The sequence below is a fragment of the Heptranchias perlo genome, chromosome 43, assembly GCF_035084215.1.
Source record: "Heptranchias perlo isolate sHepPer1 chromosome 43, sHepPer1.hap1, whole genome shotgun sequence".
Classification (NCBI taxonomy): Eukaryota; Metazoa; Chordata; class Chondrichthyes; order Hexanchiformes; family Hexanchidae; genus Heptranchias; species Heptranchias perlo.
Window position 1 is genome coordinate 5072023 of NC_090367.1, and position 288358 is coordinate 5360380.

The 288358-nt window shown below is 48.0% G+C and overlaps 8 protein-coding genes across 24 annotated transcripts; 5 read left to right on the forward strand and 3 right to left on the reverse strand.

The window, feature by feature from the left end:
• Positions 1-4656: 4656 nt before the first annotated feature.
• Positions 4657-42991, reverse strand: eef1g (eukaryotic translation elongation factor 1 gamma). Its single transcript, XM_067975675.1, has 10 exons — positions 42904-42991; positions 42620-42778; positions 38414-38477; positions 35558-35700; positions 32550-32693; positions 30920-31049; positions 29045-29246; positions 11473-11645; positions 10434-10558; positions 4657-4928 (listed from the first exon to the last, which is right to left on the reverse strand). The coding sequence occupies exons 1-10, from the start codon at positions 42913-42915 to the stop codon at positions 4770-4772; spliced, it is 1311 nt and encodes a 436-aa protein (XP_067831776.1). The 5' UTR covers positions 42916-42991; the 3' UTR covers positions 4657-4769.
• Positions 42992-45455: 2464 nt separating this feature from the next.
• LOC137306457 (transmembrane protein 179B-like) lies at positions 45456-62264 on the forward strand. 3 transcript variants are annotated; one of them, XM_067975677.1, is made up of 5 exons: positions 45456-45607; positions 54134-54327; positions 56335-56469; positions 57400-57478; positions 60000-62264. In XM_067975677.1, the coding sequence occupies exons 1-5, from the start codon at positions 45533-45535 to the stop codon at positions 60186-60188; spliced, it is 672 nt and encodes a 223-aa protein (XP_067831778.1). In that variant the 5' UTR covers positions 45456-45532; the 3' UTR covers positions 60189-62264. The 3 variants fall into 3 exon arrangements, with proteins under 3 accessions (XP_067831778.1, XP_067831777.1, XP_067831779.1); XM_067975676.1 differs by lacking the exon at positions 45456-45607 and adding an exon at positions 45904-46028; XM_067975678.1 differs by lacking the exon at positions 45456-45607 and adding an exon at positions 45904-46028 and having other exon boundaries at positions 58890-60091.
• Positions 62265-65117: 2853 nt separating this feature from the next.
• Positions 65118-112791, reverse strand: LOC137306458 (pre-mRNA-processing factor 39-like). Of its 2 annotated transcripts, none has more exons than XM_067975679.1 (14): positions 112704-112791; positions 89125-90905; positions 86347-86472; positions 85442-85560; positions 83679-83846; positions 80225-80396; positions 79040-79147; positions 76742-76906; positions 76206-76332; positions 72379-72647; positions 71125-71309; positions 69167-69241; positions 67852-68005; positions 65118-66785 (listed from the first exon to the last, which is right to left on the reverse strand). In XM_067975679.1, exons 1-14 carry the CDS (start codon positions 112777-112779, stop codon positions 66723-66725), a joined length of 3588 nt encoding a protein of 1195 aa, XP_067831780.1. In that variant the 5' UTR covers positions 112780-112791; the 3' UTR covers positions 65118-66722. The 2 variants fall into 2 exon arrangements, with proteins under 2 accessions (XP_067831780.1, XP_067831781.1); XM_067975680.1 differs by lacking the exon at positions 112704-112791 and adding an exon at positions 112271-112363.
• A 4800-nt stretch (positions 112792-117591) lies between these two features.
• On the reverse strand, positions 117592-148421 carry syvn1 (synovial apoptosis inhibitor 1, synoviolin). Of its 4 annotated transcripts, none has more exons than XM_067975682.1 (16): positions 148327-148421; positions 146792-147115; positions 141192-141284; positions 137320-137472; positions 135977-136025; positions 134153-134256; positions 133060-133186; positions 132521-132620; positions 131047-131112; positions 130120-130236; positions 128059-128207; positions 126773-126934; positions 124304-124450; positions 123537-123723; positions 122597-122745; positions 117592-121516 (listed from the first exon to the last, which is right to left on the reverse strand). In XM_067975682.1, the coding sequence occupies exons 2-16, from the start codon at positions 146921-146923 to the stop codon at positions 121365-121367; spliced, it is 1887 nt and encodes a 628-aa protein (XP_067831783.1). In that variant the 5' UTR covers positions 146924-147115; positions 148327-148421; the 3' UTR covers positions 117592-121364. The 4 variants fall into 4 exon arrangements, with proteins under 4 accessions (XP_067831783.1, XP_067831782.1, XP_067831784.1 ...); XM_067975681.1 differs by having other exon boundaries at positions 148243-148416; XM_067975683.1 differs by lacking the exon at positions 148327-148421 and adding an exon at positions 148079-148145.
• A 454-nt stretch (positions 148422-148875) lies between these two features.
• On the forward strand, positions 148876-169667 carry LOC137306461 (speedy protein A-like). Of its 3 annotated transcripts, none has more exons than XM_067975688.1 (7): positions 148876-148999; positions 151812-152060; positions 165704-165762; positions 166558-166643; positions 167275-167446; positions 168132-168411; positions 169350-169667. In XM_067975688.1, exons 2-7 carry the CDS (start codon positions 151841-151843, stop codon positions 169373-169375), a joined length of 843 nt encoding a protein of 280 aa, XP_067831789.1. In that variant the 5' UTR covers positions 148876-148999; positions 151812-151840; the 3' UTR covers positions 169376-169667. The 3 variants fall into 3 exon arrangements, with proteins under 3 accessions (XP_067831789.1, XP_067831787.1, XP_067831788.1); XM_067975686.1 differs by having other exon boundaries at positions 148877-148999; positions 169342-169667; XM_067975687.1 differs by lacking the exon at positions 148876-148999 and adding an exon at positions 149050-149175 and having other exon boundaries at positions 169342-169667.
• A 1134-nt stretch (positions 169668-170801) lies between these two features.
• Positions 170802-216752, forward strand: LOC137306462 (ependymin-like). 3 transcript variants are annotated; one of them, XM_067975691.1, is made up of 8 exons: positions 170802-171823; positions 173067-173159; positions 176575-176609; positions 181582-181707; positions 183471-183651; positions 184532-184619; positions 186368-186472; positions 196357-196394. In XM_067975691.1, the coding sequence occupies exons 2-7, from the start codon at positions 173084-173086 to the stop codon at positions 186441-186443; spliced, it is 582 nt and encodes a 193-aa protein (XP_067831792.1). In that variant the 5' UTR covers positions 170802-171823; positions 173067-173083; the 3' UTR covers positions 186444-186472; positions 196357-196394. The 3 variants fall into 3 exon arrangements, with proteins under 3 accessions (XP_067831792.1, XP_067831790.1, XP_067831791.1); XM_067975689.1 differs by lacking the exons at positions 170802-171823; positions 173067-173159; positions 176575-176609; ... (2 more) ...; positions 184532-184619; positions 186368-186472 and adding exons at positions 194679-194787; positions 197262-197354; positions 199524-199558; ... (2 more) ...; positions 214341-214428; positions 216597-216752 and having other exon boundaries at positions 196357-196472; XM_067975690.1 differs by lacking the exons at positions 170802-171823; positions 173067-173159; positions 176575-176609; ... (2 more) ...; positions 184532-184619; positions 186368-186472 and adding exons at positions 195081-195121; positions 197262-197354; positions 199524-199558; ... (2 more) ...; positions 214341-214428; positions 216597-216752 and having other exon boundaries at positions 196357-196472.
• A 3206-nt stretch (positions 216753-219958) lies between these two features.
• On the forward strand, positions 219959-255045 carry LOC137306464 (mammalian ependymin-related protein 1-like). Of its 3 annotated transcripts, none has more exons than XM_067975699.1 (8): positions 219959-219974; positions 222643-222758; positions 223548-223640; positions 225655-225689; positions 245301-245438; positions 250338-250518; positions 253225-253312; positions 254890-255045. In XM_067975699.1, the coding sequence occupies exons 3-8, from the start codon at positions 223565-223567 to the stop codon at positions 254963-254965; spliced, it is 594 nt and encodes a 197-aa protein (XP_067831800.1). In that variant the 5' UTR covers positions 219959-219974; positions 222643-222758; positions 223548-223564; the 3' UTR covers positions 254966-255045. The 3 variants fall into 3 exon arrangements, with proteins under 3 accessions (XP_067831800.1, XP_067831799.1, XP_067831801.1); XM_067975698.1 differs by lacking the exon at positions 219959-219974 and adding an exon at positions 220117-220229; XM_067975700.1 differs by lacking the exon at positions 219959-219974 and adding an exon at positions 220865-220880.
• A 4452-nt stretch (positions 255046-259497) lies between these two features.
• Positions 259498-284579, forward strand: LOC137306463 (mammalian ependymin-related protein 1-like). Of its 5 annotated transcripts, none has more exons than XM_067975692.1 (8): positions 259499-259611; positions 261347-261462; positions 262252-262344; positions 264357-264391; positions 272991-273161; positions 278036-278216; positions 280892-280979; positions 284422-284579. In XM_067975692.1, the coding sequence occupies exons 3-8, from the start codon at positions 262269-262271 to the stop codon at positions 284495-284497; spliced, it is 627 nt and encodes a 208-aa protein (XP_067831793.1). In that variant the 5' UTR covers positions 259499-259611; positions 261347-261462; positions 262252-262268; the 3' UTR covers positions 284498-284579. The 5 variants fall into 5 exon arrangements, with proteins under 5 accessions (XP_067831798.1, XP_067831793.1, XP_067831797.1 ...); XM_067975696.1 differs by having other exon boundaries at positions 259502-259611; positions 273024-273161; XM_067975693.1 differs by lacking the exon at positions 259499-259611 and adding an exon at positions 259856-259945.
• Positions 284580-288358: the final 3779 nt, after the last annotated feature.

Sequence of the window (288358 nt, forward strand, 5' to 3'; positions counted from 1 at the left end):
TACAATTGCAGCAAGACTTTCTTACTCCAAGTTGCCCTTGCAATAAAGGCCAACATACCATTTGCCTTCCTAATTGCTTGCTGTACCTGCAGGTTAACTTTCTATGTGGACAAGGACACCCAAATCTCTGAACACCAACATTTAATAGTTTCTCACCATTTAAAAAAGATTCTGTTTTTCTATTCTTCCCACCAAAGTGAATTAACCTCACATCATACTCCAACTGCCACCTTCTTGCCCACTCACTTAATCTGTCTTTATCCCTTTGCAGACTCTTTATGTCCTCCTCACAGCTTATTTTCCCACCTAGCTTTGTACCGTCAGCAAACTTAGATGAAGGGACCGAGTGTAATGTATCCAATTCATTAATATAGACTGTAAATAGCTGAGGCCCCAGCACTGATCCTCGTTGGCCTGCCAACCTGAAAATGACCTGTTTATTCCTCCTATCTGTTTTCTGTCCATTAACCAATCCTCTATCTATGCTGTTACCCCCCAACCCTATGAGCCCTTATCTTGTGTAACAACCTTTCGCGTGGCATCTTATCGAATGCCTTTTGAAAATCCATGTTGACTTGCCTAATCATATTATGATTTTCTAAATGCCCTGTTACCACGTTCTTAATAATGGATTCCAGCATTTTCCCAACGACTGACGTCAGGCTAACTAGCCTGTAGTTCCGTGTTTTCTCGCTCGCTTCTTCCTTGAATAGCGTTGTCACATTTGCTACCTTCCAATCCACTGGGACCATTCTAGAATCTAGGGAATTTTGGAAGATCATAACCAATGCATCCACTATCTCTGCAGCCACCTCTTTTAGAACCCTAGGATGTAGGCCATCAGGTCCAGGAGATTAGTCCCATTAATTTCTCCAGTACTTTTTCTTTACTAATATTAATTACTTTAAGTTCCTCACTCTCATTAGACCCTTGGTTCCCCACTATTTCTGGTATGTTTTTTGTGTCTTCTACTGCGAACAGATACAAAATATTTGTTTAATATCTCTGCCATTCCCCATGATAATTTCTCCTGTCTCGGCCTCTAAGGGACCCACGTTTACTTTCACTAATCTCTTCCTTTTTACACACTTGTAGAAGCTCTTACAATTTGTTTTAATATTTCTTGCTAGTTTACTCTCATATTCTATTTTCTCCCTCTATCAATTTTTTGGTCATCCTTTGCTAATTTCTAAAACTCTCCCAATCCTCATGCTTACCACTCTTCTTGGCAACATTATGAGCCTCTTCTTTTAGTCTAATACTATATCGTCCTCTTTGGCTTAACCTCTGTTTTATTCCGATTACACTTCTGTGGAGCTCCTTGGGATGTTTTTCCAGGTTAAAGGCATTGCATAAATGCAAGTTATTGTAAACCGGTGGCCTTCATTTAGAAAAATTGTGCATTTTAAACCAAGGGGAAAAAATAGATTAGTGTTTCGGGTGGAACTCATTTTTACTGCGCTTTAAACTGTTTGGAAGCTGTTTATTGAGCTGTCTCAGTCCCCATGCACTGCTCAGCTGTTTCCAATAACAGCTGTCATTAATGCCAGCTGTCTTATCTGAATTTTCATCAGATGAGACAGATAGGTGTTAAATGGCAACTAAATGTTAAGTAGTCAGTAACCCATTATCTGGTATGCAGCTGTTCTGAATTGGCATTGGTGGCAAATTGACATCAATCTTCTAGTCCCCACTGATTTGCAGTTTATTAATTCCATGCATTGCACACCTTACACTAAGAGATCCATGCATTGCACACCTTACACTAAGAGATCCATGCATTGCACACCTTACACTAAGAGATCCATGCATTGCACACCTTACACTAAGAGATCCATGCATTGCACACCTTACACTAAGAGATCCATGCATTGCACACCTTACACTAAGAGATCCATGCATTGCACACCTTACACTAAGAGATCCATGCATTGCACACCTTACACTAAGAAAGCCAACTGATTTAAGGAGCTGAGATTATAGAATTTACAGCACAGAAAGGCCATTCTGCCCTTCGCACCTGTGCTAGCTCTTCAACTGGAGCTATCTATATTTAGACCTAGTTCCTTGGCCATTCTCTGTATCCTTTTAAAATCTGTATTATTTAATTGCCTTTTAAATGATGTTCTGGCCTCTGCCCCAGTAACCCTTTGTCGTAAAACATTCCCCGTTCTAATAAACCTGTGTGAAATCATGTCTTTTAACCTCTCCCTTCATTCTTCCAGTGATAATCCTCAGCCTGTGGCTCCTCATTACCAATTCACCAACCAGTCAAAACAACCTTTTACTATTGACCCTCAAAATCCTTCATAATTTTGAACGCCTCTATTACATCCTCCTTAACCTTCCCTGTTCCACTGAAAAAGCCTCATTTAAGGCTTTCTTAATAACTATAACCCCTCCTTCCTGCCGTACCCCAGCTGCAGCCTAACCACTGTCCTGTACCAATTTATTATCACTACTTTTATATCCAGTGATCCTATGTATAAACCCAAGAATTCCAAGGGTTGCCTTTAAGGCTTTTTCTACCTGCTCTCCCACCATTAAAGTTCTACGTACCTGCATTGAATCTCACTGAGGTACACCTTTCACTTTTCTTTGCTTTCTGTCCCCTAATCATCTCTCTATCCACGCAGTTATAATCTCTTTTAGTACCACATGCTTTAACTTTTGTAACAAGTAGCTTACGTGGCACTGTATCAAAGGCCTTATGAAAATCTTACACAATCACTGCACTCCCTTTACTGATACACTGATGGTTTCCTCAAATCTATTAAATTAGCCAAGCAGAACTATTACTATTTGTCCTGCTCCGTTACCCAGAACCAGATGGAACAACACATAATTCCTTGTTGGATAAGCAACATTCTGTTAAGGAAATGGTGCTGGATGCATTCCCTCCCCATTTTGACCACAAACTGAAGTCTGATCCTAGACGACCAAACATGTAAAGCTGCCTATTATTACAATCCTTGCTGCCAACCTCTCTAAATTATCCACAAATCTCCTTGATTTCTTTCCTACATTGTACTCCCAATAAGGCAACAGATCCCTTATTATTTTCTGATTCTGAGTCCCATTATGGCATCCCTGTCCTTTTTTTCCTTCTCGCCTGTAAATTTACAGCCAGAATGTTGAGATCCCAGTCTTGCCCGAACTCAAGCTAAGTTTCCATTAATGCTACATCACATCCCTCCATATAAGTTAGTGCCGCTGGTTCCTTCACTCTTTATAGTGTATTTGTACATAAACACTGGCAGCCTGATCCAATTACTCCTCAGTACCCTTTATTCCTCCTCCTTGACATCTCTATCTGCCCTAAGTAGGTCTCTTCATACGCCACCCCTCAAACTATCAGACTGTTTTGCCCATTCACTGGAATGAACTCCCCATGTTCTTATTTTCCCTTCCCCCCCTATCATGCACGTACTGCACAACACTGATTTCCACTGTTCTGCCATATTAAACAGATCAAGAAACAAAAATAAAACAGCTGAAAACCAACTACACTCCAGTTCCGGCCGATCTCCCTTACTCACACACCCTTCTCACTCAACTGCGAGGGGCCAGCAAACTGGGGTTACATTAAGGTCATTCATTTCACACTACACATGTAGGTGAAATGGAATGCAAGGGGACCGTCAGCTGTGGCTCAGTGCGTAGCACTCTCACCTATGAGTCATAAGATTGTGGGTTCCAGAGACTTGAGCACAAAATCCAGGCCGACAGTCCCAATGCCAGTGCTGAGGGAGAGCTGCAATGTCAGAGGTGCCGTCTTTCGGGTGAGACATTAAACCAAGGCCCCATCTGCCTTCTCAGGTGGATGTAAAAGATCCCGCGCGCTATTCGAAGAGCAGGGGAGTTCTCCCAGGTGTCCTGGGCCAATATTTATCCCTCAACATCACTAAAACAGATTATTGGATCATTATCACATTGCTGTTTGTGGTGCGCAAATTGACTGCTGCGTTTCCTACATTACAACAGTGACTACACTTCAGAAGTACTTAATTGGCTGTAAAGCGCTTTAGGACGTCCTGAGGTTGTGAAAAACGCTATATAAATGCAAGTTCTTTCTTTTTATTAGTGAACTGCACATCAATGGGAATTAGAAGACAGGCATCACAGGCACTGCCTGGAATCAGAAGGCCAGGGCTCAGTGCCAATACACTTACAAAAGGGGAAAACCTTCCCAAAGGGGAAGCAAAATAAGGAGATGAACAGCAGGGGGAAGAGATTCCACAGCCACAGAATGACAGAGCAATAGCTGGTCTGGATGAAATACTTCCATTTAAAGCACCACATCACATTAAAACATCAAGGGGTTTTAGTTTTGTTTTGAAGTGCAGTGAACATATGTAGGCAATTGCAGCAGCCACTCTGCACCAGTAAAGAGATGAATGAGCAATGTTTTTTTTGGTGGTGTTGGTTAAGGGAAGAATGTTGATCGGGACACTGGAAAAACTCTTCAACAAATAGCTCCCCAGGATCTTTCAATACCCACCCAAGCAGGTAGACAGGGCCTCAGTTTAACGTCACGTCGCACCTCTGGCAATGCAGCACTTTCCCCAGCGCTGCCTCAGAGAGCTGGCCGAGATTATGGGCTTAAACCCACAATTAGCAGCGCTGAGCCAATCCCAAAAAAAGAAAACTCAAAAATACAATGAAGTAAGTTTCTTTTTATTCTGCTTCTGTGATTTAAAAATAGTGACTGATTTCATTGCCACAAGCACTGGGTGAGGCAGCAGTACTGAGCTGGTAGAGTCTCTCGCTCACTTGAAGATCTTGCCCTGGTTGAAGGCCTTGCCCACGTGCGTGAACTGCCCAGCCCAGGAAAAGTACTCCTTCACCATCGTCCTGCACTCCTCACTGTCAGGATTCATCTTCCTCCAGCTGTACGATTCGTAGTCCACTTGCCAGTCAGCAGACATCTGAACAGGAAAAAAAAAACCCCGTTAGCACCAGAACCAATTCAGCCTCAACGTAACTCATTTCCTTTCATTCTATTCCCTCTTCTGAAGCCGCCAACCAGCCAGGGTTACAGCCGCTGCCTAATGTTTGAGCCATTTGACTCTGGCAGGCATCATCTTCCAGCAAGAGCAACTGGTCAGGGATCGACAGCGGGAACCCTGGCCCATGTCTCCCCTCCCCTCCAATTACTTCAAGGGCTCTGAAGCCAGGTGTAGAACTAGTACTGAACAAGGGGCCGAGTCCCACATGAGGCGGGATACTGACACCAGAGCCAGAGGGGGTGGGAAGCGTAAATTAGCAAGCTGTACCTCCTGGATTATAGTCAAGGTCAATCATGGCTGACATCACAGTTGTCAAGGTGTCTTGACCCCTACCAGGTTCTACACTCGATGCACATTACAGCCCATGAAGTGTGGTGGTGGGAAAAGGGAGGTCATGTTTCCACAGCTCCCAACACAATCAATCACTCCTCCAGAATCAAACCAAAGTCCTCTGCCACAACCCGAGTCTGAGCTGAACAGTCAGACCAAGGCACTGTCTGAAGAAAAGCACCCAAAAGACCCCCCAGCCGGCCCGCGCCCTCCGACTCGCCCCGGCCCGCGCCCTCCAATCGGAAGGAACCCTGTGAATGGGATACCGTATTCCTCCACGTCAATCAGCCTCTATCACCGCATGCTTCACTCAAGCGCATAAAACAGCTGATCTGCTACTCTCTCAGGCCGCAGAGCCAGCACATTCCTAAACACTCTTCATCCTCTCTGGTTCTCCCCTGCTCCCCAGACAGCATTCTCTCTCTTCCTGGACACATTCCAGAGGGACCACCCAATGTCTAGCAACTCTGTCTGTGTGAGCCGACAGGGAGAGTGTTGGCAGGCTATTGAGCCATGGGGAGCATCGCAGCTAAATCCGATGTCCAGAGCAACTTCAATGGCTAATTTTTAGCCAGGAACCCTGGCTAATTTTTGCCCTCAATTGTAGGGCCCCTCAGCTAGCCTGGCAGAGAATGGGAAACAAGCCTCAGACCTTAGCAGTCAGATCGGTTCAGCCCCGCATCAAGCAGGGCAACTGAATATTCTAAATAAAGTCTCCACAGACTGGTTTATGTAAGTGCCCTGAATCGATCCTGAACAGGAACACTCTGTCCAACCAAGGCTAATAGCAACGTTCTTACATTCGAAAAACAAAAATCTCACCGAGAGACGGGAACCATGCGGTCATCTCCCTCCAAAACAGGTATACCGTTTTGGATACTGTTGGGGGAGATGGCTCACCAGGGGAAGGTGACAGCGGCCAGGTTCATGGCACCGTGGCTGGCTCTGCTGCACAGGAGGGCAGGAAAAAGAGTGGCAGAGCTATAGTGATTGGGGACTCGATTGTAAGGGGAATAGACAGGCGTTTCTGCGGACGCAACCGAGACTCCAGGATGGTATGTTGCCTCCCTGGTGCAAGGGTCAAGGATGTCTCGGAGCGGCTGCAGGACATTCTGGAGGGGGAGGGTGAACAGCCAGTTGTCGTGGTGCATATAGGCACCAACGATATAGGTAAAAAACGGGATGAGGTCCTACAAGCTGAATTTAGGGAGTTAGGAGTTAAACTAAAAAGTAGGACCTCAGAGGTAGTAATCTCAGGATTGCTACCAGTGCCACGGGCTAGTCAGAGTAGGAATGACGGGATAGCTAGGATGAATACGTGGCTTGAGAGATGGTGCAAGAGGGAGGGATTCAAATTCCTGGACCATTGGAACCGGTTCTGGGGGAGGTGGGACCAGTACAAATTGGACGGTCTGCATCTGGGCAGGACTGGAACCAATGTCCTAGGGGGAGTGTTTGCTAGTGCTGTTGGGGAGGGTTTAAACTAATGTGGCAGGGGGATGGGAACCGATGCAGGAAGTCAGTGGGAAGTAAAGTGGTGACAGAAACAAAAGGCAGTAAGGGAGAGTGTACAAAACATGACCGGACAGATGGTCTGAGAAAGCAGGGCAAAGACCAAGGGAAGTCTAGATTAAACTGCATTTATTTCAATGCAAGAAGTCTGATGGGCAAGGCAGATGAACTCAGGGCATGGATGGGTACATGGGACTGGGATGTTATAGCTATTACTGAAACATGGCTAAGGGAGGGGCAGGACTGGCAGCTCAATGTTCCAGGGTACAGATGCTATAGGAAAGATAGAGCAGGAGGTAAGAGAGGAGGGGGAGTTGCGTTCTTGATTAGGGAGAACATCACGGCAGTAGTGAGAGGGGATATATCCGAGGGTTCGCCCACTGAGTCTATATGGGTAGAACTGAAAAATAAGAAGGGAGAGATCACTTTGATAGGATTGTACTACAGACCCCCAAATAGTCAACGGGAAATTGAGGAGCAAATATGTAAGGAGATTACAGACAGCTGCAAGAAAAATAGGGTGGTAATAGTAGGGGACTTTAACTTTCCCAACATTGACTGGGACAGCCATAGCATTAGGGGCTTGGATGGAGAGAAATTTGTTGAGTGTATTCAGGAGGAATTTCTCATTCAGTATGTGGATGGCCTGACTAGAGAGGGGGCAAAACTTGACCTCCTCTTGGGAAATAAGGAAGGGCAGGTGACAGAAGTGTTAGTGAGGGATCACTTTGGGACCAGTGATCATAATTCCATTAGTTTTAAGATAGCTATGGAGAATGATAGGTCTGGCCCAAAAATTAAAATTCTAAATTGGGGAAAGGCCAATTTTGATGGTATTAGACAGGAACTTTCAGAAGTTGATTGGGAGAGTCTGTTGGCAGGCAAAGGGACGTCTGGTAAGTGGGAGGCTTTCAAAAGTGTGTTAACCAGGGTTCAGGGTAAGCACATTCCTTGTAAAGTGGCAAGGCTGGTAGAAGTAGGGAACCGTGGATGACTCGGGAGATTGAGGCCCTAGTCAAAAAGAAGAAGGAGGCATATGACATGCATAGGCAGCTGGGATCAAGTGGATCCCTTGAAGAGTATAGAGATTGCCGGAGTAGAGTTAAGAGAGAAATCAGGAGGGCAAAAAGGGGACATGAGATTGCTTTGGCAGATAAGGCAAAGGAGAATCCAAAGAGCTTCTACAAGTACATAAAGGGCAAAAGAGTAACTAGGGAGAGAGTAGGGCCTCTTAAGGATCAACAAGGTCCACAAGAGATGTGCGGAACCACAAGAGATGGGTGAGATCCTGAATGAATATTTCACATCGGTATTTACGGTTGTGAAAGGCATGGATGTTAGGGAACTTGGGGAAATAAATAGTGATGTCTTGAGGAGTGCACATATTACAGAGAGGGAGGTGCTGGAAGTCTTAACGCGCATCAAGGTAGATAAATTTCCGGGACCTAATGAAATGTATCCCAGGACATTATGGGAGGTTAGGGAGGAAATTGCGGGTCCCCTAGCAGAGATATTTGAATCATCGACAGCTACAGGTGAGGTGCCTGAAGATTGGAGGGTAGCAAATGTTGTGCCTTTGTTTAAGAAGGGCGGCAGGGAAAAGCCTGGGAACTACAGACCGGTGAGCCTGACATCTGTAGTGGGTAAGTAGTTAGAGGGTATTCTGAGAGACAGGATCTACAGGCATTTGGAGAGGCAGGGACTGATTAGGAACAGTCAGCATGGTTTTGTGAGAGGAAAATCATGTCTCACGAATTTGATTGAGTTTTTTGAAGGGCTGAGAAGAAGATAGATGAGGGCTGTGCAGTAGACGTGGTCTACATGGACGTTAGCAAAGCCTTTGACAAGGTACCGCATGGTAGGTTGTTACATAAGGTTAAATCTCACGGGATCCAAGGTGAGGTAGCCAATTGGATACAAAATTGGCTTGACGACAGAAGACAGAGGGTGGTTGTAGAGGGTTGTTTTTCAGACTGGAGGCCTGTGACCAGCGGTGTGCCTCAGGGATCGGTGCTGGGTCCGCTGTTATTTGTTATTTATATTAATGATTTGGATGAGAATTTAGGAGGAATGGTTAGTAAGTTTGCAGATGACACCAAGATTGGTGGCATTGTGGACAGTGAAGAAGGTTATCTAGGATTGCAACGGGATCTTGATAAATTGGGCCAGTGGGCCGATGAATGGCAGATGGAGTTTAATTTAGATAAATGTGAGGTGATGCATTTTGGTAGATTGAATCAGACCAGGACCTACTCCGTTAATGGTAGGGCGATGGGGAGAGTTATAGAACAAAGAGATCTAGGAGTACAGGTTCATAGCTCCTTGAAAGTGGAGTCACAGGTGGATAGGGTGGTGAAGAAGGCATTCGGCATGCTTGGTTTCATTGCTCAGAACATTGAATACAGGAGTTGGGATGTCTTGTTGAAGTTGTACAAGACATTAGTTAGGCCACACTTGGAATACTGTGTACAGTTCTGGTCACCCTACTATAGAAAGGATATTATTAAACTAGAAAGAGTGCAGAAAAGATTTACTAGGATGCTACCGGGACTTGATGGTTTGACTTATAGGGAGAGGTTAGACAGACTGGGACTTGTTTCCCTGGAGAGTAGGAGGTTAAGGGGTGATCTTATAGAAGTCTATAAAATAACGAGGGGCATAGATAAGGTAGATAGTCAAAATCTTTTCCCAAAGGTAGGGGAGTCTATAACGAGGGGGCATAGATTTAAGGTGAGAGGGGAGAGATACAAAAGGGTCCAGAGGGGCAACTTTTTCACTCAAAGGGTGGTGAGTGTCTGAAACGAGCTGCCAGAGGCAGTAGTAGAGGCAGGTACAATTTTGTCTTTTAAAAAGCATTTGGACAGTTACATGGGGAAGATGGGTATCGAGGGATATGGGCCAAGTGCAGGCAATTGGGACTAGCTTAGTGGTATAAACTGGGGGACATGGACATGTTGGGCCGAAGGGCCTGTTTCCATGTTGTAAACTTCTATGATTCTAACTTTTCCCCCACTGCACTCGCCATTCTATCATAACCAAATGTCAAATATTTAGCTGAACTTTCGATGCAACTCGGAAATATTTAGCAACTGGAGCACACGACTACAACTCAGTACAGGCCAGGCTCTGGCCGTGCCCACCAGCTACCAGTCCCAGTTAAAGAAAGAAAGACTTGCATTCATATAGCGCCTTTCACGACCTCAGGATGTCCCAAAGCACTTGATGTCCAACAAAGTATTTGTGAAGTGTAGTCACTGTTGTAACATAGGAAACTTGGCAGCCAATTTGCGCACAGCGAGATCCCACAAACAACAACACGATAATGACCAGATCATCTGTTGTTTAGGTGTTGGTCGCCTTCTCCCCCTGGATCCTGGCTCCAAAGGCAGCGCAAAGCAACTATTTAATGAGGGACTCCCACGATTGTTGACAGACCACCGCACCTGGTGAGAGGGGGCATTAAGTGCCCTGGGCCTGCACAGACTGCCTACAATCAGTAAGCCGCATCACTAACAGCTCGAATGCAACGCGGGCACACTAACAGCTCGAATGCAACGCGGGCACAGGGCAGTGCCATCGTACCGGGAAGGCCAGCTCTTGGCCGCGGAACACCCAGATCCCGGAGATGCTGCTGTCGTTGTTCCCCCCGAACAGGATCACACTGGCGAAGGCATTCTTGCGGAGCTTGTCCAGACGCTGGAACATACCTGGGAACCGGAAGAAGATAAAAGTAAAGTCAAAATTATGAAAGGCCCAACAGGAATTCCAGCAAAGCCAGGCGACATTCACCATCGCACGGAAAGAGACAGACAGACAGAGACACAGCAAAACCCGGGCACCTGATTAAAGCTGCACCTAACCTGCCCCCCATCTCTCCTGAAGGTGCGGAGCCATACTACCGTCTGGTTTACAAGTACGTAATGTTCCTGACCATTCTTTGCACGAGTGAGTATGGACAGTCCACCATGGTGGGCAACACACATAAAGGAGGTCATGGACTGTAATCAACACCAACCCTCCCCGGTCACAGGGGCACAAAAACCAATTACAGCACGCCCTGCAGAGGAGCAAATGGAAAGAAGTACTTGCATATGATATGATATATATATATCACACCTTTCACCACCTCAGGACATCCCAAAGTGTTTTACAGCTATTGGAAGTACTTTTGAAGTACAGTCACAGTTATAATGAAGGATCACTAAAACAGATGTTGGTTGAGGGGTAAATATTGTCCAGGACACCGGGGAGAACTCCCCTGCTCTTCCAATAGTGGCTGTGGGATCTTTTACATCCACCTGAGAGGGGCAGACGGGACCTCGGTTTAACGTCTCGCCTGAAAGACGGCACCTCTGACAGTGCAGCACTCCCTCCGTACTGCAGTGGAGAGTCAGCCTAGACTATGTCAGCCAAGTCTCTGGAGTGGGACTCGAACCCACAACCTTCTGACTCAGAGGCGAGAGTGCTACCAGCTGAGCCACGGCTGACACCTAAATGTAACACATCAGTGGGTGAAAAGCTCAGCTGCTGCTGTGCATTCAGAGACGCAGGAAAACTTTGCTGTAGAGTTGCTCAGGAGTGGGGTGGGAGAGGGTCCTCCCTCAGTAAGCGAGTCTCTTACCTGAGATCAGGTTACAGCTCATGAAGGTGAGGGTGAGCTCAGTGGGATACTTGTACTCCCCGTACCAAATGGACCAGCCCTCCGTGTCGAAATGCTCCCAGAAATGCGGCAATGCGACAGATAAAGTGTCCTCATTTGAGTATTTGCGTTTAAACTCATCCATGATAAACTGACTGAAATGAAAAACAAAATATATATATAAATATACAAAAAATATATCCAGACAAAACAAAATCACAACTGAACATTAAAAATACATACACACAAAACCAAAGCCCATTATTTCCAGCTGAGTTTTTCAACCTGCCCCCAAGACAGGAATCAAGCAGCTTACAATGTGTGTCCCAGGCCAACATTCCTCCCTCAACCAACACCAAAAAACAGATTAACTGGGTATCTATCAAATTCAGTGTTTGTGGGATCTTGCCTGCCACCCAGTTTGCCTCGGTAATAGCAACTGTACTTTGAAAATAATTAATCGGCGGCGAATCGCTTCGGGACGCTCTGAGCCAATGAGAAGCACTGTATAAACACAAGCTCTTCGACTGGGAGAATGCACCACCTGATGTAACACTAAGCCCCACAGAGCAGGAGGAATCTGTCCATCCCTGGCCTATGCTGTCAACTGATCTCAATTGGGGCAGCAGAAAGGGTTCTACAAGGAGAGTGTGCCCTGAGCTTTGGGGGAGGGGGGGGGGGGGGGGGGGAAGAGGGTGCAAGTCAAATCTTTCACCAGCACCTCCACAAACGTGCATCATGGTCGAACAGCCCGCCAACCATCGCCACCTGAGTTCACACACAAAAGATCAATCTTCGGATGAGGCATCAGTAGGATCGGCCGAGTCAACCAGGTCAAGGCTGAACATGGGCATTCCTGGTCTGCAGCGTTCAGTACTACACCAAGGAGTGCGTTACCTCACCAGGGCAGTGACACTCACCCGCCAGTGCCCACTGTGGGGCACGGAGACACACTCACACCCGCCAGGGCCCACTGTAGGGCACGGAGACACACTCACACCCGCCAGGGCCCACTGTAGGGCACGGAGACACACTCACACCCGCCAGGGCCCACTGTAGGGCACGGAGACACACTCACACCCGCCAGGGCCCACTGTAGGGCACGGAGACACACTCACACCCGCCAGGGCCCACTGTAGGGCACGGAGACACACTCACACCCGCCAGGGCCCACTGTGGGGCATGGAGACAGACACTCACCCACCAAGGCTCTGCGGTGCACGGTTACAGTAATGGTTTCCCACAGCGCACACGGTTGTAGGTAGGAAGCGGTGGGCAGCCCATGGAGACTGAACAGTGAGCAGTCTGTAGGGGACAAGGCTTTCAGGCGACGCAGGAGATATTGCCCAGTTACCTGATGTTACACCTTCAGGTGAAAGATGCTGTGGCTTTAAATTACCACCCTCTCCCTAAATACATTTTTTTTTATTCGTTCACGGGATGTGGGCGTCGCTGGCAAGGCCAGCATTTATTGCCCATCCCTAATTGCCCTCGAGAAGGTGGTGGTGAGCCGCCTTCTTGAACCGCTGCAGTCCGTGTGGTGACGGTTCCCCCACAGTGCTGTTAGGAAGGGAGTTCCAGGATTTTGACCCAGCGACAATGAAGGAACGGCGATATATTTCCAAGCCTCGTCTTTTGCACTCACGTGCTGGACTCCGCCATTATTGAGGATGGGGATGTTTGCAGAGCCTCCTCCTCCCGTTAGTAGGTTAATTGTCCACCACCATTCACGACTGGGTGTGGCAGGACTGCAGAGCTTTGATCTGATCCGTTGGTTGTGGAATCGCTTTGCTCTGTCTATAGCATGGTTTAGAGTTTTAAAAAAAGGGAACAGAAATCTCTGAGAATCAGCACGGAGTTCGAAATCAACAGCCATGAGTTTGGAGGAAGCTGTCCCTTTTAATGTAGGACTCCGCCTATCCTTCAGAGATTTAACTAGCTCCAGACGCTCTCTGGCACTGGCCCAAGGGCATGGTGTGTCATGGCACATAAATCACTTACAGCACCAGGACCCAAGCATTCAGAAAAACAGCAGAGTTTGAAGGTCAAACCCCTCCCCCCACCCCATCGAGGCCCAGTTTTGTCCCCTATCCCACCTGAAGGGGTTGGGGTACGGGTTCCAGATACCGCTCAACCCCTGGGTATCTCGTCCAAGTGGCCATTCCTCACGGCTGAACACCAGCATTCGACCACAGGGGGCATCACGGTCGAGCCCGATCCTGTCCTCACCCAGGGTTTGTTGCACACTGGTGCTTCCTGCGTGGGAGCTGTATGTCCCTGGCTCATTTCCTCACCCCCGGATTAGCCCAGGGTTACTGCAATTAATTGTACTGCTCCTGACTGCCGGGCTGGCTGAGATCACTGAGGGCAAAAAGGGATGGGCAATAAACGCTGGCCTTGCCAGCGACGACCACATCCCATGAACGAATAAAAAAAAAGCCAACTCAGTACAGACCAGCAATCAGCCTGGGGACCTGGTGTGTTCCAGCTCACACCAACCCAGACCCTGGAGCTGGAGGTGTTTTTCAAAGCAATCTCAAACCCAGGCTATGACAGAATTCTGTGTGCAATTAAGATCCCTAACCAAACTTCTGATGATTGACTGCCCAGCAAGACAAGTCAAGCCACGGAACAGAGCAGCAACATGAACACACATCAGCTCCACAATGGCTGACCAACAGACAGAATGTTCCAGGACTGTTCCCCGGTCCATTCAGAGCTAGCTGATCTCAGCTGGGGGGGCACTAAGTGGGTTTGGGGGGGGGGGAAAGAGAGGGAGGAGGGAAGAAGAAGCGGCCCCAGCTTCAGATTGCTCACTCAGCCGCCCCCCAGTAGTGTGTGTGGGTGAGGATGGCAGCAGACTTGGCATGTCCAGGGCGGGGGGGACAGGGACAGAGGGAGAGAGAGAGTGTGTGTGTGCGTGTGTGTGTATACACAGAGAAGAGAAGAGAAACAGAAACAGAACTGGCAAATAAATTGAGGAGCTGTTTGAGGCTCTGAGACTCCCAGGCGTTGCAAAACTCTGGGAATGTGGAGATTATGGGCGAGCTGGACATTCAAACTGGATGGAGCCAGTTCTCCAGCAGCTGCAGGAACAGTCACACTGGGAGCTGGGCCAGCAGGAAATCTGGGCCCAGAGCAGCAGCCATGAGGGGAGGAGAAGCTCGCGTTCATACTCCCCGTTCAGGCCGATCGAGGCAGAAAAACCCGCCAGCTATTAATAAATCAAAAACCAGAACACTTAAATCACTCGATGCCCCCCCTCTCCTGACAGTATCCATGCTGGCTGCAGTGCAGTACCACACACCCACCCATCAGTACCCCACCCAAGTGGGCCAGCACAGTGGGTGCTCCCACCAGCTGAACCCCCTCCTGCCCTGGTGCCCACATGCAGACATTTTCTAACAGGCATCACTGAACAGTGAACTCCAGGCTAAAGCCTCTTCCTCTCCTCTCCTCCCCCAACTAATTGCTAAATCAGGCCGATAGTGACACCTCCTCAGTACAGAGCTCAGGAGTGATCCTGGGGCTTCCCACTGGTTTGTGTGGCTCAGCAGATAATGGCTCAGTTAGTCAGTGCACTAAGGCGAGTTCATTCTGGGGCCCTGTCAACTGCAGAGCCTCTTCTTTCCAGACAGGACCTCCCAGAACGAGGCTTACTGTACAATTAAGGCTATTAACACATCCCACCGCCCTCGCCAATTAGATAAACCAGGATAAATCATTCACGAGTTACAATAAGTTCTCCAGCAAGGCTTTGCAAAAAAACTGCAAGCAATGTGTCAGTGGAGCAAGGGAGACATTTTTAACGTGCAAGCAGGTAAAGGTCACCCAGTCAGCTGGATGCCACTGTGCTTCTAACCTATGACCCCAGCGTTGGTTTTGCCACATGGGCAGAGGGCTGGGTGCAGGAATTTGTGACATGCAAGGCAGAAATTCCTCAAAGTTCATTTGAAAACTGCAACTTACTAGCTAGAATTTCAACAATCATGTGTCTCCCAGATGAGCAATGAAGCCATGATGGACCAACCTCCCAGTCAGCGATCTCCTGCCTCAAGGACAAAGAGTTGTGCAGGTTCTCCCCTCCCCGTGGATTAGTTCCCCGTTATTTAACTAACTTTTAGGCCCCTCCCTCCAAAGGCACTGACGCACAGTAAAGATGGATCTCCCCCTCTCTCTGTGCTTCACCCGAATTAAAAGCCTGCAGCACTGAAAGGGTTACTGAGCCAGAATGCTCGGCGCACTAAGCTTGGGGCTGGAATGCGGGATGGGGTGTTGGCCGATGCAGGAACACATGACTGGGGCCTCGGTACGACAGGCAGCGCCCTCTGGCGGTAGCCCTGCTGTTCATCCTGGAACAGACTGTGCTAACCCAACGAGACCAGTGACAGAAATCAAATACTGAGTTAGAGTATTTACAGCACAGAAACAGGCCATTCGGCCCAACTGGTGTGTGCCTCTTCCCTCCCTACTTCATCTAACCTTATCAGCATATCCTCCTATTCCTTTTTCCCCTCTTGTGTTTATCTAGCTTCCCCTTAAATGCATCTATGCTATTTGCCTCAACTACTCTATGTGATAGCAAGTTCCACATTCTAACCACACTCCAGGTAAAGAAGTTTCTCCTGAATTCCCCATTGGATTTATTAGTATCTTATATTTATGGCCCCTAGTTTTGGATTCCCCCACAAGTGGAAACATCTTCTCTGCGTTTACGCTATCAAACCCCTTCATAATTTTAAAGACCTCTATCAAGTCACCCCTCACAGTCTTCTCTTTTCTAGAGTAAAGAGCCCCAGCCTGTTCAGTCTTTCCTCTCAATTCTGGTATCATCCTTTGCACTTTCTCCAATGCCTCTATATGGAGACCAGAACTGAGCACCTGCAGGGAGGCAACTGCACACAGCGCTCTATGATACAAATTATAATGCAAACAGGCATCAAAACATCAGAGGGCTCCACTCAATTGTCTTTGGGGTGCACTGACTGTTACCAAACACCATCATTCTGCACCAGCCACTTCCCAAAAACTAATGAAATGAATGGCCCATTAATCGGCCTTTGGTTGAGGGAGGAATGTTGTCCGGGACACCGGGAGAACTCCCTGCTCTTCTAACAGAGCTGTGGAATCCTTCACATCCACCCGAATCGCCAGGACAGGGTCTCAGTTCGACTCTCTCAACTGAAAGACGGCACCTCCAAAGTGGGGCTCGAACCCCCAACCTTCTGACTTGGGAGGCGAAAGTGCCACCAAGCAGACTCATTAAGCAACATACAACTGCCCCCATAATGAGCTTTGTGCCAAATAAAATAAGCAACTGCCCTAAAGCAGAAAGTATCTAAGAGCGCTTTGTGCTACAACACTTTACAATCTCTCCCACAGAGCTCCCTGATGGCATGTGATGTGGTTCTGAGCTGCATATCCCACATTCAGTCCCCTATCAGCGCAGAGATTAATGATCTCAGCTGAGCCGCAGCGCCCACTAGACTGGGAGTCTGAAGCCTCTCTGCTCATCGCCACCCAGGGACTCCTACTAGAAAGTGCAGGCGAGGACAGTTCAGGCTTGATCGCGAATGCCCCATGGCATGGAGGCTCATTGCGGTACCTTTTTTTTGGGGGGGGAGGTATTGGAGAGTAGCCAGTGCCCTTGAAACCATACCTCAGCAAGAGTGGCGAGGAGGGGGGCCGAGGAGCACAGCCAAGTGGCCATTCTTCAGGCTAAATTTGAACGGGCTATTTTGACTGTGGGCGGCACCATAGCTGGACCTGTCCTCATCCCCTTTCCAGTGAGGGGGTTTAATGGATAGTTGCACAGGAATCATCTCTGCTCCCCGCGTGTAGCACTAACTGCTGGAGATATGAGGACTGCTAACCGCGGGTCCCATTTCCATGCTGATACAGCCAGACACCGAGTGAATCACTGCTGTCGCCACACCCCGGATTAAAGCAAAGCTCTTCTATTCTCAGTGATAAGCCTGCCCTTTATTCAAACCAGTGCCATTCTCCCACCTGTAGTCTGATTAGCGAGTCGCGCCAGCTCCCTCACAAACCCTACAGCCCTCCTCTCCCCGAACCATCGCAAACATAAGGGTGGCATTACCCAGTGCACAACCCACGGTGCCCGGCCATTACTGAGCCGTGCAAACTGGCAGGTTCTGGATTCCTCCGTCTGCCCAGGGTACTAGCTGGTCCCAGTAAGAGGGGGTGAGTGAAGCACCAAGATTAGCCTCGCCATCCCTGGGTCTGGGATGGGTTTAAAAACAATCAGATGGACCCCGCTCCCAACTAATCATTAAACTTCCCCCCAACCCCCTCAGTGGAAAGGGGACGAGGACAGATCCAGCTATGGTGCCACCCACAGTCAAATAGCCCATTCAAATCAAGCATGAAGAATGGCCACTTGGCTGAGGCATCCGAGCGGCAGGGGTGCCCATGGAGTTGGACCCCAGCGAGGACCACCCCCCTTCAGTATAGCGGGGTAGAATACTGGGAGGTGGGGAAAACGAACCCCAACATTCCCTCAATGTAGACCGTCTCGCAGTGGAACCTGCGGATACACAGCAGTGGTCAGCAGGTGGGTTCTCACCCTCTCCCTGGAGCGGCAGTGAATGGGTTAAAGGCATGCACTGCCAAAAGCATAAAACCCTGAGCGGTGTGATAATTTCCCAGATACAATTGAAGTTCCACAGCCAGAGTGTTAATGTCAAGCCAGGCTCCTTTGTGAGGAGATTGAGCTGCGTTGCCAAATCTGGTTTCTCACAGTCAGAACAAAAGCAGGTTGGAATTATCAGCGAGTAACCCCTCCACTGCCACAGCCACCCTAACACAAGCTCTTGATGGAGGTAGACTCAAGACAATTACACACCAGGAAGGCCATTCAGCCCATCTACCCAGAGGCCATACAGCCTCCGCCCCATTGGTTCTTTAATGAATCCACCAATGGCTCCACTACTCTATCCGGGAATCCATCCTGTGTGTTAATCATTGAGTGCATAAAGAACTTTTTTAATTCAGTCAGTCCTAAATTTAACTTTCACAAGTTTGAACTCATGTCCCCTTATCCTAATCCCGCAATTTAATTGAAAGTAATATTCCAGATTAACCATTTCCATTCCCCGAGCTACCCTGTACACCTCTCAGACCCCTCCTTTCCAGATTGAATAGCCCCAGACTTTCTACATAACTGACACTGGGGATCAGCTTCTTGGCTCCTCTCTGCACTACCTCCAGCGCCTGATGTCCCCCTTAGACCCAGTACTCAGGGTGAGGTCTGAACAGAACATCGTATATTGTAATCGCTATTCCCCCCGACTTATCTTCTATTGTTTTGGCTTTGTGGTAGGTAGAACAAGCTATCACATTCACCTGCAAGCTTTGCTCCCTCTACCTCAGGCGATGACAGATTGCTGTATCACATTTTTTTTTGTTTATGGGATGTGGGCGTCGCTGGCAAGGCCGGCATTTATTGCCCATCCCTAATTGCCCTTGAGAAGGTGATGGTGAGCCGCCTTCTTGAACCGCTGCAGTCCGTGTGGTGAAGGTGTTAGGAAGGGAGTTCCAGGATTTTGACCCAGCGACGATGAAGGAACGGTGATATATTCCCATGGTGCCATCCCCCAGTCGCTTGCTTTAAGCACTGGGGGGGGGGGGGGGCGGGGAAGAACATCACAGCCAAGCTTGGTGTTGTACCTACTTGGCACACAACTTCCAGCAGGGCTCACGATACACCGACCGGGAGCAGGAAGTCTGGACACTAAGAGTGCCAGAAAATTGGTTGTAGCTCTCATACAGCGACAGTGTACCCAGGTAAAGAGCAGGAAAAAGTCCAGTTTTCAGCAAGGCGATGTGGGGAATAATGTTAGATAGTTTGGTCCAGGTTCTGACTTGCACTCAGGAAGCCCTAGGAATGCCTGTGCCAGACAGTGAGCTGTACCCAAGAAACCCCAAATCAAACTGAATACAAGTTGCAGTGAGAGATGGATAGCAGAACAATCTCTGCAGGGCACAGGCTACAAAATGGCCCACAGGGATAGAGTAGGATCAACTCAACTGATCTGACTACAAGGAAATCCCGTACACAGGTATAGTGAACACTGACACAGGGCATATGCTGCTTCTGGGTTAGATACTAGGACGGTATCAACACAGCTGGTTTCCTTGTGTAAATGGCCGTGGTCAGCTGCCACGGACCATCTGTGCTGCTTTACCCTGGAGACTGGGTGCGATTTGAGCATATTTCCCAATTTTAAAATGCTCCAGGGACTATTGAAATCTTAAAAAGACATCTTTTTCCGTGCGGATTTGGGGGATTAAAGGATGCAACGACACATGCTTAATTTCTTTCCTCACAGTTCTCTGAGAGAGGGATTAACACCAGATTGTATTTTGATAGCAAACAGTTTAAGGCTGTGGGAGCCTACACTAATATCTGACCATTAAGTGGCCTGGGGACACGAGGGCAACTGTGGTGGTTTAAGCAGCTCAGAATAGCAAAATTTGCAAAGGCCAAGACTGAATCTGGGACATTCCTGGCCTGAGGGCCCACCCACTGATCTGTGCTAAAATGTGAAACTTCCATGGAGCCAGTCTCGTTCAGTGCTGCATGACCCAAGGGGTCTCTGGGCTCGTTCGGTGCTGCATGACCCAAGGGGTCTCTGGGCTCGTTCGGTGCTGCATGACCCAAGGGGTCTCTGGGCTCGTTCGGTGCTGCATGACCCAAGGGGTCTCTGGGCTCGTTCGGTGCTGCATGACCCAAGGGGTCTCTGGGCTCGTTCGGTGCTGCATGACCCAAGGGGTCTCTGGGCTCGTTCGGTGCTGCATGACCCAAGGGGTCTCTGGGCTCGTTCGGTGCTGCATGACCCAAGGGGTCTCTGGGCTCGTTCGGTGCTGCATGACCCAAGGGGTCTCTGGGCTCGTTCGGTGCTGCATGACCCAAGGGGTCTCTGGGCTCGTTCGGTGCTGCATGACCCAAGGGGTCTCTGGGCTCGTTCGGTGCTGCATGACCCAAGGGGTCTCTGGGCTCGTTCGGTGCTGCATGACCCAAGGGGTCTCTGGGCTCGTTCGGTGCTGCACGACCCAAGGGGTCTCTGGGCTCGTTCGGTGCTGCACGACCCAAGGGGTCTCTGGGCTCGTTCGGTGCTGCACGACCCAAGGGGTCTCTGGGCTCGTTCGGTGCTGCATGACCCAAGGGGTCTCTGGGCTCGTTCGGTGCTGCATGACCCAAGGGGTCTCTGGGCTCGTTCGGTGCTGCATGACCCAAGGGGTCTCTGGGCTCGTTCGGTGCTGCATGACCCAAGGGGTCTCTGGGCTCGTTCGGTGCTGCACGACCCAAGGGGTCTCTGGGCTCGTTCAGTGCTGCACGACCCAAGGGGTCTCTGGGCTCGTTCACTGCTGCACGACCCAAGGGGTCTCTGGGCTCGTTCAGTGCTGCACGACCCAAGGGGTCTCTGGGCTCGTTCAGTGCTGCACGACCCAAGGGGTCTCTGGGCTCGTTCAGTGCTGCACGACCCAAGGGGTCTCTGGGCTCGTTCAGTGCTGCACGACCCAAGGGGTCTCTGGGCTCGTTCAGTGCTGCACGACCCAAGGGGTCTCTGGGCTCGTTCAGTGCTGCACGACCCAAGGGGTCTCTGGGCTCGTTCAGTGCTGCATGACCCAAGAGGGTTGCCACAGCTGTGAAAGCAGCGGCAGGGAGATGGTAAGAGAGCAGGATGACTCTGTAGAGCGGTGGGTGAAAGAAGAGTTGAGTGCCGTTAGAGTCCAAAATTCTAAATCGATCTCAGTCTGGAATATACTCATCGACTGAGTAACCACAGCCCTCTGGGGTAGAGAATTCCAAAGATTCACAATCCTGTGAGTGAAGAAATTTTTCACTCATCTCAGGCCTAAATGGCCGACTCCTTATCTTGAGACTATGACCACTAGTTCAACTCTCCAGCCAGGAGAAACAGCCTTTCAGCATCTATCCTGTCAAGCCCTATGAATTTTATACATTTCAATGAGATCACCTCTCATTCTTCTCAACACCAGAGAGTATAGGCCCATTCTATTCAATCTCTCCTCATAGGACAACCCTCTCATCCCAGGAATCAATCTAATGAACCTTCATTGCACCCCCACTAAGACAAGTATATCCTTCCTTAGGTAAGGAGACCAAAACTGTACACAGTACTCCAGATGTGGTCTATATAATTACAAATGTAAGGAATCTTACAACACCAGGTTATAGTCCAACAATTTTATTTTAAAATTACAAGCTTTCGGAGATTATCTCCATCAGGTGAGTGAGAGGTTCTCATTCACTCACTCACCTGACGAAGGAGATAATCTCCGAAAGCTTGTGATTTTAAAATAAAATTGTTGGACTATAACCTGGTGTTGTAAGATTCCTTACATTTGTCCACCCCAGTCCATCACCGGCATCTCCACATCATATATAATTACAGCAAGACCTCCTTACTCTTATACTTCAACCCCCTTGCAATAAAGGCTAACATACCATTTGCCTTCCTAATTGCTTGCTGTACCTGCATGTTAACTTTCTGTCATTCATGTACAAGGACACCCAAATCCCTCTGACTACCAACATTTCTGAGTCTCATCTTTTAAAAAAATATTCCGCTTTTCTATTCTTCCTACCTAAGTGGATAATTTCACATTTCCCCACATTATACTCCATCTGCCACCTTCCTGCCCACTCACTTAACCTGTCTATATCCCTTTGCGTCTTCCTCACAGCTTACTTTCCCACTTAGCTTTGTATAGTCAGCAAACTTGGATACATTACACTCGGTCCCCACATCTAAGTCATTGATATAAATTGTAAACAGCTGAGGCCCAAGCACTGATCCTTGCAGCACCCCACTACTCTCAGCCTGCCAACCCGAAAATGGCCCGTTTATTCCTAATCTGTTTTCTGTCCGTTAACCAATCCTCAATCCATGCTAATATATTACCCCCAATCCCATGAGCCCTAATCTTGCGTAACAACCTTTTATGTGGTGCCTTATCAAATGCCTTTTGAAAATCCAAATATATTACATCAGGTCCAGGGGATTTGTTGTCTTTTAATCTCATTAATTTCTCCAGAACTTGTTCTTTACAAATCTTAATTACTTTAAGTTCCTCACTCTCATTAGACCCTTGGTTCTCCACTATTTCCGATATGTTTTTTGTGTCTTCTACTATGAAGACACAGATATAAAATATTTGTTTAACATCTCTGCCATTTCCTTATGCCCCATTATAATTTCTCCTGTCTGCATCTAATATCCCATGTTTACTTTCGCTATTCTCTTCCTTTTTATATACTTGTGGAAGCTTTTACAATCCGTTTTTATATTTCTTACTAGTTTACTCTCATTCTATTTTCTCCCTCTTATCAATTTCTTGGTCATCTTTTGCTGACTTCTAAAACCCACCCAATGCTCAGGCTTACTACTCTTTTTGGCAACATTGTAAAGCCTCTTCTTTTAATCTAATACTATCCTTAATTTCTCTCGTTAGCCACGGTTGGATCACTTTTCCCGTGGAGTATTTACTCCTCAAGGGAATGTACATTCATTGAGAATTATGAATTATTTCTTTAAATGTTCACCATTGCTTATCTACCATCATATCTTTTAATCTAATTTCCCAATCTACCTTAGCCAACTCGCCCCTATGTAATTGGCTTTGATTAAATTTAAGACCCTAGTTTCAGACTTAATTTCATCACTCTCAAACTCAATATGAAATTCATATTATGATCACTCTGCCCCAGAGGATCCTTAACTATAAGATTACTAATTAATCCAGTCTCATTACACAATACTGGATCTAAAATAGCCTGTTCCCTGGCTGGTTCCTCCATATTGTTCTAGAAAACTGTCTCGAATGCATTCCATGAACTCATCCTCCAAACTACTTTTGTCAATTTGGTTTGTCCAGTCTATATCAAGACTAAAGTTCCCCACGATTATTGCATTAACCTTGTTACATGCTCCTCTAATTTCCTGATTTATATTCTGTCCAAAACTACAACTACTGATAGGGGATCTATAAACTACTCCCACCAGTGTTTTCTGTCCCTTAATCTAGAGATTACCACCCTTGAGGTTCTGCCTTTTAATTTGGATTCTAACTCCTCAAACTCCCTCGGCAGAACCTTATCCCTAGTTCTACCTATGTCGTTGGTTCCTACGTGGACCACAACAACTGGATCCTCCCCCTCCATTTCCAAGTTCTTCTCCAGCCGCAAGGAGATGTCCTTAACCCTGGACAGGCAACACAGCCTTCGGGAGTCCTGATCGCAGCTGCAGAGAACGGTATCTATTCCCCTGAATATACTATCCCCTAACACTACCACATTCCTTTTCGCTGCCCCCACTTGAATGGCCTCCTGTACCATGGTGCTGTCGTCAATTTGCCCATCCTCCCTGCAGTCTCTGTTCTCAGCCACACAGGTAGCAAGTACCTCGTACCTGTTGGACCAGGGCAAAGGCTGAGGCTCCTCCACCACTGCATCTGGGGTCCCCTTACCTGCCTGCCTCGCAGTCATATCCTCCTGTCCCTGACCACTAACCAAATCTAAACCACTGCCTAAACTAAGGGGTGTGACTGCCTCCTGGGTCAAAGTGTCCAGATAACTTTCCCCCTCCCTGATGCATCGCAATGTCTGAACCTCTGACTCCAGCTCAACAACACTGAGCCGAAGTTCCTCGAGTTGCAGATACTTACCGCAGAGGTGGTTGCTCGGGATCACACTGCTCTCCACAAACTCCCACATGCTGCAATTACGGCACACCACCTGCACTGCCATCTCTATCTAACTTTGCTTTATTTATTTAATTAATCAACGTTTTTATCTAATTAATTGATTTAGTTTATTTTTAGTTTCTAAAAAAAAACTAATGAATTTATCTAGTTTAAACTAGTTTCCCGCTCTTGTTAAATGTTCGTTTTAAGGCTTTTTAACTAACACTAACCACGAAACTAAATACTTACACTGACTTACCCTCGGGGCTCCTCTTTGACGTCACTTTTTGTCTTCAGCTTGATTTTTTTTATATTTCACCGCACAGGTCCACTCCTTTTGGCCGCTCAGGACGGTTCTCCCCGCTCCTTTTATTGGCTGCTCAGGTCCGTTCTCCCCGCTCTTTTTATTGGCCGCTCAGGTCCGTTCTCCCCGCTCCTTTTATTGGCCGCTCAGGTCCGTTCTCCCCACTCCTTTTATTGGCTGCTCAGGTCCGTTCTCCCCACTCCTTTTATTGGCCGCTCAGGTCCGCTCTTTTTATTGGCCGCTCAGGTCCGCTCTTTTTATTGGCCGCTCAGGTCCGCTCTTTTTATTGGCCGCTCAGGTCCGCTCTTTTTATTGGCCGCTCAGGTCCGCTCTTTTTATTGGCCGCTCAGGTCCGCTCTTTTTATTGGCCGCTCAGGTCCGCTCTCCCTGCTCCTTTTATTGGCCGCTCAGGTCCGTTCTCCCCACTCCTTTTATTGGCTGCTCAGGTCCGTTCTCCCCACTCCTTTTATTGGCCGCTCAGGTCCGCTCTTTTTATTGGCCGCTCAGGTCCGCTCTTTTTATTGGCCGCTCAGGTCCGCTCTTTTTATTGGCCGCTCAGGTCCGCTCTTTTTATTGGCCGCTCAGGTCCGCTCTTTTTATTGGCCGCTCAGGTCCGCTCTCCCTGCTCCTTTTATTGGCCGCTCAGGTCCGTTCTCCCCACTCCTTATATTGGCTGCTCAGGTCCGCTCTTTTTATTGGCTGCTCAGGTCTGTTCTCCCCACTCCTTTTATTGGCCGCTCAGGTCCGCTCTTCTTTTATTCAGGGCAGGGAGAGCTGCCGTCTTTCAGATGAGATATTAAACCGAGGCGCCGCCTACCCTTTCAAGTGGACATAAAAGATCCCAGGGCACTATTTTGAAGATGTACAGGGGTGTCCCGGGGCCAATATTGGTCCCTCAATCGACATCACTAAAAAATAGATGATCTGGCCATGATCACATTGCTGTTTATGGGATCTTGCTGTACGCAAATTTGCTACCGTCTTTCCTACATTACAACAGTGACTACACTTCAAAAGTACTTCATTGGCTGTGCAGCTTTTTGGGATGACCTGAGGTCATGAAAGGCGTTATATAAATGCAAGTTTGTTCTTTCTTTTCACAAGAACTTTGCTTAAACTGTGCTGAAAAATATGGGCAGCCTGCCTCCCACTTTGAGTCATCTCCTAATGGATGCAAGCACAGAAGCTTTAGAACAATAGGGAGTGCCTGGTCAGGCGGGGTACCATCCTCCCCCACCTTTATGGATTATCTCTGATGAAAGGAAGTATTCACAAGTCTGGTAAACTGCAAGGTTTCCAGGGCTCTTTTAGGCAGTGTTTTGTTTTTGACAATTGCCCAGGGAGATGGTTAAAGCCACACATGACGATTGGATCACTCCTGCTCTGGAGGCGCTGACTCTTGTTTGGGGGGGGTGGGGGTCGGAGAAGGGCCCATCAGTGTTTGGGAGGGATCCAACACATGCGATTCAACTCAGGGTGGTGACAAGAAACAGACAAAGAAAGAAAGTAGTGTGTAGGTGTTACGGTGAGTTTGATCCTGGTCTCACTGCAAGGAGGTTCCACGCACAACAAACAAGAGCAGGAACCCTGACTGACTTTCTCTGTTACCACCCCCAAGCCCAGCGGCACAGACCACAGACTGAACATGGGGTAATCCTGGAGTGCTGCATTTACTGACTGAACCAGGAGGACGACTTACGGGGACGTTTTAATGAGCCCGTTGGGATGATCTGTGGCTGCCCCGACTAAGACACGTCCTGAGCAGACGAGGCAGATTTCTCCAATGAGCTGACAGAGGCTCCGCCCGCCATCTCTTCGCAACCCCCGAGGAATTTGGAAGCAAAACAACCCAAGAGCTGCCGGCACCAGGCACCGACCAAATGCACATTACAAAAACAAAAGACAGGGCCCTTCACACCCAGCCAGTTTTACAGCCAAAGATTTAGGTCAGCGTTACAGTCAGTGGGTGTGTGAAACAAACCCAAGCAGGGTGGCAGCTTTCACAAGCACTTTAGTCAAATGCATAGTGATCACGGGAAAACTTTATAGATTCTGTCATTCCAATGGGTTGCATCTAGAGAATATTGTGTGCAGTATAACACTGGGATATGGTACTAGTCTGTTGCTGTACAACACATGGGTGCAGGTCTGGTGGGTGCAGGCCTGTCGCCGTACAACACGGGTACAGTACCGGTGGGTGCAGGCCTGCCGCCGTACAACACGGGTACAGTACCGGTGGGTGCAGGCCCGCCGCCGTACAACACGGGTACAGTATCGGTGGGTACAGGCCCGCCGCCGTACAACACGGGTACAGTACCGGTGGGTACAGGCCTGCCGCCGTACAACACGGGTACAGTACCGGTGGGTACAGGCCTGCCGCCGTACAACACGGGTACAGTACCGGTGGGTACAGGCCCGCCGCCGTACAACACGGGTACAGTACCGGTGGGTACAGGCCCGCCGCCGTACAACACGGGTACAGTACCGGTGGGTACAGGCCCGCCGCCGTACAACACTGGGGTACAGTATAGCGTGTTCTGGTCTGTCGCTGTACTACACTAGGGTACAAGTCTATCAATGGACGTGGGAACAATATGCAATCTGTTAACAGTACTGCACAGTGCCCTCCCTGACTGTTCATGAGTTTAACCGTACAGACCCCAGTTTAGATCTGCACTCTGCCCGGAGTTAGCTTTGGAGTGGCAGTAGGGGAGATAGAAAAAACGTCACCGAGCGGGGGGATCTTGAATGCAGATTCTCACCCTAGGACTCCATGGCCAAGTCATCACATAGCCAGGACAGACTGGTTACTGTGTAACTGGAACCAGACACTGGCTTGTTATGAAACGGCTCCACCTAGCGACAGAACGATGTACAACAGGGGCCGGTATTCTTGACGGCTGTTCCCAGACTGAAATGCTCCAAGGCAGCCAGCTGTTCCCCTCTCCACACCTTCCCTAGTACCCCACCCAAGCAGGTTCTGTAACCCAACTCCAGTGTTGAAAGGATTTCCCTAGGGGTGATTGTTCCCTACCCCCCCACACCTGGCCAAGATCAGGAACTCTCCTGGGCTCACAATTAAAGCCAACTCCTTCAAACCCATACTATAAACTGGACATTTTAAGCTCCCCCCTCCCTCCGCCTTGGCTTGGAATGTCTTCAGTTAACAGCTCAGTTACTCAGATTATTGAAGTCCCAGATTCAGGCCTTAAACTGTCCTGAATTAGCTAATGCAGCGGAGAAATCAGACAGGTTGCTCACTTCAGATCACCAGTCATTGATCCCTGCTAGAAAGTGCGTGCGTGCGTCAATGTTACCTAAGGCAAGGATGTGGGTCAGCTACGATTCTGCCCACAGTCGAACAGCCCCCCAACGACAACACTCAAGCCTCACATAGGAGCAATGGACACTTGGGTGCAGTACTGAGGGCTGTCAGCTCTAGTGCAACTGCAAGGTCAAATAACCTCTGCTCCACTCCCGCCCCCACCATTTACACCCCCTCATCACGCACATGTCAGCTTGGCTCAGTCAGTACCATCCTCACCCAGGTCCAACTGGAAGCATAAAGTAAAGCTCCTAACCCTCTCCCCCACCTCACTGCGGATTTGCTGCTGCCTTCCAGGCATTCAATGTATCCAGTCAGGCTGGTGACAGCTGCTGAATTGAATAACCATAACAATCGTCAGCAACATCTAAATCGGTCACAGAGTAACACATGGTCTCTTTCTAGTTAGAAAGGAAATTAGAGTTCCTTTTTTGGACACTTGATGGAAATAAACTTGAAATAATCCCACCCCCTGTCAGTTACTGAGGTCTGTTCATGTCCACAACTTCAGCTATATGCAAACAGAACACAATCATTCACAGGTCATTTGACCCACCAAATCTGCGCTAGTATTTGTCTCCACGATCCAGTCTAATCCTACTCTCTCCATACCCTCTAATATCCCACCCAGTCTAATCCCACTCTCCTGCTCACTCTCCATACCCTTTAATATCCCACCGAGTCTAATTCCCCTCTCCTGCTCACTCCCCGTACCCTCTAATATCTCACCCGGTCTAATCCCACTCTCCATGCCCTTTAATATCCCACCCAGTCTAATTCCCCTCTCCTGCTCATTCTCCATACCCTCTAATATCTCACCCAGTCGAATTCCCCTCTCCTGACCCTCTAATATCCCACCCAGTCTAATCCCCCTCTCCTGCTCACTCTCCTTACCCTCTAATATCCCACCCAGTCTAATCCCACTCTCCCCCTCACTCCCTATACCCTTTAATATCCCACCCAGTCTAATCCCACTCTCCTGCTCACTCTCCACACCCTCTAATATCCCACCCAGTCTAATCCCACTCACTCCCCATGGCCTCGGTGTCAATTTCTGACTGATTACACTCCTGTGAAGCGCCTTCTGATGCTTTACTACATTAAAGGCACTATATAAACGCAAGTTGCTATTGTTAAGCATTTGAACAGCACTGGGTTAATTCGGGATTCATGCAAACCGGCTGCCTTCGAACCTCTTGGGCAGGTGAGCGAAAGGATCCTTGGTTTTGGGCTCGGAGGCAGCGGCCTCCTCACAGGCGTCCAACTCCTCCTCGGGGGCCGGCTGCTTCTTTTCCTCCTTTTTCTCTTTCTTCTCCTTCTTCTCTTGCGGCTTGGGTTCTTTGGGCTCCTTGGGCGCCTTATCTTTCTTGGGCTGCAGTTCTGCAAACTTCTTGGCTGTCCAAAAGAAACAGAAGCCAGGGTTAATCACACATCAGGTGGTGGGCAACTTACGTGGGCTTTAACGGTGATTGTGCACAGAGAGAGTCGGTGACAGTGCCCACCCCTCTGCCACCCTCAATATCTTTCAGCTAGGGTGGGGGCATAAAAATGCAAACAAAAGCACTGGGGTTCATTTCTCGAGGAATGGAATTGAAAAGCAGAGAGGTTATGTTAAACTTGTATTGAACTTTGGTTGGACCACACTTGGAGTACTGTGAACAGTTCTGGTCTCCATATTACAAAAAGGATATAGAAGCACTGGAGAAGGTGCAAAAAAGATTCATTAGGATGATACCAAACCAGAGAGGGTCTAACTATCAGGAAAGACTGAACAGGCTAGGACTCATTTCTCCAGAAAAGAGAAGGTAGAGAGGTAGCCTAATAGTCTTCAATATTATGAAGGGGTTCGATAGGGTAGACGTAGAGAAGATGTTTCCACTTGTGGGGGAGACCAGAACTAGGGGCCATAAATATAAAATAGTCACTAATAAATCCAATAGGGAATTCAGGAGAAACTTCTTTACCCAGAGAGTGGTGAGAATGTGGAACTTGCTACCACATGGAGTAGTTGAGGCAAATATCATTGATGCATTTATGGGGAAGCTGGATAAACATGAGGGAGAAAGGAATAGACGGATATGCTGATAGGGTTAGATGAAGTAGGGAGGGAGGAGACTAGTGTCTCAGTGTTGGAAATGAAACAATTTTTGGCGCCTCCCTTTCAGCATCCAGCACACCCAAATACACGGGTTAGATACAGAGTAAAGCTCCCTCTACACTGTCCCATCAAACACTCCCAGGGCAGGTACAGCACGGTTAGATACAGAGTAAAGCTCCCTCTACACTGTCCCATCAAACACTCCCAGGGCAGGTACAGGGTTAGATACAGAGTAAAGCTCCCTCCACACTGTCCCATCAAACACTCCCAGGGCAGGTACAGCACGGGTTAGATACAGAGTAAAGCTCCCTCCACACTGTCCCATCAAACACTCCCAGGGCAGGTACAGCACGGGTTAGATACAGAGTAAAGCTCCCTCTACACTGTCCCATCAAACACTCCCAGGGCAGGTACAGGGTTAGATACAGAGTAAAGCTCCCTCTACACTGTCCCATCAAACACTCCCAGGGCAGGTACAGCACGGGATTAGATATAGAGTAAAGCTCCCTCCACACTGTCCCATCAAACACTCCCAGGGCAGGTTCGGCACGGGTTAGATACAGAGTAAAGCTCCCTCTACACTGTCCCATCAAACACTCCCAGGGCAGGTACAGCATGGGTTAGATATAGAGTAAAGCTCCCTCTACACTGTCCCATCAAACACTCCCAGGGCAGGTTCGGCACGGGTTAGATACAGAGTAAAGCTCCCTCTACACTGTCCCATCAAACACTCCCAGGGCAGGTACAGGGTTAGATACAGAGTAAAGCTCCCTCTACACTGTCCCATCAAACACTCCCAGGGCAGGTACAGCATGGGTTAGATACAGAGCATTCCCTCGCTAATGTGACAGTTTTCCTTTTCCCTCACCAGACATCCTGTTGCCCGACAGATTGAGCGCGCCAATTTATTACCAAATTCAGGGCAGGCTTTGACTTTGGGCCCATGTCAACACTGCACTGACACACTCACCGTCAAACTGTGCCATTTTGTCACATAGCTTCACCTCTCCCAGGACAGCTTTGAATTGAGGCTGGTTAATGCAGGTAATGAACCACCGGTTGATATTGGTGTAGGGCTGACGGAAAGAGGCATCCAGAACCTGAAGGAAGAGAGAAATCAAAATCAGCTACACTGGCAGAAACAAAACAACCCTAACCCTAATGACACAAGTTACGAGCTCTCCAAAAACCACAGCCAAACTTGGTCTGTCTGAAGGCAGAGACCACGCAACCACCCTCCCCATTCACAGTGAGGCTGAGCCTCCCCTCCTCCACCCACCCCAGAATCATACAGCACAGGAGGCGGCCATTCGGATCATCGTGCCTCTGCCAGCTCTTTGAAAGAGCCACCAATTAATCCCTTCTGTGCTGTATCATTCTATGATTCTGCTCTTTCCCCATAGTTCTGCTAATTTTTCCCCTTCAAGTATGTATCCAATTCCCTTTTGAAAGTTATAATGGAATCTGCTCCCACCACTCTTTCAGATAGCGCATTCCAGATCATAATAACCCATTATAATTTTTAACACCTCTATTAAATCTCCCCTTAACCTTCTCTGCTCGAAGGAGAACAATCCCAGCTTCTCCAGTCTCTCCAAATAACTGAAGTCCTGCATCCCTGGTGCCATTCTAGTAAACCTCCTCTGCACCCTCTCCAAGGCCTTAACAAACTTAACTGAATAACTGCGGATGTCAAGAGCCACAATTCCAAGCAATTCCAGGGCCACTCTCAGCAATGCTGCACCGTGGAGTGACGGGACAAGAGTCAGCAGCTACGATTTTAGTCACCCCCCCCCCCACCGCCACTGGGGAAAAAACAGGCCCAATAGTTATATTCAATATGATAAAGTTCAGATGAAAGGTCATCGAGCTGAAACCGTGAGTCTGTTTCTCTCCCCACAGATGCTGCCCACCTGCTGAGGTTTTTTCCAGCATTTTCTGTTTTTATTTCAGATTTCCAGCATCCGCATTATTCTGCTTCTGGGATAACTCTCCCTGCCAAAAGCGTTCTTTCGCTAGGGAGCGAGATAAAGGAAAAGTGCTGGCATTTATACAGGGCCTGGTCACGCCCTCACGATGTCCCAAAGCGCTTCACAGCCAACGATAAGCTTTTTTTTTGCAATGCATCCCACTGTTACTTAGGCAGTGGCCAATTTGTGGGCACAGCAAGAGCCCACAAACAGCAACCAAGTCAATCTGTTTTCAGTGGAGGGAGGCAGACTGATCAGGGCAGTGGGGAACGCTCCACTCTTTGAATAATGCCATGGGATTTTTGACTTGTATCCGAACCATTAGAAAAGGCAGACGGGGCCTCGGTTTAACGTCTCGTTCGAAAGACGGCACCTCCGGCAGTGCAGCACTCCCTCGGTACTACACTGGGAGGGGCCAGCATGGAGTGGGGCTTGAATTCACAACCTTCTGACTCAAGAGGCGAGTGCTACCTACTGAGCCAAGCTGACACTTGGGATCATTGAGTCGACACTGCAGAGCCTGGTAGGCAGTAAATGTAATCCCAGAGACACATGTAGCACATTTCCCTGGACCCCACACCCCGCGGTTAAGTGGCACTAAGCTCGGAGGATGGCGGCAGAACATTGTACCTGTTTGTAGAGCCAGAGGAGAGAACAGACGACCGTGATGTCAGCGAGGGTGACCCGCTCTCCCACCATGAAGGTGCGAGTCTTCAGGTGCTCGTTCAGGACACTCAGGACTTTCTTCACCTCCTCCTTGGCGTGTTCAGTGGCCTGCAAAAGAACAGTCACTAAATAAAACATAGCAATATGGCCAAATCCAAGGTACAGTCATATTCAGACAGGGGCACAAATGGGACGAAAGGCACTGGGCACCTCACACCAAGCGATGGACCCAGGTTATTCTGCTGAAAGGAACGACCTCAATAAACATTTGCACCCCATGGTTGCTCAGCTAACTCCAGTTAAACCCTGAACAAGGTGTTACAGCGTGAGGGGTTATATTGAGCACCTATGGGTTTCTCTACTATACCAGACCAATGTTATTTATATGGACTTCCAGAAGGCATTTTATAAGGTCCCACATAAGAGACTGTCAGGAACATAGGAAACACAGGAGCAGGAGTAGGCCATTCAGCCCCTCGTGCCTGCTCCGCCATTTGATAAGATCATGGCTGATCTGTGATCTAACTCCATATACCTGCCTTTGGCCCATATCCCTTAATATCTTTGGTTGCCAAAAAGCTATCTATCTATCTCACATTTAAATTTAGCAATTGAGCTAGTATCAATTGCCGTTTGCGGAAGAGAGTTCCAAACTTCTACCACCCTTTGTGTGTCGAAATGTTTTCTAATCTCGCTCCTGAAAGGTCTGGCTCTAATTTTTAGAGCGTGCCCCCTACTCCTAAAATCCCCAACCAGCAGAAATAGTTTCTCTCTATCCACCCTATCTGTTCCCCTTAATATCTTATAAACTTCGATCAAATCACCCATTAACCTTCGAAACTCTAAAGAATACAACCCCAATTTGTGTAATCTCTCCTCGTAACTTAACCCTTGAAGTCCGGGTACCATTAACCTACGTTTCACTCCCTCCAATGCCAATATGTCCTTCCGAAGGTGCGGTGCCCAGAACTGCTCACAGTACTCCAGGTGCGGTCTAACCAGGGTTTTGTATAGCTGCAGCATAACTTCTGCCCCCTTGTACTCTCGTCCTCCAGATATAAAGGCCAACATTCCATTTGCCTTCTTGATTATTTTCTGCACCTGTTCATGACACTTCAATGATCGGTGTACCTGAACCCCGAAGTCCCTTTGGACATCCACTGTTTTTAACTTTTTACCATTTAGAAAGTACCCTGTTCTATCCTTTTTTGATCCAAAATGGATGACCTCACATTTGTCTACATTGAATTCCATTTGCCACAGTTTTGCCCATTCACCTAATCTATCAATATCGCTTTGTAATTTTATGTTTTCATTTACACTGCTTACAATGCCACCAGTTAGCTAAGTTAGAAGCCCATGGAATCGAGGGAAAAGTACGGACTTGGTTAGGAAATTGGCTGAGCGAAAGGTGACAGAGTAGGGATAATGGGTAAGTATTCACATTGGCAGGATGTGACTAGTGGAGTCCCGCAGCGATCTGTCTTGGGGCCTCAATTATTCACAATATTTATTAACGACTTCGATGAAGGCATAGAAAGTCTCATATCTAAGTTTGCCGATGACACAAAGATTGGTGACATTGTAAGCAGTGTAGATGATAAAATAAAATTACAAAGGGATATTGATAGATTAGGTGAATGGGCAAAATTGTGGCAAATGGAATTCAATGTAGGCAAATGTGAGGTCATCCACTTTGGATCAAAAGGATAGAACAGGGTACTTTCTAAATGGTAAAAAGTTAAAAACTGTGGATGTCCAAAGGGACTTAGGGGTTCAGGTACATCAATCATTGAAGTGTCATGAACAGGTGCAGAAAATAATCAATAAGGCAAATGGAATGTTGGCCTTTATATCTGGAGGACGAGAGTACAAGGGGGCAGAAGTTATGCTGCAGCTATACAAAACCCTGGTTAGACCGCACCTGGAGTACTGTGAGCAGTTCTAGGCACCGCACCTACGGAAGGACATATTGGCCTTGGAGGGAGTGCAGCGTAGGTTTACTAGAATGATACCCGGACTTCAAGGGTTAAGTTACGAGGAGAGATTACACAAATTGGGATTGTATTCTCTAGAGTTTAGAAGGTTAATGGGTGATTTGATCGAAGTTTATAAGATATTAAGGGGAACGGATAGGGTGGATAGAGAGAAACTATTTCCGCTGTTTGGGGATTCTAGGAGTAGGGGGCACACTCTAAAAATTAGATCCAGACCTTTCAGGAGCGAGATTAGAAAACATTTCTACACACAAAGGGTGGTAGAAGTTTGGAACTCTCTTCCGCAAATGGCAATTGATACTAGCTCAATTGTTAAATTTAAATGAGAGATAGCTTTTTGGCAACCAAAGGTATTAAGGGATATGGGCCAAAGGCAGGTATATGGAGTTAGATCACAGATCAGCCATGATCTTATCAAATGGCGGAGCAGGCACGAGCAGCTGAATGGCCTACTCTTGTTCCTATGTTCCTAATGGTGGACAATCCCACCCAATCACCTACACACGTCATATCCAGGCATGGAGCTGGTGCCCTACGCACTCCTTAGACCCACCCTTGCAGTCCTGCTTTCTTCATGGTGCCGGGGAAACGTGACTCAACCCCACTTGTCTCCCCTTTTCCACTGAAGATGCTGCCTCATGCTGGGACATAGTGCCTTCTGAAACCACAGCCAAGCAGCCAATGCTCGTGGGCGAGTCGAGATCAACTATTCGACAACAGGAGGCACCGAACCAAGCCCGAGCCAGTCCTCACGCTGCCACGGGTCACTGACCGATTTACCCGTGACCTTCCGCCCTGAAGCCAAGGGAGACACGGCAACGGCAATCAGCAGAGGCCATCAATCGAGCTGCACACCAGCCTGGGGTTTGTGTGGCTTGGTACCACACAGGGCGGTTCGTTTACCAGCGGAACCTCTTGGGGCCGGGCTCCCTGACCTTTCACTCGCACCGGCGGTAGCTGCTAGTTTTCACGTACCTGTTTGTTGTACTGCATGATTCCAAGGGTTGGGAAAACCCACGTGCTGGCGGGAGGGATGATGTCACTGTCTGCAAAGCTCACCCACTGAAGAACCTGAGCAACTTCCTCCTTGGTGGCCCCTCGTAGAGCCTGGTTCGCAACTGGGGGAGGGAGACAGAAATGGTCAGTTACTCCTGGGGGGGGGGGGGGTCTAACACAAGCAGCCCCGAGGGACCCCCGCAGCGAGCGCACGTCTTGCCTCGCGGTTTAACTTTAAATCCTCCAACGCCTGTAAACCCTCCATCTTGTTGATTGATCCTCATTTGTTTTAGTCCCCCGGGAACTCTACACCTACTTCCTACTGGTGGCTCGAGAGCAGGCAACCGTTCACTCTCCCGCCCGCTCTGTGTGAATTGGAGGATGGAGACCGGTGGCTTCCAATGACAAGGGAAGCAGAGGGACCAACAGGATACATTTCAGCAACACCGTAAGAGGAGCCCCCAACCCCTAAACATTCTCCCCGTCTTGCCCGAGGGCAGTGAGGTGCTGGGACACAGTTCCACCAGTGCTAGCAGCCTTCGCCCAAGTAACTATTCTCTGAGCGCGAGCCAGACAGTGTCCCAGCAGAGGGCTATTTGACCATGTCGGAGGAAGTTTAAAAATCACACCCGATGACCGCTCTCACCTGACACTTTTCCATGTCACGCCCTCGCTAACCTGAGGCGCACCAGCACTCCATCAAGGTGAGAGAGGCTAATCGAGCAGAGGACAAGACTGCACAATGTGGTTACAGACTGGCCCACCTCACCTCCCCCCATTTTATTTATAATCACAGCCATGGCATAACTTAAAAACAAAAACAGCGTTCAAAAAGACAACAGAGACATGTATCTAAGACAGTAGGAGTGATGGGACATAACTACTCTAGAGGATGGTTAGCATGTGGTACAGATCCCCCGGGAGATAGTGGCAGGTGATAGTTCCCTCAATTCTGCAGGTACTGTGTAGATATTCAGCAGAGAAAATAAGTTGAGGAATGGGATTTAGGTGGCATAGTGCATGATAGTATTCACACCTGGGCTGGATAGACACACCTCAACTGGTGCGGTCTCTATGCCCCCGAGGTGCTCTAACCACAAGCCCTATTTAAGATGCAATAGAAACTCTCTGCAAGAACTGATTTCACATCAGCTGCCGGATTACTAACCATGCAAACTGTTGACACTCAGTAAAGGGATGCTGGTCATCTGTTTGTCACCCAAACCAGGCAGTTTAACGCTATTGCTACATTCTCTCTCAGAGCCATGGAGGTTTGCAGCACAGATCTATCAGCAATCTGTATCAATGATTTGGATGAGGGGACCAACTGTAATATTTCCAAGTTCGCTGATGACACAAAACTAGGTAGGAATGTGAGTTGTGAGGAGGATGCAAAGAGGCTTCAAGGGGATATAGACAGGCTGAGTGAGTGGGCAAGAACATGGCAGATGGAATATAATGTGGAAAAATGTGAAGTTATCCACTTTGGTAAGGAAAACAGAAATGCAGAGTATTTTTTAAATGGTGAGAAATTGGGAAATGTTGATGTTCAAAGGGACCTGGGTGTCCTTGTACATGAGTTACTGAAAGCTAACATGCAGGTGCAGCAAGCAATTAGGAAGGCAAATGGTATGTTGGCCTTTATTACAAGAGGATTTGAGTGCAGGAGTAAAGATGTCTTACTGCAATTATATTTGACCTTGTTGAGACTGCACCTGGAGTACTGTGTACAATTTTGGTCTCCTTACCCAAGAAATGATATACTTGCCATAGAGGGAGTGCAACGAAGGTTCACCAGACTGATTCCTGGGATGGTGGGATTGTCGTATGAGGAGAGATTGAGTAGACTAGGCCTGTATTCCCTAGAGTTTAGAAGAATGAGGTGATCTCATTGAAACATACAAAATTCTTACAGGGCTTGACAGGGTGGATGTTTCTCCTGGCTGAGGAGTCTAGAACCAGGGGTCACAGTCTCAGAATAAGGGGTAGGCCATTTAGGGACTGAGATGAGGAGAAATTTCTTCACTCAGAGGGTGGTGAATCTTTGGAATTCTCTACCCCAGAGGGCTGTGGAGGCTCAGTCATTGAGTACATTCAAAACAGAGATCGATAGATTTCTGTATATTAAAGGCATCAAGGGATATGGGGATAGTGCAGAAAATGGCGTTGAGGTAGAAGATCAGCCACGATCTGGTTGAATGGCAGAGCCGCTCGAGGGGCCGGATGGCCTATTCCTGCTCGTATTTCTTATGTTCTTAGAAGGAGGCCATTCAGCCCATCGAGCCAGTGCTGGCTCTTTGCTAAAGCAATTCAAAACTAAAACCCACTGCCTTGCTCTCTCCATAGTCCTGGATCTTCCGCTGCTTCAAATATTTATCCACTTTTCCTTTAAAAGTTGTAATGGTCTCTGCCTCAACCACTCTATGGCAAAGCAATCCATGCACCAACCCCTGGCACAAAGATTTTTCTTGACTGCTCTCCCTACACTGACTATTTTAAATTGATGATTCCCTCGCCACAGGCTTCTTAACCAAAGGAGATTGGGTGAATAGGGAAAAGACTAGCAAAATCCATCGTAACTTAAAAAAAGAAATTTGGTTAAATTGTTCTGATCTGGAATGCACTGCCTGAAAGGGCGGTGGAAGCAGAGTCAATTGTAACTTTCAAAAGGGAATTGGATAAATGCTTGAAGGGGAAAAAAATTTGCAAGGCTATGGAGAAAGAGTAGGAGGATGGGACTAATTGGATAGCTCTTTCAAAGAGCCGGCACAGACACAATGGGCCAAATGGCCTCGTCTGTGCTCTATGATTCTATAAATCTCCTCTTAACCTTACCATAGTGAGCGATAGCATTGCTCTCGAAGACACAGAATCCGTCGTCCCCTTCGAAAGCTGGAACCTGGAACAGAAGCGCAAAAGCTGGAGTAAGCAACAGAACGGGCGACAGTCAGCACCTCTCACCCCAAACAGAGCCAACACTGCAGCAAGCGGAGATTCCCCCTCCTCGGGCCCTAGCAGGCACAGCTGATCCATTCACAATGTGCTTCAGTGAGAACAGTGGTCTCGTCGTCAACTCCTCCCAGCAGTAGCTCGAGCTGACAGCCCAATTAGATATCAGCCTTGGCTCAGTTGGCAGCACTCTCGCCTGAGACAGAAGGTCGTGGGTTCGAGCCCCACTCCAGAGACTCGAACCCATAATCCAGGCCGACACTCCCAGCGCCAGTACTGAGGGAGCGCTGCACTGTCAGAGGCGCGGTCTTTCGGATTAGACGTTAAACCGAGGCCCCACCTGCCCCTCTCAGGTGGACGTAAAAGATTCCGTGGCACTATTTCAAAGAGCAGGGGAGCTCCCCCCGGTGTCCTGTGCCAATATTTATCCCACAGCCAACACCACTAAAAAAAACAGATGATTGGTCATTTATTTCATTGCAGTTTGTGGGATCTTGCCGTGCGCAAATCGGCTGCCACGTTTCCTACATGACAACAGTGACTACACTTAAAGTACCTCATCGGCTGTGAAGCCCTTTGGGACATCCTGAAATCGCGAAAGGCGCTATATAAACGCAAGTTGAATATCTTTAATATTTCTTTATTTCATGTGTAAACAATGCTCATTTGCACATTCAGTGCCTGATCCAACTGGTGCCAATCTCCCGTACGTCCGTTCTCCTCTCTCTCTGCGGCTGGGGAACAGACCATGCAACCACATTATAAACAGGCCGCGATCCAACACCTGAGAGGCTACGATGGCGAGAATTACACATTAAGGTGCTTTGGGATTTGGGCTAATGCAGCATAGACCAGGTTTCATCATTCACTTAACTTAATGCTCCTCCGAGCATTTTGCTTTTGTGGGCCTTACAGGAGTGTACCATTGAGTCTCAGGGACTGCATCTAGAAGTTTAACTCCCTTTCCTAATTAATTCCCAAATATCACTAGTAGCTGACACAAAGAGATCTTGGTGCTCTAATTCAGTAGTTATCCAGCAATGAGGCAACAGTGCCAAGAACAGCTCTTCCCGAACCTCCAGGTTCAGAAAATTCAAACAGGACAAATCAATCAGCGAGTACAGTATACAAGGGCAATCGGACGGAGGTAGTTAGATTGAGGTGGGGTCGCAGGCTGCTCATAGGTTGGAATTGCCTGATCTAACCCACACTGAGACTGATCAGGGAGTGCTTGATGCTCACATGGTGGTTGGAGGAGGGCAAGAAGCGAGAAAGTGCCCAAGAGCCAACATCTCTCACAATGAGAAATTTCTATGTTTCTTTTTAAATGCACAAGCATACGAGCGACAGCATCTGCACACAGGGACCGCCACAAGAAAGGACTTGCTCGGGACGTCCAAAAGCGCTTTACAGCCAATGAAGTACTTTTGAAGTGTAGTCACTGTTGTAATGTAGACATTTTTACAACACCAAGTTATAGTCCAGCAATTTTATTTTAAATTCACAAGCTTTCGGAGGCTTCCTCCTTCCTCAGGTAAATGTTCAGGAGCTCCTCGAAGCCTACGCATTTATACATATAGAACAATACATGGTGTTTACAGAATGCCCCTGCAACTGCCCGTTGCCAAGGCAATCACCGTGTTCAGACAGAGAGGTGTCACCTGCAGAACCCCCGAATACACATTCAACAAAAAAACAAACAGGAAAAAAAAACAATGTAGGAAACGCAACAGCCAATCTGTGCACAGACAGGTCCCACAAACAGCAATGTGATAATTACCAAATCTGTTTTAGTGATATTGGTTGAGGGATGAACATTAGCCAAGACACGCTCTTGTTCGAAGTAGTGCTGTGGGATCTTATGTCCATCTGAGGGGGCAGCCAGGGCCTCGGTTTAGCGTCTCATCCGAAAGACGGCACCTCCAACAGTGCAGCATTCCCTCAGAACTGGCACTGGGAGCGTCAGCCTAGGAGCTGGTAGCAGCCAACTCTCAGCTTAGGACTGGGCTCAGTGAAACCCAGAATCCCTGCACTGCAAAGGGTTTGAGAGTCATTCAGGTGAATGTGAATTTAGAATCCTGGAACTTAAGAAACATTCTTTCCCTCCAGACAGGAAAAACACACACATCCAGTAATTTGCACAGCATGAATTGGGTGGCATAAAAACAGAAAATTCAGGACAATACACGGGAGGTCTATCAGCATCTGGACACCCTGCATCAGAACTTGATGATGGTATATGAGAGGGGTAGACACACAAAGAATACAATGCAGCATTCTCCCAGCACTGCACTGGGGTATCAGCATAAGACTATTAAAATTAGAGCCAGGCCATTCTGGAGCAAAATCAGGAAGCATTTTTTTCCACACAAAAGGTAGTAGAAATCTGGAACTCTCCTCCCTCACCCTTACCCCCCCCCCCCCCCCCAAATAAGGCTGTGGATGTTGGGGGTCAGTTGGAGCTTTCAAGACTGAGATCGATAAACTTTTGTTGGGTTAAGGGTATCAAGGAATATGGAGCAAAGGCGGGAAAATGGAATGCAGGTGCAGATCTAACTGAATGGCGGAGCAGGCCCGAGGGGCTGAATGGCCTCCTCCTGCTCCAATGAGCTCACATCCTGGAGCAGGGCACAAACCTTTAGCCTTCTGACTCAAGATGAGAGTGACAGCGACTGAGCCAAGCCGTCACAGGATACGGACCAGAAAATGATCTGCCTCAAAAGCCACAGATTAAAGTTTAAATCCAAATGGACAGATCTTTTGACACTAAGGGAATCAAGGGATATGGGGATCGGGTGAGAAAGTGGTGTTGAGTTTGAAGATCAGCCATGATCTTATTGAATGGCAGAGCAGGCTCGAGGAGCTGTATGGCCTACTCCTGCTCCTATTTCTAATGTTCTTACATTCTCACTGATTTGCAGGTATCTCAGGTCACTGATACTAACAGATGTGCTTTAGGATTTATCCAGCAATGAGGCATCAATAGCACTAAGCACAGGCCTTTCTAAACCTCCAGGCCCACAGAATTCAAACAGGACAAACCAGAAATGAAGAAATACAGACCAATAGGTCTGATTTGCCAGGGCCAGTGGCCCATACAGCTCTGCTCCACATCCACAAACACTCAAAAATGGGGTGGGAATGATTTGGGCTATGGGGTGGTGGGGTATTTTTTAAAACCCACTGAAAGCAACTCAAATTCCCAGGGTCTTCCTTCCCCTTTAAGTAATTTCCCTCAGAGCTGCAAGTACCCCCCAAAACACAGCTGGGGGGGGGGGGGGGAAAGAGAGAAGAGGAGGAAGATTACCCCTCCATAGTGCCAGATCAGGGCACAAATAATTGGGTATTGAAAACTCCCCCCACCAACCTTGGACCCCCCCCCCCACCTTCCCGACCCATCCAAGGGGGTAAAAACCTCGGGTCAGAATTTAAATATCCCCCGATAACCCAATTAAAGGGGCCATTCTGTCCAATTAAAAGGGGCAACTGTTATAGATTCATTGTGCTGTCACTTGCTGCCCTCTCTCACCCCCCAGCCCATCTGGCAGAAGCCTGTAGGGGCTGAGGGTAGGGGGCGAGGGCTGCGGGGCGAGGGCTGCGGGGCGAGGGCTGCGGGGCGAGGGCTGCGGGGCGAGGGCTGCGGGGCGAGGGCTGCGGGGCGAGGGCTGCGGGGCGAGGGCTGCGGGGCGAGGGCTGCGGGGCGAGGGCTGCGGGGCGAGGGCTGCGGGGCGAGGGCTGCGGGGCGAGGGCTGCGGGGCGAGGGCTGCGGGGCGAGGGCAGGGGGCGAGGGCAGGGGGCGAGGGCTGCGGGGTGAGGGTAGGGGGCGAGGGCTGCGGGGTGAGGGTAGGGGGCGAGGGCTGCTGGGCGAGGGTAGGGGGCGAGGGCTGAGGGTGGGGGCTGCTGGGCGAGGGTATCTCTGGGCCCAGCTCCTCCCCAGACTGGACACTCTCTTACTCAGCACATTTGGGACCGGGTTGGGGGGGGGTTGGGGATCGGGACCGGGTTGGGGGGGGGGTTGGGGATCGGGACCGGGTTGGGGGGGGGGGGGTGGGGACCGGGTTGGGACCCACGCCCACAGCCGGGGCCGCTTACCTTGCCCAGGGGGAATTTCTTGAGGAAGTCGGCGCTCCTGTTGGTCTGTCCGAAGATGAAATGCGGCGGGCCGGACTGGAGCCGCAGCTTGGAACCGCTGTACTGAGCGGCGATCAGCGCCTTGAACGCCCGCCAGTTGTCGGGGTAAGTGTACAGAGTCTGCGGGAAAGAAGGGCAGAAATGTGGATTAGAGAGGCTAAGGGAGGCGGAGGAGCCGCTCGCCGGCCCGCGGAAGGCAGGATGGCGCCGATATTTCGCCGATTGTACCCGGAGCGTCCACTTACCCCGGCCGCCATCTTACACAAGGAGCTAGAGAGAGCGATCCAACTCACGGCACGGTCGGAAAGAGAGGATTCCCACGGCCGGCGGTGGTGCCGTAAAAGGGGGCGTGGTCTGAAGAGTGATGGACAGGAGGAAGCCCAGAGCTCCCAATCACCATAGCAACCCTGTGGGCCTAAAACCCCAGCCAGAAGACCTCAGGATTTATTATATATTTCTTGTTCCTTCTTTCCTCCCCTCCTCAGGAAGGTGCGGCCTTGATTCTGGGGTTACATTTCTGTGCTGCCCTCTGCCAGCTCACTCCAATTAAAATCAATCTCCTGGACACTGCTGTGAGCAAACCCAGGAGAAAAATCATAGCTGGCATTAAAAAATAATTGTTTACTTAATTCATTTCCTTTGAACACTAATTACAAAAATATTGAAGATCAGAGAGAGACTGCTGTTTGACTGGGTGAGGCGGTTGGGGGCAGGAAGACATGTGATGAAACCTCCAGGAATGGGTCCAACCCTCATGTTCCCACATTACAACAGTGACCACACTTCATAAGTACTTAATCGGCTGTGGGATGTCCTGAGGTCACGAAAGGGGCTTTATAAATGCAAATTCTTTTAAGTTCTTTCTGAAGCGTGCAATAAATTTTTACTTTTTAAAATGTAATCCTCTCCCGAGAGGGCAGTGCATTCATCCAGTGAGGGTAGAGTCTCTGCTGACGTAACCGATCTCAGCCAGGGTGGCAGTAGGGGCACTTCATTTGGCCTCCCACACCCTAAGTTACGGGGGAGATAATCGGCCAGGGTTACTACTTTTGGGGGTCTATCAGGTGACCCCCTCGCTGGGGACTTGTGTGGACAGTGGATGAGGACATGATCGAGCTTAAACTCCACAATGGAATATTCGACTCACACTCAGTATATCTGAACAGTATGTATAGGCATTTGGGCGGGCACCCCAGGGACTGGAGTGCATAGTGGATAATAGTAATGACATTATTAGTTAAGTCTATAAGTTTCCTTTGGATTTGTGATTAAGTTCTTTATTAGTTGTGCCTCTTTAAAAGGGGGGCACTCTTGTTTGGTTTATGGTTGGTGACTCCAGGGCAACTCAGTGTCTCCTTATGGGTTATTTTAGAATAGGATACAGATAATAGTAAACAGACAGTTCAACAAACACACCAAGTGGTGTTGGAGTGAGTCCTGTTGCGACGCTGTTGACCCAGGAGAGTGAAAGAAAGAGAAGAATAGGCATTTGGGTGAGGTTCCAGAGAGAGCTCCTTGGGATGTTAAAGGCCTTTTAAACTCCCCTAATTTTATTTGACTCTGCTGCCTTAGCTGGCAGGTTATTCCAAACCCTCTGCTTTAAGTTAACTTTTCACTAATTTAAAATTGTATCCTCTTGTCCCTATTGGCTTAACTTGACGCTCTGCTCTGGGTTCACTTCTGTATCATTTAATACTTTGGTTTGGACGCCCCTTAAATTTCTCTCTAGACTGTAGAGTTTAAGTTTGCCTAATCCATCCCCTTTACACCCGATGCTGTTGTTTTTCCCTGTAACCACTCAGTGAACTTCAGCAGGCTATTCGACTGTGTGGGCATCATGATGAAGTTCTGCTCTCAACCAATGGTCAAAGACATACCTTTCCAGCACTGGTCAATTGAAGACATTGAACTATGAAGGCAACTTGTTGAGCCCAGCATCCTTCAGCCTTCCAGCTCCAAGCCCAGCGAACGAAGCAGGGATCTCTCTCCCCAGTCCAGCTCTGGAGGTGGCCTGCACCCAACCCGTGAACAATACCACAGGAGATCAGGTCCAGGAGAGGGAGAGGTGGACTAACGTTTGTGGAGATGAAGGGTCTACACCTGAACCATAGATGTTTACAGCACGGAAGGAGACCATTCAGCCCATCGTGTCTGTGCCAGTTCTTTGCTGGAGCAATCCAAAACTAATCCCACTCCCCCCCCCCACTTTCTCCCCATAGCCCTGTATCTTCCACTGCTTCAAATATTTATCCGATTTTCCCTTCTTGATGCAATGTGCTCTGCCTCAGCCACCCCCTGCGATAAAGCAGTCCATGCTGCAGCCAGCCTCTACGTAAAAAAAATTCTCAAAACCTCTCTCCTCACTGTAAGAATTTTAAATTCATGTCCCCTTGTCACTGACTCCCCAACCAGAGGAAATTGTATTTCCCTATTTACCCTATCAAAACCCTTGATAATGTAAAAAACCTCTATTAAATTTCCTCTTAGCCTTTGACTCCAGTAGAAATAGTCCTGGTACAATATTCAGCCCTCAACCAACATCAGGAAAACAGATGATCTGGTCATTATCACATTGCTGTTTGTGGGATCTTGCTGTGCGCAAATTGGCTGCCGGGTTTCCTACACTACAACAGTGACGACACTTCAAAAAGTACTTCATTGGCTGTGAAGCGCTTTGGGACGTCCTGAGGTCGTGAAAGGCGCTATATAAATGCAAATTCTTTCTTTACTAGTTCTTCACCAGTTCTGATCAAAGGTCACCGACCTGAAACATTAATTGTGTTGCTCTCTCCAGAGATGCTGCTCTGCTGAGTGTTTCCAGCTTTTTCTGTTTCTTTACTAGTTGTTCAGTTCAGAAAGGAAGGGTGAGTTTGGATGATCTGTGGATTAAATCCTGTGACTGGCAGTGACTCAACATGGTTCATGTCACCACATATGCAGAAAGTAAAGGTACAAATGCATTAAATCGTTCTGCGATACCACAGGGACTGGAATGCATAGTGGATAATAGTAATAACATTATTGTAAGTTTCCTTTAAGTTTTGTGGTTCAGTTCTTATTACTTCTGCCCCTTTAAAAACTTCTGTTTGCTTTTCTGGGGTAACCCAGTGTCTCCTTATGGATTTTATTTAGAAAAGGCATCAGAGAGCGAGTGTGTGGGTGGCTGTTTTGTTCTGTAAATGAATGTCAGGGGCAGGACCATAGAGATGCCACAAAAAGCCTCCTCCGCCCCTTTAAGGACATGATCTCAGTTCCGGGTCTGTGTGGTGGGAAGATGGCGATTTCGGTGCTGGTGGTGGTGGAGCTTTTGGTGTACGGAGCTGCGTTTATCTGTGGGATCGTTACCGCCGCTTTGGTCACGGTGACACAGGTATGGAGCGAAGGGAGGGAAAACTGGGACACTCAACACAACAAGAAAAAAGAACCCAATTCAATTTGGGACATCTTTTGGCTAAATATTAACCTGGACTTTGGCAAAAACAAAAAAGCTTCCAGAAAAGTTTTTAAGTGTGGTTGGTTTTGCTAGAAAAGTTTTTTTTTAAAGTGTGGTTGGATTTGCCTTTCTTTTAAAAAAAAATATAAATTGTAATATTTTATCTGATTTGATTAATCTTTGTTTCAATATTTCTTATTAGTTTCTCTTTCCAACTGGGACAAGAAACTTCAGACATTCGATATTAGTTCTAAAAGTTGAGATTTAGACGTTTTAAAGTTTAGGGACCAGCTTACATGTGTCAAACCAAAGAGAAACTAAATATGAAAGTAAAAAAAGTTCAGGGACATGGAGGAAAAAGTAACTTCCCTTATTTCGGATTTGTAACTAACACATGTTGGATACAAAGTGTCAATTTCACAGTCTCCATGGCCCTCCTCTGATCCAGAAATGGTCCAAATGAAGGTTGGTTTGGCCGAGAGGATGCTGTGATTTCCTGTGCTCTCTGATCGTTTGGACTTTACTACTTTAGGGTTAAGTTTTTGTCTTATCTGTAAACACCATTTTAAAAAAGAAATATACATTTCAAGGGTATCGCTACCCCTCCAGCTGGTTAAAGAGCCACACACACACAGCAGGTTCTGTGCCAGGTCTGTAACTGAGTCATCAGATCGCACCCTGGGTAAGGGGGCTCGGTTTCCCTCGGGGTGGGTGGGGATAGGGAGGAATCGGGGAGGGGGTTCCTGCTCCTGATTGCTAGCCTCATGAGCTGGGAAGTACAAGTGTGTGGTGGTTGATTTTTCGAAGGCAGGATCTGTCTGGTTGGTGATGCCCATCACAGTCAAAGAGTCCACAGGTGCTTATTGTGAAGGTTCACCTGTGAATATTGGGCAAGGTGCCCGCAGATTGGCGCCTGTGGAATTGTATTGTGGTAAAGTGGGGAGTAAATTGTCGGGGGATGTATGGGGGGGCAGGTGGGAATGTACAGTGCATTTCTCCTGAGGATAGTGAGCCTCAGTGCCCCCTGTGCTGGGGTAAAACAACGGATTATCCTCTCGATGCTGGGAGTGCAGGTGCCACCGAGGGCAGGGTTAAGTTCAGCTGTCACTGAACATCCAGAATTAGATGCTGGCACGGTGAACCCTTGTTACAGATTTCCTCCGAGACTCCCAGATCAAGGCGGGGAATCAGCCAGGGTTCCTGCTCCTGATATCTGACCACCGCCAGCATGTGAATGTAGAATAATTTTGAACTCGCAGAAACCTGTACCGAACTATCGATTAGTATATATTAAAATACAGGTCAATCTCCTACGTTGCACTTGGGGAGTCGAGACCAGGTCAGGTGGAAGAGTAACTGGACCAGAGTGCACAGACGTAATTCAAATCCCATTTTAAAACGATACATTCTGTTCTTATCTTTATGTTTCCATTACAAATTCCCATTTTCACACTTATAATGGAAACTCCCTATGTAAACTTGTCACGCTGTAATTACGCCCTCTTGCCAGAGGTGGTGCTCCATTGTGGGGAGAGGGGGATGTAATTGCAGCATATCAAGAGTAGACAGGCAGCTTCCATTATAGTTGTGGATGTAGGAATTTATAACGGAAAGTTGCCAGGAAGTGTGTGCCAGTGTAAGATAGATTACAAACGCATTTACTTAATGGTAGTATGTTCCTGTTTACTCTGGTCTAATTATCAGTTGTGCTGCTGCTGAATTTTTGGCAGTGGGAGGGAGGAGGGATAGTATGTGGAAGAAGGTGAATGTACTGCTGCCCCCACTCCCTGACGCAGGTAGATATAATGCAGCCCACCTCCCTTTCACCTGGGATCCATGGCAGACTTGCTGATCTGGGTTCCTGTGGGCCTTTTTTCCAAATTCTGGCCCGGCTATTGGAGGTTGGACAGCTTGGGATTTAGTTCTGGTTTTGCTCCTGTGCCCTGTTGTCTCACCTTCCATGCAGCGAGTGAAAAGGCCCTGTTAAAGTGGAACTAATTTCTTGCCCCTTCCTGTGCGGAAGTGGCTGGCCTCCCACTTGGCAAACTGCTCGCAGTGTGATTGGAGAAAGTGTGTTCTCTCGTCATTCTGTGGTGCAGCACTCCCGAGAGGCCCTCCAAACAAGGTTGGGATAGCGAGCCAACTGAAAGGGGTAGTCGGTAAGGATGGGGGTGGGCTGGGGGAGATTCCCTTCCTATTTGGTATAGATGAGCTACACCAGACCAGGATGTGGAGATGCCGGTGATGGACTGGGGTTGACAAATGTAAGGAATCTTACAACACCAGGTTATAGTCCAACTGTTTTATTTGAAAATCACAAGCTTTCGGAGGCTTTCTCCTTCGTCAGGTGAGCGAGTGTGGGATTCCATGGAAGGTTACCGCATTTATATTCAGAGAACAATACCTGGTGATTACAGATAATCTTTCCAACTGCCCGTTGTCAAGGCAATCAAAGTGTTCAGACAGAGAGATGTTAACTACAGGACCACCGAATACACAAACGGCCAGAACACAAAACAGAGAAAGAGAGGGAGAGAAACATCCGAAAGGAAGAGAAAGACCGAGAATGACCCGTTGTGTTAAAAACAGATAACTATTTTTCGCTGGTGGGGTTATTTTTTTAAAAATTCGTTCACGGGATGTGGGCGTTGCTGGCAAGGCCGGCATTTATTGCCCATCCCTAATTGCCCTTGAGAAGGTGGTGGTGAGCTGCCTTCTTGAACCGCTGCAGTCCGTGTGGTGACGGTTCTCCCACAGTGCTGTTAGGAAGGGAGTTCCAGGATTTTGACCCAGCGACAATGAAGGAACGGCGATATATTTCCAAGTCGGGATGGTGTGTGACTTGGAGGGGAACGTGCAGGTGGTGTTGTCCCCATGCGCCTGCTGCCCTTGTCCTTCTAGGTGGTAGAGGTCGCGGGTTTGGGAGGTGCTGTCGAAGAAGCCTTGGTGAGTTGCTGCAGTGCATCCTGTGGATGGTGCACACTGCAGCCACAGTGCGCCGGTGGTGAAGGGAGTGAATGTTTAGGGTGGTGGATGGGGTGCCAATCAAGCGGGCTGCTTTATCTTGGATGGTGTCGAGCTTCTTGAGTGTTGTTGGAGCTGCACTCATCCAGGCAAGTGGAGAGTATTCCATCACACTCCTGACTTGTGCCTTGTAGATGGTGGAAAGGCTTTGGGGAGTCAGGAGGTGAGTCACTCGCCGCAGAATACCCAGCCTCTGACCTGCTCTCGTAGCCACAGTATTTATATGGCTGGTCCAGTTAAGTTTCTGGTCAATGGTGACCCCCAGGATGTTGATGGTGGGGGATTCGGCGATGGTAATGCCGTTGAATGTCATGGGGAGGTGGTTAGACTCTCTCTTGTTGGAGATGGTCATTGCCTGGCACTTATCTGGCGCGAATGTTACTTGCCACTTATCAGCCCAAGCCTGGATGTTGTCCAGGTCTTGCTGCATGCGGGCTCGGACTGCTTCATTATTTGAGGGGTTGCGAATGGAACTGAACACTGTGCAGTCATCAGCGAACATCCCCATTTCTGACCTTATGATGGAGGGAAGGTCATTGATGAAGCAGCTGAAGATGGTTGGGCCTAGGACACTGCCCTGAGGAACTCCTGCAGCAATGCCCTGGGGCTGAGATGCTTGGCCTCCAACAACCACTACCATCTTCCTTTGTGCTAGGTATGACTCCAGCCACTGGAGAGTTTTCCCCCTGATTCCCATTGACTTCAATTTTACTAGGGCTCCTTGGTGCCACACTCGGTCAAATGCTGCCTTGATGTCAAGGGCAGTCACTCTCACCTCACCTCTGGAATTCAGCTCTTTTGTCCATGTTTGGACCAAGGCTGTAATGAGGTCTGGAGCCGAGTGGTCCTGGCGGAACCCAAACTGAGCATCGGTGAGCAGGTTATTGGTGAGTAAGTGCCGCTTGATAGCACTGTCGAATATACCTTCCATCACTTCGCTGATGATTGAGAGTAGACTGATGGGGCGGTAATTGGCCGGATTGGATTTGTCCTGCTTTTTGTGGACAGGACATACCTGGGCAATTTTCCACATTGTCGGGTGGATGCCAGTGTTGTAGCTGTACTGGAACAGCTTGGCTAGAGGCGCAGCTAGTTCTGGAGCACAAGTCTTCAGCACTACAGCTGGGATGTTGTCGGGGCCCATAGCCTTTGCTGTATCCAGTGCACTCAGCCGTTTCTTGATATCACGTGGAGTGAATCGAATTGGCCGAAGACTGGCTTCCGTGATGGTGGGGTTATCGGGAGGAGGCTGAGATGGATCATCCACTCGGCACTTCTGGCTGAAGATGGTTGCAAACGCTTCAGCCTTGTCTTTTGCACTCACGTGCTGGACTCCACCATCATTGAGAATGGGGATGTTTGCAGAGCCTCCTCCTCCCGTTAGTTGTTTAATTGTCCACCACCATTCACGACTGGATGTGGCAGGACTGCAGAGCTTTGATCTGATCCGTTGGTTGTGGAATCGCTTAGCTCTGTCTATAGCATGTTGCTTCCGCTGTTTAGCATGCATGTAGTCCTGAGTTGTAGCTTCACCAGGTTGGCACCTCATTTTTAGGTACGCCTGCTGCTGCTCCTGGCATGCTCTTCTACACTCCTCATTGAACCAGGGTTGATCCCCTGGCTTGTTGGTAATGGTAGAGTGAGGAATATGCCGGGCCATGAGGTTACAGATTGTGCTGGAATACAATTCTGCTGCTGCTGATGGCCCACAGCGCCTCATGGATGCCCAGTTTTGAGCTGCTAGATCTGTTCTGAATCTATCCCATTTAGCACGGTGGTAGTGCTACACAACACGTTGGATGGTGTCCTCAGTGCGAAGACGGGATTTCATCTCCACGAGGACTGTGCGGTGGTCACTCCTACCAATACTGTCATGGACAGATGCATTTGCGACAGGTAGATTGGTGAGGACGAGGTCAAGTAAGTTTTTCCCTCGTGTTGGTTCGCTCACCACCTGCCGCAGGCCCAGTCTAGCAGCTATGTCCTTCAGGACTCTGCCAGCTTGGTCAGTAGTGGTGCTACCGAGCCACTCTTGGTGATGGACATTGAAGTCCCCCACCCAGAGTACATTTTGTGCCCTTGCCCATTCAGTGCTTCCTCCAAGTGGTGTTCAACATGGAGGAGGACTGATTCATCAGCTGAGGGAGGACGGTAGGTGGTAATCAGCAGGAGGTTTCCTTGCCCATGTTTGACCTGATGCCATGAGATTTCATGGGGTCCAGAGTCAATGTTGAGGACTCCCAGGACCACTCCCTCCTGACTGTATATCACTGTACCGCCACCTCTGGTGGGTCTGTCCTGCCGGTGGGACAGGACATACCCAGGGATGGTGATGGAAGAGTCTGGGACGTTGGCTGAAAGATATGATTCTGTGAGTATGGCTATGTCAGGCTGTTGCTTGACTAGTCTGTGGGACAGCTCTCCCAATTTTGGCACAAGTCCCCAAGGAGGACCTTGCAGGGTCGACTGGGCTTGGTGTTTTGCCGTTGTCGTGTCCGGTGCCTAGTGGTCTGATGCCGGGTGGTCCGTCCGGTTTTATTCTTATTATGACTTTTCGTAGCGAGATTTTACAACTGAGTGGCTTGCTAGGCCATTTCAGAGGGCAATTAAGAATCAACCACATTGCTGTGGGTCTGGAGTCACATATAGGCCAGACCGGGTAAGGGCGGCAGGCTTCCTTCCCTAAAGGACATTAGTGAACCAGATGGGTTTTTACGACAATCCGGTAGTTTCATGGCCATCATTACTGATACTAGTATTTCAATTCCAGATTTTTATTTAATTAATTGAATTAAATTAATTAATTGAATTTAAATTCGCCAGCTGCCGTGGCGGGATTTGAACTCATAAATCTGGATTTTAGTCCAGGCCTCTGGATTATTAGCCCAGTAACATAACCACTATGCTACCGTACCCGATACGTGTAGCGTGACATGAACCCAAGATCCCGGTTGAGGCCGTCCTCATGGGTGCGGAACTTGGCTATCAATTTCTGTTCGATTTTGCGTTGTCGTGTGTCTCGAAGGCCGCCTTGGAGAACAGGGCAGACCAGCTGCCTTGAGAGGACTTGGGAATCTCACGGGGGAAAAAAAGGGAACCGATAACACATGGAGGCACGGGGGGAAATCTCTTGGTGGGGGGGGAGGGTGCTGACTCCAGTCTGTTACAGAGGGTCTGTCTGTCTCTGTCTCTCCCTCCTCCCATCCCTTGGGCAGTTTAAAGTGTAATTATATAACGAGCAGCTCCTGATTGATCCCATGAATGAGATCCTTTTTATCTCACACTGGACAATACTTGGGCCGTGAAGAAAGACTTGCATTTATACAGCGCCTTTCATGACTTCAGGGCGGCCCAAAGAGCTTTACAGCCAACGAAGCACTTTTGAAGTGTGGTCACTGTTGCAGTGCAGGAAACGCGCACAGCAAGATCCCACAAACAGCAATGTGATAATGACCAGATCATCTGTTTTTAGTGATATTGTTTGAGGAGTAAATATTGGGCCAGCACACCCGGGAGAACTCCCCTGCTCTTTGAATAGTGGTGCGGGAGCTTTTACGGCCACCTGAGTCGGTCCATCTTCTCATCCAAAAGTTGGCACCTCCGACAGCGCAGCACTCCCTCAGCACTGGCACCGGGAGTATCGACCTGGATTATGGGCTCAAGTCTCTGGAGTGGGATTTGAACTCTCAACCTTCTGACTCGGAGGCGAGTTACCCACGGGCTGACTCGTCAAGCCACGTGACTATCCCTTGTGTTCAGAGTGGCTGAAAATGTTTGTCCCACACGAGCAAAGCAGGTCTGTGCGCGGGGTGGGGGCGCTCTGTGTCGCTGTGGGTCTGTGTTTCAGGCTGGGTGTGGGTGGGTGGGGCTCCGTGTCATGGGTCTGAGTGGGTGGGTCTGCGTTTCAGGCTGGGTGTGGCGGGGGGGGGGGTGGGTGGGTCTGGGATTCGGGAAGGGGGTAGGTGGGTCTGTGTCTCTGGGGGGCTCGGAGTCTGGATTGAGGTCTGTGTCTCTGGGCGGCTCGGAGTCTGGATTGAGGTCTGTGTCTCTGGGGGGCTCGGAGTCTGGATTGAGGTCTGTGTCTCTGGGCGGCTCGGAGTCTGGATTGAGGTCTGTGTCTCTGGGCGGCTCGGAGTCTGGATTGAGGTCTGTGTCTCTGGGCAGCTCGGAGTCTGGATTGAGGTCTGTGTCTCTGGGCAGCTCGGAGTCTGGATTGAGGTCTGTGTCTCTGTCTCTGGGTGGCTCGGAGTCTGGATTGAGGTCTGTGTCTCTGTCTCTGGGCGGCTCGGAGACTGGATTGAGGTCTGTGTCTCTGGGCGGCTCGGAGTCTGGATTGAGATCTGTGTCTCTGGGCGGCTCGGAGTCTGGATTGAGGTCTGTGTCTCTGGGCAGCTCGGAGTCTGGATTGAGGTCTGTGTCTCTGTCTCTGGGCGGCTCGGAGTCTGGATTGAGGTCTCTGTCTCTGGGCGGCTCGGAGACTGGATTGAGGTCTGTGTCTCTGGGCGGCTCGGAGACTGGATTGAGGTCTGTGTCTCTGGGCGGCTCGGAGACTGGATTGAGGTCTGTGTCTCTGGGCGGCTCGGAGACTGGATTAAGGTCTGTGTCTCTGGGCGGCTCGGAGTCTGGATTGAGGTCTGTGTCTCTGGGCGGCTCGGAGTCTGGATTGAGGTCTGTGTCTCTGTCTCTGGGCGGCTCGGAGTCTGGATTGAGGTCTCTGTCTCTGGGCGGCTCAGAGTCTGGATTGAGGTCTGTGTCTCTGTCTCTGGGCGGCTCGGAGTCTGGATTGAGGTCTGTTTTGTGTTTCGGGGGGGCTCGGAGTCTGGGTTGAGGTCTGTGTTGTGGTTTTGTGTTTCGGGGGGGCTCGGAGTCTGGATTGAGGTCTGTGTTGTGGTTTTGTGTTTCGGGGGGGCTTGGAGTCTGGATTGAGGTCTGTGCTGTAGTTCTGTGTTTCGGGGTGGGTGGGTATGTGTCTTTGGGGGGCTCGGAGTCTGGATTGAGGTCTGTGTCTCTGGTTTCAGGGGGAGTTTGGCTCCGGGTGTATTCTCTACGGCAAGGCCCAGTGGAACGACTCCACCAAGTCCCTGATGCTCGTCCACTTCGGCAGCAGCTCGCACTGCAGCTTTGTCAACACCATCTCCGTGGCGATCGCCATCTACTGCTTCTGCATCATCTTCTACTTCATCTGCGCCAGCTGTCTGGATGAGGCGAGACGGTGAGAAAGGAAGGACTTGCATTTATATAGCACCTTTCGCTCCCTCAGGACATCCCAAAGCGCTTTACAGCCAATGAAATACTTTTGAAGTGTAGTCACTGTTGTAATGTAGGAAACGTAGCAGCCAATTTGTGCACAGCAGATCCCACAAACAGCAATGAGATAAATGACCAGATGATCTGTTTTAGTGATGTTGGTTGAGGGATAAATATTGGCCCCAGGACACCGGGGAGAACTCCCCCTGCTCTTCTTCCAATAGCGGCCGTGGGATCTTTTACATCCACCTGAGAGGGGCAGACAGGGCCTTGGTTTAACGTCTCATCTGAAAGATGGCACCTCTGACAGTGCAGCACTCCCTCAGCACTGCACTGGGAGTGTCGGCACAGATTTTATGCACAAGTCTCTGGAGTGGGGCTCGAACCCACGACCTTCTGATTCAGAGGTGAGAGTGCTACCACTGAGCCGCACCTGACACCTTCTATACCCTCCCTTTTCCCCTCCCCTCCTTCCCCCCCCCCCCCCCCCCTCCCCAAACGATCAACTCAATTTTATGGGGGGGGGGGACAAAAAAATTAGAAGGAAAACACTCCAGGGAAATTCCTCTTTATTACTTTAGTTTAAGGAATGGCAAAGAATACTATGTGGATGATCACCGCTCAATCTGACGAGCACAAGTCTCTCCACTGTTTCCTCCTAGCTCAGGCCCCTGACAATGGGACCTGCCTCGTTGCTCCTCTCTGCATTGCCTCCAGTCATCAAATGTGTCCCCCTTGTGTCTCGGTGACCAGAACTGAATCTTCTCAGAATCATACATTCAGCCCATCGTGCCTGTGCCGGCTCTTTGAAAGAGCAATCCAATGAGTCCCACTCCCCTGCTCTATCCCCGTAAATATTTTCCCTTCAAGTATTTATCCAGCTCCCTTTTGAAAGCAGATTATTATTGAATCTGCTTCCACCGCCCTTTCAGGCAGCGCATTCCAGATCATCACAACTCGCTGCGTTAAAAAAAAAATTTCCTCATCTCCCCCTCTGGTTCTTTTGCCAATTATCTTAAATCTGTGTCCTCTGGTTACCGACCCTCCTGCCAGTGAAAACAGTTTCTCTCAATCTACTGTATCAAAACCCCTCATGATTTTGAACACCTCTATTAAATCTCCCCTTAACCTTCTCTGCTCTAAGTAGAACAATCCCAGCTTCTCCAGTCTCTCCTCATAACTGAAGACCCAGTAGTCAGGGTGCGGTCTGAATCAAACGCTCTATGGATCGATCATGACTTACTCTGACATTTGTGGGGTGTCAGCTGTTTGTCTGACTTTCTAGTCGTGACTGGAGACTGGAAACTCCCTCGCCTTAACTGATTTTTAAAAACTCGGTGACCCTAAGAGTTACGTTTTCAGTTTTTTTTTGATGTTGCAGCAAGGATTTCAGTCATGAATGAAGGGGAAGTGTTCCTGAGGCTCAGTGAATAATTCCAGTGCCCCGAGTGGCACTGGGGGCCACACGGCCTGGGGAGGTCCCAGGCCTGATTTCGTGCGTGCGTGTGTGTTGGCAAGGTACTGCACGTCCCTGTATCTGTAATCGCCTCCAGCTCATCAACCCTCCAGGATCTCTGGCCTCGTGCGCGTCCCCACGTCCTTCGCCCCACCATTGGCTGCCCTGCCGTCACACGTCTAGGCCCTAAGCTCTGGAATGTCAGCCCCCCCCCCTTCTTTTACGACACGCCTTAAAACCTACCTCTTCTAATATCACCTTATATGGCTCGGTGTCATATTTTGTTTGATAATCGTTCCTGAGAAACGCCTTGGGACGTTTTACTACGTTAAAGGTGCCGTATAAATGCACGTTGCTGTTGTCTGCTCTCACCCATGGCTCAGCAGAGAGCTGCGCCTTTTGCTGGGCTGACGTGAGGCAGCAAGAACCGGCTGATTAAACTTTATACCCGTGTCTCCAGTCAGGTACCTTAAGATATGCATTGTTTTGACGCTTTGTTGTGTTTCGGATGTGTAGGGGCCTGCACTGGTTAACAGCCAGCCTGGTGGTTTCCAGCATCTACCTACTCCTCCTGCTGGCTTCTGGCTGTCTCATACGAGTTGGGCTCAACGCGTTCTGTCAGTCTATCCTTCTGGAAAATGGGATCAAGAGGTGAGAAGGGGAAAGGGGCGGGGTTCACCTTTTTGTTTGGTTCCAACATGGGTTTATACACTAAATGGCAGTGAGAAGAGTTGGGAGAGGTGACCAAAAGTGGGTTTGAATTGACAGGCTTTAAGGGCTGGGGAGGACAGAGAAGCACTGGGGTTAGAGAGGGAGTTCCAGAAAGTAGGGTTGAGATGACTGTGCCTCCAATGGTAGTGGGGGAGGGGGGGATGCACAAGTACAAAGTTGGAAGAGCGAAGGGGACAGTCTGGTATATTAGGCTACAGAAGGTTGCACAGAAAGAAGAAGGGAGAATTTGCATTTATGTAGCACCTTTCACCACCTCAGGATGCCCCAAACCGCTTTACAGCCAATCAAGTGCTTTTGAAATGTAGGAAACGTGGCAGCCAATTTGTGCACAGCAAGATCCCACAAACAGCAATGTGATAATGATTAGATAATCTGTTTTAGTGGCCAGGACACTGGGGAGAACTCCCCTGCTCTTCTTCCAATAGCGCCATGGGATCTTTTACGTCCACCTGAGAGGGCAGACGGATCCTCGGTATAACGTCTCACCTGAAAGACGGCACCTCTGACAGTGCAGCACTCCCTCAGTACTGCACTGGATTATGTGCTGAAGTCTCTGAAGTGGGACTCGAACCCACGACCTTCTGACTCAGTCGGCGCGAGTGGGACAGATTGAGCCACAGGCTGACACCCACTAGAGCACAACTAGAATGTAGAGTAAAGCTCGCCTACTGCATCAATCTGCATCTTTTCCCCCCACTACGGGACTGCTGAGTGATGACGGTGGGAGCTCGGGATTTTGGCTTTGGGTAAGATGCAGATCTGAACAAACTATGTGTGAAGGGGAAGTGGAGCCAGTGGTGGGGGCATGGGGCTTAATCTCACCGCCCTTAAATTATTTTTATTTCTTAGCTGCTCAGAGGCTGAGACAAAGAACTGGATGCCTCCGTATGGCAGCTGCAGATTCTACCGAAACTTTAGCAACGCTGAGGTAAGAACTCTTATTACCACTTTACCGTAAACTATCCGTTCCAATAATAAGTCATCTGTGTTAAGCTGCCTTCAGTGTTTGCCTGATTCTCCTGGCCAGCCTCCCATTTTCCACCCTACCTAAACTTGAGCTCATCCAAAACTCTGCTGCCTGTATCCTAACTCACACCAAGTCCTGTTCACCCATCACCCCCTGTGCATTGCCTCTGGGTCCGGGAATACCTCGATTTTTAAAATTCTCATCATTGAGTGTACAAATCCCTCCATGGCCTTGCCCCTCCCTATCTCTGTAAACTCCTCCAGCCCTACAACCCTCCGAGATCTCTACGCTCCTCCAATTCTGGCCTCTTGTCCATCCCCCGTTCCCTTTGCCCCTCCATTGATGGTCGTGCCTTCAGTGCCAGGAGGAGGAGGAGGAGGATGATGAGGATGAGGAGGAGGAGGATTCGAGTGCCTGCTGCAAAGTGTGATTATCATGTCAAGGGCAGGATTGGGTTTGGCTCCCTTGGTTGAATAGCGCAAAGGAGTGGCCTTTTGGTTGAGAACAGCCAGCACCCGTGGAACTGAACCCCTCCTCCTTGTGATGGGGGAGGGGGGCAAAATAAATCCGGATGAAACAGTTACTGGCTATAATGTTACTGGCTGGGCCGTGCATGTACTTGTCCTGTCTGTCTCCTGTGGTGCTGCTCACGCTAAGTCAGAGCGTGCACAGTGTTTTAAAATGTATTGTACGGTGCAGCACTTATTCTGTGGTGACCCTTTCCTAATGGGTGTAAAAGGGACTGCCTTGAGGAGAGATCCTGGCTGCTTGGGTGGAACTTGGCCTGTTCCCTTTAAGGCTGCAAAGTATCACTGGAGCACAGTAGACCCCACCCCCAGCTCGACTCCTCCCCCTGGGGAACGTGCTGCAAACGGGTACACCCTCGGTTCTGAGTCCGGGAAGCTGCAGCTTTAGATTGGCGGATGCTTGCAAAACCATTGCCAAGAGGCTGGGTTATGGAGGTCACTAGGAAATGATTAGCTTTCTAAGGTCATTTAGTTGTGGTTTGCCGTTTGGGGAAAGAGGTCAAGTTATCGAGATCAGCAGACAATGACTTGCTTTCTCGTCGTTCAGTTGCGGTTAGCTGTTTTGTGAATGATTATTTAACAGTCAGGGGTGTGTGCAACACTTAAGCATGACGGAAGTGTTAAATGCAAAACTTTATGTGCGGAGATGAACCCCCGCAGCCATGTAATCTCCTGGGAGAGGTAAAAAAAAAACCCAGAAAAAACCCAGGGGCCAATAAAGGGGAAAAAATACTCTGGAAAATTCCTCTCCAAAATATCATAACTTGCTGTGTAAAGAAAATGTCTCCTCATCCCCACCCCTGGTTCTTTTGCCAATGACCTTAAATCCTGTCATCTTCCCGCAGACGTCGATCTGGGTGAATTTCTTTTTCTGGATGGTTGTGCTGGCCCTCCTGATTGTGCAGCGGAAGATGGGCGATGATTTCAAGCCGCTGTCTGGGGCTGACCCGGAGTGGAGCACGGCTGAGTCTGATCACTTGATCCCGTCGTGAAACCATTTGGGAAGGAGTGAGGGGGTGGCGGGGTGGTGGCTCTGCCAGTGTGAGCACCAAACGTAGGACGAGCTGGAAGTATGGTAGTGTGCATGAGTGTGTGCGCGGGTGCATAGATTTGCCTGTGCGCCAGCATCTGCCCGTATGTCACCTAAAAGGGTTTAAAACTACCGGCAAATAGAGACGGGTGCTGCTGGCTCAAGCCTTAACGGACCGTCTGACTGGGGAATAAGTGCCAGTTGCTACCCCGTCTAACCCCACACCAAACTCTCTGTGTATAATGGATGCTTAGTGCTGCTTTCAGATTATCAGTTCCTTTGAAACGTTGGTCAGTGTAAATACAAGGGTTCACCTCCCCGCTAAACTAACCTCCGATCTGGGGTCGCAAGTTGAACCTTTTTTTTGGTGCCAAGTCCTTTTGCTGAGGTTGGGTGCTGGGGGTTACGGTCCCACAGGGTGCCTATCCGAACCCGATCCAGTCCTTCCCTGATGTCTGCATGTGAGCACTTTCCAGAGGAGGCACTGGATAGGGATCAGGAGGGGGAGCAGATGCAGCCCAGTATTGTAGAAGGGAGGGGGCAGAAAGGGAGAAATGAGGCTTTGATTGATCAGTAGGGCGAGTGACGTGCCAGGGTGTGAGAAATCCTGGGAATTCCTAGACTTGCCATGTGTTACTATTGAATCTGCTTCCACCACCCTTCCAGTCAGCACATTCCAGTTACCAACACATGAAACTGACGGACAGGAAAAGACCAGCTGGTCGACACGATGACCGGATCATCGTGACTAGATACCTCTTCCCCCTCTCCCCAGTCCCACAGCTATGTAATCTTCTGGCAGAGACAAAAGAGGGAAAACCCAGGGCCAATAAGGGAAAAAAACTCTGGAAAATTCCTCTCCAAAATATCATACCTTCCTTCAGTTCTTTTGCCAATGACCTTAAATCCTGTCGTCTTCCCGCAGACATCGATCTGGGTGAATTTCTTCCTCTGGATGGTGGTGCTAGCCCTCCTGCTGGTGCAGCGGAAGATGGGAAACCCCGAGTCAGGGGGTGGGGGGGCGTCCGAGACCGATCACTTGGCCCCGTTGTGTTCCCCCCACCGTAGAACCTTTCGAAGGGGTGGCAAGCGCTGGAGGAGATGGAAGCACTGAACGTATAGTAGGGAACGTGAGTGTGCAAATAGCTATGTATGTACGTCTGTCTCTGTCAAATAGAGACGGGTGGCCCTGGCTCGAGCCTTAACGGACCGTCTGACTGGGAAATAAGTACCAGTTGCCTATATATTTTTTTGGTGCCAAGTCTTTTCCTTTCACTGTGGTTGGGGTTACAGTCCTGCAGAGTGCCAAGGTGGTGGTGGGTGTTGTTTTAAACGGTTCCGCAGGGTGCCGGGGGGGGGGTTTAATTGGTAGGGAAAATGTCACGCCAGGTGTGAGAAAGCCCCTGAATTCCTACACTTGCCACGTGTAGTGTAAATTGGTGCCCAAAAACCACCAAACCTGCTTTAACAATTGAACAAACTGGTTTCGCCAACAAATCACTTATCTGCTCAAATCTTCCTATCATGGGTGCTTTGCATCAGTCGCTGGCCAAGCTGCATTACCCTCTACTTCACTCCAACTGCAAACCGTAGGGGAATGGAGAGACCACAACCTGTGTAATAACCAGGGGAAACGCTCGTGCTGTGTTGGAAGCTCTTAGCCTGTGACCAACTTCTGTTAGTGTTGAGGTTTAACCCATCTATGTAGAATCATAGAAGTTACAACATGGAAACAGGCCCTTCGGCCCAACATGTCCATGTCGCCCAGTTTATACCACTAAGCTAGTCCCAATTGCCTGCACTTGGCCCATATCCCCCTATACCCATCTTACCCATGTAACTGTCCAAATGCTTTTTAAAAGACAAAATTGTACCCGCCTCTACTACTGCCTCTGGCAGCTCGTTCCAGACACCACCCTTTGAGTGAAAAAATTGCCCCTCTGGACCCTTTTGTATATCTCCCCTCTCACCTTAAATCTATGCCCCCTCGTTATAGACTCCCCTACCTTAGGGAAAAGATTTTTACTATCTATCTATGCCCCTCATTATTTTATAGACTTCTATAAGATCACCCCTTAACCTCCTACTCTCCAGGGAAAAAAGTCTCAGTCTATCCAACCTCTCCCTATAAGTCAAACCATCAAGTCCCGGTAGCATCCTAGTAAATCTTTTCTGCACTCTTTCTAGTTTAATAATATCCTTTCTATAATGGGGTGACCAGAACTGTACACAGTATTCCAAGTGTGGCCTTACTAATGTCCTGTACAACTTCAACAAGACATCCCAACTCCTGTATTCAATGTTCTGACCAAGCATGCTGAATGCCTTCTTCACCACCCTATCCACCTGTGACTCCACTTTCAAGGAGCTATGAACCTGTACTCCTAGATCCTAGGAAGGGCAGGATAATAATTTTTTCCTGCAAGAAAATACCCACTGGTTGCAGATGGTGCCTTTAAAGAAGTTTAGCAGTGAGTTAGACATGGCCTTCCGCCTCTGAGAGCTGGGGTGACATCAAGCCCAGACTGATGGGCTGGAAAGCTGCAGGCTGTGAGAAATTAGTTTGTCAGTGACGATCAGCTCCTCGTGGGAGTGAGCCGACAGCACGAACCTGCTCCAACTGGCAACTCAGATAGGTGTGGGAAATGGAGGGAGGGGGGAAATTGCAGATTGATGCAGTAGGCGAGCTTTACTCTGCATTCTAGTTGTGCTCTAGTAGGTGTCAGCCTCGCCCGCTTTCGACTCTGAGACAGGAGGTTATGGGTGCTAGTCCCACTGGAGAGACTTGAGCACAAAATCTCGGCCGACACTCCCAGTGCAGGACTGAGCGAGTCTTTTGGATGAGACATTAAATCAAGGCTCCATCTGCCCTCTCAGGTGGATGTAACAAATCCCATGGCCACTATTTTGAAGAAGAGCAGGGGAGTGGGTTACACATACTTTGTGTGGCATTACACACCCATGTATCAGAGGGATCTCTAATGGGCTTTATCCCACCATTCAATTTGGAGTTCACTGATCTGGCCTGGACTGTAACCGATTCCTGTGTTTGAAATTTTAATGTGTGTGTAATACCCTGTACAGGTGGTTTATGTTAACTTTCTGCTGCAGAGATTCACATGAAACATTACTAATATAGGTATATTAGCCAAATGATCATGTATTAAAGTAAAATGATTCATTTTAAGTTCTCAAGCTTGCTCGAGTTGTTTGTATAAATGTCGGTTCCTCCTTGCCCATCTCCCCTCACCTTGTATCATACGCCCAAGCTGTCTGCCGGGAAATTAGATTAAAATGATTACATTTCATTGATGCTTATAACGGATACAACAAAACTGTTCAACTGCCAATGGTGGGGCAGAGTGGGGAATGCAGAGGGTTGTAAGGCTGGAGGAGAGACGTTTAAGGAGGGATTGTCAGACCGGGACCAATGTAGGTCAGCGAGGTGATGGGTGAACGTGACTTGGGATACAGGCACTTCCCAAATCAGGGTTTAGATCCCTACAACAGCACAAGAAAATAAGTGTCAGTTTCCTGCGAGACAATTACACGTAAATCTGCTCACGTGGGAGGAGGGGGGGTAGTGGGGAAAAAGAATGAAACAGAATCACCAGCTGTTAACCTTTAGGTCAAAATCAATACAAAGACATTTGTGTTTTAATGAACAATTTTAATACTGACCTCAGGAAAGCAGCTGTCAATGAATTTCAGCAGCATTACTCGATGAAGGCAGCGACCTCCTTGATTGAAGCTCCCATTTCTCTCACTGGGTGGGGGAGACTCGGAAATGGAAAGGGATCGGCTGGGTGTGTTTCAGGAGATCCACTCCTTTCAGTGAAATCGGATCCAGTGCTGATCAACCTGATGTCAAGTTTCCCAGTAAATACAGGCGCACAGCATCAAGCAGAACTCCCCGGTCCAGTTTGAGAGTGTCGACCTTACCCCTGTGACTATTGCCAAGTAGCAGCTGCCCTTGGGCACCTCACCCAAGGGCTCATATTCCTTATGGAATGATACAGCGTCTGAGGCCATTCGGCCCATTGCGCCTACTCTCAAAGAGCTTTTCCAATTAGGCCCATTCCCCCCTGCTCTTTCCCCATGGCCCTGCAAATTTTACCTTTTTAAAGTATTTATCCAAGTCCCTTTTGAAAATTATTATTGAATCTGCTTTCACCGCCCTTTCAGGCAGCGCATTCCAGATCATCACAACTCACTGCGTTTTAAAAAAAAAAAAATTCTCATCTCCCCTCTGGCTTTTTTGCCAATTATCTGAAAGCTGTGTCCTCTGGTTACCGACCCTCCCTATCTACTCTTATCAAAACCTCTCATAATTTTGAACACCTTTATTAAATCTCCCCTTAACCTTCTTTGCTCTAAGGGGAACAATCCCAGCTTCTCCACATAACTCAAGTCCCCCATGCCTGGTACCATTCTGGTAAATCTCCTCTGCACCCTCTCCCGGGCCTATGCGTGAGCAGAGAGTGTAAGCAGCTTGTGTGGCCTCTGACCCTGTGCTCAGCCTCAATCCACATATACTCTGTCCAGTGGGAGTCAATCAAGACCAGAGACAGTGGTCGACTTCTCCCTTCCCTACCCTGGGGCCCACTGCCCAGCGGACTCCAAGCTTTGGGGAGAACTAAAGCGCATTAGATTCTGCCCCCGCTCCCCGCTATTAAAAATTGTACGCACCTTAAAAGTGCCTTTTGTTTATTGTTTAATATCAGGTAGAACCGTGGCTCTGCTGCACAACACTTTAAACAGGAGTTTCCACATTGTGAGCATTTTTTTTACACTTGGCAAACTGGTCCCACAGGAGGTTATTTGGGTGACGACAGGGGAGCTATACTAAACAAATAAAACTTTAAAAAAAAAACAGGAAACTCTTTAGTCTCCAGCAACCCCCCCCACCCCCAAATAGTATTTCTAGCAGGGGTGACTGTGCGGTGTTGAGAGACTGCCTGACCTGGTGACGGGCAGCCTCCGCCCACTGCCACTGGAGAAGACACCAATAACCTCCCCAGTGGTAGGTTTGAGGCACTGTAGTTATGAAGAAATATTTGACTATTTCCACTGCAGCGGCGAAGAGTTTTTAATGGATATTTTTTAAATGATGAGTAAACAGGGGAAATACTCCTCCTGGTGGGTCAATTTAAAATGGTCAATAAGGGAGGGAGGAGAGGTGGTTTAGGAGAAATGCATAGACTACTTTGCCACGGAGTAGTTGAGGCTGAGACCACTGCATCTTTTAAGGGAAAATTGGACAAATAATTGAAGCAGTGGAAGATACAGGGCTCTGTGGAGAGGGGGGCAGTGGGATTAGTTTTAAATTGTCCTAGCAAAGAGCTGGCACAGATAAGATGGGCCGAATGGCCTCCATCTGTGCTGTAAACGACGACTGTTCCATTTTAAAACGAACTGATAAGACCAGCAAAAACACGGGAATTTAAAGCACCATGTCTCCAGCAGCCAGAGATACCCACTGAGTATCAGCATCAGAGCCCGTTAGAAGATTAACAGGGGCGATTTTAAAATACATCGAGCTACTCAATCCCCAGGAAGAGATTTGCTGCTAGGTGGAGCTCCCGGCTAGAACGACCCATTTGGGCGTAGAAGTGGTTTTACAGTTTCAGTTTCCCATCACCTCCTGCAGGGGGCTGCCTCAGTGTCGAGCGTCAAGTCAGGAGGTACAAACCGGAAGTTGCTTTTCAAAAACTGGAACCATCCCTCCCACTTTTGTTTCTGTATCTCACTGTGTGGAGGCTTTCATAAGTTCAAAGTTTCAATGAGTTTTTGTAGGCAGCAAAACGGGAACCACCATTGCACCCCCTCTCCCTCCTGCCTGCCTGCCCCCCACGGTCCAGTTTGGAACTGGGCTCACTGGATACGAGGCCCGAGGTCACTCGCAGATTTAAGGTTCATTCAGTACCGACTACTTTGGGTTTTTACTGTGCGGACGGTGTTTAAACATCAGCTGCCTTTCTTCCAGAACGTTCTTTACCGAGCCTGCCAACAGAACATTACATGCTTCATATATACACAGAAATAGCTGTCTCTGAGCTACCTTTTATTTACACCATCCATTCAAAAAAAAATGGAACGTTACATTCATAAAAAACTACTCGCAAAAACGTGTGGGTTTTTTTTTTGCCCTAACAAGAATTTGTACATAAAAAAAAGTTTCACATCGAGGTGTTTGGTATCTGTCAGTCAGCGTTGCCTTGAGGCAGAACAGATTGAGGCTCTGTGCCACTCACAGACTTCTTCGGTGCTGCAGTAACAGAAAATGCTGACAAAAAAAAATACATAGCAACATAGCAGCAGAAAATCAGCAGGTTAGTGTTACGGGTCCGGGGGTGGGGGTGGGGGTGGGCCATGACCAGCCCGCCCTTTGCACTCCCCGACGGCGGAGGAACCCGTTCTGTTGCACTTCCAGCAGCTGTGCCGCTTCCTTTTAAACTCGGCGTTGGGACGAGGAACGTGCCCGATGGTGAGCTCTGCCCAGTGTCGGGTAACGTGCCCACTCCCGTCCTGGAACAGCAAACTGCTGCGAGGGGGAACGGGGAAATAAACCGAAAAGAATTGTGCTTCACGACTTTATATATATATATAAAAAAAAAATCTAGTGCAAATGCGCACGGCAAATCTGACTGATTAAAAAGGTCCCAAAAGCCCGCTCGGGTGGCCTTTAAGAGGGGAAAAAGTTTTGTTTCTGTTCCATTTGCTTTGGTGACAGATCTCACAGCCGATTTGAAAATGTTTTAGGCATGGCAGGCGATCAGCACAGTCATCCAACGAGGACTAGATTTAGAATCTCGGCCACCGTCCTGATACGGGCTGTGTATTTATGGGTTGTACTGAGCCTCCCTTCAATCTCCACCTCTCCCCCGTCCCCAAACCGGGGAAATCAGCCCTCCCCAACCCCCTGGTCAAAACTGATCTTTTACTTGACGGGACCCACAAATGGATGCTGCACAACGTACAAGTGACATCAAACAAGCCCAAAGATGATTTAAAAAAAACACATTGCGAATACACAGCAGCCTCGTCACTCCTGGTGGTGGGTCCCATCCGACAGACTAACCCATCTCTTCTCTCCCACACTTGATCCATACTTCCATTTTGGGTGGGGGTGGGGGGGGCAAATGCTCCAAATTTCCATCCCGAGCAGGGGGGTGGAAATATGCTCCATCTCAGGGGGAGCCTGCTCTGTATTTCCATCCCAGAGAGAACAATCCCACGCCAGAGATTACTTAGGACTGTGCTGTGCTGACAGAAGCTTCTTCCCAATGACTCTGACAGGATTAACTTCCCTCTCTCCTCTTCCCCAACCCCCATCAAAAAAATAAAAATCAGGAGGTCAGGTTGTTGACAAGAAACTGAACACAAAGAATCCCAGCTCTCCCAGAATTTCACATTTTTCAGGATATCATTACACCCGACACAACAGACACAAAACACCTCGCAGATCGACTCCATTCTGGCAGCGCCTTCCTGCTCATCGTGGGAGAGAGAGATATTCGGTGGGCGAGTGGTTTATAAAAGGTGGGGAGTGGAGATTTGGGTGGGGGGGGGTTGTGGGACAGAAACAGGTCCCTTGGTTTCAGTATGTACACAGTTCCCATTCCTTAGGCCCAGATCTCCAGCCGTCTCAGCTGTGTGGGTAATACTGACTGTAGTTCCACGGGTTCGGATATCCGTAGGATCCATAAGGCTGCAGATAGAGATAGAGAGAGGTGGAAAATCAGTAAGAGGCTGTGCCTGGCTCCACAGATGCTCAGCCACCCTGGGGGCACCGTGACACAGGATCCGGCAGTCCGCAGGTACCTGTCGCTGCCCTCCTTAAGTCACTTACAGTCCTACTTTTGTGTTGTCTGAATGTCTGCTATTATACTGGAGCCCAGACCATTTTCATATTGAGAAGAGTAATGGTCCCAAACCTTAGGGGTCACCCTCCAGTCAGAAAAACCATCATTAAGCACCACTCTCTATTCTGTCCTGTTTCCTATCCAGAGGGGGGATAATGAGGAGATTTTTTTTTTAAAAAGCGAGTTGTTACGATCTGGAACGTACTGCCTGAAAGGGGGATGGAAGCGGCTTTGCAGGGTTATGGGTAAAGAGTGAGGGAGTGGGACTAATTGGATAGCTCTTTCAAGGAGCCGGCATGGGCATGATGGGCCGAATGGCCTCCTTCGGTGCTGTATGATTCTATCCATGCTGCACAGTCTCGTCAATGCCGTGCGCCTTAATTTTAACAAGTCTCCTAGGTGACAACTTATCAAACGTCTTTTGAAAGTCCATATAGATCACAATTCAGTTCCGATGAAGGATGGCATGCCTGAAACCGTCAGTTTGTCTGTTCCCTCTACCGATGCTGACTGACCCGCATTGCCAGCATTTATCGGTTTCAGGGTTAAAGCAGTTTCTATTGCTCCGAGCACCAGGAATTATATTTCCTGGAGCTTTTCAGAGACACAACCAAGTATAACACGTTGGGGGGAGGGGAACACCAAGGCAATTCTACAATTTGGAGCGAGGGGTGGGGAACATATCCATGCTAAAAAATTTAAGAGGCAGTCACGTCCACCCCCCCCCCCCCCCCCCAACATCCTTACCCAGGGGTTTACGTTTATCATTGAGGACTGTCTGAAACTGTCTGCCGAGGAGGGTTTTGGCGCTTTGGTGATTTACATCCCGACCTGCGCTTGCCGCCAGAGGTGGAGCTTATGTCGACAGGGCACGCTTTAGTGGCTACGTTTGGGAGATGTATCGAGCCGCACCTGATACCACGCACTGTAGTTGTACGCTGCCTGACTGCTGGTTACGTCTCCGCTCATTAGGGCGGTGGAATTGCTGGTGGTCACAGCCGTGGTCGCTACGGTGACTGTAGAGGCATCGTCCGCCCGGGCTTTCTTCTCCTCTGGCTCCTCCGTGCTGTAATTCGAAGCATTACAATTTTAAAATCACCTCGGAGTTCTCTTGGGGGGGGGGGGGGGGGGGGGGGCCCCCGAAGCGCGGTCACTAAAGACTGTAGTGAAACGTCACGGGCAGGACGAGATTCCCGTCTTGTGCCCCGCCGCAGTATAATTATAGACGCTGCCGCTCTAAACGTGGGAGGGGACTGCTGTTTACAATGGTGGGGTGGGGGTGGTAGTGGTAGTGGCAGGAGCAACACAAGGGGATGAATCACCTCAAGGTCATCGGCTTATGGAAAGGGAGTGATATCATGGAGTGTAACTCCCACAAAAACAGCAAAATGAAACAGGGCTTAACAGCCAGGGGTGATATCCCCTCCTGCACTCACCAGACCCCCAATTTGCAATTTTCCACTTTAATGAGCACAGAAGTGGAAAACATCGGTGATTCCATCACTGCAAACTAACAGCCCCCTATTATCACACAAGAAGTGTGTCTATCTCTGAGACCTGAGCACAGAAATCGAGGCCAACACTCCCAGTGCCAGTACCGAGGGAGTGCTGCACTGTCGGAGGTTCCGTCTTTCGGATTAGATGTTAAACCGAGGCCCCCGTCTGCTCCTCTCAGGTGGACGTAAAAGATCCCGCGGCCTCTACTGGAAGAAGAGCAGGGGGAGTTCTCCCCGGTGTCCTAACCAATATTTATCCCTCAACCAACATCACAAACAGATTATCTGGTCATCACATTGCCGTTTGTGGGATCTTGCTGTGCGCACATTTGGCTGCCGTGTTTCCTACATTACAACAGTGACTACACTTTAAAAGTACTTCATTGGCTGTAAAGTGCTTTGGGATGTCCTGAGGTGATGAAAGGCGCTATATAAATGCAGGTCCTTCTTTTTCACTGGTACCATCACATTACACACTCCCAGTGACATCTCTACCCAGGTGTACCACGCAATTTGGAAACACGCCGCTCAGCCAGAACATCGTGGACGAAGTTGAACAGGTACAGCCGGCCACACCCCAAACTCAAACTGTGCACCGAGCTCAGATACCGCCCCATACTGCACCCCCCACCCTCCGAAGACCGCCATTCTCCCGCGCGCTGGGAACGGGCGCGTCAGCCAAACCAGAGGGGCGAGACACGCTGAGGAAAGTGCGACGCTCACTCACTCACCCGTTCTCGGCCGCTCGCTTCTTACTTGAATTCTGTTTGAGGAGTTTCTGATGCTCGTCGTAGGTGTGCAGCAAACTGTGGGGGGAAAAACCAAGGGGACACGTCAGGCACCGACACAGGATAACGAGCACAGATGCACAACCTCTTCACACCCTTGTCAGCAGTAAGTAGCTAGGAGGGAGGGCAGAGGTACTCAACACTTCAAAGAAACAGAAGCCCAAATTTGCTTTTTAAGTTCAGGTGAGCTTTTTTTTTGTGCTCGGATGCCTGAAAGTAACAAAGTTTAGATTCTCATGTCTCGCAGTTCATCTCGTTAAGCTTGATTCCTGTGGTGGGTGAGTCCAGAACAAGGGGGCATAACCTTAAAATTATAGCCAGGCCGTTCAGGGGTGATGTCAGGAAGTACTTCTTCACACAAAGGGGAGTGGAAATCTGGAACTCTCCCCCCCCCAAAAAGACTGTTGAGGCTAGAGCCATGATCTAACTGAATAGCGGACAGGCTCGAGGGGCTGAATGGCCTCCTCCTTGGGCTACAAAGGGCAAAATCACCGGGACACCCACTCCCGAATGCTCTCCAATGACCTCTCCATAACGGCTGCGTTCCTGCGTGTGTGGCCGTTACATTAAAGAATCCAGCTTGAACGTGATGCCCGTCACAGTTGAATGGCTCAATGCACTAGGCGTTCAGGTGCATACATGATTAGTGGCCCATTGGGCAGTGTAATATCAAAGGGGGCCTGGCATCAGTCAACGGTACCCGAGCAAATAGGGATGCCTTCAGAAAAGGGAGTAAATTTGTGGGGGGGGGCGAGTTTAAGCATCCCACCCACTCCTGGACACTGTAAGTGGGGTGTCACAGACACACACTCCACATTGGGGGGGGGGGGGGGGTGTCGCAGACACACACTCCACATGGAAGGGGGGGGGGGGGTTACAGACACACACTCCACATGGAATGGAATGGGGGGGGGGTCACAGACACACACTCCACATGGTGGGGGGGGGGTCACAGGCACACACTCCACATGGTGGGGGGGGGGGTCACAGGCACACACTCCACATGGTGGGGGGGGGGGTCACAGGCATACAATCCACATGGAAGGGGGGAGGGTGTCACAGACACACACTCCACATTGGGGGGGGGGGGGGGGGGTGTCGCAGACACACACTCCACATGGAAGGGGGGGGGGGTTACAGACACTCACTCCACATGGAATGGAATGGGGGGGGTCACAGACACACACTCCACATGGAAGGGGGGGGGGTGTCGCAGACACACACTCCACATGGAAGGGGGGGGGGGGGGGGTTACAGACACACACTCCACATGGAATGGAATGGGGGGGGTCACAGACACACACTCCACATGGAAGGGGGGGAATCACAGACACACACTCCACATGGTGGGGGGGGGGGGGGGTCACAGACACACACTCCACATGGAAGGGGGGGAATCACAGACACACACTCCACATGGTGGGGGGGGGGGGGGGTCACAGGCACACACTCCACATGGTGGGGGGGGGGGGGTCACAGGCACACACTCCACATGGTGGGGGGGGGGTGGGGTCACAGGCACACACTCCACATGGTGGGGGGGGGTCACAGGCACACACTCCACATGGTGGGGGGGGGTCACAGGCACACACTCCACATGGTGGGGGGGGGTCACAGGCACACACTCCACATGGTGGGGGGGGGGTCACAGGCACACACTCCACATGGTGGGGTCACAGGCACACACTCCACATGGGGGGGGGGGTCACAGGCACACACTCCACATGGGGGGGGGGGGTCACAGACACACACTCCATATGGGGGGGGGGGGGTCACAGGCACACACTCCACATGGGGGGGGGGTCACAGACACACACTCCATATGGGGGGGGGGGTCACAGACACACTCACTCCACACAGACAGTGACAGACACACTCCAGTTACAGACGGTGACACTCACTTCCGTACGCTGCAGCCGAAATCCTCCAGGAACTCCACTCGCCGCTGGGAGAAGAGGATTTTGGTCTCGAGGGGGAGGGAGCTGGAAAGCACCCGGTCGAAGCAGCCCAGGATGTTGCTCTCGTTTATTCGGATGTCACCGCTGAACTCCAGCTCCAATAGGTTGAGGTAGAGTTTGGTGTTCTCCTGTCAAGGCCAAAGGCTCCACGTTAGGGGATACTGCATCTCACACCACGAATCAACTGTCTCCTAAATAACTGGGGGGATGTCCCACCTCATTTTGTTAGTCGAGTTTCTTCCCGTTCCCTTACACTTGGAGCGATACGATTCCAGGGCACCTCACACAAGCAACGAGCCTAGACTGAGGGAGTCTATTCATTGAAGGTAGCAGCAGGCTGTTCTACCGGGAGAGCAATCGTAGCTCAACCTGACCATCCAACGTCAAGGCAGGGAACAACCAGGAATGCAGCCCCGGGCTCATTTTGCACTCCTTCTCCCAGAGGTGGCGCCCACTGCCAGCTTAGATAGAATCATAGAATCTTACAGCACAGGAAGAGGCCGTTCAGCCCATCTCGCCCGTGCCGGATCTCTGATCCCTTAACTTCCCTTGTACCCGTCAAAATTTTTATTTTTCAAATATTCATCCACTTCCCTTTTAAAAGTGGTTATTGGCTCTGTTTCTCCTCCCACTGCTTCTGGTCAGACATTCCCTCTGTATAACACAGTTTCTCTTAACAATCTCCCTTCATTCTTTTGATGATGATCTTAAACTGATGCCCTCGAGTTACCGACTCACCAATCAGTGGAAATAGCTTTTCTCGATTTACTTCATCAAAACGTCTCCTAAGTTTGAGCACCTCTGCCGGATCTCCTCTTAACCTTCTCTGTTCCAATTCCTCTAGTCTCTCCCTAGAACAGCTAACACAGAGCTGGCACTCAAACCTAGGAGCACGTGGTCTGTAGGACGTTAGTACTATACTGGGCGGGGTCTTTATAAAAAGACACTCGACCCTGAGTGAAGAAATTTTTCCTCATCTCGGTCCTAAACGGCCGACCACTTATCCTGAGACTATGACCCCTAGTTCTAGACTCTCCAGCCAGAGGGAACAGCCTCTCAGCACCTACCCTATCAAGCCCTCTAAGAATTTTATAGGTTTCAATGAGATCACCTCACATTCTTCTAAACTCCAGAGAATATAGGTTTAACGGCAGCTCCGAATGCGGTGTTTGACCCAGCGCTCCCAGACCCCCTCACCTGGTCCCTCTCAATAGCCTCCAGCAGCACCTTCCTGGCCTTCACCAGACTCTTCTGCACTTTCAGAAGCTGCCTCGCCAACTTGACGGAGAAGAAGGAGCCCAGAGCCGTGTCCCGGTGCTGCTCGATGGCCTCCCGCAGCAGCGCCTCCGCCTGGTCCAGGTCCCCACAGCGACGCTCCAGGTTCACACGCCGCAGGAGCACCATGGCCAGCCCGGGCACCACCACCTGGAAGGACTTCAAGATGCGCCGGGCTTCCTCCAGGTCACCTGGGCAAATAACACAAGAGAAACAAAGATCAAGCCAGGCAGCCACGGCTGGCAAACGGGTATTGAGTGGATGTGGTTACGACAATCTATCATGCAAAGCTCTGTGGTTTGTGTTTTATTGGTTGTTTTTTTTTGTTCTTCTTCAGAAACTTACCAACTACTTGTAAATAGTGTTTAGCAGGAATTCCATACCATCTAAACTGGGATTATCCTGTAAAGACTGAAGGAATATTGCAAGATCATGGATACTGCCGCTAGCAAGTACAGTTTTCCAAACAAGCCACGTCCACAACTAAAACTACTAAAATAATGGCAAATCACTCAGAATGGGGGCTCGTGCACAAACCGGTTGTAGCGGGCGGCAGTCAGCGTGCGTTTCAGGGGCAGCTCACCCCCACTTATCAGCTTCCGTACCAAATCAGGCTGGGGAGCACGAGATGGATTTTATGTACATACAGAATCTTAAAACTGCAGAGATTTCTTCTGCAGCCACCTGCACTGAACACTGATATCCACCCCCATTTTGTCAGCTCTTGTCCATCTTAAGCTCCAAATTCCCCCGTCCAACACATCGCTCCCCCCCACCCCACCCCAATAGAGACTCATCGCACCATTTCCTACTCTAACTCATTTTATCCCAGGACCTCAAAACTGGAGAACTCTTACAATCTGCAGGCTTTTAAAACCCAAGCTCGGTTTCATCTAGCCTTTTATTGCTGGACCTATTGCGACCACTTTCCTACTCTGTCCAGCCTCACAGGTGCCCTGTACTATTGTGGCTGTTGATCCTTCACCTAGGTTTCTCAATTACACCATCAACCCCCACCCACCCATGGCATTGCTCACAGTTGTGATGTTCAGTTGCTCATCTGGCCCGTCCCTTTTAAGGCCACTGCTCTAAATGGGTAAATCCAGCTAACTGTAGCTGCCATTAAACTGCTTTGGTCAATCAGAAGGCAAGTGCAACCACTTGAAAAATAGTCTGTAACAAAGTGTGACGCCTGGTGTGTGACAAGACATGCACTGGCCTCAAGAATTAAGATATATAGACGGATTGGTTGACTGGTCTCAGTTACAGGAGGTTGAGTGTTTTTTTTTAATGATTTATACATTCTGGTCCAGCAGCAATGGTCAGAGTTTGAGGTGGAATTGCTAAAGATGGATGTGTACTGTACTATATTTGTAAAACTATTATTCTAAAAGGGATACATTTCCTGTCAGCCCTCACTAATCTTTTAAAACTGCTGAAATCACTTCCCGTGCATCGCTAATGCCACAGGATCTGTAATTACAGCTGTCATCGACATTTGGGACTTGCTGCTGATTCATGGTTTGTTGACAGGCTGTTCAAAGTGGGAGGGCACCCCATCTCGATCTTACCTTCACCCAAAGAGGCCGCATTGAACCTACAATGACCAGAGCTGAAGCACAGGACTGTCCTTGGGTCAATGGCTCTACCAGATTATGGGCTGGTGGAAGAATACGACAGACATTTTGTGCAAAATGATGAGCATAAGTTCACGATAAGTTATTTTGACCAGCTGAGAATTAGGTTCCATGGCTTGGCTATTTGACCGTGGTGGGGGGGGACATCACAGCTGACCCTGATTCGGTCTTCATTTGACGTCCACACTTTCCAACAGTAGCTACTGGGGAGCAACCGGGAGCGGGAAACATGGCTGACCTACCCCTTCTGCCTAGCCCAGGAATGCCGAGACCAATCGTATCACCCCTTACTTACCCCCTGGGTTACAGCACGACGCTCTAATCTCCTATATGACTGACCAGCAAGCAGGATACCGGATGCAGATCAGCAAATGTGGAATAACACATTCGACTGTGGGCACTTTTGGTGTAAATAAGTTTTGCTCCAGTGTTGTTCATTATACCCGCCTGTACCAAGGAGAAGTAAAGCCAGGACTGCAACGATTCAGAGCACCTTGCTGCAGTTTTGAAAGTGATTCCCTCCGTGACCGGGTTTCTTCTGAACCTTCCGTTGCCATTGAAGCCAACTGAAATCACTTGTCTTGAATCAACTTCCTCCCAGTCTTTCCATGGAGGCTTCATACAACCCATGGAGAAGAGGGGAACTTTACTCCCATTGTAGGCTGGCATGTTAGCTTGATTCTGTACACCCCACCCCCTTACCCCCATTTTTGGTGATGTTTCTTTTACACAGGCTAAGCAAAAGAAGTAATTTAACCGACCCGGGCAAGCCAATAGGCCAGATATCCGGGGGAGATTTTTCCCTCTTCGATGCCGGGGTTAGAGCTTGGCGGAGCAGAAGCTCTTACTGCATATTCATGATTTTCCATTGAATAAAATGAACGGATGGAAAATCGGGATTAGCTCGTCCCTGCTTTGGTAAAGATCTTCACCACCAGGTAGGCGGGTTAGGGAAGAGGACGATCCATCCTTCTAGTCACCAGTAGATTTTTAAACAGCTTTAAAAAAAAATCACTCTCAGGATGTAGGCGTCACTGGCAAGGCCGGTATTTATAGCCCATCCCTAGATGCCCTGAGGTGGTGGTGGGTCTTCTTGAACCGCTGCGGTCCGTGTGGTTCTGGTTATTCTGAGGGGCTTGCTAGACCACTTCAGGGGGCAGTTAAAAGTCAACCACCTTGGTGTGGGACTGGAGTCACATATAAGCCCAGACTGGGCAAGGACGGCAGGTTTCTTTCCCTAAAGAGACATTAGTGAACCAGTTGGGTTCTTAACGACAATCCGACAGTTTCATGGTCACTTTTTACTGATACCAGTAGTTATGAACTCTTCCCCCACAGCCAAATATAAATTACCCATTACCCCAACTCTGACAACCCTGCTTCAAACTCAGTCCTGTATCATCATATCCCAATGGCACTCACATAGATGTGGGGCTAATGGTCTGTACCCAGCATTACACCGACATTCCAGTGTTATACTGAGGGAGTGCTGCATTGTCACTCATGCCGTCCTTTGGACACGATGTTAAACTGAGGCTCGCCTGCCTATCCCTGAGGCTCTGGTGCACATTAAAGATGACATTTGTGGGCCATGCTGGCAAAGCCGCATTTAATGCCCATCCCCAAGTCACCTTAGCGACTGTTTTTACAATTGAATGCCTGAAGGACAAATGGTGAACCAGTTGGGTTTTTATGACAATCTGCAGCTTCTGTGATGCTGGCCCACTAATTATAGAAACAAATTTCACAATTTGCTCTGTTGGGATTTGAACTCGCCACCTCTGGGTCACTATATCCAGTCCCACAACCACTACACCATCGTACCCCGTCGACTCATACTCCGCCAATCTACTTCAAAGTCATTCATTTTTGTGAAGATCTGGGGATGCTTCTGAGCGATACCATAAAGTGCTATATAAAGATATCCCTAACCGCTCGTGTCCCTGTGGGAGTTCTAACCCAGGCTGTACAGCATCGCAATTGACAGGATTTGAAGGTTTAGATGCTTCTAATAGCCAATTGTTTTTTTTTTCCCTCTTTTCTCCGCACTGACTGCCACCCGTACAGGGCTGCCGATTCGGCAGGGGGTGCGTGCAACCAGGACCTCCCTACCTTGCTGTTCCTCGAAGGCGGCCCACAGTAGGTGCAGGGTGGGCTTCTTGGGCAGGTGGACCATGCAGGCCCGCTGGAAGACGTTACGGACGCCCTCTACACTGTGGCTCTCCAGGTACTTGGCGTACTGCGGACAAAAGGAGGTCAGAAAGGCATAAAGATAAACAAAATCAACCTGCTCCGACGCCACTGCGCCGTGTTAAAAAATAAAAAGACAGCATGGTACAGCTTATTGAGAACTGGAGGGGGCACTCACAGTGATAACACGCTTACACATTTCTTCAGCAATCCCTTAACTTCTTTAGTTTGAAGCAACACGTGCAGATAAAACAGCAATGGAATTAAAAGATTATGTTAGAAGTCAGGTCATCAAAGTAAAACGTGAAATTCTTTTTTGTTGGAACGCTTGCAAAAGAAAAAAAAACACACAAACACAAAATTTTTTTTTTAAAAAGAGAAGCCGCTGATTGGGAAAGATCAGCAGGAAAAGCCGGGATCTGTATCCCGGGGCCAGCTTCCGAGAAGGGGGGGTTCACCTTGATCCAGAAGTCCTCGTACAGAGCACAGGCGATCACGCAGCGCTCGAACAATACCAGAACCCGCTCGTTGGTGCCGCTACTGATCTCGAAATCCAGGTAGTCCTTCCAATTTTTCAGCTGCACTCTCTCGAGGGGCTTGACATGGAAGTATGGCCGCTTGATCTGAGGAGAGGGCGACAGAGGCAGGAATGATTGGAGATGATAAACTGAGTGCAAATTAGGATAAAGAAAACGAGATCTCTGCGCTCCTCCAATTCTGGCCTCTCGCGTACCCCCGATTTTCATCGCTCCACCGTTGGCGGCCGTGCCTTCAGCTGTCTAGGCCCTAAGCTCTGACATGCCCTCCCTAAATCTCTCCGTCTCTCTATCTCTCTCTCCCCCTTTAAGACACTCCTTAAAATTTTGGTCACCTGTCCTAATATTTCTATGTGGCTCGATGTCAAATTTTGTCTGACTACGTTCCTGTGAAGCGTCTTGGGACGTTTTACTACGTTAAAGGCTCGCTATAAATGTAAGTTGTTGTAAAAGCTGAAAGGATCGTCCAATATTCACACAACTTTCTGCGCAGAAACATTGTGAAAGTGGCTATATTTGCACTTCGCACTCAAATCGTACCTGTTGATTAGTTACTTCACTTCTTTCTGGTATGTTTTAGAAATGTTAGCTTGGCTCAGTCAGTAGTACTCTTGACTCAGTCATGGGTTCAAGCCCTACTTCAGGAATGTGAGTACATAATGCAGGCTGACACTCCCAGTGCCAGCGCTGAGGGAGTCCGGCACTGTCGGGGTTGCAGTCTTTCAGATGAGGCATTAAGCCGAGGCCCCGTCTCCCTGTTCAGGTGGATGTCAAAAGACCCCTCAGCGCTATTGGAAAAAGAGCAGGGAGTTCTCCCAGTGTCCGGGCCAACAATCCTCCCTCAATCACCACCTGAAACTGATTAACTGGTCATTTATCTCAATGCCATTTGTGGGATCGTGCTGTGTGCAAATTGGCTGCTGGGTTTGCCTTTAAAATAACAGTGACTGCGCTTAAAAGGAATTCATTGGCTGTGAAGACTTTGAAACAGCTTGAGGATGTGGACATTTGGAATATCCAAGTTCTTCTTTCAGTGTTTTATTAAGTACAGTAATAAAGTTATGTCTTCCATTGCACGTTTCAGTTACCCAGACAGAGATGAGAAGATAAGGTCTGTCGCTCTAGTCCCTAGCTCTCCTAGCAAAGCTCATCCCTCTAGTCCCTAAATTCTCCCATCGAAGCCCATCCCTCTAGTCCCTTAATTCTCCCAGCAAAGCCCATCCCTCCAGTCCCCTAACTCTTCCAGCAAAGCCCATCCTTCTAGTCCCCTCTCCCATCGAAGCCCATCTCTCTAGTCCCTTAATTCTCCCATCGAAGCCCATCTCTCTAGTCCCTTAATTCTCCCATCGAAGCCCATCCTTCTAGTCCCCTAACTCTTCCAGCAAAGCCCATCCTTCTAGTCCCCTCTCCCATCGAAGCCCATCTCTCTAGTCCCTTAATTCTCCCATCGAAGCCCATCCCTCTAGTCCCCTAACTCTTCCAGCAAAGCCCATCCCTCTAGTCCCCTAACTCTCCCATTTCTCTAATCCTCAACTCTCCCATCGAAGTACGTCCCTCTAGGCCCCAAATTCTCCCATTGAAACCCGTCCCTCCAGTACCCTAACTGTCCCATCGAAGCCCATCTCTCTAGTCCCCTAACTGTCCCATCGAAGGCCATCTCTCTAACTAGATATAGCAAGGTCCCACAAACAGCAAATGGCTGATTGCCCAGTTTTTGTCATTGGCTGGGAGAGGAAAGTCGGCCAGGACACCTGAAGAACTCTCCAGCTTTTCTTGAAATAGTGCCGTGGAATCACTAACATCCGCTTGAACAGGCAGACAGGGTCCACGGTGTAACGTGTCTGAAAGACGGCACCTCCGACAGTGCAGCATTCCCTCAGTACTGCAGTGGGAATATCAGCCCGGATTATAGGCTCAAGTCCTTGGAGTGGTGCTTGAACCCATGACCTTTTAACTCAGGATCGAGTGCTACCAACTGAGTCAAACTGCTTGAAGGAGAAACACTGGGAGTTGTTTAAGGTACAGTTGGATGCCATGTTGGAGGGGCAGTGGTGTTTCTATTTATTTATTTTTTTAAAAATGCACAAGCAGAATGGGCAAGCCACCCTTCCTCATTAGTACCCGCCTTGTGAACACAGCACCATCACGCCACTTCTACCAGTGGCTGGTAAGCAGGTTATACACCGCACTTCAGACAGTGGAGTACAGCTTCACCCTTACCGCCTCCTCGAAATTCCACCTCTTGCTGACTTCCTCCTCGTTCAGTAGGTACATCTCCTGCCGAGTGGCCGCCAGATGTGCACGGATCTTCTCCAGCTCAGTGTCAGCCTGGGACAGGGTGGTGGGAAAGAAAAGGTCAGCGAAGGCAAGGACCGCACCCCCCCAATCCCCAACTCGGCGGGTATATAATCGCACAAAGCTGGCAAAGAACCCCTGCATCACGTATCTTTGTAACACTGCAGTCACTCGGATTCCCAGTGGACATGAGGCCACAGCACAGAACTCCCTACCGCATACACCCCCAGCTTTATCTAACCCGTGCTGTACCTGCCCCGGGAGTGTTTGATGGGACAGTGTAGAGGGAGCTTTACTCTGTATCTAACCTGTGCTGTACCTGCCGTGGGACTGTTTGATGGGACAATGTAGAGGGAGCTTTACTCTGTATCTAACCTGTGCTGTACCTGCCGTGGGACTGTTTGATGGGACAATGTAGAGGGAGCTTTCCTCTGTATTTAATCCATGCTGTACCTGGCTGGGAGAGTGCTTAATACTGGTGCTGTATGCCTGAAATGGAAAGTGTTCTGTTCCCCAACAGCAATACCCCATAAGGAGTAAGTTCATAAGGAACTGTATGCAGCACTCAGTAAGGGAAATTAAAGACCACAGCACAACCCCAGGGTCACATCTGAATATTTTTCAGGACTTTCTGCAATCTTCCAACACAGGCTACATTAGCTGTGATTACTGTAACCCAGAGACCGAGATAACCCTGGGCCATGGTGACCATTGTACACAGGCACTATCTCCCCCTCCTGAAGAGGACGAGTTGTGCTGTGCTACAGTCCCCGAGTGCCAACTGCAGCCCAAGTGACTATTTGACCATGGGGGACATCACAGTCAACAGTGATCCTGCCCTCACCACACCTAAACTTTCCAGCAGGGGGAAAAGCGCCAGTGATCAGGAGTGGGTTCAAAGGACGAATATATCAGCCTTCGGACCTCAATGGCTGAGATCAGCCTCTGTACGAATGAGCAGTTAAAAGCCAGGTCCCTTTTAGGCTGACTGGCTCCTTTACACATTGTCTTCATCAACTAAGTCACCTTGGGGGGGGGGGGGTTGCAGGAAGGAAGGGGAGCCAGCCATAAATCTTAAATAGCTCTGGTTAGAAAAGACTAACGGATCACCTTCTCCTGGTCTGTGGTCCCCACGCCCGGGGGAGGGTCATCTCCGGGAGGGCCGTCATCGGAGTCTGCTTCAGTTGCCGTTAGGCTGGTCACGACCTCTGACCTCAGCTTGAGAAACTCGTCAGTGGACAGGATGTCCTTTGGTGAGTAGCTCTGCACGTGTTCCTTAAACCTGCGCGATGGTGAAAAAACTGCCGTTAGAGCTCGGCTCCTGTTTAGCAGAAATTGTGGCCACGCGGGGACAGGGCTGCAGTATTGAGGAGCACCGTCCTCCTTCCCGTATCCTAACTCGCATCAAGTCCCGTTCACCCATCACCCTGCGCTCACTCACCTATGTCGGCTCCCAGTCCTGCAACACCTCCATTTTAAAATTCTCATCCTTGTGTTCAAATCTCTCCATGGCCTCGCCCCCTCTCCCCATCTCTGTAACCTCCTCCAGCCATATAACCCTCCGAGATCTTTGCACTCCTCCAATTCTGGCCTCTTGCGCAACGCCGATTTTAATCGCTCCACCATTGGCGGCCATGCCTTCAGCCCCCTAGGCCCTAAGCTCGGGAATTCCCTCCCTAAACCTCTCCGCCTCTCTCTCCTCCTTAAGACGCTCCTTAAAACCTACCTCTTTGACCAAGCTTTTGGTCACCTGTCCTAATATCTCCTTATGTGGCTCAGTGTTAAACTTTGTCTGGTAACGCTCCTGTGAAGTGCCCTGGGACGTTTTACTACGTTAAAGGCGCTTTATAAATGCAAGTGATTGTTCACTTCTGAAAACACCGACTCTCATTGGGATAGAGTCCCACGGGGGGGCAAGTGGCCATTCTTCTTGAGCCTTGCTAGCGAGTCTCAGCAGAGGGCACCAAAGCCAAGCTGGGCCCTGTGCGCACCAGACTTCCAAGCAAGGGCTGTGGACAGTGATCAAGAGCAGGTACCCCAGGCTGATTTTACTGCTCCCCAGCCCAGCAGCACTGAGGCCATCGGATTGTCGTTAACAACCCAACTGGTTCACTAATGTCCTTCAGGGAAGGAAACCTGCCGTCCTCACCCGGTCTGGGCCTGTATGTGACTCCAGTCCCACATTAATGCGGTTAGACTCTTAAATGCCCTCTGAAGTGGCTCACTCAGTTGTATCAAACCGCTTCAAGAGCAGTTCAAGAAGGTTCAGCACCACCGCTTTCTCAGGGCAATTATGGATGGCAATAAATGCCAGACTTACCAGTGACGCCCACATCCCGAGAAGGAATTTTAAAAACGTAACAACCTTTCCACCCTAGCTGATATTGGCTAACTCAAGACAGACTGAGAATTGAACCTTAGACTTTCTGGTCTGTATGGTTTAAGCTGCTTTTATAGCGTTCTTTTAATTTGGAGCCTGGGAGTGGGCCCGTAGCATTTATGAGTCGACACACTACAGAAAACAACTCAACAACATAAATAGCGAAGAGCTTCAAGCGAGAGCTGGGCCTGTTTCTGGCTGGGGCAGAGGTCGCCTCGTACTGCATAGAATTCAGTGCCGGAGTGAAATCCTGGACTAGTTTCGATCACCTATGGGGATCGGAGAGGAATTTCCCAGATTTCCACCCCAAGTTGGCCTTGGTATTTATCTGGTTTTCACCTTTCCCAGATCATCATTTGGTTTTTGGGTAGGCTGGGGAGTGTATATATTGTGATACCCAAGGCATTGCAATTATATGGGACAGGTTGGATGGACCAGATGGTCTTTCCCTGTCCGACATTGCTCCTATGAGCCGGCTCCTAAATTTCCAAAATAAAACTAGGGGCCATAATTGTAAGATAGTCACTAATAAATCCAATAAGGAATTCAGGAGAAACTTCTTTACCCAGAGAGTGGTGAGAATGTGGAACTTGCTACCACATGGAGTAGTTGAGGCAAATAGCATAGATGCATTTAAGGAGAAGCTAGATAAGTACGAAGAGAGAAAGGAATAGAAGGATATGTGGATAGGGTTACATGAAGAGGGGTGACCATAAGAGATAGGAGCAGGAGTAGGCCATTCGGTCCCGAGAGCCTGCTCCGCCATTTAATGAGATCATGGCTGATCTGATTTTTACCTCAACTCCACTTTCCAGCCCTTTCCCCATATCCTTTGACTCCCCTGCTGATCAAAAATTTCTCTAACTCAGCCTTGAATGTATTCAATGACTCAGCCTCCACAGCTTTTTGGGGTAAAGAATTCCAAAGATTCAGGACCCTCTGGGAGAAGAAATTCCTCCTCATTTCCGTCTTAAACGGGCGACCCTTATTCTGAGACTATGCCCCCTAGTTTTAAATTCCCCCGTGAGGGGTAACATCCTCTCAGCATCTACCCTATCGAGTCCCCTCAGAATCTTGTATGTTTCAATAAGATCTCCTCTCATTCTTCTAAACTCCAATGAGTATAGAACCAACCTGTTCAATCTTTCCTCATAAGACAACCCTTCCATACCCGGAATCAATCTAGTGAACCTTCTCTGAACTGCCTCCATTGCAAGTATGTCCTCCCTTAAATAAGGGCACCAGAACTGTACGGAGTACTCCAGGTGTGGTCTCACCAGCACCCTGTACAGTTGTAGTAAGACTTCCCTGCTTTTACACTCCATCCCCCTAGAAATAAAGGCCAATATTCCGTTTGCCTTCCGGATTACCTGCTGCAACTTTATGTTGACTTTTTGTGTTTCATGTACGAGGACACCTAGTTCCCTTTGTACCGCAGCATTTTGTAGTATTTCTCCATTCAAATAATATTTTGCTTTTTTATTTTTCCTCCCAAAGTGGATGACTTCACATTTTCCCGCATTATATTCCACCTGCCAAATTTTTGCCCATTCGCTTAACCTGTCAATATTCCTTTGCAGACACTTTGTGTCCTCATCGCAACTTGCTTTTCCACCTATCTTTGTATCATCAGCAAATTTGGCCACAAGACACTCTGTTCCTTCATTCAAGTCACTGATATATATTGTAAATAGTTGAGGCCCCAGCATTGAGCCTTGCAGCACCTCACTAGTTACAGATTGCCATTTTGAAAAAGACCCTTTTATCCCGACTCTTTGTTTTCTGTTAGCTAGCCAATCCTCTATCCATGCCAGTATATTACCCCCAACACCATGAGCTCTTATCTTGTGCAGTAATCTTTTATGTGGCACCTTATTGAATGCCTTTTGGCAATCCAAATATACTGCATCCATTGGTTCCCCTGTATCCACCCTACCCAGGGTGAGAGGAGGTTTGTGGGGAGCATAAACGCCAGCATCAACCTGTTGGGCCGAATGGCCTATTTCTGCGCTGAAAATTCTACGTAAAAAAAGATGAAATCAGGTTTAGCTCCGCGCTGGGTAGCGCCGCTACCCACTTTAGCTCCGCGCTGGGTAGCGCTGCTACCCACCTGGCCTCCAGGAAGAGCTGCAATCACAGTTTTATAACATTGCACATTAAGTGTACAAAAACCCCCTCACTCACTTCTCAAAGTGGTGGCTGTACAGTTGTGTGGGAATCGATAGCACCCGGTCATAAATGGCAGTGACGGCCTTCAGCTGACCCTGCTCCTTCTCCCAGCTCACGTACAGGTCCCAGAGTCGGTCAGATCGGAAGTCGGTGCCGGCTGCAGCCAGCGCCATTTCAAACACACTGCAAAAACAAGAACTGCTCATCAGGTGAAACACACCAGCAGAGATCAACAGTCAAGAGCTGTACAGGTCAGAGAGTTCATTAAAGGCAAATCTCATTTACACAAGGCAGGTTATTTGGAGACAAATCTTGCTCAGGAACACTGTATAAACCGAGAATGACCCCCTCCGCCCCCCACCCCATCCTAACTGGTGTGTCAGCCATGGCTCAGTGGTAGCGCTCATGCCTCGAGTCAGAAGGTTGTGGGTTCAAGTCCCACTCCAGAGATTTGAGCACATAATCTAGGCTGCCACTCCCAGTGCAGTACTGAGGGAGTGCTGCACTGTCGGAGGTGCCGTCTTTCGCACGCGGCGTTAAACCAAGGCCCTCTCAGGCGGGCATAAAAGATCCTATGGCACTATTCGAAGAAGAGCAGGGGAGTTCTCCCCGCTGTCCTGGCCAATATTTATCCCTCAACCAACATCACTGAAACAGATTATCTGGTCGTTTATCTCAGTGCTGTTGTGGGAGCCTTCTGTGCACAATTTGGCTGGCTGCCACATTTCCTACATTACAATAGTGATGACACTTCAAGACAAGTACTTCATGCTGTAAAACGCTTTGGGACGTCCTCGGGTTGTGAAAGGCTTTATAGAAATGCAAGTCTTTCTTTCTGTAATTGTACAACATCTTAACACTGCCCTCACAAACATTTCAAATCATTTCACGTACAATGAATTATTTTTTGAAGTGTGGTGACGCGGCAACTATTTTGCACACTGCAAGATCCACAAACAGCAAATGAGATGAACGACCGTTAATCTGTCTATGGTGGTGTTGGTCGAGGGAGGAATGGTTGCCGAGACACCGGGAGAACTGCCCTGCTCTCCTCCCACAGCGCAGCATTCCCTCAGTACTGCTCTCGGGTATCAGCTGAGTTTATGGGCTCAGGTCCTGGAACGGGGCTCAAACCCACACCCTTCTGATGCAGAGAGGTGAGAGTGCTACCCACCAACCCTAGGAGATATTACTGCCCTTGAAAGGAGACAGAGCCAAGCATGAACGAAGGTTAAGAAAATTGGGCTGGAACTTTTCTTGGGGGAAAAAGGAGACTTTGTGATCCGGTGAAGGAAAATTATGAAGGGAAGCGACAAACAAACTGTTAAACCACGGTGATGCAAATTATAACGTGGGGAATAAGAAGGGGAGTCAGGGTAATAGAGCTATGAAATAAAATACCTGGGAAAGGCAGTGAAGCAGACAGTATAAATGGGTTAAAGGGGCATTTCTGGAGAGGAGGCATCGAGGGATATGGTGAGAAAGCGAGTAGGTTGGGATCGGTCAGAGACTGGTTACTCGGCCCGGTGGCTGCTCCCTATTGCTGAGAATGTTCTACCCCTGGTCTCCTCCACCCACCGCCCCTGCAATAATCCACCTTATAACAACTTCTTCTCTGTTCAGACCCTTCTTCAAAACCTTGCCCCAAAGAGGAGATTAAATAGCATCAACTAGTCTGGACCTTGCTTAGAAAATGAGCTGGAACTCTGGTTCATGCACCGAATATTAACCGCCCTCACCCCTCCGATCCATTCCAACGGCGGATAATTCAGGCTTACCTCCGGAGTTTAACTGGAGTTTCAGGGCTGGTGGGTTCAAGGATCTCCTGCAGATAAGTGATGTAATGAACCCACAGATCCACACTAAGTGGGATGGACTGCAGCCCTCGCTGATAAACCTGCACCAGAGAAACAGCAAACTGCAGGTGTTAGAACACGTCAGTAGGAACTGGATAAAGTGTGATGCTTCTGAGATTTGGGGCTAAGGCACATTATTTTGACAGTGTAGAGGGAGGTTTACTCTGTATCTAACCCGTGCTGTACCTGCCTTGGGACTGTTTGATGGGGCAGTGTAGAGGGAGCTTTACTCTGTATCTAACCCTGGGAGAGTTTGATGGGACAGTTGGTACTGAAATGTGAAGGGCTCCATTTCCCTGCACTGACAGCCCTTACCTTGGGGAGTCAGTGATGACATCAATTTAAAATTCTCACTAAGGCAATGAAGAGAGGGGTAAGGAAAAGATAATTTACGCAGTGAATTGTTGGAGCTTGGAATGCTTTGCCACATGGAGTAGTTGAGGCAGAGCAGATGCAGGGTTCTGGGGAGAAAGCAGGAGAGTGGGATTAGTTTTGGACTGTTCGCGCAAAGAGCCAGCACACACACAATGAGCCGAATGGTCTCTTTCTGCGCTGTAAACTTCTATGGTTCTGTACCTCTACGTTGACTAGCAGAATAAACACAAGCGTACTATACAAAGTGGATTGGCTTAAGTGCAGTTTTTCCTACAGCAAGTTGGCACCAATATTCAAAATAAGCCCAGTGGCCATGTGACATGACTCCGCTATGCAAATTCCAGTGAACTTATCAGCCAGATCTCCTCCTTGTAAAGTACCAGCAGCATTAGTCATCAGCTTAAACAATTGCAGGAAACAGAACCTCGAAGCTCCTAGAATCAGCCCCTCACCTCCTCGGCCTCTTTAGTGAATCCCAAACGCTTTTCTATATCAGCGTATTTCTTCCAGTAGCCGTAACAGTAGGGGTAGCGGGTGAAGAACGCGTCGAATGCCTTCCGAACTGCCCAGATGTGATTCTGAAAGGAGACGTGGAATTAACATCAGATCGGCCCTGGTCAGCCCCAAGAATGTACCCAGAAAAACACTCCCCTAAGCCAGACCAGAGGTACTCACTATAAGGGCTGAGGGTTACACATTCCCTCTCGCCAGTCTTGCTGCTTCAAGTGCCCTGGGCTTCCATTCACAGCGTGCCTGGTTGACCAGGCTGGGATTCAGTGCTGTACCCTCTCCTTTTGTTGCTCGGCAGCTAAAGCAGGCAAGGGAATGGCAACAGGAAGGAGGGATCAAAGGAGTGATCCAAGCTTCCACACAGCAGCTGAAAGGGACCATTACAGTGGAACTATGAAACAGGACCACTGCTGATCGTTCCTTGCTCCTTTTCTTGTAGGAAAAGGCCAGGTCCTCTGTATCCCAGTGTGGACGATATAAGGACATAAGAAATAGGAGCAGGAGTAGGCCATACAGCCCATCGAGCCTGCTCCGCCATTTAATAAGATCATGGCTGATCTTCAACCTCAACTCCACGTTCCCGCCCGATCCCCATATCCCTCGAGTCCAAAAATTTATCGCTCTCAGCCTTGAACATATTCAACAACTGAGCATCCACAGCCCTCTGGGGTAGAGAATTCCAAAGATTCACAACCCTCTGAGTGAAGAAATTCCTCCTCATCTCAGTCTTGAATGTCCGACCCCTTATCCTGAGACTATGCCCCCTAGTTCCAGACTCTCCAGCCAGGGGAAACAACCTCTCAGCATCTATCCTGTCAAGCCCCCTCATAATCTTATATGTTTCAATGAGATCACCTCTCATTCTTCTTAACTCAAGAGAGTATAGGCCCATTCTACTCAATCTCTCTTCATAGGACAACCCTCTCATCCAAGGAATCAATCTAGTGAACCTTCGTTGCACCGCCTAAGGCAAATATATCCTTCCTTAGTTAAGGAGACCAAAGCTGTACACAGTACTCCAGTTGAGGTCTCACCAAAGCCCTGTACAATTGTAGTAAGACTTTGTTACTCTTGTACTCCAACCCCCTTGCAATAAAGGCCAACATGCCACTTGCCTTCCTAATTGCTTGCTGTACCTGCATGTTAACTTTCTGTGTTTCGTGTACAAGGACACCCAAATCCCTCTGAACACCAACATTCAACAGTTTCTCGCCATTTAAAAAATATTATGTTTTTCTATTCTTCTACCAAAGTGAATAACTTCACATTTCCCCACATTATACTCCATCAGCCACCTTCTCGCCCACTCACCTAACCTGTCTATATCCTTTTGCAGACTCTGTGCCCTCCTCACAGCTTACTTTCCCACCTAGCTTTGTATCGTCAGCAAACTTGGATACATTACACTCGGTCCGTTCATCTAAGTCATTAATATAGATTGTAAATAGCTGGGCCCAAGCACTGATCCTTGCGTTACAGCCTGCCAACCTGAAAATAACCCATTTATCCGTACTCTCTGTTTTCTGTCCATTAACCAATCCTCTATCCATGCTAATATATTACCCCCCAACCCCATGAGCCCTTATCTTGTGTAACAAACTTTTATGTGGCACCGTATCAAATGCCTTTTGAAAATCCAAATATACCACATCCACTGGTTCCCTTTTATCTACTCTGCTAGATACATCCTCAAAAAACTAATAAATTTGTCAAACACGATTTCCCTTTCATAAAACCACGTTGACTCTGCCTAATCATATGATTTTTTAAGTGCCCTGTTACCACTTCCTTAATAATGGATTCCAGCATTTTCCTGATGACTGATGTCAAGCTACTGGCCTGTAGTTCCCTGTTTTCTCTCTTCCTCCTTTCTTGAATAGCGGGGTTACATTTGTTACCTTCCAAACTGCTGGGACCGTTCTAGAATCTGGAATTGGAAGATCACAACCAATGCATCCGCTATCTCTGCAGCCACCTCTTTTAGAACCCTAGGATGTAGACCATCAGGTCCAGGGGATTTGTTGGCTTTTAGTCCCATTAGTTTCTCCAGTACTTTTTCTCTACAGATATTAATTACTTTAAGTTCCTCACTCTCATTGGACCCTTGGTTCCCCACTGTTCTGGTGTGCTTTTTGTGTCTTCTATTGTGAAGACAGATACAAAATACTTGTTTAATGTCTCTGCCATTTCCTTATTCCCCATGATAATTTCTCCTGCCGCAGCCTCTAAGGGACCCACGTTTACTTTCGCTATTCTCTTCCTTTTTACATACTTGTAGAAACTCTTACAATCTGTTTTTATATTTCTTCCTAGTTTACTTTCATTTTCTCCCTTATCATCAATTTTTTGGTCATCCTTCGCTGGTTTCTAAAACTCTCAATCCTCAGGCTTACTACTCTTCTTCGCATTATAGGCCTCTTCTTTTAATCTAATACTATCCTTAACATGTACATAGAGGCGCACTGGAATACAGAAGGCACAAAGGCAGAGATACAGGGCGCACTGGGATACAGAGGGCGAACAGCCAGAGATACAGGGGGCGCACTGGGTTATGTAGGGTGAAAAGGCAGAGATACAGGGGTGCACTGGGTTACAGAGGGTGAACAGGCAGGGAGACAGGCTCATTGGGATAGAGAGGGTGAACATGTGGAGATACAGGGATTCACTGGGATAAAGAGGGAGCATCAGCAGTTGATGCCCAAATTACACGAGAGCCTCACCTCTTGCTCCACGTACTGCAGCACATACGTCCATCCTGTGAAATCGTACGGATTATCCTCCACTATCTTCCAGTATTTCTCGAAGTCCGCTGGATACGGCGGGGTGCTGTCCTCAGACTCTATGGCTCCATACTCGCTGCTGGCCTGCCCATATTCATCTAGATTGGCAGGGGCGCCCTCCGTTGCAGTGTAGTCTACACCATCAGAGTCAGCAACTGCTGTGTCCACTGTACGATCAGGGCCATTGGCGCTCTCTGGGAATTGTGTCACTATCTCCTGTACCGTCACACCACTGGATAATGGCAGGTTCGAAGAATCGGCAGCCAGCTCTTCTACAGTATCTCGACCACCACCCAGGCTAGGGCACTCAGTAGCTGATTCTTCCACAGTATCCTTGACCATGCTAGGCCTATCTGTTTCCATCTCTTCCACAGTGCCCTGCTCACAAGGACTGCTAGCTGGTTCTTCTGCTGTGCTCTGAGTATCCGACGGACTTGGACTATCAGCATCTGACTCCTCTACATTGTTCCCATCACAAGGTATAGAACGACCAGCAGCCGACTCCTCTACAGTGTTTCCATCACAAGGGCTAGGACGGCCAGCAGCTGACTCCTCTATGATATTCCCATTACACGGGCTAGGACTATCAGCTGCTGATTCCTCTACAGTGTCCATATCACACGGGCCAGGACTATCAGCTGCTGTCTCCTCCACTGTGTCCCCATCACATGGGCCAGGACTATCAGCTGCTGTCTCCTCCACTGTGTCCCCATCACATGGGCCAGGACTATCAGCTGTTGATTCCTCCACTGTGTCCCCATCACATGGGCCAGGACTATCAGCTGTTGATTCCTCCACTGTGTCCCCATCACATGGGCCAGGACTATCAGCTGTTGATTCCTCCACTGTGTCCCCATCACATGGGCCAGGACTATCAGCTGTTGATTCCTCCACTGTGTCCCCATCACATGGGCCAGGACTATCAGCTGCTGACTCCTCCACAGTGCCCCCATCACATTTGCTAGGACAGTCAGCAGCCAATTCCTCTACAGTGTCCCCATCACATGGACCAGGACTATCAGCAGCCAATTCCTCTACAGTGTCCCCATCACATGGACCAGGACTATCAGCAGCCAATTCCTCTACAGTGTCCCCATCACATGGGCCAGGACTATCAGCAGCCAATTCCTCTCCAGTGTCTCCATCGCTTGGGCCAGTGGAATCTGGTGCCGACTCCTCTCCAGTGTCTCCATCGCTTGGGCCAGTGGAATCTGGTGCCGACTCCTCTCCAGTGTCTCCATCGCTTGGGCCAGTGGAATCTGGTGCCGACTCCTCTCCAGTGTCCCTATCACTTGGACCCGGTGTCTCAGCTGCTGACTCCTCTCCAGTGTCCCCATCACATGGACCAGGACTATCAGCAGCCGACTCCTCTCCAGTGTCCCCATCACTTGGGCCAGTGGAATCTGGTGCCGACTCCCCTCCAGTGTCCCCATCACTTGGGCCCGGAGTATCAGCTGCCGACTCCTCTACAGTATCCATATCACATGGACCAGGACTATCAGCAGCCGACTCCTCTCCACTGTCTCCATCATTTGGGCCAGTAGAATCTGCTGCTGACTCCTCTCCAGTGTCTGCATCGCATGGGCTAGGACAGTCAGTAGTGGATTCCTCTACAGCGTTCTGACCACCATGTTGGCCAAGAGAGTCTGTAGCCAGATCCTGTACGACGCACTGATTGTTCCCATCAAGACTTTCTTTGTTAAATAATTTCTGCTCACCACCTGTGAACAGAAGAGGCAGAACAGTTAACTCACAAACACCTGGAACTATAACAGTTTGCACCTGGTTTTCATCAACCTGGTGCCAATTAGGTTAAAGACAGGACCAAGGATGAACCACTTCTTTTACAACTGCTATTAGATCTCCTGTGCATTGCACACGACAAATCAGATGATATGTTGCTTTATAACGATGACAGCATTGTACAGTGCACATTGTATTAGTCTACTGATAAAAGGGTTATGTCCCTTTAAGGCCACAAGGTTTAATTGTTAAATAAACACAATGGCAGTCAGAGTTTAATTGTTGTTTCGTAAGAGAATTTTGCAGATTGGAGAGTACTTGTGAATTTCCAGGTCAAAGACTAGCTTTTAAAAAAGATCTCCTGTGGCATTGCTCATGATGAGGAAGCATACACTAAAGCAAGACACCTGAAGTGCCCATGCTGACAGGCAGTGCCCACACCGACAGGCAGTGCCCACACCAGCATCGGGCTTCAACTGAGATGCCACATCAAGTCAAATAACTTGCAAAGGCGCAGTGTTTAGGGACACAGGTAAATAACGGCCATTTAGCAAAGGAAATTAAGTCAAAAAGTTGGGAGTCTGCCCAATTCCAAACTGATGGAAGAGTTTCCAAGTGAGTTAACGGGCCAAAGAGTAATCACATCTCAACGGGAGGAAGGAAGGTAAAGAACAAACACATGCTCAGGGAAGACCAGACAGACCAAAGAACAGCTGGCGTAGAACTATGGATGCCAAAGTAAAAAGAGGGGGCTACACATGGGATCAGTCGGAAGTGGTTGTCCAAAACAGAGTTGAATGGCGAAAAACAGTAGAAGACCTCTGCTCCACGAGGAGGACCAAGGTTGAATGACGATGAGGACAGGCTGTACTTGGAAGAGAAAGGAAAGCATGGGAGGACATGCCATTCAAAGTACACTCCCAACATCTACCAAGGAAAATAATATAGGCATATTAAAAATAGTACATCTGCATATGCAAACGTTACATTGCAGATGTCATACTTTGTTACGGATGAAAAATCAATAGCCAGTTACTATACGCTGTATGCTTCTGAGCCGAAGCCTAAAACTGATGACCAAACTCCAAAATTCCCTGGAAAAAGTTAAAGTTTGAATGACCTGTCTATTTAACAATCAGGAACGAGCATTTGCAGGTCATTAGGCTCCATGCGGCATCATAGTGGCGCCCAATTCTGTTACTACCCAGTTACTGGCGAATTGCAATGCAACATTACAGAAGAAAAAGATTTTTTTTTAATTGTTAATGTACTGTATCAGACTGATTGATACGTGATAACCCTTAATTCATTACCTCAAACGTGACCTTCAGTGACAGATCTGTAACTACCAGTACTTCACTGTAGTGTTGTAAAGCTCAAAACAGTCTACAAGCACAAGCCAAGTATGAAGGGACAGCTCTGTTTTGTATTGGTGATGTTTCGCATAGTATGAATATTTCACCGTCACACTTCACTGAACTCTTAGTGACAGCAATCTTCGACTGTCCTGCTTTCAGGGAAAAAAACTGGGAATCTTTGCAGTGGGGAAATGCCAGAGCGTTTGAGCCAGCTTTGCATCAGCGGGCACAGAAAGTTCCAAGACACAGGTACTGCCAACAGACAATGAAGCGTTTCATCTGGTAAGAGAGCATACAGACGCCAGCTAAACAAGCGGCTAGCTGTCAATATTCAGGCGTGAGTACGCAACAAGAGTTCTGAGGTTTGTGAGCTTCATAGTGACAGCACAATGGTCTCTTTATGTAGGGTCATCGTTAAGTGAAGAGTCCGATGAACACGATACTGTGTCCTTTTATCAAATCGCTATACAACTTCCCTGTCGATTGAAACTGCTATGTAAAAACCCACCTTGTTTCAGTGCCTCCACAACAACTTGCATTTATACAGCACCTTTAACATAGTAAAACATCCTAAGGTGTTTCACAGGAGCGATTATCAAACAAAATTTGACACCGAGCCACATAAGGAGATATTAGAAGAGGTGATCAATAGCTTGGTCAAAGGGATAGGTTTTAAGGAGCATCTTAAAGGAGGAGAGAGAGGTACAGAGGCGGTGAGGGAATTCCAGTGCGTAAGGCCTAGGCAGCTGAAGGCACGGCCGCCAATAGTGGAGCGATTAAAATCGGGGATGCACAAGAGGCTAGAATTGGAGGAATGCAGAGATCTCGGAGGGATGTAGGGCTGAAGGAGGTTACAGAGATAGGGAGGGGCGAGGCCATGGAGGGATTTGAAAACATGAATGAGAATTTTAAAATTGAGGCGTTGCCAGACTGGGAGCCAATGTTAGGTCAGCGAGCACAGGGGTGACGGGTGAACGGGACTTGGCGCGAGTTAAGATACGTGCAGCAGAGTTTTGGATGAGCTCAAGTTTATGGGGGGGTGGGGGTGGAATACGGGAGGTCGGCCAGGAGAGCATTGGAATAATCAAGTCCAGAAATAACAAAAGGCACAGATGAGGGTTTGAGCAGCAGATGAGCTGAGGCAGGGGCGGATCCGGGCAGTGTTACGGAAGTGGAAGTAGGCGGTCTTGGTGATGGAGACAACACATTCACTGCAAACTATTTTACGCCCCCGCCCCCCCAATCAGGACTCGTGGCTTGGATCCAATACCCTTCACCAAACCCAGCTCACACAGCCCAACTCAGTATGTTTTGGTCACTGGGTGGCCCAAACTTGGCTATCAATGGGACGATTTCTCTTCGTTGCAATATCCCAACTGAAAGTCACAATGCATTCAGGATTTAAAATCAAAAATTCAAACAAGATACCCTGTCAGTACACCACACATTTCAGTGCAGCAGTTCAAATGTAGCAATTATTTGATCCCTGAGGTTAGATAAAGAATAGCACTAAAATAGGTTTTTTTTAAAAAAAGAGACGGTATCAAACAGGAGATGCAAGGCGAGAGCATTATGACAGTCTAATGCCAACGCCAGGGTGCCCCATCCCTTGAGTCAAATCAGGCCCTGCGATGCCACACTTCAATGCATGTACCTTTAAACTATAGGGTAAATTCACCAAACTGGTGCTCCCAGCGGGGAATCCCTCTTCGAAGGGAGCTCAGAGTCAAAGAATTACCACCAGGGTGTCACACCCCTAAACCCAAACCACACAACATGTGGGCATGGCTCCCTGCCAGGAGAACAGGATTGGTGAACCGACCCTCACATTTCTTCCACAGTTATGCTGACTTTTTTAACTTTTGCAAGCCTGGCAGGTTGGCAGAGATCATTGGGCAGAGATCATTGGTGGAAAGGACTGTTCCCTTATTGATTGAGGTTTGAAATCAACCAATTAAGAGATTAACGTTCTGCCACCAACCAGGAGACAACTTTTTCCAATTCACCAGATCCACAACTTCGAAAAAAAGATCGAACCTAACAATAAATGAAACATAATTTAATTGTACGTGGGGAGGAGAGACCATAATACATCACCCACAGGTTTATCCCCAGACACTAATACATCACCCACAGGTTTATCCACAGTCCCTAATACATCACCCACAGGTTTATCCCCAGACCCGAATACATCACCGACAGGTTTATCCACAGTCCCTAATACCTCACCCACAGGTTTATCCACAGTCCCTAATAAATCACCCACAGGTTTATCCACAGTCCCTAATACATCACCCACAGGTTTATCCCCAGACCCTAATACATCACCCACAGGTTTATCGACAGTCCCTAATAACTCACGCACAGGTTTATCCACAGTCCCTAATACATCACGCACAGGTTTATCCCCAGACCCGAATACATCACCGACAGGTTTATCCACAGTCCCTAATACCTCACCCACAGGTTTATCCACAGTCCCTAATAAATCACCCACAGGTTTATCCACAGTCCCTAATACATCACCCACAGGTTTATCCCCAGACCCTAATACATCACCCACAGGTTTATCCACAGTCCCTAATAACTCACGCACAGGTTTATCCACAGTCCCTAATACATCACGCACAGGTTTATCCCCAGACCCTAACACATCACCCACAGGTTTATCCCCAGTCCCTAACACATCACCTACAGGTTTATCCACAGTCCCGAATACATCACCCACAGGTTTATCCTCAGACCCTGTGCCCTAATACATCACCGACAGGTTTATCCACAGACCCGAATACATCACCCACAGGTTTATCCTCAGACCCTGTGCCCTAATACATCACCGACAGGTTTATCCACAGACCCGAATACATCACCCACAGGTTTATCCACAGTCCCTCATACATCACCCACAGGTTTATCCCCAGACCCTAATACATCACCCACAGGTCTATCCACAGACCCTAATACATCACCCACAGGTTTATCCCCAGACCCGAATACATCACCCACAGGTTTATCCACAGTCCCTAATACCTCACCCACAGGTTTATCCACAGTCCCTAATACATCACCCACAGGTTTATCCACAGTCCCGAATACATCACCCACAGGTTTATCCTCAGACCCTGTGCCCTAATACATCACCGACAGGTTTATCCACAGACCCTAATACATCACCCACAGGTTTATCCACAGTCCCTCATACATCACCCACAGGTTTATCCTCAGACCCTAATACTTCACCCACAGGTTTATCCACAGACCCTAATACATCACCCACAGGTTTATCCTCAGACCCGAATACATCACCCACAGGTTTATCGACAGTCCCTAATACATCACCCACAGGTTTATCCTCAGACCCTAATACATCACCCACAGGTTTATCCACAGTCCCTAATACATCACCCACAGGTTTATCCCCAGACCCTAATACATCACCCACAGGTTTATCCACAGTCCCTAATGCATCACCCACAGGTTTATCCACAGTCCCTAATGCATCACCCACAGGTTTATCCCCAGACCCTGATACATCACCCACAGGTTTATCCCCAGACCCTAATACATCACCCACAGGTTTATCCACAGTCCCTAATGCATCACCCACAGGTTTATCCCCAGACCCTGATACATCACCCACAGGTTTATCCACAGTCCCTGAGACATCACCCACAGGTTTATCCACAGTCCCTAATGCATCACCCGTGGGTTTATCCACAGTCCCTAATGCATCACCCACAGGTTTATCCCCAGTCCCTAATACATCACCCACAGGTTTATCCCCAGTTCCTAATGCATCACCCACAGGTTTATCCCCAGTCCCTAATGCATCACCCACAGGTTTGTCCTCAGACCCTAATACATGACCCACAGGTTTATCCACAGACCCCAATACATCACCCACAGGTTTATCCCCAGACCCTAATACATCACCCACAGGTTTATCCACAGTCCCTAATGCATCACCCACAGGTTTATCCACAGTCCCTGATACATCACCCACAGGTTTATCCACAGTCCCTAATGCATCACCCACAGGTTTATCCACAGTCCCTAATACCTCACCCACAGGTTTATCCACAGACCCGAATACATCACCCACAGTTTATCCACAGTCCCTAATACCTCACCCACAGGTTTATCCACAGTCCCTAATACATCACCGACAGGTTTATCCACAGTCCCTAATACCTCACCCACAGGTTTATCCAGAGACCCGAAGACATCACCCACAGGTTTATCCCCAGACCCTAATACATCACCCACAGGTTTATCCTCAGTCCCTAATACATCACCCACAGGTTTATCCACAGTCCCGAATACATCACCCACAGGTTTATCCTCAGACCCTAATACTTCACCCACAGGTTTATCCACAGTCCCTAATACATCACCCACAGGTTTATCCACAGACCCTAATACATCACCCACAGGTTTATCCTCAGACCCGAATACATCACCCACAGGTTTATCCACAGTCCCTAATAACTCACCCACAGGTTTATCGACAGTCCCTAATACATCACCCACAGGTTTATCCACAGTCCCTAATACATCACCCACAGGTTTATCCACAGTCCCAAATAACTCACCCACAGGTTTATCCCCAGACCCTGATACATCACCCACAGGTTTATCCACAGTCCCTAATACCTCACCCACAGGTTTATCCACAGACCCGAATACATCACCCACAGGTTTATCCCCAGACCCTAATACATCACCCACAGGTTTATCCTCAGACCCTAATACATCACCCACAGGTTTATCCACAGTCCCTAATACATCACCCACAGGTTTATCCTCAGACCCTAATAAATCACCCACAAGTTTATCCACAGTCCCTAATAACTCACCCACAGGTTTATCCACAGTCCCTAATACATCAACCACAGGTTTATCCCCAGACCCTGATACATCACCCACAGGTTTATCCACAGTCCCTGATACATCACCCACAGGTTTATCCCCAGACCCTAATGCATCACCCACAGGTTTATCCACAGTCCCCAATGCATCACCCACAGGTTTATCCCCAGACCCGAATACATCACCCACAGGTTTATCCACAGTCCCGAATGCATCACCCACAGGTTTATCCCCAGACCCTGATACATCACCCACAGGTTTATCCACAGTCCCTGATACATCACCCACAGGTTTATCCACAGTCCCTAATGCATCACCCGTGGGTTTATCCACAGTCCCTAATGCATCACCCACAGGTTTATCCCCAGTCCCTAATACATCACCCACAGGTTTATCCCCAGTTCCTAATGCATCACCCACAGGTTTATCCACGGTCCCTAATACATCACCCACAGGTTTATCCACAGTCCCTAATACATCACCCACAGGTTTATCCCCAGTCCCTAATACATCACCCACAGGTTTATCCCCAGTCCCTAATACATCACCCACAGGTTTATCCCCAGTTCCTAATGCATCACCCACAGGTTTATCCACAGTCCCTAATACCTCACCCACAGGTTTATCCAGAGACCCGAAGACATCACCCACAGGTTTATCCCCAGACCCTAATACATCACCCACAGGTTTATCCTCAGTCCCTAATACATAACCCACAGGTTTATCCACAGTCCCGAATACATCACCCACAGGTTTATCCTCAGACCCTAATACTTCACCCACAGGTTTATCCACAGTCCCTAATACATCACCCACAGGTTTATCCACAGACCCTAATACATCACCCACAGGTTTATCCTCAGACCCGAATACATCACCCACAGGTTTATCCACAGTCCCTAATAACTCACCCACAGGTTTATCGACAGTCCCTAATACATCACCCACAGGTTTATCCACAGTCCCTAATACATCACCCACAGGTTTATCCACAGTCCCAAATAACTCACCCACAGGTTTATCCCCAGACCCTGATACATCACCCACAGGTTTATCCCCAGACCCTGATACATCACCCACAGATTTATCCACAGTCCCTAATACCTCACCCACAGGTTTATCCACAGACCCTAATACATCACCCACAGGTTTATCCCCAGACCCTAATACATCACCCACAGGTTTATCCTCAGACCCTAATACATCACCCACAGGTTTATCCACAGTCCCTAATACATCACCCACAGGTTTATCCTCAGACCCTAATAAATCACCCACAAGTTTATCCACAGTCCCTAATAACTCACCCACAGGTTTATCCACAGTCCCTAATACATCAACCACAGGTTTATCCCCAGACCCTGATACATCACCCACAGGTTTATCCACAGTCCCTGATACATCACCCACAGGTTTATCCACAGTCCCTAATACATCACCCACGGGTTTATCCACAGTCCCTGATACATCACCCACAGGTTTATCCCCAGACCCGAATACATCACCCACAGGTTTATCCACAGTCCCTAATGCATCACCCACAGGTTTATCCCCAGACCCTGATACATCACCCACAGGTTTATCCACAGTCCCTGATACATCACCCACAGGTTTATCCACAGTCCCTAATGCATCACCCGTGGGTTTATCCACAGTCCCTAATGCATCACCCACAGGTTTATCCCCAGTCCCTAATACATCACCCACAGGTTTATCCCCAGTTCCTAATGCATCACCCACAGGTTTATCCACAGTCCCTAATACATCACCCACAGGTTTATCCACAGTCCCTAATACATCACCCACAGGTTTATCCCCAGTCCCTAATACATCACCCACAGGTTTATCCCCAGTTCCTAATGCATCACCCACAGGTTTATCCACAGTCCCTAATGCATCACCCACAGGTTTATCCCCAGTCCCTAATACATCACCCACAGGTTTATCCCCAGACCTTAATACATGACCCACAGGTTTGTCCTCAGACTCTAATACATGACCCACAGGTTTATCCACAGACCCCAATACATCACCCACAGGTTTATCCCCAGACCCTAATACATCACCCACAGGTTTATCCCCAGACCCTAATACATCACCCACAGTCCCTAATGCATCACCCACAGGTTTATCCCCAGACCCTGATACATCACCCACAGGTTTATCCACAGTCCCTGATACATCACCCACAGGTTTATCCACAATCCCTAATGCATCACCCACAGGTTTATCCACAGTCCCTAATACATCACCCACAGGTTTATCCACAGTCCCTAATACATGACCCACAGGTTTATCGACAGTCCCTAATACATCACCCACAGGTTTATCCACAGTCCCTAATACATCACCCACAGGTTTATCCACAGTCCCTAATACATCACCCACGGGTTTATCCACAGTCCCTGATACATCACCCACAGGTTTATCCCCAGACCCGAATACATCACCCACAGGTTTATCCACAGTCCCTAATGCATCACCCACAGGTTTATCCCCAGACCCTGATACATCACCCACAGGTTTATCCACAGTCCCTGATACATCACCCACAGGTTTATCCACAGTCCCTAATGCATCACCCGTGGGTTTATCCACAGTCCCTAATGCATCACCCACAGGTTTATCCCCAGTCCCTAATACATCACCCACAGGTTTATCCCCAGTTCCTAATGCATCACCCACAGGTTTATCCACAGTCCCTAATACATCACCCACAGGTTTATCCACAGTCCCTAATACATCACCCACAGGTTTATCCACAGTCCCTAATACATCACCCACAGGTTTATCCACAGTCCCTAATACATCACCCACAGGTTTATCCACAGTCCCTAATACATGACCCACAGGTTTATCGACAGTCCCTAATACATCACCCACAGGTTTATCCACAGTCCCTAATACATCACCCACAGGTTTATCCTCAGACCCTAATACATCACCCACAGGTTAATCCACAGTCCCGAATACATCACCCACAGGTTTATCCCCAGACCCGAATACATCACCCACAGGTTTATCCACAGTCCCTGATACATCACCCACAGGTTTATCCACAGTCCCGAATGCATCACCCGTGGGTTTATCCACAGTCCCGAATGCATCACCCACAGGTTTATCCACAGTCCCTAATGCATCACCCACAGGTTTATCCCCAGACCCTGATACATCACCCACAGGTTTATCCACAGTCCCTAATGCATCACCGACAGGTTTATCCACAGTCCCTAATACCTCACCCACAGGTTTATCCACAGACCCTAATACATCACCCACAGTTTATCCACAGTCCCTAATACCTCACCCACAGGTTTATCCACAGTCCCTAATACATCACCGACAGGTTTATCCACAGTCCCTAATACCTCACCCACAGGTTTATCCAGAGACCCTAATACATCACGCACAGGTTTATCCACAGACCCGAATACATCACCCACAGGTTTATCCCCAGACCCTAATACATCACCCACAGGTTTATCCTCAGTCCCTAATACATCACCCACAGGTTTATCCACAGTCCCTGATACATCACCCACAGGTTTATCCACAATCCCTAATGCATCACCCACAGGTTTATCCACAGTCCCTAATACATCACCCACAGGTTTATCCACAGTCCCTAATACATGACCCACAGGTTTATCGACAGTCCCTAATACATCACCCACAGGTTTATCCACAGTCCCTAATACATCACCCACAGGTTTATCCACAGTCCCTAATACATCACCCACGGGTTTATCCACAGTCCCTGATACATCACCCACAGGTTTATCCCCAGACCCGAATACATCACCCACAGGTTTATCCACAGTCCCTAATGCATCACCCACAGGTTTATCCCCAGACCCTGATACATCACCCACAGGTTTATCCACAGTCCCTGATACATCACCCACAGGTTTATCCACAGTCCCTAATGCATCACCCGTGGGTTTATCCACAGTCCCTAATGCATCACCCACAGGTTTATCCCCAGTCCCTAATACATCACCCACAGGTTTATCCCCAGTTCCTAATGCATCACCCACAGGTTTATCCACAGTCCCTAATACATCACCCACAGGTTTATCCACAGTCCCTAATACATCACCCACAGGTTTATCCCCAGTCCCTAATACATCACCCACAGGTTTATCCCCAGTCCCTAATACATCACCCACAGGTTTATCCCCAGTTCCTAATGCATCACCCACAGGTTTATCCACAGTCCCTAATGCATCACCCACAGGTTTATCCCCAGTCCCTAATACATCACCCACAGGTTTATCCCCAGACCTTAATACATGACCCACAGGTTTGTCCTCAGACTCTAATACATGACCCACAGGTTTATCCACAGACCCCAATACATCACCCACAGGTTTATCCCCAGACCCTAATACATCACCCACAGGTTTATCCCCAGACCCTAATACATCACCCACAGTCCCTAATGCATCACCCACAGGTTTATCCCCAGACCCTGATACATCACCCACAGGTTTATCCACAGTCCCTGATACATCACCCACAGGTTTATCCACAATCCCTAATGCATCACCCACAGGTTTATCCACAGTCCCTAATACATCACCCACAGGTTTATCCACAGTCCCTAATACATGACCCACAGGTTTATCGACAGTCCCTAATACATCACCCACAGGTTTATCCACAGTCCCTAATACATCACCCACAGGTTTATCCTCAGACCCTAATACATCACCCACAGGTTAATCCACAGTCCCGAATACATCACCCACAGGTTTATCCCCAGACCCTAATACATCACCCACAGGTTTATCCACAGTCCCTGATACATCACCCACAGGTTTATCCACAGTCCCGAATGCATCACCCGTGGGTTTATCCACAGTCCCGAATGCATCACCCACAGGTTTATCCACAGTCCCTAATGCATCACCCACAGGTTTATCCCCAGACCCTGATACATCACCCACAGGTTTATCCACAGTCCCTAATGCATCACCGACAGGTTTATCCACAGTCCCTAATACCTCACCCACAGGTTTATCCACAGACCCTAATACATCACCCACAGTTTATCCACAGTCCCTAATACCTCACCCACAGGTTTATCCACAGTCCCTAATACATCACCGACAGGTTTATCCACAGTCCCTAATACCTCACCCACAGGTTTATCCAGAGACCCTAATACATCACGCACAGGTTTATCCACAGACCCTAATACATCACCCACAGGTTTATCCCCAGACCCTAATACATCACCCACAGGTTTATCCTCAGTCCCTAATACATCACCCACAGGTTTATCCACAGTCCCAAATAACTCACCCACAGGTTTATCCCCAGACCCTAATACATCACCCACACGATTATCCTCAGACCCTAATACATCACCCACAGGTTTATCCACAGTCCCCAATACATCACCTACAGGTTTATCCTCAGACCCTAATAAATCACCCACAAGTTTATCCACAGTCCCTAATAACTCACCCACAGGTTTATCCACAGTCCCTAATACATCAACCACAGGTTTATCCCCAGACCCTGATACATCACCCACAGGTTTAACCACAGTCCCTGATACATCACCCGCAGGTTTATCCACAGTCCCTAATGCATCACCCAGAGGTTTATCCACAGTCCCTGATACATCACCCACAGGTTTCTCCCCAGACCCTAATGCATCACCCACAGGTTTATCCACAGTCCCCAATGCATCACCCACAAGTTTATCCCCAGACCCTAATACATCACCCACAGGTTTATCCACAGTCCCTAATGCATCACCCACAGGTTTATCCCCAGACCCTGATATATCACCCACAGGTTTATCCACAGTCCCTGATACATCACCCACAGGTTTATCCACAGTCCCTGATACATCACCCACAGGTTTATCCACAGTCCCTAATGCATCACCCGTGGGTTTATCCACAGTCCCTAATGCATCACCCACAGGTTTATCCCCAGTCCCTAATACATCACCCACAGGTTTATCCCCAGTTCCGAATGCATCACCCACAGGTTTATCCCCAGTCCCTAATACATCACCCACAGGTTTATCCACAGTCCCTAATACATCACCCACAGGTTTATCCCGAGTCCCTAATACATCACCCACAGGTTTATCCCCAGTCCCTAATGCATCACCCACAGGTTTATCCCCAGTCCCTAATGCATCACCCACAGGTTTATCCACAGTCCCTAATGCATCACCCACAGGTTTATCCCCAGTCCCTAATACATCACCCACAGGTTAATCCCCAGACCTTAATACATGACCCACAGGTTTGTCCTCAGACCCTAATACATGACCCACAGGTTTATCCACAGACCCCAATACATCACCCACAGGTTTATCCCCAGACCCTAATACATCACCCACAGGTTTATCCCCAGACCCTAATACATCACCCACAGTCCCTAATGCATCACCCACAGGTTTATCCCCAGACCATGATACATCACCCACAGGTTTATCCACAGTCCCTGATACATCACCCACAGGTTTATCCACAGTCCCTAATGCATCACCCACAGGTTTATCCCCAGACCCTGATACATCACCCACAGGTTTATCCCCAGTCCCTAATACATCACCCACAGGTTTATCCCCAGTTCCTAATGCATCACCCACAGGTTTATCCCCAGTCCCTAATACATCACCCACAGGTTTATCCACACTCCCTAATACATCACCCACAGGTTTATCCCGAGTCCCTAATACATCACCCACAGGTTTATCCCCAGTCCCTAATGCATCACCCACAGGTTTATCCCCAGTCCCTAATGCATCACCCACAGGTTTATCCACAGTCCCTAATGCATCACCCACAGGTTTATCCCCAGTCCCTTATACATCACCCACAGGTTTATCCCCAGACCTTAATACATCACCCACAGGTTTGTCCTCAGACCCTAATACATGACCCACAGGTTTATCCACAGACCCCAATACATCACCCACAGGTTTATCCCCAGACCCTAATACATCACCCACAGGTTTATCCCCAGACCCTAATACATCACCCACAGGTTTATCCCCAGACCCTAATACATCACCCACAGTCCCTAATGCATCACCCACAGGTTTATCCCCAGACCCTGATACATCACCCACAGGTTTATCCACAGTCCCTGATACATCACCCACAGGTTTATCCACAGTCCCTAATGCATCACCCACAGGTTTATCCACAGTCCCTAATACATCACCCACAGGTTTATCCACAGTCCCTAATACATCACCCACAGTTTATCCACAGTCCCTAATACCTCACCCACAGGTTTATCCACAGTCCCTAATACATCACCGACAGGTTTATCCACAGACCCTAATACATCACCCACAGGTTTATCCACAGTCGCTAATACATCACCCACAGGTTTATCCCCAGACCCTCATACATCACCCACAGGTTTATCCCCAGACCCTAATACATCACCCACAGGTTTATCCACAGTCCCTAATACCTCACCCACAGGTTTATCCACAGACCCTAATACATCACCCACAGGTTTATCCACAGTCCCTAATACATCACCCACAGGTTTATCCACAGTCCCTAATACATCACCCACAAGTTTATCCACAGTCCCTAATAACTCACCCACAGGTTTATCCACAGTCCCTAATACATCACCCACAGGTTTATCCACAGTCCCTAATACATCACCCACAGGTTTATCCCCAGACCCTGATACATCACCCACAGGTTTATCCACAGTCCCTGATACATCACCCACAGGTTTATCCACAGTCCCTAATACATCACCCACAGGTTTATCCCCAGACCCTAATACATCACCGACAGGTTTATCCACAGACCCTAATACATCACCCACAGGTTTATCCACCGTCCCTGATACATCACCCACAGGTTTATCCCCAGACCCTAATACATCACCCACAGGTTTATCCTCAGACCCTAATACATCACCCACAGGTTTATCCACAGTCCCTAATACATCACCCACAGGTTTATCCCCAGTCCCTAATACATCACCCACAGGTTTATCCTCAGACCCTAATACATCACCCACAAGTTTATCCACAGTCCCTAATAACTCACCCACAGGTTTATCCACAGTCCCTAATACATCACCCACAGGTTTATCCACAGTCCCTGATACATCACCCACAGGTTTATCCACAGTCCCTGATACATCACCCACAGGTTTCTCCCCAGACCCTAATGCATCACCCACAGGTTTATCCACAGTCCCCAATGCATCACCCACAGGTTTATCCCCAGACCCTAATACATCACCCACAGGTTTATCCCTAGTTCCTAATGCATCACCCACAGGTTTATCCCCAGACCCTAACACATCACCCACAGGTTTATCCTCAGACCCTAATACATCACCCACAGGTTTATCCACAGTCCCTAATACATCACCCACAGGTTTATCCACAGACCCTAACACATCACCCACACGTTTATCCTCAGACCCTAATACATCACCCACAGGTTTATCCACAGTCCCTAATGCATCACCCACAGGTTTATCCACAGTCCCCAATGCATCACCCACAGGTTTATCCCTAGTTCCTAATGCATCACCCACAGGTTTATCCCCAGACCCTAACACATCACCCACAGGTTTATCCTCAGACCCTAATACATCACCCACAGGTTTATCCACAGTCCCTAATACATCACCCACAGGTTTATCCACAGTCCCTGATACATCACCCACAGGTTTATCCACAGACCCTAATGCATCACCCACAGGTTTATCCACAGACCCTAATGCATCACCCACAGGTTTATCCCCAGTTCCGAATGCATCACCCACAGGATTATCCCCAGTCCCTAATCCATCACCCACATGTTTATCCCCAGACCCTAATGCATCACCCACAGGTTTGTCCTCAGACCCTAATACATCACCCACAGGTTTATCCTCAGACCCTGTGCCCTAATACATCACCCACAGGTTTATCCACAGTCCCTAATACATCACCCACAGGTTTATCCACAGTCCCTGATACATCACCCACAGGTTTATCCACAGACCCTAATGCATCACCCACAGGTTTATCCCCAGTTCCGAATGCATCACCCACAGGATTATCCCCAGTCCCTAATACATCACCCACATGTTTATCCCCAGACCCTAATGCATCACCCACAGGTTTGTCCTCAGACCCTAATACATCACCCACAGGTTTATCCTCAGACCCTGTGCCCTAATACATCACCCACAGGTTTATCCACAGTCCCTAATACCTCACCCACAGGTTTATCCCCAGTCCCTAATACATCACCCACAGGTTTATCCCCAGACCCTAATACATCACCCACATATTTATCCCCAGACCCTAATACATCACCCACAGGTTTATCCACAGTCCCTAATACCTCACCCACAGGTTTATCCCCAGACCCTAATACATCACCCACAGGTTTATCCTCAGACCCTAATACATCACCCACAGGTTTATCCACAGTCCCTAATAACTCACCCACAGGTTTATCCCCAGACCCTAATACATCACCCACATATTTATCCACAGTCCCTAATGCATCACCCACAGGTTTATCCACAGTCCCTAATACATCACCCACAGGTTTATCCACAGTCCCTAATACATCACCCACAGGTTTATCCACAGTCCCTAATACATCACCCACAGGTTTATCCACAGTCCCTAATACATCACCCACAGGTTTATCCACAGACCCTAACACTACACCCACAGGTTTATCCACAGACCCTAATACATCACCCACAGGTTTATCCACAGTCCCTAATACATCACCCACAGGTTTATCCTCAGACCCTAATACATCACCCACAGGTTTATCCACAGACCCTGATACATCACCCACAGGTTTATCCTCAGACCCTAATACATCACCCACAGGTTTATCCACAGTCCCTAATAAATCACCCACAGGTTTATCCACAGTCCCTAATACATCACCCACAGGTTTATCCACAGTCCCTAATAAATCACCCACAGGTTTATCCACAGTCCCTAATAAATCACCCACAGGTTTATCCACAGTCCCTAATACATCACCCACAGGTTTATCCACAGTCCCTAATAAATCACCCACAGGTTTATCCACAGTCCCTAATAAATCACCCACAGGTTTATCCACAGTCCCTAATAAATCACCCACAGGTTTATCCACAGTCCCTAATAAATCACCCACAGGTTGATCCACAGACCCTAATACATCACCCACAGGTTTATCCACAGTCCCTCATACATCACCCACAGGTTGATCCACAGACCCTAATACATCACTCACAGGTTTATCCTCAGACCCTAATACATCACCCACAGGTTGATCCACAGACCCTAATACATCACTCACAGGTTTATCCCCAGACCCTAATACATCACCCACAGGTTTATCCACAGTCCCTAATACATCACCCACAGGTTTATCCACAGACCCTAACACATCACCCACACGTTTATCCCCAGACCCTAATACATCACCCACAGGTTTATCCACAGTCCCTAATACATCACCCACAGGTTTATCCACAGTCCCTGATACATCACCCACAGGTTTATCCTCAGACCCTGATACATCACCCACAGGTTTATCCACAGTCCCTGATACATCACCCACAGGTTTATCTTCAGACCCTAATACATCACCCACAGGTTTATCCACAGTTCCTAATGCATCACCCACAGGTTTATCCACAGTCCCTAATGCATCACCCACAGGTTTATCCCCAGACCCTAATACATCACCCACAGGTTTATCCCCAGACCCTAATACATCACCCACAGGTTTATCCCCAGTCCCTAATACATCACCCACAGGTTTATCCACAGTCCCTAATACATCACCCACAGGTTTATCCACAGTCCCTAATACATCACCCACAGGTTTATCCCCAGACCCTAATACATCACCCACAGGTTTATCCACAGTCCCTAATTCATCACCCACAGGTTTATCCACAGTCCCTAATACATCACCCACAGTTTTATCCTCAGACCCTAATACATCACCCACAGGTTTATGCACAGACCCTGTGTGCCCTAATACATCTCAGCATTATCCTGGAACACTCCTCTTTTTGTGGTCCATCAGTTGTGGGAGGAATGCCACATCAGCACATTCCCTCAAAACCCACTCTGTCTCATTAACTGAAGACACATGGTGCTGGTCATCGGAAGTGCAACTATTTTTTGAAACAATGATTCACAATTTAATTTGGAAAGGGCTGTTTGCTCCAACATCGAAATGTCGGCTCATTTCCATTTATTTTTTGCTTTCTTTTTGAACTCGTGGTTCCGTCGTAAAGCCTTGACCTCAGCCGATTCCTCCACAAAAGAATCCATTCCCTGGGGCATAGAGCAGTGAAGCCTTGCTGGTCCATAGCTGGCATCATCTTTTTGTTGTAAACCCACAATGTTGAGTGTTCACACTAGTGACACGATTCGATGGTGAAACAAGTGTTGGGAGCACATACAGTGCACAAATGTACTTAATCCATTGTTGGTGGTTTGTTGAACAGGGAATCCCACTCTCTTCCCCTTGATGCAGTGACACCTATCTACTGGCACAGACTGCTGCCATGGGGAAAGAAGAGCCAGGCTTTTACCACATTAAAGCCAATCTTCCATTGAACCACAGAAATTACAGCACTGGAGTTAATACACAGTCTTTTCCCTTGTATCGGTGCTAGCTCCTCAACTGGAGGTTGCTGATCATATTTCCCTGTATCCTATTATATTTTTCCTTTGAATACTTGGAAGGGGAAAAATTTGCAGGGCTATGGGGAAAGGACAGGGGAATGGGAATAATTGGATAGCTTTCAAAAGAGCCGGCACAGGCACGATGGGACGAATGGCCTCCTTCTATGCTGTAAGATTCTATGAAATTCTTATCCAATTCCCTTTAAATGGTGTTCTTGTCTCTGCCTCACTAGCCCCGTGGTGCAGCACTCCATGTTCTAATAACCCTGTGTGAAATACTTCATTCAACAGACAACTCATTAAACAGGTCTCTCCACCTGTTGTTTCTCTCTCAATCTCTCCTTTTCTTTCCCGCTCCGTGTTTTTATCTTCTGTCCGCTCTTCATCAAGTTCTCTTTCCCTTTGCCTTCCCTCCTGCTGCTGAACTTACTCATTTGCCGCCAGCACTGAAAACTAAATCACAGCATCTAGCTACCTACAATTAAGACCTCCATTCTTGATCTAAATGTTTGCGGCTGTATTAAGAGTATAACGTGCCACTACCAGTGATACGAAGACTAATCAGAAATGTCATTCCAGAATTGTGCAGTGAGGCCCACTTGGTTGTTCCCACCGTTCAAATACTTCTGTCCTTTAACAGCCATAACATGTCGAGAACAGGCATTGATTGTTGCTAGGTGAGCTGAACATTGACCTTCGGCAGACAATTCATCCATGGAGGACATCAAACCCTGTCCTTGCCCCATGTCCACATCCTTCCACTTTTCACTACAAGCCGCTGAATAGCAACCAACAACCCCAGTTGCTTTGTTTTGCCTCCCTAGCCTTGGGACGCTGAGGACACCGGTGGCGTCTCTATTGCTGCTCAGCCAGCACAGGCCGGGCATCGAACCTGGGACTCTCACGGTCTGTGCTGCTCAGTACCACACTGTGTTGGGGGAGCAATCCAATTGGTCACTTAAACACATCACCAGCGTATCAATACATTAGGAAAAAAAACTGCACTTAAGCCAATATGCCTCGTTAATTTTATCAACTCAAATTGCTCTCATTTACGTGACAGACGAATAATCAGTAGTATTTAACCCGAGATTATATACTCTGCTCTTAATTCAGTCACTTTAATTCGAATTAGTTGGTAATTCAAATCTTTTCACCACTAGATTCCTACGCTATTCGTGTTGTTTCATTCAAATTCCTGGTCAATTCAAATTTTCTTTAAGTGGAAAAATGATGCAGTAGACTGTATACATTAAAATACTCGACAGACACAACCCAAATTAGAGAGGAGAAAATTAATACCTTGACCGAATACTCATCCCATAACATCCTGGAGTTGTGTCAGCTATGGCTTAGAGGGTGGCACTCTTGCCTGGGATAGAAGGTTGTGGGTTCAAGCCCCACTCCAGAGACTTGAGCACATAATCTAGGCTGACACTTCAGTTCAGTACTGAGGGAGGGCTGCCCGTCGGAGGTACTGTCCTTCGGAAGAGAAGTTAAACCTAGGTGGGAGTAAAAGATCCCAAGGCACTATTCGAAGAGCAAGGAAGTTCTCCCAGTGTCCTGGCTAACATTTATTCCTCAACCAGATGATCATTTGTTTCATTGCTGTTTGTTGGGCCTTGCTGTGCGCAAATTGGCTGTCGCGTTTCCCACAACACTTCCAAAGAATTTCATTGGTTATAAAGGGCTTTGGGGCGCCCTGAGCTTGTGAAAGACGCTGTATAAACAGAAGTCTTTCTTTCTTGAGCAATTTACAAGCAGAAGTAGATACTGAGCACAATCACAAGTGGAGCAACTAAAGATATGACCACAGAGATAGATTGTAGAAGGCAGGAGAGGTAGGAAGGTGGTGTGGTTTTGGAAGACAGTTCCAGGGGACGAGGTATAATGGCTGAAAGAATAGTGCAGCAGAGGGAACAAGCAACAGGATTCAGGGTTTTGGATCAACTAAAGTTTAGGGAGGCCAGTGAGTGCATTAAAGAAATCAATCCTCTAGGTAGAGGCAGGATGGGTTTAAGTTACTGGTGGGAGCGCAATAGCCAATGTTCCAGCACCAGAAAGCTTCGGTGATGGGACCTGATGCGGGGCAGGAGGCTGCCAAGTACTGCCTGAGTGAGCAGCTAGACGGGCGCAGAGTAGCTTCAGTTTTGTCGACTTGATGTCAAACCAACAGTTGGATCCTTGGGGTTAATAGAGGGGGTAGAGAGGTTAGAGTTGGGTGCTGTCAGCATACACGTGGAACCTAACACATGCATGCAGAAGTCAGTATTGAGGAGTAGTGTGTAGAGAAAAATCACTGGGTCACTAAGAAAAATTGTGTGTTTTTTTTTCATTTTCTTTGAACACTTTTGTTTATTAGTTATAAAAATATTGGAGATGGGAAAAAGTGGCTGTTTGACTGGACTGGGCGGCTGGAGTCAGGAAAGCTTGATGAAATTTCCAGAAATACATCTAACCAGAGTTGGCAATCCAACAGATAAGGGTGTACAAAGGAGAAAGAGTTTGAAGAGAAGTAGTGACTGCATTGGGGACAGGTACCAGTAGAACAAAGGCAGTATTGTGCCATCTTTAATGTAGAACCTGTAGCTCCATATGTCGTGGACACTTTACGAAAATCCAGATTGCAGTGCTACAGGTACAGGCCTTTACAGTGTGGTACTGTACTTAGACGGGGGTGGTGTGCGCGCGCCATCACCCGTACCCGCACAGGGGGGTGCGCCCCATCGCCCGTACCCGCACAGGGGGGGGCGCGCCCCATCGCCCGTACCCGCACAGGGGGGGGCGCGCCCCATCGCCCGTACCCGCACAGGGGGGGCGCGCCCCATCGCCCGTACCCGCACAGGGGGGGGTGCGCCCCATCGCCCGTACCCGCACAGGGGGGGCGCGCCCCATCGCCCGTACCCGCACAGGGGGGGGCGCGCCCCATCGCCCGTACCCGCACAGGGGGGGGGCGCGCCCCATCGCCCGTACCCGCACAGGGGGGGCGCGCCCCATCGCCCGTACCCGCACAGGGGGGGCGCGCCCCATCGCCCGTACCCGCACAGGGGGGGGCGCGCCCCATCGCCCGTACCCGCACAGGGGGGGGTGCGCCCCATCGCCCGTACCCGCACAGGGGGGGCGCGCCCCATCGCCCGTACCCGCACAGGGGGGGGCGCGCCCCATCGCCCGTACCCGCACAGGGGGGGGCGCGCCCCATCGCCCGTATCCGCACAGGGGGGGGCGCGCCCCATCGCCCGTACCCGCACAGGGGGTGCGCCCCATCGCCCGTACCCGCACAGGGGGGGGGCGCGCCCCATCGCCCGTCCCCGCACAGGGGGGGCGCGCCCCATCGCCCATACCCGCACAGGGGGGGGCGCGCCCCATCGCCCGTACCCGCACAGGGGGGGCGCGCCCCATCGCCCGTACCCGCACAGGGGGTGCGCCCCATCGCCCGTACTCTATGGGGATTTACCTTTGCTTCCTGTTTCGTATCCGCGACTTATCCCCCACAGCTGTGGGTCTGCGCGTGCGCAGGGCGGCTCCGGAGTCCGCACAGGCCAGGGCTTTTATTTTTGCGGGTTTTGGGTGCCATTATTTACGGCTCTCACGGTGTCTTGGAGCTGCTGCTGCTGCTGATGGGGGGGGGGGGGGAATTCGGGGGTGGACGAGGACGGACCGTCAGTCTCTTTCCTCTCCCACCCCCCCTCGATCGACTTGAACCTCGCAAGTCCGCGTCCCCCGTTTTCTCTCAGACCCGCCCCGTCCCGCGCCGTCATCGGAAGCCCAGAGGCACTTTATCCGGTCGCGGCGAAAACTCCCAAATTCCCCGCCGCCCGCTAATATCGGTGGCTTTAAATCGGCCCGGTCCTTTTATTCGGAATCGTGACAGGACCGCGCTCACTCACCGCCCGATGGATCCGATTCCAGCGGATTCGGCTCCGACCACCGATTCTCCGCCGCCTCCATCACTCCCGTCACCATCCTCTGAGGCACCGGAACCGGAAACTGCTGGGGGGGGGGGGGGAGCGGAAGCTGTAGTTAGATTATTATATTTTTGGCTTTAAAAAGCTATGCTTTACATTAAATAGTTTATTTCATATTAGTTGACTTGTTATAGAAATTAAACTGCTTTGGAGGGCATATAATTTGAGATTATTTAGAGTACAGGTGCTTAGGTTATAATGTAATTCATGACAAGCCCCCAGTTGCTAATTTCAGCAATATTGAGATATATATTAATATTTCATAGGGTGTGCACCACTTCCCCATAAACCCTTACTGTTAACTATTTTTGGTCACACATTTCTGTGAACATTTACCATTGTAAATTGCTATGCCAATATTTCCCATTCAATTTTACTATGTCAACTGTCACTCTTGTTACAGGTATAGTATGGTGGTTATGTTACTGAACTAGTAATAATGGGGCCTGGACTAATAATCCAGAGAACGTGGGTTCAGTTCTCACCATGGCAGTTTGAAAATTTAATACTTTTTTTAAAATCTGGAAATCAGTAAAAAGTGACGATGAAACTGTCAGATTATCGTAATAACCCAACTGGTTCACTAATGCCTTTTAGGGAAGGAAACCTGTCCGATGTCTCATCTGAAGGATGCACACCTATTTGGGTTGACTCTTAACTGCCCTCTGAAGTAGCCTCGCAAGCTACTCAGCTGTAGCAACTAGGGATAGGCAATAAATGCCGGACTTACCAGTGACACCCACGTCCCAAGAATGATTTTTTTTTAAATGGCTCCAGCCACCAGGCGGCTGCATGGAGTAGGTTTATGAAGTCTCCCAAACTCTAGTGGCATCTTGTATGTTAAAAAAATTATATTCACCAACCAAGATATATTAAATGCACTGTTGGGGGTGCTGTCTTTTGGATGAGACATTAAACCAAGGTCCCGTTTGCCCTCTCAGGTGGATGTTAAAGATCCCATGGCACTTTTCAAAGGGGAATTCTCCCAATGTCCTAGCCAATATTGATCCGTCAACCAACATCACTAAAACAGATTACGTGGTCGTTGCTGTATGTGGGACCTTGCTGTGAAAATATTGGCTGCTGTGTTTCCCTACAACAGTGAATACACTTCAAAAGTATTTAATTAGCTGTCCTAAGGCCGTGAAAGCTGCTGTATAAATGCAAGTTCTTTCTCTACGTAAGGAGGCACAGAAATGATGAAACAGTTTTAGATTTCTCATCCTTATGTTCGAATCCCTTCATGGCCTCACTCCTCTCTATCTCTGTAACCTTCTCCAGCCGTACAAACCTCCGAGAATTCTGTATTGCTCCAACTCTGTTCTCCTGGGCATCCCCCACTTCCTTCGCCCTGCCATTGGCAGTCGTGCCTTCAACTGTCTAAGCCCTAAACTCTGGAATTCCCTCCCTAAACCTCTCCACCTCTCTATCCTCCTTTAACACTCACGTTAAAACCTACCTCGACCAACCTTTTGGCCACATGTCCTAATATCTCCTTCTTTGGCTCGTGTCAATTTTTGTCTGATTATGCTCCTTGAAGCTCCTTGGGATGTTTTACTACTACTTTTTAAATGGTGAGAAGTTATTAAATGTTGGTGCTCAGAGGGATTAGGGTGTCCTTGTACACGAAACACAGAAAGTTAACATGCAGGTACAGCAAGCAATTAGGAAGGCAAATAGCATGTTGACCTTTATTGCAAGGGGGTTGGAGGAAGGAAGTCTTGCTGCAATTGTACAGGGCTTTGGTGAGACCACATCTGGAGTACTATGTACAGTTCTGGTCTCCTTACCTAAGGAAGGATATACTTGCGTTAGAAGCAGTGCAATGAAGGTTCACTAGATTGATTCCTGGGATGAGAGGGTTGTCCTATGAGGAGTGGTTGAGTAGAATGGATCTATATTCTTTGGAGTTTAGAAGAATGAGAAGTGATCGCACTGAAACATATAAGATTCTAAGAGGGCTTGACGGGCAGATGCTGAGATGCTGTTTCCCCTGGCTGGAGAGTCTAGAACTAGAGGACATAGTTTCAGGATAAGGGGTCAGACATTTAGCACTGAGACGAGGAGGAATTTCTTCACTCAGAAGGTTGTGAATCTTTGGAATTCTCTACCCCAGAGGGTTGTGGATACTCAGTGAAGATCAAAGGGCAGGTTGATGTTAGCTGCTTTTCCCGATAGCCAGTTTCAGAAGGCATTGCTCGAACTCGAACAGCAGGCTCCCTTACTGCAAGGCAGGGGTGTGGAACTGCCAACAAGAATGATGAGATTTACTCCAATCTGAAATTTAAATTAATTCAATTAACAACTGCACTGCCATCTGTTACAACCTGATCTCACGCACCCTAAGCGCTCAAACTTTGATTGAATAGACTGAGGAAGTGCTGCGCTGTCGGAAGTGCCGCCCTTCAGATGAGATGTTAAACCGAGGCCCCCGTCTCCCTGTTCCACTGGGCGTTAATGATCCCATGGCAAAATTTGAACAAGAGCAGGGACTTCTCCTGGTGTCCTGGCTAACATTCAGCCTTCAAGCAACAGTAGCAAAAAACAGATTAACGGCTCGTTCTCCTCATTGCTGCTTGTAGGAACCTACTGTGTACAAATAGCATTGTGGGAGAACCTTCACCACATGGACTACAGCGGTTCAAGAGGCGGCCCACCACCATTTTCTCAAGGGGCAACTAGGAATGGGCAATAAATGGTGGCCTTGCCAGCGATGCCCACATCCCAAGAATGAATTAAAAAAGTAGGCAAACGCATTTGCTTACAGGACGACAGGCACTGCATTTCAAAGTGATTTACTGTATGTGAAGTATTTTGAGACGTTTCTGGGAGACATGATAAAACACTAAGTAATGCAAGGCTTTTAAAAAAAATGTTAGCAGATCTCCTGAGGCATTGCTCACTGTAAGATACACTGTTATAGGAGTGTTGTACCATTTATTGCCTTTTCATTATAACAGGAGTGGTGTGCCGTGTAATGTACAACGTATTATTTTGCTGCTGCTAAAGTGATGTGCCTCATTTAGCCTATCCCTTTAAGGCTACATGACGCTGAAGCCCTTGTATCAATTTCTTCGGATCCTACGATGGACCTGACTCTGGTTCTCAGTATTGCTTATTACTGGTTTGCTTGCATTAGGTGACCAAGAGGGGTCCTCCTAGAGTTTTACAAGCTACTAAATGATATGGAAAAGGTAAATTAGGGACACAGCCTCAAACTAAATCATGACAGAACCAGAAGGGAGATGAGGAGACATTTTTTTCACAGCGAGTTGTTATGATCTGGAATGCCCTGCCTGAAAAGGGCGGTGGAAGCAGATTCAGTAATAACTTTCAAAAGGGAATTGGATAAATACTTGAAGGGGAGACAATTGCAGGGCCAGGGGGAAAGAGCAGTGGGACTAATTGGATAGCTCTTTCAAAGAGCCAGCACAGGCACAATGGACTTCTTCTGTGCAGTATGATTCCATGGCAGTAGGACAAAGGAACTTAGGGTCAATGGGGAATGGGGAGTTTAGGACCGATGTCATCAAGTTCTTCACACAGAGAGAGCAATCGATCCACGGAACAGACTGTGGGTAGGGTAGTGGGGCATAACCGTGGTGGGATGTTGTGACAGGGAGACTGGATGATTGGGCCACAAGTCACATTTGGTTATTTATCTCATTGCTGGACCATGCTGTAAGCATATTGGTTGCTGGAGACCTGGGAGCTGGCACAATCTGGAAACCTCGGCAGTTCTTCATCCACTATTACCAGGCACTTACAACGAGAAACATTTAAGGCATTTGAAGGTTGCTAGAAATGCAGAACATGGCTCAGTCGGCAGCACTCTCACCTCAAGTCAGAACGTCATGGGTTCAACTCCTACTCCAGAGACTTGAGCTCATAATCTAGGCTGATATTTCAGTGCAGTACCGAGGGAGTGCTGCACTGTCGGAGGTGCCATTAAACAGAGGCCCTGTCTGCCCTCTCATGTAAAAGATCCTCAGGCACTATGTTGAAGAGCAGCAGGGGAGTTTTCCCAATATCTCCTGGGCCAATATTTATCCCTCAATCAACTTTACTAAAACAGATTATCACATTGCTGTTTGTGGGAGCTTTATCAATGAAGTTGCCAATACTCTACCTGTGAGCTGCAGTTTTAGCTTGTTAAGTCCCAGCAGTACCTCCGTACACACACTTAGGGATCCCTCAGCCATGGCTCTTTCCAACATCTGCCTTGCATCCTCTGGGCTTAGATAAGTGTAGTATGTCCCTACAGGGAGTGTGCAGCTCGTGGCAGGCAGCCAGGCTATCATCATCATCAGTTTGGTTTGGAGATACTAAATGAGTTAGTGGCAGCTTGACTCAGTTGGCAACACTCTTACCAAGTCAGAAGCCCCACTGCAGGCCCACAAGCCAGGCTGACATTCCAGTACAGTACTGAGGGAGTGCTGCACTGTCAGAGGTGCTGTTTCACCCTCAGGTGGAGGTGTAGGGAGTTCTCTCAGGGTCCTTAAGGCCAACATTCCTCGCTCCACCAATCTTACTAAAACAGATTATCTGATCATTTATCTCATTGCTGTTTATGGGATCTTGCGGTGTGTAATTTAGCTGCCATCTTTCCCTACATTACAACAGTGACTGTACTCCAAGATGTATTTAATAGGCTATAAATCACTTTGGGACATCACGAAGATGTGAAAGATGTTGTATAAATCCAAGTCTTTGTTTCGTAAACAACCATACATTGTCAAGGGTTTAATGATTCCCAGATGGTTGTGAAAAATTACACCTGTTGGACTTTTATAAAGACGACACAGGCACGACAGAACCAGCAGGATTTATTGTGCAGTATGTACAATTCAAGCTATTAAAATTTTATACAATATATACAAATTAAATAATCAATCACAAAACCCTCACCTCTACAGAGCTCATAGACTTAACGCAAGGTACCTATTCATAAACCCTAACCTGAAAATGGCAGAGAGGAGGCTGTTTCTGTGTCAGCTCACAGCCGACCTCCGCGTTGCCCGGGTTCAATGGTCTCAAGCCACAGACCCGAGTGAGATGGCCGGAAGTGACGCATGGTCTGCCCGAACCAGAAACATGGTCCCCCTCATCTTAAATCATCATGTAGCCCAGAATCTTCACCATCCGTCACTAGCTGACGGGAGTTGCCGATCACGTGACCAGGGAACAATGGAGGGCTGAAACTTTAAAAAAGAAACTGGCAGCCAGATCCTTATTCCTGCAGAAGCACAGTGTTCTCCTTTGAAGGGGTTAATCGACAGGACACATGTCAACAGGAATCAGCGAGGAGTTCAAACCCACCCATACGTTCCCGGTCACAGTCACTGTGATTGACTAAATTATTGGGTGGGCATCAGAACAAAATGGGTAGGACAGGAGATAGACAGCTCCCCATGCAGCAGTCGTGTTCATTAACCCAACCAGTAACCCATTATCCCAACCAACGTCTTACGGCAGGGTCACTCTCAGAAATACTGCAGCAGAGCCACGGGACACCTGCCACTCCCCCTTGCGCTCCAATTTCAACCATCGCACAGTGGGCACCACCCACAGAAAGAGGATAAAAAACTACAGGCCAAATCGTTCCACACACACAGTGAAAGGGCCCCGTCACAATGGAAGGTGGGACAACCCCATCTCTGAAAATCCTTCTATTCCTGGAACAGCAATGAGTCAAGGCCTGAAGACCTACAGCCAGCTGGGCTGCAAAGAAAGGCCCAGGTGCAAAGGGGAACTGGGCTGTTTTTAAAAAAAAAAAGCCCTGGGCTTTTGAAGGATCATTGTTATGTTGACAGTGAGAAGATTCCTCTCAACATTTCAGAGCTGGTGTTCCCACAGGATAGGGCAGTGTGAATTGTAAAGAGCTCCAGCAACTGAAGCCCTGGTCTACCTGGAAGTTACGATAATACAGGCCCCTCTTGCAAATTTACTAGTGAGAACACCCCCCCTACACACACATCAATTCCCCGCTCCTCTCCCAACAGTGCTGACTCTTGCTGGGGGTATGCTGCCCTAGTGGCCATTCAGGTGTGTGCTGGGTGAGGGTCAGCAGACTATTCTACCATGTGGGACACCACACAAATCCTATCTGGTCCTCACCAGACATCCATTTACATACACAGCTTTCAGCAGGGATCGGGAGGGAAAAATTCTGCCCGCAGCAATTTGTGGAAAGATAGAGAGTCATGGGCACGCAGTGGCTCCGGGAATCTCACCCAGTCTCGTGAACCCATCTCACTAGCATATCAAGCACACTGACGTCCATAGGAAGCCTTTACACCAATGCTTCTGACTCTACCTACCTACCTACCCCCCCCTTCCCCCAATTAAGGTGGGCTGTACAGCATAGCTCGATGTAAACTGCTCTCAGCATCTAAAGGAGTGATAAGTCCGAACCACCTGCTATCATCAAACAGCCCAGGGGGCAATGAGGCCAATTTTACTGCTTATCCCCTTCCCGCAATCAATCAGCTAATTCAGCACAGACTTGGGGGGGTGGGGGGGGTGTGTGAAGAAATCTAATCTCAGATCTTCCCGGTCTGAATGGCTCAGTCCCACACTAGGCAAGCATTTACCTATTGGAGCACTGGGGAGGGGGCGGGGGGGGGGGGGGAAGGAGGTGGGGAAGAAAGGGGGCTATGTTCCTTTGGCTGGTGAGGCAGAATTCTCACGAACTCTGCAGAGCAGGTGAAACCCTGTTAATTAACCTCAGAAATGAATCACAAGCCCTTTTGAGTTATTTTTTCCCCTTTCAGTGAACTCTTTCTGCCCCATTTCCTGATCCACAAATCATAAATCTTTAAGGGGGGCGGGATACCCCAAAATAAAAGTCGATGCTGGTGGGACCTCCTCTCTTTCCAAGAGTTCAAATCTCACTCCCTGTTCAGGAGTTCCCGCTGTACTAAAACCCCTCGAATGAAAAGGAGGCATAGGGTGTTGCAGTGAATTCCTCCCCCCCGCCAACTCCCTGCAGTTTGTTTACGGCGAGTGACAAGTGGCCTCCTGTTTAATAACACAAGACAGGCTGCAACTGGACAGAGAATAAGGGGAGCAGTTCACGTTGCAAACCACTTCCCTTAACTGGCTGCATTTCGGGCAGAAGCCGAAATAAAGTCATCAGTTTGTCGGCTGATCCTCACGTTGAGAGATTAACTGGGGGAGGGGAAAGCAACACCAACCCCTGCCCCCTCTCTTCCCCCATACTAATTAAAGTTACTACGTACAGCAACCGTGACCCCGTTGATAATCTTTGTCTAACAAAAAGCACAGACTTTCCTACAAGGGTTTAAACCAAAAAAAAAATTGCTTCAAGCAAAAAATAAAAGCAAATTTACTGATAATCTGTTTAAACCCCGAAATCATGAGCTGCATCTATTTTTTTTTCCCCAATGAGCTGTCATTTTAAACTCATTGCGAGGAGTAAAAGTTGAAACTGCTCGAAGTGCTGCCCTGGGACAATTCTAATACCCCAGGTACCGATCTCCTGTCCAAGCCCCTTCTCCCCTGACTTAAAGGGAAGGGTGTTTGGACATGTGCATGTGTGATTCCCCCCCCCCGCCCACCACCATATATAGAAAGACAAACACACGCACTGGTTTGTGACCAATTATTGCTCTGCCACATTTATAACATGGACCTTAAGAAAATACTGTTTATGGGCTATCTCACTCAGCCATTCAAATCAAGCGAGTCACATTCACAAGCGAGGAGGTGAATACTGAAGTTTAAAAACAGTAGAACAGGAAAGATGGGACGAGAGAGCTGGATCATATGTAAAGCAGCTACATCTTCGACACACGAAGGCTGTGTCTGTTTAAAATGGCTTCAATACTCTTATTTGAGGTGGGTTATGCTGCCCCACTCCCTCAGGCTGTACATATAAAAAGAGAGGCAGCGTCGAAGCTTTGGTGTAGGGGAGCCCAATAAATGAAAATGTTTATTCCAACTCCGGTCAGGTGATGGTGGCAGTGTTTTTTGGGGGGTGGGGGTGGGGGTGGGGAAGGTCACCAACATGTCAAAGTGCGGTGTGACTGCAGGCTGAATCCGTTCCATAAACCGCGGCAGGTGTAGAGCTAGTGTGGCCCGGTCCTCGTGGGTGGCAACACCGTAGTCAAACTGCCAGATTCGCAGAGGCCCTTGAATTTTAGTTGGGGGAAGGGGGTGGATGCTGGCGCCAAGTGAAAACAAAGAGGGAGCGGGGGACTTTGGACTGTCCCTCGAAACCCTTTGCAAGGCAGCGGTGAGAATTGCGTTGAAATCCAATCAATCGCTTAAATGGTCTCGCTGCGTTTCAATGCAAACCATCAGGTCGCGCGAGTGAAGAGGACAGAACAAGATTTTACGGCTGGTGCATCTTTTGTTTCTTTACTGGAGTTTCGCGATATTTCAAACCTGCTGCAGGGCAGTTGGCGGCGAGTTTCGAAGCTCAGATCTTCTGCGTTACCACAGAATTGATGGCACTTGGTGCGGATCTGGGGGAAAAAAAAATCGGAGCCCTCTCTTGCACCCCCCCTCCCCCCGCCGCGTCTCTGACCGGCATTGAGCTGCGCTGTCCGATCTGAGTGGTCAGTGTTGGGCGCTGGGCAGGTCGAGTTTCCGCAGCCGTCGCCGGCGCAGTTCCGCAGCGTCCGGCTCACCGAGCAAGCCTTCCTCGTCGTCCGGGAGATGGGCTGAGTCAGGTGCGGAGTATCCCACCGCACCTTCCAGGTCGCTCTGCCCTGCGAAAATTGGAACAAGACCGGTTTCAGCCACACACCTGGTTCACCAAAGCTACCGCAAAAGGTAAAGTACGGACCAGGGAGAATTTCTTGCTCCCCTCGAACCTACAATCTCCTCCTCTCCCAAATCACAGCGTCTAACTGCCCCGTGAATGACCCCACTCCTCTCCCCCGGAGCCCGTTCCATGTAGCGATCGTTCCCTGGGTGATGGAAGTGCTTCCTGATATCAGTCCTGAACTCGCCTTTTCCCAGATTGTACCCGTGTCCCCTTGTCCTGTGGTTTAACTTGAAACTTCTTTACTCAAGAGAGTGGTGAGAATGTCGAACTCGCTACCACATGGTGTAGTTGAGGCAAACAGCATAGATGCATTTAAGGGGAAGCTAGAGAAACACACAAGGGAGAAAGGAATGGGATATGTTGATAAGGTGAGAGGAGGTTCGTGTGGAGCATAAACACTGGCAGACACCAGTTCGGCTGAATGGCCTGTTTCTGTACTGTAAAATTCTATGACTCAGGATTAACCTTTCCTATTCCACTTAGTGAGGGAGAAATTCCCATCAGCAAACTTCACGTTCTGTTGCATAATGTGTTCATGCTACATTCATGCGTGCGTTATTTTCTTGTGCAGGCATTCGCCCGTCTATTTTAAATGAGATGTCTGCATGCGAACAGCAAACAGAACAGTTGTACGAGCTTGTTAAGTGTTCATGCATGAAGTTCACCGGTCAAAGTACCCACCCCAGCACCTTGTATACCTTGATGAGGAGCCCTTTCACTCAGTTCCTTTAGAGTTTTTCTGGGCTGTCCTTGTAACTCGGTCCTTTGACGCTAGGGATCAGCAATCCAAGATTCAGGGGATACTCTGTTTCCTCCCTTTTAACCAGTTTTCAATCCAATTCACTATCTTCTCCTCAATTCCATACCCCTTAACTTTCTCACTTGTCAAAGGCTTTCTGAAAGTCCATGTACACCACATCCGCTGCATTAACCCCCCGTCCACCATATCCATCACCTTCTCAGAGAACGCCAACTTGTGCCTGACCACCACGCCCCCCCACCATTACACGGAAACTCGTACCTATTTCTTCGGGTTGCAAGAGTGCCTGTGTAGAGGTGCTGTCGACTGCAGGGGGAGAGTCCCCCGTTGAATCCACCTGCGATCCAGATGCCAGATCCGCAGACTCAGTGCTTGGTGCCGAACTCACAGTTGTTGTTGGCCTGGGTGGACTAGTGAAAAGGAGCAGGGTCAGTCCTGTTGTAAAACCCATTTTCCCTCCCCTCCTGAAAACCCCCCCATACCAATGGATCCTGGTGGCTTTGGCTGCTCTTAAAACTTGCCCACGTGTGAGCCCAGATAGTGAGCATCAGCCGGCTGTGGGGGGGTGCATCACAGGCGAGTTAGGAGACATTTATTTCCTTTTACGCAGAGCGTTGTTTGGACATGGAATGCACAACCAGAAACCGGGGAGGTAGGAGGAAGGAGGAGCAGAATCAATAACAGCTTTTAAAAGGGAAGTGGGTAAATATTTGAAATATATTTTTTTACAAAAAGATATGGGGGAATGGGACTAAGGGGAGGGTTCTTTCAGAGAGAAGGCACAAGAGTGATGGGCCTTTTGTGCTGCAAGATTTTATCAATCTATGAAATCAGCATAGGCTGGGGATTAACCCCAGACCTTTCACACTAGACAGCAGGTTTTACTAACCCAGCCGACGAAGGAGCTGGGGAGACGGCCCTTTCAATTGTAACTTTGCATTAACAAGGCTTTTGACAGAACTTGGTTTGCTGTGGTTTAATGCTTTAGGCATAGACACTATACGCCAGTCTCCTGATTTCTGCAGCTGCCGATAGCCAGTGTAGAAGCTGACTGTACCACTCCAGATCTGCCGGCAACAGCAGAAGGCAGCAGGTGACATGGAACCCTTTATACACAGTAAAACCCGATGTGGCTTGGACACAGTTTGCTGGCTGATTGAGCCTCATTGAGTGGGGCCAGTGCCAACATCGGTCAGCCTACCTGAGAGTAGCAACGACCGAGAGGTACTGGTGAATCTGGACCATGGCGGCATCCAGCAGCGTGTGAATGTTCTGGAGACACTGGAGCCGTGCCTCCAGGTTCTGGCGCTCCTGCCCCTCCATCGCTCGGAGCTCCTCTTCCGTCAGTCCGGCAAAGCCCGAAGGTGGCATTGGCATTGGGGGCATTCCTAAAAAGGGGGCAAAAACAGCAGCAGCTTTGGGGGAGCGTTTGATTATATTTCTAATCCTCCCCCACCCCCGTCCCAATTTTCTCCCCTCCTCTCCCAATGCTGGGATACTGTTCCATGGGCACTGGCTGCCCTCCGGTACATCTAAGTCAGTCTTCATCTGTGAATCTGGACAGTATCAACAGGCAATGCCGAACCCAATCCTATCCTCATCCTTTGTGTGCACACACACCAGTAGTGGGTCATTGGATAGTATTCAGGAGCAGGAACCCTACCCTGTCTGATTGACCCCTCCTAGCCAAGGGGCACCGAGGCCAATTATAGACCACTGCACCCCCCCCCCCCCCCCCTCCTCCTCCTTGGCCACATTTGTTGAGATCAACTAACTCAGTACTTCATTACATGGTGCATTTACCCACTGAGCCAACAGGGCAGCAAGAACAGGCAGGTACCCTACACCGAATGGATCGGCAGGTTAAGGCAGTCAGTGTGTTAAACAGGGAGCAGCTCCAATAACAGGGCAGGATAATGGGAAAAGGGGACAGCCATCTGCAAACAATCACACCAAGCCCATTCTTACCAAACGGAGGAGGAGGCATTCCCACCCAAGGAGCCGACGGGAAGGGAGGGAAGGAGAAAGGAAATCCTGGGATTGATCCAGCAGGTGGCGGCTCCAAACCAGTCCCTGCCATCGAGTCGCCGCTCCGGGAAGCTTCACCATTGGCAGCTAAGATTAAAAAGACACAGTCAAATACATAGCAAATAGTGGAAAGGCACACATTCACGGGCAGGGATTAAAAGACAGGGATTTATAGGATGGGTTTGACTAAACAGCTACGGTCTCAGAACGGTCAGCAGTCAGATTAGTATTGTTTTTGTACGCTCATTACACCCCAAAAGTAATACATTGGCGGCAAAGTGCTTTGGGACGTCCCCAGGTGGTGAACTTTTACATTCTTTCTTTTACTCCGCATTAGACCCAGATAGTGGGGGAAATTTTAACCTCGATGACAGTGGTGCTCATGATACAGCAATGGGGCCATTATGTTCCATTTCTTCTCCCCCACCAGGCCAGACTTATCTCTGGGCCTCCCCGAGCTGATGTGATGTTGAGCAAGCAGGGATTCAGTGCTGTTCCCTTTCCTTTTTTGCACTCCAGTAAAAAGGCAGGATTAGTATTAGGAGATAGGGTTATCCCAGCTTCCACACAGAGTGATGGGGGCCCTGCTAGAACTGTACTTCAAACAATTATTGGTCCTCTAAGTTTTGTTCCCCATCTTTGCTCCTGTGGAAGCCCCAATCCGCACCCTCTGAACCTGGATTACTCCTGGTCCTCCGTTCCACCATTTGGGGCTGCCCTTTCAGTTAATGCACCATTGGTCTTTAGAACTCTTCGAAAACTATTGCCTCTCCCCCCTCCCTCCCATGTCCTGCTCAGAGTCCTCTACTCTCCCTTTGGAAGCACTCAGAGGTTCTACATGAGGGATGATATTTTTGAGGTGTCTGGCCTCCAATTGGCATCGGCCCACCGCTCATTGGTGTGGGGAATCGCAGACCTCATCACTCATTCCGCAGAGTGGGCCTCCAGTTGGCATTTTGTTCCATGTACCAACCTTGAGTGCCAGCTGTGGCTCAGTGGGTAGAACTCTCGCCTCCGAGTCAGAAGGTTGTGGTTTCAAGCCCCACTCCATAGACTTGAGCACACAATCTAGGCTGACTCCATTGCAGTACTGAGGGAGAGCTGCACTGTCGGAGGTACCGTCTTTCAGATAAGATGTTAAACCAAGGCTCCGTCTGCCCGCTCAAGTCGATGTAAAAGATCCCATGGCACTATTTCAAAGAGCAGCAGAGTTCTCCCCGGTATCCTGGCCAATATTTATCACTCAGTCAACACCTAAACACAGATTATTTAGTCATTATCTCATTGCTGTTTGTGGGATCTTGTGGCAAATTGGCTGCCATGTTTCCTACATTACAACAGTGACTACACTTCAAAAAGTACTTCATTGGCTGTAAAGCGCTGAGGCCATGAAAGGCGCGATGTAAGTACAAGTCTCTCTTATTAAGACAACAATTCAACAGTGCTTGAGTGCTCTGCTGTGTGCAGAGCGGGCTGTATTTTTCGCTGACGTAATCACACAGGCAAATTACGCTCCTGGTCTCAGGGAGTTAACCTTTAACCTCCTTCCATCAGTTCTTGAATGCTTTTCCACCCTCCCCCATATCACCCTTTCCACTTAAAAAACATTAAAAAGTGTAATTTTTTAAAATTAAAAACAAAGTCGGGGGCTTGCTCTCTCTCACCGCTGTATTGCAACTCTGAATAACTCCTTAACCTTGCGGCCCCCTTTTCCTGTTTGTTCCGGTGTCTGGTACCCTTCTTGGCTTCCATCGGCTCGTTGAACTAGAGAGTTGGGTATTGATCAAGACTCAGGAAAGCTAAGCACAAGAGCTCTTCTCCTTCATTGTCCCTTGTCTGTGTGACCTGGCTTGTTCACGACATCAGGTTGGATGCTGTTGTCCCTCTGTGATGTCACAGGGCTGCTGGCACTACAACTGCGGCAAGATGGAGACAGAAACCAGAGACCAGGTCTCAGTGGTAGCTCTGTCACCTCAGACAGAAAGTCGTGGGTTCGAGCCCCAGTCCAGAGACTTGAGCACATAATCTAGGCCGACACTCCCAGTGCAGTACTGAAGGAGTGCTGCACCGTCAGAGGTACCGTCTTTCGGATGAGACGTTAAACCGAGGACCTGTCTGCCCCTTTCAGGTGGATGTAAAAGGTCCCATCGCACTATTTCGAAGAGTAGGGGAGTGCTCCCTGGTGCCCTGGCCAATATTTATCCCTCAACCAACACCTAAACAGAGATTATCTTATTATTATCCTATTGTTGCGTGCGGGATCTTGCTGCGCGCAAATTGGCTGCCGCATCCCCTACATTACATCAAAAGTACTTTGAGGTGTCCTGAAAGCTGCTCTAAATGCAAGTCCTTTCTTTCTTTATGCCAAGGTTAGTACCTTCAGTGTTTATGCCTGGAGTTACCTCTTACCGTCAGTCGGGCCCTCTGTGCCAGAGGGAGCTGAAGCGTTTGGCTGTGGCGCGTTAGGAGCAGCAACAGGCACCTGTGGGAAGAGATTCTGGCCCAAGTGGCCCATAGGTGGCCAGAAAGGGAACATTCCTGGTGGAAACGGTGGCATCATCCCCGGAGGCACTGGAAACAGAAGAACAGTGTCTATGAGAAGGAATGACACCGGACAGTGTGCAGAGTGCTCACTCACACAAGGCACAACCAAGGTCAACACATGCAGGAAAACAGTGGGAATGTACAGCTCTTTCAGCCCTGTCCCATCCCACCTCTAACCTTCCCCCCCAACCCTCTCCCGTCCTACCCCCACAGCCATCTCTGACCTTTCTCCCCTAACTCTCTCCCGTCCTACCTCTAACCTTCCCCCTCCCCCCAAGCCCTCTCCCATCCTACCTCTAACCTTCCCCCTCCCCCCAAGCCCTCTCCCATCCTACCTCTAACCTTCCCCCTCCCCCCAAGCCCTCTCCCATCCTACCTCTCCGACCATCCCCCCACCCCTCTCCCATCCTACCTCTAACCACCCCCCTCGCCGTCTCCCATCCTATCTCTGTTGTTTACCTATGGCCTCATATCTGTTCCCTCACCCACCACCTCTACAAATTAGCTACCTCTATGTTAGCCTCTGAATCAGAAGGTCACGGGTTCAAGTCCCACTCCAGAGATTTGAGCACAAAATCCAGGCTGACACTCCCAGTGCCAGTACAGAGGGAGTGCTGCAACTTCGGAGGTGCCGTCTTTCCGATGAGACGTTAAACCGAGGCCCCTTCTGCCCTCTCAGGTGGACGTAAAAGATCCCATGGCACTATTCTGAAGAAGAGCAGGGGAGTTCTCCCCGGTGTCCTGGCCAATATTTATCCTTCAACCAACATCACTAAAAACAGTTTAATCGTTCATTTATCTCATTGCTGTTTGTGGGATCTTGCTGTGCATAAATTGGCACTGCATTACAACAGTGACCTGGACTCCCCCACCACAGGAAATAGTTTCTCTCTACCCCATCAACTCCTTTAATCATCTTAAACACCTCAATTAGAAGTTAAATCATCCCATAATCTGCTATACTAAAGGAAATATAAGCCTAGTCTATGCAACCTGTTCTCATAATTTAACCCTTTTAGTCCCGGTATCATTCTGGTGAAGCTGTGCTGCACCCCCTCCAAGGCCAATATATCCTTCCTGAGGTGCGGTGCTCAGAAGCTCACCGGTCACAGATGGGAAGCATTGGGGAGGGGTTTAAGGTTGCGACTCACGGTTGGGTTGCTGGGGTACCAGGGGGGTCTGCGGCACTTGCTGCTGTGGCTGCTGCGGCGGCGGTGTCTGTGTGGGGAGCGTGGCTCGCAGCACGTCCATGCGACACGTGGGGCACGTCTGCTGCCGCTGGAACCAGGAACGGAGACAGCTGCGGGTCAAACAGAAAGAAGGTTACAACCTAGTTGGGTGGCCGAGGCAGCGCGGAGTCATTTGTCGCCAGAGACGGCACAGGAACGGGCAAAGCGGGCGCCAGAGACGGCACAGGAACGGGCATCAAACGCAAACCTCACTGCAGGGGAGAATCAGAGTACGATACTGAGCCGGAGCCCTGACCCTATGAACGACCGTCGGGATTAGTCGGTCTCCCCACAGGTTTAGTAAGTGACAGTATCACATACTGTGTTACTGAATTGTACAAACCAGATTCCTGGGGTCCTGAGTTAACTGAGCAGCAGCCAGGGGTGGATTGAACTTGGGTGTGGGAGGGGGCGGGGCAAAAAAAAAAATCAAAAAAATCAGCATGATGCTACCTACAGTCGAATAGCTGGGATAACTCATCAGTGTTGCACTAGCTGATCACATGTGGATGTTCGGCAAGGACAGGCCAAGCTCTCTCTCTTCTCCCTTCCCCCCCACCACCACCAAATCATGGTTAGATATCTTGCTGACACTCAATGTCCGGGCTCACACAGGGAGGAATGGCCCCTTGGCTGATGTACCCAGAGCACCAGTGGTGTCTACGGGACTGTACCCCAGCAGGGGGTCAGGGGAAGCAGGCAGCTCGCTGTCTGATTGCAGCACTGGAGGGCGACAAGTTGCTGGATGGCCAGAGTCGGAAGTGCCGTACGCAAGTGATCTCCCCATTCATCAGTAGTGGCCGGGACGGGGAAAACCTCAAAACACTCACACTAGGCCCAATGACTGGCATTGCCTGGGGAAGAGAGGGGCTTCACGTTGTACCTCAAGACTACAACATAAAAAAAGATTTGCATTTATTCAGCGCCTTTCACAACCTCAGGACGTCCCAAAGCGCTTTACAGCAATGAAGTACTCTTGAAGTGTAGTCACCGTTGTAATGTAGGAAACGCGGCAGCCAATTTGTGCACAGCAAGATCCCACAAACGGCAACGTGATACTCTTAATCTCTGTTTAACGTCTCATCCGAAAACTCCCTCATTACTGGCACTGAGTGTGTCATCCTGGATTATGTGACTTGTGTCTCTGGATTGGGACTTGGACCCACGATCTTCTGACTTCAGAGGCGAGAGTGCTACCCACTGAGCAAGGGAGGGAGTATCACCAATTCTTGGGTCTTTGCAGAGTGGGTCGATCTTGGCCTGGGCAGGAATTGGGGCACTACAACAGGTTTCAGTGTCCATAGGCTAAGGAGTGGGAAAACAACCCAGTCACAGTTCCTGCATCTGATCGCTATCTGGTGACGCACCCCTGCCCTGCCAGTAAGTGTCGAGTAAGGAAAGATCGGGCTCGGCTGCAAGACACCCAGGGTCGAATATCCCACCAACGGCCGCTCCGGGTAAGGCACTAGATGCCCGCTGATTTCAGTGGCGAATCAACAGCTTCAGTACAGAACGGGAGACAGGAAAGAACCTGCGTTTATTTAGTTTCTCGGATTGTCCCAAAACACTTCTAGTGCAATGAATTAGCTGTCGTGCAGTCAGGCTCGTGATGCAGGCAAATGCGGCAGCCATTATGCACACAGCAAGATCCCACACACAGCAAATGAGGAAGGACTAATTAATCTGTGTTTTTTTTTGGTGATGTTGATTGAGGGATGAATGTTGCCCCAGGGCATCGGGGAGAACTCCCTGCTCTTCCTCTAATAGTGTCATGGGATCTTTAACATCCACTTGTGCAGGCAGGTGGGGCCTCCGCTAAATGTCTGACCCAAGGAGAACTGGAGGAGGGATGTAGTTGAATTGTTTGTATTTCTTGGTTTCTCCTCAGTTTGATGGCTGTACAGGCCTCGATTAATTCCAATTGTACATCGAGGTGTATTGTGGTTTGAGCGTTCCCAGCCTGACTGGGGGGCCCATACGCACCTGGTGTGGAAGATGTGGTTACACGGCAGGCGTTTGGCTCCGGTCACCATCTCCTCGCGGCAGATAATGCACACGTTGTCAGTCAGCTGAAGCTCCTCCGGGCTGGCGTCGGGGTACCTGAGAGAGAGAGAGAGAGAGAGAGAGAGAGAGAGAGAGAGAGAGAAGCCAGACCGCATTAATCTCCCATCTGTGCGAGCAGCTGGATACTTTCCACCTGGCCCAAGGCAATAAGCCGCGGAACATGGCAAAAGAAACCGTGCAGGGAGTGGCCCAATGTCGATTGTCACTCTCGCCAGGGTACGGTATTTCAGTCACTGCACCCCATATCTTCCTTAACCACTTCACCTTGCCCCTAGTCAAAAGATTTTTATAAACCTCTCTCTGTCTGTACTTTTGCACCCCCCCCCTTCAACTTTCCGCACTTTCCGCTAGGGCTCCTCCTCCCCATCCTGTAAGACACGGAAAGAGTTTCTGTGGGGACAGACTACAAAAAGGCATTTGGGTTTTATTGAAGAACCAGAGTCCCCGAGGGGGTCCGACCCACCCCCAGACCGAGGGGGTCCGACCCACCCCCAGACCCGGGGACAAACAGCACTTGGAATCTGATTCGATGAAACAGATTCCATGCAAAATGCAAATGGCTGGTTGGTGTCGGTGGGTGTCTGGACTTTGTGGAACTGACCACCAGTGCGCAGTCAACATCTTCAGGGGAGGAGAAACTTCCTACATTAACCCTTCCTTTGCCAGGTGACAGAGGGGCAGGTTACTGACCCCAAGCCTCAAGCAATTCTGGTCGAATGGGCTGCCGGGAGACACACACCTTCTGACAGCACAGCTGAGGTCAAGCACAAACCCCCTGTCCGACAGCTACACAGGACCAGAGTAAAGGGCAGAGCGTGAAGGGAAGGCCACTAGCTCAGTACTCACAGCGTGTTCATGTTGCGAATAGCTCGTCTCGACATGATGGCATCAGTCACCGCCTTCTTGAATTGCCTAAAAGGGAGATATTAGAAGAGGGTTAAGTCTGTACAACACCATGATCCTCACTGCACTGTGATCACTCAAGAGTCACAAAGGAAGATCCACAAGAAGCTGGGATTAGGGGGATTAAAATAACACTACTTGGAAAGGCAGTCAGGTTTTAGGGCTAATTTGATGGGCAGACTTGGTCCTCACAGCAAAGGCTTCCCTTCTTTAAGATTGGAATTCTATTCCCATATTTGGTCAGGCTTTTCTAACTCAGTCCTGGCTAGGATACAAGGAAAAGCTTTGCATCTGTTAAAGCAACCCTCTCCTCTGCTCCCACCCCCTCTCTTTCTATTACTCTGTTGAAACCTGACTTGTCGCTCTCCGTTTTATCAAAATGATTATGGCCAATGCTGTTCTGAGCTTTCCTCTCTTGATTCTTCCTAAGCTCTGAGGGCCCCATCCTCCGTATCCTTCCACCTCCTGGCATTCTCACTCACGTTCCACCCAAAGACTCGAGCAGCACAGTACTGACAGAGTGCTGCATTGTCAGAGGCGCTGTTCTTCAGGCAGAGACATTCTCCTGCTCTAGTGGTACAGGTGAATGTTAAAAATCCCACACCACCATTTGAAGAGGAACAGGGGAGTGCTGTGTTGTCCCGGGCCAACATTCCTTTCTCAACCATCAAAAACAGATTAGCCGGTCATTCATCTCGTTTACTATTTGTGGGATCCTGCTGTGCGTAAAATGGCTGCAATATTTGCCCAACTAAAAACATTTCAAAGTAATGCACTGTATGTGAGGCGCTTTGGGAGGTCGGAGAGAAACACTACATAAGTGCAAGTTCTTCCTCAGTGTTAAAATCACACCGTCTTCCACTCCAACCCAGTTTTTTCCAGGACCTCAAAACCACGCAACTCCTCCCTCAGTCTCTTCTCTTTCCCCTACAAGCTGCATTGACCTACATTGACTCCCAGTCCGGCAACGCCTCAGTTTTAAAATTCTCCATCCTTGTTTTCAAATCCCTCCACATCCTCACCCCTCCCTATCTCTGTAGCCTCCTCCAGCCTTACAACCCTCCGAGATTTCAGCGCTCCTCCAATTCTGGCCTCTTGCGCATCCTGAGGGTCCATTGGCGGCCGTGCCTTCAGCTGCATAGGCCCTGAGCTCTGGAATTCCCTCCCTAAACCTCTCTCTCCTCCTTGAAGAGGCTCCTTAAAACCGACCTCTTTGACCAAGCTTTTGGTCACCTGTCCTAATGGCTCAGTGTCAAATTTTGTTTGATAATCACTCCTGTGAAGCGCCGTGGGACATTTTACTACGTTAAAGGCGCTATATAAATGCAAGTTGTTGTTGTCGCCACCAAGTATCTTGTGCGATTATGCAGAGAGGAAAACCGAACCAAATATTTTGCTTCCCTGCGTGAGTACTTACCTCATGGTCAGGTACATTGGGCGGATGGCAAACAAAGGGAACGTGTGCACCTTGATCATTATGGTCATGAAGGCCATGTACAGCAGCACCTTAATGAACCCTGAGACAGACAGAAAGATCAGCTTTTACAAGAAATGAAGTGACAGGAACAGTTATAGATTAAATCATTGGACACTCCAGATTTAAGCTCAGGGCCTTCAGTGCGAAAGTTATCATCTAGTCTTTACATGAAGCATCAAACTATACCCGGCAGACGCTCAGTGTACAATTGCCCCTAAAGATTGAGTGTACAGGAACTTTCTGAACCTATCTGCAATAGTTCGAGATATTAAGCCCCCATGTATAGAGCAAGAATTTCCATACATCCCCTTTCCCTCAGACCTGTGCCCACCTAACCAGGGTCCAGCACCCTCAAAAAACCAGTTCTATAATTCGAGACCCTCAACGTACGATTTACAGGGCCCCTCCCGCCCTGTGATTCACAGGGCCTCCCCTACTTTTTATACCACACCCCCAGACCCCTCCCTCCTTGCCCATACCTGTCAGGAGCTCGGTGTAGAGCATATACACTGCCTTGTTGTCCCAGGGATTCTCACTCTGAAGATCAACAGTGTGTAGAATATATTTGATGAAAATGGTCAGCACCATGGTGAGGAGGATGGCGTACTACAAGGAAACACAGGACTGTGGTTACAGGTTTACTCCACCAGCATCTCTACCAACGAAAGGTAAAATGGCAGCGACGTCATGGGATCTTCACCCCCTCCAAGTCTCACACACACACTTGGATATATATCGGCCGTTGTTTCATAGTCACTGGGTCAATATCCTGGAACTCCCTACCTACCAGCACCATCACCACATGGACTGCAGCGGTTCAAGGAGAAGGCCCATCACCTCGTTCTCAGGGGCAACTAGGGACAGGCAATTGGCAGCATCCTGAGAACAAGAGTCGTTTCCCAGCGGAAAGCCGCTTTCAAAGAGTTTACAGATACAGAATTAAATCTCCGAGTCCGCATCTAGGTAATGGTTTTCTCTTTAAGCCTGGTCCACAGTTATGAAGTGCAAATTACTGAATCACAAAGACGTTCGGGTGCAAGTGTTAAACAGAAACAAACCAATAAGCACCACCTAGTACCAAGCCACACCAACCAAGGAGGTCCCTGGTCTGTGGCGAGTTAGCTGAGCTCAACCAGGCCAGGGATGTGGCTGCAACTTTACAATTGGCCTCTGGGTCCCCAAGATCAAGCAGGAGGAGAATCAGCCATGCTCACTCCTGGTTGAAATGAAGCAAGACCTGCTGGAATGCATGAACCCCCAACATGGTCAAATAACCTGCCACCACTCATTGCCAGAGCTCTTACATTAATAAATCACTTGAGGGAGGTACCAGAGGGGTCCCTTGGAATGGTGCCCCATCAAAAATAATACCTTCAGGGGAGGAGAAAATTTACGAGAGAAAACCCCCACACTACATTGCCAGGCTGGAAATGGGATTTTGCCAGTAACAACAATGATATCAGGATCATTGTTATTTCAGTAGAATTGCTTTGAAGATAAACTTTAAGATATTTGGTCTGTTCTGGCCCACTGGTCATCACCCACTGCTGCAACCATGAAGTCAAAACTCACCTCAAAGCCAAACACCAGCTGGACAGAGGCTCCCCGGGTCATGATGCTGTGACAGGCGTGGTTCACGAACAGCAAGTCCAGCACAGCCAACAACCCCATGAGTGCTGCAGGAGAAACAAAGAAACTCTGGTTAGTCCACATCAGTCACTAAGTTTTTGAAAAAAATCCCAAGTACTAACATCAGAGTGCTGCAAATGGAACCCATCCTAAATCAGCCTCTCATGTCAGCACCAAACATGATACACAGAGTAAAGCTCCCTCTACATTGACCCCATGAAACACTCCCAGGGCAGGTACAGCACGGGTTAGATACAGAGTAAAGCTCCCTCTACACTGTCCCGTCAAACACTCCCAGGGCAGGTACAGCACGGGTTAGATACAGAGTAAAGCTCCCTCTACACTGTCCCATCAAACATTCCCAGGGCAGGTACAGCACGGGTTAGATACAGAGTAAAGCTCCCTCTACACTGTCCCATCAAACATTCCCAGGGCAGGTACAGTATGGGTTAGATACAGAGTAAAGCTCCCTCAACACTGTCCCATCAAACACTCTCAGGGCAGGTACAGCATCGATGGATTTAAAGGTGCTCTCTGGGCAGAGAGGGCTGCTCTTCGTGAGCTACAGCAAACATCCGGCACACCTGGACGGGACACGTCAGCTTAAAGTGGCAGCTGTGCGGAGGAGGGAGGGGGAGTCCCTGCACAGCAGCATTTAGCATCATCTATGCAAATCCTAAGCATCTGTCGCAGCTTCTTTTAGTCTCACTTCACAGGATCGTGACCTTCGCGCCCAAACTCACCGCTTTGTGGTGTCGGCTGTGGCTCAGTGGGTAGCACTCTCGCCTCTGAGTCAGCAGGTTGTGGGTTCAAGTCTCACTCCAGCGACTTGAGCGCATAATCCAGGCTGACACTCCCAGTGCAGTACTGAGGCGCTGTTAAACCGAGGCCTCATCTGCCCTCTCAGGTAAAAGATCCCATGGCACTATTTCAAAGAAGAGCAGGGGAGTTCTCCCCAGTGTCCAGGCCAATATTTATCCCTCAACCAACCTCACTTAAAAAAAAAATCTGGTCATTATGACATTGCTGTTTGTGGGACCTTTCCGTACACAAATTGGCTGCCGCGTTTCCTACATTACAACAGTGACTACACTTCAAAAGTACTTCGTTGGCTGTAAAGCGTTTTGGGATATCCTGAGGTCATGAAAGGCGCTGTATAAACGCAAATTCTTTTTTTCTTCTCAAGTTCCTGCCTTTAAACACTGAACTCGTAGCTCAAATCAATCTGGGCAATTGCAGTCAGGAATTAATACATTCAAGGAAATCAGGAGCGACGCACAGAGTCAATGGTAGTGCATTGCCGAGCAAAAGGACAGCAGCACCACTGATTAACGAGGACGGAATAAGTCAACTCTCAGCTTTATTACTTGCGATTGCAGGATCTTTACCAGTTTTTTGGGGAATGCATTCTGTGATTCTGGCTGCTTTCCTGAAACAGGGAACGTATCCGTGACTATCAATGGTGGCAACTTTCTTCCCAACTCTCACAGGTCGAGGGGGCAGACACATGATCAAATATCTTACCCGGGGTGGGGGGGGGGGGGGGGGGGGAGGGGGCAGAAGAAAGAGAAAAAAAGAAGAGGATGGAGGGGATCTGGCTTTGGACCCATTGGAATGGAATTCTCTCCCTCCCTCCCTCCCCAGCCCTTTAACCCCAGGAGCTGGCTGTGAGAAGAAATCCATGTCCATCACTGACTAATTTTACGCAGAGCGCAGATTCAAAGAACCAAGCGGCTTCAGGGCCTCTCTCTACGCCACAATACTCACAGACGACTCGGAAGTGAAACAGCCACGAGATGTTCGGACTTCGCTCCATCTGTACAGGAACACAAACAGACTCAGGTGAAGTGCATGGAACTTGGCTTGCTGCTAATTTACTGGTTTACGAACCAGCAGTGCTACTGTCAATTCAAATTGACATTTCACAACTTATCTGATAATTCTATAGGTCCTCCCCTCTACCCTGCCACCTTAAAAATGATTTATAGGCAGCAGGAGGTGCAGTGAGGGATGCCACTGGCCTTTTACCTCTGGGACTTGCATTCAAATCCATCCTAGACTGCCAGGATGAAAGTTTACCCCCTCTACTGACTTCACATAGATCATTTATAATAAGTTTGCGCAGTTCCTCGTAGTTTAACTAGTAGGAATGGGCCCACAGCAGAAAACTGCCACGAGTTAGTAACTTTGCCCGGGGTGGCTGCTGCAAGAAATGACAAAATCTCACACTAGGCTGAGGCACATTGCTGGGGCAGAGCAGGGGGAGCTTTACTCTGCATCTAACCCGTACTGTACCTGCCCTGGGAGTGTTTCACGCTGACCTGGGTACCTGAATGGGAAAAGTGTTCCGTTCCACATAACCAAGACTGCTCACATTGAGCAGCACAAAAGTCCAAGGAGACCAGAGGAGCAGCTCGCTCCCAAGGCTCCGCTGACGCTACCCTTCAACAGACCAGCGAGGTGCGCTGCCCTCTAATCCCTCTGTCCCTGCGGAAGGGGTAAGTGGGAAAAGACAACCATGCTCCCCAACTGGCGACAGGCGGCATGGTTAAGACGTGGACCATGGCACATGGAGAATTGGGAGCGCAAATTTCTGTAGGACTTGGGCGCACCAACTGGATGTTTGATCCACCCCGTACTCCTCCGGTGCCTGGTGCAAGCCCCAGTGAAGGGTCGGTCTTCCTGGTTTGACAAACAAAAACCACTCCCCTATAGAAAAATGTTGATAGCGATCCATTCACCACACCTCAAAGTAACTCACTGAGTGTGAAGGCCCGAGACGTTTCTGAGGGACACGGGTAGGAGCTGGATAAATAAAAGTGGACAACACTGACAGCACCAGGCTGACCCCATCAAACCGGACACTTATTCTGGGAGAGGGCAACACAATCCCACTCCCAGGTTTCACTTCCTGCTGTCCAGGCTACCGTGGGGCTCATTTCTCCCCCCAGTGATCAAACTGACTTTCAGAAAACAATTTCGCCCAGAAGCAACACTGCAAACTAGGAACCCAACCCACAGGCACCTATAATTTGTACACACTAGCTTTTCGCTTCTACGACCTTCCCTCCCCCCACCCCTCAGGAGAGGTAAACACTGGAAACACTTACAAAGTCCACACGATCCTCAGCAAGCCAGTGAAAACACTTGAGAAAGAGAAGCAGGGTGAAGAGGGCCACAAACCGCGGGCTGAAGTCGTCCCTGAAGACTGTGAATGCCAGGCAGGTCTCAGTCACAGCGTACCAGGAACGCTCGATTAAATGCTGGAAACGGGAAGGAAACAGCTTAACAAAAAGGCACTGCAGCTCCCCAGTGTGTGACTAATCCATAACAACTTGCATTTATGTAGCACCTTTAATATAGTAAAACGTCCCAAGGTGCTTAACGGACCAGAATGGTCCGATCCCCAGTCCATGTCAGATTAGTTGGTCTCAGCCAGGGCATTAGTTACAGGCTACAATGAGCCCTGGTTTAGGGAGGGGACAACAGCCGTTGCTCCTGCCCCTAATCATTGTCTAGTAACCCACGCTGGATAACAAGGGTGTATCGGCAGGATGAGGCTTGGCTGTGATGTCTACAGTTCGATACCCTGACACGTTATCTTGGTTCACTCACAAAGTACCAGCAGAGGGGAAGAACTGCTCAAGAACACAGACACACAAAAACAAGAACATAGACACACAAAAAAATCCTTTTTAGTGTTTAGTTGATAGCAGGGGCTTTTATATGGTAATTGTTTCCAGCACAGAGAGTCCAAAGCACTGAGAAACGTCTTTCCCACCCGGCTGCAGTTCCTAGAAAGGACCAGTATCGCTGTGTACAATAGGTAGTGGAGGGTACCTCCTGGTCATTGTTATCTCACGAAACTCGAAGGCACCTCCTTCTTTCTTGATGTCCCTCTGCCTGGAGTGTCGGCAGTTAGTGTTAAGTAGTTGCCAACAGCAGAGGTTACTTCAGATTGTTCACAGGTGGGAGTCCCACAACAGGCAGGATCACTACCTTGGTGATGTGAATTCAGACACTTCAGAAGAAGTAATAGTTTCATAGTAGGTACAGTACAAGAGGAAGCCATTTGGCCCATCTTGCCTGCGCTAGCTCTTTGAAAGAGCTATCCAATTAGTCCCATTCTCCTGCTCTTTCCACATAGCCCTACAAATTTTTCCCCCTTCAACTACTGATCTAATTCCTTTTTGTTGGCAAACGGCAATACCGTTGAGGTACTTGAAGCGGCCCCATGTAAACTGAAGCAGAGTTGAGTAGGCTCTTTGAAGCCGACGGCATTCATGTGGATAAAAAGCTCTCGTTGGAAGCTTGGGACAGCAAGAGGCACAAATGGAGGGACGGTGAACATGTTTAACTAGGTCTTTTTATCATTCCTCCCTCAATCAATACCACATTCAAATGCAGGAGCCGGACTAACTTCCTCCTTCATGGGAGTTACTGGTCCGACCGCAGTAGGTGTTCTATTGACATAGTAACTAAACATACTGAGATTGGCAGCTCAGGAAGGAAGTGAGCTGCTGGTTTGTTATGTGGGATGACGCTGGTAACGTTTACACTGGTGAAATCTTCAGGGCGCCAGGGAGCTGGAAATTAACCCTGCGGCGAGCATGACTCATCTCTCCTGTTTCATATCAGAAGAACGTCAGCTCTTTACTCACTAAATTGGTCACAGCACTGCCGGAAGTGACTGAGGGGCCTCAAGCTAAGTTAACTGTGCGTGGGAAGCACGGGGTGGGGGAACACAGCTCCCTTTCTTGTACACCTGTGAGAGCATATCTTTCCCCTCCCTAGCCCAGGGGCACGACCAAAGGGCCTTGTAACTATATTAAAAGTCTTCCGTATAAGGCATACACATACTTCTCGTCACAATTTGTTAATAACGCCCCATCGCTCAAAAAACTGTCCGTGCTAACTTGCTGTGAGCAATGCCAATGGGATATCTGCCAGTAGTTTTTTTTAAAAAATAGTCACTTTGGGGGTCCTTCCATGCAATTGTCAATTACATTTGAGGAAATAAGCAAGAGCGGGACCGGGGATGTGGGGTGAAAGTTCTCTCATCCCATCTCTTCAACAAGAGAGAGAAGACTTGTAGCCCACCCAGGGGAGTAGAAATCATTAACTTACTGATCAGGCTGTGATCTTCCGAGTCTATTCCATTTGCTATTGTAGCAAGCCTTCAAAGGACCACTAGTGATGTCTGTCTCAAATGGGGGGGTGGGGGGGCCCTGTTTACGAACCTTGTCGAGAGGTGATCAACGGCTCGAATTTCTCAAGGGGACTGTTCTTGTATGTTTGAAGATCGACTGGGTACAACTATAGTCTGCTTTCGCTAGTTGACCAGTTCCTTCCTTACGGACGTTAACGAGGCATTTCAAGGGTGATCTCTCACATAAAAGCAGTCCATCCAGGACACAAGTTATTGCAGAGGGAACTGCTAAAGTTGAGATGTTTATTGATCTGAAAGAGATGCTATGTGTTGTAAACTAGTCATATCTGCTCTTGTTATATAAAAAAAATCTTGAATTTAATTTTTAGCTGTCCTGTCAAGAGTGAATTGCCCATCAGTTGGGATCCCTTACTATTTCCACTGCACCTATCAACAGTAAATGGGTTCATTGTTTGCCTGAGGCACACTACATCACAGGTTCCTTTGCACACAAGGTGCCATTTCTAGTCACAAGAGAATGGCGACTCGCCTATGCAAAACAGCTGGAGAGTGCCTGAACCTGTGCTTAAGCTATTAAAACATGGTGTGGCACTGAGTGATACAGACCACCAGGTTCCACCTTCAGTTTTGAGTCTGCGTTGAGTTTCCTTTGCTCAGCTGGGGCTGGGTGCTACAATTTGCCTCAGTGCCCTTAGGCTAGGAAGGAGAAAACCGTGCTCCTGATCACTATCCAGTGATCCTGGCTGGAAAGTGCATGCATACAGATGTCAGACGAGAACAGGACTTGGGTCTGTTACAACACGCCGCCCGCCCCCCCGCAATGTTAAAATAGCCCTCAAACACTCACATGCAGTATAAGATGCTGGAGGGCACCAGCTCCTGACCAAACTGTACCCCAGCATGAATCAAGGCAGGGGGATTTTTTTAATAAAAAACACAATTACAAAAACTAAATTGCATGTGACTGTCTATAACAATCTAACTTTAATTCAACAGCAACTTGCATTTAAATAGCACCTTTAACGCAGTAAAATGTTCCAAGGAGTAGAAATGGGTTATGTTAAACTGGTATTAACTCAATCATAGATTCTTACAGCACAGGAGGCCATTCGGCCCATTGTGCCTCTGCCAGCTCTTTGAAAGAGCTATCCAATTAGTGCCACTCCCCAACTCTTTTCCCATAGCCCTGCAAGTTTTTCCATTTGAAGTATATGTCCAATTCCCAAGTTACTACTGAATCTGCTTCCACCACTCTTTCAATAGTAACTTTCAAACAATAACTTCCAGGATTTACACGTACAGTCGCTAACTGCAGTTCACTCCACGTACAGAATGTTCCAGAACTGAGGTCAGTACTCGTGCCTCTGGAATACATTAGCAGCTGGTCTGGTGGGTGCTGGCTCTCTGCCTTCAAGAGGGAGCTGGACTGGTTCCTGACTGGGGCAGAGATCACATCATATAGATGGTAAGTGTCTTTATAAAACTCGGTCCATGTGATCTCCTGGCCTGGGTTTCAATTGCCCATGGGGGTTGGAGAAAAATTTTCCAGAGTATTTTTTCCCTTATTGTTGGCCTTGGGGTTTTTCCTCTGGTTTCCTGCCTTTCCCAGGGGATTACATGGCTGCTGGGGGGGGGGGGGGGGGGGGCAAGGAAGAACATCTAGTCATGATACAGCAGCCATCACATTGTGGGGCAGTCTTGATGGACCAGCTAGTCTTTTCCTGCCCATCAATTTTGTATGTTAAGCTGCAACAGCACATCACAGCCAGAGAAGGTACCACCCACTCCTTTCGACACACCGCACGTTCTCACCTCCATCTCTGCGGCACGCAGCTGTCCGAAGAACACCTTCCGCATGAACTTGCCGACGAGGAAGACCAAGACAAACGCCTGGATGTACAGGACCTGTCAATCAAAATCAATCAGCACGTCACACACCAGAGTAAACGGACACATCCACTGGCTGAAACATATCTGATAACCCTACCAAAATCAGACTAACAGGTCACTCGGTCACGTTTGCCCACATAATTGTCAGCTTGGTTCAGTCGCAGGTTCGAGCCCACTCCAGGAACACGAGCCCATAATCTGGGCTGACACTCTGAGGTGCCATCGCCCAGTAGAGACACCAAGCCAAGGCTCTCTCGGGTGGATGTTAACAATCCCATGGCACTGTTGGAAGAACAGCAGGGGAGTTCTCCCAGTGTACTGGACCGACATTCCTCCCTCAACCACTACCATATTAAAAAGAACACAGGTCAACGCTCATTTATCCAACTTGCTGTTTGTGGGTTCTTGGTGTGTGCAAATTGGCTGCCACGTTTGCTGAGATAACAGTGACGACACTTTAAAAGTAATTTGTTGATTGTAAAATGCTTCGGGACATCCAAAGAATGTGATAACCTGTTATATAAATGCAAGTTTGTTCTTTCTTAACAGTCACTGCACATGAGCTAATCATATGTAGCCTGCTTTGAGAGATTTGACAGATGCAACGAAGAAAGAAAGAGAAAGATGTAAATGCAAGTCTTCCTTTTTGGTAATGTTCTAATTCTATCTGCTTTTGTCGTACTGATGGAAATCAGCGACTTGTCATCCAAATCAGTCCCTTCTCAAGGGATAAAAACCACCGCTTAGAACAACTGTACAGCGAATTCCTTTTTACTCAACTTTCTTATTCTAAAGAGGTGTTTGCTGGAATGTGAACCCTTCACCATTTCATAGCATCACAAAAACTTCAGCACCGGAGGAAGACTTTGTTCCAATATGTCTGTACCATCACCACCCCCCAAAAGACAATTACTTCAACTGTCCTTCATGAAATGTTTATCTAACTCCCTCTTAAATGTTATTAACTCCACCCACTTGTAGTAATACAGTCCATATTCTAAGGACCCCTTGAATGAAAAACTTCCATCCAATCCTCCGAACCACCTTTCTGCTGCTAATCAGAATTTGCTTTGATCCCCTTCAGAATCCTCAAAATGTCAATTAATCACCTCCCATGACTACAAGAGAATTATGGACGAGGACGGCCCTTCGGCCCATTTTAGTCCATCCACCTAGAGACAACCAACAACATTCCTCTTCCCGTCTCATTGCAGCGTCCAATTGTTTCTTAGATGATTCCAGTGCTTTCACCTCCAGTACTCTATCTGGGAGTCCATTCCATGTATCAATCATTCTTTGTGTAAAGAAGAATTTGATTTCAGTTCTACATTTACCTATCGCCAATTTGAACGCACGGTCAACTCCCGCAATTTAATTTAAAGCAATACTCTGGATTTACCTTTCCCATTCCGTTAACTATCTTGGCCACCTCTAAGACCAGCCCTCATGGGACTCGTTTCAAGGCGTCTCTTCTTTTCCAAAGAGAACCGGTACAATCTCCCTAACTCTTTGTCCCAACACCCAGGTTCATCGCAGCTTCTTGCCTCTACCTTTCCAACACGTGCTTCCTATATCAGCCGACCAGAGCCTCGCACGGCACATGGCATAGCCTACAGAACAACCGGCACCACACGCCAGCTGGAAATCATTGGGGGAGGCTTTCAACTTGCCATCTGGGCATGAACCTGGCGTTGCAGATCGGGCCGTCTGTTTATAGAACCTGCTCCATTTTCATTGATTTCCAGTGACAGCTGTGGCTCAGTGGGTAGCACCCTCTCACCTCGGAGTCAGAAGGTCGTGGGTTCGAGTCCCACTACAGAGACTTGAGCACAAAAATCTAGGCTGACACTGCCAGTGCCAATGCTGAGGGAGTGCTGCACTATCGTTGGACCGTCTTTTGGATGAGCAGTTAAACCGAGGCCCCGGCTGCCCCCTCAGGTGGATGTAAAAGATTCCATGGCACCATTCGAAGAAGAGCGGGAGAGTTCTCCCCAGTGTCCTGGCCAATGTTTATCCCTCAACCAACATCACAAACAGATTACCCGGTTATCACATTGCTGTTTGTGGGAGCTTGCTGTGCACAAATTGGCTGCCATCTCTCCCACATCACAACAGTGACTACACTTCAAATGTATTTAATTGGCTGTAAAGCATTTTAGGATGTCCTGAGACCTTGAAAGGGGCTATATAAATGTAAGTTCTTTCTTTTCTTTCAGTGACCTCCGCTGGGAAATGTACTGGGCGAGGACAGGATTAGGCTCAGCAGCGAGGTTTGTACGGTTTAATACCCGGCCGACACTCAACGCTCAGGCTCACACACGATCAATGGCTGCTTGGCCAAGGTACTGGAGGGCTGGCGGCAACAGCGGATCCACTCCTCGGAATGAATCACCGACTTCAGGAGAGAAAACTGGAAAGGGAATCAAACACAATACAGTGCTCTATGCATTAAATCCGAGCTGTTTGGATGCTGGACGCTGCAGCTCTCTTTAAATGGAACTGAGGAGTTTACAAAGTTCCGATCAGTTCCTTGGGGACTCACTAGGTGTGATGCCCTTGACAGTTCCTCTCACTTAAGCTATCTGGCACCAACACCAGCTTACTGAGCAGCCCCCACTGTACAAGAAATGTCTTTTCAGGGCTTATATAATCCAGGCCGACATTCCAAGCACGGTACTGAGGGAGTGCTGCATTGTCGGAGGTGCCTTCTTTCGGATGAGACATTAAACCGGGACCCCCATTTGCCCTCTCAGGCACGCGCAAAAGGTCCCGTGGCACAACCTGGAGAGCAGGGAGTTTTCCTGGTGTCCTGACCAACATGTCTCCCTCAACCAAAACAGATCAACTGGTCACTTATCTCATTTGCTGTTTGTGGGATCTTGCTGTGCACAAAATGGCTGCTACATTGGCCAATGCAACAACAGTGGCTGCGCTCAAAAGTACTTCATTGGCTGTGGAGCACTTTGGGACGTCCCGAGGACAGGAAAGACGTTACATAAATGCAAGTTCGCTCTTTAAAATTCAGGCAAGAAATCAAATTTTAATAACCCACCAACATTGAACAAGCCCCTCTGTGTAAGGCACAGCTACAATATTTTTAAGAAAAAAAGAATTTGCATTTATACAGCGCCTTTCACGATCTCAGGAGGTCCCAAAGCGCATTACAGCCAATTAAATACTTTTGAAGTGTAGTCAATGTTGTAATGTAGGAAACGCAGCAGCCAATTAGCCCACAGCAAGATCAATGTGAAAATGACCACATGATGTTGGTTGAGGGATAAATATTGGTTAGGACACTGGGGAGAACTCCCCTACTCTTCTTCCAATAATGCAGTGAGATCCTTTACAACCACCGAAGAGGTTTAACGTCTCATCCAACAACCAGCACCTCTGACAGTGCAGCACTCCCTCAGTGTCTAATGTTTTAAGCGTTTTTAGTTTCTATTTTATATTGAGGGGCCGGTATTTTTCAAGTGTTGTCTTGCCCCAGTTTCTTCTGAAGTACTGACTGTTGCTGGGTACAGTCCAATAGCCACTGTCTCCCCAACAGATCATTCTTTATGTGCGAGCCCAGTGAGTGCCAGCAGGTTGTACGACCCTCGGGAGGGTGCGATTATAACGCTTGCACTTTTGGGAAGGGGGTCACCAGATAGCGATCGGGACGAGGAACCCTGGCTGATTTTTCATCCCCCCTAACCAAGGGGGTGGAGGCTAATCGATCTGGCCCAGCGAGATCAGCAAACTCAGCAGAGCATGGATCGAACCTTCTCAGTTTGCCATGGCCCAACGGGCAGCATACTTCACAGGGAGCCATCCGAGAACTCGGTCTGGAGCCTTTGAGGCACTCAGTTAAACCCTGCGGCAGCCGAGGACCAAATCCCAGCTGGCAACGGCATTTGCCTGATACCTGATACACAGTGACAACAGCAAATACAATTAAAGCACACAATGCACACACAATCCAGGCGGTCACAAGCACTCGTGTATGCAATGTTTTAATTTGTAATGAGAACAGATTTATTTCCTAAAATCTGCAGTCCAGTGCATGCAGGTTCCCCAGTCAACAGTTCCAGTTAGACAGGTTTCAGAATGAAAATCAAAGTCCACTCTCACTTCAGCTTACACAAGGTCAGCTGCAAACACTTTTAACCTGCAGACTTCCTTCCTGAACCCATCGTACCAGATAGGCAACACTCCCCACCCGGGAGACAGCTGATCAGCAACACCACCAACACCCGCCCCCCCCACCACCGCCTTTCCAGGACAGAGAGGGTCGATCAAGGCCCCTCCAATGGGACAGAGAGGGTCAATCAGCCCCACACCCCCAGGGACAGAAACAGTCAGTCAATCAAATGAAGTCACCATCCAATGTGGGACTGAGCCAGACCACCCAGCAGGTAGGAATCTCGGCTTCGGGGGACTGCGTTGAGTGAGCTGGGTGACAGTGATGGTGCAATAATTGTCCCCTGGGCCACGGGTGGAGCAAATCAGCTCGAGTTCCCATTCCAAGCACTATCCAATGATCCCCTACTGGAAAGGGTACACGCATCAGTGGGCAAGGACAGGCTGAGGAGTTACTATGAAGGTCACCATGGTTGAATAGCCCATATGAGTACACATACATAGTGGTTAATCAGCCCCTTTAGGCAAGAGTGGTGGGGGTTGGGGAGGAAAGAGAATTTCAAGTAGACTGATAAAGGTTGCAAGAGACTATATATTGGAATAAGTTAATTTGCGTTCTTTAAATCACCACTGGAAAGTTATCCCGAAGCACCACACCTGTCAACTAAGGGCCACACCACTCCCCACGGTATTAATACACGCAAACCATATGATGCTGGTTATAAGATTCACAAAGACAGAGCGGAAAGTAGATTAGCACCTGCCAAAACAATTAACTCCCAAAAGAAACACAGCAGATCCTAAACTCAAAACTAAGTAAACATAAGGCTCAAGAGCTTTGAGCCCATAATCCAGACTGACACTCCCAGTGCAGTACTGTCAGAGGTGACGTCTTTCCGATAAGGCGTTAAAGCAAGGCTGTCTTCCCTCGGGGGGGGGGAACCTTTTAAACAGCTAAAGGGGGTTTAAATGAACAAGGGAAAGATCCTATGGCACTATCTCGAAGAGTAGGGGAGTTCTCCCCAGTGTCCTGGCCAATATTTATCCCTCAACCAACGCCACTAAAAAAATCTGGTCATTATCACATTGTCATTTGTGGGATCTTGCTGTGTGCAAATAGACTACTGTGTTTCCTACATTACAACAGTGACTACACTTCAAAAATACTTCAATGGATGTAAAGCACTTTTGGGCCTTGAAAGGCACTATATAGAAATGCAAGTCTTTTTTTCCTTTTCCTACAATCCAAAGGCTTTTAAAACACGGCTTGGCATCATCTAGTCACCATTTCTTGATTTATCTTACCTTTTGTTCTACTGTTTTCAATCCACTTGGTATCCTGAACTATTGCTCTACACTTGAAAGATGAGGGGACAATAACTCCCTCCCCCAGTACTCACCGCCATACTGGGGCTGGATTTGGTCAGATACACCACGGTGGGGTAGAACTGCCGCTTCAGGTAATAGGCGTGGGTGACCACAGTCGTGGTGAGCACCAGGCTGGCAGCCGTCGCCAACGTCGATCGCACCATCTCGTCCCTCCCTGCGGGAAACAGCTTGCTGGAGGTTCCCCGGGAACCTAAGTCCCGGAACTGGGTTCTGGGTGAAATAATTCAGCACCGTAACCACTCCGCTTCCCCCTCAGGTGGGGCTTTGGGTCAGTCCGAACAAAGGACACTCGGGCCCTGTTGTCTCTCCTCAGCTGCGGCTCTGGGATCCCAAACCTGCAAAAGGAAGAGAAAGGGAGACGGTGAGACGATTTTAAAAAACTCCACAATGTTGGAAACCTGAAATAAGATTAGAAAATTCTGGAAATTCACAGCAGGTTGGTCAACAACTGAAAAAATTAGGAGGTGGGGGGGGGTGAAGAGGGACACCTTTAAATAAATAAGGGAGGACCTTTTGAACAGCTAAAGGGGGTTTAAATGAACAAGGGGCCTTTTGAACAGCTAAAGGGGGTTTAAATGAACAAGAAGGGGATCTTTTGAAAAGCTAAAGGGGGTTTAAATGAACAAGGGGGTAAACTTTTGAACAGCTAAAGGGGGTTTAAATGAACAAGGGGGGGATCTTTTGAACAGCTAAAGGGGGTTTAAATGAACAAGGGGGTAAACTTTTGAACAGCTAAAGGGGGTTTAAATGAACAAGGGGGGGGGGATCTTTTGAAAAGCTAAAGGGGGTTTAAATGAACAAGGGGGTAAACTTTTGAACAGCTAAAGGGGGTTTAAATGAACAAGGGGGGGGGATCTTTTGAAAAGCTAAAGGGGGTTTAAATGAACAAGGGGGTAAACTTTTGAACAGCTAAAGGGGGTTTAAATGAACAGGGGGGGAACTTTCGAACAGCTAAAGGGGGTTTAAATGAACAAGGGGGGGAACTTTTGAACAGCTAAAGGGGGTTTAAATGAACAAGGGGGGAACTTTTGAACAGCTAAAGGGGGTTTAAATGAACAAGGGGGGAAATTTTTGAACAGCTAAAGGGGGTTTAAATGAACAAGGGGGGAAATTTTTGAACAGCTGTGGGTTTGTCTCTCCCTCTGGTCAGGGCACCTAGGCCTTAACCCCACTTACGCCACCTCCAAGGATCTGGCCCAGTAGGCCAAAGGGGGCGGAACACCCAGCACTGGGCAGGCACGGTGACAGCGACTCCGGTCCCCTTCCCCCGGCCGATCTACAAGCCGCTGGCTAGTTACCGGTCGGCGGCCGCTCGGCTGACAGGAACGAGGTGGCCTCAGACACCTCACTTCCGGTCGGGTTTCCACCATTTTCCCACCCCGGTTCTTCCTCCTTTCTCCTTCCCCCTTCCCCTCGAATCCCCGTACAAATGGTCCGCACTCTCACTCCCCCCCACACAAACCTTCGACCCTCTAAAGACGCGTCGAGTGCCCGCTGTTGCCGCCGCCGTCTCAACCCCTCACTTCGGAAAGTTGCCGTTTCTCACCACCTGCGACGATCCGGCACTGCTCGCTCACAGCTCGGCTTGCCTTTTCCCCCCCCTCTGTCCTGCGCCCTGTGGCCCCACTCACTCCTTCGGATTCCCCCCCCTTTGCGCCACAGCTACACGGAACCTAATCCGTGGCCGCTCCCCATTGGCTCCAGCTTCGACTATCATCCACCAATCAAAAGAACGGAGATCCGCGAAGCGTTGTATCATCTCGTCCAATGGAAACGCGGCAAAGGGACCGGCCCGCAAGGCTCTGCTCCAATCAAAGTAAGAGATGTGTTGTAACCCAGCCAATAAGAAGCAGAGTTGCCAGCGCCTCTGTCTACTTGGACCAATGAAATCTCTTAATCTTATATTTTTCTTTTATCTTTGACGCCTCGTGGTTTAAATTTAAACCTGACGGGTTAATAATCAAATATGGATGAGAAATCAGCTTTCGCGGACCTAATTGTTAATCCGCCTTCGCGTTAATCGCTAAAAGCGATGGCCAGTTTCCATGGTAACGACGCTGCGCGGGCTGATTGGGGGGGGGGGGGGGGAAGAGAGACGGTGTTTACGCCAAACGAAGAGCTGCGATTGGGAGCGGCGCGCTGACGCAGGCGCGGCGGCAGCCTGTGATAAGCGCGCGGCGCGGCAGGTGCCGGCTAGGTGCGGCACGTGCCTCATCCAGGTGAGGGAAAGGGCGCGAGCGATGCGAGGGCGGTGGGGAGAAAGAAAATGGAGATCGTGGCTGGCGAGAAATTAAATGGCGGGTAGTAGTAGTGAGGAGGAAACCGGCTTTCAGCGGCCGCCGAGTTTTCATAAAACCACCCGTAAGCTGGCCAGTGGTGAGAAGGAGATCATCGAGTGAGTCAGGTCATTCCTTGAGGTGATTTTTGTTTGGGGTGGGGGAATGAGCCTGTAACTGGTCCCAAAATGGCGGGCATGAGTTGACGCTCTTGGTGTCCAGGGTTTTGAATGTGTGGATGGGGTCCTTGGGTGCAGTTTGAGGTCCCAGCCCCTGGCATAAACTTTAAAGGAGTACGTTGAGGTACGTGTCACCTAGCACAGGTTGGGGAGAGAAATAAAATGAACTAATGGTGGTGTATGAGGAAGCTTAAGAATTGGTTAGGACCCAATGCCAATTTACGAAACTGTTTAATTTTGTGAGGGTTTCATGTGTTAAAGTGGCCCCTAAATCATCCTGTCAAATCATTTAATTTACATAATTGGTAAGCTGGGGGTCGATGTGCAACAAAATGTATTAAAAGTAAATATCCAAAAAATAAAAGTACTGAATTGGGTTCCTAAATGGTGAGGTTCTCTAAATTAAAATGTGCATTTTTTTTGGTTGAAAAATGCGCCATTTGAACGTTTAGCTATTTAGACCCCCTGGTTCCAAAGTGGTGGACTGGTACTCTTAGGATGCAATTGTTCTAGCAAGTTGAAGTACTTCTTAATTTGGGCACTGTTTGATTATTAGCTTAAGTATCCTTTTCACTTAAGTATCTCTAAAGAATAAAAACTTCATTTTCCTTTCTTGGAGTGTGATCTCTGCATTAGCTTGTTTCCTCTCCATAGAGCACAGCATATGTTGTGACATCTGTAATAATGCATTTGGTAGACTGTCAAATAAAAGGGCAGTTTTTAAAACTTCTGGTTTCATTTGATGTTCTAGTAAAATATGTGCTCTATTTATAGAATGGTAACTTTTTTTAAAGAAAAGTGCTTCTGTAGGCCATGTTTAATTCTAATGAGTGTTTTCATAAGGCTTTAATCTTGTCTATTGGCCATGAGGCATTGACTTCCTTACTGGGGGATTATTCCAGAGGTGGCTTCCTCTGATACCTTAACCAAGTGCTCATTCAATAGAATCCTTAGCTGGTGTCACAGCCCTATGCTCAATCCTGACCTCTGGGTGTGTGCTTCTAGTAGAGGCTGCTGTATGGTGATGTGTGAAAATGTTTTTATACCTTGGTTTCCCCTTTCCCAAACCCCAGGGATATTGTGGCCAATTGTTTTGCCCCTGCCCTAAGATTGACTAACTTAGAACAGACTGAGAATTGACCTTTCTGGTAGGTAGATATAGACTTTTCCTGAGCCATTGGGCTTTGTAGCTCTTTTTGGAAAGGTGCAGAAGAGTTTCTATTTGCTTTAGTAAATAGAAACATAGAAAAATTTATGGCACAGAAGGAGGCCATTCGGCCCATCATGCCTGTGCTGGTTGAAAGAGCTACCCAGCCTAATCCCATTTTCCAGTCCTTGGTCTGTAGCTTTATAGGTTATGGCAATTCAAGTGCATATCCAAGTACTTTTTAAATGTGATGAGGGTTTCTGCCTCTACCACCCTTTTCAGGCAATGAGTTCCAGACCCCCACCACCCACTGGGTGAAATTTTTTTCCTCAGCTCCCCTCTAATTCTTCTACCAATTACTTTAAATCTCCTCCCCTCTGCGCCCCCCCCACTCCCCGGTTCTTGACCTCTCTGCTAAGGGAAATAGGTCCTTCCTATCCACTTTATCTAGGCCCCTCATAATTTTATACACCTCAATTAAATCACTCCTCTGTTCCAAAGAAAACAACTCCAGCCTATCCAATCTTTCCTCATAGCTAAAATCCTCCAGTCTGGGCAACATCTTCATAAATCTCCTCTGTACCCTCTAGTGCAGTTACATCCTTCCTGTAATGTGGCCAGAACTGTGCAGTACTCAAGCTGTGGCCTAACTAGTGTTTTATACGGTTCTAGCATAACCTTCCTGCTCTTATAGTCTATGCCTCGGCTAATAAAGGAACGTATCCCTTATGCCTTCTTAACCACCTTATCTCCATGTCCTGCTAGCTTCAGGGATCTGTGGACATGCACTCCAAGGTCCTTCTCTTCCTCTACACCTCTGAGTATCCTCCCATTTATTGTGTATTCCCTTGCCTTGTTTGACCTCCCCAAATGCATTACCTCACTTCTCTGCATTGAATTCCATTTGCCACTTTTCTGCCCACCTGACCAGCCCATTGATATCTTCCTGCAGTCTACAGCTTTCCTCCTCACTATCAATCACATGGCCAATTTCTGTAAATTCTGTAAACTTCTTAATCATGCCCTGTGATATGATTAGTTGTGTTGCTAGAGGTCCTATCCTGTGATACATCTGGCCTGCAGATGTTGCTATAGTTCCCTAAGGGAAAAACTGCATTAGTTCATTCCTTTACTTTCCTATTATGGAAACTATGCATCATGGGCTAGTAATGCAATAAGTGGACCTGACCCTGTAACATGTGATAAACTTGTATGAAAGATATAGTATTGGCCGGTATGGGATGCTTAAAATCTAATTTATTGGCGAATTCTACAAAGAGAAGTAGCTTGACATACATCTGTTTTTGTACTGCTCAATCTTTACAGTGCACTTTTTTCACATGCACTATGGGTGCTGTCTTTATCCCTGTGGTTACCTTGGAACTGCATCGTGGCCTATGATCTGATCCCATTCCTGTTTATATTGCAGACCACCCCTAACTGCCTTCATCTACCATCATGAGGCACAACCAGACCCGCTCACAGAATCCCTCTTCGGTCACCATTCAGGTGAAGCCAGGGGTTTCAAAATTGTCACGTCAGAACCGGGATTTGGTGGTTCGGAAGCCTCGCCTGCAGGAGAGGGGTGAAGGGGAGTCCAGCAAGATGTCCAAAGTTTCAAAGGAGCCTCCGTTTGTCATACAGCACCAAGAGCTGGAAGCCTTTCTTAAGCTTCTTGGTACGTTCGTAAATTCATTTTTCTTCTAGATTTTAGTAGCTTGTTCTGGCCTTGTTTATGGTATTTTGAATTTCCTATTTAATACTCCTCGACTGTCTTGGTGGACTTGTAGTTGAAAAACAATGGGAAATGTTGAAATCGTGACCACGTTTAATTGAAATAAAGCTGGAAATGGAGCAGGTCTTTCAGCATCTGAAGAGAGAAGTTAACTTTTTTGGGTGGAGACCATCTGTCAGAATTTTGGAGGTTCTTGCCCTAAAGGTAAGACATTGGTTGGGTGCTAAGGATTTATGTTATCAAGTTAGAATTTTTGGAGCTTCATTGGTGTCTTTGCCCATACTACAAGCACTGAATATGCCAGGGTACAGTTCTACAGGTGCCAGCTGTCCTACACTACCTGGCCCAAGTGGCTGTTTTACATATGAACATTGCTGTGCTATTCAACTATGGCTGTAATACGGCTGGGCCTGATCCTGACATCCATGTGTATGTGCTTTCCAGCTAGAATCATTGGATCGTGATCGGGGTACAAATCCTGGCTTTTTCCTTCCTCCCCTGCCCCCACCTTCCGAGGCTCAACTACTTGACGTTTGCCGAAAATGGGATCCAGTTGGGACATGTAGAGAGAAGCAGCTATTTTTCATCCTTGCCGGATAAGCACATTGACACGTGTATATACACAAGTTATCTTGAGCCGATTCTTAACTGTAGCAAGTGAGGCGCTTGAACAACTTGATTTCCTAACTTGGTGCTTTATTAATGGCCATTTTATTGAAGATGTGTCCATTGGTTTGGTGAATATTCATGTGGCACAAAATAGACGATTCATTTGTAATCTCCCTGGATGCCAAGAAAAAAAAACTTTGGTTGAATTGGGCTTACTTTGGAGTACATTGGTAATATCCCTATGAGATGGGCTTTTCTCCTTAGTCCTCGGAGGCAGAGTAGTTACATATAGTCAACCAGCTTTAGTGTTGAGGGTCATGTGGCAGGGTTGCCCACAATCATCGACTTGCTCCTGTAGTTGACCCCTTTTCATGGCAGGATCTGTTGAGATGGTTGTGGGGGTGGAAGATATATCTCTCCTCTTGTCACTGCTACTTACCCTCGGTTTGAGTATTAACCATTGTGGCCTCCTATTAAGGTACAAGGTGAACCATGCTTGGATGAGACTAAGAATACTTGACCTGGCTTTCCACATTTCGTAATCTTCAGAGGGTCACAGATGGCTGCAAAACTTGGAGTGAAAGTATCTTGAAATCTGTAAGCCTTGTGTAAAGCCAATTTCCTCCATCAAATCAAAATCTAATCCAGCCTGATGGGATGCATGTTGAGTAGAGATGGTGTGATCAAATCAAGATATTTCATGTTGCTGTCTCCTCATTCTGTGACCAGCCTGAATTTCTTCTACTGAGAAGAACAACTGCCAGTTCAGTACAGTAGTGACAGGATAATGTTGCTCGATGAACTGACAGAAGTAAACAACTTTCTAGAGTGCCTTGTCACAAGTGCCTCAAAGCATTTCATGTAGTGAATTAATTTGGGAGTGCAGTAGTTATGTAGGTCAATATGATTGCCATTCTTCCCCCAGCATTGTCCCACAAATGGGGAAATGAATGACCATTCAGAATCTTGTATCTGAAGGATGAATGTTGGACAGCATACAACAACTTGCATTTATGTAGTGCTTTTTAACTTTGTAAAACTTCCCAAGGCACTTCACAGGAGTGTTGTCAAACAAAATTTTGAGGCACATAAGGAGGTATTAGGACAGGTGACCAAAAGCTTGGTCAAAGAAGTAAGTTTTAAGGCAGTGGAGAGGTTTAGGGAGGGAATTCCAGAGCTTAGGGCCTAGGCAGCTGAAGGTATGGCTGCCAATGGTGGAGTGATAAAAATCGGGAATGAGCAAAAGGCCAGAATTGGAGGAAAACAGATCTCTGGGTGGGGGATTGTAGGGCTGGAGGTGGTTAGAGATAGTCAGGGACGAGGCCATGGAAGGATTTGAAAACGAGGATGAGAATTTTAAAATAGAGGTGGAGAGCGTTCAAGTGTCCTAGTACCTTTTAACATCCATCTGAACAAGGCAGATAGAACCTTGGTTTAACACCCCTGCAGGATGGCACCTCCAACAGTGCTGTACTCCCATTGTGATTTACTAGTGGTAGTCTAGATTTGCTGAAGTCCCAGTGTCGGGATTGAACTCCTAAACTTCTGATCCACTGATTCAAACTCTCACTGGGTGTGGTGATGCATGGGCTTCATCTCTTGAGGCTGAGATGCGTCTGCTCCTGTCCATCAGTGTTAAACTTGCAAAAGGGTAATAAATCCATCTGCTCTTTAAAAATCTTCAGCCCCGTTATAGCCTTAAGAGGCTATGAACCGTATCGGGTGATGTGCCTAAAATTGGTTTCTCAACTGGTGACTGAGGCTATCTGTGTTATCTAGTCTGATCCCTCTGGCTACGAGTAAAGCAGTTGGATATCAAGTTCCCTACTTACTAAGAGTAAAAAAGGAACTTGTGCTATCCAACTGCTTGAAAACTACAGGTGTAGCCATTGTTTCATTACATTTAATTATTTATTAAATTTAAATATTGAAGCATCAAAAGAAAAGCTGGTTATTCAGGGAATGCCAAGGATTCCCCCCTCAACTCAAACACAGATCTTGCAGGTGTTGGGACATATTTAAAGACTGATGGTGATCTTGGATTTAATGGAGGCTTTTAAACATTTCAAGGGCCACCAACCTTTTTTCTGAAGGGACAGGTTAAATTTAAAATCTGATTTTAATAGTATTTTTTGTGTTTGCCAGTTGTCTTCTCCTTTTCAAGATATTGACATTCTTATTTGGGGTATGGTTTCACAGAGGGTGCTCATCTGGTATCTAAGTGGGCATTTATTGCTCACTCCTAATTTCCTTAAAGGTGACGGTGGACTTTCTCCTTGAATTACTGTAGTCCTTATAGCAGTGGTACTCCCAACACTGGTGTCCCTTAGGCAATTCAAGGATATTGATCCAGTAATGACGAAGGAACAGTGGGGTGTGACTTGGAGGTGATGGTGTTTCCACAACATTGCTGCTTGTCCTCCTCTGTAGGAGTGAGATGTTGTTGAAATAACTTGTTACTGCAGATCATGTCTACTGCTGCCACTGTGCACCAGTGGTGAAGGCAGTGGATATGGAGTCCAGGGGCAGGGGCACCGATCAACTGAATTACTCTGTCTTGGATGGTGCCTGGCTTGTGTTGTAGCTGCACCCAAACAGATGCATAATGAGTATTTCATCACACTTTGACTAGAGCCTTGTAGATGGCAGATAGGCTTTGAGGATCAGTAGGTGAGTCACTTGTCAGAGTACCCAACCTCTGCCCTGCTGTTGTAGCCATGGTGGTGATATGGCTGATCCAGTTCAGCTTCTGGTCATTGGTGAACCCCAAGATGTTGATGGCACCAATGAGCCCTGTACCATTGAATATCAAGTGGAACTGGCTGGGCTTTCTTTGTTCGACATAGTCATTAACTGGCCCTTGGGTAGCGTGAGCGTTACCTGCCAGCTTTCATCCTGCACCTGAATGTTATCCAGCTCCTACTGTAGGCTGGATTTGGCTGCTTCATTATCAGGTGTGCTGTGAATGGAGCTGAGCATTGGAATCATCCACCCTGTGTCTGAAGGTTGTAGCTTCAAGCCCCATTCCAGAGACCTGAGCCCATAATTGAAGCTGACACTGCAGCGCAGTGAGATGTGGTGCCATCTTGACTGTGCAGCCCTTAAACCAAGCCTCAGGTGGATGTAAAAGATCCCATGGCGCTATGCAAAGAGAAAACCGGACGGACCACCCGGCATCGGGCCACTAGGCACCGGACACTACAAAGGCAATCCAAGTCCAGTCAACCCTACAAAGTCCTCCTCACTAACATCTGGGGACTTGTGCCAAAATTGGGAGAGCTAGTCAAGCAACAGCCTGACCTAGCCATACTCACAGAATCATACCTTTCAGCCAACGTCCAGACTCTTCCATCACCATCCCTGGGTATGTCCTGTCCCACCGGCAGGACAGACTGACCAGAGGTGGCGGTACAGTGATATACAGTCAGGAGGGAGTGGCCCTGGGAGTCCTCAACATTGACTCTGGACCCCATGAAATCTCATGGCATCGGGTCAAACATGGGCAAGGAAACCTCTTGCTGACTACCACCTACTGCCGTCCCTCAGCTGATGAATCAGTCCTCCTCCATGTTGAACACCACTTGGAGGAAGCACTGAATGGGCAAGGGCATAGAATGTACTCTGGGTGGGGGACTTCAATGTCCATCACCAAGAGTGGCTCGGTAGTACCACTACTGACCGAACTGGCCGAGTCCTGAAGGACATAGCTGCCAGACTGGGCCTGCGGCAGGTGGTGAGTGAACCAACACAAGGGAAAAACTTACTTGACCTCGTCCTCACCAATCTACCTGTCGCAAATGCATCTGTCCATGACCGTATTGGTAGGAGTGACCACTGCACAGTCTTTGTAGACAGGACTTCATCTCCACACTGAGGACACCATCCAACGTGTTTTGTGGCACCATCACCATGCTAAATGGGATAGATTCAGAACAGATCTAACAGCTCAAAACTGGGCATCCGTGAGGCGCTGTGGGCCATCAGCAGCAGCAGAATTGTATTCCGGCACAATCTGTAACCTCATGGCCCGGCATATTCCTCACTCTACCATTACCAACAAGCCAGGGGATCAACCCTGGTTCAATGAGGAGTGTAGAAGAGCATGCCAGGAGCAGCACCAGGCATACCTAAAAATGAGGTGCCAACCTGGTGAAGCTACAACTCAGGACTACATGGATGCTAAACAGCAGAAGCAACATGCTATAGACAGAGCTAAGCGATTCCACAACCAATGGATCAGATCAAAGCTCTGCAGTCCTGCCACATATAGTTGTGAATGGTGGTGGACAATTAAACAACTAACGGGAGGAGGAGGCCCTGTAAACATCCCCATCCTCAATGATGGCTGAGTCCAGCACGTGCGTGCAAAAGACAAGGCTGAAGTGTTTGCAACCATCATCAGCCAGAAGTGCCGAGTGGATGATCCATCTCTGCCTCCTCCCTATATCCCCACCATCACAGAAGCCAATCTTCAGCCAGTTTGATTCACTCCACGTGACATCAAGAAACGGCTGAGTGCACTGAATACAGCAAAGGCTATGGGCCCCGACAACATCCCAGCTGTAGTGCTGAAGACTTGTGCTCCAGAACTAGCCGCGCCTCGAGCCAAGCTGTTCCAGTACAGCTACAACACTGGCATCTACCCGACAATGTGGAAAATTGCCCAGGTGTGTCCTGTTCACAAAAAGCAAGACAAATCCAATCCGGCCAATTACCGCCCCATCAGTCTACTCTCAATCATCAGCGAAGTGATGGAAGGTATATTCGACAGTGCTATCAAGCGGCACTTACTCACCAATAACCTGCTGACCACTGCTCAGTTTGGGTTCCGCCAGGACCACTCTGCTCTAGACCTCATTACAGCCTTGGTCCAAACATGGACAGAAGAGCTGAATTTCAGAGGTGAGGCGAGAGTGACTGCCCTTGACATCAAGGCAGCATTTGACCGAGTGTGGCACCAAGGAGCCCTAGTAAAATTGAAGTCGATGGGAATCAGGGAAAACTCTCCAGTGGCTGGAGCACAAAGGAAGATGGTAGTGGTTGTTGAAGGCCAATAATCTCAGCCCCAGGACATTGCTGCAGGAGTTCCTCAGGGCAGTGTCTTAGGCCTAACCATCAGCTGCTTCATCAATAATCTTCCCTCCATCATAAGGTCAGAAATGGGGATGTTCACTGATGATTGCAGTGTTCCGATCCATTCGCAACCCCTCAAATAATGAAGCAGTCAGAGCCTGCATGCAGCAAGACCTGGACAACGTCCGGGCTTGGGCTGATAAGTGGCAAGTAACATTCACGCCAGGCAACATCCTGGGGGTCACCATTGACCAGAAACTTAACTGGACCAGCCATATAAATACTGTGGCTACAAGAGCAGGTCAGAGGCTGGGTATTCTGTGGTGAGTGACTCACCTCCTGACTCCCCAAAGCCTTTCCACCATCCACAAGGCACAAGTCAGGAGTGTGATTGAATGCTCTCCACTTGCCTGGATGAGTGCAGCTCCAACAACACTCAAGAAGCTCGACACCATCCAGGACAAAGCAGCCTGCTTGATTAGCACTCCATCCACCGCCCTAAACATTTACTCTCCTCCACCGGTGCACAGTGGCTGCAGGATGCACTGCAGCAAGTCGCCAAGGCTTCTTCGACAGCATTTCCCAAACCCCGCGACCTCTACCACCTAGGAAAAACGAGAGCAGCAGGCACATGGGAACAACAACACCTGCACGTTCCCCTCCAAGTCACACACCATCCCGATTTGGAAATATATCTCTGTTCCTTCATCGTTGCTGGGTCAAAATCCTGGAACTCCCTTCCTAACAGCACTGTGGGAGAGCCTTCACCACACAGACTTCAGTGATTCAAGAAGGTGGTTCACCACCACCTTCTCAGACAATTAGGGATGGGCAATAAATGCCGGCCTTGCCAGCGACGCCCACATCCCATGAACAAATTTAAAACAAAAACTGGAGAGCTCGCCTCTTGTCCTGGCCAACATTAATGCATCAACCAACACTTTTTCAAAAAAAGGTGTAAACTCTGCAACTGTGGGCCAGTCAGTTTAACCTCTGGTGGTGGGGGAGCTTTAGAAACGATAATCTGGGACAAAATCAATAGTCACTCACACATGTGTGAGTTAATAAAAGGAAAGCCAGCACGGATTTGTTAAAGGCAAATTGTGTTTAACTAACTTGAGTATTTTGATGAGATAATGGAGAGGGTTGTTGTGGATGATGTGTATATGGACTTTCAAAAGGTGCTTGATAAAGTGCCACGTGAGGCCTATCAGCAAAATTGAAGCCCGTGGAATAAAAGGGGCAGTGGCAGCATAGATATGAAAATGGCTAAGTGACAGGAAACAGTAGTGGTCGGTTGTTTTTCAGACTGGAGGAAGGTATGCAGTGGTGTTCCCCAGGGGTCAGTGCTGGGACCATTGCTTTTCTTGATAGATAATAATGACTTGGACTTGGGTGTATAGGGCATCATTTCAAAGTTTGTAGATGCCACAAAACTTGGAAGTGTAGTAAACAGCGCAGAGGATAATAGACTTCAAGAGGAGATGGACAGGCTGGTGGAATGGATGGATACATGACAGATGAAATTTAATGTAGATAAGTGCAAAATGTTACACTGGCAGGAAAAATGAGAGGCAATATAAACTAAATGGTACAATTCTAGAGGGGGGGGTACAGGAAACAGAGACCTGGGGAATTTATATATATATATATGCACAAATCTTCGAAGGTTCAGGTTGAAAAAGCGTTTTTTAAAAAAAAAAGTAGAGTCCTGGGCTTTATAAATAGAGGCCTAGCATACAAGAGTAAGGTGGTTATGTTGAACCTTTATGAAACACTGGTTTGGCCACAGCTAGAGTATTGTCTAGTTCTGGGCACCACACTTGAAGGATTTGAAGGGCTTATAGAGGGTGCAGGAAAGATTTACTAGAATGATTCCTGGGATGAGGGACTTCAGTTACATGGATAGACTGGAGAAGCTGGGATTGTTTTTGGAGCAGAGAAGGTTAAGACGAGATTTGATAGAAGGGTTTAGATAAAGTAAATAAAGAGAAACTGTTCCTATTTGGTGGACCAGAGGACATAGATTTAAGGTGATTGGCAAAAGAACCAAAGGCAACATGAGGAAAACCTTTTTTACGCAGCGGGTAGTTATGATCTGGAATGCGCTGCCTGAAAGGGTGGTGGAAGCAGATTCAATCGTGACTTTCAAAAAGGAATTGGATAAATATTTGAAGGGGGAAGGGGGGGTTTGCAGGGTTACGGGGAAAGAGCAGGGGAATGGGACTCACTAAATTGCTTTTACAAAGCACTGGCATAGGCCGAATGGCGGCCTCGTGCTGTGAACATGCTATGATTCTGATTCTAACACCCAAAAGAAAACTGCTCATTTTATTTCATTGCTGTTTGTGGGACCTTGCCGTGTACAGATTGGCTGCTGTGTTTGATTACATTATCACAGTAACTACATTGCAAAAGTGCTTCATTGGCTGTAAAGTGCTTTGGGATTTCCTGACGTTGAGAAACACTATATGAGGCAAATGCCGCCTTGTGACAGGGGGAAGGTTATTGATGAAGTAGCTGAGAGTGCTTCCCTGAGGAACTCGTGCAATGATGTCTTGGGGCTATGATTATTAGTCTTCAGCCACAACCACCTGTTGTCTGGTACGACTCAAACCACTGTAGGGCTTTCCCTTGGAGCTCCGTTGACTTCTGTTTTGCTGGGGCTCCTTGGTGCCATACTCATAAGAACATAAGAAATAGGAGCAGGAGTGGGCCAATCGGCCCCTCGAGCCCGCTCCGCCATTCAATAAGATCATGGCTGATCTAATCCTAACCTCAAATCTAAAGAACACAAGAAGTAGGAGCAGGACCCGGCCACTCAGCCCCTGGGCCCGCTCCGCCACCCACAGGGCCTTGACCGATCCGAACTCAGCTTCATGTGCAATTTCCTGCCCGCTCCCTGTAAACCCTGATTCCCTTTACTTCTAGGAAACTGTCTATTTCTGTTTTAAATTTATTTAATGATGTAGCTTCCACAGCTTCTTGGGGCAGCAAATTCCATAGACCTACTACCGTCTGAGTGAAGAAGTTTCCCCTCATCTCAGTTTTGAAGGAGCAGCCCCTTATTCTAAGATTATGCCCCCTAGTTCTAGTTTCACCCATCCTTGGGAACATCCACCCTATCAAGCCCCTTCACAATCTTATATGTTTCAATAAGATCGCCTCTCATTCTTCTGAACCCCAATGAGTAGAGTCCCAATCTACTCAACCTCTCCTCATATGTCCACCCCCTCATCCCCGGGATTAACCGAGTGAACCTTCTTTGTACTGCCTCGAGAGCAAGTATGTCTTTTCTTAAGTATGGAGACCAAAACTGTATGCAGTATTCCAGGTGCGGTCTCACCAATACCTTATATAACTGCAGCAATACCTCCCTGTTTTTATATTCTATCCCCCTAACAATAAACGCCAATATTCCATTGGCCTTCTTGATCACCTGCATGCTAACTTTTTGATTTTCTTGCACTAGGACCCCCAGATCCCTTTGTACTGCAGTACTTTCCAGTTTCTCGCCATTAAGATAATAACTTGCTCTCTGATTTTTCCTGCCAAAGTGCATAACCTCACATTTTCCAATATTGTATTGCATCTGCCAAATCTCCGCCCACTCACCCAGCCTGTCTATATCCCCTTGTAGGTTTTTTATGTCCTCCTCACTCTTTCTACTTTCCCTCCCATCTTTGTATCATCTGCAAACTTTGATATGTTACACTCGGTCCCCTCCTTCAAATCATTAATATAGATTGTAAAGAGTTGGGGACCCAGCACCGACCCCTGCGGAACACCACTGGCTACTGGTTGCCAGTCCGAGAATGAACCATTTATCCCAACTCTGCTTCCTGTTAGATAACCAATCCTCCACCCATGCCAGAATATTACCCCCAATCCAGTGATTCTTTATCTTGAGCAATAATCTTTTATGTGGCACCTTGTCAAATGCCTTCTGGAAGTCTAAATACACTACGTCCACTGGTTCCCCTTTATCCACCCTGTACGTTATGTCCTCAAAGAACTCAAGCAAATTTGTCAGACATGACTTCCCCTTCGTAAAGCCATGCTGACTTTGTCCTATTAAATTATGTTTATCCAAATGTTCTGCTACTGTCTCCTTAATAATAGACTCAAATTTTACCCACCACAGATGTTAGGCTAACTGGTCTATAATTTCCAGCCTTCTGCCTACTACCCTTTTTTAAATAAGGGTGTTACATTAGCAGTTTTCCAATCTGCCGGGACCTTTGCCGAGTCCAGAGAATTTTGGAAAATTATTACCAAAGCATCCACAATCCCTACTGCCACTTCCCTCAAGACCCTGGGATGTAAGCCATTAGGTCCAGGGGATTTATCTGCCTTGTGTCCCATTATTTTACTGAGTACCAATTCCTTAGTGATTTTAATCGTATTTAGCTCCTCCACCACTAGAGCCCCCTGTTTGTCCAGGACAACTCCTTCCCTCCCTGATGTGTTTGCGTCCATGTCTGGATCAAAGCAGTGATTAGGTCTGGGCCCAAGTGGTTCTGGTGGAAACTGACCTGAATGGCTTGAGTAGGTGTCGCTTGACTTCTTCCATCACTTTTTTAGGACATGAGTATCTTGTGGCTATTTATCCATGGAAGAGACCAGAGCCGAGCTGGATCCTGGTACCTATACTTGCTCCCTTGTAGGAAGGAACACTCTTAAAGACCAGGAATGGGAACAACGTCTCTTTCCACCCCCTGCCCCCCATGGAATGGTCAGCTGTGTCCCCCAACCACTACCCCAGCTGAGCTTAACTAGTGCCACTGATCTGGGATGTTGCTGGTCTCTGGATGAGAGATGGTGATTTAAACAGGTTATTTTCTAACAGCTAACCATGTCAACACCAGAGCCGAACCCTCCTGAAGTGTAACTAATACAAAAGCTGGCTCTGTAGGGCAAGGTCCATGTGGGAGAAATGTAGGATTGCTGTGTAAAGTTTGATTATACTCATGCCATTCCGAAAGACTTGGATTTTCCTTTCATCTCTATTTAGCCAGTGCAGTTATGAGAATTAGTTTGTTTGTTAAATCCCTTGATTGACAGTGCAGGACATCAGTGAGCATGTGGTGCAGGCAGCAACAATCAGAACCTCTTGTCATTAATGACATTTGAACTCCCCGTTCATACATGAGTACGTGTCTGGTCCCAAGACTCCGACAGCACCGCTGGGACCTGTGAAATACTGTAGTGAATGGTGGATGAGCTTTTTCACACTTGTATGTTAGTTTTCCAAAAACTGCTGCAGTACACTGACTCCCCACTAAGTGGTGCTTGTTTGGCAGATCAGTGGAACATTTAGACGAGCATTCAAGTCCCACAACCATGAGATACTGTCCTGGGGCGGTAGTTTGGAGAACAATGCCAAAGAAATGAATAATTCTGAATATATAATAGACTTGAATATCGGTAACAATAGTACTGAATACTTGTTTTGTATCTCAACACCTGGTCATTCTTTTTCCTACCTCACTTGGGTATGTGCACTGTTCACACATGTCATTGTAAACAACTTTAGGTTTTGCTGGCACCATTTCTAGTAAATCTCTTCTGCATCCTCTCCAAGGCCTTGATATCCTCCCTAAAGTGTGGTGCCCAGAATTGAACACAATACTCCAGCTGAGGCCTAACCAGTGTCTTATAAAGGTTTATGATGTGGAGATGCCGGTGATGGACTGGGGTGGACAAATGTAAGCAATCTTCCAACACCAGGTTATTGACTAATCACCTGACGAAGGAGGTAAGCTCCGAAAGCTTGTGATTTTCAAATAAAACTGTTGGACTATAACCTGGTGTTGTAGGATTGCTTACATTTATAAAGGTTTAGTATAACTTCCTTGCTTTTGTACTGTGGGGGTGATTTTAGGAGGCAGGGGGGCTCCGAAAATTGCGGATATCCTGTTCAGGTTCGGAAGCCAGCTCCAACCCTCTGACTTCCGAGTTTCCCAGGGACCCACCTGTGTGCGGGTGGGCGACCCGAAAACAGAAGTCCCGCCGGCAATTAAAGCTGGTGGGGTGACCGTTCAAGAGCCAAGTGTACCTCACTGAGGTACTTAAGTCACTTGACCTGTTACAGATGAAGGGATTAGAAAATTTTTTAACTTACCTGAGCGGCTTGCTCACCGCTTCTGATTCATGCCTGGTTAAACCAGGCGTGAATGGCCAGATCAGGGAAAAAGAAACTAAATAAATTACATTTTTAAAAAAAAACACCATGCAAGGAAGTGAAAACGCTAAATGAACCTACCTATTTTGAAACCTGTTCTGATGTCTCCTGCTCCAATGTTCCCCTCTTCACCCTCCTGATCCTCCCCCGATGTCCTCTCCTTTCTCCTTCTCCCCACCCACCCACCCCCCCCCCCAGCGTTCCATTCCAGCGCTGGATGACATGACATCTCGCGCGCTCTTTTTTGCCCCCCCCCCCCCCCCATGTTGCAGCTCCTGACTGCAGTCAGCCTGTCAATTAGGTTAGCTGCTGGGCGTGAAACCAGGAGAGGACGTTAATCACTATCAATCAACATGCGATCGCATCAGAAACAGTAAATTTGGTTCATGCAGGTTTGCCATGCCCATCTTCACTGCCCCCCCCCCCCAGCCGCTGCCAATATTAATAAAGCCCAGGATCCCATATGCTTTAACAGCCTTTTCAACTAGTTCTGCCATCTTCAAAGATTTGTGTCTGTGCACCCCCAGGTGTCTCTGTTCTTGCATCCCCTTTTAAAATTGTACCATTTAGTTTATATTGCCTCTCCTCATTCTTCCTACCAAAATGCATCACTTCTCTGTTAACTGTCATCTGCCATGTGTGCCCATCTCTCCTGTCTGTCCTCCTGAAGCCTGTTAATATCCTTTGCATTGTTTACTACATTTGAGTTTTGTTATCTGCAGTCTTTGAAATTATACCCTCTATACCCAAGTCCAGGTCATTAATATATATCAAAAGTGCGATTGTGAGATGCGCAGTGTTGTGTGATTGACAGCACTGGCAAATGTAAATTTGCTGGCCTGCACACAAAAGTGGATCACTGCAGCCACTTAATTACTGGGCTTTCATCTGCTGCTGGAATTATAATCTCTCCTTTGCCGCCATTCTCACCGCTGAACAGGGTTGGATCAATGTGCTTGTGTTGTGACTCACTGAGCCAGCTTGGGGTTTCTCCCAGGCCCATAAAAGGACCACTTGTCCTTTGCATCTGTTTTCTGGAGCCAATTTCAGAAAATGGATACCTGTTTTGCATGCACAGAAAACCAGACCTGGAAGAAAAGAATAATGCAGGAGAGCAGCACATGGTCAGTTTGGCTTTGCTCTCCTGCAATCAAAATGAGTCTTTGTAAAGCTGGGAAATAATGTTTTGGGGAGGGGGGTCCATAAGTATTGCTGATTTATTAACAGTAAGGATTTTACATGTCATTAATCACTACAGTCTAATTTTTGACTAGGCAGTCTGCATTAAAACATTTTCCATGTTTGTTCAAAACTGAAGTGGCCAGGCTGTGTAATGCACAGCGATCATGTGGGGCAGGCATGTGCATTGGATCTTGTGACTGAGTTCCAAGTTAGCTTCTTACAAAGTTTTAGGTTGTTCACCTGATAATCAAGGTTGAGTTGGGAGAGGGAGCTGTTATCTAAAGTTGACTTTTTTTGAGGTGATATGTATTTACATGCTAAAACACCTTATCAACGTTAACCATCTTTGGTCTTTGCCCTTGAATCCAACAGTGAGCTTTAAGCCCCTTTAACTTGCTGTACTCCAGGCAAATGTATGAGTTTATTTGATGACATAAACTTGAACGTGAACCATCTAAAAGGATTAATGTTCTGCAGTGAATCCATATTGGTCAGAGGTAGCTCATTGTGTTCTAACTGAAAGTGATGTTTCTTACAGATGATGAGGTGATTCAGGACTTCCTGTGGATGGACAGTTGCTGTAGAATTGCAGACAAGGTACTTGGGAAGCGCTGCAACTAAAACCACGGGAATGCTAGGTTATATGGATAAAAGACCAGTTCTAGCCTTGAGGTACCTGTAGGCAGTCTCAACATCCCCACCTATATATGCAGTGTCCAGTGGGATTTCCCCCTGCACCCCCCCCCCTGCAATCATCCTTCTAGGGAAAGAAAGCAGTGGTTTCGGTTGTGGAGAACTTTGTTTGCTGGTTATTTCGTTCCTTGATCAGAGTTTTTGGATGACTCCTGGTTGTGGCATGTTTAGCTGCATGAATTAAGTCCGAACCCTTTAGGTATCCAATTTACATAAATACTAACTCTCGTGCATTGGAGCACCATTGTGCTGAATCGTTCAAAGACCCACTCATGCTTGGCGGTGATGACTGTTACTGAGACATGGTTGTATGGGTGGCAGCAACCTGCTGGTATCTGGTGCAAGTGTCCATTCTTGTAAATCTTGGCCTGCTGTAGTGGCTGAATGTCAGTCTGATCCTGATCAGTCCACATACCATCTCCAGTAGGAGACTGAGACAGTGAATACATTTAATAGCTTGATGTATGTTTGAGTACTGTGCATCACTGTGACTAATTGGGTGTTGAGCTGAGTTTGGCTTCCAAACCCATAATTCTGTTAGCCATAGTGTCCCAACTGCTATCCTGGCTCAGTTAGTCAACTGGGACCCTGTGGTATGTACACCTTAGTGCTACAGCACTCAATGCAGTGAGCCATCAGGTAGGTTGCAAGTAGGTCTCGTTTTAACCTTTTGTGTCTGAACTACCAATTCTCTTTCAGTATTTGCTGGCCATGGTCCTGACTTACTTCAAACGTGCAGTCCTTCACACAAGTGAATACTCTAGGATGAACTTCTTCTTGGCACTGTAAGTACATGTAGATAAACATGATTGCAGTCAGAGCTTCCACCTGAAGGACTGGACAATACACACATGATCTAGTCCACTGGTCTAAATTACTTCTTTTTTGACTTGCATCTGTAAGAAAGGGTCCCTGAGGCTTGATCTTCATAGATGATGTGCCTGAAACCTTGCCAAAGAGGCCCTCAGTCAGTCCACAATACTTCCTGATGCACACAGCGCTGTGAACTACTGGACAATGCAAGGTCCTAAAACCATTACAAAATTTGGGGAACACTTAATTAAGAAAGGAGGAAGAACATTATTTCTTATACTGTGGGCATATTTCAATCTCCTGACCTAATATCAAAGGTTCTCTCCCTTCCTTTGTGAAGGGAGGAAGAAGGCCTGGCTTCAATTATTGGCAAGGAGAGAAAGAAACCCAACCTACACACTTGCCTTGAATTCCCCAAATTACTTTAGATATCAAATGTGAAGGTGACATTTGTCTTGGGTGTTGAGTTACTTTTGTCGGGGGGGGTGGCGGGGGGAGAGGGGAGGAGAAGCAAACATAATTTTGAAGCGATTTATTTGACCTGCAGTGTCAATGTAACAGGGTTAACTGGTCGCAGGTCTTTCTGAACACTTGGTCCCACAGGTACCTGGCAAATGACATGGAAGAGGATGAAGAGCAATACAAGTATGAAATTTTCCCGTGGGCACTAGGTGACAACTGGAGGAAACTTGTCCCGAATTTCCTCAAACTGCGGCTTGATCTGTGGGCTCAAATGAATTACAGGGCGGCTGTGAGCCGGCGTTGCTGTGAGCAGGTGAGATGCTGGAGTTAGTATTGTAACTACGTGGTTACGCTACTGTTTACTGCATATCGTCTGTAGCTCCTTAAGCCCATTGTATTGCAGAAAGCTCTTTATTGATGAGTCAGTTGAAAAATGTAGGAGAAAGGGTGAAACTTGCTCTTGAATGTATTGTCTCTGCCACATGTGGGTGTGTGACCCACTTTGTGCTCTGGAAATGCACAGGTCATAACACAGGCAAGGCTGTTCTGATGTTTTTCCTTGAGACTCATTGGCCTCTGCTCAGTATTTGCAACTGCCCAGCTGTAAAGAAAATTGCAGAGATCATCCTGCTACTGGCCCACAATCTGGCACTATAAGTGAGCATGCTATGTCCTAAGGATCCGGAGGCTCTGGCTGCTTGGACAAGGAGTCTATGAAATGGTGCACTGTGTTCTGTACGTTGGGGCATTCTCTTGGGTATTATAGTAAGTACTTGGTGTACTTATCCCGCAATATTAGGAGGTGGGTTTACAATTGTAACTAAGCTGAGCCACCAGGGAGAATGTCCAGGGAATGGAAGGTATAGTGCAGGACCCAGTGTGGGTTTGTAAAGGTTGAAATATTGGTTCATTCCATCTGACTCCCAGTGAGCAGAGTTTGCATGTGCAGTATCTGGCAATCATTTGTTTTCCCATTGTGATGGACTTTTTTTTTCCAGGTGATCGCCACCATTCCTTCCCATTATATATGGCACAGAGACCGCCCAGCTCACCATAGTGGTGCAATTAGGAGTTACCTGCAGAAAGAAATGGTACCTTACCCACAAGGGCCCAGTGGAACGCCTCCATACTGCACCCTCTGCAATCGCTCCAGGTGCTACTTAGACCTGGATTCAGACTCTTCATCCTCCCCTGAAAACACAGCTTTGTTGGATAGTGACTGGCCCCAAGATCTGTTAATACTGTCACCAACTGTACTGATAGACCATGGTATAGAAGGTATGGCCACACCGGGCACAATGTAACACCAGGGGTTTCACAAAGGAGGAGGTGCCTCTGCAATCTCAACACTAGAAGAAACATTCTAATCTGGAGCAGACTGAACTCAAATTCTATGGAGCTTTCTAGTTCAGAAATGTATGGGAATGTTCTAGGTGCTGGGTAACATAGTATGTGGTGTCAGTAACATATACCTCAGTCTTTTGATCTTGGGATACTGGGTCCCAGACCTCTCTGTTGCAAGAAAACCTACTAACTACATTGCTCCATTCTCCAGTTGGCAGTTTTGCCAGAACCCAACTGGATGACTCTTGAAGCATAGTGAAGGATTGTTATTTGGTTACCAAACTCTCATTTTGTAGTATATGATTTAAAAATACACTGCACTGACTGGTAATCCTTTGTGAAAATTCCACTAAGTGACAGCATCTAGGTTGTGCTATGTAACCTGACCAACATCACATCTTTTCTTGTCCCTCTCCATTTTATCAGTACTATGGCAGCTGGGGCATCTCAATGTTCCTCTTCCTCCTAAGCTGCAAATGGCTCTTCCTTGTATCTTGACTCATTGACAGCTGGAGACTGCATTTCCATTTCTTTCTCCTCCCCACCCTCAACTACAGAATTCCTAGCCTCCCCAGTCTACCTTCCTGCAAATCGTACGGTTCCTAAAACCCAAGCTTGGTGTCTACATACGACCTGATTTGCCCCATCTCTCCTTGAGCTTTGTGGTCTCCTACACTGTTGGCTTTGGGCTCTTCACCATGGTTTCTCAATATAAAGCCAGTTGTGTTACGATGTGCATCCTAACTACACCAACACAGTAGAAATGGTGATGTTTTTGGGTGAAGGGAAATTGAAGGTCTCCTATATTAGTTGGGATGGAGTGAGAAGGCAGCTTAGTGTTGCATTGACGAGTGTTTTTGTTAGTCCTACAGGAAGCGCTGGTCAGTGCCGAGCCTGATGGACAAGATTGCAGCTGGTGTATGTAAAGTGACTACTAATGTGCTCGACGACAGGTGGACCTTTTGACATGTGCAAGCACTGGAGTTTCTGCTTCTTAATCCTGTTCAGCATTTTTATGATCTGATGCACTTTATGATTTTTTTTTTCCCTGAGACAGGAGGACAGGAAAGGAGTTGTTGCAATTGAACTTTAATGGTTACACTCAAATGTTAGAAGCATTTGTTTGCAATTATATGTATATTTATTGCTGTGAAAATAAGTAATGTATAGAATAAACATTGACACATGAATGTGTGGCTGTCTGTGAGCAACATGCCCTCCACCAATCAGTGATCTAAGTAGGATTAACAACTTCAGTACAACCTCAATCTTGGGATAGGTAATACTTATTCCTCATCTTAGTACCCGAGGGTAACATTTGAGCTGGCACTCGCTGGGGAATTAGCGTGGAACTTCTTATTACAGGTACAAAGAAGGCCAGAGCTAACCCATAACCTAAATTAAATAGAATTCTCAAACAGGCTATTGAGTTTACAGCACAGAAACAGGCCATTCGGCCCACCTGGTCTATGCTGGCGTTTATGCTCCACACGTGCCTCCTCCCGCCCTACTTCATCTACCCTTATCAGAATATCCTTATTCCTTTCTCCCTCGTGCTTATCTACCTTCCCCTTAAATGCATCTATGCTATTTGCCTCAACTACTCCTTGTGGTGGTGAATTCCACATTCTTACCACTCTCTGGGTAAAGAGGTTTCTCCTGAATTCCCTATTGGATTTATTAGTGAGTATCTTGTATTGATGACCTCTAGTTTTGGACTCTCCATAAGTAGAAACATTTTCTCTACGTCTACCCTATCAAACCCTTTCATTACCTTTAAGACCTCTATCTATTCTTAAAGCTCGCTTACTCTTGTTTTTACTTGATGTCAACAATTTTTCTTCTAATGCAGTGGATCTACAAACCAGTTTTTGTTTGGCAAATTGGGCATAAACTTGCTGCTCTATTTAATTTCCTACATTTGTGCACTCTCCTAGAACTAGATTAATATCTTTGGTGCTTCACTAGTTAAATGGTTAAACCATTTGAGAAGCACAAAGTGAGCACTGTTGTATGTGGGTTCTGATTGACACAATCCCAAAGAATTAACAACAATCAGAAAATCAATAATTAATATTAAAATAAACAAAATGGTGGGATTCAACAGTTTTCTTTCCCCAAGCACAAACACATTTCCTTAAGTTCCCCTCAGGCTGATTTCAAAATCCTCTAGAACATTCCTTGTAATATAATTGGATATTGAATCAGTATTTTCTAGAAAATATAATTTTCCCTTCATCAGTGACCTCACTTTTTTAATCCTTTTTTTGAGTTTTGCCCTAACTACTCTTTACAAGATACTGAGGTTAAACATTGCTTAACATAGTTTGCTATATTTCTCTGCAGTGCCCTCTTGCACTTCAATACCTTTTCTAGATTACTATTTTCTTAACACTCCTCTCAAAGTCTTTCCTCTCTCTGCTTTTTCCATGTAGGTTTTGCATGGATTTTTTTCATGTATTGATGTTCAGCCTTGATTTCCATAACGTCCTCCTCAGCAGCCTCTGAAACTCCCCTCCTCCGCCCCCCCCCAATAATAAACTCCAACTCCTGTCCCTTACTTGTTCTGCTTGTCCAGCACTCTAATGCTTGGTGGCCTTCATTGGCTCCCTATCCTCCAACACATCAATCTCAAAATGCTCATCCTAATCTGCAAATCCCTCCATGGCCTCACTCCAATGCAGTCCTTTGCATGAGACATTAAACTGTGGCCCTGTCTGCCCCCTCAGGTGGACTTAAGATCCCATAGCCCTATTCAAAGAGCAGGGGCATTCTCCCTGGTGTCCTGGTCAATATTCATCCCTCAACCAAAATCACTTTTTTAAAAAAAAAAGTTTGTGGGAGCAAATTGGCTGCTGTGTTTCCTACATGGCAACAGTGACTATACTTCTAAAGTACTTCATTGGCTGTAAAGTGTTTTTGGGACATCCTGAGGTTGTGAAAGGGAAGCGTGTCGATATTGGCAGGGGTTCCTGAGGAGCGTGTCGATTATATACAATTGGGGGCCCCCATATGGAAAAGATTGGAAACCACTGCCCCAAAGTGAATCCCATCACCTTTCCCCTCCCCCTGTCCAAAAAAAACCCCTGTAATTCCCAGAAGTGTTTGTGCCAGGGACTTTGTCAGAACCCAACGTCTATCCTTGACATCACATACGCAACTCTTATCACATCAGTTCTGCCGTTGTGTTGCACATAACCTTTTCGCTTAATTGGTTGACTTTGTGTCCAGTTACATAAGTGATCTGTCACCTGATGTTTACCTCATTACCAGGATGTATAAAGTCTCGGAACAGTTTGAACCTGACCTTCAGTGGTGTGACAGCATCGTAGTCGTTTGAATCCAGGTGAGTGTGGAGCGTAAATCAGTTGTTTGTTAAGCTTCAAAACCTCGTACAGCAGGCTGCAACTCTGACCGTGTTAGCCTCTTCCCATTTTCAGAATTTGTTGCTAGCATTGTTTAAATAGAGTTTTTTGTTTTGTCATCTTCCCTTCGCCCTGGATGTGCTGACCGTTGCTGGGGTATGGCTCCACAGTCGTCGACAACTTACATTAATATAGCGCCTTTAACATAGTAAAATGCCCCAAGGTGCTTCACAGGAATGTTTATCTGACAAAAATTGACACTGAGCCAACGAAGGAGATATCGGGATTAAGTGACCAAACGTTTGGTCAAAGAGGCAGGTTTTAAGCAGCATCTTAAAGGAGTAGGGAGAGGCAGTGAGGTTTAACCAGAGCATTCCAGAGCCAAGGACCTATATAGCTGATGGTAAGGTCACCAATGGTGGGGTGAAGGGAATGGGGGTGTACGAGAGGCCAGTGTTGGAGGAATGCAGAGATCGCTGAGGGTTGTAGGGCTGGAGGAGGTTACAGAAATTGGGAGGGGTGAGGCAGTGAAGGGATTTGAACACAATGAGAATTTTAAAATCAAGGCAATGCCGTACCGGGCGCTACTGTAGGTCAGTGCGCACGGGGTTGATGGGTGAACAGGACTTGGTGCGCGTTAGGATATCAGCGGCAAAGAGAAATTTCTCGACAGTCCAGTCCAAATCTGCATAAGTGGCAGTCCGGCCTGGGCCCCATGAGACCCATTGGCTGAAATATCAGAACACCTGTTGAAGGTATGTGCACCGTCCTGGGCTGCGTTCCTTTCTTGGGGAAGCGCTGATTGAAGGCACCAGAAAAATTCCCTGCCCTTCAAATAGTTCCTATGGATATTAAAGATCCTATTCAGCTGAACGGGCAGACGGGCCTTGGTTTAAGTTCTCAGTCAAAGGAAGACGCTAGGAGGAGGTTGCATTTTCCAGTAGGGGGGGATGGATGAATTCAGGCTCATTCTTCCCCTGTCAAACCCAGTGACACTAAGGCCAATTATAGCATCTTTTACTCTCTCTCTCTGGCTGCGATGAGTGGAAACTGGTCTTCAAACTTTGCTCCTGGTTTCTATGGTTCAGTAGGCAGGGAGCCATTACTCCAGAGCCATTGAGACGACATTGAACAAGGTGTTTAACGGAAGAGAATGGAGTTAATCACAAGAAAAGGGATCCTAATGCTGTTTTTATTTGTGTATCCATATGATTTGAAAATCAGATACCCAACGTAACACCATGAAGCTGCTGGCTGCTCTCTCCATCTGCTCCTTATCCTTCCTGGTGACTGAAGGAGGCAAACCTGAACCTTGCTGTAAGTGCACTTTATATCGTGTTACACCAGGTACCAGGGAAATAGAACGGAAATGGCTGGAAAGGCCCAGCCTCAGAGGAGGTAGGTCAACGTTTCGGGAGCGACCGTCCATTAAGGGGGCGGATTTCACATTAGCACTCCCTGCAAATAGTTTTGCACAATGGCTATCAGGAATTTGGGCACTGTGATGAGTGTCCCCAACCCAACGATTGGATTGAAAATCATGGGGAGCTGCTTTCCATGCCCCACATCCCCGATATACGTTTCTTTAAGATTGTGCCCCCTTGTTCTGGATTCCCCCACCAGAGGAAATAGTTTCACTGTTTCTACCCTATCGAATCCCTTTATCATTTTAAATACCTCAATTAGATTGAGGGAATACAAACCGTTCCTCCTTCAAGATCCACAAACAGGACTGCCCTGGTAATTCTATCATTTTCAGCCTGTTCTTGCCCCTCTGAACTTATTTCTTCCTATCTCAACTCTCTTCTCCCCTTGTCCAGTATCTTCCAACCTACATCCACGACTCTTCCATTGCGCTCCGACACTTTAACAGTTTCTAGTTTCCCAGCCCTAACCGCCTCCTTTTGACCATAGATGTCCAGTCCCTCTACACCTCCATCCCCCACTAGGACGGCCTGTGGGCCATCTGCTTCTTCCTTGAATGGACCCCAACTAGTCCCCGTTCACGGCCACCCTCCTCCGCCTGGCTGAACTTGTTCTTACATTGATCATCTTCTCCTTTGACTCCACTCACTACTTCCAAATTAAAGGTGTTGCTATGGAAACCCGTATGGGTCCCAGCTATGCCTGCCTTTTCATGGCATACATGGAACATTCTTTTGATCCAGTCCTACTCTGGTCCCCTCCCTCACCACTTTTTCTGGTACGTTGATGACTATACTGGTGCCACTTCATGCTCTCGCCCTGAACTGGAAAATTTCAACAACCTTGCTTCCGATTTCCACCCCTCCCTCACCTTCAAATGGTCCATCTCCAACTTTTCCTTGTCCTTCCTCGACTTCTCTATCTCCGTTTCTGGGGATAGGCTGTCAACCAATATCCACTGTAAGCCCACTGACTCCCACAGCTACCTAGATTACACTTCCCACCCTGCTTCCTGTAAGGACTCTATTCCCTTCTCCCAGTTTCTCTGTCTCAGTCATATCTGTTCTGACGATGCCACCTTCCACACCAGTACTTCCGATATGTCTTCCTTTTGAATTGAGGATTCCCCTCCACAGTAGTTGACAGGACCATCGACCATGTCCGTCCCATTTCTCTCGCTTCTGCCATCACCCCTTCTCCTCCCTCCCATAATCATGATAGGGTCCCCCTTATCCTTACCTTCCACCAGCCTCCACACTCAATGGATCATCCAACGCCATTTCCGTCACCTCTAGTGCAATGCCACCACTAAACACATCTTCCCCTTTCAGTATTCCGAAGAGACCGTACCCTCCAGAACACCCTGATCCACTCTTCCATCACCCCCAACTCCAGCTCCCCTGCCCATGAAGAGTAGGAGATGCAACACCTGCCCTTTCACCACCTCCCTTCCCATCGTCCAGGGCTCCAAACAAAAGTAGCAACAGGTGAAACAGCAATTTACTTGTACTTCTTTCAATTTAATATACTGTATTCACTACTCACTGTGGTCGTCTCTAAATCATGGAGACCAAAGGCAGATTGGGTGATCGCTTTGCTGAACATCTCCGTTCAGTCTGCAAGGGTGACTATCAGCTTCTGGTCACTTGCCATTTTAATTCTCCGTCCTACTCCCACTCTGACCTCCCTGTCCTCTGCCTCCGACACTGTTTCGAGGAACAGCACCTCGTCTTTTGATTTGGCATTTTACAATCTTCCGGACTCTACATTGATTTCAACAACCACTGCTCTAATTTTTTCGGACAGCAGGTGCTGGTAAAGGTTCTGCTGTTGCCATTTACAGCTCCTCAGAGATCCATCTTTTGTTTCCTTACTTGGCCCATTATCACCCCCTTTTGCTTTGCACCATCAGCCCCCCCCCCCCCCCCCCCCCCCCCAAAAAAAACAACCTATCTTTTCCTTCTTGGGTGCCAATAGTTTGGGATGTAGAAGACAGAGTAGGGATAAAGGGGAATGTTCTTTGGAGGGGTTTTGACAAGATCTGTACTGGGGCCTCAGCTTTTCACCATATTTATCAATGACTTGGATGAAAGAATAGAGATTTGTATATCCACATTTGCAGATGACGCTAAATTAGGAGACACCGTAAGTTGTGTAGATGGGAGCAGGAAGTTAGACTAAGTGGGCAAAACTGTGGCCGATGGAGTTCAATGTGAGGTCATCCACTTTGAATCCAAGGAAGACAAATTGGAATGTTTTCTGAATGGTGAGACGAGGAGCAAAGGGAATTGGGTATCCCAGATACACAAATCACTAAAAGCTGGTGCACTGGTACTAAAAGTAATCAAAAAGGCTAATGGAATTTATCTCGAGGGCTGGGAGACCATGACCAGGTTATGCTTCAGTTGTACAGAGCCTTGCTCAGAACCCATCTGGTGTACTGTGTATAATTTTGGGCACTGCACCTCAGGAAGGTTATATTGGCCTTGGGGGTGCAGCATAGATTCACCAGAAGGATACCAGGACTTAAAGGTTAAATTATGAGGACCGGTTGCATAAATCACTCAAAATAGCAACACAAGTTGATAAGGCCATAAGAGTGCAAACAAAGGAATAGAATATAAAGGTGGGGAGGTAATGTTAAATTTATATAGAATCTTTCTTTAGACCACACTTTGAGTACTGTGTGCAGTTCTGGTCTCTGTACTACAAAAAAATGGTTATTGAAGGACTGGAAAAGGTGCAGAAAAGATTTACAAAGATGTTGCCAGAATTGAGAGGATGGAACTATCAAGAAAGATTGAGCAGGGTGGGGCTCTTCTCTCTGGAAAAGAGGAGACCTGAAGGAGGTCTTTAAAATTATGAAGTGGTTCTATAGGGTGGATGAGGAGAAACTGTTTCCACTTGTGGGGGAGTCCAGAACAAGGGGGCATAAATATAAGATAGTCACTAACAGGTGAAATAAAGAATTTAGGAGGAATTTCTTTGCACAGTGGTGAGAATGTGGAACTCGCTGCTACATGGAGTGGTTGAAGTAGATAGCATTGATGCATACATGAGGGAGAAGGGAATAGAGGGATACAGGAGGCAGGGTGGGAATAGAGGGATATTGGGGGGGCAGGGTGGGAAGAGGTAATTACAGTGGGAGGAGTCATGGGTAGAATATGAACACCAGCATAGACCAGTTGGGCCAAATGGTCTGTGTGCCTGAATACCCAGGGACTGTAAACTTGTAGAATTACCTCTCCAATAAACTTGCAATGGCTATAATTGACCTTTTCTCTCTCTTTCCCTTTTTAACCTACAGCTGCACCAAAGCTCCTGGAAGGTAGAAAGATTATTGTGAGTATCAACAGTGCACGTCCTGATGACTCTGATCTCCCAGAGTGCATAGTTTGAGGGGAGGGCATCAAATCTGTTATGTTAATTCACTTGAGCAAGGTGGAGGTTAGGTCAAGCCCACAGTTTGCCCGCTCCGCACGGAACTGGCAGCAACTTTTTGCTACGGAAATGTGGCTCCATGGATCTAGTCGGGTTGTGTGCGTCCCGTTGCTCAAACTAAATGCGGGGGAGCTGGTCCCCTGAGCCTGCACCCCTGTATGGTTGGGTCTCCCTATTGCGCAGCATTATAGAGACTGGCAGCCATTGGACCTAAACAGGAGAGAACAGAGCATAAATATCGCTCTCCCAAGGCCAGAACAAATCAAAGCACATTAAGTGACAAGAACTTGCATTTATACAGTGCCTTTAACGTGGTAAAACATCCCAAGGCGCTTCACAGGAGCATAATTGGACCAAAAATTGACACCGAGCCACATGAGATATTAGGACAGTTGGGTCAAAAGTGGTGGCTTTTATGGAGTGTCTTAAAGGAGGAGAGGGAGGCGGAGAGTTTTAGAGAGGGAATTCCAGAGCTCGTCAATTCCAGACCCCATTTCCTTTCAGAATAGATTGAATCGAACTGAACCCTTTCACCTCCGGGCTGAGTTTGAGACTCCCAATCCAAACCCTGAGGCGGGGAGAGATTATTAGGTAGAAATTACAATCAGCCGTGTCTTGGTACAATCGCTTAAAATGTAGCACGGCTTGAAAGCAGATTTTAATCTCCGATTAATCCCTCTGTTCAAATATCAGAAACCTGGGGCAATCCCTGCATTAAAACAGCATTGTTAACCTGAGTTAATCCCTATGTTAAAATAGGATTGGTAAACTTGGGATCAACTCTGCATTAAATTTGCAAATATTAACCTGGGTTAATCCCAGCATTAAAATTGCAGATGTTAATCTTTGTTAAAACAGCAGATATTAGCCCAGGTTAATCCCTGCTATTTTAATGCAGATATTAGCCCAGATTAATCCCTCTGTTCAAATATCACATACCCAGGGCAATTCCTGTATTAAGACAACATTGTTAACCTGAGTTAATCCCTGTGTTAAAATAGCACAATTAGAAATTTTGTCGGAATGTATTAAGATTCCATACATGGTAAATCAGGTCTATCGGTTGTATAGGTGATTCGGGAGGAGAGGAAGAATGTGCAGGAGGAGCCCTTACAGGCGCACTCTCCGTGCAGAATGGAATGGCGGAAATGAGAAACAGAAACCGCTGTAAATATTCAACCAGTCCGTCTGCATTGGAAAGTGGAAGAACTGGTTTGGTGAAGGGGGCAGGGGAGAATTCAGACGCTCGGTGACCAGCTGCTCTCCTTTCGAAAGCTGCGTGGTTACTGTGCCAATGCCCCGGACCCTGACGTGTGCAGGCACAGTGAAACCCGCCAGACTAGCTAAGGCTGGTGACACAGGTGCAGTGTAAAAGTGGCTGAAGTCCCTTTACTGATAGTGACTCAGCCGTTTCACTGTAGCAGTGTGGATCAGTGAGTGCAGTACATAACCTGGAGAGGGAGGGAGTGATTAAACTTGAACAGCTGAAGCTTTGAATGATCTTATGCTTTTCAATTGGGAAAAATAATGCACCAGTGAGCAGACCGTCCCTAGCACCTGTCAGTGCGAAGGATCTGGAGATGCTGGCGACACTCCTACAGAACATAAGAAATAGGAGTAGGCCTTTCAGCCTGCACTGCCATTCAATAAGATAATGGCTGATCATCTAGCCCAACTCCACTTTTTCCACCCTATCCCCATATCCCTTGATTCCCTTAGTTTGCCTTCCTAATTGCTTGCTGTACCTGCATGCTAACTTTGTCATTCGTGTACAAGGACACACACATCCCTCTGAACAAACATTTCTTAGTCTCTCACCTTAAAAATTCTGCTTTTCTATTCCTACCAAAGTGGATAATTTCACATTTCCCCACATTATCCTCCATCTGCCACCACTTACTTAACCTGTCTATATCCCTTTGCAGCCTCTTTGCATCCTCCTCACAGCTTACTTTCCATCTAGCTTTATATCAGCAGCAAACTTGAATACATTACACTCTGTCCACTCATCTAATTCAGTTATATATCATCATCAGCTGAGGCCCAAACACTGATCCTTGCACCACCCCACAAGTTACAACCTGCCAGTCCAAAAATGACTTGTTTATTCCTACTGTTTTCTGTTTGTTAACCAATCCTCAATCCATTCTAATATATTACCCTCAATTCCATGATATACTGACACACACTCAGGGACTCTGCTAATACTTTTTTATTCGTTCATGGGATGTGGGTGTCGCTGGCAAGGCCAGCATTTATTGCTCATCCCTAATTGCCCTCGAGATGGTGGTGAGCTGCTGCCTTGAACTGCTGCAGTCCATGTGGTGAAGGTTCTCCCACAGTGCTGTTGGGTAGGAAGTTCCAGGATTTTGACCCAGTGACTATGAAGGAACGGCGATATATTTCCAAGTCGGGATGGTGTGTGACTTGGAGGGGAACGTGGTGCAGGTGGTGGTGTTCCCATGCATCTACTGCCCTTGTCCTTCTAGGTGGTAGAGGTCGTGGGTTTGGGAGGTGCTATCGAAAAAGCCTTTGTGCGTTGCTGTAGTGCATCTTGTAGATGGTACACGGTGCGCCAGTGGTAGAGGGAGTGAATGTTTAGGGTGGTGGATGGGGGTGCCAATCAAGTGGGCTGCTTTGTCCTGGATGGTGTCGAGCTTCTTGAGTGTTGTTGGAGCTGCACTCATCCAGGCAAGTGGAGAGTATTCCATCACACTCCTGAATTGTGCCTTGTAGATGGTGGAAAGGCTTTGGGGAGTCAGGAGGTGAGTTACTCACCGCAGAATACCCAGCCTCTGACCTGCTCTTGCAGCCATAGTATTTATATGGCTGGTCCAGTTAAGTTTCTGGTCAATGTTGACCCCCGGGATGTTGATGGGGGATTCGGCGATGGTAATGCCATTGAATGTCATGGGGAGGTAGTTCGGCTATCACTTGTTGGAGATGGTCATTGCCTGGCACTTGTCTGGCGCGAATGTTACTTGCCACTTATGAGCCCAAGCCTGGATGTTGTCCAGGTTTGCTGCATGCGGGCATGGACTGCGTCATTATCTGAGGGGTTGCGAATGGAACTGAACACTGTGCAATCATCAGCGAACACCCCCACTTCTGACCTTATGATGGAGGGAAGGTCATTGATGAAGCAGCTGAAGATGGCTGAGCCTAGGACACTGCCCTGAGGAACATCTGCAGCGATGGTTCTGGGGCTGAGATGATTGGCCTTCAACAACTAATACCATCTTCCTTTGTGCTAGGTATGACTCCAGCCACTGGAGAGTTTTCACCCTGATTCCCGTTGACTTCAATTTTACTCGGGCTCCTTGCTGCCATACTCAGTCAAATGCTGCCTTGATGTCAAAGGCAATTACTCTCACCTCACCTCTGGAATTCAGCTCTTTTGTCCATGTTTGGACCAAGGCTGTAATGAGGTCTGGAGTTGAGTGGTCCTGTCTGAACCTAAACTGAGCACCGGTGAGCAGGTTATTGGTGAGTAAGTCCTGCTGACGACACCTTCCATAACTTTGCTGATTGAGAGTAGACTGATGGGGCGGCAATTGGCCGGATTGGATTTGTCCTGCTTTTTGTGGACAGGACATACCTGGGCAATTTTCCACTTTGTCGGGTAGATGCCAGTGTTGTGGTTGAACTGGAACAGCTTGGCTAGAGGCGCAGCTAGCTCTGGAGCACAAATCTTCAGCACTACAGCCGGGATGTTGCCGGGACCCATGGCTTTTGCTGTATCCAGTGCACTCAGCCGTTTCTTTATCACGTCGAGTGAATCGAATTGGCTGAAGACTGGCTTCTGTGATGGTGGGGATATCGGGAGGAGGCCGAGATGGATCATCCACTCGGCACTTCTGGTTAAAGATGGTTGCAAACGCTTCAGCCTTGTCTTTTGCAATCACGTGCTGGGCTCGGCCATCATTGAGGATGGGATGTTCACAGAGCCTCCTCCTCCCGTTAGTTGTTTAATTGTCCACCACCATTCACGACTGGATGTGGTAGGACTCCAGAGCTTTGATCTGATCCGTTGGTTGTGGGATTGCTTAGCTTTGTCTATAGTATGCTGCTTCCGCTGTTTAGTATGCATGTAGTCCTGAGTTGTAGCTTCACCAGGTTGGCAACTCATTTTTAGGTACGCCTGGTACTGCTCCTGGCATGCTCTTCGACACTCTTTTTATCCCCCCCCCCCCCCTCATTGAACAAGGGTTGATCCCCTGGCTTGTTGACAATAATAGTGAGGAATATGCCGGGCCATGAGGTTAGATTGTGGTGGAATACAATTCTGCTGCTGCTGATGGCATACAGCTCCTCATGGATGCCGAGTTTTGAGCTGTTAGATTTGTTCTGAATCTATCCCATTTAGCATTGTGGTAGTGCCACACAACACGTTGGATGGTGTCCTTGGTGTGAAGACGGGACTTCGTCTCCACAAAGACTGTGCAGTGGTCATGCCTACCAATACTGTCATGGACAGATGCATGTGTGACAGTTAGATTGGTGAGGACGAGGTCAAGTAGGTTTTTTCCTCTGGTTCTCTCTCCACCTGACAATAGTCCCAGGGATTCTGCTAATACTCTGTCCTAACTTCTGAATCTCAGTGTAAGGCACCCATAAGAAAAGTGCTCTCACTGCAGAATTTTTTTTAAAAAATACATATATCTGGGTACAGCAACAGAAATAACCTCTGGAGTAAGTCATCTAATACTGAGCTCCAATTCGGAAATCTCACCTCCCTGTGAGTTCATTTAATTCACTGGGCGGGGTGGGGGGGGGGGGGGAAAGAGAGAGAGGAGGAAGAAAAACGAGTTGCTGTTTCATTAAGAATGAATTGGTTGCCCTCAAGATTCCCCTCTGTTTTGTTCTTTTAAAGATCAATGTGAGCAAGAAAGTTCTGGATATGGTTAAATTCTCCTATAACGCTGTTCAAAAGAAGGTCTATCTCAATAAAGAAGGGAATGGAATGGGCACAGTGGAGGAGTTCTTCCTATTCGAGGAGGTGAGTTTACAGGGACCATGTGGGTCTGGTTTTTAACTTTAAATACGTTTTCTCTCTGAGTTCCCCTCCCTCGTTTTGCTGGCCAAAAACCCACCCAAGTGACCTGCTTCTGAACCTCGGCTGATGAAAGAATCTGACACCACATAAGGAGGCCATTCTTTTTGTGAGAATCAAGGGGAGGGATGTAAGTGTGGGGATATTTTCCATTGGGAGTCCAGTGTCAACAACAAGCACACCCGTGTTCGACACAGTAAGTCTCCCTCTAGACTGTCCCATCAAACATGCGCTGGGCAGGTACAGTACGGAGTAAAACGCACTTTACACTGTCCCATCAAACACTCCCAGTGTAGGTACAGCGCGGGTTCAATTCTGCCCTGCCCTCTAACCCTGCTTCACCTGGAGACTACCCTTTTTTTTGATTCTATGTGAGCAATTGACTAATATATTAAAAATGTTGAGTGTACATGCATTTTCTGTCCACAAATTTTACTTCCCATTGTCAGGATTTTTTGGGCACGTTATTTATCTCAATATTTAACATCGAAAATACCTTTGTAATCAGTATAATGAGTTCCCTATGTAAACAGGTCCCTGTGACATGGTTGCAGGATGCAGCCACTAGGTGTCCTTGTAGCCCCACTGCATCCTCCGTCACACTATGGGAGATCTATTAGTGAAAACAGAAAGTGGTGGAAATGCATGGCAGAGCAACTGATCAGAATAATCAATTAATGGGTTTGGGGCAGATTTAATAAATTAGCACTCCCAGCGCAGAATGTCCTGCACCAAAAACAGGTCTTGAGATTTTGAGTGCAGACGAAGTCAATGGATGGAGTTTTACTTAGGCTGTGAATGAAGCATACTGATCCTCGCGCCTGAATTCCTGATATCCTACTCGCACCGCGTGAAGCTCTGTGCTAGGTGTGCTAAAATGGACCTTGTCAACTCTTGACCTCTAACTGTATTTCCCCCCCACCCTTGCCTCTTATATCTCCTGTAAGTAAAGGTGCTGACACATGCTGAGGCATAGTTCCATCTGCAGCCCATGGCACAAATGTTCATGAGTTAAGTTTCAGCAGGCTATTTGACTGTGGAGGACATCACAGTGCAACATATTTGCATACATACTTTTCAGCAGATGTCACTGGATAAGCATCTTGTTTCCGCCCTGTTTAGCCCCGTTGGCTAAAATCAGTTAACTCTGCCTAATCCAGGGATTGAACCCGAGGGGTTCTGGTCTGTAAGGGGTTTCTGTACTTTTTTATTATTCGTTCTCAGCGTGTGGGTGTCACTGGCAAGGCCAGCAATTATTGCCCATCCCTAATTGCCCTGAGAAGGTGGTGGTGTAGTGGTTTGTTACAACTGATTGGTTTACTCGGCCACTTCAGGGCGTACTTAAGAGTCAACCACATCAGTGTGGGACAGGAGTCACATGTGGACCAGACCAGGAAAGGACAGCAGGTTTCATTCCCTAAAAGGACATTAGTGAACCAGTTGGGTTTTTACAACAACCTGACAACTTCATGGTTGCTTTTACTGATACCAACTTTTTATTTCCAGATTTTTAAAAACGGACACTGTGGGATTTGAACTCTCTATCTTAGGATTATTAGTCCAGTAACATAACCACTACAGCACTACCTCAGGGTTCTGGTCTGTGTGGAGTTTCTGTACCCTGGGGGTTCTGGTCTGTACAAGTTGTTGTACCTAAATATCCTTGTTTAATTTGCGTTTTCTCTCTCTCTCTTTTTCCCTGCTTGCAGGCCATCATGTATCGATTCCACCCCCAGAACAGGACCTGTGAGAAGTCTCCTCTCCACACTCCCTTCCATGAGATTGCAGTCCCCCAGGAATCAACGTTCTATGCCCAGATCTTCATCGGAGGATCCTCTGCTTCATGGGAGGGGATGTTCGCCAATATCTGGCTTGCTGTTATTGGCGATAGTAAGTTTAAGGGTGGCCCCTGACTCTCTCTCTGTCCCCTCCGCGCTCTCACTCAGACTGGGGTAAAGTTCCATGGGCACTGGCCACCCTTCGGGTATCTCATCCAACTGACCATTCTCCAATACGAGGCTAGACAGAATATGCCACTTTGGAGGGTACCACCTACTCAGGCTAATCCTGGCCTCACCCAATGTCTAACCATTGTCCCCTAGCAGATGAGATCCTTGAATTAAAAGTCAGTAACAGGAACCCTGGTTGGTTTTCCCCTTTGTAACTCCATCTAATTCAGCACAGAGCATAGATTGAGTTTGGGACCTCTCTGATTTGTATGACTTGGTGCTCAACCTCTTTGATCAACTTGCACATTTGAAACGTATCACCAGGCTACATGGCCTTCAAACCAAACCAAACCACTGAGAATTCCACATCGGTAGAGTTTCTGTTTGCCCTGATAGGGAGTGCACACACTCTCCCTGTAGGGACACTTCACACTTACCAAAGCCCAGAGGAAGTAGCAGTCACATCTTGGCAAGAGCTAAGGCATCGGGATTACCAAGTGTGCGCAGCATATTGCTGGAGTTTAACTGGGGCTAAAAACCTAGAATCATTGAAGAAACAGTTGATGCTGAGATGGGGGTGACTGGAGTTCATCTTATTAGACGAAATAAGGAGGCAGAATGACCGTCCTCATCTGTATCTGTTTTGTGATCAGAAGAGTGCAGCTTCGATCTGTACCGCACCATATGGAGCAATTACCCACTCGGGGTTCAGGACTGCTGGTGACTGACTTGACCTGATAGACGTTTAGTCCATTACTGCAGACGGTTGGAAGAAGATCTGTCCATCACTGTTGATCTGACCCCATTGGTTTGTTTTTCAGGTGCCTACACTTTGACCGTCACGGAGTCCGGTTGTCTCCCTGTATCTGCGATCATCTACAACAACGAGTCCGGATATGCCTTTGAATCGTGAGTTTAATTACACTTTTTCCTGTGTTTGTTTTACACCCCCCCCCCCCCCCCCGGCCTCATGCTCTCTTTCTCTACTTCTGAAGGGGCCGATTCTCATGGGGATAAGGCAGCAACACCCAGATAGTGAGTGTTGGCAAAATGCTTGACGGCAGTAATATAGCTGAACCCATTTCTCGGGTGAGTGTAAAAGGTCCCATGGCACTATTGGAGAACTCCCCAGCTCCTCTTCGAAATAGTGCCTTGGGATCTTTACTTCCACCTGAGAGGGCAGACGGGTCCTCTGTTTAACGTCTCATCCGAAAGATGGCACCTCAGTACTGCACTGGGGGTGTCGGCCTGGATTATGTGCTCAAGTCTCTGGAGTGGGAGTTGAACCTACAACCTTCTGACTCTGAGGCAAGAGTGCTACTCACTGAGCAACGGCTGACTCCAAACTGAGCCAGCTGAGCAACCAGAGGGAGCTCGTGTTTCATTTTTCTATGAAACCGATCCCCTGAAATTCACTGTTCAGAACAATGAGACCGTGTCAATGTAAGGCATGTGCTTCTGAGCCCAGCTCCCGGGACTGGTGTGATGTGTGGAGTATGGATTATCAAAAAGGTCAGCAAGCTTAATTTACACCACACAGATCCTGGGCAAAAATAAGTCTTTGTAAATTGAGCACTGTACCCAACTCAGATAAGGGCTATTAGAATATTTAGGGGCAAATTTTCCTCCTTCGTGCTTGGGAGTAAAGCACAGATGGTGGGGAGGAGAAGCATAGGAGAAGATCCTCGGGGGAGGAGGGGAATGCGTTACAGACGTAAAGGATATGGGTTCAAACTCCACTCCAGCACTTGAGCCCATACTTTAGGTACTACACTGGAGTGTGTCCCTACAATGGGCTGTCCTGGCCGGTCTCCCAACTTGCACCCTCTGTAAACTTGAGCTCATCCAAAACTCTGCTGCCCGTATCCCAACTTGCACCAAGTCCCGTTCACCCATCACCCCCTGTAATCACTGACCTACATTGGATCCCAGTCCATCAACGCCTCAATTTTTAAAATTCTCATCCTTGTTTTCAAATCCCTCCATGTCCGCACCCCCTCCCTACCTCTGTAACCTCCGCAATCTCTACGATCCTCCAATTCTGGCCTCTTGTGCGTCCCTGATTTTCATTGCTCCATCATTGGCAGCCGTGCCTTCAGCTGCCTGGACCCTAAGCTCTGGAATTCCCTGCCAAGATCTCTCCATCTCCCCACCTCTCTCTACTCCTCTTAAGATGCTCCTTAAACCTACCTCTTTCACCAAGCTTTGGTCACGTGTCCTAAAATCTCCGTGTGGCTCAGTCAAATTTCTGTCTGATAACGCTGTTGTGAAGCGCCTTGGGATGTTTTTACCACATTAAAGGCGCTGTATAAACACAAGTTATTGTTGTTGCCACATTTTTCTTCAATGAGACACTGAATCGAGGGCCCGTCTCCCTGTTCAGGTGGATGTTAAAGATCTCATTGCACTGTTGGAAGAAGAGCAGGGGAGTTCTCCCCAGTCCCTGGGCCCAACATTTCTCCTTCAATCAACATCACCAAAAACGGATTAACTGGTCAATCATCTCATTTGCTGTTTGTGGGATCTTAATGGCTCAGAATGGCTGCTGTGATTGCCCACATAACAAACACTTCATTGTATGTGAAGAACTTTGGGCTGTTTGAGAGATGTGATAATGCACTGTATAATGCAAGTCTGTACTTTATTTTAATTTCTAGGTTCTATGACTTGTCGATAGGGATCAGCGATCCTTCTGTGTTCTTCCCTCCTTCAGAGTGCACTAATCTGAACTGAATCTGAGAGAATATTCTCTCGTGGAACAGGTACAATACAAGAATCCATCTGATTTGTTGTAATAAAGAATAATTACATCGCCTGCCTGCCTGCTTATTGGGGTTATAAACTTTCCCAGTCTCATTTCCAGAGAAATTATATGACACCAGTAAACTACCTGTGTGGTGCCCAGGATCAGTTCATAATAAAATCATACAGCACAGAAGGAGGCCATTCGGCCCATCGTGCCTGTGTCTGCTCTTTGAAAGAGCTAATCCAATTAGTCCCACTCCTTGCTCTTTCCCCACAGCCCTGCAAATTCTTCCTTTTTAACTTGAGATCCAATTCCCTTTTGAAAATTATTATTGAATCTGCTTCCACCGCCCTCTCAGGCAGTGCGTTCCAGATCATAACAACTCGCTGTGTTTTAAAAAAAAATGTTCTTGTCATCATCTCTCTGGCTTTTTTGCCAATTATTTTAAATCACTTTCCTCTGATTACAGACCCTCCTGCCACTGGAAACAGTTTCTCCCCTTCTACTCTCTGAACCCCTCACAATTTAAACGCCTCTATTACATCTCCCCTTAACCTTCTCTGCTCCAGGGAGAATAATCCAATCTTCTCTAGTCTGTCCACATAACTTAAACCCCTCATCCCTGGTGGTATTGTAGTAAATCTCCTCTGCACCTTCTCCAAGGCTTTGACGTCTTTTCTAAAGCGTGGTGCCCAGAATTGGATACAATACTCCAGCTGAGGCCAAACCAGTGATTTGAATAAAAGTTTTTTTTAATATACAACATGGCCACAAAGTTGTGACTAAGACTTCAGAATCTCACTCCACAGCACAATCTACTGGTCAGAGGCTGCAACTACATTGTTACAGGCAACTGTTTACATACAGCATTTCCATTCTAAATGTTTACACAGGCAGTTTCAATGTTACATGTTGATGTGAAGTGTGACCAAAAATTGTAACAGGAAGTTGGATGGGAAGTGCTCACATACACAAGATTGTTAATCTATTGATAACATTGCTCCTCTGAACTTTCCGCTCTCATTCCTCTCTTAAGCTTCAAACATCACCCTACACAGCCCTGCTCCTCCCTGCATCCCCATTCTGTCCAGGATACACCGTACCATTTCCTTCTCTCATTCTTTCCCAAGACTTCAAAAATGTCATGCTTCTAGCCTTTACCCAGTTATTCCTCTTATGTTCAGCCTCCTGGACCAGAATGGTTACAGCACAGAAGGAGACCATTTGGCCTGTTGAGCTGGTGCTAGCTCTTCGTAAGAGTAATCCACTTAGTCCCATTCCCCCACTTTTTCCCCGTAGCCCTGCAAATGTTTTCCCTTCAAATATTTATCTAATTCCTTTTTGAAAGCCACAGTTGAATCTGCTTCCACCACCCTTTCAGGCAGTACATTCTAGATCATAATTACTCGCTGCGTAAAAAAGTATTTCTTTCGCCAATCACCTTAAATCTGTGTCCTCCTGGTTCTCGACCCTTCCAACAATGGGAACAGTTTCTCTTTATTTACTTTATCTAAACCATGATTTTGAACTCTTCTGTCAAATCTCAACTTAATCTCTGTTCTAAGGAGAACAACCCCAGCGTCTCCAGTCTATCCACGTAACTGAAGTCCCTCATCCCTGAAATCATTCTAGTAAATCTTTTCTGCATCCTCGCCAAAGCCTTCACATCCTTCCGAAAGTGCAGTGCCCAGAATTGGACACAATACTCCAGTTGTAGCTGAACCAGTTTTTTTTTATATAAAGGTTCATCGTAACCACCTTGCCTTTGTACTCTATGCCTCTATTTTTATAAAGCCCAGGATCCCGTCTGCTTTTTTTTAACTGCTTTCTCACCCTCAACGATTTGTTCACATATACCCCAGATCTCTGTTCCTGCACCCCTTTTAGAAATGTACCCTTTAGTTTATATTGCCTCTCCTCGTTCTTCTAACAAAATGTATCACTTCATAATGGCATGGATGTTAGGGAACTTGGGGAAATAAATAGTGATGTCTTGAGGAGTGTACATATTACAGAGAGGGAGGTGCTGGAAGTCTTAACGCGCATCAAGGTAGATAAATCTCCGGGACCTGATGAAATGTATCCCAGGACGTTATGGGAGGTTAGGGAGGAAATTGCGGGTCCCCTAGCAGAGATATTTGAATCATCCACCGCTACAGGTGAGGTGCCTGAAGATTGGAGGGTAGCAAATGTTGTGCCTTTGTTTAAGAAGGGCGGCAGGGAAAAGCCTGGGAACTACAGACCAGTGAGCCTGACATCTGTAGTGGGTAAGTTGTTAGAGGGTATTCTGAGGGACAGGATCTACAGGCATTTGGAGAGGCAGGGACTAATTAGGAACAGTCAGCATGGTTTTGTGAGAGGAAAATCATGTCTCACGAATTTGATTGAGTTTTTTGAAGGGGTAACCAAGAAGATAGATGAGGGCTGTGCAGTAGACGTGGTCTACATGGACTTCAGCAAAGCCTTTGACAAGGTACCGCATGGTAGGTTGTTACATAAGGTTAAATCTCATGGGATCCAAGGTGAGGTAGCCAATTGGATACAAAATTGGCTTGACGACAGAAGACAGAGGGTGGTTGTCGAGGGTTGTTTTTCAAACTGGATGCCTGTGTCCAGCGGTGTGCCTCAGGGATCGGTGCTGGGTCCGCTGTTGTTTGTTATTTATATTAATGATTTGGATGAGAATTTAGGAGGCATGGTTAGTAAGTTTGCAGATGACACCAAGATTGGTGGCATTGTGGACAGTGAAGAAGGTTATCTGGGATTGCAACGGGATCTTGATCAATTGGGCCAGTGGGCCGATGAATGGCAGATGGAGTTTAATTGAGATAAATGTGAGGTGATGCATTTTGGTAGATCGAATCGGGCCAGGACCTACTCCGTTAATGGTAGGGCGTTGGGGAGAGTTATAGAACAAAGAGATCTAGGAGTACAGATTCATAGCTCCTTGAAAGTGGAGTCACAGGTGGATAGGGTGGTGAAGAAGGCATTCGGCATGCTTGGTTTCATTGGTCAGAACATTGAATGCAGGAGTTGGGATGTCTTGTTGAAGTTGTACAGGGCATTGGTGAGGCCACACTTGGAGTACTGTGTACAGTTCTGGTCACCCTATTATAGAAAGGATATTATTAAACTAGAAAGAGTGCAGAAAAGATTTACTAGGATGCTACCGGGACTTGATGGTTTGACTTACAGGGAGAGGTTAGACAGACTGGGACTTTTTTCCCTGGAGAGTAGGAGGTTAAGGGGTGATCTTATAGAAGTCTATAAAATAATGAGGGGCATAGATAAGGTCGATAGTCAAAATCTTTTCCCAAAGGTAGGGGAGTCTATAACGAGGGGGCACAGATTTAAGGTGAGAGGGGAGAGATACAAAAGGATCCAGAGGGGCAATTTTTTCACTCAAAGGGTGGTGAGTGTCTGGAACGAGCTGCCAGAGGCAGTAGTAGAGGCGGGTACAATTTTGTCTTTTAAAAAGCATTTGGACAGTTACATGGGGAAGATGGGTATCGAGGGATATGGGCCAAGTGCAGGCAATTGGGACTAGCTTAGTGGTATAAACTGGGCGACATGGACATGTTGGGCCGAAGGGCCTGTTTCCATGTTGTAACTTCTAACTTCTAAAAAATAATTTTCTGCGTTAAATTTTATCTGCCACGTGTCCGCCCATTCCACCAGCCTGAAGTCTATCACTATCCTTCTCACTGTTCATTACACTTCCAAGTTTTGTGTCATCTGCAAATATATCAAAAAAAACAATGGTCCTAGTACCGACCCCTGGGGAACACCACTGTATACCTCCCTCCACTCTGAAAAACAACCGTTCACCACTATTCTCTGTTTCCTGTTACTTCGTCAATTTTGGATCCATGCTGCCACTGCCCCTTTTATTCCATGGGCTTCAGCTTTGATGACAAGCCTATTATGCGGCACTTTTTCAAATGCCTTTTGGAAGTCCATATACACCGCATTGCCCTCATCAAAAAACTCAATCAAATTGGTTAAACATGATTTGCCTTTAACAAATCGTGCTGGCTTTCCTTAATTAACCCACACTTGTCCAAGTGACTGTTAATTTTGTCCCGGATTATTGTTTCTAAAAGTTTCCCTACTACCGAGGTTAAACTGAGTGGCCTGTAGTTGCTAGGTTGAGCCTTACACCCTTTTTTGAAGAAGGGTGTAACATTTTCAATTCTCCAGTCCTCTAGTACCACCCCCCTATCGAAGAATGATTGGAAGATTACGGCCAGTACCTCCGCAATTTCCACCCTTACTTCCATCAGCAACCATGCAGCCCATCCGGACCTAGTGACTTATCTACTTTAAGTATAGTTAACCTTTCTAGTACCTCCTCTTTATCAATTTTTAGCCCATCTAGTTTCTTAACTACCTCTTCGTTTACTGTGACATAATCTAGGCTGACACTTCAGTGCAGTACTGAGGGAGTGCTGCACTGTTGGAGGTGCCATCTTTTGGATAAGACGTTAAACTGAGGCCATGTCTGTCCCCTCACGTGGATGTAAAAGTTCCCATGGCATTATTTCGAAGAAGACAAGGAGTTCTCCCTGGTGTCCTGGCCAACATTTATCCCTCAAATAACATCACTAAAAATAAAACAGATGAGCTGGTCAGTATCATATTGCTGTTTATGGGACCTTGCTATGTGCAAATTGGTTACTGCATTTCCTACGTTACAAGTGACTACACTTCAAAAGTACTTATTTGTGGTAACGCTTTGGGAGGTCCTGAGGACGTGAAAGGTGGTGTATAAATGCAAATTCTTTCTTTCTTTTACTAAACCCGGACTAGTGTCCGTACTGTAACTCTTGTCCGTGGGGATTTGGAATGACCCCACAGAGGTCCTTAAGACCAGCTCCAATCAAGTTACAAGAAGAACTGGCAAGCTAAAAGGGAAGGCCCAAGACATCTCTCTGTCTGGGAATGGAGCAATCAATCAACCCCCCTCTGCCTCAGAGACACCATGTGAGACCTTCTCACCTGTGTTCAAGTCTTTCAACTACTTCCAGGTCACAGGATTTCTAATCACACATACTGGATGTGGTTTATACAAAGAGTCTGCAGTAAATCAGATTTAAAGGGACCAGCCATCTCTAATTACAAATCTGTGGTTTAAAACATGACATAGCTCCCTACTTACCACATTCCTTACCTCCCTCAGACGTCCCTTATTCCTAAAACCTACAGACTTTCAAAACCCAAGCTTGGCATTGTGACAGTTTTTGTCTTTGATGTATTATAAGATTGGCTGCTTTCTCGTCAAGATACACAGAGAAATGACGGACAGGAAATGACCAGCTGGTCCATCGAGCCTGCCCTATACGGTCAAGTAATTAAGCACCGAGACCCTCCGTGTTCCATCACCAGGGAGAGGGGGAAAAAAACCCAGGGCCCATTCAGCGAGAAAACATCTGGGAAATTCCTCTCTGTCTCCCTCAGGCGATCAAAACCAGTTCAGGAGATCACATGGACCAAGTGTTATCTATAAAGACGCTTACCTTCTAGATGATGCGATCACTGCCCCAGTCAGGAACCGGTCCAGCTCCCTCTTGGAAACAGAGAGTCAGCACCCACCACACCAGCCGGTAACGTATTCCAGAGGTTCACTATTCTCTGGAAAAGGAAGAACTGCCTAACATCCAGTCTATTCCTACTCTTCCATAGTTTAAACTTGTGTCCCCTGGTCCTCGGCCACCTGTTAAACTCGAATATTCCATCAATAGGGACACCATCCAGCCCTTTAATTCTTTTACAGACCTCTCTCAGGTCACCTCGAAGTCTAAGCTTCTCTAAAGTAAATAGACCAAGGTCTTTGAGCCTATCTGAGTGGCTGAGGTTCATTAAGCGAGGAATCACTCCTGTAGCTCTCCTCTGGACCTTTTCCAAGGCCACGATATCACCCACCGTGTCGGGGTGGGGACCAAAACTGGACACAGTACTCCAGATGTGGGCTGACCAGCAACCTGTATAGTGACAAATTGGTGTCTTTTGATTAAACTAACCTGTACTTGAATTTATATAGCGCCTTTCTCAACCTCAGGATGTCCCAAATCACTATACAGCCAATGAATTACTTTTAAAGTGTAGTTACTGTTGTAACGTAGGAGACACGGCAGCCAATTTGCGCACAGCAAGTTCCCACAAACAGCAAGATAATGACTAGACAATTTGTTTTAATGATGTTGGTTGAGGGATAAATATTGACCCAAGACACCCGGGAGAACTCCCATGCTCTTCTTCCAATAGTGGCTGTGGGTCTTTTACGTCCACCTGAGAGGACAGACGGGGCCTTGGTTTAACGTCTCCACCGAAAGACGGCACCTTCGACAATGCAGCACTCCCTCAGCACTGCACTGGAAATTGTTGGCCTGGATTGGGACTTGAACCCATGACCTCTTGACTCCGAGGTGAGAGAGTGACCAACTCAGACTGACTAGAAAGTACAAGCCCTGGTGTCGCTTGCTGTCTTGCTCAGGGGCTGCTGGTTGAGGAGGAAGGAAAGTGCAGCTTAGCATTTCACACTCACCTCTCCCAGAAACACACATTGTCACCACTGTCACTCAATGACACTTAGAGGCTTGGCTGTCACATTACAAAATTAACTTTCATACAAGGCAAATTTAATTGAAGGCACCAAAACTAAGAATATGTGTTTCCTTCCCCTTTTAGTTCTGTAATAACTGGTGAGTCTTGTATCATTGCGAGTTGGGTTCTGCACCATGTGACCATGTTGAAGCCTGTCGGGGTGGGGTGAGGCAGTCTCACCCTCCGACTGTTCTGGTTCTCAGACAGGCAGTCTCGCTGCTTCGAGTGGCCTGCAGGGGCAGGAAGTACCCTGGGTGGCTGAGATATAAGTTAAACCAAAGCTGGGTATTGATATGAGATATTTTTTGAAGGAACTGGCCGGTGCAGTGTGTTAGACGCTGGTCTTTTTCACTTCTGGGTGACGAGCGGCAATTCAGCTCAGGCTGATCGGGTGAAAGTTCCCCTCTGTGCCTCCTGCAAGGATGAGAGAACAGAACGGCCCCATTTGTTAATCCCATCCACAGAGCTCGCAGGTCGTTTGGTGTGTGGGAAACTGAAGATGTCACTCTGTGAATCAGGGGATCTTTTCTCAGGTTGGGGCTGAGGCACATTTTGGAGCAGTGCAGAGGGAGCTTTACTCTGTAATTAACCCATGATGTACCTGCCCTGGGTGTGTTTGATGAGACAATGTAGAGGGAGCTTTACTCTCTATCTAACCCGTGCTAAAGCTGCACTGGGAGTGTTTGATGGGACAGTGTAGAGGGAACTTCCATAACAACAACAACTTGCATTTATATAGAGCCAAAGAAGGAGACATTAGGAGGCAGACGAACGGCAGTGCTCTGGTCCTCCTGGTAGGAGATTCGGAGTCACGATAACGACCTGTTCAGGAAAAATGCCTTTTGTTTTAAAAACAACCCAGAGCCAAGATAAGTCTGTTGCAGACTTGCAAATATAAACATCAATCTGCTGAATGTGAGGTAAGATATACTCCAGTGCCTGCAGCTGGATAGGCTCACCAGCATTCTTCGTCAAGGCTCCCACATTAAGAATAGCCATTCCAACAGGATACTGGTAGGCGAGTGGGCCCTTAAAAACATAAACCAAGAAGGGATCAACAGCCTCAGGAAAGGAAGAGTGAGAGAAAAAATAGAAATGGCTGGAGGTGTCGGGGTGGAGATTGGTGGATTAATGTAGGTGGGGATTGGTGGATTAATGTAAGGGTGGGGATTGGTGGATTAATGTAGGGGTGGAGATTGGTGGATTAATGTTGGGGTGGAGATTGGTGGATTAATGTTGGGGTGGAGATTGGTGGATTAATGTTGGGGTGGGGATTGGTGGATTAATGTTGGGGTGGGGATTGGTGGATTAATGTAGGGGTGGAGATTGGTGGTGTTACAGGTTGACTTTGAGGGAATGGTCCAAGAGGGTTGTGGTTGTGGTTTAAGGAATGCTATTGGAGGGTTGATGCTGGGGTTATTCAGTGGTCTGAGGGAATGGTATTACTGAGCTACTAACATGGGGTGATATGAGGTAAGGGGCTGTATCGGTTCATTGAGGGATGATTATTGGTGTGTTGAGCTGTGTTTGCTCAGTGAGGGAGGGTATGGGGTGTGTTGGAAGCTGGTGTCGGAGCAGGGAGCTCTCAATGGGCTGCGGGTGTGATCAGTGAGCGGATTGATTGAGGAAGGCGGACGGTGCATTGCGCAGTGCGCCTACCCGCGCTGAGTGGGAGTGGCGGAGAGAGGCGGACTGCAAGCACCGGGGCAGCGAGGATCCGGGGAATCAGTGAGTGAAACTGACACAATGTAACTTTCACCGAGGAAAAAAAGACAAAAAATAAAATCTCAAACTTTAAAATGTTCGCCGAGGGAACCGTCCGGCGGAGGCTGGAGGAGGGAACGTGCCTCAGACCAATAGACGGGCAAAAACAAACACTCCCCACCCCTGGAGAGAGAGAGAACCGGAAGAAAGGAGGGGCTAGTCCAGATTTACAACAGGTTGCGGAATTTGGGAATCATTCCGGAGAGGGGCAGGGAGCAGGCAATGCCAGATATTCCGGAGAGGGGCAGGGAGCAGGCAATGCCAGATATTCCGGAGAGGAGCAGGGAGCAGGGAGCAGGCAATGCCAGATATTCCGGAGAGGGGCAGGGAGCAGGCAATGCCAGATATTCCGGAGAGGGGCAGGGAGCAGGCAATGCCAGATATTCCGGAGAGGGGCAGGGAGCAGGCAATGCCAGATATTCCGGAGAGGAGCAGGGAGCAGGCAATGCCAGATATTCCGGAGAGGGGCAGGGAGCAGGCAATGCCAGATATTCCGGAGAGGGGCAGGGAGCAGGCAATGCCAGATATTCCGGAGAGGAGCAGGGAGCAGGCAATGGACTATTTCAGATGTCCCAGGGAGGACCCTGGCAGTGTATCATTATTTATAGGGGGTTCTCGGGATCGTGCCGATAATCGCAGGGGGTCCGCAGGAGTGTGTCGATATTTACAGGGGGTCCGCGGGACTATGTCAGTGTTTACAGGGGGTGGGAGTGTGTCAGTATTGACAGTGTTCCCTGAGAGTGTGTCAGTATTTAGAGGGGGTCCTGGGGAGTGTGTCAGTATTGACAGGCGATCTCCGGGAGTGTGTCGATATTTACAGGGGATCTTTGGGTGTGTGTCGATATGTACAGGGGGTCCCGGGGAGTGTGTCAGTATTGACAGTGTTCCCTGAGAGTGTGTCAGTACTTAGAGGGGGTCCCGGGGAGTGTGTCAGTATTGACAGGCGATCTCCGGGATTGTGTCCATATTTACAGGGGATCTTTGGGTGTGTGTCAGTATTTACAGGGGGTCCCGGGGAGCGTGCCGCTGTTCGCGGGGTGTCCCGGGGAGCGTGCCGCTGTTCGCGGGGTGTCCCGGGGAGCGTGCCGCTGTTCGCGGGGTGTCCCGGGGAGCGTGCCGCTGTTCGCGGGGTGTCCCGGGGAGCGTGCCGCTGTTCGCGGGGTGTCCCGGGGAGCGTGCCGCTGTTCGCGGGGTGTCCCGGGGAGCGTGCCGCTGTTCGCGGGGTGTCCCGGGGAGCGTGCCGCTGTTCGCGGGGTGTCCCGGGGAGCGTGCCGCTGTTCGCGGGGTGTCCCGGGGCATATGTTGATATATATAATTGCAGGCCCCATATAGAAAAGATTGGAAACCACTGCCCCAATGTGAATCCCATCACCTTTCCCCTCCCCCTGTCCAAAACCCCCCCCATAATCGCCAGAAGCATTTGTGCCAGGGACTTTGTCAGATCCCAGTGACTATCCTTGACGTTACACACGAAACTCTTATCACAAATCAGTTCTGTTCTTGTGTTGTAAACAACGTCTCCTTTGTATCCAGTTACACAAGTGATCTGTCACCTGATGTTTACCCCATTACCAGAAGGTACAAAGTCTCGGAACAGTTTGAACCTGACCTTCAGTGGTGTGACAGCATCGTAGTCGTTTGAATCTTAGGTGAGTGTGGAGCGTAAATCAGTTTATTAAGCTTCAAAACCTCGTACAGCATTCTGCTACTCAGACTGTATTAACCTCTTCCTTCCCATTTTCAGAATTTGTTGCTAGCATTGTTTAAATGGAGCTTTGTTTTACCGTCTTCCCTTCGCCCTGCATGTGCTGACCGTTGCTGGGGTATGGCTCCACAGTCAACAACAACTTGCATTTACAAAGCGCCTTTAACGTAGTAAAATGCCCCAAGGTGCTTCACAGGAGTGTTATCAGACAAAAATTGACACTGAGCCAATGAAGGAGCTATTAGGAGATATTGGTCAAAGAAGTAGGTTTTAAGCAGCGCCTTAAAGGAGAAGAGAGAGGAGAAGAGGTTTAGGGAGGGAATTCCAGAGCTTAGGGCCGAGACAGCTGAAGGCACGGCCGCCAGCGGTGCCAAAACAACAGGGAGTCAACGGGTCATTGTACCGTGTAGGGCATCACAGCTGAGCCCGATCCTGCTCGGACTCTTCCTTTTCCCAGTATGGGGATGGATGAATTCGGGCTCATTCTTCCCCTGTCAAACCCAGCGGCACTGAGGCCAATTGTAGCACTTTTATTGCCTCTCCGGCTGAGATGAGTGGAGACTGGGCATCAAAACCATGGCCCTGGTTTCTATGGCTCAGTGATAGATCCGTTCCTCCAGAGCCATTGAGACGACATTGAACAAGGTGTTTAACGGAAGAGAATGGAGTTAATCACAAGAAAAGGGATCCTAATGCTGTTTTTATTTGTGTATCCATATGATTTGAAAATCAGATACCCAACGTAACACCATGAAGCTGCTGGCTGCTCTCGCCATCTGCTCCTTATCCTTCCTGGTGACTGAAGGAGGCAAACCTGAACCTTGCTGTAAGTGCACTTTATATCGTGTTACACCAGGTACCAGGGAAATAGAACGGAAATGGCTGGAAAGGCCCAGCCTCAGAGAGAAGAGGTAGGTCAACGTTTCGGGAGCGACCGTCCATTAAGGGGGCGGATTTCACATTAGCACTCCCTGCAAATAGTTTTGCACAATGGCTATCAGGAATTTGGGCACTGTGATGAGTGTCCCCAACCCAACGATTGGATTGAAAATCATGGGGAGCTGCTTTCCATGCCCCACATCCCCGATATACGTTTCTTTAAGATTGTGCCCCCTTGTTCTGGATTCCCCCACCAGAGGAAATAGTTTCACTGTTTCTACCCTATCGAATCCCTTTATCATTTTAAATACCTCAATTAGATTGAGGGAATACAAACCATTCCTCCTTCCCAAGATTCACAAATGGGACTGCCCTGGTAATTCTATCGTTTCAGCCTGTTCTTGCCTCACAGAACTAAATTCTTCTTATCTCGACTCAGTTTTTTCTCCTCTTGTCCAGTCTCTTCCGATCAACATCTGCGACTCTCCCAAAGCCACTTTACCCACTGCAAGCCCACCGACTCCCACAGCTAACTCGATTAGACTTTCTCCCACCCTGCCTCCTATAAGGACTCTATTCCATTCTCCCAGTTTCTCCGTCTCCATCGTATCTGTTCTGACGATGCCGCCTTCCACACCGGTGCTTCAGAAATGATGGGCAGTTAAAGACCAGCTGGTCTATCAAGCCTGCCCTGCACACATGGTGGTCTAAGTTAGGAGACAGTGTAAGTTGTGTAGATGGGAGCAGGAAGTTAGACAGACTAAGTGAGTGGGCAAAACTGTAGCTGATGGAGTTCAGTGTGAGGAAATGTGAGGTCATCCACTTTGGATCCAAGGAAGACAAATTGGAATGTTTTCTAAATGGTGAGACGAGGAGCTGTGGAGGAGCAAAGGGAATTGGGTGTCCCAGATACACACATCACTAAAAGCTGGCGCACTGGTACAAAAAGTAATCAAAAAGGCTAATGGAATTTATCTCAAGGGGGCTGGGATCACAAAATAGCAATACAAGTTGATGAGGCCATAAAACTACAAGGGCTCATTTCTAGAGGAATAGAATATAAAGTCAGAGAGGTAATGTTAAATTTATATAGGACCTTGTTCAGACCACACTTGGAGTACTGTGTGCAGTTCTGGTCTCCATACTACAAAAAAATGGTTATTGAAGGAATGGGGAAAGTGCAGAAAAGATTCACAAGGATGTTGCCAGAATTGAGAGGATGGAACTAACAAGAATTTGAGCAGGGTGGGGCTCTTCTCTCTGGAAAGGAGGAGACCTGAAGGAGGTCTTTAAAATTATGAAGTGGTTCAAATAGGGTGGATGAGGAGAAACTGTTTCCACTTGTGGGACAGCCGACAACAAGGGGGCATAAATATAAGATAGTCACTAATAGATCAAGTGAAGAATTTGGGAGGAATATCTTTACACAGAGTAGTGGGAATGTGGAACTCGCTGCCACATGGGGCGGTTGAAGCAGCTAATATTGATGCATTTAAGAGGAGGCTTGATGGAAACATGAGGGAGAAGGGAACAGAGGGGCAGGGTGGGAATAGAGGGATACGGGGGTGGGGGCAGGGTGGGAATAGAGGGATACGTGGGTGGGGGCAGGGTGGGAATAGAGGGATACGGGGGTGGGGGCAGGGTGGGAATAGAAGGATACGGGGGTGGGGGCAGGGTGGGAATAGAGGGATACGGGGGCGGGGGCAGGGTGGGAATAGAGGGATACGGGGGCGGCGGCAGGGTGGGAATAGAGGGATACGGGGGCGGGGGCAAGGTGGGAATAGAGGAATACGGGGGGGGGGCAGGGTGGGAATAGAGGGATACGGGGGTGGGGGCAGGGTGGGAATAGAGGGATACGGGGGGGGCAGGGTGGGAATAGAGGGATACGTGGGGGGGGCCAGGGTGGGAATAGAGGGATACGGGGGGGGGTGGCAGGGTAGGAAGAGGTAATTACAGCGGGAGAAGGTTCGGGTGGAGTATAAACACCAACATAGACCAGTTGTGCCGAATGGTCTGTGTGCCTCAATACCCAGGGACTGTAAACTTGGAGAATTACCTCTCCAATGAACTCTCACTGGCTCTCACTGATCATTCTCTTTCCCTTTTTATCCCACAGCTCCGCCAAAGCTCCTGGAAGGTAATAAGGTTATTGTGAGTATCGACAGTGCACGTCCTGTGTGCGTCCCGTTACTCAAACTAAACGCGGGGGAGCTGGTCCCCTGAGCCTGCACCCCTGTATGGTTGGGTCTCCCTATTGCGCAGCATTACAGAGACTGGCAGCCAATGGATCTAAACAGGAGAGGACAGAGCAGAAATATCGCTCTCCCAAGGCCAGAACAAATCAAAGCACATTAAGTGAGAAGAACTTGCATTTATACAGTGCCTTTAATGTGGTAAAACATCCCAAGGCGCTTCACAGGAGCGCAATCAGACAATATTTGACACCAAAGACTCCCACGCAAATACTGACCAATCCACATGATCCCCTTGCAAATTCTGATCTACTGCCAGAGTCATCTGCTAATATGGACACACTCCCAGGGACTCTGCTAATACGGACACACTCCCAGGGACTCTGCTAATACGGACACACTCCCAGGGACTCTGCTAATACGGACACACTCCCAGGGACTCTGCTAATACGGAAACACTCCCAGGGACTCTGCTAATACGGACACACTCCCAGGGACTCTGCTAATACGGACACACTCCCAGGGACTCTGCTAATACGGACACACTCCCAGGGACTCTGCTAATACGGACACACTCCCAGGGACTCTGCTAATACGGACACACTCCCAGGGACTCTGCTAATACGGACACACTCCCAGGGACTCTGCTAATACGGACACACTCCCAGGGACTCTGCTAATACGGACACACTCCCAGGGACTCTGCTAATACGGACACACTCCCAGGGACTCTGCTAATACGGACACACTCCCAGGGACTCTGCTAATACGGACACACTCCCAGGGACTCGGCTAATACGGACACACTCCCAGGGACTCTGCTAATACGGACACACTCCCAGGGACTCTGCTAATACGGACACACTCCCAGGGACTCTGCTGATACGGACACGCTCCCAGGGACTCTGCTGATACGGACACGCTCCCATGGACTCTGCTGATACGGACACACTCCCAGGGACTCTTCTGAATCGGACAAACTCGCAGGGACTCTGCTAATACTGACACACTCGCAGGGACTTGGCTAATAGGGACGCGCTCCCAGGGAGTCTGCTGATACGGACACTCTCCCAGGGACTCTGCTGCATAAGAACATAAGAAATGGAGCAGGAGTAGGCCAATCGGCCCCTCGAGCCTGCTCCGCCATTCAATAAGATCATGGCTGATCTGATCCTAACCTCAAATCTAAATTCATGTCCAATTTCCTGCCCGCTCCCCGTAACCCCTAATTCCCTTTACTTCTCGGAAACTGTCTATTTCTGTTTTAAATTTATTTAATGATGTAGCTTCCACAGCTTCCTGGGGCAGCAAATTCCACAGACCTACTATCCTCTGAGTGAAGAAGTTTCTCCTCATCTCAGTTTTGAAAGAGCAGCCCCTTATTCTAAGATTATGCCCCCTAGTTCTAGTTTCACCCATCCTTGGGAACATCCTTACCGCATCCACCCGATCAAGCCCCTTCACAATCTTTCTGTTTCAATAAGATCGCCCCTCATTCTTCTGAACTCCAATGAGTAGAGTCCCAATCTACTCAACCTCTCCTCATATGTCCACCTCCTCATCCCCGGGATTAACCGAGTGAACCTTCTTTGTACTGCCTCGAGAGCAAGTATGTCTTTTCTTAAGTATGGACACCAAAACTGTATGCAGTATTCCAGGTGCAGTCTCACCAATACCTTATATAACTGCAGCAATACCTCCCTGTTTTTATATTCTATCCCCCTAGCAATAAAAGCCAACATTCCGTTGGCCTCCTTGATTATCTGCTGCACCTGCATGCTAACTTTTTGATTTTCTTGCACTAGGACCCCCAGATCCCTTTGTACTGCAGTACTTTCCAGTTTCTCGCCATTAAGATAATAACTTGCTCTCTGATTTTTCCTGCCAAAGTGCATAACCTCACATTTTCCAATATTGTATTGCATCTGCCAAATCTCCGCCCACTCACCCAGCCTGTCTATATCCCCTTGTAGGTTTTTTATGTCCTCACTCTCTACTTTCCCTCCCATCTTTGTATCATCTGCAAACTTTGATATGTTACACTCGGTCCCCTCCTTCAAATCATTAATATAGATTGTAAAGAGTTGGGGACCCAGCACCGACCCCTGCGGAACACCACTGGCTACTGGTTGCCAGTCCGAGAATGAACCATTTATCCCAACTCTCTGCTTCCTGTTAGATAACCAATCCTCCACCCATGCCAGAATATTACCCCCAATCCAGTGATTCTTTATCTTGAGCAATAATCTTTTATGTGGCACCTTGTCAAATGCCTTCTGGAAGTCTAAATACACTACGTCCACTGGTTCCCCTTTATCCACCCTGTACGTTATGTCCTCAAAGAACTCAAGCAAATTTGTCAGACATGACTTCCCCTTCGTAAAGCCATGCTGACTTTGTCCTATTAAATTATGTTTATCCAAATGTTCCGCTACTGTCTCCTTAATAATAGACTCCAAAATTTTACCCACCATAGATGTTAGGCTAACTGGTCTATAATTTCCAGCCTTCTGCCTACTACCCTTTTTAAATAAGGGTGTTACATTACCAGTTTTCCAATCTGCCGGGACCTTTGCCGAGTCCAGAGAATTTTGGAAAATTATTACCAAAGCATCCACAATCCCTACTGCCACTTCCCTCAAGACCCTAGGATGTAAGCCATCAGGTCCAGGGGATTTATCTGCCTTGAGTCCCATTAATTTACTGAGTACCAATTCCTTAGTGATTTTAATCGTATTTAGCTCCTCCACCCCACCCCCCCCCCCAGAGCCCCCTGTTTGTCCAGTGTTGGGATATTCTTAGTGTCCTCTACCGTAAAGACTGAAACAAAATATTTGTTCAGCATTTTTGCCATCTCCATGTTTCCCACCATTAATTTCCCGGTCTCATCCTCTAAGGGACCTACGTTTGCCTTAGCCACCCTTTATCTTTTTATATAACTGTAGAAACTCTTGCTATCTGTTTTTATATTTTTTGCTAATTTATTTTCATAATCTATCTTCCCTTTCTTAATCAATCCTTTAGTTACTTTTTGCTGTCTTTTGAAGACTTCCCAATCTTCTATCCTCCCACTAAGTTTGGCTACCTTATATGTCCTTGTTTTTAGTCGGATACTATCCTATCCTATCTTTACTTAGCCACGGATGGCTGTCATTTCTTTTACACCCTTTTTTCCTCAGTGGAATATATATTTTTTGAAAGTTGTAAAATAACTCTTTAAATGAACACCACTGCTCATGTACCGTCTTACCCTTTAATCTATTTTCCCAGTCCACTTTAATCAATTCCGCTCTCATACCATCATAGTCTCCTTTATTCAAGCTCAGTATGCTTGTTTGAGACCCAACCTTCTCACCCTCTAATTGGATATGGAATGTAACTATGTTATGGTCACTCATTCCCAGGGGATCCTTAACTAGGACATTATTAATTAATCCTGGCTCATTACACAGGACCAGGTCCAAGGTTGCTTGCCCCCTTGTAGGATCAGTTACATACTGCTCAAGAAATCCATCCCTAATACACTCAATAAACTCTTCCTCAAGGCTGCCCAGCCCAATTTGATTTGTCCAGTTAATATGATAGTTAAAATCCCCATTAATTATAGCTGTTCCCTTATTACATGCCCCGACTATTTCCTGATTAATACTTCTTCCAGCAGAGTTGCAACTATTAGGAGGCCTATATACTATATGCTGATACGGACACACTCCCAGGGACTCTACTAATACGGACACACTCCCAGGGACTCTGCTGATACGGACACACTCCCAGGGATTCTGCTGATACTGACACACTCCCATGGACTCTACTAATACGGACACACTCCCAGGGACTCTACTAATACGGACACACTCCCAGGGACTCTGCTAATACTGACACACTCCCAGGGACTCTGCTAATACTGACACACTCCCAGGGACTCTACTAATACTGACTCACTCCCAGGGACTCTACTAATACTGACACACTCATAGAAAATTCACCCACAGAAGGAGGCCATTTGGCCAATCGTGTCCACACCAGCTGAGAAATGAGCCACCCAGCCTAATCCCACTTTCACACGTTTGGTCCGTAGCCTTGCAGTTCACTGATCTTCAGGTGCATATCCAGGTATTTTTTAAATGAGTTGAGGGTTTCTGCCTCTATCACCCTCTCAGGCAGTGAGTTCCAGACCCCCACCATCCTCTGGGTCAAAAAGTTTTTCCTCATTTCTGCTCTAATCCTTCTACCAATCACTTTAAATCTTTGCCCCCTGCTTATTGACTCCTCCACCAAGGGAAATAGGTCCTTCCTGTCCACTCTATCTAGGCCCCTCATAATTGTATACACCTCAATCAAATCACCCCTCAGCCTCCTCTGTTCCAAGGAAAACAACCCCAGCCTATCCAATCTGTCATCATAGCTAAAATTCTCCAGTCCTGGCATCATCCTCATAAATCTCCTCTGCACCCTCTCTAGTGCAATTACATCCTTCCTGTAATGTGGTGACCAGAACTGTGCGCAGTACTCAAGCCGTGGCCTAACTAGTGTTTTATACAGTTCCAGCATAACATCCCTGCTTTTATATTCTATGCCTCGGCTAATAAAGGAAAGCATCCCATATGCCGCCTTAACCACCTTATCTCCATGTCCTGCTACCTTCAGGGATCTGTGGACATGGACTCCAAGGTCCCTCACTTCCTCAACACCTTTCAGTATCCCCCCATTTATTGTGTATTCCCTTGTCTTGTTTGCTCTCCCCAAATGCATTACCTCACACTTCTCCGGATTGAACTCCATTTGCCACTTTTCTGCCCATCTGACCAGCCCATTGATGTCTTCCTGCAGTCTACAGCTTTCCTCCTCACTATCAACCACACGGCCTATCTTTGTGTCATCCGCAAATTTCTTAATCATGCCCCCTACGTTTAAGTACAAATCGTTAATGTATAACACAAAAAACAAAGGACCGAGTACCGAGCCCTGCGGCACCCCACTGGAAACAGCCTTCCAGTCGCAAAAACACCCGTCGACCATTACCCTTTGCTTCCTGCCACTGAGCCAATTTGCCACATTCCCTTGGGTCCCATGGGACTTTACTATTTTGATCAATCTGCCATGTGGGACCTTGTCAAAAGCCTTGCTAAAATCCACGTAGACTACATCAATTGCGCCACCCTCATCGATCCTTCTTGTCACCTCCTCGAAAAATCCAATCAAGTTAGTCAGACACGACCTCCCCTTAACAAATCCGTGCTGACTGTCCTTGATTAATCCGCGCCTTTCTAAGTGACAGTTTATCCTGTCCCTCAGAATTGATTCCAATAATTTGCCCACCACCGAGGTTAGGCTGACTGGCCCGTAATTACTCGGTCTATCCTTCGCTCCCTTTTTAAACCATGGTACAACGTTAGCAGTCCTCCAATCCTCTGGCACTACACCTGTATCCAGTGAAGTTTAGAAAATGATTGTTAAAGCCTCCGCTAATTCCTCCCTGGCATCCTTTACCAGCCTGGGATACATTTCATCTGGCCCTGGTGATTTATTCAATTTCAAAGATGTTAATCCTCTTAATACTTTCTCTGGCATTATGTTTATCCCATCCAATATTTCACACTCCTCCTCCTGAACTTCAATCCCTGTATCATCCCTCTCCTTTGTGAAGACGGAGGCAAAGTATTCATTAAGAACCATGCCCACACCTTCCGCCTCCACACATGGTTTACATTTTTGGTCTCTAATAGGCCATACTCTTTCCTTAGTTATCCTCTTGCTCTTAGTGTACACACTCCCAGGGACTCTGCTAATCCTGACACACTCCCAGGGACTCTGCTAATACTGAGATAATCCCAGGGACTGTCCCAATACTGAGATAATCCCAGGGACTGTCCTAATACTGACACGCTCCCAGGGACTCTGCTAATACTGACACGCTCCCAGGGACTCTGCTAATACGGACGCACTCCCGGGGGACTCTGCTAATACTGACACACTCCCAGGGACTCTGCTAATACTGACGCCCTCCCGGGGGACTCTGCTAATACTGACACACTCCCGGGGGACTCTGCTAATACTGACTCCCTCCCCGGGGGACTCTGCTAATACGGACGCCCTCCCCGGGGGACTCTGCTAATACTGACGCCCTCCCAGGGACTCTGCTAATACTGACGCCCTCCCAGGGACTCTGCTAATACTGACGCGCTCCCGGGGGACTCTGCTAATACTGACGCCCTCCCGGGGGACTCTGCTAATACTGACGCCCTCCCGGGGGACTCTGCTAATACTGACGCCCTCCCGGGGGACTCTGCTAATACTGACGCCCTCCCGGGGGACTCTGCTAATACTGACGCCCTCCCGGGGGACTCTGCTAATACTGACGCCCTCCCGGGGGACTCTGCTAATACTGACGCCCTCCCGGGGGACTCTGCTAATACTGACGCCCTCCCGGGGGACTCTGCTAATACTGACGCCCTCCCGGGGGACTCTGCTAATACTGACGCCCTCCCGGGGGACTCTGCTAATACTGACGCCCTCCCGGGGACTCTGCTAATACTGACGCGCTCCCGGGGGACTCTGCTAATACTGACGCCCTCCCGGGGGACTCTGCTAATACTAAAGCCCTCCCGGGGGACTCTGCTAATACTGACGCCCTCCCAGGGACTCTGCTAATACTGACGCCCTCCCGGGGGACTCTGCTAATACTGATGCCCTCCCGGGGGACTCTGCTAATACTGACACCCTCCCATGGACTCTTCTAATACTGACGCCCTCCCGGGGGACTCTGCTAATACTGATGCCCTCCCGGGGGACTCTGCTAATACTGACGCCCTCCCATGGACTCTTCTAATACTGACGCCCTCCCGGGGGACTCTGCTAATACTGACGCCCTCCCGGGGGACTCTGCTAATACTAAAGCCCTCCCAGGCACTCTGCTAATACGGACGCACTCCCGGGGGACTCTGCTAATACTGACGCCCTCCCCGGGGGACTCTGCTAATACTGACGCCCTCCCGGGGGACTCTGCTAATACTGACGCCCTCCCGGGGGACTCTGCTAATACTGACGCCCTCCCGGGGGACTCTGCTAATACTGACGCCCTCACGGGGGACTCTGCTAATACTGACGCCCTCCCGGGGGACTCTGCTAATACTGACGCCCTCCCGGGGGACTCTGCTAATACTGACACCCTCCCATGGACTCTGCTAATACTGACGCCCTCCCCGGGGGACTCTGCTAATACTGACGCCCTCCCGGGGGACTCTGCTAATACTAAAGCCCTCCCAGGGACTCTGCTAATACGGACGCACTCCCGGGGGACTCTGCTAATACTGACGCCCTCCCAGGGACTCTGCTAAAACTGACGCCCTCCCGGGGGACTCTGCTAAAACTGACGCCCTCCCCGGGGGACTCTGCTAATACTGACGTGCTCTCAGGGGATGGTCTGTCCTAATTTCTGAATCTCAGCGAAAGGCACCCATAAGAATTCAGTGCTCTCACTGCAGAATTATTTTTTAAAAAATACATATAATGGGGTACAGCAACAGAAATAACCTCCGGAGTAGGTCAACTAATACTCTGAAACTCTGAGCTCCAATTCGGAAATCCCACCTCGTGGGAGTTCAATTAACTCACTGGGGGGGGGGGGAAAAAGAGTTGCATTTTCATTAAGAATGAATTGATTGCCCTGTCAGGATTCCCCTCCTTGTTCTGTTCTTCTTTTAAAGCTTGATCCGAGCAAACCCTTTCTGGAGTTTGGACGATTCTCCTACGACGCTGTTCAAAAGAGAGTTTATTTTGGTAAACAAGTGATGATTGGAGTGGAGAAATTTATTTCTGTGGAGGAGTTCTTCCTATTTGAGCAGGTGAGTTTACAGGCACCATGTGGGTCTGGTTTTTAACTTTAAATACGTTTTCTCTCTGAGTTCCCCTCCCTCGTTTTGCTGGCCATAAACCCACCCAAGTGACCTGCTTCTGAACCTCGGCTGATGAAAGAATCTGACACCACATAAGGAGGCCATTCTTTTTGTGTGAATCAAGGGGAGGGATGTAAGTGTGGGGATATTTTCCATTGGGAGTCCAGTGTCAACAACAAGCACACCCGTGTTCGACACAGTAAAGCTCCCTCTAGACTGTCCCATCAAACACTCCCAGGGCAAGTACAGCACGGGTTAGGTACAGAGTAATGCTCCCTCTACACTGTCCCATCAAACACTCCCAGGGCAGGTACAGCACGGGTTAGGTACAGAGTAAAGCTCCCTCTACACTGTCCCATCAAACACTCCCAGGGCAAGTACAGCACGGGTTAGGTACAGAGTAAAGCTCCCTCTACACTGTCCCATCAAACACTCCCAGTGTAGGTACAGCGTGGGTTCAGTTCTGCCCTGCCCTCTAACTCTGCTTCACCTGGAGACTACCCTTTGTTTTGATTCTGTGTGAGCAATCGACAATTCTATTAAAAATATTGAGTGTACATGCATTTTCTGTGCACAAATTTTACTTCCGATTGTCTGGATATTTTGGGCTCTCCCAGCACAGAATTATTCCTTCTCAGCACCTGAGCGTCACTGGCAAGGCCAGTAATTATTGCCCATCCCTTGTTGCCCTGAGAAGGTGGTGGTGTAGTGGTTTGATACAACTGATTGGTTTGCTTGGCCACTTCAGGGCGTACTTAAGATTCAACCACATCAATGTGGGACAGGAATCATGTGGACCAGACTGGGAAAGGACAGCCGGTTTCATTCCCTAAAAGGACATTAGTGAACCAGTTGGGTTTTTACAACAATCCAACAAATTCATGGTCACTTTTACTGATACCAACTTTTTATTTCCAGATTTTTTGAAACTTAATTCAAATTCTCAGACTGCGCTGGTGGGATTTGTACTCTGATTCTCTGGAATATTAATCCAGTAACATAACCACTAACCTACTGTACCTGGGGGTTCTGGTCTGTATCGGTGTTCTGGTCTGTATGCGGTTTCTATACCTGAGGTTTCTGGTCTGTATGTACTTTCTATACCTGAGGTTTCTGGTCTGTATGTACTTTCTATACCTGAGGTTTCTGGTCTGTATGTACTTTCTATACCTGAGGTTTCTGGTCTGTGTGGAGTTTCTGTACTTGGGGGTTCTGGTCTGTATGGAGTTTCTGTACCTGGGGGTTCTGGTCTGTGTGGAGTTTCTGTACCTGAGGTTTCTGGTTCGATTGGAGTTTCTGTACCTGAGGTTTCTGATCTGTATGGAGTTTCTGTACCTGGGGGTTCTGGTCCGAATGGAGTTTCTGTACCTGGGGGTTCTGGTCTGTATGGAGTTTCTGTACCTGGGGGTTCTGGTCTGTATGGAGTTTCTGTACCTGGGGGTTCTGGTCTGTATGGAGTTTCTGTACCTGGGGGTTCTGGTCTGTATGGAGTTTCTGTACCTGGGGGTTCTGGTCCGAATGGAGTTTCTGTACCTGGGGGTTCTGGTCCGTATGGAGTTTCTGTACCTGGGGGTTCTGGTCTGTGTGGAGTTTCTGTACCTGGGGGTTCTGGTCTGTATGGAGTTTCTGTACCTGGGGGTTCTGGTCTGTATGGAGTTTCTGTACCTGGGGGTTCTGGTCTGTGTGGAGTTTCTGTACCTGGGGGTTCTGGTCTGTATGGAGTTTCTGTACCTGGGGGTTCTGGTCTGTATGGAGTTTCTGTACCTGGGGGTTCTGGTACGAATGGAGTTTCTGTACCTGGGGGTTCTGGTCTGTATGGAGTTTCTGTACCTGGGGGTTCTGGTCTGTGTGGAGTTTCTGTACCTGGGGGTTCTGGTCTGTATGGAGTTTCTGTACCTGGGGGTTCTGGTCTGTATGGAGTTTCTGTACCTGGGGGTTCTGGTCTGTGTGGAGTTTCTGTACCTGGGGGTTCTGGTCTGTATGGAGTTTCTGTACCTGGGGGTTCTGGTCTGTATGGAGTTTCTGTACCTGGGGGTTCTGGTCTGTGTGGAGTTTCTGTACCTGGGGGTTCTGGTCTGTATGGAGTTTCTGTACCTGGGGGTTCTGGTCCGAATGGAGTTTCTGTACCTGGGGGTTCTGGTCTGTATGGAGTTTCTGTACCTGGGGGTTCTGGTCTGTGTGGAGTTTCTGTACCTGGGGGTTCTGGTGTCTGTGGAGTTTCTGTACCTGGGACTCTGGCCTTTACAAGTTATACCACACTGGACAGTGTAGCGAAGTACACTTGTTTAACCTGGCTCTCTTTCCCTGCTTGCAGGCCATCATGTATCGATTCCACCCCCAGAACAGGACCTGCGAGAAGTCTGCTCTCCGCACTCCATTCCCTGAGATTGCAATCCCCCAGAATGCAACGTTCAGTGGCCAGGTCTACATCGGAGGATCCTCTGCTCCAGGGGAGGGGGTACTCGCCAACACCTGGACTTTTGCGATTGGCGATGGTAAGTTTAAAGGTGGCCCCTGACTCTCTCTGTCTCTCTCACCTCCTCTCACTCACTCAGACTGGGGTAAAGTTTCATGCGCATCAGGTGCCCTCCGGGTACCTCATCCAACTGACCATTCTCCACATGCGAGGCGACACAGAATATGCCACTTTGGAGGGTATCACTTCCCCAGGGCAGTCTGGCCTCACCCAATGTCTAACCATTGTCCTCTAGCAGATGAGATCTTTGAATTACAGTTAGGAGCAGGAACCCTGGTTGGTCTTTCCCTTCATAATACTGAGGACAATTGTAAATCCATCTAATTTAGCACAGAGCATAGATCGAGTTTGGGACCTCTTTGGTTTGTATGACTTGGTGCTCTACCTCTTGTTTGATCAACTGGCACATTGGGGTTAAGGGTAGCTACTCAGACTGGCAAACGGTGGGAAGTGGAGTTCCACAGGGATCGGTGCTGGAACTACTGTGGTTCACAATTTACATTAACAATTTAGATTTGGGAATCGGAAGTACAATTTTAAAATTTCCGGACGACACCAAATTGGGGGGTGTAGTTAATACAAAGGAAGAATGTGTCAAAATGCAAGAGGGCATTAAGAAACTTTCAGGATGGGCGTGTAATTGGCAAATGAATTTCAATGTGGATAAGTGTGAGGTGGTGTGTTTTGGTAGGAAGAATAAGGAGACCACATATTACTTGGATAATAAGAGTCTAAATGGGATGGAGGAGCAGAGGGATCTCTGAGTACAGATACACAAATCACTAAAAGTAGCAACGCAGGTTAATAAGGACATAAAAAAGACAAATCAAGCTCTGGGGTTCATTTCTGGAGGGATAGAATTGAAAAGCAAAGAAGTTATGTTAAACATGTATAGAACCTTAGTTAGACCACACTTGGAGTATTGTGTACGGTTCTGGTCTCCATATTATTGAAAGGATATGGAGGCATTGGAGAAGGTGCAAAAAAGATTCATAAGGATGATACCAGAACTGAGAGGATATCCTTATCAGGAGAGGCAGAACAGCCTGGGGCTCTTTTCTGTTTTAAAAAAAAACGAGAAGGCTGAGGGGTGACCTTATGGAGTTCTTTAAGATAATGATATGGTTTGATCGGGTCGACGTAGAGAAAATGTTTCCACTTGTGGGGGAGTCCAAAACTAGAGGCTATAAATATAAAAAGTCGCTAATAAATCCAATAGGGAATTCAGGAGAAACTTCCTAACCCAAAGAGTGGTAAGAATGTGGAATTCGCTACCACAAGGAGTAGTTGAGGCAAATAGAATAGATGCATTTAAGGGGAAGCTGGATAAGCACATGAGGGAGAAAGGAATAGAAGGATATGCTGATAGGGTTAGATGAAGTAGGGAGGGAGGAGACTTTTGTGGAGCATAAATGCCGGCATGGACCAGTTGGGCCGAATGGCCTGTTTCTGAGCTGCAGTTTCGATGTAACGTGATGTAAACCTATCACCAGGCTGCATGGCCTTCAAACCGAACCACCGCGAATTCCACGTCGGTAGAGTTTCTGTTTGCCCTGATAAGGAGTGCACACAATCTCCCTGTAAGGACACTTCACACTTATATAAGCTCAGAGGAAGTAGCAGGCACATCTTGGCAAGAGCTGAGGCATAGATTGCCAAGTGTGTGCAGCGTATTGCTGGAGTTCAACCAGCTCTCCAGCCCCAAGCATTAGTAAGTTTCCTGCTTCTAGTCCAGATAGGACCACCTTACCTGTTAGGGTGTTGCTTATCTGCAGCCGAGTAGAAGATTTCCAGCTCCCAGTTACAGATGTGTTCTTCAGCTCCCATCGGTGAGCCAAGTGGGCTGATCAATTATTACCAGCATCCCTGGAGTACTGCACACCTTGTATTACTGACTGTGAATCTTGGCGTTAATATCCTATCGCCAAGGTATATCATCTTGGAACCAGAGAACGCATGTATCCCTCACCCAAGGAGAATGGTCACTAGTTCTGGTCACCGAGACACAAGGGAGACATTCAAGCCTTGGAGGTGGTGCAGGGAAGAACCATGAGGCTGAGGCCCACCCTCAGAGGGACTGAGTTATGAGGAACAACTGGAGAAACTTGGGCCTTTCAGCTTTAAGGAGGTGTATCAGATAGTAAATGATATACCAAAGGGAAATCCAGCACACTAAACTAAACTGTGACAGTAGGACAACGGGAACACCGGGTCAAACTGGGGAAAGGGGAATTTCAGAGCGATATCAGGAAATTCTTCACAATAATTGACACGTGGAATGGTCTCCTGGTCGGGGACTGGGGCTAAAAACCTAGAATCATTGAAGAAACAGTTGATGCTGAGATGGGAGTGACTGGAGTTGATCTAAATAGACGAATTAAGGAGGCAGAATGACCGTCCTCATCTGTATCTGTCTTGTAATTTTGTGATCAGACGAGTGCAGGTTCGATCTGCACCACACCATATGGAGCAATTACCCACTCGGGGTTCAGGGCTGCTGGTGACTGACTTTTGACCTGATAGACATTTAGTCCATTACTGCAGACGGTTGGAAGAAGATCTCTCCATCACTGTTGATCTGACCCCATTGGTTGGAATTCCCTAGAATCACAGAAGTTTACAACATGGAAACAGGCCCTTCGGCCCAACATGTCCATGTCGCCCACTAAGCTAGTCCCAATTGCCTGCACTTGGCCCATATCCCTCTATACCCATCTTACCCATGTAACTGTCCAAATGCTTTTTAAAAGACAAAATTGTACCCGCCTCTACTACTGCCTCTGGCAGCTCGTTCCAGACACTCACCACCCTTTGAGTGAAAAAATTGCCCCTCTGGACCCTTTTGTATCTCTCCCCTCTCACCTTAAATCTATGCCCCCTCGTTATAGACTCCCCTACCTTTGGGAAAAGATTTTGACTATCTACCTTATCTATGCCCCTCATTATTTTATAGACTTCTATCAGATCACCCCTTAACCTCCTACTCTCCAGGGAAAAAAGTCTCAGCCTATCCAACCTCTCCCTATAAGTCAAACCATCAAGTCCCGGTAGCATCCTAGTAAATCTTTTCTGCACTCTTTCTAGTTTAATAATATCCTTTCTATAATAGGGTGACCAGAACTGTACACAGTATTCCAAGTGTGGCCTTACTAATGTCTTGTACAACTTCAATAAGACATCTCAACTCCTGTATTCAATGTTCTGACCAATGAAACCAAGCATGCCGAATGCCTTCTTCACCACCCTATCCACCTGTGACTCCACTTTCAAGGAGCTATGAACCTGTACTCCTAGATCTCTTTGTTCTATAACTCTCCCCAACGCCCTACCATTAACGGAGTAGGTCCTGGCCCGATTCGATCTACCAAAATGCATCACCTCACATTTATCTAAATTAAACTCCATCTGCCATTCATCAGCCCACTGGCCCAATTTATCAAGATCCCGTTGCAATCCTAGATAACCTTCTTCACTGTCCACAATGCCACCAATCTTGGTGTCATCTGCAAACTTACTAACCATGCCTCCTAAATTCTCATCCAAATCATTAATATAAATAACAAATAACAGCGGACCCAGCACCGATCCCTGAGGCACACCGCTGGTCACATGCCTCCAGTTTGAAACACAACCCTCTACAACCACCCTCTGTCTTCTGTCGTCAATCCAATTTTGTATCCAATTGGCTACCTCACCTTGGATCCCGTGAGATTTAACCTTATGTAACAACCTACCATGCGGTACCTTGTCAAAGGCTTTGCTAAAGTCCATGTAGACCACATCTACTGCACAGCCCTCATCTATCTTCTTGGTGACCCCTTCGAAAAACTCAATCAAATTCGTGAGACATGATTTTCCTCTCACAAAACCATGCTGACTGTTCCTAATCAGTCCCTGCCTCTCCAAATGCCTGTAGATCCTGTCTCTCAGAATACCCTCGAACAAATTACCCACTACAGATGTCAGGCTCACTGGTCTGTAGTTCCCAGGCTTTTCCCTGCCGCCCTTCTTAAACAAAGGCACAACATTTGCTACCCTCCAATCTTCAGGCACCTCACCTGTTGATCTGACCCCATTGGTTGGAATTCCCTGTTGATCTGACCCCATTGGTTGGAATTCCCTGTTGATCTGACCCCATTGGTTGGAATTCCCTGTTGATCTGACCCCATTGGTTGGAATTCCCTGTTGATCTGACCCCATTGGTTGGAATTCCCTGTTGATCTTACCCCATTGGTTGGAATTCCCTGTTGATCTGACCCCATTGGTTGGAATTCCCTGTTGATCTGACCCCATTGGTTGGAATTCCCTGTTGATGTGATCCTATTGGTTTGAATTCTCTGTTGATGTGATCCCGTTGGTTTGTTTTTCAGATTTCTACAGTTTGACCGTCACGGAGTTCGGTTGTCTCCTCGTGTCTGTGATCCTCCAGAACAAGGAGGGCGGATGGAACTTGGAATCGTGAGTTTGATTACACGTTTTCCTGTGTTTGTTTTACCCTCCTCCTCCAGTGCTCTATTTCCCGATTTCTGAAGGGGTCGACTCTCACGGGGATACAGGCAGCAACTCCCAGATAGTGAATGTTGGCAAGCTGCTTCTTGGCAGTAATATAGCTGAACCCATTTCTCTCAACAGATGCCACCTCAGTACTGCACTCCCTCAGTACTGCACGGGGGGTGTCGGCCTGCATTATGTGCTCAAGTCTCTGGAGTGGGAGTTGAACCCACAACCTTCTGACTCCGAGGCAAGAGTGCTACTTACTGAGCAACGGCTGACTGAGGACGGCCTCAACCGGGATCTTGGGTTCATGTCACGTTACACGTAACCCCACCAGCGGGAAAAAAAAGTTATCTGTTTTTAATACAACTGGACATTCTCTCTCTCTGCCTTTCGGGTCTCTTTCTCTCTCTGTCTTTGTAATCTGATCCATTGTGTATTCAGTATACTGGGATGTAATGTTTTCCGTGGCTAACCTGTCTGAACACCAACAACACCTTTGATTGCTGTGATCGTCTCCCAGCCAAATATATGCTATGCGTTTTTAGAACCCTTCACTCACCTAACGAAGGAGGTAAGCTCCGAAAGCTTGTGATTTTCAAATAAAACTGTTGGACTATAACCTGGTGTTGTAAGATTCCTTACATTTGTCCACCCCAGTCCATCACCGGCATCTCCACATCATGCCAAACTGAGCCAGCTGAGCCACCAGAGGGAGCTCGTGTTTCATTTTTCTACAAAACCGATCCCCTGAAATTCACTGTTCAGAACAATGAGACAGTGTCACTGTAAGGCATGTGCTTCTGAGCCCAGCTCCCGGGACTGGTGTGATGTGTGGAGTATGGATTATCAAAAAGGTCAGCAAGCTTAATTCACACCACACAGACCCTGGGCAAAAAAAGTCTTTGTAAAGTCTTTGTACCCAACTCAGCTAAGGGCTGTTAGAATATTCAGGTGCAAATTTTCCTCCTTAGTGCTTGGGAGTAAAGCATCAGATGGGGGGAAAGCATAGGAGAAAATCCTCGGGGGAGGAGGGGAATGCATTACAGACGTAAAGGATACGGGTTCAAACTCCACTCCAGCACTTGAGCCCATACTTAAAACAGAAATAGACAGTTTCCTAGAAGTAAAGGGAATTAGGGGTTACGGGGAGCGGGCAGGAAATTGGACATGAATTTAGATTTGAGGTTAGGATCAGATCAGCCATGATCTTATTGAATGGCAGAGCAAGCTCGAGGGGCCGATTGGCCTACTCCTGCTCCTATTTCTTATGTTCTTATGACACACCCCAGTGTAGTACCTAAGTGGGCTGTCCTGGCCGGTCTCCCAACTTGCACCCTCTGTAAACTTGAGTTCATCCAAAACTCTGAACCCCTGTACTCGCTGACCTACATTGGCTCCCAGTCTGGCAATGCCTCGATTTTAAAATTCTCATCCTTGTTATCAAATCCCTCCATGTCCTCGCCCTCTCCCTATCTCTGTAACCTCCTCCAGCCCTACAACCTCTCAGATCCCTGCGCTCCTCCAATTCTGGCCTCTTGCGCATCTGCGATTTTCATCGGTCCATCATTGGCGGCAGTGCCTTCAGACGCCTGGTCCCTAATTTCTGGAACTCCCTCTCCGCCTCTCTCTCCTCCTTTAAGATGCTTCTTAAAACCTACCTCTTTGACCAAGCTTTTGGTCACGTGTCCTAAAATCTCCCTGTGTGACTCAGAGTCAAATTTCTGTCTAATAACGCTGTTGTGAAGCGCCTTGGGATGTTTTTACCACGTTAAAGGTGCTGTATAAACGCAAGTTATTGTTGTTGCCACATTTTCTTCAATGAGACACTGAATCGAGGGCCCGTCTCCCTGTTCGGGTGGATGTTAAAGATCTCATTGCACTGTTGGAAGAAGAGCAGGGGAGTTCTCCCCAGTCCCTGGGCCCAACATTTCTCCTTCAATCAACATCACCAAAAACAGATTAACTGGTCAATCATCTCATTTGCTGTTTGTGGGATCTTAATGGCTCAGAATGGCTGCTGTGATTGCCCACATAACAAACACTTCATTGTATGTGAAGAACTTTGGGCTGTTTGAGAGATGTGATAATGCACTGTATAATGCAAGTCTGTACTTTATTTTAATTTCTAGGTTCAATAACTTGACGACAGGGATCAAGGATCCTTCTGTGTTCTTCCCTCCTTCAGAGTGCAATAATCTGAATTGAATCTGAGAGAATATTCTCTCGTGGAACTGGTACAATACAAGAATCCATCTGATTTATTGTAATAAAGAATAATTACATCATCTGCCTGCCTGCTTATTGGGGTTGTAAACTTTCCCAGTCTCATTTCCAGAGAAATTATATGACACCAGTAAACTACCTGCGTGGTGCCCAGGATCAGTTCATAATAAAATCATACAGCACAGAAGGAGGCCATTCGGCCCATCGTGCACTCCTTGCTCTTTCCCCATAGCCCTGCAAATTCTTCCTTTTTAACTTGAGATCCAATTCGCTTTTGAAAGTTATTATTGAATCTGCTTCCACCGCCCTCTCAGGCAGTGCTTTCCAGATTATAACAACTCGCTGCGTAAAAAAAATTTCTTGTCATCATCTCTCTGGCTTTTTTGCCAATTATTTTAAATCACTTTCCTCTGATTACAGACCCTCCTACCACTGGAAACAGTTTCTCCCCTTCTACTCTCTGAACCCCTCACAATTTTGAACGCCTCTATTACATCTCCCCTTAACCTTCTCTGCCCTGGGAGAACAATCCCATCTTCTCTAGTCTGTCCACATAACTTAAACCCCTCATCTCTGGTGGTATTGTACGAAATCTCCTCTGCACCCTCTCCAAGGCTTTGACGTCCTTTCTAAAGTGTGGTGCCCAGAATTGGATACAATACTCCAGCTGAGGCCTAACCAGTGATTTGAATAAACAGCAAGATAATGACCAGACAATTTGTTTTAATGATGTTGGTTGAGGGATAAATATTGACCCAAGACACCCGGGAGAACTCCCATGCTCTTCTTCCAATAGTGGCTGTGGGTCTTTTACGTCCACCTGAGAGGACAGACGGGGCCTCGGTTTAACGTCTCCACCGAAAGACGGCACCTTCGACAATGCAGCACTCCCTCAGCACTGCACTGGAAATTGTTGGCCTGGATTATGGGCTCTAGTCCCTGGATTGGGACTTGAACCCATGACCTCTTGACTCCGAGGTGAGAGAGTGACCAACTCAGACTGACTAGAAAGTACAAGCCCTGGTGTCGCTTGCTGTCTTGCTCAGGGGCTGCTGGTTGAGGAGGAAGGAAAGTGCAGCTTAGCATTTCACACAGCATTTCACACTCACCTCTCCCAGAAACACACATTGTCACCACTGTCACTCAATGACACTTAGAGGCTTGGCTGTCACATTACAAAATTAACTTTCATACAAGGCAAATTTAATTGAAGGCACCAAAACTAAGAATATGTGTTTCCTTCCCCTTTTAGTTCTGTAATAACTGGTGAGTCTTGTATCATTGCGAGTTGGGTTCTGCACCATGTGACCATGTTGAAGCCTGTCGGGGTGGGGTGAGGCAGTCTCACCCTCCGACTGTTCTGGTTCTCAGACAGGCAGTCTCGCTGCTTCGAGTGGCCTGTAGGGGCAGGAAGTACCCTGGGTGGCTGAGATATAAGTTAAACCAAAGCTGGGTATTGATATGAGATATTTTTTGAAGGAACTGGCTGGTGCAGTGTGTTAGACGCTGGTCTTTCACTTCTGGGTGACGAGTGCCAATTCAGCTCAGGCTGATCGGGTGAAAGTTCCCCTCTGTGCCTCCTGCAAGGATGAGAGAACAGAACGGCCCCATTTGTTAATCCCACCCACAGAGCTCGCAGGTCGTTTGGTGTGTGGGAAACTGAAGATGTCACTCTGTGAATCAGGGGAGCTTTTCTCAGGTTGGGGCTGAGGCACATTTTGGAGCAGTGCAGAGGGAGCTTTACTCTGTAATTAACCCATGATGTACCTGCCCTGGGTGTGTTTGATGAGACAATGTAGAGGGAGCTTTACTCTCTATCTAACCCGTGCTAAAGCTGCACTGGGAGTGTTTGATGGGACAGTGTAGAGGGAACTTCCATAACAACAACAACTTGCGTTTATATAGAGCCAAAGAAGGAGACATTAGGAGGCAGACGAACGGCAGTGCTCTGGTCCTCCTGGTAGGAGATTCGGAGTCACGATAACGACCTGTTCAGGTAAAGATGCCTTTTGTTTTAAAAACAACCCAGAGCCAAGATAAGTCTGTTGCAGACTTGCAAATATAAACATCAATCTGCTGAATGTGAGGTAAGATATACTCCAGTGCCTGCAGCTGGATAGGCTCACCAGCATTCTTCGTCAAGGCTCCCACATTAAGAATAGCCATTCCAACAGGATACTGGTAGGCGAGTGGGCCCTTAAAAACATAAACCAAGAAGGGATCAACAGCCTCAGGAAAGGAAGAGTGAGAGAAAAAATAGAAATGGCTGGAGGTGTCGGGGTGGAGATTGGTGGATTAATGTAGGTGGGAATTGGTGGATTAATGTAAGGGTGGGGATTGGTGGATTAATGTAGGGGTGGAGATTGGTGGATTAATGTTGGGGTGGAGATTGGTGGATTAATGTAAGGGTGGAGATTGGTGGATTAATGTAGGGGTGGAGATTGGTGGATTAATGTTGGGGTGGAGATTGGTGGATTAATGTTAGGGTGGGATTGGTGGATTAATGTAAGGGTGGAGATTGGTGGATTAATGTTGGGGTGGAGATTGGTGGATTAATGTAAGGGTGGAGATTGGTGGATTAATGTAGGGGTGGAGATTGGTGGATTAATGTTGGGGTGGAGATTGGTGGATTAATGTTAGGGTGGGATTGGTGGATTAATGTAAGGGTGGGGATTGGTGGATTAATGTAAGGGTGGGGATTGGTGGATTAATGTTGGGGTGGAGATTGGTGGATTAATGTTGGGGTGGAGATTGGTGGATTAATGTTAGGGTGGGATTGGTGGATTAATGTAAGGGTGGGGATTGGTGGATTAATGTTGGGGTGGAGATTGGTGGATTAATGTAGGTGGGGATTGGTGGATTAATGTAAGGGTGGGGATTGGTGGATTAATGTAGGGGTGGAGATTGGTGGATTAATGTAAGGGTGGAGATTGGTGGATTAATGTAGGGGTGGAGATTGGTGGATTAATGTTGGGGTGGAGATTGGTGGATTAATGTTAGGGTGGGATTGGTGGATTAATGTAAGGGTGGGGATTGGTGGATTAATGTTGGGGTGGAGATTGGTGGATTAATGTAAGGGTGGAGATTGGTGGATTAATGTTGGGGTGGGGATTGGTGGATTAATGTTGGGGTGGAGATTGGTGGTGTTACAGGTTGACTTTGAGGGAATGGTCCAAGAGGGTTGTGGTTGGGGTTTAAGGAATGCTATTGGAGGGTTGATGCTGGGGTTATTCAGTGGTCTGAGGGAATGGTATTACTGAGCTACTAACATGGGGTGATATGAGGTAAGGGGCTGTATCGGTTCATTGAGGGATGATTATTGGTGTGTTGAGCTGTGTTTGCTCAGTGAGGGAGGGTATGGGGTGTGTTGGAAGCTGGTGTCGGAGCAGGGAGCTCTCAATGGGCTGCGGGTGTGATCAGTGAGCGGATTGATTGAGGAAGGCGGACGGTGCATTGCGCAGTGCGCCTACCCGCGCTGAGTGGGAGTGGCGGAGAGAGGCGGACTGCAAGCACCGGGGCAGCGAGGATCCGGGGAATCAGTGAGTGAAACTGACACAATGTAACTTTCACCGAGGAAAAAAAGACAAAAAATAAAATCTCAAACTTTAAAATGTTCGCCGAGGGAACCGTCCGGCGGAGGCTGGAGGAGGGAACGTGCCTCAGACCAATAGACGGGCAAAAACAAACACTCCCCACCCCTGGAGAGAGAGAGAACCGGAAGAAAGGAGGGGCTAGTCCAGATTTACAACAGGTTGCGGAATTTGGGAATCATTCCGGAGAGGGGCAGGGAGCAGGCAATGCCAGATATTCCGGAGAGGGGCAGGGAGCAGGCAATGCCAGATATTCCGGAGAGGGGCAGGGAGCAGGCAATGCCAGATATTCCGGAGAGGGGCAGGGAGCAGGCAATGCCAGATATTCCGGAGAGGGGCAGGGAGCAGGCAATGCCAGATATTCCGCAGAGGGGCAGGGAGCAGGCAATGCCAGATATTCCGCAGAGGGGCAGGGAGCAGGCAATGCCAGATATTCCGGAGAGGGGCAGGGAGCAGGCAATGCCAGATATTCCGCAGAGGGGCAGGGAGCAGGCAATGCCAGATATTCCGGAGAGGGGCAGGGAGCAGGCAATGCCAGATATTCCGCAGAGGGGCAGGGAGCAGGCAATGCCAGATATTCCGGAGAGGAGCAGGGAGCAGGCAATGCCAGATATTCCGGAGAGGGGCAGGGAGCAGGCAATGCCAGATATTCCGCAGAGGGGCAGGGAGCAGGCAATGCCAGATATTCCGCAGAGGGGCAGGGAGCAGGCAATGCCAGATATTCCGCAGAGGGGCAGGGAGCAGGCAATGCCAGATATTCCGCAGAGGGGCAGGGAGCAGGCAATGCCAGATATTCCGGAGAGGGGCAGGGAGCAGGCAATGGACTATTTCAGATGTCCCAGGGAGGACCCTGGCAGTGTATCATTATTTACAGGGGGTTCTCGGGATCGTGCCGATAATCGCAGGGGGTCCGCAGGAGTGTGTCGATATTTACAGGGGGTCCGCGGGACTATGTCAGTATTGACAGGGGGTCCCGGAGAGTGTGTCAGTATTGACAAGCGATCTCCGGGAGTGTGTCGATATTTACAGGGGATCTTTGGGTGTGTGTCGATATATACAGGGGGTCCCGGGGAGTGTGTCAGTATTGATAGTGTTCCCTGAGAGTGTGCCGCTACTCGCGGGGTGTCCCGGGGAGCGTGCCGCTACTCGCGGGGTGTCCCGGGGAGCGTGCCGCTACTTGCGGGTTGTCCCGGGGAGCGTGCCGCTACTTGCGGGGTGTCCTGGGGAGCGTGCCGCTGTTCGCGGGGTGTCCCGGGGAGCGTGCCGCTGTTCGCGGGGTGTCCCGGGGAGCGTGCCGCTGTTCGCGGGGTGTCCCGGGGAGCGTGCCGCTGTTCGCGGGGTGTCCCGGGGAGCGTGCCGCTGTTCGCGGGGTGTCCCGGGGAGCGTGCCGCTGTTCGCGGGTTGTCCCGGGGAGCGTGCCGCTGTTCGCGGGGTGTCCCGGGGAGCGTGCCGCTGTTCGCGGGGTGTCCCGGGGAGCGTGCCGCTGTTCGCGGGGTGTCCCGGGGAGCGTGCCGCTGTTCGCGGGGTGTCCCGGGGAGCGTGCCGCTGTTCGCGGGGTGTCCCGGGGAGCGTGCCGCTGTTCGCGGGGTGTCCCGGGGAGCGTGCCGCTGTTCGCGGGGTGTCCCGGGGAGCGTGCCGCTGTTCGCGGGGTGTCCCGGGGAGCGTGCCGCTGTTCGCGGGGTGTCCCGGGGAGCGTGCCGCTGTTCGCGGGGTGTCCCGGGGAGCGTGCCGCTGTTCGCGGGGTGTCCCGGGGAGCGTGCCGCTGTTCGCGGGGTGTCCCGGGGAGCGTGCCGCTGTTCGCGGGGTGTCCCCGGGAGCGTGCCGCTGTTCGCGGGGTGTCCCGGGGAGCGTGCCGCTGTTCGCGGGGTGTCCCGGGGAGCGTGCCGCTGTTCGCGGGGTGTCCCCGGGAGCGTGCCGCTGTTCGCGGGGTGTCCCCGGGAGCGTGCCGCTGTTCGCGGGGTGTCCCCGGGAGCGTGCCGCTGTTCGCGGGGTGTCCCCGGGAGCGTGCCGCTGTTCGCGGGGTGTCCCCGGGAGCGTGCCGCTGTTCGCGGGGTGTCCCCGGGAGCGTGCCGCTGTTCGCGGGGTGTCCCGGGGAGCGTGCCGCTGTTCGCGGGGTGTCCCGGGGCATATGTTGATATATATAATTGCAGGCCCCATATAGAAAAGATTGGAAACCACTGCCCCAATGTGAATCCCATCACCTTTCCCCTCCCCCTGTCCAAAACCCCCCCCATAATCGCCAGAAGCATTTGTGCCAGGGACTTTGTCAGATCCCAGTGACTATCCTTGACGTTACACACGAAACTCTTATCACAAATCAGTTCTGTTCTTGTGTTGTAAACAACGTCTCCTTTGTATCCAGTTACACAAGTGATCTGTCACCTGATGTTTACCCCATTACCAGAAGGTACAAAGTCTCGGAACAGTTTGAACCTGACCTTCAGTGGTGTGACAGCATCGTAGTCGTTTGAATCTTAGGTGAGTGTGGAGCGTAAATCAGTTTATTAAGCTTCAAAACCTCGTACAGCATTCTGCTACTCAGACTGTATTAACCTCTTCCTTCCCATTTTCAGAATTTGTTGCTAGCATTGTTTAAATGGAGCTTTGTTTTACCGTCTTCCCTTCGCCCTGCATGTGCTGACCGTTGCTGGGGTATGGCTCCACAGTCAACAACAACTTGCATTTACAAAGCGCCTTTAACGTAGTAAAATGCCCCAAGGTGCTTCACAGGAGTGTTATCAGACAAAAATTGACACTGAGCCAATGAAGGAGCTATTAGGAGATATTGGTCAAAGAAGTAGGTTTTAAGCAGCGCCTTAAAGGAGAAGAGAGAGGAGAAGAGGTTTAGGGAGGGAATTCCAGAGCTTAGGGCCGAGACAGCTGAAGGCACGGCCGCCAGCGGTGCCAAAACAACAGGGAGTCAACGGGTCATTGTACCGTGTAGGGCATCACAGCTGAGCCCGATCCTGCTCGGACTCTTCCTTTTCCCAGTATGGGGATGGATGAATTCGGGCTCATTCTTCCCCTGTCAAACCCAGCGGCACTGAGGCCAATTGTAGCACTTTTATTGCCTCTCCGGCTGAGATGAGTGGAGACTGGGCATCAAAACCATGGCCCTGGTTTCTATGGCTCAGTGATAGATCCGTTCCTCCAGAGCCATTGAGACGACATTGAACAAGGTGTTTAACGGAAGAGAATGGAGTTAATCACAAGAAAAGGGATCCTAATGCTGTTTTTATTTGTGTATCCATATGATTTGAAAATCAGATACCCAACGTAACACCATGAAGCTGCTGGCTGCTCTCGCCATCTGCTCCTTATCCTTCCTGGTGACTGAAGGAGGCAAACCTGAACCTTGCTGTAAGTGCACTTTATATCGTGTTACACCAGGTACCAGGGAAATAGAACGGAAATGGCTGGAAAGGCCCAGCCTCAGAGAGAAGAGGTAGGTCAACGTTTCGGGTGCGACCGTCCATTAAGGGGGCGGATTTCACATTAGCACTCCCTGCAAATAGTTTTGCACAATGGCTATCAGGAATTTGGGCACTGTGATGAGTGTCCCCAACCCAACGATTGGATTGAAAATCATGGGGAGCTGCTTTCCATGCCCCACATCCACGATATACGTTTCTTTAAGATTGTGCCCCCTTGTTCTGGATTCCCCCACCAGAGGAAATAGTTTCACTGTTTCTACCCTATCGAATCCCTTTATCATTTTAAATACCTCAATTAGATTGAGGGAATACAAACCATTCCTCCTTCCCAAGATTCACAAATGGGACTGCCCTGGTAATTCTATCGTTTCAGCCTGTTCTTGCCTCACAGAACTAAATTCTTCTTATCTCGACTCAGTTTTTTCTCCTCTTGTCCAGTCTCTTCCGATCAACATCTGTGACTCTCCCAAAGCCACTTTACCCACTGCAAGCCCACCGACTCCCACAGCTAACTCGATTAGACTTTCTCCCACCCTGCCTCCTATAAGGACTCTATTCCATTCTCCCAGTTTCTCCGTCTCCATCGTATCTGTTCTGACGATGCCGCCTTCCACACCGGTGCTTCAGAAATGATGGGCAGTTAAAGACCAGCTGGTCTATCAAGCCTGCCCTGCACACATGATGGTCTAAGTTAGGAGACAGTGTAAGTTGTGTAGATGGGAGCAGGAAGTTAGACAGACTAAGTGAGTGGGCAAAACTGTAGCTGATGGAGTTCAGTGTGAGGAAATGTGAGGTCATCCACTTTGGATCCAAGGAAGACAAATTGGAATGTTTTCTAAATGGTGAGACGAGGAGCTGTGGAGGAGCAAAGGGAATTGGGTGTCCCAGATACACACATCACTAAAAGCTGGCGCACTGGTACAAAAAATAATCAAAAAGGCTAATGGAATTTATCTCAAGGGGGCTGGGATCACAAAATAGCAATACAAGTTGATGAGGCCATAAAACTACAAGGGCTCATTTCTAGAGGAATAGAATATAAAGTCAGAGAGGTAATGTTAAATTTATATAGGACCTTGTTCAGACCACACTTGGAGTACTGTGTGCAGTTCTGGTCTCCATACTACAAAAAAATGGTTATTGAAGGAATGGGGAAAGTGCAGAAAAGATTCACAAGGATGTTGCCAGAATTGAGAGGATGGAACTAACAAGAATTTGAGCAGGGTGGGGCTCTTCTCTCTGGAAAGGAGGAGACCTGAAGGAGGTCTTTAAAATTATGAAGTGGTTCAAATAGGGTGGATGAGGAGAAACTGTTTCCACTTGTGGGAGAGCTGACAAACAAGGGGGCATAAATATAAGATAGTCACTAATAGATCAAGTGAAGAATTTGGGAGGAATATCTTTACACAGAGTAGTGGGAATGTGGAACTCGCTGCCACATGGGGCGGTTGAAGCAGCTAATATTGATGCATTTAAGAGGAGGCTTGATGGAAACATGAGGGAGAAGGGAACAGAGGGGCAGGGTGGGAATAGAGGGATATGGGGGTGGGGGCAGGGTGGGAATAGAGGGATATGGGGGTGGGGGCAGTGTGGGAATAGAGGGTGGGAATAGAGGGATACGATGGGGGGGGCAGGGTGGGAATAGAGGGATACGGGGGGGGGCAGTGTGGGAATAGAGGGATACGGGGGGGGGGGGGCAGGGTGGGAATAGAGGGTTACGGGGGGCAGGGTGGGAATAGAGGGATACGGGGGGGGGCAGGGTGGGAAGAGGTAATTACAGTGGGAGAAGGTTCGGGTGGAGTATAAACACCAACATAGACCAGTTGTGCCAAATGGTCTGTGTGCCTGAATACCCAGGGACTGTAAACTTGGAGAATTACCTCTCCAATGAACTCTCACTGGCTCTCACTGATCATTCTCTTTCCCTTTTTATCCCACAGCTCCGCCAAAGCTCCTGGAAGGTAATAAGGTTATTGTGAGTATCGACAGTGCACGTCCTATGTGTGTCCTGTTCCTCAAACTAAACGCGGGGGAGCTGGTCCCCTGAGCCTGCACCCCTGTATGGTTGGGTCTCCCTATTGCGCAGCATTGCAGAGACTGGCAGCCAATGGATCTAAACAGGAGAGGACAGAGCATAAATATCGCTCTCCCAAGGCCAGAACAAATCAAAGCACATTAAATGACAAGAACTTGCATTTATACAGTGCCTTTAATGTGGTAAAACATCCCAAGGCGCTTCACAGGAGCGCAATCAGACAATATTTGACACCAAAGACTCCCACGCAAATACTGACCAATCCACATGATCCCCTTGCAAATTCTGATCTTCTGCCAGAGTCCTTCTGCTAATACGGACACATTCCCAGGGACTCTGCTAATACGGACACACTCCCAGGGACTCTGCTAATACGGACACACTCCCAGGGACTCTGCTAATACGGACACACTCCCAGGGACTCTGCTAATACGGACACACTCCCAGGGACTCTGCTAACACTGACACACTCCCAGGGGCTCTGCTAACACTGACACACTCCCAGGGGCTCTGCTAACACTGACACACTCCCAGGGGCTCTGCTAATACTGACACACTCCCAGGGGCTCTGCTAATACTGACACACTCCCAGGGGCTCTGCTAATACTGACACACTCCCAGGGACTCTGCTAATACTGACACACTCCCAGGGACTCTGCTAACACTGACACACTCCCAGGGACTCTGCTAACACGGACACACTCCCAGGGACTCTGCTAATACTGACACACTCCCAGGGACTCTGCTAATACTGACACACTCCCAGGGACTCTGCTAATACGGACACACTCCCAGGGACTCTGCTAATACGGACACACTCCCAGGGGCTCTGCTAATACGGACACACTCCCAGGGGCTCTGCTAATACGGACACACTCCCAGGGACTCTGCTAATACGGACACACTCCCAGGGACTCTGCTAATACGGACACACTCCCAGGGACTCTGCTAATACGGACACACTCCCAGGGACTCTGCTAATACGGACACACTCCCAGGGGCTCTGCTAATACGGACACACTCCCAGGGGCTCTGCTAATACGGACACACTCCCAGGGGCTCTGCTAATATGGACACACTCCCAGGGGCTCTGCTAATACGGACACACTCCCAGGGACTCTGCTAATACGGACACACTCCCAGGGACTCTGCTAATACGGACACACTCCCAGGGGCTCTGCTAATACGGACACACTCCCAGGGACTCTGCTAATACGGACACACTCCCAGGGGCTCTGCTAATACGGACACACTCCCAGGGGCTCTGCTAATACTGACACACTCCCAGGGGCTCTGCTAATACTGACACACTCCCAGGGACTCTGCTAATACGGACACACTCCCAGGGGCTCTGCTAATACGGACACACTCCCAGGGACTCTGCTAATACTGACACACTCCCAGGGACTCTGCTAATACGGACACACTCCCAGGGGCTCTGCTAATACGGACACACTCCCAGGGACTCTGCTAATACGGACACACTCCCAGGGACTCTGCTAATACGGACACACTCCCAGGGACTCTGCTAATACGGACACACTCCCAGGGACTCTGCTAATACGGACACACTCCCAGGGACTCTGCTAATACGGACACACTCCCAGGGGCTCTGCTAATACGGACACACTCCCAGGGACTCTGCTAACACTGACACACTCCCAGGGACTCTGCTAACACTGACACACTCCCAGGGACTCTGCTAATACTGACACACTCCCAGGGACTCTGCTAATACGGACACACTCCCAGGGACTCTGCTAACACTGACACACTCCCAGGGACTCTGCTAACACTGACACACTCCCAGGGGCTCTGCTAATACGGACACACTCCCAGGGGCTCTGCTAACACTGACACACTCCCAGGGACTCTGCTAACACGGACACACTCCCAGGGACTCTGCTAATACGGACACACTCCCAGGGACTCTGCTAATACGGACACACTCCCAGGGGCTCTGCTAACACGGACACACTCCCAGGGGCTCTGCTGCATAAGAACATAATAAATGGAGCAGGAGTAGGCCAATCGGCCCCTCGAGCCTGCTCCGCCATTCAATAAGATCATGGCTGATCTGATCCTAACCTCAAATCTAAATTCATGTCCAATTTCCTGCCCGCTCCCTGTAACCCCTAATTCCTTTACTTCTCAGAAACTGTCTATTTCTGTTTTAAATTTATTTAATGATGTAGCTTCCACAGCTTCCTGGGGCAACAAATTCCACAGACCTCCTACCCTCTGAGTGAAGAAGTTTCTCCTCATCTCAGTTTTGAAAGAGCAGCCCCTTATTCTAAGATTATGCCCCCTAGTTCTAGTTTCACCCATACTTGGGAACATCCTTACCGCATCCACCCGATCAAGCCCTTTCACAATCTTATATGTTTCAATAAGATCGCCTCTCATTCTTCTGAACTCTAATGAGTAGAGTCCCAATCTACTCAACCTCTCCTCATATGTCCACCTCCTCATCCCCGGGATTAACCGAGTGAACCTTCTTTGTACTGCCTCGAGAGCAAGTATGTCTTTTCTTAAGTATGGACACCAAAATTGTATGCAGTATTCCAGGTGCAGTCTCACCAATACCTTATATAACTGCAGCAATACCTCCCTGTTTTTATATTCTATCCCCCTAGCAATAAAAGCCAACATTCCGTTGGCCTTCTTGATTACCTGCTGCACCTGCATGCTAACTTTTTGATTTTCTTGCACTAGGACCCCCAGATCCCTTTGTACTGCAGTACTTTCCAGTTTCTCGCCATTAAGATAATAACTTGCTCTCTGATTTTTCCTGCCAAAGTGCATAACCTCACATTTTCCAATATTGTATTGCATCTGCCAAATCTCCGCCCACTCACCCAGCCCCTCTTTCTCCCCTTGTAGGTTTTTTATGTCCTCACTCTCTACTTTCCCTCCCATCTTTGTATCATCTGCAAACTTTGATATGTTACACTCGGTCCCCTCCTTCAAATCATTAATATAGATTGTAAAGAGTTGGGGACCCAGCACCGACCCCTGCGGAACACCACTGGCTACTGGTTGCCAGTCCGAGAATGAACCAGTTATCCCAACTCTCTGCTTCCTGTTAGATAACCAATCCTCCACCCATGCCAGAATATTACCCCCAATCCAGTGATTCTTTATCTTGAGCAATAATCTTTTATGTGGCACCTTGTCAAATGCCTTCTGGAAGTCTAAATACACTACGTCCACTGGTTCCCCTTTATCCACCCTGTACGTTATGTCCTCAAAGAACTCAAGCAAATTTGTCAGACGTGACTTCCCCTTCGTAAAGCCATGCTGACTTTGTCCTATTAAATTATGTTTATCCAAATGTTCCGCTACTGTCTCCTTAATAATAGACTCTAAAATTTTACCCACCACAGATGTTAGGCTAACTGGTCTATAATTTCCAGCCTTCTGCGTACTACCCTTTTTAAATAAGGGTGTTACATTGCCAGTTTTCCAATCTGCCGGGACCTTTGCTGAGTCCAGACAATTTTGGAAAATTATTACCAAAGCATCCACAATCCCTACTGCCACTTCCCTCAAGACCCTGGGATGTAAGCCATTAGGTCCAGGGGATTTATCCGCCTTGAGTCCCATTAATTTACTGAGTACCAATTCCTTAGTGATTTTAATCGTATTTAGCTCCTCCTTCCCCCCCCCCCCCCCCCCCCCCCCAGAGCCCCCTGTTTGTCCAGTGTTGGGATATACTTAGTGTCCTCTACTGTAAAGACTGAAACAAAAGATTTGTTCAGCATTTTTGCCATCTCCATGTTTCCCACCATTAATTTCCCGGTCTCATCCTCTAAGGGACCGACGTTTGTCTTAGCCATCCTTTTTCTTTTTATATAACTGTAGAAACTCTTGCTATCTGTTTTTATATTTTTTGCTAATTTATTTTCATAATCTATCTTCCCTTTCTTAATCAATCCTTTAGTTACTTTTTGCTGTCTTTTGAAGACTTCCCAATCTTCTATCCTCCCACTAAGTTTGGCTACCTTATATGTCCTTGTTTTTAGTCGGATACTATCCTTAATTTCTTTACTTAGCCACGGATGGCTGTCATTTCTTTTACACCCTTTTTTCCTCAGTGGAATATATATTTTTTGAAAGTTGTAAAATAACTCCTTAAATGAACACCACTGCTCATGTAGCGTCTTACCCTTTAATCTATTTTCCCAGTCCACTTTAATCAATTCCGCTCTCATACCATCATAGTCTCCTTTATTCAAGCTCAGTATGCTTGTTTGAGAACTAACCTTCTCACCCTCTAATTGGATATGGAATGTAACTATGTTATGGTCACTCATTCCCAGGGGATCCTTAACTAGGACATTATTAATTAATCCTGGCTCATTACACAGGACCAGGTGCAAGGTTGCTTGCCCCCTTGGAGGATCAGTTACATACTGCACAAGAAATCCATCCCAAATACACTCAATAAACTCTTCCTCAAGGCTGCCCTGCCCAATTTGATTTGTCCAGTTAATATGATAGTTAAAATCCCCATTAATTATAGCTGTTCCCTTATTACATGCCCCGACTATTTCCTGATTAATACTTCTTCCAGCAGAGTTGCAACTATTAGGAGGCCAAAAACTACATGCTGATACGGACACACTCCCAGGGACTCTGCTAATACTGACACACTCCCAGGGACTCTGCTAATACGGACACACTCCCAGGGATTCTGCTAATACGGACACACTCCCAGGGACTCTGCTAATACGGACACACTCCCAGGGACTCTGCTAATACGGACACACTCCCAGGGACTCTGCTAATACGGACACACTCCCAGGGATTCTGCTAATACGGACTCACTCTCAGGGACTCTGCTAATATGGACACACTCCCAGGGACTCTGCTAATACGGACACACTCCCAGGGACTCTGCTAATACGGACTCACTCCCATGGACTCTACTAATACAGACACACTCCCAGGGACTCTACTAATACGGACACACTCCCAGGGACTCTGCTGATACGAACACACTCCCAGGGACTCTACTAATACTGACACACTCATAGAATCATAGAAAATTCACCCACAGAAGGAGGCCATTTGGCCAATCGTGTCCGCGCCAGCTGAGAAATGAGCCACCCAGCCTAATCCCACTTTCACACGTTTGGTCCGTAGCCTTGCAGTTCACGGATCTTCAGGTGCATATCCAGGTATTTTTTAAATGAGTTGAGGGTTTCTGCCTCTATCACCCTCTCAGGCAGTGAGTTCCAGACCCCCACCATCCTCTGGGTCAAAAAGTTTTTCCTCATTTCCGCTCTAATCCTTCAACCAATCACTTTAAATCTTTGCCCCCTGCTTATTGACTCCTTCACCAAGGGAAATAGGTCCTTCCTGTCCACTCTATCTAGGCCCCTCATAATTGTATACACCTCAATCAAATCACCCCTCAGCCTCCTCTGTTCCAAGGAAAACAACCCCAGCCTATCCAATCTGTCATCATAGCTAAAATTCTCCAGTCCTGGCATCATCCTCATAAATCTCCTCTGCACCCTCTCTAGTGCAATTACATCCTTCCTGTAATGTGGTGACCAGAACTGTGCGCAGTACTCAAGCCGTGGCCTAACTAGTGTTTTATACAGTTCCAGCATAACATCCTTGCTTTTATATTCTATGCCTCGGCTAATAAAGGAAAGCATCCCATATGCCACCTTAACCACCTTATCTCCATGTCCTGCTACCTTCAGGGATCTGTGGACATGGACTCCAAGGTCCCTCACTTCCTCAACACCTTTCAGTATCCTCCCATTTATTGTGTATTCCCTTGTCTTGTTTGCTCTCCCCAAATGCATTACCTCACACTTCTCCGGATTGAACTCCATTTGCCACTTTTCTGCCCATCTGACCAGCCCATTGATGTCTTCCTGCAGTCTACAGCTTTCCTCCTCACTATCAACCACACGGCCTATCTTTGTGTCATCCGCAAATTTCTTAATCATGCCCCTTACGTTGAAGTACAAATCGTTAATGTATAACACAAAAAGCAAAGGACCGAGTACCGAGCCCTGCGGCACCCCACTGGAAACAGCCTTCCAATCGCAAAAACACCCGTCGACCATTACCCTTTGCTTCCTGCCACTGAGCCAATTTGCCACATTCCCTTGGGTCCCATGGGACTTTACTATTTTGATCAATCTGCCATGTGGGACCTTGTCAAAAGCCTTGCTAAAATCCACGTAGACTACATCAATTGCGCCACCCTCATCGATCCTTCTTGTCACCTCCTCGAAAAATCCAATCAAGTTAGTCAGACACGACCTCCCCTTAACAAATCGGTGCTGACTGTCCTTGATTAATCCGCGCCTTTCTAAGTGACAGTTTATCCTGTCCCTCAGAATTGATTCCAATAATTTGCCCACCACCGAGGTTAGGCTGACTGGCCCGTAATTACTCGGTCTATCCTTCGCTCCCTTTTTAAACCACGGTACAACGTTAGCAGTCCTCCAATCCTCCGGCACTACACCTGTATCCAGTGAAGTTTAGAAAATGATTGTTAAAGCCTCCGCTAATTCCTCCCTGGCATCCTTTAACAGCCTGGCCTACATTTCATCAGGCCCTGGTGATTTATTCAATTTCAAAGATGTTAATCCTCTTAATACTTCCTCTGGCATTATGTTTATCCCATCCAATATTTCACACTCCTCCTCCTGAACTTCAGTACCTGTATCATCCCTCTCCTTTGTGAAGACGGAGGCAAAGTATTCATTAAGAACCATGCCCACACCTTCCGCCTCCACACATGGTTTACATGTTTGGTCTCTAATAGGCCATACTCTTTCCTTAGTTATCCTCTTGCTCTTAGTGTACACACTCCCAGGGACTCTGCTAATCCTGACACACTCCCAGGGACTCTGCTAATACTGAGATAATCCCAGGGACTGTCCTAATACTGACACACTCCCAGGGACTCTGCTAATACTGATGCGCTCCCAGGGACTCTGCTAATACTGATGCGCTCCCAGGGACTCTGCTAATACTGAGATAATCCCAGGGGCTCTGCTAATACTGACACACTCCCACGGACTCTGCTAATACTGACACACTCCCAGGGACTCTGCTAATACTGACGCCCTCCCAGGGACTCTGCTAATACTGACACACTCCCAGGGACTCTGCTAATACGGACACACTCCCAGGGACTCTGCTAATACGGACACACTCCCAGGGACTCTGCTAATACGGACACGCTCCCAGGGACTCTGCTAATACGGACACACTCCCAGGGACTCTGCTAATACGGACACACTCCCAGGGATTCTGCTAATACGGACTCACTCTCAGGGACTCTGCTAATATGGACACACTCCCAGGGACTCTGCTAATACGGACACACTCCCAGGGACTCTGCTAATACGGACTCACTCCCATGGACTCTACTAATACAGACACACTCCCAGGGACTCTACTAATACGGACACACTCCCAGGGACTCTGCTGATACGAACACACTCCCAGGGACTCTACTAATACTGACACACTCATAGAATCATAGAAAATTCACCCACAGAAGGAGGCCATTTGGCCAATCGTGTCCGCGCCAGCTGAGAAATGAGCCACCCAGCCTAATCCCACTTTCACACGTTTGGTCCGTAGCCTTGCAGTTCACGGATCTTCAGGTGCATATCCAGGTATTTTTTAAATGAGTTGAGGGTTTCTGCCTCTATCACCCTCTCAGGCAGTGAGTTCCAGACCCCCACCATCCTCTGGGTCAAAAAGTTTTTCCTCATTTCCGCTCTAATCCTTCAACCAATCACTTTAAATCTTTGCCCCCTGCTTATTGACTCCTTCACCAAGGGAAATAGGTCCTTCCTGTCCACTCTATCTAGGCCCCTCATAATTGTATACACCTCAATCAAATCACCCCTCAGCCTCCTCTGTTCCAAGGAAAACAACCCCAGCCTATCCAATCTGTCATCATAGCTAAAATTCTCCAGTCCTGGCATCATCCTCATAAATCTCCTCTGCACCCTCTCTAGTGCAATTACATCCTTCCTGTAATGTGGTGACCAGAACTGTGCGCAGTACTCAAGCCGTGGCCTAACTAGTGTTTTATACAGTTCCAGCATAACATCCTTGCTTTTATATTCTATGCCTCGGCTAATAAAGGAAAGCATCCCATATGCCACCTTAACCACCTTATCTCCATGTCCTGCTACCTTCAGGGATCTGTGGACATGGACTCCAAGGTCCCTCACTTCCTCAACACCTTTCAGTATCCTCCCATTTATTGTGTATTCCCTTGTCTTGTTTGCTCTCCCCAAATGCATTACCTCACACTTCTCCGGATTGAACTCCATTTGCCACTTTTCTGCCCATCTGACCAGCCCATTGATGTCTTCCTGCAGTCTACAGCTTTCCTCCTCACTATCAACCACACGGCCTATCTTTGTGTCATCCGCAAATTTCTTAATCATGCCCCTTACGTTGAAGTACAAATCGTTAATGTATAATACAAAAAGCAAAGGACCGAGTACCGAGCCCTGCGGCACCCCACTGGAAACAGCCTTCCAATCGCAAAAACACCCGTCGACCATTACCCTTTGCTTCCTGCCACTGAGCCAATTTGCCACATTCCCTTGGGTCCCATGGGACTTTACTATTTTGATCAATCTGCCATGTGGGACCTTGTCAAAAGCCTTGCTAAAATCCACGTAGACTACATCAATTGCGCCACCCTCATCGATCCTTCTTGTCACCTCCTCGAAAAATCCAATCAAGTTAGTCAGACACGACCTCCCCTTAACAAATCGGTGCTGACTGTCCTTGATTAATCCGCGCCTTTCTAAGTGACAGTTTATCCTGTCCCTCAGAATTGATTCCAATAATTTGCCCACCACCGAGGTTAGGCTGACTGGCCCGTAATTACTCGGTCTATCCTTCGCTCCCTTTTTAAACCACGGTACAACGTTAGCAGTCCTCCAATCCTCCGGCACTACACCTGTATCCAGTGAAGTTTAGAAAATGATTGTTAAAGCCTCCGCTAATTCCTCCCTGGCATCCTTTAACAGCCTGGCCTACATTTCATCAGGCCCTGGTGATTTATTCAATTTCAAAGATGTTAATCCTCTTAATACTTCCTCTGGCATTATGTTTATCCCATCCAATATTTCACACTCCTCCTCCTGAACTTCAGTACCTGTATCATCCCTCTCCTTTGTGAAGACGGAGGCAAAGTATTCATTAAGAACCATGCCCACACCTTCCGCCTCCACACATGGTTTACATGTTTGGTCTCTAATAGGCCATACTCTTTCCTTAGTTATCCTCTTGCTCTTAGTGTACACACTCCCAGGGACTCTGCTAATCCTGACACACTCCCAGGGACTCTGCTAATCCTGACACACTCCCAGGGACTCTGCTAATCCTGACACACTCCCAGGGACTCTGCTAATACTGAGATAATCCCAGGGACTGTCCTAATACTGACACACTCCCAGGGACTCTGCTAATACTGATGCGCTCCCAGGGACTCTGCTAATACTGATGCGCTCCCAGGGACTCTGCTAATACTGAGATAATCCCAGGGGCTCTGCTAATACTGACACACTCCCACGGACTCTGCTAATACTGACACACTCCCAGGGACTCTGCTAATACTGACACACTCCCAGGGACTCTGCTAATACGGACACACTCCCAGGGACTCTGCTAATACGGACACACTCCCAGGGACTCTGCTAATACGGACACACTCCCAGGGACTCTGCTAATACTGACACACTCCCAGGGACTCTGCTAATACGGACACACTCCCAGGGACTCTGCTAATACGGACATACTCCCAGGGACTCTGCTAATACGGACACACTCCCAGGGACTCTGCTAATACTGACACACTCCCAGGGACTCTGCTAATACTGAGATAATCCCAGGGACTCTGCTAATACTGACACACTCCCAGGGACTCTGCTAATACTGACACACTCCCGGGGGACTCTGCTAATACGGACACACTCCCAGGGGCTCTGCTAATACGGACACACTCCCAGGGGCTCTGCTAATACTGACACACTCCCAGGGGCTCTGCTAATACTGACACACTCCCAGGGACTCTGCTAATACGGACACACTCCCAGGGGCTCTGCTAATACGGACACACTCCCAGGGACTCTGCTAATACTGACACACTCCCAGGGACTCTGCTAATACGGACACACTCCCAGGGGCTCTGCTAATACGGACACACTCCCAGGGACTCTGCTAATACGGACACACTCCCAGGGACTCTGCTAATACGGACACACTCCCAGGGACTCTGCTAATACGGACACACTCCCAGGGACTCTGCTAATACGGACACACTCCCAGGGACTCTGCTAATACGGACACACTCCCAGGGGCTCTGCTAATACGGACACACTCCCAGGGACTCTGCTAACACTGACACACTCCCAGGGACTCTGCTAACACTGACACACTCCCAGGGACTCTGCTAATACTGACACACTCCCAGGGACTCTGCTAATACGGACACACTCCCAGGGACTCTGCTAACACTGACACACTCCCAGGGACTCTGCTAACACTGACACACTCCCAGGGGCTCTGCTAACACTGACACACTCCCAGGGACTCTGCTAACACGGACACACTCCCAGGGACTCTGCTAATACGGACACACTCCCAGGGACTCTGCTAATACGGACACACTCCCAGGGACTCTGCTAATACGGACACACTCCCAAGGACTCTGCTAATACGGACACACTCCCAGGGACTCTGCTAATACGGACACACTCCCAGGGGCTCTGCTAACACGGACACACTCCCAGGGGCTCTGCTGCATAAGAACATAATAAATGGAGCAGGAGTAGGCCAATCGGCCCCTCGAGCCTGCTCCGCCATTCAATAAGATCATGGCTGATCTGATCCTAACCTCAAATCTAAATTCATGTCCAATTTCCTGCCCGCTCCCTGTAACCCCTAATTCCTTTACTTCTCAGAAACTGTCTATTTCTGTTTTAAATTTATTTAATGATGTAGCTTCCACAGCTTCCTGGGGCAACAAATTCCACAGACCTCCTACCCTCTGAGTGAAGAAGTTTCTCCTCATCTCAGTTTTGAAAGAGCAGCCCCTTATTCTAAGATTATGCCCCCTAGTTCTAGTTTCACCCATACTTGGGAACATCCTTACCGCATCCACCCGATCAAGCCCTTTCACAATCTTATATGTTTCAATAAGATCGCCTCTCATTCTTCTGAACTCTAATGAGTAGAGTCCCAATCTACTCAACCTCTCCTCATATGTCCACCTCCTCATCCCCGGGATTAACCGAGTGAACCTTCTTTGTACTGCCTCGAGAGCAAGTATGTCTTTTCTTAAGTATGGACACCAAAATTGTATGCAGTATTCCAGGTGCAGTCTCACCAATACCTTATATAACTGCAGCAATACCTCCCTGTTTTTATATTCTATCCCCCTAGCAATAAAAGCCAACATTCCGTTGGCCTTCTTGATTACCTGCTGCACCTGCATGCTAACTTTTTGATTTTCTTGCACTAGGACCCCCAGATCCCTTTGTACTGCAGTACTTTCCAGTTTCTCGCCATTAAGATAATAACTTGCTCTCTGATTTTTCCTGCCAAAGTGCATAACCTCACATTTTCCAATATTGTATTGCATCTGCCAAATCTCCGCCCACTCACCCAGCCCCTCTTTCTCCCCTTGTAGGTTTTTTATGTCCTCACTCTCTACTTTCCCTCCCATCTTTGTATCATCTGCAAACTTTGATATGTTACACTCGGTCCCCTCCTTCAAATCATTAATATAGATTGTAAAGAGTTGGGGACCCAGCACCGACCCCTGCGGAACACCACTGGCTACTGGTTGCCAGTCCGAGAATGAACCAGTTATCCCAACTCTCTGCTTCCTGTTAGATAACCAATCCTCCACCCATGCCAGAATATTACCCCCAATCCAGTGATTCTTTATCTTGAGCAATAATCTTTTATGTGGCACCTTGTCAAATGCCTTCTGGAAGTCTAAATACACTACGTCCACTGGTTCCCCTTTATCCACCCTGTACGTTATGTCCTCAAAGAACTCAAGCAAATTTGTCAGACGTGACTTCCCCTTCGTAAAGCCATGCTGACTTTGTCCTATTAAATTATGTTTATCCAAATGTTCCGCTACTGTCTCCTTAATAATAGACTCTAAAATTTTACCCACCACAGATGTTAGGCTAACTGGTCTATAATTTCCAGCCTTCTGCGTACTACCCTTTTTAAATAAGGGTGTTACATTACCAGTTTTCCAATCTGCCGGGACCTTTGCTGAGTCCAGACAATTTTGGAAAATTATTACCAAAGCATCCACAATCCCTACTGCCACTTCCCTCAAGACCCTGGGATGTAAGCCATTAGGTCCAGGGGATTTATCCGCCTTGAGTCCCATTAATTTACTGAGTACCAATTCCTTAGTGATTTTAATCGTATTTAGCTCCTCCTTCCCCCCCCCCCCCCCCCCCCCAGAGCCCCCTGTTTGTCCAGTGTTGGGATATACTTAGTGTCCTCTACTGTAAAGACTGAAACAAAAGATTTGTTCAGCATTTTTGCCATCTCCATGTTTCCCACCATTAATTTCCCGGTCTCATCCTCTAAGGGACCGACGTTTGTCTTAGCCATCCTTTTTCTTTTTATATAACTGTAGAAACTCTTGCTATCTGTTTTTATATTTTTTGCTAATTTATTTTCATAATCTATCTTCCCTTTCTTAATCAATCCTTCAGTTACTTTTTGCTGTCTTTTGAAGACTTCCCAATCTTCTATCCTCCCACTAAGTTTGGCTACCTTATATGTCCTTGTTTTTAGTCGGATACTATCCTTAATTTCTTTACTTAGCCACGGATGGCTGTCATTTCTTTTACACCCTTTTTTCCTCAGTGGAATATATATTTTTTGAAAGTTGTAAAATAACTCCTTAAATGAACACCACTGCTCATGTACCGTCTTACCCTTTAATCTATTTTCCCAGTCCACTTTAATCAATTCCGCTCTCATACCATCATAGTCTCCTTTATTCAAGCTCAGTATGCTTGTTTGAGAACTAACCTTCTCACCCTCTAATTGGATATGGAATGTAACTATGTTATGGTCACTCATTCCCAGGGGATCCTTAACTAGGACATTATTAATTAATCCTGGCTCATTACACAGGACCAGGTGCAAGGTTGCTTGCCCCCTTGGAGGATCAGTTACATACTGCACAAGAAATCCATCCCAAATACACTCAATAAACTCTTCCTCAAGGCTGCCCTGCCCAATTTGATTTGTCCAGTTAATATGATAGTTAAAATCCCCATTAATTATAGCTGTTCCCTTATTACATGCCCCGACTATTTCCTGATTAATACTTCTTCCAGCAGAGTTGCAACTATTAGGAGGCCAAAAACTACATGCTGATACGGACACACTCCCAGGGACTCTGCTAATACTGACACACTCCCAGGGACTCTGCTAATACGGACACACTCCCAGGGATTCTGCTAATACGGACACACTCCCAGGGACTCTGCTAATACGGACACACTCCCAGGGACTCTGCTAATACGGACACACTCCCAGGGACTCTGCTAATACGGACACACTCCCAGGGATTCTGCTAATACGGACTCACTCTCAGGGACTCTGCTAATATGGACACACTCCCAGGGACTCTGCTAATACGGACACACTCCCAGGGACTCTGCTAATACGGACTCACTCCCATGGACTCTACTAATACAGACACACTCCCAGGGACTCTACTAATACGGACACACTCCCAGGGACTCTGCTGATACGAACACACTCCCAGGGACTCTACTAATACTGACACACTCATAGAATCATAGAAAATTCACCCACAGAAGGAGGCCATTTGGCCAATCGTGTCCGCGCCAGCTGAGAAATGAGCCACCCAGCCTAATCCCACTTTCACACGTTTGGTCCGTAGCCTTGCAGTTCACGGATCTTCAGGTGCATATCCAGGTATTTTTTAAATGAGTTGAGGGTTTCTGCCTCTATCACCCTCTCAGGCAGTGAGTTCCAGACCCCCACCATCCTCTGGGTCAAAAAGTTTTTCCTCATTTCCGCTCTAATCCTTCAACCAATCACTTTAAATCTTTGCCCCCTGCTTATTGACTCCTTCACCAAGGGAAATAGGTCCTTCCTGTCCACTCTATCTAGGCCCCTCATAATTGTATACACCTCAATCAAATCACCCCTCAGCCTCCTCTGTTCCAAGGAAAACAACCCCAGCCTATCCAATCTGTCATCATAGCTAAAATTCTCCAGTCCTGGCATCATCCTCATAAATCTCCTCTGCACCCTCTCTAGTGCAATTACATCCTTCCTGTAATGTGGTGACCAGAACTGTGCGCAGTACTCAAGCCGTGGCCTAACTAGTGTTTTATACAGTTCCAGCATAACATCCTTGCTTTTATATTCTATGCCTCGGCTAATAAAGGAAAGCATCCCATATGCCACCTTAACCACCTTATCTCCATGTCCTGCTACCTTCAGGGATCTGTGGACATGGACTCCAAGGTCCCTCACTTCCTCAACACCTTTCAGTATCCTCCCATTTATTGTGTATTCCCTTGTCTTGTTTGCTCTCCCCAAATGCATTACCTCACACTTCTCCGGATTGAACTCCATTTGCCACTTTTCTGCCCATCTGACCAGCCCATTGATGTCTTCCTGCAGTCTACAGCTTTCCTCCTCACTATCAACCACACGGCCTATCTTTGTGTCATCCGCAAATTTCTTAATCATGCCCCTTACGTTGAAGTACAAATCGTTAATGTATAACACAAAAAGCAAAGGACCGAGTACCGAGCCCTGCGGCACCCCACTGGAAACAGCCTTCCAATCGCAAAAACACCCGTCGACCATTACCCTTTGCTTCCTGCCACTGAGCCAATTTGCCACATTCCCTTGGGTCCCATGGGACTTTACTATTTTGATCAATCTGCCATGTGGGACCTTGTCAAAAGCCTTGCTAAAATCCACGTAGACTACATCAATTGCGCCACCCTCATCGATCCTTCTTGTCACCTCCTCGAAAAATCCAATCAAGTTAGTCAGACACGACCTCCCCTTAACAAATCGGTGCTGACTGTCCTTGATTAATCCGCGCCTTTCTAAGTGACAGTTTATCCTGTCCCTCAGAATTGATTCCAATAATTTGCCCACCACCGAGGTTAGGCTGACTGGCCCGTAATTACTCGGTCTATCCTTCGCTCCCTTTTTAAACCACGGTACAACGTTAGCAGTCCTCCAATCCTCCGGCACTACACCTGTATCCAGTGAAGTTTAGAAAATGATTGTTAAAGCCTCCGCTAATTCCTCCCTGGCATCCTTTAACAGCCTGGCCTACATTTCATCAGGCCCTGGTGATTTATTCAATTTCAAAGATGTTAATCCTCTTAATACTTCCTCTGGCATTATGTTTATCCCATCCAATATTTCACACTCCTCCTCCTGAACTTCAGTACCTGTATCATCCCTCTCCTTTGTGAAGACGGAGGCAAAGTATTCATTAAGAACCATGCCCACACCTTCCGCCTCCACACATGGTTTACATGTTTGGTCTCTAATAGGCCATACTCTTTCCTTAGTTATCCTCTTGCTCTTAGTGTACACACTCCCAGGGACTCTGCTAATCCTGACACACTCCCAGGGACTCTGCTAATACTGAGATAATCCCAGGGACTGTCCTAATACTGACACACTCCCAGGGACTCTGCTAATACTGATGCGCTCCCAGGGACTCTGCTAATACTGATGCGCTCCCAGGGACTCTGCTAATACTGAGATAATCCCAGGGGCTCTGCTAATACTGACACACTCCCACGGACTCTGCTAATACTGACACACTCCCAGGGACTCTGCTAATACTGACGCCCTCCCAGGGACTCTGCTAATACTGACACACTCCCAGGGACTCTGCTAATACGGACACACTCCCAGGGACTCTGCTAATACTGACACACTCCCAGGGACTCTGCTAATACGGACACGCTCCCAGGGACTCTGCTAATACGGACACACTCCCAGGGACTCTGCTAATACGGACACACTCCCAGGGATTCTGCTAATACGGACTCACTCTCAGGGACTCTGCTAATATGGACACACTCCCAGGGACTCTGCTAATACGGACACACTCCCAGGGACTCTGCTAATACGGACTCACTCCCATGGACTCTACTAATACAGACACACTCCCAGGGACTCTACTAATACGGACACACTCCCAGGGACTCTGCTGATACGAACACACTCCCAGGGACTCTACTAATACTGACACACTCATAGAATCATAGAAAATTCACCCACAGAAGGAGGCCATTTGGCCAATCGTGTCCGCGCCAGCTGAGAAATGAGCCACCCAGCCTAATCCCACTTTCACACGTTTGGTCCGTAGCCTTGCAGTTCACGGATCTTCAGGTGCATATCCAGGTATTTTTTAAATGAGTTGAGGGTTTCTGCCTCTATCACCCTCTCAGGCAGTGAGTTCCAGACCCCCACCATCCTCTGGGTCAAAAAGTTTTTCCTCATTTCCGCTCTAATCCTTCAACCAATCACTTTAAATCTTTGCCCCCTGCTTATTGACTCCTTCACCAAGGGAAATAGGTCCTTCCTGTCCACTCTATCTAGGCCCCTCATAATTGTATACACCTCAATCAAATCACCCCTCAGCCTCCTCTGTTCCAAGGAAAACAACCCCAGCCTATCCAATCTGTCATCATAGCTAAAATTCTCCAGTCCTGGCATCATCCTCATAAATCTCCTCTGCACCCTCTCTAGTGCAATTACATCCTTCCTGTAATGTGGTGACCAGAACTGTGCGCAGTACTCAAGCCGTGGCCTAACTAGTGTTTTATACAGTTCCAGCATAACATCCTTGCTTTTATATTCTATGCCTCGGCTAATAAAGGAAAGCATCCCATATGCCACCTTAACCACCTTATCTCCATGTCCTGCTACCTTCAGGGATCTGTGGACATGGACTCCAAGGTCCCTCACTTCCTCAACACCTTTCAGTATCCTCCCATTTATTGTGTATTCCCTTGTCTTGTTTGCTCTCCCCAAATGCATTACCTCACACTTCTCCGGATTGAACTCCATTTGCCACTTTTCTGCCCATCTGACCAGCCCATTGATGTCTTCCTGCAGTCTACAGCTTTCCTCCTCACTATCAACCACACGGCCTATCTTTGTGTCATCCGCAAATTTCTTAATCATGCCCCTTACGTTGAAGTACAAATCGTTAATGTATAACACAAAAAGCAAAGGACCGAGTACCGAGCCCTGCGGCACCCCACTGGAAACAGCCTTCCAATCGCAAAAACACCCGTCGACCATTACCCTTTGCTTCCTGCCACTGAGCCAATTTGCCACATTCCCTTGGGTCCCATGGGACTTTACTATTTTGATCAATCTGCCATGTGGGACCTTGTCAAAAGCCTTGCTAAAATCCACGTAGACTACATCAATTGCGCCACCCTCATCGATCCTTCTTGTCACCTCCTCGAAAAATCCAATCAAGTTAGTCAGACACGACCTCCCCTTAACAAATCGGTGCTGACTGTCCTTGATTAATCCGCGCCTTTCTAAGTGACAGTTTATCCTGTCCCTCAGAATTGATTCCAATAATTTGCCCACCACCGAGGTTAGGCTGACTGGCCCGTAATTACTCGGTCTATCCTTCGCTCCCTTTTTAAACCACGGTACAACGTTAGCAGTCCTCCAATCCTCCGGCACTACACCTGTATCCAGTGAAGTTTAGAAAATGATTGTTAAAGCCTCCGCTAATTCCTCCCTGGCATCCTTTAACAGCCTGGCCTACATTTCATCAGGCCCTGGTGATTTATTCAATTTCAAAGATGTTAATCCTCTTAATACTTCCTCTGGCATTATGTTTATCCCATCCAATATTTCACACTCCTCCTCCTGAACTTCAGTACCTGTATCATCCCTCTCCTTTGTGAAGACGGAGGCAAAGTATTCATTAAGAACCATGCCCACACCTTCCGCCTCCACACATGGTTTACATGTTTGGTCTCTAATAGGCCATACTCTTTCCTTAGTTATCCTCTTGCTCTTAGTGTACACACTCCCAGGGACTCTGCTAATCCTGACACACTCCCAGGGACTCTGCTAATCCTGACACACTCCCAGGGACTCTGCTAATCCTGACACACTCCCAGGGACTCTGCTAATACTGAGATAATCCCAGGGACTGTCCTAATACTGACACACTCCCAGGGACTCTGCTAATACTGATGCGCTCCCAGGGACTCTGCTAATACTGATGCGCTCCCAGGGACTCTGCTAATACTGAGATAATCCCAGGGGCTCTGCTAATACTGACACACTCCCACGGACTCTGCTAATACTGACACACTCCCAGGGACTCTGCTAATACTGACACACTCCCAGGGACTCTGCTAATACGGACACACTCCCAGGGACTCTGCTAATACGGACACACTCCCAGGGACTCTGCTAATACGGACACACTCCCAGGGACTCTGCTAATACTGACACACTCCCAGGGACTCTGCTAATACGGACACACTCCCAGGGACTCTGCTAATACGGACATACTCCCAGGGACTCTGCTAATACGGACACACTCCCAGGGACTCTGCTAATACTGACACACTCCCAGGGACTCTGCTAATACTGAGATAATCCCAGGGACTCTGCTAATACTGACACACTCCCAGGGACTCTGCTAATACTGACACACTCCCGGGGGACTCTGCTAATACGGACACACTCCCAGGGACTCTGCTAATACTGACGCCCTCCCGGGGGACTCTACTAATACTGACGCACTCCCGGGGGACTCTGCTAAAACTGACGCCCTCCCGGGGGACTCTGCTAATACTGACGCCCTCCCCGGGGGACTCTGCTAATACGGACGCACTCACGGGGGACTCTGCTAATACTGACGCCCTCCCCGGGGGACTCTGCTAATACTGACGCCCTCCCCGGGGGACTCTGCTAATACTGACGCCCTCCCCGGGGGACTCTGCTGATACTGACGCCCTCCCCGGGGGACTCTGCTAATACTGACACCCTCCCAGGGACTCAGCTAATACTGACACCCTCCCGGGGGACTCTGCTAATACTGACACCCTCCCGGGGGACTCTGCTAATACTGACGCCCTCCCCGGGGGACTCTGCTAATACTGACGCCCTCCCCGGGGGACTCTGCTAATACTGACGCCCTCCCAGGGGATGGTCTGTCCTAACTTCTGAATCTCCGTGAAAGGCACCAATAAGAATTCAGTGCTCACACTGCAGAATTATTTTTTTAAAAATACATATAATGGGGTACAGCAACAGAAATAACCTCCGGAGTAGGTCAACTAATACTCTGAGACTCTGAGCTCCAATTTGGAAATCCCACCTCGTGGGAGTTCAATTAACTCACTGGGGGGGGGGGGGAAAAGAGTTGCATTTTCATTAAGAATGAATTGATTGCCCTGTCAGGATTCCCCTCCTTGTTCTGTTCTTCTTTTAAAGTTTGATCCGAGCAAACCCTTTCTGGAGTTTGGACGATTCTCCTACGACGCTGTTCAAAAGAGAGTTTATTTTGGTAAACAAGTGATGATTGGAGTGGAGAAATTTATTTCTGTGGAGGAGTTCTTCCTATTCGAGGAGGTGAGTTTACAGGGACCATGTGGGTCTGGTTTTTAACTTTAAATACGTTTTCTCTCTGAGTTCCCCTCCCTCGTTTTGCTGGCCATAAACCCACCCAAGTGACTTGCTTCTGAACCTCGGCTGATGAAAGAATCTGACACCACATAAGGAGGCCATTCTTTTTGTGTGAATCAAGGGGAGGGATGTAAGTGTGGGGATATTTTCCATTGGGAGTCCAGTGTCAACAACAAGCACACCCGTGTTCGACACAGTAAAGCTCCCTCTGGACTGTCCCATCAAACACTCCCAGGGCAAGTACAGCACGGGTTCGGTACAGAGTAAAGCCCCCTCTACACTGTCCCATCAAACACTCCCAGTGTAGGTACAGTGCGGGTTAGATACAGAGTAAAGCTCCCTCTCCACTGTCCCATCAAATACTCCCAGGGCAGGTACAGCATGGGTTAAATACAGAGTAAAGCCCCCTCTACACTGTCCCATCAAACACTCCCAGGGCAGGTTCATAGAATCATAGAAGTTACAACATGGAAACAGGCCCTTCGGCCCAACATGTCCATGTCGCCCAGTTTATACCACTAAGCTAGTCCCAATTGCCTGCACTTGGCCCATATCCCTCGATACCCATCTTCCCCATGTAACTGTCCAAATGCTTTTTAAAAGACAAAATTGTACCCGCCTCTACTACTGCCTCTGGCAGCTCGTTCCAGACACTCACCACCCTTTGAGTGAAAAAATTGCCCCTCTGGATCCTTTTGTATCTCTCCCCTCTCACCTTAAATCTGTGCCCCCTCGTTATAGACTCCCCTACCTTTGGGAAAAGATTTTGACTATCGACCTTATCTATGCCCCTCATTATTTTATAGACTTCTATAAGATCACCCCTTAACCTCCTACTCTCCAGGGAATAAAGTCCCAGTCTGTCTAACCTCTCCCTGTAAGTCAAACCATCAAGTCCCGGTAGCATCCTAGTAAATCTTTTCTGCACTCTTTCTAGTTTAATAATATCCTTTCTATAATAGGGTGACCAGAACTGTACACAGTACTCCAAGTGTGGCCTCACCAATGCCCTGTACAACTTCAACAAGACATCCCAACTCCTGCATTCAATGTTCTGACCAATGAAACCAAGCATGCTGAATGCCTTCTTCACCACCCTATCCACCTGTGACTCCACTTTCAAGGAGCTATGAATCTGTACTCCTAGATCTCTTTGTTCTATAACTCTCCCCAACGCCCTACCATTAACGGAGTAGGTCCTGGCCCGATTCGATCTACCAAAATGCATCACCTCACATTTATCTAAATTAAACTCCATCTGCCATTCATCGGCCCACTGGCCCAATTTATCAAGATCCCGTTGCAATCCTAGATAACCTTCTTCACTGTCCACAATGCCACCAATCTTGGTGTCATCTGCAAACTTACTAACCATGCCTCCTAAATTCTCATCCAAATCATTAATATAAATAACAAATAACAGCGGACCCAGCACCGATCCCTGAGGCACACCGCTGGACACAGGCATCCAGTTTGAAAAACAACCCTCGACAACCACCCTCTGTCTTCTGTCGTCAAGCCAATTTTGTATCCAATTGGCTACCTCACCTTGGATCCCATGAGATTTAACCTTATGTAACAACCTACCATGCGGTACCTTGTCAAATGCTTTGCTGAAGTCCATGTAGACCACGTCTACTGCACAGCCCTCATCTATCTTCTTGGTTACCCCTTCAAAAAACTCAATCAAATTCGTGAGACATGATTTTCCTCTCACAAAACCATGCTGACTGTTCCTAATTAGTCCCTGCCTCTCCAAATGCCTGTAGATTCTGTCCCTCAGAATACCCTCTAACAACTTACCCACTACAGATGTCAGGCTCACTGGTCTGTAGTTCCCAGGCTTTTCCCTGCCGCCCTTCTTAAACAAAGGCACAACATTTGCTACCCTCCAATCTTCAGGCACCTCACCTGTAGCGGTGGATGATTCAAATATCTCTGCTAGGGGACCCGCAATTTCCTCCCTAACCTCCCATAACGTCCTGGGATACATTTCATCAGGTCCCGGAGATTTATCTACCTTGATGCGCGTTAAGACTTCCAGCACCTCCCTCTCTCTAATATGTACACTCCTCAAGACATCACTATTTATTTCCCCAAGTTCCCTAACATCCATGCCTTTCTCAACCGTAAATACCGATGTGAAATATTCATTCAGGATCTCACCCATCTCTTGTGGTTCCGCACATAGATGACCTTGTTGATCCTTAAGAGGCCCTACTCTCTCCCTAGTTACCCTTTTGCCCTTTATGTATTTGTAGAAGCTCTTTGGATTCACCTTTGCCTGATCTGCCAAAGCAATCTCATATCCCCTTTTTGCCCTCCTGATTTCTCTCTTAACTCTACTCCGGCAATCTCTATACTCTTCAAGGGATCCACTTGATCCCAGCTGCCTATGCATGTCATATGCCTCCTTCTTATTTTTGACTAGTGCCTCAATCTCCCGAGTCATCCAAGGTTCCCTACTTCTACCAGCCTTGCCCTTCACTTTATAAGGAATGTGCTTACACTGAACCCTGGTTAACACACTTTTGAAAGCCTCCCACTTACCAGACGTCCCTTTGCCTGCCAACAGACTCTCCCAATCAACTTCTGAAAGTTCCTGTCTAATACCATCAAAATTGGCCTTTCCCCAATTTAGAATTTTAACTTTTGGGCCAGACCTATCCTTCTCCATAGCTATCTTAAAACTAATGGAATTATGATCACTGGTCCCAAAGTGATCCCTCACTAACACTTCTGTCACCTGCCCTTCCTTATTTCCCAAGAGGAGGTCAAGTTTTGCCCCCTCTCTAGTCGGGCCATCCACATACTGAATGAGAAATTCCTCCTGAATACACTCAACAAATTTCTCTCCATCCAAGCCCCTAATGCTATGGCTGTCCCAGTCAATGTTGGGAAAGTTAAAGTCCCCTACTATTACCACCCTATTTTTCTTGCAGCTGTCTGTAATCTCCTTACATATTTGCTCCTCAATTTCCCGTTGACTATTTGGGGGTCTGTAGTACAATCCTATCAAAGTGATCTCTCCCTTCTTATTTTTCAGTTCTACCCATATGGACTCAGTGGGCGAACCCTCGGATATATCCCCTCTCACTACTGCCGTGATGTTCTCCCTAATCAAGAACGCAACTCCCCCTCCTCTCTTACCTCCTGCTCTATCTTTCCTATAGCGCGGGTTCAATTCTGCCCTGCCCTCTAACTCTGCTTCACCTGGAGACTACCCTTTGTTTTGATTCTGTGTGAGCAATCGACAATTCTATTAAAAATATTGAGTGTACATGCATTTTCTGTGCACAAATTTTACTTCCGATTGTCTGGATATTTTGGGCTCTCCCAGCACAGAATTATTCCTTCTCAGCACCTGAGCGTCACTGGCAAGGCCGGTAATTATTGCCCATCCCTTGTTGCCCTGAGAAGGTGGTGGTGTAGTGGTTTGATACAACTGATTGGTTTGCTTGGCCACTTCAGGGCGTACTTAAGATTCAACCACATCAACGTGGGACAGGAGTCCCATGTGGACCAGACTGGGAAAGGACAGCAGGTTTCATTCCCTAAAAGGACATTAGTGAACCAGTTGGGTTTTTACAACAATCAAACAACTTCATGGTCACTTTTACTGATACCAACTTTTTATTTCCAGATTTTTTTGAAACTTAATTCAAATTCTCAAACTGCGCTGGTGGGATTTGTACTCTGATTCTCCGGAATATTAATCCAGTAACATAACCACTACACTACTGTACCTGGGGGTTCTGGTCTGTATGGGATTTCTGGACCAGGGGGTTCTGGTCTGCATCGGGGATCTGGTCTGTATGCGGTTTCTATACCTGAGATTTCTGGTCTGTATGTACTTTCTATACCTGAGGGTTCTGGTCTGTGTGGAGTTTCTGTACCTGGGGGTTCTGGTCTGTATGGAGTTTCTGTACCTGGGGGTTCTGGTCTGTATGGAGTTTCTGTACCTGGGGGTTCTGGTCTGAATGGAGTTTCTGTACCTGGGGGTTCTGGTCTGTGTGGAGTTTCTGTACCTGGGGGTTTCTGGTCTGTATGGAGTTTCTGTACCTGGGGGTTTCTGGTCTGTATGGAGTTTCTGTACCTGGGGGTTCTGGTCTGTATGGAGTTTCTGTACCTGGGGGTTCTGGTCTGTATGGAGTTTCTGTACCTGAGGTTTCTGGTCTGTATGGAGTTTCTGTACCTGGGGGTTTTGGTCTGTATGGAGTTTCTGTACCTGGGGGTTCTGGTCTGTGTGGAGTTTCTGTACCTGGGGGTTTTGGTCTGTATGGAGTTTCTGTACCTGGGGGTTCTGGTCTGTATGGAGTTTCTGTACCTGGGGGTTCTGGTCTGTGTGGAGTTTCTGTACCTGGGGGTTCTGGTCTGTTTGGAGTTTCTGTACCTGGGGGTTCTGGTCTGTATGGAGTTTCTGTACCTGGGGGTTCTGGTCTGTATGGAGTTTCTGTACCTGGGGGTTCTGGTCTGTTTGGAGTTTCTGTACCTGGGGGTTCTGGTCTGTATGGAGTTTCTGTACCTGGGGGGTTCTGGTCTGTGTGGAGTTTCTGTACCTGGGGGTTTTGGTCTGTATGGAGTTTCTGTACCTGGGGGTTCTGGTCTGTTTGGAGTTTCTGTACCTGGGGGTTCTGGTGTCTGTGGAGTTTCTGCACCTGGGGGTTCTGGTGTCTGTGGAGTTTCTGTACCTGGGGGTTCTGGTGTCTGTGGAGTTTCTGTACCTGGGGGTTCTGGTGTCTGTGGAGTTTCTGTACCTGGGACTCTGGCCTTTACAAGTTATACCACACTGGACAGTGTAGCGAAGTACACTTGTTTAACCTGGCTCTCTTTCCCTGCTTGCAGGCCATCATGTATCGATTCCACCCCCAGAACAGGACCTGCGAGAAGTCTGCTCTCCGCACTCCATTCCCTGAGATTGCAATCCCCCAGAATGCAACGTTCAGTGGCCAGGTCTACATCGGAGGATCCTCTGCTCCAGGGGAGGGGGTACTCGCCAACTTCTGGACTTTTGCGGTTGGCGATTGTAAGTGTAAGGGTGGCCCCTGACTCTCTTGTCTCTCTCCCCTCCTCTCACTCACTCAGACTGGGGTAAAGTTTCATGCGCATCAGGTGCCCTCCGGGTACCTCATCCAACTGACCATTCTCCACATGTGAGGCTACACAGAATATGCCACTTTGGAGGGTATCACTTCCCCAGGGCAGTCTGGCCTCACCCAATGTCTAACCATTGTCCTCTAGCAGATGAGATCTTTGAATTACAGTCAGGAGCAGGAACCCTGGTTGGTCTTTCCCTTCATAATACTGAGGACAATTGTAAATCCATCTAATTTAGCACAGAGCATAGATCGAGTTTGGGACCTCTTTGGTTTGTATGACTTGGTGCTCTACCTCTTGTTTGATCAACTGGCACATTGGGGTTAAGGGTAGCTACTCAGACTGGCAAACGGTGGGAAGTGGAGTTCCACAGGGATCGGTGCTGGAACTACTGTGGTTCACAATTTACATTAACAATTTGGATTTGGGAATCGGAAGTACAATTTCAAAATTTCCGGACGACACCAAATTGGGGGGTGTAGTTAATACAAAGGAAGAATGTGTCAAAATGCAAGAGGGCATTAAGAAACTTTCAGGATGGGCGTGTAATTGGCAAATGAATTTCAATGTGGATAAGTGTGAGGTGGTGTGTTTTGGTAGGAAGAATAAGGAGACCACATATTACTTGGATAATAAGAGTCTAAATGGGATGGAGGAGCAAAGAGATCTCTGAGTACAGATACACAAATCACTAAAAGTAGCAACGCAGGTTAATAAGGATGTAAAAAAGACAAATCAAGCTCTGGGGTTCATTTCTGGAGGGATAGAATTGAAAAGCAAAGAAGTTATGTTAAACTTGTATAGAACCTTAGTTAGACCACACTTGGAGTATTGTGTACGGTTCTGGTCTCCATATTATTGAAAGGATATGGAGGCATTGGAGAAGGTGCAAAAAAGATTCATAAGGATGATACCAGAACTGAGAGGATATCCTAATCAGGAGAGGCAGAACAGCCTGGGGCTCTTCTCCGTTTAAAAAAAAAACGAGAAGGCTGAGGGGTGACCTTATGGAGTTCTTTAAGATAATGATATGGTTTGATCGGGTCGACGTAGAGAAAATGTTTCCACTTGTGGGGGAGTCCAAAACTAGAGGCTATAAATATAAAAAGTCGCTAATAAATCCAATAGGAAATTCAGGAGAAACTTCCTAACCCAAAGAGTGGTAAGAATGTGGAATTCGCTACCACGAGGAGTAGTTGAGGCAAATAGAATAGATGCATTTAAGGGGAAGCTGGATAAGCACATGAGGGAGAAAGGAATAGAAGGATATGCTGATAGGGTTAGATGAAGTAGGGAGGGAGGAGACTTTTGTGGAGCATAAATGCCGGCATGGACCAGTTGGGCCGAATGGCCTGTTTCTGAGCTGCAGTTTCGATGTAACGTGATGTAAACCTATCACCAGGCTGCATGGCCTTCAAACCAAACCACCACGAATTCCACGTCGGTAGAGTTTCTGTTTGCCCTGATAAGGAGTGCACACAATCTCCCTGTAAGGACACTTCACACTTATCTAAGCTCAGAGGAAGTAGCAGGCACATCTTGGCAAGAGCTGAGGCATAGATTGCCAAGTGTGTGCAGCATATTGCTGGAGTTCAACCAGCTCTCCAGCCCCAAGCATTAGTAAGTTTCCTGCTTCTAGTCCAGATAGGACCACCTTACCTGTTAGGGTGTTGCTTATCTGCAGCCGAGTAGAAGATTTCCAGCTCCCAGTTACAGATGTGTTCTTCAGCTCCCATCGGTGAGCCAAGTGGGCTGATCAATTATTACCAGCATCCCTGGAGTACTGCACACCTTGTATTACTGACTGTGAATCTTGGCGTTAATATCCTATCGCCAAGGTATATCATCTTGGAACCAGAGAACGCATGTATCCCTCACCCAAGGAGAATGGTCACTAGTTCTGGTCACCGAGACACAAGGGAGACATTCAAGCCTTGGAGGTGGTGCAGGGAAGAACCATGAGGCTGAGGCCCACCCTCAGAGGGACTGAGTTATGAGGAACAACTGGAGAAACTTGGGCCTTTCAGCTTTAAGGAGGTGTATCAGATAGTAAATGATACACCAAAGGGAAATCCAGCACACTAAACTAAACTGTGACAGTAGGACAACGGGAACACCGGGTCAAACTGGGGAAAGGGGAATTTCAGAGCGATATCAGGAAATTCTTCACAATAATTGACACGTGGAATGGTCTCCTGGTCGGGGACTGGGGCTAAAAACCTAGAATCATTGAAGAAACAATTGATGCTGAGATGGGGGTGACTGGAGTTGTATCTGTATCTGTCTTGTGATTTTGTGATCAGACGAGTGCAGGTTCGATCTGTACCACACCATATGGAGCAATTACCCACTCGGGGTTCAGGGCTGCTGGTGACTGACTTTTGACCTGATAGACGTTTAGTCCATTACTGCAAACTGCAGACGGCTGGAAGAAGATCTCTCCATCACTGTTGATCTGACCCCATTGGTTGGAATTCCTTGTTGATCTGACCCTATTGGTTGGAATTCCTTGTTGATCTGACCCTATTGGTTGGAATTCCCTGTTGATGTGATCCCATTGGTTTGAATTCCCTGTTGATGTGATCCCGTTGGTTTGAATTCTCTGTTGATGTGATCCCGTTGGTTTGTTTTTCAGATTTCTACGGTTTGACCGTCACGGAGTTCGGTTGTCTCCTCGTGTCTGTGTTCCTCCAGAACAAGGAGGGCGGATGGAACTTGGAATCGTGAGTTTGATTACACGTTTTCCTGTGTTTGTTTTACCCTCCTCCTCCAGTGCTCTATTTCCCGATTTCTGAAGGGGTCGACTCTCACGGGGATACAGGCAGCAACACCCAGATAGTGAATGTTGGCAAGCTGCTTCTTGGCAGTAATATAGCTGAACCCATTTCTCTCAACAGATGCCACCTCAGTACTGCACTCCCTCAGTACTGCACGGGGGGTGTCGGCCTGCATTATGTGCTCAAGTCTCTGGAGTGGGAGTTGAACCCACAACCTTCTGACTCTGAGGCATGAGTGCCAGTCACTGAGCAACGGCTGATGCCAAACTTAGCCAGCTGAGCCACCAGAGGGAGCTCGTGTTTCATTTTTCGACAAAACCGATCCCCTGAAATTCACTGTTCGAGACAGTGTCAATGTAAGGCATGTGCTTCTGAGCCCAGCTCCCGGGACTGGTGTGATGTGTGGAGTATGGATTATCAAAAAGGTCACCAAGCTTAATTCACACCACACAGACCCTGGGCAAAAATAAGTCTTTGTAAAGTCTTTGTACCCAACTCAGATAAGGGCTGTTAGAACATGTAGGCGCAAATTTTCCTCCTTAGTGCTTGGAAGCAAAGCATTAGATGGGGGGAAAGCATTAGAGAAGATCCTCGGAGGAGGAGGGGAATGCGTTACAGACGTAAAGGATATGGGTTCAAACTCCACTCCAGCACTTGAGGCCATACTTTAGGGACACACTCCAGTGTAGTACCTAAGTGGGCTGTCCTGGCCGGTCTCCCAACTTGCACCCTCTGTAAACTTGAGTTCATCCAAAACTCTGACTCTGTACTCGCTGACCTACTTTGGCTCCCAGTCTGGCAATGCCTCGATTTTAAAATTCTCATCCTTGTTATCAAATCCCTCCATGTCCTCGCCCTCTCCCTATCTCTGTAACCTCCTCCAGCCCTACAACCTCTCAGATCCCTGCGCTCCTCCAATTCTGGCCTCTTGCGCATTTGCGATTTTCATCGGTCCATCATTGGCGGCAGTGCCTTCAGACGCCTGGTCCCGAATTTCTGGAACTCCCTCTCCACCTCTCTCTCCTGCTTTAAGATGCTTCTTAAAACCTACCTCTTTGACCAAGCTTTTGGTCACGTGTCCTAAAATCTCCCTGTGTGGCTCAGAGTCAAATTTCTGTCTAATAACGCTGCTGTGAAGCGCCTTGGGATGTTTTTACCACGTTAAAGGTGCTGTATAAACACAAGTTATTGTTGTTGCCACATTTTCCTTCAATGAGACACTGAATCGAGGGCCCGTCTCCCTGTTCAGGTGGATGTTAAAGATCTCATTGCACTGTTGGAAGAAGAGCAGGGGAGTTCTCCCCAGTCCCTGGGCCCAACATTTCTCCTTCAATCAACATCACCAAAAACGGATTAACTGGTCAATCATCTCATTTGCTGTTTGTGGGATCTTAATGGCTCAGAATGGCTGCTGTGATTGCCCACATAACAAACACTTCATTGTATGTGAAGAACTTTGGGCTGTTTGAGAGATGTGATAATGCACTGTATAATGCAAGTCTGTACTTTATTTTAATTTCTAGGTTCTATGACTGGACGACAGGGATCAAGGATCCTTCTGTGTTCTTCCCTCCTTCAGAGTGCACTAATCTGAATTGAATCTGAGAGAATATTCTCTCGTGGAACTGGTACAATACAAGAATCCATCTGATTTATTGTAATAAAGAATAATTACATCATCTGCCTGCCTGCTTATTGGGGTTGTAAACTTTCCCAGTCTCATTTCCAGAGAAATTATATGACACCAGTAAACTACCTGCGTGGTGCCCAGGATCAGTTCATAATAAAATCATACAGCACAGAAGGCGGCCATTCGGCCCATCGTGCACTCCTTGCTCTTTCCCCATAGCCCTGCAAATTCTTCCTTTTTAACTTGAGATCCAATTCGCTTTTGAAAGTTATTATTGAATCTACTTCCACCGCCCTCTCAGGCAGTGCGTTCCAGATCATAACAACTCGCTGCGTAAAAAAAATTTCTTGTCATCATCTCTCTGGCTTTTTTGCCAATTATTTTAAATCACTTTCCTCTGATTACAGACCCTCCTACCACTGGAAACAGTTTCTCCCCTTCTACTCTCTGAACCCCTCACAATTTTGAACGCCTCTATTACATCTCCCCTTAACCTTCTCTGCCCTGGGAGAACAATCCCATCTTCGCTAGTCTGTCCACATAACTTAAACCCCTCATCTCTGGTGGTATTGTACGAAATCTCCTCTGCACCCTCTCCAAGGCTTTGACGTCCTTTCTAAAGTGTGGTGCCCAGAATTGGATACAATACTCCAGCTGAGGCCTAACCAGTGATTTGAATAAACAGCAAGATAATGACCAGACAATTTGTTTTAATGATGTTGGTTGAGGGATAAATATTGACCCAAGACACTGGGGAGAACTCCCATGCTCTTCTTCCAATAGTGGCTGTGGGTCTTTTACGTCCACCTGAGAGGACAGACGGGGCCTCGGTTTAACGTCTCCACCGAAAGACGGCACCTTCGACAATGCAGCACTCCCTCAGCACTGCACTGGAAATTGTTGGCCTGGATTATGGGCTCTAGTCCCTGGATTGGGACTTGAACCCATGACCTCTTGACTCCGAGGTGAGAGAGTGACCAACTCAGACTGACTAGAAAGTACAAGCCCTGGTGTCGCTTGCTGTCTTGCTCAGGGGCTGCTGGTTGAGGAGGAAGGAAAGTGCAGCTTAGCATTTCACACAGCATTTCACACTCACCTCTCCCAGAAACACACATTGTCACCACTGTCACTCAATGACACTTAGAGGCTTGGCTGTCACATTACAAAATTAACTTTCATACAAGGCAAATTTAATTGAAGGCACCAAAACTAAGAATATGTGTTTCCTTCCCCTTTTAGTTCTGTAATAACTGGTGAGTCTTGTATCATTGCGAGTTGGGTTCTGCACCATGTGACCATGTTGAAGCCTGTCGGGGTGGGGTGAGGCAGTCTCACCCTCCGACTGTTCTGGTTCTCAGACAGGCAGTCTCGCTGCTTCGAGTGGCCTGCAGGGGCAGGAAGTACCCTGGGTGGCTGAGATATAAGTTAAACCAAAGCTGGGTATTGATATGAGATATTTTTTGAAGGAACTGGCCGGTGCAGTGTGTTAGACGCTGGTCTTTTTCACTTCTGGGTGACGAGCGGCAATTCAGCTCAGGCTGATCGGGTGAAAGTTCCCCTCTGTGCCTCCTGCAAGGATGAGAGAACAGAACGGCCCCATTTGTTAATCCCATCCACAGAGCTCGCAGGTCGTTTGGTGTGTGGGAAACTGAAGATGTCACTCTGTGAATCAGGGGATCTTTTCTCAGGTTGGGGCTGAGGCACATTTTGGAGCAGTGCAGAGGGAGCTTTACTCTGTAATTAACCCATGATGTACCTGCCCTGGGTGTGTTTGATGAGACAATGTAGAGGGAGCTTTACTCTCTATCTAACCCGTGCTAAAGCTGCACTGGGAGTGTTTGATGGGACAGTGTAGAGGGAACTTCCATAACAACAACAACTTGCATTTATATAGAGCCAAAGAAGGAGACATTAGGAGGCAGACGAACGGCAGTGCTCTGGTCCTCCTGGTAGGAGATTCGGAGTCACGATAACGACCTGTTCAGGAAAAATGCCTTTTGTTTTAAAAACAACCCAGAGCCAAGATAAGTCTGTTGCAGACTTGCAAATATAAACATCAATCTGCTGAATGTGAGGTAAGATATACTCCAGTGCCTGCAGCTGGATAGGCTCACCAGCATTCTTCGTCTAGGCTCCCACATTAAGAATAGCCATTCCAACAGGATACTGGTAGGCGAGTGGGCCCTTAAAAACATAAACCAAGAAGGGATCAACAGCCTCAGGAAAGGAAGAGTGAGAGAAAAAATAGAAATGGCTGGAGGTGTAGGGGTGGAGATTGGTGGATTAATGTAGGTGGGGATTGGTGGATTAATGTTGGGGTGGGGATTGGTGGATTAATGTTGGGGTGTAGATTGGTGGATTAATGTTGGGGTGGGGATTGGTGGATTAATGTTGGGGTGGGGATTGGTGGATTAATGTAAGGGTGGGGATTGGTGGATTAATGTTGGGGTGGAGATTGGTGGATTAATGTAGGGGTGTAGATTGGTGGATTAATGTAGGGCTGGAGATTGGTGGATTAATGTAGGGGTGTAGATTGGTGGATTAATGTTGGGGTGGAGATTGGTGGATTAATGTAGGGGTGGGGATTGGTGGATTAATGTAGGGGTGGAGATTGGTGGATTAATGTAGGGGTGCAGATTGGTGGATTAATGTTGGGGTGGAGATTGGTGGATTAATGTAAGGGTGGGGATTGGTGGATTAATGTTGGGGTGGAGATTGGTGGATTAATGTTGGGGTGGGGATTGGTGGATTAATGTTGGGGTGGAGATTGGTGGATTAATGTAAGGGTGGGGATTGGTGGATTAATGTAGGGGTGGGGATTGGTGGATTAATGTAAGGGTGGAGATTGGTGGATTAATGTAAGGGTGGAGATTGTTGGATTAATGTTGGGGTGGAGATTGGTGGATTAATGTCGGGGTGGGGATTGGTGGATTAATGTAAGGGTGGGGATTGGTGGATTAATGTAGGGGTGGAGATTGGTGGATTAATGTAGGGGTGCAGATTGGTGGATTAATGTTGGGGTGGAGATTGGTGGATTAATGTAAGGGTGGGGATTGGTGGATTAATGTTGGGGTGGAGATTGGTGGATTAATGTTGGGGTGGGGATTGGTGGATTAATGTTGGGGTGGAGATTGGTGGATTAATGTAAGGGTGGGGATTGGTGGATTAATGTAGGGGTGGGGATTGGTGGATTAATGTAAGGGTGGAGATTGGTGGATTAATGTAAGGGTGGAGATTGTTGGATTAATGTTGGGGTGGAGATTGGTGGATTAATGTCGGGGTGGGGATTGGTGGATTAATGTAAGGGTGGGGATTGGTGGATTAATGTCGGGGTGGGGATTGGTGGATTAATGTAGGGGTGGGGATTGGTGGATTAATGTAGGGGTGTAGATTGGTGGATTAATGTTGGGGTGGAGATTGGTGGATTAATGTCGGGGTGGGGATTGGTGGATTAATGTAGGGGTGTAGATTGGTGGATTAATGTAGGTGGGGATTGGTGGATTAATGTAAGGGTGGGGATTGGTGGATTAATGTAAGGGTGGGGATTGGTGGATTAATGTAGGTGGGGATTGGTGGATTAATGTAAGGGTGGGGATTGGTGGATTAATGTTGGGGTGGGGATTGGTGGATTAATGTAGGGGTGGGGATTGGTGGATTAATGTAGGGGTGGAGATTGGTGGATTAATGTAGGGGTGTAGATTGGTGGATTAATGTTGGGGTGGGGATTGGTGGATTAATGTAAGGGTGGGGATTGGTGGATTAATGTAGGTGGGGATTGGTGGATTAATGTAAGGGTGGAGATTGGTGGATTAATGTAGGTGGGGATTGGTGGATTAATGTAAGGGTGGGGATTGGTGGATTAATGTTGGGGTGGAGATTGGTGGATTAATGTAAGGGTGGGGATTGGTGGATTAATGTTGGGGTGGAGATTGGTGGATTAATGTAAGGGTGGGGATTGGTGGATTAATGTAGGGGTGGAGATTGGTGGATTAATGTAGGTGGGGATTGGTGGATTAATGTTGGGGTGGGCATTGGTGGATTAATGTTGGGGTGGGGATTGGTGGATTAATGTTGGGGTGGAGATTGGTGGATGAATGTAAGGGTGGGGATTGGTGGATTAATGTTGGGGTGGAGATTGGTGGATTAATGTAAGGGTGGCGATTGGTGGATTAATGTAGGGGTGGAGATTGGTGGATTAATGTAGGGGTGGAGATTGGTGGTGTTACAGGTTGACTTTGAGGGAATGGTCCAAGAGGGTTGTGGTTGGGGATTAAGGAATGCTATTGGAGGGTTGATGCTGGGGTTATTCAGTGGTCTGAGGGAATGGTATTACTGAGCTACTAACATGGGGTGATATGAGATAAGGGGCTGTATCGGTTCATTGAGGGATGATTATTGGTGTGTTGAGCTGTGTTTGCTCAGTGAGGGAGGGTATGGGGTGTGTTGGAAGCTGGTGTCGGAGCAGGGAGCTCTCAATGGGCTGCGGGTGTGATCAGTGAGCGGATTGATTGAGGAAGGCGGACGGTGCATTGCGCAGTGCGCCTACCCGCGCTGAGTGGGAGTGGCGGAGAGAGGCGGACTGCAAGCACCGGGGCAGCGAGGATCCGGGGAATCAGTGAGTGAAACTGACACAATGTAACTTTCACCGAGGAAAAAAAGACAAAAAATAAAATCTCAAACTTTAAAATGTTCGCCGAGGGAACCGTCCGGCGGAGGCTGGAGGAGGGAACGTGCCTCAGACCAATAGACGGGCAAAAACAAACACTCCCCACCCCTGGAGAGAGAGAGAACCGGAAGAAAGGAGGGGCTAGTCCAGATTTACAACAGGTTGCGGAATTTGGGAATCATTCCGGAGAGGGGCAGGGAGCAGGCAATGCCAGATATTCCGGAGAGGGGCAGGGAGCAGGCAATGCCAGATATTCCGGAGAGGAGCAGGGAGCAGGGAGCAGGCAATGCCAGATATTCCGCAGAGGGGCAGGGAGCAGGCAATGCCAGATATTCCGGAGAGGAGCAGGGAGCAGGCAATGGACTATTTCAGATGTCCCAGGGAGGACCCTGGCAGTGTATCATTATTTACAGGGGGTTCTCGGGATCGTGCCGATAATCGCAGGGGGTCCGCAGGAGTGTGTCGATATTTACAGGGGGTCCGCGGGACTATGTCAGTATTGACAGGGGGTCCCGGAGAGTGTGTCAGTATTGACAAGCGCTCTCCGGGAGTGTGTCGATATTTACAGGGGATCTTTGGGTGTGTGTCGATATATACAGGGGGTCCCGGGGAGTGTGTCAGTATTGATAGTGTTCCCTGAGAGTGTGCCGCTACTCGCGGGGTGTCCCGGGGAGCGTGCCGCTACTCGCGGGGTGTCCCGGGGAGCGTGCCGCTGTTCGCGGGGTGTCCCGGGGAGCGTGCCGCTGTTCGCGGGGTGTCCCGGGGAGCGTGCCGCTGTTCGCGGGGTGTCCCGGGGAGCGTGCCGCTGTTCGCGGGGTGTCCCGGGGAGCGTGCCGCTGTTCGCGGGGTGTCCCGGGGAGCGTGCCGCTGTTCGCGGGGTGTCCCGGGGAGCGTGCCGCTGTTCGCGGGGTGTCCCGGGGAGCGTGCCGCTGTTCGCGGGGTGTCCCGGGGAGCGTGCCGCTGTTCGCGGGGTGTCCCCGGGAGCGTGCCGCTGTTCGCGGGGTGTCCCGGGGAGCGTGCCGCTGTTCGCGGGGTGTCCCGGGGAGCGTGCCGCTGTTCGCGGGGTGTCCCGGGGAGCGTGCCGCTGTTCGCGGGGTGTCCCGGGGAGCGTGCCGCTGTTCGCGGGGTGTCCCGGGGAGCGTGCCGCTGTTCGCGGGGTGTCCCGGGGAGCGTGCCGCTGTTCGCGGGGTGTCCCGGGGAGCGTGCCGCTGTTCGCGGGGTGTCCCGGGGAGCGTGCCGCTGTTCGCGGGGTGTCCCGGGGAGCGTGCCGCTGTTCGCGGGGTGTCCCCGGGAGCGTGCCGCTGTTCGCGGGGTGTCCCCGGGAGCGTGCCGCTGTTCGCGGGGTGTCCCCGGGAGCGTGCCGCTGTTCGCGGGGTGTCCCGGGGAGCGTGCCGCTGTTCGCGGGGTGTCCCGGGGAGCGTGCCGCTGTTCGCGGGGTGTCCCGGGGCATATGTTGATATATATAATTGCAGGCCCCATATAGAAAACATTGGAAACCACTGCCCCAATGTGAATCCCATCACCTTTCCCCTCCCCCTGTCCAAAACCCCCCCCATAATCGCCAGAAGCATTTGTGCCAGGGACTTTGTCAGATCCCAGTGACTATCCTTGACGTTACACACGAAACTCTTATCACAAATCAGTTCTGTTCTTGTGTTGTAAACAACGTCTCCTTTGTATCCAGTTACACAAGTGATCTGTCACCTGATGTTTACCCCATTACCAGAAGGTACAAAGTCTCGGAACAGTTTGAACCTGACCTTCAGTGGTGTGACAGCATCGTAGTCGTTTGAATCTTAGGTGAGTGTGGAGCGTAAATCAGTTTATTAAGCTTCAAAACCTTGTACAGCATTCTGCTACTCAGACTGTATTAACCTCTTCCTTCCCATTTTCAGAATTTGTTGCTAGCATTGTTTAAATGGAGCTTTGTTTTACCGTCTTCCCTTCGCCCTGCATGTGCTGACCGTTGCTGGGGTATGGCTCCACAGTCAACAACAACTTGCATTTACAAAGCGCCTTTAACGTAGTAAAATGCCCCAAGGTGCTTCACAGGAGTGTTATCAGACAAAAATTGACACTGAGCCAATGAAGGAGCTATTAGGAGATATTGGTCAAAGAAGTAGGTTTTAAGCAGCGCCTTAAAGGAGAAGAGAGAGGAGAAGAGGTTTAGGGAGGGAATTCCAGAGCTTAGGGCCGAGACAGCTGAAGGCACGGCCGCCAGCGGTGCCAAAACAACAGGGAGTCAACGGGTCATTGTACCGTGTAGGGCATCACAGCTGAGCCCGATCCTGCTCGGACTCTTCCTTTTCCCAGTATGGGGATGGATGAATTCGGGCTCATTCTTCCCCTGTCAAACCCAGCGGCACTGAGGCCAATTGTAGCACTTTTATTGCCTCTCCGGCTGAGATGAGTGGAGACTGGGCATCAAAACCATGGCCCTGGTTTCTATGGCTCAGTGATAGATCCGTTCCTCCAGAGCCATTGAGACGACATTGAACAAGGTGTTTAACGGAAGAGAATGGAGTTAATCACAAGAAAAGGGATCCTAATGCTGTTTTTATTTGTGTATCCGTATGATTTGAAAATCAGATACCCAACGTAACACCATGAAGCTGCTGGCTGCTCTCGCCATCTGCTCCTTATCCTTCCTGGTGACTGAAGGAGGCAAACCTGAACCTTGCTGTAAGTGCACTTTATATCGTGTTACACCAGGTACCAGGGAAATAGAACGGAAATGGCTGGAAAGGCCCAGCCTCAGAGAGAAGAGGTAGGTCAACGTTTCGGGTGCGACCGTCCATTAAGGGGGCGGATTTCACATTAGCACTCCCTGCAAATAGTTTTGCACAATGGCTATCAGGAATTTGGGCACTGTGATGAGTGTCCCCAACCCAACGATTGGATTGAAAATCATGGGGAGCTGCTTTCCATGCCCCACATCCACGATATACGTTTCTTTAAGATTGTGCCCCCTTGTTCTGGATTCCCCCACCAGAGGAAATAGTTTCACTGTTTCTACCCTATCGAATCCCTTTATCATTTTAAATACCTCAATTAGATTGAGGGAATACAAACCATTCCTCCTTCCCAAGATTCACAAATGGGACTGCCCTGGTAATTCTATCGTTTCAGCCTGTTCTTGCCTCACAGAACTAAATTCTTCCTATCTCGACTCAGTTTTTTCTCCTCTTGTCCAGTCTCTTCCGATCAACATCTGCGACTCTCCCAAAGCCACTTTACCCACTGCAAGCCCACCGACTCCCACAGCTAACTTGATTAGACTTTCTCCCACCCTGCCTCCTATAAGGACTCTATTCCATTCTCCCAGTTTCTCCGTCTCCATCGTATCTGTTCTGACGATGCCGCCTTCCACACCGGTGCTTCAGAAATGATGGGCAGTTAAAGACCAGCTGGTCTATCAAGCCTGCCCTGCACACATGATGGTCTAAGTTAGGAGACAGTGTAAGTTGTGTAGATGGGAGCAGGAAGTTAGACAGACTAAGTGAGTGGGCAAAACTGTAGCTGATGGAGTTCAGTGTGAGGAAATGTGAGGTCATCCACTTTGGATCCAAGGAAGACAAATTGGAATGTTTTCTAAATGGTGAGACGAGGAGCTGTGGAGGAGCAAAGGGAATTGGGTGTCCCAGATACACACATCACTAAAAGCTGGCGCACTGGTACAAAAAGTAATCAAAAAGGCTAATGGAATTTATCTCAAGGGGGCTGGGATCACAAAATAGCAATACAAGTTGATGAGGCCATAAAACTACAAGGGCTCATTTCTAGAGGAATAGAATATAAAGTCAGAGAGGTAATGTTAAATTTATATAGGACCTTGTTCAGACCACACTTGGAGTACTGTGTGCAGTTCTGGTCTCCATACTACAAAAAAATGGTTATTGAAGGAATGGGGAAAGTGCAGAAAAGATTCACAAGGATGTTGCCAGAATTGAGAGGATGGAAATAACAAGAATTTGAGCAGGGTGGGGCTCTTCTCTCTGGAAAGGAGGAGACCTGAAGGAGGTCTTTAAAATTATGAAGTGGTTCAAATAGGGTGGATGAGGAGAAACTGTTTCCACTTGTGGGAGAGCTGACAAACAAGGGGGCATAAATATAAGATAGTCACTAATAGATCAAGTGAAGAATTTGGGAGGAATATCTTTACACAGAGTAGTGGGAATGTGGAACTCGCTGCCACATGGGGCGGTTGAAGCAGCTAATATTGATGCATTTAAGAGGAGGCTTGATGGAAACATGAGGGAGAAGGGAACAGAGGGGCAGGGTGGGAATAGAGGGATATGGGGGTGGGGGCAGGGTGGGAATAGAGGGATATGGGGGTGGGGGCAGTGTGGGAATAGAGGGTGGGAATAGAGGGATACGATGGGGGGGGCAGGGTGGGAATAGAGGGATACGGGGGGGGGCAGTGTGGGAATAGAGGGATACGGGGGGGGGGGCAGGGTGGGAATAGAGGGTTACGGGGGGCATGGTGGGAATAGAGGGATACGGGGGGGGGCAGGGTGGGAAGAGGTAATTACAGTGGGAGAAGGTTCGGGTGGAGTATAAACACCAACATAGACCAGTTGTGCCAAATGGTCTGTGTGCCTGAATACCCAGGGACTGTAAACTTGGAGAATTACCTCTCCAATGAACTCTCACTGGCTCTCACTGATCATTCTCTTTCCCTTTTTATCCCACAGCTCCGCCAAAGCTCCTGGAAGGTAATAAGGTTATTGTGAGTATCGACAGTGCACGTCCTATGTGTGTCCTGTTCCTCAAACTAAACGCGGGGGAGCTGGTCCCCTGAGCCTGCACCCCTGTATGGTTGGGTCTCCCTATTGCGCAGCATTGCAGAGACTGGCAGCCAATGGAGCTAAACAGGAGAGGACAGAGCATAAATATCGCTCTCCCAAGGCCAGAACAAATCAAAGCACATTAAATGACAAGAACTTGCATTTATACAGTGCCTTTAATGTGGTAAAACATCCCAAGGCGCTTCACAGGAGCGCAATCAGACAATATTTGACACCAAAGACTCCCACGCAAATACTGACCAATCCACATGATCCCCTTGCAAATTCTGATCTACTGCCAGAGTCCTTCTGCTAATACGGACACATTCCCAGGGACTCTGCTAATACGGACACACTCCCAGGGACTCTGCTAATACGGACACACTCCCAGGGACTCTGCTAATACGGACACACTCCCAGGGACTCTGCTAATACGGACACACTCCCAGGGACTCTGCTAATACGGACACACTCCCAGGGACTCTGCTAATACGGACACACTCCCAGGGACTCTGCTAATACGGACACACTCCCAGGGACTCTGCTAATACGGACACACTCCCAGGGACTCTGCTAACACTGACACACTCCCAGGGACTCTGCTAACACGGACACACTCCCAGGGACTCTGCTAATACTGACACACTCCCAGGGACTCTGCTAATACTGACACACTCCCAGGGACTCTGCTAATACTGACACACTCCCAGGGACTCTGCTAATACTGACACACTCCCAGGGACTCTGCTAATACGGACACACTCCCAGGGACTCTGCTAATACGGACACACTCCCAGGGGCTCTGCTAATACGGACACACTCCCAGGGGCTCTGCTAATACGGACACACTCCCAGGGACTCTGCTAATACGGACACACTCCCAGGGACTCTGCTAATACGGACACACTCCCAGGGGCTCTGCTAATATGGACACACTCCCAGGGGCTCTGCTAATATGGACACACTCCCAGGGGCTCTGCTAATATGGACACACTCCCAGGGGCTCTGCTAATACGGACACACTCCCAGGGACTCTGCTAATACTGACACACTCCCAGGGACTCTGCTAATACGGACACACTCCCAGGGGCTCTGCTAATACGGACACACTCCCAGGGACTCTGCTAATACGGACACACTCCCAGGGGCTCTGCTAATACGGACACACTCCCAGGGGCTCTGCTAATACTGACACACTCCCAGGGGCTCTGCTAATACTGACACACTCCCAGGGGCTCTGCTAATACGGACACACTCCCAGGGGCTCTGCTAATACGGACACACTCCCAGGGACTCTGCTAATACTGACACACTCCCAGGGACTCTGCTAATACGGACACACTCCCAGAGGCTCTGCTAATACGGACACACTCCCAGGGACTCTGCTAATACGGACACACTCCCAGGGACTCTGCTAATACGGACACACTCCCAGGGGCTCTGCTAATACGGACACACTCCCAGGGGCTCTGCTAATACGGACACACTCCCAGGGGCTCTGCTAATACGGACACACTCCCAGGGGCTCTGCTAATACGGACACACTCCCAGGGGCTCTGCTAATACGGACACACTCCCAGGGACTCTGCTAATACGGACACACTCCCAGGGACTCTGCTAACACTGACACACTCCCAGGGACTCTGCTAACACTGACACACTCCCAGGGACTCTGCTAATACGGACACACTCCCAGGGGCTCTGCTAATACGGACACACTCCCAGGGGCTCTGCTAATACGGACACACTCCCAGGGGCTCTGCTAACACGGACACACTCCCAGGGGCTCTGCTAACACGGACACACTCCCAGGGGCTCTGCTAACACTGACACACTCCCAGGGACTCTGCTAACACTGACACACTCCCAGGGACTCTGCTAATACTGACACACTCCCAGGGACTCTGCTAATACGGACACACTCCCAGGGACTCTGCTAACACTGACACACTCCCAGGGGCTCTGCTAACACTGACACACTCCCAGGGACTCTGCTAACACGGACACACTCCCAGGGACTCTGCTAATACGGACACACTCCCAGGGACTCTGCTAATACGGACACACTCCCAGGGACTCTGCTAATACGGACACACTCCCAGGGACTCTGCTAATACGGACACACTCCCAGGGACTCTGCTAATACGGACACACTCCCAGTGGCTCTGCTAACACGGACACACTCCCAGGGGCTCTGCTAACACTGACACACTCCCAGGGACTCTGCTGCATAAGAACATAATAAATGGAGCAGGAGTAGGCCAATCGGCCCCTCGAGCCTGCTCCGCCATTCAATAAGATCATGGCTGATCTGATCCTAACCTCAAATCTAAATTCATGTCCAATTTCCTGCCCGCTCCCTGTAACCCCTAATTTCCTTTACTTCTCAGAAACTGTCTATTTCTGTTTTAAATTTATTTAATGATGTAGCTTCCACAGCTTCCTGGGGCAACAAATTCCACAGACCTCCTACCCTCTGAGTGAAGAAGTTTCTCCTCATCTCAGTTTTGAAAGAGCAGCCCCTTATTCTAAGATTATGCCCCCTAGTTCTAGTTTCACCCATACTTGGGAACATCCTTACCGCATCCACCCGATCAAGCCCCTTCACAATCTTATATGTTTCAATAAGATCGCCTCTCATTCTTCTGAACTCTAATGAGTAGAGTCCCAATCTACTCAACCTCTCCTCATATGTCCACCCCCTCATCCCCGGGATTAACCGAGTGAACCTTCTTTGTACTGCCTCGAGAGCAAGTATGTCTTTTCTTAAGTATGGAGACCAAAATTGTATGCAGTATTCCAGGTGCAGTCTCACCAATACCTTATATAACTGCAGCAATACCTCCCTGTTTTTATATTCTATCCCCCTAGCAATAAAAGCCAACATTCCGTTGGCCTTCTTGATTACCTGCTGCACCTGCATGCTAACTTTTTGATTTTCTTGCACTAGGACCCCCAGATCCCTTTGTACTGCAGTACTTTCCAGTTTCTCGCCATTAAGATAATAACTTGCTCTCTGATTTTTCCTGCCAAAGTGCATAACCTCACATTTTCCAATATTGTATTGCATCTGCCAAATCTCCGCCCACTCACCCAGCCCCTCTTTCTCCCCTTGTAGGTTTTTTATGTCCTCACTCTCTACTTTCCCTCCCATCTTTGTATCATCTGCAAACTTTGATATGTTACACTCGGTCCCCTCCTTCAAATCATTAATATAGATTGTAAAGAGTTGGGGACCCAGCACCGACCCCTGCGGAACACCACTGGCTACTGGTTGCCAGTCCGAGAATGTACCATCTATCCCAACTCTCTGCTTCCTGTTAGATAACCAATCCTCCACCCATGCCAGAATATTACCCCCAATCCAGTGATTCTTTATCTTGAGCAATAATCTTTTATGTGGCACCTTGTCAAATGCCTTCTGGAAGTCTAAATACACTACGTCCACTGGTTCCCCTTTATCCACCCTGTACGTTATGTCCTCAAAGAACTCAAGCAAATTTGTCAGACGTGACTTCCCCTTCGTAAAGCCATGCTGACTTTGTCCTATTAAATTATGTTTATCCAAATGTTCCGCTACTGTCTCCTTAATAATAGACTCTAAAATTTTACCCACCACAGATGTTAGGCTAACTGGTCTATAATTTCCAGCCTTCTGCGTACTACCCTTTTTAAATAAGGGTGTTACATTACCAGTTTTCCAATCTGCCGGGACCTTTGCTGAGTCCAGACAATTTTGGAAAATTATTACCAAAGCATCCACAATCCCTACTGCCACTTCCCTCAAGACCCTGGGATGTAAGCCATTAGGTCCAGGGGATTTATCCGCCTTGAGTCCCATTAATTTACTGAGTACCAATTCCTTAGTGATTTTAATCGTATTTAGCTCCTCCTTCCCCACCCCCCCCCCAGAGTCCCCTGTTTGTCCAGTGTTGGGATATTCTTAGTGTCCTCTACTGTAAAGACTGAAACAAAAGATTTGTTCAGCATTTTTGCCATCTCCATGTTTCCCACCATTAATTTCCCGGTCTCATCCTCTAAGGGACCGACGTTTGTCTTAGCCATCCTTTTTCTTTTTATATAACTGTAGAAACTCTTGCTATCTGTTTTTATATTTTTTGCTAATTTATTTTCATAATCTATCTTCCCTTTCTTAATCAATCCTTCAGTTACTTTTTGCTGTCTTTTGAAGACTTCCCAATCTTCTATCCTCCCACTAAGTTTGGCTACCTTATATGTCCTTGTTTTTAGTCGGATACTATCCTTAATTTCTTTACTTAGCCACGGATGGCTGTCATTTCTTTTACACCCTTTTTTCCTCAGTGGAATATATATTTTTTGAAAGTTGTAAAATAACTCCTTAAATGAACACCACTGCTCATGTACCGTCTTACCCTTTAATCTATTTTCCCAGTCCACTTTAATCAATTCCGCTCTCATACCATCATAGTCTCCTTTATTCAAGCTCAGTATGCTTGTTTGAGAACTAACCTTCTCACCCTCTAATTGGATATGGAATGTAACTATGTTATGGTCAATCATTCCCAGGGGATCCTTAACTAGGACATTATTAATTAATCCTGGCTCATTACACAGGACCAGGTCCAAGGTTGCTTGCCCCCTTGGAAGATCAGTTACATACTGCACAAGAAATCCATCCCAAATACACTCAATAAACTCTTCCTCAAGGCTGCCCTGCCCAATTTGATTTGTCCAGTTAATATGATAGTTAAAATCCCCATTAATTATAGCTGTTCCCTTATTACATGCCCCGACTATTTCCTGATTAATACTTCTTCCAGAAGAGTTGCAACTATTAGGAGGCCAAAAACTACATGCTGATACGGACACACTCCCAGGGACTCTGCTAATACTGACACACTCCCAGGGACTCTGCTAATACGGACACACTCCCAGGGACTCTGCTAATACTGACACACTCCCAGGGACTCTGCTAATACGGACACACTCCCAGGGATTCTGCTAATACGGACACACTCCCAGGGACTCTGCTAATACGGACACACTCCCAGGGACTCTGCTAATACGGACACACTCCCAGGGATTCTGCTAATACGGACTCACTCTCAGGGACTCTGCTAATATGGACACACTCCCAGGGACTCTGCTAATACGGACACACTCCCAGGGACTCTGCTAATACGGACTCACTCCCATGGACTCTACTAATACAGACACACTCCCAGGGACTCTACTAATACGGACACACTCCCAGGGACTCTGCTGATACGGACACACTCCCAGGGACTCTACTAATACTGACACACTCATAGAATCATAGAAAATTCACCCACAGAAGGAGGCCATTTGGCCAATCGTGTCCGCGCCAGCTGAGAAATGAGCCACCCAGCCTAATCCCACTTTCACACGTTTGGTCCGTAGCCTTGCAGTTCACGGATCTTCAGGTGCATATCCAGGTATTTTTTAAATGAGTTGAGGGTTTCTGCCTCTATCACCCTCTCAGGCAGTGAGTTCCAGACCCCCACCATCCTCTGGGTCAAAAAGTTTTTCCTCATTTCCGCTCTAATCCTTCAACCAATCACTTTAAATCTTTGCCCCCTGCTTATTGACTCCTTCACCAAGGGAAATAGGTCCTTCCTGTCCACTCTATCTCGGCCCCTCATAATTGTATACACCTCAATCAAATCACCCCTCAGCCTCCTCTGTTCCAAGGAAAACAACCCCAGCCTATCCAATCTGTCATCATAGCTAAAATTCTCCAGTCCTGGCATCATCCTCATAAATCTCCTCTGCACCCTCTCTAGTGCAATTACATCCTTCCTGTAATGTGGTGACCAGAACTGTGCGCAGTACTCAAGCCGTGGCCTAACTAGTGTTTTATACAGTTCCAGCATAACATCCTTGCTTTTATATTCTATGCCTCGGCTAATAAAGGAAAGCATCCCATATGCCACCTTAACCACCTTATCTCCATGTCCTGCTACCTTCAGGGATCTGTGGACATGGACTCCAAGGTCCCTCACTTCCTCAACACCTTTCAGTATCCTCCCATTTATTGTGTATTCCCTTGTCTTGTTTGCTCTCCCCAAATGCATTACCTCACACTTCTCCGGATTGAACTCCATTTGCCACTTTTCTGCCCATCTGACCAGTCCATTGATATCTTCCTGCAGTCTACAGCTTTCCTCCTCACTATCAACCACACGGCCTATCTTTGTGTCATCCGCAAATTTCTTAATCATGCCCCTTACGTTGAAGTACAAATCGTTAATGTATAACACAAAAAGCAAAGGACCGAGTACCGAGCCCTGCGGCACCCCACTGGAAACAGCCTTCCAATCGCAAAAACACCCGTCGACCATTACCCTTTGCTTCCTGCCACTGAGCCAATTTGCCACATTCCCTTGGGTCCCATGGGACTTTACTATTTTGATCAATCTGCCATGTGGGACCTTGTCAAAAGCCTTGCTAAAATCCACGTAGACTACATCAATTGCGCCACCCTCATCGATCCTTCTTGTCACCTCCTCGAAAAATCCAATCAAGTTAGTCAGACACGACCTCCCCTTAACAAATCGGTGCTGACTGTCCTTGATTAATCCGCGCCTTTCTAAGTGACAGTTTATCCTGTCCCTCAGAATTGATTCCAATAATTTGCCCACCACCGAGGTTAGGCTGACTGGCCCGTAATTACTCGGTCTATCCTTCGCTCCCTTTTTAAACCACGGTACAACGTTAGCAGTCCTCCAATCCTCCGGCACTACACCTGTATCCAGTGAAGTTTAGAAAATGATTGTTAAAGCCTCCGCTAATTCCTCCCTGGCATCCTTTAACAGCCTGGCCTACATTTCATCAGGCCCTGGTGATTTATTCAATTTCAAAGATGTTAATCCTCTTAATACTTCCTCTGGCATTATGTTTATCCCATCCAATATTTCACACTCCTCCTCCTGAACTTCAGTACCTGTATCATCCCTCTCCTTTGTGAAGACGGAGGCAAAGTATTCATTAAGAACCATGCCCACACCTTCCGCCTCCACACATGGTTTACATGTTTGGTCTCTAATAGGCCATACTCTTTCCTTAGTTATCCTCTTGCTCTTAGTGTACACACTCCCAGGGACTCTGCTAATCCTGACACACTCCCAGGGACTCTGCTAATCCTGACACACTCCCAGGGACTCTGCTAATACTGAGATAATCCCAGGGACTGTCCTAATACTGACACACTCCCAGGGACTCTGCTAATACTGATGCGCTCCCAGGGACTCTGCTAATACTGATGCGCTCCCAGGGACTCTGCTAATACTGAGATAATCCCAGGGGCTCTGCTAATACTGACACACTCCCACGGACTCTGCTAATACTGACACACTCCCAGGGACTCTGCTAATACTGACACACTCCCAGGGACTCTGCTAATACGGACACACTCCCAGGGACTCTGCTAATACGGACACACTCCCAGGGACTCTGCTAATACGGACACACTCCCAGGGACTCTGCTAATACGGACACACTCCCAGGGACTCTGCTAATACTGACACACTCCCAGGGATTCTGCTAATACGGACACACTCCCAGGGACTCTGCTAATACTGACACACTCCCAGGGACTCTGCTAATACGGACACACTCCCAGGGACTCTGCTAATACGGACATACTCCCAGGGACTCTGCTAATACGGACACACTCCCAGGGACTCTGCTAATACTGACACACTCCCAGGGACTCTGCTAATACTGAGATAATCCCAGGGACTCTGCTAATACTGACACACTCCCAGGGACTCTGCTAATACTGACACACTCCCGGGGGACTCTGCTAATACGGACACACTCCCAGGGACTCTGCTAATACTGACGCCCTCCCGGGGGACTCTACTAATACTGACGCACTCCCGGGGGACTCTGCTAAAACTGACGCCCTCCCGGGGGACTCTGCTAATACTGACGCCCTCCCCGGGGGACTCTGCTAATACGGACGCACTCACGGGGGACTCTGCTAATACTGACGCCCTCCCCGGGGGACTCTGCTAATACTGACGCCCTCCCCAGGGGACTCTGCTAATACTGACGTCCTCCCCGGGGGACTCTGCTGATACTGACGCCCTCCCCGGGGGACTCTGCTAATACTGACACCCTCCCAGGGACTCAGCTAATACTGACACCCTCCCGGGGGACTCTGCTAATACTGACACCCTCCCGGGGGACTCTGCTAATACTGACGCCCTCCCCGGGGGACTCTGCTAATACTGACGCCCTCCCCGGGGGACTCTGCTAATACTGACGCCCTCCCAGGGGATGGTCTGTCCTAACTTCTGAATCTCCGTGAAAGGCACCAATAAGAATTCAGTGCTCACACTGCAGAATTATTTTTTTAAAAATACATATAATGGGGTACAGCAACAGAAATAACCTCCGGAGTAGGTCAACTAATACTCTGAGACTCTGAGCTCCAATTTGGAAATCCCACCTCGTGGGAGTTCAATTAACTCACTGGGGGGGGGGGGAAAAAGAGTTGCATTTTCATTAAGAATGAATTGATTGCCCTGTCAGGATTCCCCTCCTTGTTCTGTTCTTCTTTTAAAGTTTGATCCGAGCAAACCCTTTCTGGAGTTTGGACGATTCTCCTACGACGCTGTTCAAAAGAGAGTTTATTTTGGTAAACAAGTGATGATTGGAGTGGAGAAATTTATTTCTGTGGAGGAGTTCTTCCTATTCGAGGAGGTGAGTTTACAGGCACCATGTGGGTCTGGTTTTTAACTTTAAATACGTTTTCTCTCTGAGTTCCCCTCCCTCGTTTTGCTGGCCATAAACCCACCCAAGTGACCTGCTTCTGAACCTCGGCTGATGAAAGAATCTGACACCACATAAGGAGGCCATTCTTTTTGTGTGAATCAAGGGGAGGGATGTAAGTGTGGGGATATTTTCCATTGGGAGTCCAGTGTCAACAACAAGCACACCCGTGTTCGACACAGTAAAGCTCCCTCTGGACTGTCCCATCAAACACTCCCAGGGCAAGTACAGCACGGGTTCGGTACAGAGTAAAGCCCCCTCTACACTGTCCCATCAAACACTCCCAGTGTAGGTACAGTGCGGGTTAGATACAGAGTAAAGCTCCCTCTCCACTGTCCCATCAAATACTCCCAGGGCAGGTACAGCATGGGTTAAATACAGAGTAAAGCCCCCTCTACACTGTCCCATCAAACACTCCCAGGGCAGGTACATAGAATCATAGAATCATAGAAGTTACAACATGGAAACAGGCCCTTCGGCCCAACATGTCCATGTCGCCCAGTTTATACCACTAAGCTAGTCCCAATTGCCTGCACTTGGCCCATATCCCTCGATACCCATCTTCCCCATGTAACTGTCCAAATGCTTTTTAAAAGACAAAATTGTACCCGCCTCTACTACTGCCTCTGGCAGCTCGTTCCAGACACTCACCACCCTTTGAGTGAAAAAATTGCCCCTCTGGATCCTTTTGTATCTCTCCCCTCTCACCTTAAATCTGTGCCCCCTCGTTATAGACTCCCCTACCTTTGGGAAAAGATTTTGACTATCGACCTTATCTATGCCCCTCATTATTTTATAGACTTCTATAAGATCACCCCTTAACCTCCTACTCTCCAGGGAATAAAGTCCCAGTCTGTCTAACCTCTCCCTGTAAGTCAAACCATCAAGTCCCGGTAGCATCCTAGTAAATCTTTTCTGCACTCTTTCTAGTTTAATAATATCCTTTCTATAATAGGGTGACCAGAACTGTACACAGTACTCCAAGTGTGGCCTCACCAATGCCCTGTACAACTTCAACAAGACATCCCAACTCCTGCATTCAATGTTCTGACCAATGAAACCAAGCATGCTGAATGCCTTCTTCACCACCCTATCCACCTGTGACTCCACTTTCAAGGAGCTATGAATCTGTACTCCTAGATCTCTTTGTTCTATAACTCTCCCCAACGCCCTACCATTAACGGAGTAGGTCCTGGCCCGATTCGATCTACCAAAATGCATCACCTCACATTTATCTAAATTAAACTCCATCTGCCATTCATCGGCCCACTGGCCCAATTTATCAAGATCCCGTTGCAATCCTAGATAACCTTCTTCACTGTCCACAATGCCACCAATCTTGGTGTCATCTGCAAACTTACTAACCATGCCTCCTAAATTCTCATCCAAATCATTAATATAAATAACAAATAACAGCGGACCCAGCACCGATCCCTGAGGCACACCGCTGGACACAGGCATCCAGTTTGAAAAACAACCCTCGACAACCACCCTCTGTCTTCTGTCGTCAAGCCAATTTTGTATCCAATTGGCTACCTCACCTTGGATCCCATGAGATTTAACCTTATGTAACAACCTACCATGCGGTACCTTGTCAAATGCTTTGCTGAAGTCCATGTAGACCACGTCTACTGCACAGCCCTCATCTATCTTCTTGGTTACCCCTTCAAAAAACTCAATCAAATTCGTGAGACATGATTTTCCTCTCACAAAACCATGCTGACTGTTCCTAATTAGTCCCTGCCTCTCCAAATGCCTGTAGATTCTGTCCCTCAGAATACCCTCTAACAACTTACCCACTACAGATGTCAGGCTCACTGGTCTGTAGTTCCCAGGCTTTTCCCTGCCGCCCTTCTTAAACAAAGGCACAACATTTGCTACCCTCCAATCTTCAGGCACCTCACCTGTAGCGGTGGATGATTCAAATATCTCTGCTAGGGGACCCGCAATTTCCTCCCTAACCTCCCATAACGTCCTGGGATACATTTCATCAGGTCCCGGAGATTTATCTACCTTGATGCGCGTTAAGACTTCCAGCACCTCCCTCTCTGTAATATGTACACTCCTCAAGACATCACTATTTATTTCCCCAAGTTCCCTAACATCCATGCCTTTCTCAACCGTAAATACCGATGTGAAATATTCATTCAGGATCTCACCCATCTCTTGTGGTTCCGCACATAGATGACCTTGTTGATCCTTAAGAGGCCCTACTCTCTCCCTAGTTACCCTTTTGCCCTTTATGTATTTGTAGAAGCTCTTTGGATTCACCTTTGCCTGATCTGCCAAAGCAATCTCATATCCCCTTTTTGCCCTCCTGATTTCTCTCTTAACTCTACTCCGGCAATCTCTATACTCTTCAAGGGATCCACTTGATCCCAGCTGCCTATGCATGTCATATGCCTCCTTCTTATTTTTGACTAGTGCCTCAATCTCCCGAGTCATCCAAGGTTCCCTACTTCTACCAGCCTTGCCCTTCACTTTATAAGGAATGTGCTTACACTGAACCCTGGTTAACACACTTTTGAAAGCCTCCCACTTACCAGACGTCCCTTTGCCTGCCAACAGACTCTCCCAATCAACTTCTGAAAGTTCCTGTCTAATACCATCAAAATTGGCCTTTCCCCAATTTAGAATTTTAACTTTTGGGCCAGACCTATCCTTCTCCATAGCTATCTTAAAACTAATGGAATTATGATCACTGGTCCCAAAGTGATCCCTCACTAACACTTCTGTCACCTGCCCTTCCTTATTTCCCAAGAGGAGGTCAAGTTTTGCCCCCTCTCTAGTCGGGCCATCCACATACTGAATGAGAAATTCCTCCTGAATACACTCAACAAATTTCTCTCCATCCAAGCCCCTAATGCTATGGCTGTCCCAGTCAATGTTGGGAAAGTTAAAGTCCCCTACTATTACCACCCTATTTTTCTTGCAGCTGTCTGTAATCTCCTTACATATTTGCTCCTCAATTTCCCGTTGACTATTTGGGGGTCTGTAGTACAATCCTATCAAAGTGATCTCTCCCTTCTTATTTTTCAGTTCTACCCATATGGACTCAGTGGGCGAACCCTCGGATATATCCCCTCTCACTACTGCCGTGATGTTCTCCCTAATCAAGAACGCAACTCCCCCTCCTCTCTTACCTCCTGCTCTATCTTTCCTATAGCGCGGGTTCAATTCTGCCCTGCCCTCTAACTCTGCTTCACCTGGAGACTACCCTTTGTTTTGATTCTGTGTGAGCAATCGACAATTCTATTAAAAATATTGAGTGTACATGCATTTTCTGTGCACAAATTTTACTTCCGATTGTCTGGATATTTTGGGCTCTCCCAGCACAGAATTATTCCTTCTCAGCACCTGAGCGTCACTGGCAAGGCCGGTAATTATTGCCCATCCCTTGTTGCCCTGAGAAGGTGGTGGTGTAGTGGTTTGATACAACTGATTGGTTTGCTTGGCCACTTCAGGGCGTACTTAAGATTCAACCACATCAACGTGGGACAGGAGTCCCATGTGGACCAGACTGGGAAAGGACAGCAGGTTTCATTCCCTAAAAGGACATTAGTGAACCAGTTGGGTTTTTACAACAATCAAACAACTTCATGGTCACTTTTACTGATACCAACTTTTTATTTCCAGATTTTTTTGAAACTTAATTCAAATTCTCAAACTGCGCTGGTGGGATTTGTACTCTGATTCTCCGGAATATTAATCCAGTAACATAACCACTACACTACTGTACCTGGGGGTTCTGGTCTGTATGGGATTTCTGGACCAGGGGGTTCTGGTCTGCATCGGGGATCTGGTCTGTATGCGGTTTCTATACCTGAGATTTCTGGTCTGTATGTACTTTCTATACCTGAGGGTTCTGGTCTGTGTGGAGTTTCTGTACCTGGGGGTTCTGGTCTGTATGGAGTTTCTGTACCTGGGGGTTCTGGTCTGTATGGAGTTTCTGTACCTGGGGGTTCTGGTCTGAATGGAGTTTCTGTACCTGGGGGTTCTGGTCTGTGTGGAGTTTCTGTACCTGGGGGTTTCTGGTCTGTATGGAGTTTCTGTACCTGGGGGTTTCTGGTCTGTATGGAGTTTCTGTACCTGGGGGTTCTGGTCTGTATGGAGTTTCTGTACCTGGGGGTTCTGGTCTGTATGGAGTTTCTGTACCTGAGGTTTCTGGTCTGTATGGAGTTTCTGTACCTGGGGGTTTTGGTCTGTATGGAGTTTCTGTACCTGGGGGTTCTGGTCTGTGTGGAGTTTCTGTACCTGGGGGTTTTGGTCTGTATGGAGTTTCTGTACCTGGGGGTTCTGGTCTGTATGGAGTTTCTGTACCTGGGGGTTCTGGTCTGTGTGGAGTTTCTGTACCTGGGGGTTCTGGTCTGTTTGGAGTTTCTGTACCTGGGGGTTCTGGTCTGTATGGAGTTTCTGTACCTGGGGGTTCTGGTCTGTTTGGAGTTTCTGTACCTGGGGGTTCTGGTCTGTATGGAGTTTCTGTACCTGGGGGGTTCTGGTCTGTGTGGAGTTTCTGTACCTGGGGGTTTTGGTCTGTATGGAGTTTCTGTACCTGGGGGTTCTGGTCTGTTTGGAGTTTCTGTACCTGGGGGTTCTGGTGTCTGTGGAGTTTCTGCACCTGGGGGTTCTGGTGTCTGTGGAGTTTCTGTACCTGGGGGTTCTGGTGTCTGTGGAGTTTCTGTACCTGGGGGTTCTGGTGTCTGTGGAGTTTCTGTACCTGGGACTCTGGCCTTTACAAGTTATACCACACTGCACAGTGTAGCGAAGTACACTTGTTTAACCTGGCTCTCTTTCCCTGCTTGCAGGCCATCATGTATCGATTCCACCCCCAGAACAGGACCTGTGAGAAGTCTGCTCTCCGCACTCCATTCCCTGAGATTGCAATCCCCCAGAATGCAACGTTCAGTGGCCAGGTCTACATCGGAGGATCCTCTGCTCCAGGGGAGGGGGTACTCGCCAACTTCTGGACTTTTGCGGTTGGCGATTGTAAGTGTAAGGGTGGCCCCTGACTCTCTTGTCTCTCTCCCCTCCTCTCACTCACTCAGACTGGGGTAAAGTTTCATGCGCATCAGGTGCCCTCCGGGTACCTCATCCAACTGACCATTCTCCACATGTGAGGCTACACAGAATATGCCACTTTGGAGGGTATCACTTCCCCAGGGCAGTCTGGCCTCACCCAATGTCTAACCATTGTCCTCTAGCAGATGAGATCTTTGAATTACAGTCAGGAGCAGGAACCCTGGTTGGTCTTTCCCTTCATAATACTGAGGACAATTGTAAATCCATCTAATTTAGCACAGAGCATAGATCGAGTTTGGGACCTCTTTGGTTTGTATGACTTGGTGCTCTACCTCTTGTTTGATCAACTGGCACATTGGGGTTAAGGGTAGCTACTCAGACTGGCAAACGGTGGGAAGTGGAGTTCCACAGGGATCGGTGCTGGAACTACTGTGGTTCACAATTTACATTAACAATTTGGATTTGGGAATCGGAAGTACAATTTCAAAATTTCCGGACGACACCAAATTGGGGGGTGTAGTTAATACAAAGGAAGAATGTGTCAAAATGCAAGAGGGCATTAAGAAACTTTCAGGATGGGCGTGTAATTGGCAAATGAATTTCAATGTGGATAAGTGTGAGGTGGTGTGTTTTGGTAGGAAGAATAAGGAGACCACATATTACTTGGATAATAAGAGTCTAAATGGGATGGAGGAGCAAAGAGATCTCTGAGTACAGATACACAAATCACTAAAAGTAGCAACGCAGGTTAATAAGGATGTAAAAAAGACAAATCAAGCTCTGGGGTTCATTTCTGGAGGGATAGAATTGAAAAGCAAAGAAGTTATGTTAAACTTGTATAGAACCTTAGTTAGACCACACTTGGAGTATTGTGTACAGTTCTGGTCTCCATATTATTGAAAGGATATGGAGGCATTGGAGAAGGTGCAAAAAAGATTCATAAGGATGATACCAGAACTGAGAGGATATCCTTATCAGGAGAGGCAGAACAGCCTGGGGCTCTTCTCCGTTTAAAAAAAAAACGAGAAGGCTGAGGGGTGACCTTATGGAGTTCTTTAAGATAATGATATGGTTTGATCGGGTCGACGTAGAGAAAATGTTTCCACTTGTGGGGGAGTCCAAAACTAGAGGCTATAAATATAAAAAGTCGCTAATAAATCCAATAGGGAATTCAGGAGAAACTTCCTAACCCAAAGAGTGGTAAGAATGTGGAATTCGCTACCACGAGGAGTAGTTGAGGCAAATAGAATAGATGCATTTAAGGGGAAGCTGGATAAGCACATGAGGGAGAAAGGAATAGAAGGATATGCTGATAGGGTTAGATGAAGTAGGGAGGGAGGAGACTTTTGTGGAGCATAAATGCCGGCATGGACCAGTTGGGCCGAATGGCCTGTTTCTGAGCTGCAGTTTCGATGTAACGTGATGTAAACCTATCACCAGGCTGCATGGCCTTCAAACCAAACAACCGCGAATTCCACGTCGGTAGAGTTTCTGTTTGCCCTGATAAGGAGTGCACACAATCTCCCTGTAAGGACACTTCACACTTATCTAAGCTCAGAGGAAGTAGCAGGCACATCTTGGCAAGAGCTGAGGCATAGATTGCCAAGTGTGTGCAGCATATTGCTGGAGTTCAACCAGCTCTCCAGCCCCAAGCATTAGTAAGTTTCCTGCTTCTAGTCCAGATAGGACCACCTTACCTGTTAGGGTGTTGCTTATCTGCAGCCGAGTAGAAGATTTCCAGCTCCCAGTTACAGATGTGTTCTTCAGCTCCCATCGGTGAGCCAAGTGGGCTGATCAATTATTACCAGCATCCCTGGAGTACTGCACACCTTGTATTACTGACTGTGAATCTTGGCGTTAATATCCTATCGCCAAGGTATATCATCTTGGAACCAGAGAACGCATGTATCCCTCACCCAAGGAGAATGGTCACTAGTTCTGGTCACCGAGACACAAGGGAGACATTCAAGCCTTGGAGGTGGTGCAGGGAAGAACCATGAGGCTGAGGCCCACCCTCAGAGGGACTGAGTTATGAGGAACAACTGGAGAAACTTGGGCCTTTCAGCTTTAAGGAGGTGTATCAGATAGTAAATGATACACCAAAGGGAAATCCAGCACACTAAACTAAACTGTGACAGTAGGACAACGGGAACACCGGGTCAAACTGGGGAAAGGGGAATTTCAGAGCGATATCAGGAAATTCTTCACAATAATTGACACGTGGAATGGTCTCCTGGTCGGGGACTGGGGCTAAAAACCTAGAATCATTGAAGAAACAATTGATGCTGAGATGGGGGTGACTGGAGTTGTATCTGTATCTGTCTTGTGATTTTGTGATCAGACGAGTGCAGGTTCGATCTGTACCACACCATATGGAGCAATTACCCACTCGGGGTTCAGGGCTGCTGGTGACTGACTTTTGACCTGATAGACGTTTAGTCCATTACTGCAAACTGCAGACGGCTGGAAGAAGATCTCTCCATCACTGTTGATCTGACCCCATTGGTTGGAATTCCTTGTTGATCTGACCCTATTGGTTGGAATTCCTTGTTGATCTGACCCTATTGGTTGGAATTCCCTGTTGATGTGATCCCATTGGTTTGAATTCCCTGTTGATATGATCCCGTTGGTTTGTTTTTCAGATTTCTACGGTTTGACCGTCACGGAGTTCGGTTGTCTCCTAATGTCTGTGTTCCTCCAGAACAAGGAGGGCGGATGGAACTTGGAATCGTGAGTTTGATTACACGTTTTCCTGTGTTTGTTTTACCCTCCTCCTCCAGTGCTCTATTTCCCGATTTCTGAAGGGGTCGACTCTCACGGGGATACAGGCAGCAACACCCAGATAGTGAATGTTGGCAAGCTGCTTCTTGGCAGTAATATAGCTGAACCCATTTCTCTCAACAGATGCCACCTCAGTACTGCACTCCCTCAGTACTGCACGGGGGGTGTCGGCCTGCATTATGTGCTCAAGTCTCTGGAGTGGGAGTTGAACCCACAACCTTCTGACTCTGAGGCATGAGTGCCAGTCACTGAGCAACGGCTGATGCCAAACTTAGCCAGTTGTAAACAATTTTACAACACCAAGTTATAGTCCAGCAATTTTATTTTAAATTCACAAGCTTTCGGAGATTTTCTCCTTCCTCAGGCAAATGTTTCAAGATCTCCTTGAAGCCTACGCATTTATACATATTGAACAATAAAACATGGTGTTTACAGACTGCCCCTGCAACTGCCCGTTGCCAAGGCAATCACCGTGTTCAGACAGAGAGGTGTTACCTGCAGAACCTCCGAATACACATTCAACAAAAAAACAAACAGGGAAAAAAAACAGAGAAAAAAAAACACAGAGAGAGGCAGAAACATCCGGAAGGCAGAGAGAGCCAGCAAATGACCCATTATATTAAAAACAGATAACATTTGTTCGCTGGTGGGGTAACGTGTAGCGTGACATGAACCCAAGATCCCGGTTGAGGCCGTCCTCATGGGTGCGGAACTTGGCTATCAATTTCTGCTCGACGATTTTGCGTTGTCGTGTGTCTCGAAGGCCGCCTTGGAGTACGCTTACCCGAAGGTCGGTGGATGAATGTCCATGACTGCTGAAGTGTTCCCCGACTGGGAGGGAACCCTCCTGTTTGGCGATTGTTGCGCGGTGTCCGTTCATCCGTTGTCGCAGCGTCTGCATGGTCTCGCCAATGTACCATGCTCTGGGGCATCCTTTCCTGCAACGTATGAGGTAGACAACGTTGGCTGAGTCACAGGAGTATGAACCATGCACCTGGTGGGTGGTGTCATCTCGACGGGCCACAGCAAAAAATCGCATAGACCTCCTCAGGAGACTAACACGGGACGCAACCAACAGAGTACCCTTTGTCGTCCAGTACTTCCCCGGAGCGGAGAAACTACGCCATGTTCTCCGCAGCCTTCAACATGTCATCAATGAGGACAAACACCTCGCTATGGCCATCCCCACACCTCCACTACTCGCCTTTAAACAGCCACCCAACCTCAAACAGACCATCGTTCGCAGCAAACTACCTAGCTTTCAAGAGAACAGCGTCCACGACGCCACACAACCCTGCCACGGTAACCTCTGCAAGACATGCCAGATCATCGACACAGATACCACCATCACACGAGATGACACCACCCACCAGGTGCATGGTTCATACTCCTGTGACTCAGCCAACGTTGTCTACCTCATACGTTGCAGGAAAGGATGCCCCAGAGCATGGTACATTGGCGAGACCATGCAGACGCTGCGACAACGGATGAACGGACACCGCGCAACAATCGCCAAACAGGAGGGTTCCCTCCCAGTCGGGGAACACTTCAGCAGTCATGGACATTCATCCACCGACCTTCGGGTAAGCGTACTCCAAGGCGGCCTTCGAGACACACGACAACGCAAAATCGTCGAGCAGAAATTGATAGCCAAGTTCCGCACCCATGAGGACGGCCTCAACCGGGATCTTGGGTTCATGTCACGCTACACGTTACCCCACCAGCGAACAAATGTTATCTGTTTTTAATATAATGGGTCATTTGCTGGCTCTCTCTGCCTTCCGGATGTTTCTGCCTCTCTCTGTTTTTTTTTCTCTGTTTTTTTTCCCTGTTTGTTTTTTTGTTGAATGTGTATTCGGAGGTTCTGCAGGTAACACCTCTCTGTCTGAACACGGTGATTGCCTTGGCAACGGGCAGTTGCAGGGGCAGTCTGTAAACACCATGTATTATTGTTCAATATGTATAAATGCGTAGGCTTCAAGGAGATCTTGAAACATTTGCCTGAGGAAGGAGAAAATCTCCGAAAGCTTGTGAATTTAAAATAAAATTGCTGGACTATAACTTGGTGTTGTAAAATTGTTTACAATTGTCAACCCCAGTCCATCACCGGCATCTCCACATCAAAACTTAGCCAGCTGAGCCACCAGAGGGAGCTCGTGTTTCATTTTTCGACAAAACCGATCCCCTGAAATTCACTGTTCAGAACAATGAGACAGTGTCACTGTAAGGCATGTGCTTCTGAGCCCAGCTCCCGGGACTGGTGTGATGTGTGGAGTATGGATTATCAAAAAGGTCAGCAAGCTTAATTCACACCACACAGACCCTGGGCAAAAAAAGTCTTTGTAAAGTCTTTGTACCCAACTCAGCTAAGGGCTGTTAGAATATTCAGGTGCAAATTTTCCTCCTTAGTGCTTGGAAGCAAAGCATTAGATGGGGGGAATGCATTAGAGAAGATCCTCGGAGGAGGAGGGGAATGCGTTACAGACGTAAAGGATATGGGTTCAAACTCCACTCCAGCACTTGAGGCCATACTTTAGGGACACACCCCAGTGTAGTACCTAAGTGGGCTGTCCTGGCCGGTCTCCCAACTTGCACCCTCTGTAAACTTGAGTTCATCCAAAACTCTGAACCCCTGTACTCGCTGACCTACATTGGCTCCCAGTCTGGCAATGCCTCGATTTTAAAATTCTCATCCTTGTTATCAAATCCCTCCATGTCCTCGCCCTCTCCCTATCTCTGTAACCTCCTCCAGCCCTACAACCTCTCAGATCCCTGCGCTCCTCCAATTCTGGCCTCTTGCGCATCTGCGATTTTCATCGGTCCATCATTGGCGGCAGTGCCTTCAGACGCCTGGTCCCGAATTTCTGGAACTCCCTCTCCACCTCTCTCTCCTCCTTTAAGATGCTTCTTAAAACCTACCTCTTTGACCAAGCTTTTGGTCACGTGTCCTAAAATCTCCCTGTGTGGCTCAGAGTCAAATTTCTGTCTAATAACGCTGTTGTGAAGCGCCTTGGGATGTTTTTACCACATTAAAGGTGCTGTATAAACACAAGTTATTGTTGTTGCCACATTTTTCTTCAATGAGACACTGAATCGAGGGCCCGTCTCCCTGTTCAGGTGGATGTTAAAGATCTCATTGCACTGTTGGAAGAAGAGCAGGGGAGTTCTCCCCAGTCCCTGGGCCCAACATTTCTCCTTCAATCAACATCACCAAAAACGGATTAACTGGTCAATCATCTCATTTGCTGTTTGTGGGATCTTAATGGCTCAGAATGGCTGCTGTGATTGCCCACATAACAAACACTTCATTGTATGTGAAGAACTTTGGGCTGTTTGAGAGATGTGATAATGCACTGTATAATGCAAGTCTGTACTTTATTTTAATTTCTAGGTTCTATGACTTGACGACAGGGATCAGCGATCCTTCTGTGTTCTTCCCTCCTTCAGAGTGCAATAATCTGAACTGAATCTGAGAGAATATTCTCTCGTGGAACTGGTACAATACAAGAATCCATCTGATTTATTGTAATAAAGAATAATTACATCGCCTGCCTGCCTGCTTATTGGGGTTATAAACTTTCCCAGTCTCATTTCCAGAGAAATTATATGACACCAGTAAACTACCTGTGTGGTGCCCAGGATCAGTTCATAATAAAATCATACAGCACAGAAGGAGGCCATTCGGCCCATCATGCCTGTGTCTGCTCTTTGAAAGAGCTAATCCAATTAGTCCCACTCCTTGCTCTTTCCCCACAGCCCTGCAAATTCTTCCTTTTTAACTTGAGATCCAATTCCCTTTTGAAAGTTATTATTGAATCTGCTTCCACCGCCCCCTCAGGCAGTGTGTTCCAGATCATAACAACTCGTGGCGTAAAAAATTTCTTCTCCTCTTGGGCTTTTTTGCCAATTATTTTAAATCACTTTCCTCTGATTACAGACCCTCCTGCCACTGGAAACAGTTTCTCCCCTTCTACTCTCTGAACCCCTCATGATTTTGAACGCCTCTTTAAATCTCCCCTTAACCTTCTCTGCTCTAGGGAGAACAATCCAATCTTCTCCAGTCTCTCCGCATAACTTAAACCCCTCATCCCTGGGATCATTCTTGTAAATCTCCTCTGCACCCTCTCCAAGGCCTTGACGTCTTTTCTAAAGTGTGGTGCCCAGAATTGGATACAATACTCCAGCTGAGGCCTAACCAGTGATTTGAATAAAAGTTTTTTTTTTATATACAACATGGCAAGAATGCTATGAGGATAACGTCCGAAACTCATTCCACAGCTCAATCTATTGGGCAGATCCTGCAACTATACTGTTATATGCAACTGTTTACATAATAAGAACATAAGAAATAGGAGCAGGAGTAGGCCATTCAGTCAGGTCATGGCTGATCTTTGACCTCAACTCCACTTTCCTGCCTGATCCCCGATTCCCTTAGAGTCCAAAAATCTATCCATCTCAGCCTTGAATATATTTAATGACTGAGCATCCACAGCCCTCTGGGGTAGAGAATTCCAAAGATTCACAACCCTTTGTGTGAAGAAATTCCTCCTCATCTCAGTCTTGAATGGCCAACCCCTTATCCTGCGACTATGCCCCCTAGTTCTAGACTCTCTAGCCAGGGGAAACAATCTCTCAGCATCTACCCTTTCAAGCCCCCTCATAATCTCATATGTTTCACACTTCTGATTCTTCTAAACTCCAGAGAGAATAGGCCCATTCTATTGAAACTCTTCTCATAGGACAACCCTCACATCCCAGGAATTAATCTTGTGAACCTTCGTTGTACCGCCTCCAAGGCAAGTATATGCTTCCTTAGATAAGGAGACCAAAACTGTCCGCAATACTCCAGATTAGGCCTCACTAAAGCTCTGTACAACTGTAGTAAGACTTCCTTACCCTTGTACTCCAACCCCCTTGCAATAAAGGCCAACATGCCATTTGCTTTCCTAATTGTCTGATGTACCTGCATGCTAACTTTTTGTTTTTCTTGTACGAGGACACCCAAGTCTCTCTGAACACCAACATTTAATAGTTTCTCACCATTTTAAAAAAATATTCTGTTTTTCTATTCTGCCTACCAAAGTGAATAACCTCACATTTCCCCACATTATACTCCATCTGCCACCCTCTTGCCCACTCTCTGAACCTGTCTATATCCCTTTGCAGACTCTTTGTGTCCTCCTCACAGTTTACTTTCCCACCTAGCTTAGCATCATCAGCTAACTTGAATACATTACACTCAGTCCCTTCGTCTAAGTCATTAATATAGATTGTAAATAGCTGAGGTCCAAGCACTGATCCTTGCGGCACCCCACTAGTTACAGCCTGCCAACCCGAGAAAGACCCGTTTATCTGTACTCTCTGTTTTCTGTCCTTTAACTAATCCTCTATCCAATAATATATTACCCCCAACCCCATGAGCCTTTACCTTGTGTAACAACCTTTTATGTGGCATCTTATTGAATGCCTTTTGAAAATCCAAATATACTACATCCACTGGTTCCCCTTTATCTACCCTGCTAGTTACATCCTCAAAAAACTCTAATCAATTTGTCGAACATCATTTCCCTTTCATAAAACCATGTTGACTCTGCCTAATCATATTATGATTTTCTAAGTTCCCTGTTACCACTTCCTTAATAATGGATTCCAGCATTTTTCCGACGACCAATGTCAGGCTAACTGGCCTGTAGTTCCCTGTTTTCTCTCTCCCTCTTTTCTTGAATAGCGGGGTCACATTTTCTACCTTCCAATCCACTGAGACCATTCCAGAATCTAGAGAATTTTGGAAGATCACAACCAATGCATCCACTATCTCTGCAGCCACCTCTTTTAGAACCCTAGGATGTAGGCAATCAGGTCCAGGGGATTTGTCGGCTTTTAGTCCCATTAGTTTGTCCAGTACTTTTTCTCTACTGATATTAATTGTTTTAAGTTCCTCACTCTCTGGGGTACCCTTGGCTCCCCACTATTTTTGGTATGCTTTTTGTGTCTTCTACTGTGAAGACAGATACAAAATATTTGTTTAACATCTCTGCCATTTCCTGACTCCCCATTGTAATTTCTCCTGCTCAGCCTCTAAGGGACCAACGTTTACTTTCGCTATTCTCTTCCTTTTTTACATACTTGTAAAAGCTCTTACAATCTGTTTTTATATTTCTTGCTAGTTTACTTTCATATTCTATTTTCTCCCTTTTAATCAATTTTTTGGTCGTCCTTTGTTGGTTTCTAAAACTCTCCCAATCCCCAGGCTTATTAATGTTCCTGGCAACATTATAAGTCTCTTCTTTTAATCCAATACTATCCTTAACTTCTTTAGTTAGCCACTGATGGATCACTTTTCCTGTGGAGTTTTTATTTCTCAATGGAATGTATACTTGTTGAGAATATTGAAATATTTCTTTAAATGTTTGCCATTGCTTTTCAACTGTCAAACCCTTTAATTTAATTTCCCAATCTACCTTTGACAACTCGCCCTTCATACCTATGTAATTGGCTTTATTTAAGTTTAAGACATTAGTTTCTGACTTAAGTACATTACTTTCAAACTGAATGTGAAATTCTATCATATTATGATCACTCTTCCCCAGAGGTTCTTTTATTGCGAGATTACTAATTAACCCTATCTCATTACATAATACAAGATCTAAATTAGCCTGTTCCCTGGTTGGTTTCATTACATATTGCTCTAGGAAACTGTCTCGAATACATTCCATGAACTTGTCTTCCAAACTACCTTTGCCAATTTGATTTGCCCAGTCTATATGAAGATTAAAGTCCCCCATGATTACTGCATCACCTTTGTTACAAGCTCCTATTATGTCATGATTAATGCTCTGTCCAATGGTATTGCTACTATTAGGGGGTCTATAAACTAATCCCACTGGTGTTTTCTGCCCCTTGTTATTTCTTATTTCCACCCAGACTGATTCTACTTCCTGATCTTCTGAGCCAAGATCCTTTCTCACCACTGTCCTTATGTCATCTTTTATTACTAGAGCTACACCCTGTCCTTTTCCATTCTGCCTGTCTTTTCTAAATGTCCTGGAATATTTAGTTTCCAACCTTGATCATTTTCCAACCATGTCTCTGTAATGGTTATTAGGTCAAACCCATTTATCTTTATTTGTGCAATTAATTTATCTGTCTTGTTACGAATGCTCCGTGCATTCAGATAAAGAGCCTTTAATTTTGACTTTTTACCATTTTTTCCTGCTTTGATCTTACTTGTTGTTGCACCATTATTAATAAACTCTTTGTCCCTTCCTGCCACACTCTGCTTATCTTTATCCATGATGTGGAGATGCCGGTGATGGACTGGGGTTGAC

Bases quoted from the DNA above. Each gene is read 5' to 3' on its own strand.
- LOC137306457 (XM_067975676.1), top strand. From the start codon at position 45,933: ATGGCGATTTCGGTGCTGGTGGTGGTGGAGCTTTTGGTGTACGGAGCT. The intron at 54,328-56,334 runs GTGAGAAAGGAA...TCGGATGTGTAG, and splicing joins TGTCTGGATGAGGCGAGACG to GGGCCTGCACTGGTTAACAG. The intron at 56,470-57,399 runs GTGAGAAGGGGA...TTTATTTCTTAG, and splicing joins CTGGAAAATGGGATCAAGAG to CTGCTCAGAGGCTGAGACAA.
- LOC137306463 (XM_067975692.1), top strand. From the start codon at position 262,269: ATGAAGCTGCTGGCTGCTCTCGCCATCTGCTCCTTATCCTTCCTGGTG. The intron at 273,162-278,035 runs GTGAGTTTACAG...CCCTGCTTGCAG, and splicing joins AGTTCTTCCTATTCGAGGAG to GCCATCATGTATCGATTCCA. The intron at 280,980-284,421 runs GTGAGTTTGATT...TTTAATTTCTAG, and splicing joins GGCGGATGGAACTTGGAATC to GTTCTATGACTTGACGACAG.
- LOC137306464 (XM_067975699.1), top strand. From the start codon at position 223,565: ATGAAGCTGCTGGCTGCTCTCGCCATCTGCTCCTTATCCTTCCTGGTG. The intron at 223,641-225,654 runs GTAAGTGCACTT...TTTATCCCACAG, and splicing joins AGGCAAACCTGAACCTTGCT to CTCCGCCAAAGCTCCTGGAA. The intron at 253,313-254,889 runs GTGAGTTTGATT...TTTAATTTCTAG, and splicing joins GGCGGATGGAACTTGGAATC to GTTCTATGACTGGACGACAG.
- LOC137306461 (XM_067975686.1), top strand. From the start codon at position 151,841: ATGAGGCACAACCAGACCCGCTCACAGAATCCCTCTTCGGTCACCATT. The intron at 152,061-165,703 runs GTACGTTCGTAA...TGTTTCTTACAG, and splicing joins AGCCTTTCTTAAGCTTCTTG to ATGATGAGGTGATTCAGGAC. The intron at 167,447-168,131 runs GTGAGATGCTGG...TTTTTTTTCCAG, and splicing joins GCCGGCGTTGCTGTGAGCAG to GTGATCGCCACCATTCCTTC.
- syvn1 (XM_067975682.1), bottom strand. From the start codon at position 146,923: ATGGTGCGATCGACGTTGGCGACGGCTGCCAGCCTGGTGCTCACCACG. The intron at 137,473-141,191 runs GTGAGAACGTGC...TCCCGTTTCCAG, and splicing joins TGCGTGCCGCAGAGATGGAG to CATTTAATCGAGCGTTCCTG. The intron at 131,113-132,520 runs GTAAGTACTCAC...TCTCCCTTTTAG, and splicing joins CCAATGTACCTGACCATGAG to GCAATTCAAGAAGGCGGTGA.
- eef1g (XM_067975675.1), bottom strand. The intron at 35,701-38,413 runs GTAAGGTTAAGA...TCCCTCCCCCAG, and splicing joins CAATGCTATCGCTCACTATG to TTGCGAACCAGGCTCTACGA. The intron at 32,694-35,557 runs GTACGTGAAAAC...GTTCTTTTGCAG, and splicing joins TCATGCAGTACAACAAACAG to GCCACTGAACACGCCAAGGA.
- LOC137306458 (XM_067975679.1), bottom strand. From the start codon at position 112,779: ATGGTGACGGGAGTGATGGAGGCGGCGGAGAATCGGTGGTCGGAGCCG. The intron at 76,333-76,741 runs GTGAACCCCCCC...TTTTGTCCGCAG, and splicing joins ACGAGGACTTCTGGATCAAG to TACGCCAAGTACCTGGAGAG. The intron at 68,006-69,166 runs GTGAGTGAGTGA...TTCGAATTACAG, and splicing joins AAGCGAGCGGCCGAGAACGG to CACGGAGGAGCCAGAGGAGA.
- LOC137306462 (XM_067975689.1), top strand. From the start codon at position 197,279: ATGAAGCTGCTGGCTGCTCTCGCCATCTGCTCCTTATCCTTCCTGGTG. The intron at 199,559-207,305 runs GTGAGTATCGAC...CTTCTTTTAAAG, and splicing joins TGGAAGGTAATAAGGTTATT to CTTGATCCGAGCAAACCCTT. The intron at 207,444-209,808 runs GTGAGTTTACAG...CCCTGCTTGCAG, and splicing joins AGTTCTTCCTATTTGAGCAG to GCCATCATGTATCGATTCCA.